This window comes from Lissotriton vulgaris, chromosome 2_1 (genome assembly GCF_964263255.1).
Source record: "Lissotriton vulgaris chromosome 2_1, aLisVul1.2, whole genome shotgun sequence".
Classification (NCBI taxonomy): domain Eukaryota; kingdom Metazoa; phylum Chordata; class Amphibia; order Caudata; family Salamandridae; genus Lissotriton; species Lissotriton vulgaris.
This window is the reverse complement of record NC_141687.1, coordinates 1012730104-1013018461: the sequence shown is the minus strand read 5'-3', so window position 1 is coordinate 1013018461 and position 288358 is coordinate 1012730104.

The following is a 288358-nucleotide window of genomic DNA, read 5'->3' as shown; positions in this document are numbered from 1 at the left end:
TTTACATAGGCTTACTGTCAGCAATATGTTGGAGGACACAGCCAGGCATGCATGGTGACCTACCATATTCAATCGCCATGAATAAGGATCAAGGTGGCCACAAATGATGACACTGTCTATGTCATGTGGCTTTTTGCCCTTGGATATGATTGGCACTTATCCAAACAATTGAATGGTCCCATCTATACATCCCCTTTCAGGTGTGTGCAGTCAATAGCTGCACCCGTTCACATATTTATTACAGCCTTATGCCTCCCATGTGAGACACTGTGCTAATTTGCTGTAGGATGAGTAGTCTTAGATGTGGTTGCTCTGACCCCATGGCAGTGGTAGTCTATGACATCTTTGTGGAAAGCTGCAACAAAGCACCTTTGGTAAGGTGTGCCATTGTGCTACCACAGTGTTTGGGCACTCTGGATAGTCTGATCCATGAACTGGATGATTACCACACATATGTTCACTTAACTACTTATATGCAAACAGTACAAGCAGGTCAACTCTAACCATCACACACAAAACTACATTAACTGTCAACATTTATATGAAGTGCACCTCTCAAAACATGTAAAAATATATGATGCAGACCTCTGACATTAAAATAACAAAGACTCAACACCATTCAGCATAAAATATTTCTGCTCCTGCGTAAGTGAAAAATGACACTTCCTCCCAGACACACAATATACTATTTTTTTCCATTGTTAAGCCTTTAGTGAAATAGACAAATTGAATAGTAGCTTAAAAAAACAATGCATAGGCTGAAAACATGCGGCATCCGCCCAGGAAGTTAAGAACATAATTAAGGGAAGTGATGTAATCGATCCTGCATGTTGCAAACTAGGAACTTTCACAATAAGTCACAGTTTACTGTCTGTGCTTGGGAGTTGTGGCGTTGCATTTGTGCTGGAGAGTGGTGTTGGAGTTTTTTGGAGTTTGTGCATTGTGTCTGCTGTCCCTCTTGTGTCCATTAAGCTCTTTTTTTATGTGTTTTTGTGGTATATTGTTGTTTATTGTCCTGTATGTATGTTGTTGCGTGTTTGTCTCTTGGGGTATATTTGCAATAAGGATATTGGGTGTTTTTCTTTTTGGTATTGTTAGGATAGTTTATTGTGATTGGGATAATGCCTGGGGATAGCTTTTGTCACCACATGAATACTCAGGAGTTGAGGGCATTCCTGTGGCTGGCCTGCCATTATCTGCCAAACAAGATTGTACGTGGGGGGCGGTGTGATCCAGGGCTACCCGGTAAAGATTAGGAATAAAGATGGGAGAGCATACGCCAACAGATGCAGTGCATCCATGGAGTGGATGGCGACACCCAGAAATTAAAACATCTCTGCGCAGATGTAGTTGGCAGGGAGTCTGATCTTTTACAGTACGTGGGCATCGAAATTGGTGGGTCAACATGTGAGTACACACCATGTGTCTGATCTCTTATGTTCTCATGTACCCATTGATGATTTGCGGAACCATTAAGGTTGGCTCACAAGATTGTTTTGCTCTAATTAGTCATGCTTCCATGGAAAAGGGGCAAATTCCATGACTACAGTACTGGCACAATATGTGCACCAGTGCCATCTGTGACACTATGTGGCCCCCACTAGTTTCACTGTAACCGTTGGTGACCGGGAAGCATGGAGTTGATGTACATTGCCATAGCCCATCCAGACAACTGATGTGATTACAGGGCAGGTAGTGCAGATGTGCTCCACAGCTGCTTATTTATCTGCATACATGTGTGATGTATAGTTCTCATGGTGCATCACAGAACATTCATCATACTTAAAGAAGCTTATTTGCAAGGGCCTTGTACTGCTGGCATTTCAATTCTATCAGCATCTAAATTAAGCCTTGTAAAGAGCCCCATAGTGATGGGCCAGTGATACACCATGCCATACCTCCCCTGAGTTGTCTGTCATCAATGAGGCCCGCCATGGCTTACACTCCTTAGCTTATCGCTGAATGTGGCTGTACACATTACAATGGTCGTAAACACCATTCCCTATGTGTAATGGGTATAGTTGATTGATGCCCATCATGGCTACGCTGTTCTTTGCACTGGCTTGCCTGACTACATACCTCTGATTGCATAGCAAATCCTACAGGCTGCGTTTGCATGCCCTCATGCAGGGGTTACTAAGGTCAGAGCCACTGGAGCTGCCCCAACATATGTACCGCACATAGTGCATGAATCCAGGATGAGAGGCCAGTTGTATGTCAGATGGGAGCCCACTCACATGGTACAGTAGCCAAGGATATGCTTGCCTAAATTAGACACAACTCTGCAGATACCATACGTTCCAATGAATCAATATGTAAGAATCTGCTTAGGGATGCATGTAACATTAGTGTACAATATCATGCACACAGCAGCACTGGCAGGTACAGTACTCATGTTACTAAGGAGACCAGCATGCATGAGTCGAAATGTATATAGTGTACTCATTTACTGGTGTGTGCTTTGAAGAGGGCCTCTGGATACCATTATCTTACTGAGTATGGAATGTGAATTTGTAGGTGCACAGCTACCATTGTGTAGTTAGGTAGTGATGTGTGTCGCACATGGTTCAGCATAAGGGCCAACATGTTCATGTGTAAGGCATTCATATATGTTTGACTCAGCCAGACTTCACAATGTGGCTCATTTAGGCATGTCAACTGTGTCATCTGAACACTTAAAACCTTAAGAGCTAGATCTACACTAGCCTTGCATATGTACTGTGCTGTTATTGCTTTTGAAATTATGTGATATACTTGGTATGTCTTGTAGCTGGATTCCCCTCATACATGGAACCTGAGATGGCCACCTTCAAGAACCCCGACTTCACTGGTGAGTGCCTTCATCTGTGCTTCTTGCGTACTGCAAGGAGTGATTGTAACATCAGATGATGTGGGAATTTTAGGATTCAATGTTCATCCTCATCCCAATTAAACGTTTGGAAGATTAGCCATAGGCCAGGAAATGTTGTGGTGACGTGTTGCATCTCTCTCAACCTCTGACTACTGTCTAGGAGAACACTTTGCCTATCTGGAATGAATCCCAGTGTCGGACAATGCTATTGTAGTTGGGAGTAGATGGACAATCGAAATTGATGTGGATGTGACACCTACAGAATGGATGTCACTTAAAATTGCCATGATATTGGGAGCATGTATTAACCAGTGGCATTGTTCACCACGGAGTTGCTACAAGTCAAATTTGCTATGGGATGCTTTTCCTGCATCCATTGTTAAATGTCATACTTACTAAGTTATCTGTATAGGTAGCAATGTGTCCTGATATGGCTCCTTGCCTTATCAATTATTAAACTTCGTGAGACAAAGCATATGCTGTCATGACATAGCACTTCCGATGTGTTAGATGCCTATGGCATAAAGGCCATTGCAGGATGTCCAAGGTACACTAATACGCAGGGAAGGTGAACATGTGTACCAGTCCATGGGTACTAAAAATCGTTGTTTCCAAGCATACTGAATACTGAAATAGTCATAATTAGATCTGCCAATGGTGTTGGTTTTGCAGTCTAACAATTGGCCTTCCTTTGCAATTAGGGCTGAGGACATCTGATATGCGAGATAATAGGTATGTGTATAGTCACTCTAAGCTGCAAGATAAATTCAGGCTGTAGAGGCAACTACCTTAGATGCAATATTAATTATGGGATGTCATTATGTTAATACCTGTTCCTACTCAGACTTTGAGTGACTCATAACCTCATTGTTTCAACAGACAACATGACCCCTGATGAGCTGTGACATTTCAGCAAACGTAAAGTGTGCATTCACCACAACAAAAGGGTCGCCAAAGCATACAGGCCCATGAAGAGGTGTTAAAAGGCAGAAAATGCCCTGGGGCAGTTGTCTGTCTTTCTGTTGGGACCACCAACCACCACAAGAGGAAGCTCAGCACGCCTTGGACAATCTACTTTACAAACAGCCATCCCCTTTACACCAAAGGTTAGAACAGAGATCAGAGCCCAACAGTGAACCTATATGTTCATTACTAAATTCAATTGGCTGGCAACACAGCTAAGAAAAATCCTAAAAAACAGATTGACAATATTGACACAGGATAACATATTACAGTCCACAATTGGAGATATGCCTAATAGCACCATTCAACGTAATCTATCCCTAAATGACATGCTTCTACATAGCAAGCTAACATAAGTCAGTTCTAGAGGAACAGGGGTGGGAGCACACCGCCTGACCTCCCAGCAAGGTTCGCCCCTGGCATTATGGTAAATGCAGTCTCATGTTGCTTGCTTTGCTAAAATATTTACAAGTGTATCGCCAAAGTTGGCGTAGATGGTGCTGATCTTTAGACACTTGTTTCTGGTTCTATAACCATCATCAGTAGAGATCACAGGCTTCAAATTTGGGGGTTGCTAAGTAGGCTGCCAAACATCACATCAGGTCAAGTACCTCTCACTGGCGCGCAGCACAAGTCAATTCTAATTGGCTACACCAAAGCAAAAAGTTCAAATGATGGGGGCACTGCAAAGCATGCAAACACAGCATACACATTTGGGAGGTCACACTGGACAGGGTACGAAGAAATTGGTGCATCACAAAACTCATTATATGTAAGACTGAATTTGTAGTATATCTTATCATATGCCCATTTTCCAAATGGTACATGGGCTCCACTACTTTCCCAGTACAAAAAAGGAATATTAGAGCATTGGCGAGCAATCACCAACACAGACACGAGCTACAATACAGGGAGACACTTACGAGATTACCATGATGGAGACTGGATGAAGGGCAAGAACTTTGATATTGACTTTGTACCTGGGAACCCTAGAGGGAGAAACAGGACAGCTGTGTTATGCAGATTAGAATTGAGATTCATCATGCAAGCTGGTTTCCTGATACCACATGGTATGGACAATGATGAGGAACTGCATACACAACTGTAGAGAGCAGATAACAATTCCTGTGATATGTACATTTTCCTTTATAGCAATTCTGTGGTCATTTGGTGTAAATGATTGGTCTTCCTTTCCTCATTGGTACTTTTTTGAATCAATGGCAGACTATGGGACTGATTCCGATTCGTCAAAAACCCTTACAAATAGCCGTACGGAGCATATTTCCTGTAAGAATCGTACCCCGGAAACTTCTCCGTACATACGATGAAGTACGATTTGGATCCAACGCAGATGTCCGTACGATTCGTACCAAAAACCATACAACTAAAATATACGTACGATTTGTATCCAGAAGAGGCATTACGCGATGTCCGTACCTAAAGAAGCAGCAGTTTCCGGTCCAGCAAGTGAAATTCGTCTCTGAGACACTACGTATGACCCTTTTTTTACGAGAACTCAAAACGTCCGTAAAAGCAGAGTCCATCCCGAACCCCATCCCTAGTACGCGACATACACGCCATGAACCCCATTGTTCGTGTCATCCCAGTCCTGTACGCCTACGACCTGGTGCACAGAAACCGACGACGGCGCATACGGTTAGCACAACGTACCGCAACAAAGGAAGTGTACTTGTACGGTGTGTCTTACATGCACGCGTATACCACCATTGCAATAGTGATATGATGCACACACACGCCAGGAATGTTGGGGTACAGTACGTTTCTTGCGCTCGCGTATGGCACTATGACAATAGTGATACGATGCGCACACGCGCCATGAATGTTGGGATACAGTGCGTTTCACTCGCTCGCTTATGGCACCATTACAATAGTGATACGATGCGCTCACACGCCATGAATGTTGGGGTAAGGTGCGTTTCACGCGCTCGCGTATGGCACCATTACAATAGTGATACGATGCACACACACGCCATGAATGTTGGTGTAGAGTGCGTTTCACTCGCTCGCATATGGCACCATGACAATTGTGATACGCGGCACACACACACCATCAACCCCATGTGGCCAACAGTATGGGGGTGGGTGCACAGGACTCCCAGCAGTGCCCAACAGTATGGGGGTGGGTGGATATGACTCCCAGCAGTGCCCAACAGTATGGGGAAGGGTGCACAGGATTCCCAGCAGTGCCCAACAGTGTGAGGCTGGGTGGATATGACTCGCAGCAGTGCCCAGACATATGAGGGGTGGGTGGATATGACTCCCAGCAGTGCCCAGACATAAAAGGGGTGGGTGAACATGACTCCCAGCAGTGCCCAGACATATGAGTGGTGGATGCACATGACTCCCAGCAGTGCCTAGACAAATGAGGGGTGGGTGCACATGACTCCCAGCAGTGCCCAGCCATATGAGTGGTGGGTGCCCATGACTCTCAGCAGTGCCCAGACATATGAGGGGTGGGTGGATATGACTCCAGCAGTGCCCAGATATATGAGTGGTGGGTGCACAGGACTCCCGTCAGTGCCCAACAGTATGGGGGTGGGTGCACATGACTCCCAGCAGTGCCCAACAGTATGGGGGTGGGTGCACAGGACTCCCAGCAGTGCCCAACAGTATGGGGGTGGGTGCACAGGACTTCCAGCAGTGCCCATACATATGAGTGGTGGGTGCACATGACTCCCAGAAGTGCCCAGACATATGAGGAGTGGGTGCATAGGACTCCCAGCAGTGCCCAACAGTATGGGGGTGGGTGCACAGGACTCCCAGCAGTGCCCAGACATATTAGTGGTGGGTGCACATGACTCCCAGCAGTGCCCAGACATATAAGGGGTGGATGGATATGACTCCCAGCAGTGCCCAGACATATGAGTGGTGGGTGTACATGACTCCCAGCAGTGCCCAGACATATGAAGGGTGGGTGCACATGACTCCCAGCAGTGCCCAGACATATGAGTGGCGGGTGCACATGACTCTCAACAGTGCCCAGACATATGAGGGGTGGGTGGATATGACTCCCAGCAGTGCCCTGACATATGAGTGGTGGGCGCACATGACTCCTCGCAGTGCCCAGACATATGAGGGGTGGGTGCACATGACTCCCAGCAGTGCCCAGATATATGAGTGGTGGGTGCCAATGACTCCCATCAGTGCCCAGGCATACGAGTGGTGGGTGCACTTGACTCCCAGCAGTGCCCAGACATATGAGGGGTGGGTGCACATGACTCCCAGCAGTGCCCAGATATATGAGTGGTGGGTGCCAATGACTCCCATCAGTGCCCAGGCATACGAGTGGTGGGTGCACTTGATTCCCAGCAGTGCCCAGACATATGAGGGGTGGGTGCACATGACTCCCAGCAGTGCCCAGCCACATGAGTGGTGGATGCACATGACTCCCTGCAGTGTCCAGACATATGAGGGGTGGGTGGATATGACTCCCAGCAGTGCCCTGACATATGAGTGGTGGGCGCACATGACTCCTCGCAGTGCCCAGACATATGAGGGGTGGGTGCACATGACTCCCAGCAGTGCCCAGATATATGAGTGGTGGGTGCCAATGACTCCCAGCAGTGCCCAGACATATCAGTGGTGGGTGCACATGACTCCCAGCAGTGCCAAGACATATGAGGGGTGGGTGCACATGACTCCCAGCAAGTGCCCAGACATATGAGTGGTGGATGCACATGACTCCCAGCAGTGCCTAGACAAATGAGGGGTGGGTGCACATGACTCCCAGCAGTGCCCAGCCATATGAGTGGTGGGTGCATATTACTCTCAGCAGTGCCCAGACATATGAGGGGTGGGTGGATATGACTCCAGCAGTGCCCAGATATGAGTGGTGGGTGCACAGGACTCCCTGCAGTGCCCAACAGTATGGGGGTGGGTGCACATGACTCCCAGCAGTGCCCAACAGTATGGGGGTGGGTGCACAGGACTCCCAGCAGTGCCCAACAGTATGGGGGTGGGTGCACAGGACTTCCAGCAGTGCCCAGACATATGAGTGGTGGGTGCACATGACTCCCAGAAGTGCCCAGACATATGAGGAGTGGGTGCATAGGACTCCCAGCAGTGCCCAACAGTATGGGGGTGGGTGCACAGGACTCCCAGCAGTGCCCAGACATATTAGTGGTGGGTGCACATGACTCCCAGCAGTGCCCAGACACATAAGGGGTGGATGGATATGACTCCCAGCAGTGCCCAGACATATGAGTGGTGGCTGTACATGACTCCCAGCAGTGCCCAGACATATGAAGGGTGGGTGCACATGACTCCCAGCAGTGCCCAGACATATGAGTGGTGGGTGCACATGACTCTCAACAGTGCCCAGACATATGAGGGGTGGGTGGATATGACTCCCAGCAGTGCCCATACATATGAGTGGTGGGTGCACAGGACTCCCTGCAGTGCCCAACAGTACGGGAGTGGGTGCACATGACTCCCAGCAGTGCCCAACAGTATGGGCATGAGGGGTCGGTGGATATGACTCCCAGCAGTGCCCAGACATATCAGTGGTGGGTGCACATGACTCCCAGCAGTGCCAAGACATATGAGGGGTGGGTGCACATGACTCCCAGCAAGTGCCCAGACATATGAGTGGTGGGTGCACCTGACTCCCAGCAGTGCCCAGACATATGAGGGGTGGGTGGATATGACTCCCAGCAGTGCCCAGACATATGAGTGGTGGGTGCACAGGACTCCCTGCAGTGCCCAACAGCATGGGCGTGGGTGTACATGACTCCCAGCAGTGCCCAACAGTATGGGGGTGGGTGCACAGGACTCCCAGCAGTGCCCAGACATATGAGTGGGTGGTGCACATGACTCCCAGCAGTGCCCAGACGCATTTTGGTTGGGTGGATATGACTCCCAGAAGTGCCCAGACATATGAGAGGTAGGTGCACATGACTCCCAGCAGCACCCAGACATACGAGGGGTGGATGGATATGACTCCTAGCAGTGCCCAACAGTATGGGGGTGGGTGCACATGACTCTCAGCAGTGCCCAGACATATGAGGGGTGGGTGCACATTTCGTCCAGCAGTACCCAGACATATGAGTGGTGGGTGCAAATGACTCCCAGCAGTGCCCAGACATATGAGGGGTGGGTGCACCTGACTCTCAGCAGTGCCCAGACATATGAGTGGTGGGCGCACAAGACTCCTAGCAGTGCCCAGACATATGAGGGGTGGGTGCATATGACTCCCAGCAGTGCCCAGACATATGAGGGGTGGGTGGATATGACATATTTTCTGTACGAATCGTACCCCTGAAACGTCTCCGTACATACGATGAAGTACGATTTGGATCCAACGCAGATCTCCATACAATTCGTACCAAAAACCATTTGACTAAAATATACGTACGATTTGTATCCGGAAGAGGCATTACGCAACGTCCGTACGTAAAGAAGCAGCAGTTTCCGGCCCAGCAAGTGAAATTCGTCTCTGCGACACTCCGCATGACCCTTTTTTTTACGAGAACTCCAAACGTCCGTAAAAGCAGAGTCCGTCCCGAACCCCATCCCTGGTACTCGACATACACGCCATGAACCCCATTGTCCGTGTCATCCCAGTCCTGTACGCCGAAGACCGGGTGCACAGAAACCGACGACGGCGTATACGGCAAGCACAACGTACCGCAACAAAGGAAGTGTACTTGTACTGTGTGTCTAACATGCACGGGTATACCACCATTGCAATAGTGATAAGATGTACACACACACCAGGAATGTTGGGGTACAGCACGTTTCATGCGCTCGTGTATGGCACTATGACAATAGTGATACGATGCGCACACGGGCCATAAATGTTGGGATACGGTGCGGTTCACGCGCTCGCGTATGGCACCATTACAATAGTGATACGATGTGCACACATGCCATGAATGTTGGTGTACAGTGCGTTTTACTCGCTCGCGTATGGCACCATGACAATTGTGATACGAGGCACACACACACCATTCACCCCATGTGGCCAACAGTATGGGGGTGGGTGCACAGGACTCCCAGCAGTGCCCAACAGTATGGAGTGGGTGGATATGACTCCCAGCAGTGCCCAACAGTATGGGGGAGGGTGCACAGGATTCCCAGCAGTGCCCAACAGTATGAGGGTGGGTGGATATGACTCCCAGCAGTGCCCAGACGCATGAGGGGTGGGTGGATATGACTCTCAGCAGTGCCGAAACATATAAGGGGTGGGTGCACATGACTCCCAGCAGTGCCCAGACATATGAGTGGTGGGTGCACATTACTCCCAGCAGTGCCCAGACAAATGAGGAGTGGGTGCACATGACTCCCAGCAGTGCCCCGACATATGAGTGGTGGGCGCACATGACTCTTAGCAGTGCCCAGACATATGAGGGGTGGGTGCACATGACTCCCAGCAGTGCCCAGATATATGAGTGGTGAGTGCCAGTGACTCCCATCAGTGTCCAGACATATGAGTGGTGGGTGCACATGACTCCCAGCAGTGCCCAGACATAAGAGGGGTGGGTGCACATGACTCCCAGCAGTGCCCAGACATATGAGTGGTGGGTGCACATGACTCCGAGCAGTGCCCAGACATATGAGGGGTGGGTGCACATGACTCCCAGCAGTGCCCAGACATATCAGTGGTGGGTGCACATGACTCCCAGCAGTGCCAAGACATATGAGGGGTGGGTGCACATGACTCCCAGCAAGTGCCCAGACATATGAGTGGTGGATGTACATGACTCCCAGCAGTGCCTAGACAAATGAGGGGTGGGTGCACATGACTCCCAGCAGTGCCCAGCCATATGAGTGGTGGGTGCATATGACTCTCAGCAGTGCCCAGACATATGAGGGGTGGGTGGATATGACTCCAGCAGTGCCCAGATATGAGTGGTGGGTGCACAGGACTCCCTGCAGTGCCCAACAGTATGGGGGTGGGTGCACATGACTCCCAGCAGTGCCCAACAGTATGGGGGTGGGTGCACAGGACTCCCAGCAGTGCCCAACAGTATGGGGGTGGGTGCACAGGACTTCCAGCAGTGCCCAGACATATGAGTGGTGGGTGCACATGACTCCCAGAAGTGCCCAGACATATGAGGAGTGGGTGCATAGGACTCCCAGCAGTGCCCAACAGTATGGGGGTGGGTGCACAGGACTCCCAGCAGTGCCCAGACATATTAGTGGTGGGTGCACATGACTCCCAGCAGTGCCCAGACACATAAGGGGTGGATGGATATGACTCCCAGCAGTGCCCAGACATATGAGTGGTGGCTGTACATGACTCCCAGCAGTGCCCAGACATATGAAGGGTGGGTGCACATGACTCCCAGCAGTGCCCAGACATATGAGTGGCGGGTGCACATGACTCTCAACAGTGCCAAGACATATGAGGGGTGGGTGCACATGACTCCCAGCAAGTGCCCAGACATATGAGTGGTGGGTGCACCTGACTCCCAGCAGTGCCCAAACATATGAGGGGTGGGTGGATATGACTCCCAGCAGTGCCCAGACATATGAGTGGTGGGTGCACAGGACTCCCTGCAGTGCCCAACAGCATGGGCGTGGGTGTACATGACTCCCAGCAGTGCCCAACAGTATGGGGGTGGGTGCACAGGACTCCCAGCAGTGCCCAGACATATGAGTGGGTGGTGCACATGACTCCCAGCAGTGCCCAGACGCATTTTGGTTGGGTGGATATGACTCCCAGAAGTGCCCAGACATATGAGAGGTAGGTGCACATGACTCCCAGCAGCACCCAGACATACGAGGGGTGGATGGATATGACTCCTAGCAGTGCCCAACAGTATGGGGGTGGGTGCACATGACTCTCAGCAGTGCCCAGACATATGAGGGGTGGGTGCACATTTCGTCCAGCAGTACCCAGACATATGAGTGGTGGGTGCAAATGACTCCCAGCAGTGCCCAGACATATGAGGGGTGGGTGCACCTGACTCTCAGCAGTGCCCAGACATATGAGTGGTGGGCGCACAAGACTCCTAGCAGTGCCCAGACATATGAGGGGTGGGTGCATATGACTCCCAGCAGTGCCCAGACATATGAGGGGTGGGTGGATATGACATATTTTCTGTACGAATCGTACCCCTGAAACGTCTCCGTACATACGATGAAGTACGATTTGGATCCAACGCAGATCTCCATACAATTCGTACCAAAAACTATTTGACTAAAATATACGTACGATTTGTATCCGGAAGAGGCATTACGCAACGTCCGTACGTAAAGAAGCAGCAGTTTCCGGCCCAGCAAGTGAAATTCGTCTCTGCGACACTCCGCATGACCCTTTTTTTTACGAGAACTCCAAACGTCCGTAAAAGCAGAGTCCGTCCCGAACCCCATCCCTGGTACTCGACATACACGCCATGAACCCCATTGTCCGTGTCATCCCAGTCCTGTACGCCGAAGACCGGGTGCACAGAAACCGACGACGGCGTATACGGCAAGCACAACGTACCGCAACAAAGGAAGTGTACTTGTACTGTGTGTCTTACATGCACGGGTATACCACCATTGCAATAGTGATAAGATGTACACACACACCAGGAATGTTGGGGTACAGCACGTTTCATGCGCTCGTGTATGGCACTATGACAATAGTGATACGATGCGCACACGGGCCATAAATGTTGGGATACGGTGCGGTTCACGCGCTCGCGTATGGCACCATTACAATAGTGATACGATGTGCACACATGCCATGAATGTTGGTGTACAGTGCGTTTTACTCGCTCGCGTATGGCACCATGACAATTGTGATACGAGGCACACACACACCATTCACCCCATGTGGCCAACAGTATGGGGGTGGGTGCACAGGACTCCCAGCAGTGCCCAACAGTATGGAGTGGGTGGATATGACTCCCAGCAGTGCCCAACAGTATGGGGGAGGGTGCACAGGATTCCCAGCAGTGCCCAACAGTATGAGGGTGGGTGGATATGACTCCCAGCAGTGCCCAGACATATGAGGGGTGGGTGGATATGACTCTCAGCAGTGCCGAAACATATAAGGGGTGGGTGCACATGACTCCCAGCAGTGCCCAGACATATGAGTGGTGGGTGCACATTACTCCCAGCAGTGCCCAGACAAATGAGGAGTGGGTGCACATGACTCCCAGCAGTGCCCCGACATATGAGTGGTGGGCGCACATGACTCCTAGCAGTGCCCAGACATATGAGGGGTGGGTGCACATGACTCCCAGCAGTGCCCAGATATATGAGTGGTGAGTGCCAGTGACTCCCATCAGTGTCCAGACATATGAGTGGTGGGTGCACATGACTCCCAGCAGTGCCCAGACATAAGAGGGGTGGGTGCACATGACTCCCAGCAGTGCCCAGACATATGAGTGGTGGGTGCACATGACTCCGAGCAGTGCCCAGACATATGAGGGGTGGGTGCACATGACTCCCAGCAGTGCCCAACAGTATGGGGGGGGGGTGCATGACTCCCAGCAGTTCCCAACAGTATGGGGGTGGGTGCACAGGACTCCCAGCAGTGCCCAATAGTATGGGGGCCTTATCATTATCAGCATACCACAACTACATGGGGGTATGTGCACATCCCTAACTTGTGACTATAATGATAGTGCCAGAGCAACACATCACTTACAGCGGTGTCCAACTCCCTGGAGGATGGATTGCTGTCACACACTGTGACACACCACATGTGGGTGTGAAGTCAAATTCCACATGTATACCCACCCATGGAAGCTGCAGGCGAAATACACACCCTACCATCATGACAGAATAGTGTATAGTCATGTACCAGCCCATCAAAGAAAGAGAAAGGGAACACACACTGTCACGTACATCCCAGGGCTGATATGAATGTCCAGGTGGTGGTCAGACCATCAAGATGTAGTCTCTCATGGAAGGAATAGGGTTGAAACCCCTTAGATGCAATGCACAAAATTGTGAGTCATGTGCCCAAATACCCTGCATAACAGTTCCCAACATAGGGGCAGGCTGTGATAAAATACATGCATAGTGGTAAAAAGGGTGAATGTGCCCATGAAGGCATCTGTACATACTCAAAACACAAGCACATTGAGTTTTAAGCATGGCACAGACGAATGAGCATGAGACATCTGTGAGCAGGCATGGCCATTGTTGAAGGGAACCGTCACCAAAAAAGGAAATGTGCACACATGTCAGCACAACAATTGTGAAACTGTCTGTAGTGAAGATCACAGGTGTCACAGAGGAAGGAACACTCCTTGGGACAATGCCTCTAGCCAAATCTAACCCACACAATTAATGATTAATTGCAGAGACATTTTGATGGCACCCAGATACCATGGTCTACCTCATGACCATCAACCAAAAACATCTTTCAGAACCCCAAAACATTACCATGACACCAACTCCAGAGCCCTCATCACCAACATCAAGTACCTGAAACGCAATGGTGTTGAATGTAAATTAAAAGACTTTATTCAGCTTGAACAAAAAATAATTGCAAAAATGAGTCTCTGCTCCAATAAGGCCAATGGCCAGTCCAGACAATAGTGCTACTAGGGGGACGTTGGTCAGGCCGTCTACCCCAACGTGCCTGCACATGGATCTGTTAATGGGATGTGGACCTTGGGGGGGCATCATGGGGGCAGGACCAGGAACGGCAGGGTCAGAGGTGGTACGGGTAGGTGGGGTGGGTGCAGGGGTGGACACATCCTCCTCAGTGCAGTGTGCAGCACGGAAGGTGGACTCATACTCAGCGCTGCACACTGCAGCCAGTTCGGCCAGCCCAACCCCTACACCCGAGGACACAATTAGAGTAGAGGTAGAGGGCTGTGAGGGTTGCGCACTGTGACTAAGACTGTGTGTATGTGGTCTATGCCCAGTCCCCTTGGGTGTGCCTGCAGCCCCCAGAGTTCGCATGCCAGGAGGTGTGCGCTTCAACTTTTGTGGGGGTATGCTGTCTGAGCCTGTTGTGGTGCGTGATGGTGTCTTCCTGCGTGAGCGTTGGACCGGTTTGGGAGTGGGGAGTGTGGATGGGTCCGCAGGAGGGAAACTGCTGCCATCATTGAGGAGTCCATGGACTGCACTAACCAAAGTTGGTCAGACATCGTAGCTGACATGCCCTCCGTGAACGACAACAACTGTGTTGCGATTTGATTGTGGCCATGGAGGACATTCAGCATTGATATCTGACCAACCTGAATCTGGTGGAGTAAGTCCACAGACTCCGCACTGAGGGCAGCAGGGGAGGCAGGGTCAGGGGCTGCGGTGCCGGGGCCGAAGGAGACAGGGGGGCTGCACGAACAGAAGGGACCGGAGCAACTGGAAGGGTGGAAATGCTTCTGAAGGAAGCAGGGACAGACACAGTGATGCTGCAAGGTGCTGCGGCATATTCCCCCTCCTCCTGGGAATCAGAAGCGGATCTGTCTGTGTGGTAGGATGTGTCGCCTTCCAAGAGGTCCACAGTCTGACTCCCCTCACCCTCCGTGCCACTGGCTCCCTCCGACTCCTCAGCGCTGGTGGCACTGTGGCTGGGTCCCTCCTCCAGGTCCGTGCAGCTGTCTCCTCCTGTCTCTGATGATGATGCTGTGGGCAAGGAGAAGAAACAGAAATGCATCAGTCACCTGTACACATCTGACACATGAGCACAAAATCAGTAGGTCACACTGGAAATCATGACATGCATCATGAGTAACAGCCAGGTAACTCTGAACATATTTGAGCCTTGTACTGCCCAGTTGGTATAGACACAATGCTACTTGGACACAATGATCCAAAGAACACACCAGGCCACAACTTGAATGAGAATTACACAGAGAAGCTAGTGTTTGTTTACAGGAGAGCAGATCAATACAATGAAGTGATGCCACCTCAAGTTCACAAAGAAATAAACAGTAGTGGTGCCCCTCAGGGCAAACTAGCCCACCTCACTCCCCAAGGTGACACCGCACTGCGATCCCTGTACGTACATTTGGCAAATAATATATGTAACTAAATGTTAGCATCTTGGGACTCACCATACTTGACACAATCGACATGTATTGAATGTGTTAATTCGCCATCTTGTGAAGAGAAGACGTATGTGCCTGCATGAAAGATGTCTCGCAGTGAAATGCACACAAACAACATTTACACATTCATTGAAACAGCGGGCACCGTTTAAGATAAAACACTGTTAGAAACAAATGGCGTTAGAGATTTGACATATAAATGGTCCAATGGAGGTCTTGATGTCTTGACACTCATTAGATTGTACAATTGACTACAAAGGAGTTTCAAGACCTCAAGACCCCTGTGGGGACATGTATTGAGATCAAGGCACACCATTAATCACTAACACTGGCCTCTTTGAAAAGGTGCCAACTTCTTTCAAAAAAGTGAAAATGTCGTTTTGTGAACTACCTTGTGAGACAACTATCATGCAGGCACATAAGTGTCTCAATTCGTCAGATTAACACATTCTAAACATGAACAACTTTTAGCAAGTGTTGTGAGTGCCAAGGTACAATCATTTATGTGACACAACTTGAAATATGTCAGTCCTCACATTGGCATCCATTCCCTGATGGCACAGTTGCTTGCACATTAAACCTACTGGCTGTCATTTGGAGTGGCACACATGTCCCCACTCTGGACAATGCTTAAGCTATTGGGCCAGCAATTGTGATGAACAAAATCATTGCAGCATTGTGGACACACCGTTATCCCCAGGTAAAATGTCAACACAGAAGTGTGCACACTAAGACAAAACAGCGTTGCATCTGAACTACATACAAGTGGCAAAAATGTATGAGCCTGAATGATGTCTGGAACAAAATGACATAGGCTGCCAAGCCCCAACTGAAATCACCGGCCACCATCACAGCGGCAGTGCATGGTGAATCATTGTTCAGCCAATTCTCACCCACAGGTCAGATCTGGCAAGGCTAAATCAGGCAGGCCCATGTAGACCCCTCCTGCACAAAACCCCCATCCCTCAGTCAATGTGATTGATACATCTCAAGAAGTGAGACCTCTGAATCAGGGTAACAAAAACTGTGCAGCAACAATTCCAAAAGTATCCCAACCTCACCTCGTGGGGTTAGCAATACATATTTGTGACAAACAACCATCAACAGATTGTTGTGAATAGGCACACAGGCACTGCCCAGTGTGAGTATGCACAAGCCAAATCGTGTATCCCTGTCCAGTGGACACATGTAGCAGACACAGGAAAAATACAAACTATGCCAGGGAGCAATGCCACAGAGGCAGACCCATGCGGAAGCCACCTAGAATGGACACAGTGTTGGATGACACATATGATTAGGAGACCAGGGTGTCTCAGGGGACTGTAGTGGGCACACTGATCCATCGGTGTGGAATGAGCTGACTGTAACATCAGCAACCGTCATGGCACTGTGCATATATCCCACTGAAGTACATCATGTCTGAGAACACACCATGGGTCATGCATGCTGCAAGGGTGTGCAGTGGAAACCTCACACTCCTATATTGAGACTCATCATCAGTGCAAACAAATATGAAGCCCAAACACAGTGCACAGGTCATGGCAAAGGCAAGGTCCAAACACATGTCACAGACCACCCTCCCACATGATGCGGAAATCAATGTGCAGTCTTATTTTCTTGCACCCTAGATGAACATGTGCAAATGTGATTACACACAGACCAGTGGACACATGTTAAGGAGGGGAAGGGATGAAAATGAGCACCAGGTGACTATGGGGAACCGAAAACACACTGGACATGTAACCTGGCTGACCAGACACCACAAATGTGGGGGTGTAGCCAGGCTTCAGAGCACCTCAAAAAGCAGGTGACACACAAAACAACAAACAGCCATGTACCTACCCCCTCCTTGCTACTGTTTCTCCTGCAACTGCCTATCGAGGTCTGGAAACATGACTGCCAGGACCCGGAGCATGTGAGGGGTGAGGTGCCGGCTGCCGCCATGCCGGCATGGAGGTTCCAGCTTCAGCTGGACCAGGGCGATACGCCGGGTCCAGCACCGGATGTCTTGCCACATCTTCTGCACATTGCGTAGCTGCCCGCGATGGCCCCCCACAGACCTGACAGCCCTGACAATGTCCATCCAGATTTCCCCCTTCCCGTAGGCAGTTACCTGTCAGGAAGGCAAAGTGAAACAACATCACTACACCTGCTCCATGTCCCAGAGACACACACTTGCACACCATTGATAATGTGAACAGGGCATAGGATGCTGACAGGACTTGCATCATTGACCCTGTGAATTTGGCCTGTGGGCAAGCCACAATTCACTAAATGGCATTGAAAGGCAACAAATGGCAATACGGGTGCAACACACTCACTGATCATGGCACACACTGGGCAAAACATGCAGCTGCAGGGTGTGGGGCTCTTTATGCCAAGCAGTCACATATCCCACTCCACAGTAGAACCCTCAGTAGACCAGACAGACACACCCTGGCACAGATCACTCGCCTGTCCCAGACAACAGCGGATACAACCCTCACTTTATACATATGCCACTTGACAATGGGGTGTCACAGGTGTCATGCTAGCTTTGCAAGTCAGGCACACAGCACTGCTTACTGGCCACATCAGATGGCTAGAGCTGCTGCATATGCCATGCAGCAGTGGTGCAACACATCACATACACACTCACCCAGATGACAAGGCACATTTACATACTGTAATGTCCGTGAGGTTAAACACATCATTTGGACAATCTCACCACAGGTCCCTTCAAGTCATAAGCATCTGTGAGTACAGCCACCTGTCACTCTGGGGGGAACACTGTTCCACTTCAGGACATTTGGGAATAAAGCCGGCTGAATTTGTCATTCACTATGCAGTGAATGTCACAGTAAGCACAATGCAAGTGAGGAGTGAACACCCATGAACTACATCATGCTCTTCATGAGAGACACCACCATGTACACCCCCTGGGACTCAATCAAAACCACATTGCATGTCTGTCCCACCAATACACAATGCCTGTTGTGACACTCACACAACAGGTGCACAGTCAAAGGTAGTGGAGTCAGAACTCACCTGCTCCCCTGGTCTCCCATAGAGCTTGCGGTACTGTGGTAGGAGACTATCCAGCAGGGCCTGTTTTTCCTTCTAAGTGAGAGTTGGGGCCCTCTCCATAGTATGAGCAATGAAATGCCAGAGGATGCAGAGACAGCAGCAGTGTGGTCCACTCCAATGTTGTGCAGGCAAGGGCCCTCTCAGGGGTTCTTGCTGCCTTAAATTAGTGCTGATGGGCGGCTTTCGGTTCGAGGAGTACAGAGTGATAGGTCAGATTTGTTTGCATCGTACGTTTCCTCCAATCCCTTTAAACATTTAGGTCTGACACGCATTTGCATCGTTCAAAATTTGAGCTTCAGCTCCACAATCATTTTGCAACATTGTATTTTCTTGCCCAACTGACTTTTGCAGGGCACCTGTAGCACACACTCAAATCTCAGTATCCATGACAACCAGGATGCATTCAGGGCCTACTACGCGTCCCCTATGTGTCCCTTAAGTTGCAAAGCGGACAAAGGTGGAGCGTTGGTCATTATGGACTCACAATTCTATCAGGATAATGTACTGGAACATGTGTCTAACTCAGAACTGTAAATAAAACTACCCCAAAATCCAACTGAAGCTTTTCTAAATGTTCTTAAAAACATCTTGGAACCGGCATGCACAATGGGAATCATCACTGAAAAGGACAAAAAATATTTGATTCAATCTAACCCGAGAAGCCTGAGCCTTCATATGCTCCCGAAGATTCACAAGAATTTAAACAGATCACCTTTTCGACCTATAGTGTTCACCAGAGGCTCAATACATGAACCAACAGGGAAATACATAGCCATGTATCTACAACCGTTGGTAAAAGAAATGACTATGTACTTGCGTGACACTACAGACTTCCTGAATAATCTTGACCAAACTAAACTCGATCCAAATGCAAATATCATCTTATGTACAATCAATGTTTGTGCATTATACACATCCATTCCTCACAACAGAGGTCTAGAAGCAGTTGAATCATTTCTCTTACGTCATCCCATTAAAGAGGACTAGAAGATCTTACCTTTAGAGTTGCTACAATACTCTTTGTACCACAGTTATTTCTTATGGGATGGAGACTTTTACTTACAACTCGTTGGTACGTCAATGGGAAATTGTGCAGCCCCCAGCTATGCAAATCTCTTTATGCACAGACTGGAACTTGACCATATTTTGAACAACCAAAGATGGACAGATAAAATAAAAACATTTTGGAGATACATTAATGACATCTTTCTAATTTGGGAAGGTACAACAGAAGAAATCACAGAGTTCATTTCATTCATCAATAACATTGACGATCATATCCAATTCACAATCTCAGCAAGTACTCACAGTATACCATTTCTTGATGTTTTGGTGAATTTCGAAAATAACATACTCCATACAGAACTATATACCAAAACCACTGACAGGAACAATTCACTACATTTTGACAGTTGCCATCCTCTTTCATTGAAGAAACATCTACCATATTCGCAACTGCTTAGGGTTAAAAAAATTTGTTCTCAACCTGAAACATACACCAGCAATGCACAGAGATTACTGACCAAATTCAAGGACAGAAACTATCCGAACCAGATTTTGGACTCAGCAAAAGAACGAGCCGACAACTTCGACCGTACAGACTTGTTATCTACTCACAACAGACCCAGACAAAAATCCTCTGACAGGCCAGCTTTAGTATCCACATTTTCCACTAAAAGCCCCCAAATTAAAAGAATCATCATGAAGAATTGGCAAATGATACAAAATGAGCCTGACTTTAATGGGATCTTTAACCACATTCCACTCTTTGCGTTCCAAAGATCAAAAAACATTAAAGACTTATTGGAAACCATACCCAGACCCATTGGAACAAGATACACTGGAACTATACCATGTCATAACTGCAGTCACTGCCACAATGTCATTTTAGGCAACACATTGAATCATCCATCTTCAGGCAAACCCATGAAACTGTTCATTAATGCCACGTGTGACTCGAAAAACTTGGTATATCTTCTGAAATGTCCCTGCGGATTACCCTACGTAGGAAAAACGGAAAGGAAAATAAAGGTCCGCCTCACTGAAATAAGAGTACAATCAGAAACAAAAATATGAAGTCACCTTTTGCTGCTCATTTTGTTACCAACAACCACAACATTAGTCAAATCAGATTTATGATATTGGAGGTTCTCCCACTTAGTCAGGGCATTGACAACAGAAAGAGACTACTACAGCGTGAACTCGTTTGGATAAAAAGACTGGATTCCTGTCACCCCAAAGATCTTAACGAAAGGATTGAATATAGTTGCTTTCTTTAACATGGTGCTTGAAAATGTGATCAATTTATGTCAATGAACTGATTAGTTGTTACATAATGAATGTTGATTTTTTAAAATATTTTTTTCCTCAATATGCTCCATGAACGCCAACTACTCGATGTATGTACACGTTGTCAATATAGAGTATTTTATTCTCGTGGCAACATTTCCTACCCTATTGCCACCTTTTATTTTGCACCGCACTTTCTGACGTCTAATACACTTTGTTTTCACCGTTCCAATATGGCCGTCTATTTTTTGTTAAATTCCGATCTCAGATGGCCGACACTACGAGCCGACTCAGTGCACAGCCCTCTTTTTAGTTTCATTACGAAAGGCACGTATATGGCATAATTCAGCAGCATTTTCGAGCAGAACGCGATTGCCGATAACAGCATCATTTGCGGGAGACAACATCGCCTTTCCTATTCATACGCGGTAAGACTTAATCACCATTGAACTAATCACCATGCTGGTATTCATTATTCGCGTTACCAGGGACCTTGTTACACTCTGCGAGTTACCAGTCACCAGGGGCTCACGTAGTTACGAACCATGACTTAACCGCATTTCTTCACTCTTCATGTCTTATAACCACTCCATTTAATAGCGCGCTTTATGCTTTTGAGACCGTTATGTACACTCGCGCCACCAGAGACTTTGGTACACCTTGTGGGTTTCCATTTCATGACCTAATTTCACCTTTCTATCACTTTCGTTATTTACCTTTTACGTTGGGAAACCACGCTATTAAACAACGTGTTTCATGTCTCGGCTTCACATTGAACACAAGTTTATTAACAGTCTTGAGCGCATGGGTCCCTCAAGGATCATTTCAGTTTTTTCTTTAGTTAGTCGTACGAACTGCTTTTTATTCATTATTTCGGATACAGCATGCTTACTAAACTAGTAGTGCCAACAGTGGTCGTGTTACCACACCTGTGCAGAAAACTGAAAGGTTATTCTTTCTTCCACAGATTGTACATTTGACCCCTGATGAAGGGCATGGGTCCCAAAATGTATAGGGGAGTACATATCGCAATTTGAGATGATATCAAATGAAAAAGCAACGCTTTTGTTGGAAATTGAACAATCGTGTGACAAAACTGAAGGTCACTAAGTGATAAAACACTACATTTTGAATAAAAACAAGTCCTTTTGGAATTATCATGAACTTGTGTTGATTATATCATTTGAATGAACACATTACACTGTTACTACCAAGACAGACTGCCTCTCGTAAGGAGTGCCTATAGGGCACAGTGCCATTTGATTGACACTGCATCTAGTGATTTCACAATTTTCCATCCCCAAGGGTCAGAGGGGGCCATACCCGGAGGCACCCAATAGAAGCCATTTGAAGTATACCTATTTAAATAATTGAACAAACAAACGGTGTGCTGCACACCCTCAACTAATTCTAATTTTCACATACATACCAGGCAACCACCAGGTACCACCTACCACCACACCCACACCCCTGGACACTGCGGAACCACAGATCACCTTCCAATGAACTGTGGTAGGAATCCAGCAGATCAGAGGAGGGCGGGAATGGAGTCCCTGGCAGCCACACTAGAGGTTGTCCGTGGGTGCCTCAGTCCCAATAGGGGCAACTCTGTTGCCATCAAAGGCCCCTACTCTCCACTCTGTGGCCTCCAGCAGTCTCTACCTGACATTGTTGGTGTCATGAGGCAGAGGCATCAACAACTGCCCTGCCAAAGTGGCATTAGCCATGCAGCCAAAGAGCTGGGGGCTATTCAAAATATCTTGGAGGGCATGGAGTGGAAGCAGGACCCTCACATGGCTGCCTACCACCTCAACGTTGCTGCTGTGTTGCAAAACCAGCAGATCCCTTTTGCTGCAGTGATGTCTTATGTTTTGGCACAGATGAATGCTGCTGCCAGCACGGCCTCCACATCTTCTGCCTCTGATGTGTCAGTGCCTCCCTCACCTGCCCCAACTACAAAACCTACCTCAAGGGACACCACACACATCAGAGGGGGAAGATGTTGATGGTACATCTTTCCAGAGCAAATATTTGTAATAGCATTCATCTGTGTCAACTATCCAGTTTCTACTTAACCATGTACTCACTAACATGCCTGGGAACATCTGCTATCACTATCATCATCATGGCCTTGCCCTGTTCCCCTTGAAAAATTGTGGACTGCCAATGTGGCCTATCCTCCCCAATGACACTGTAGTTAACCTCCTGACTGATCAATTTCTAATCCTCAACATGTCCCATGACATGATCCCCACAAGGACTCTGTCTAGACATTCACTGGCTCTAAACATTCTTTGGGGTTGTCATCCTGTGCACTGTCCTTGTGTGACCAAATACAATTTGCACATGTAAATAAATGTACCATTAATTACTAGCTGTGTGTTGTCTTTTACTATGAGTCACCATTGGCTAATCTGTGTGGCCCCTACATCAAATACTGTGAAAAGGGACATAATTGTGTCTGCAGGGTCTGGGACAATGCTAGGCAGTGAGAGTTTAAATAATGGACAACTGGTGTCATGTAGTCAGTGTGAAGGGTAAAAACATTCAACCCACAAAGGTCATTCCCATCCATGGTTACTAGTGAAATATACCTCATTCGGTTGTTAAGTACACAAAGCAAATGTAAGACGTTATGAGGCAGTGATCAGTGTATCAGTCCAAATATCAACTATATGTGATGAAGTTATAGGGCACAACATCCCTCCAAGATACGCTGTATTTGAAACGCACATTGATATAGTACTTGACTATATAATTAGCATTCTGTCACCATTCATTGAGAAAAGCCACATCCCCTGATCAACATTATTTCCATGCAGATCATGCATATTAATGGGCAGTATGACACATCCATGTCCACAGATCAGGAAACCACTCACATGTGTTGTACAACACTAAAAGCTAGGATTAGTGTAAGTATTCAGCTTTAGCTGGGCAGAATAGATCACTGATCCACAGTACACATTACTTACATCTTCCTGTATCAAAGTATCACATTTATTTCAAATATAAAGCAACTAAATCTATGCCTAGGCTATATGGTTTTAGGTTTCAACCTATAATAACTGACAAAAGCCCACCGAAAGGTAAATAGCCATCACCGGTGTAAATATATAAACACTGAAAAAACACCTTTGCAACCACACACTAAGTGCCATTTAAAGAAAGGAAAAGACGAGTAAAGAGACATTTGTATTTCTTCCTGAAGGGCCAATACAATGTAACTTTTTTATACATTGTAGCACGAAGAAAGACAGGCTAACATTATTCTGCTTGAGTTTTGTGGTTTAGGGATGTCACTGAAACAGTGTCTCTTCCTCCTTCTGCTTTTTTGAATTTTGTGGTCCTTGGTCTAAAGATGCAGTGTTTAGAAGCATGTTTTATGTCTTAATTAGTTATTTGATAAACTGCAGAGAATCAGGAAATATCAAATTCATATTTGATATTTTGGCTACATTTGATTTCCCTGATGGGTAAAATGGCTGGTTTCATAAGAATCTTTCCTAGTATGTACCATCACGTTTACCCACAGACATGGGTATGGGTAAAATCCTTTGATACATCAGCCCCCTTTTTTAGTGAGTCAGTATTCATTGTAAGTGAATTGCCAAACACACCAAGCTTTAAACATTCAATGCAAGATGTGGTGACAGGTATATGTGAAAAGAATGTTGTCACCAAGCATCTGAGATAGTGGTGAAAACATGACACCAGATGTTTGGTAAACATGGAACACAGTGTCACTTGGAATGTTTCTGAAAAAGGTTCCTACCAAGTTCAATAAAGATTGGAATTATATTGTTAGTATTTGCAGTAATTCAGCTATGTATGTGAAAAAGCTATATGATGGTCTGTTAAAAATGCTACCTGAGCTGAATTGCTTCCCTGTAAGAGATCCTTGTCACGTGCTAGATGGTATGCTGAAAACATCTGTACAATCTTCAGAGTTAATAGAGAATGCTATCAATTTTGTAGTCCATTCTGGTGCAGTAAAAATGTATTTGGACTTCATATACTCAATGCACATGCTATTTATACCGAATAACTATCAGTGCAAAAAGCAAGCAATAATTAAAATTACATTAAAATTCCATAAACACCAGAAAAACATTGTTTATATTGTTTTTAATGGCACAAAAATGTGTAACCAAGGATAACCACTGTTTTTTAAGGTATTGAAAAAACCGGGAAAAAAACACCAGAATTTACCAAAAATAGAGTCTGAAAATAGGAAAGCCTATCTATGCCTATCTAACCTATGCTAAAGACCAACCTAACCTATACTACACTACCCTATCCTATCTACACTTTACACTACCTTAACTTAGCTTACCTTAACCTACACACAAGATATTTTAAACATCAAACCCCCCCTTTTAAGACCCATCTTTCGACATGACAAATTTAACTATACTTATACATAAACTAACTATACATTTGACCTACACAAATATGTATTTTTTTTGTCATTTTTAATATTCAGAATTGTGGGGGGTTGTTATTTTTACACAAAACACATATCAACCCCTCTGAACAACTCAAAGTAATCCCATAGAACAACTAGAAAACCTACCCTAATGAAACTCCTACGTAAAGTATCTTAACACTATGCTAAACCTATAGTAACCTAAGCTATCCTTTCAACTACATCTACAACAAGGATGCCTCTCAAACAGGTTGAAACAGGTGGAAGGGACACAGAGTGTCCTGACGTTTGCCATGCTGCTTGCTTTATGTACTGTTGCAGGGACAGGGACTGGTCCACCTTGTTTTCACCACTGCCATCCATAGTTTAATGTCTGAGATTCCTTCCCCATGCCAGCCTCAAAATGTGCTTGCCCACCTGTGGGGTGATGTGTGGGTACCACTGTGTGTGATGGTCCACTCCGGGATGTGCTAGGCGTCAGGGCCTATGATGGTCCTGCTGTAAATGGCTGGGCACACTTCCTGTGCTGGTTGTTGGTGGTCCCCTAGGGAACACAGACCACTGTCCCTGGCCCTTTTCTGTTGGTACCAATGCTTTATGGCCCTATATGACTTTGCGACCCATTTGATCTTCTGTCAGCACACCTTTCACTTCTTGACATTTCACTGTTCCTCTGGGGCCATGTTGTCTGAGGAAACTGTTTATGTTAAACGCCCCAACAGCCAACATACACCTTGCTGATTTTATTTACTACACACATCAAACTTACATCTAGCATATCTGATGTAGATGGGCCTATTTGCAAATGTAACAGATTGGATAGACTGTGCTATACCAACACTATAGGCAGAAGTGATAATGACCATCTCCCTACAGGGTATGTTTGCAAACATACTTGTTTCTGTACCCATGTATTGGTACACAATTTGATTTTGACTGTCAAATAGTATATCTTGGGCATCCTGCAATGGCCGTCATGCCACAGGCATTTTACACTTTCAGATGTTTTTTGTCTTGACAGCACATTACTTGTGCCACAATGTTTTGGAAGTGAAGGGACCAGTAGTCATTTCCTAGACACATTTTTCCCTATACAGATAACCTCATGAGCATGACATATTACAATGGATGCAGGAAATGCACACCACATCATACAGTGGCATATAAACAATTCCATATTTGACAAAATGCCACTCTACGGTGGAGCATGCCAAAACCAAATACATGTACACATTTAATTGGCATGTGAATATGACATGCATACTGTAGCAATCAAACCCTATTCATGATAAATTGTTTTTCCATTACCACATACATTGGCACTGTCAGACTCTTGGAACCAGGTACACCTCCCACACAAATTCCATCTTATCATTTCAAGATAGGCAACTTTTATTCATCAATACTATTCAGATGCTAATCCACATAAAACACGTTGGCACATCTATCTATTACCTATTCCATCTCTACAAGAAGTCAAATTGTGGATAGGATGCAAAATGAATTAGGCATCTCCCTACACATCTGACATGACAATCACTCCTTGCAACACACTTACTACACGTACGTATTTACTTACATGTTGGTCCACCAACTGCAATGCCCACATACCTGCAGCAGGTCGGACTCCCTGCCCACAACATCTGCCCAGTGAAGTTTTAGTTGTGGCATTTCTCGATCCACACCATGTACCCGCAGCATCTGTTGCCTGATTTTCTCCCATATGATCTTGCAGGCATTCACAGGGTACCCCTGTATGACTCGTCCACCAGCTTACAGAGTAATTGGCAGGTAGTACACCACCAGTCAGAGAAAAGTGCTCAACTCATGGGAGTTCATGGCCCTAGAGCGCTTCTGGGTCGTCATTATCCCACCAACCTCTTTATAAATGAATCCTAACTAAACCCCAGTAAACATCCCAAAACCTCAAATACAAAACTACCCCAAAAGGCAAACACCAAAGTCTTAACAGTACACTTGGCAATATAATAAACAATAAACACATACAAATGGACAACATACACACAACAGGGACAGCAGACACAATGCAACAACTCCACAAACTCCAAAATACTCTCTTCTGCTCCAAACACACCACCACCCAAGCACAGACTGATAACCTGTGAGTGATTGTGAAAGTAAAAGTAACTTTACAGTTCCTAGTTTCCAGCATGCAATATCAATTACATCATTTCCGTTGCTCCATTACTTCATTTCCTGTGTGGGATTTTTTAAGACTATGCATGGTATTTTTTGACACTAGTGCACACTACCTTTATTTCACTATAGGGCTTGCTAAGGCTAACACAGTAGATATTGGGCGTCTGCAAGACAGCATAATTTTTTTGGTATGTGATGGGTAAAAAATTCCCGCTGATCCATCTAGTGTGTATTTTTTAAATGTAAGTGAAAACAATAACTACTTTTTTCCTATGATGTGCTTTTCATCTTTCAATTGACAGTGAATGTTGTGTTCTTTCTTGTGTGTGTTGTTGTTGTACAGTTGCCACTGTTAGCTCATGTGTGCAATGAGTGTAATTAATGCTACACATGTGTAGGATGATCTGTGTCATGGTTCCAAATATGAACATGCTCAAATACAATAGTACGCTTTGGCACACTTTCCCTTCGGTGGTATGTGTGTCTGCTATTTTATGCCTACCAATTACATTGTATGTGCTTCCACTGATGATTCAAGAGTAAACCTATGTAATGGGGTCACTGTAATACATGTACGACTACTCTGGTCAAGTGCAAATAGCGCCATTGTAGCACAGTGGAGGTCTTAGGCTGTAGTCCTGAGGTGTAATTGCCCAACTATTGCATGCACACACATGCAAGAGGGGTATGGATGGGGCTATGTGAGTGTTTGCATCAATTAAACAGGGGTTTATGGAGCACAGCTGCTCACCTTTCAGGATCTCAAGACACTGAGGGGAGCTGCTGACCTATCTGGGTGTGGAAGTTCATTCAAAGAGCCATTGCATGAATACCATATGCATCCACATGCCATATATCACACAACGGTGACAGTGTGAACATTTGCGGCCAACAAGACCATTATTTATGGTGATTGTGGTATGGTTTATCACCATACAAGCATTGGTATGTTTTCTAACATTTTGAAGACAGTACATCTACTTACATGACTCCATATCTACAATATGCAACAAGACAATATAGTTTGTGCATTGCAGTAGGAGTACAGAGGCAACACAGTGGCACAGGCAACATTTATAGTTAGCGTTTGTCGATGTTAATGGAGCTAAATATCTGATTGTGGCATGTCAATATGTTTTCATTAATAATATATGTTGACTGTAGTTGTGGAAGTGTGTTTCCATGCACATTCTTTGTGGAAGACTGCAGTGTACTCCATTTAAAAGTGGCCTCTACTGGTAAGCACAAGTATGCAACCTAACACATGGCTTGGCTAGCACCCGGAGTGGTTAAACATAGTTGGTGCCCACCATCTATATGAGGACTCCAAGATCATAGAGGCTATCACTGGTGAGTGGTGACCCATCTGCATCTGGTAGTTGGCATGCACAATATTTTGCTTGTATCATATGATGGTGTAGTTTGTTTCATAGATTCTACTTAATAACTAGTCTGTGTGACAGACATCAGTGGAACACATATTGTATGCCAGAAGTGTAGTGTGAATATAGGGTACAAATGCTTACAAGGTGTTAGTGTTCAGAATGTTTATTCATATACAGAGGCACATATGTCACTATACAGTATTTATTTTTTAAGATGATTCATGTTAAATATTAATCGGTGAAGAAATGGTTGATGCTGGTATCCCTCTGCCTTGTTGCTGCAACTGATGTTGCAGGTTTCATTTGCTCCTCATCTCCTTCCTTTCCATCATCCAGCATTTCCTGTTTCACATTGTCCTCTGACAATGGCACATTGGTCCTGACTCATACGTTGTGCACGATACAGCATGTCAATATGATCTCACAGACCATGGGTGGAGAGTATATAATCTACCCCCAGAAGCATCAAGGCAGAAGAACTGTGACTTGAGGACACCAAAAGTCCTCTCAACAATAGACCTGGTGCAGCCTAGAGCTTGGATGTAGGTCATCTGCCCTTGGTTTTGCGGAAACTTCACCCGTGTAATTACCCATGGCATCAGTGCATACCATTGGTTAGCTGGAAAAGAAAGTGTTACATTAGTCAGCACTCATGATGAGGGTGAGTACATTTGTCTCCATTGTGGCCTGTGTCCAGCTTTCTACATTTACCTCTACAACACAGACACATGTAATGTCCTCTGTGATGCCTCCAATTATTTGCATTCAGCTGAATGTTAATGCCTTGTAGGTGTTGATTATTCACCAATGACAATAGTTTCTTTGACATTGTTTATGCAATTATCTGTGAACATATATTGTGTTGATGTATGGGTATCATGCCAAATCCTAAACCATTATCTTCCTGATTTATTGACAAATAATAGTAGCTCTGGCATGCCACTTTTATACTTTTTATTGCATCTATATGTTTCTATGTGTCAGGCATGGGAATGAAAGTGGATGCTCGTGAATATGTGATATGTTAGTCTTTACATGGTAGTGCACAGAGCCCACTGTGGGGAGAGACAGCAGAAGTTAATGGATGAGTTGTGATAGTGAACAATTCAATGAGAAAATACTCAAAAATGGTGTCAAACAAATTCATAAAAAAATGCTTTCATATTAAAAATGACGGAACAACCATATTACTCAGTCATACTTATTCATGAAACCTTCAATCTTTTTAGACTGTCCGTAGAATTCAATTTTGCATGAACATAACCATGAAGTCACAGATCTATCAAATATTCTCATTTATATCTCATATGAGGAATGCTTCCTTCTATATATTCCTATGTTAATGGGCACAAAGTTTTCATGTAAGATAACTGATATTCTTATACGCATAATAGCAATGGAAATACCACAATTGTTTTGTCAATGGTCAAAATTATTGAGAACTAAGTTTTCATTGTCATCATGGCTTGTTTAACTATGTGTGTTTTGGCTAAACAGCCTTCATCAGGAAGCCATGGTTTTTGGAAACTTTTAAAAATATGTGTAATGAAAAAGATCTGGGTAGAGGGCATGGCTTATCCGCCCGCAAGATGGCCACAGCATTTTAAAGCTTAGCGGCTCAACGGAGACCGAGGCTCCTCTTCGGCAGAAGTTAGCTTCATTTTCAACCATGAATCGGTCTATTTGATACCAGAACATCGGGGGCACAGGTACTGTTTGTTTGGAACTTCTCCATGCCGTGGTTGTCTATTCCGCTCCCACATCGCGTTCTCCTCAGGACCTGGAGATACGACCGCCATTTTGTCTTCAGCAGCATTCACTCACTTATTCCACATAATGCGCTGCTTCCTTAAACAGTACTGTTTAAGGTAAACAAATTTATTTTAAGGCATTACCTTGGCACTGGCGAGTCCCTGCATTGCACTGTGCATATATATATTTTTTTCATCTCATGGGCTTTTCATTGGGTTTTTCTCTGTAGTTTCACCTCTATGAAATCTTGAAGCCTATTGCCCATACGATAATTTTTTACGTAATGCAAATGAGGTCCTGTGGTCTTCAGCTGTGATTTTCTTGGAGATCTCTCCTGGTACACCCATACAGTCGGCGTTTTACTCCTCAAAGGTCATTAGCTTACAGGCTAACTTGCCTTTTGGTTTATTGCACTCTTTATATGGAGCCCGCCCCTGCGCTTGGTCAAAGGAGCATAACTACAAATATGTCTTCTGTCCGCAAAGACTCCACTAATGCCTCAAAGCGATAGAAGAAAGAGCCTAACTCCCCTACAAACTACCCATTGCCTCCAGCCTTAGAGAATCTTATGGAAGAAATAAAGCTCATAAAACCTTTTGTTAGTGATACTAATGTGACTCTTCAATGAATGGAGGAGAAATGGTCCAACGTGGAATCCAGTGTGTCGATGGTGGAGCAGCGGATCAGTAATATTCAAAATGTCACATCCAAGATCGACGCCATGTCCAAAGAAATTGTTCTCCGTAAACAACAGACAGAGGACTTGGAAAACAGAAACAAGAGAAACAACCTAATGATGTATGGCATCCCTGAAGGAGCAGAGGGCTTGGACATGTTGTCTTTTCTCAAGGTGCATATCCCTAAAATTGTCGGCCTCAAGGAGGACACCACCCTTAATTTACAGCGTGCTCACTGCTTGGGTCCTATATCTGGGGGACCATCGCCCTCATCTTTGACCAGTCACCCTAGAGGGATAAATGTCCTTTTTCTGGAATATACTGAACTTTTAATGATTCTGTCAGTGGCTAAGCAACGAAAACAGATGTTGTGGTCAGGCCAGAAAGCATTCTTCTCTCAGGATGTGGCTCATGCCACCGCTACCCGACATAAAGAGTGTCATTCTTTGCATCCTGCTCTTCATTCTATGAACGCCAGATACAATGTTCTGCATCCTTGTTTTTTCAAGGTCCCATACAAAGAAAGGACTTTCTGATTTGGCTGCCCAGATGATTTAAAGCAATTAATTGGTCGCCATAGAGGAGAGGAGATGGACTTTGGGAAAACTTGAAAATGTTCATCTTTTTCCTTTTCGTTACTGCTCTCATTTTCTAAACTATGTTATTGTTGTTAATCTCCTGTTCAATTTGACATTTATTGTATATCTGTCTTTGTCAGGTTGATTCATCACTATGTCTGTACACAATATCCTCCTTGATGTATCCATTCCCTTGCGCCTCCTTCCTAACCCTAGTGTTTATAGTTCCTCATCTCCTGTTGGTAAGTGTTACTCCGGATATTGGTTTTGCCTGTCATTTTTCTTTATCTCCTCTTTTATCTGGTTAAGCTTCTGGTTGTTCCGATTTCTATTCCTTTTTTCTATTTTAACTGCTGTTTCTAATCTTATCTATAGATTTGTCCCATTTTTGGTCTACGTCGCAATTTGGGGTTTTGTCAGTTTGTTGGTCTTCTTCCTGTTTATGCTTTCTCGCCTCTACATGCTATTTCTCGTATGCTTATTATGTATGTAGGGCTTTAAGTGGGATGAAAAAACTGGGGGGTCTCTCAAAGGGGCGTGGCTAATGTAAGTAAGGGCGTGGCTTAAAGCACATAAGCTAAAAATCTGTGTTTAGCATAGTGTGCCGCCCAACTGGTATTTTTCTGTTTCTCTCATTGCATCCAGATGTATGATACAACAAGGGACATCATACCTACCACAAGTTAGGACTATTGCCTTTGTCAATGGTTGTTACTTTCATAAGATAAATAAGCCACAACTATGGCTTGTATATAATATTGAAAAACTTTGATTTAAAGCCCTGGTGACACCACAACAATGTTGCTGCTCCTGAGTTTCAAATAGAGAAGGGCAGTCTAGAGAAAAATGACTCTTTAAAGATTTTCCTTTCCCTACAACGCTCACCTGGCATGCTATCATGCCGTAACTTTTCCACTACTGAGAAATCAGCAGTGTGAGCACGTGCCTGTTGTAACTGCAGTCCAGAAAAAAATGGACTGCCTGTGTCAGAACACAAAACAGAGCCCTATAGAGACCCGCTTTGAAACCTCCTTTAAAAAACTGCTGGTGCTCAGCAATGGTGAGACCCGACCCACTTAAAGACCTGTGTGTACGTTTTCACTTTTACCTGAAGAATCTCGGTTTTCTGTTGTTAGACCTGACATCTTTTGGCGTGATTACCCCTCTCTTTTTGCCTCTGCCTCCTGTATTTTTTGATGCTGTGCTGGATTCGTTTTTGCTGGTTTAGATGCTTTGGACACTCTGCCACTGCTGTTCGGTGCCAGAGTGTAAGTGCTCCCTATGTAAATTGTTATTCTGATTGGATATACATGTTTGGCATATTTGTATCACCATGAAGTCCCTCGTAAAGTGCACTGGGTGTGCCAGGGCTGGTGATGACAAATGCTACTAGTGGGCCTGCAGCGCTGATTGTGCCACCCACAGGAGTAGCTCTAAAATGGTGTCTCGGGCCTGCCACTGCAGCGCCTACGGGCAGTTTAGAACTGCCATGTCCTCCTGGTCCGCGTCCCCGCTGACCAGGCCTAACCCTTCCCTTTTCGTGCACATCAGTCACCCCTATGGAAGGCCCAAGGTACCCCCCTGGGCAGGGTGCCGTGTATGTGAAAGGTAGAGCATGTACTAGTGCAGGTACCATGCTCTGGTAGTGAATTACCGCCATTTTCGTTTTTCACTATTGTAAGGCTATCTTGCTCCATAGGTTAACATGGGGGATGCTGGCTACAGTGGTTACAGCATTTCTTCCCATAGGAACAAGATAGGGCATAAGTATCTAGTATCCCTGAACTCAGAATTTAATAATACATCTTTTAGGAAAGGTGGTTTTTAAATCCTGTGTTTGAGAACAGCACTTTTAGAAAGTTGCTATTCTCTTGTCTGACCCTTCTGTGTGCCTGGGCCTGTTTGTGTATTGACTGTCTGGTTTGTGAGTGACAGGGGCTGGGGAATTCCCCCAGAGGCTGGATGAGTCAGCACTAGGCTGAATGAAGCAATTGCGACCTGAGTGGTGGGAGGAGTTAGCACCTGGGCTGAATAGGGCTGTGCCTGCCTGCCACAATGCTGGCTCCACCTCCTGCTGGGCGGCTGAGGACCCTGACCCTCACTCTGAAAGGAAAGATGCAGCCAGCACATCAAGATGCTCAGGATCCACCCAGAACTGGTTCAGACCGGGCTCAGGGCCCACATGCACAGAGAGAACAAAGACTTTAGGGGTATAAGTACAGGACCCCTGACAACAGAAAATTAGATCATCCTGGAAATCAAGAAGGAACCTCTGCCAAGGAGAAAGCTGACTCTGAAGAAGGAAGACTGTCCTGCTGTTGCTCTGCTGGACTGACCTGCTGTTGCTTTGCTGCCAAGGAGAGGGGAAGGACTTTGCTGTGAGCTGTGTCCCCTGTCTTGTAAGGAATCTCCAAGGGCCTGAGAAGAGCTGGCTCCCTGTTTCCGAAGTCCCAGGAACAAAAGGACTTCACCCCCAGTCTCCCTGAACTCTGCTGAGAGAGTTCTGTCCTTCCTAGAGTGCTTGATCCAGTTGTGGGGCCTCTGGAAGTTGAACCTGAGCTGGGAAGCTTGAGACTAAGCTGAGAAACTTGTGAAGCTGAAAAGTGTCGCATCGCTCGCTTGCGGAGCGCATCCCCGACAGTGCGAGAAGTTTCCCGCCGCTACGAAGGTCGAGATCGGCGCAGCGCCTGACATCGCTGCCGGAGCCGTCGCACCCTTCGTTTGCGGGACGCACCAGACCGGTGCGGGAGAATCGAACATCGCTGCGAGTGTCGTCGCAGAGCCTGTCGTCGCTGGGTGAGATCGCCGCACCGCTTGCTTGCGGACCGCATCACGTCGCTGCGAGCATCGTCGCAGAACCATCTCATCGAGGAGCTGCGAGAGAGAGGATCACCGCTGGACCGCGCATCGTCGCCCCGGAGATCGTCGCAGCCCCTACGAGATCATCGCATCGTGCCTTTGCGAGAACAGACTTCCCACGGAACCTACGCACCGGAATCTACGCAAGCTGCCTTCCTCCCCATACAGATCGGATTCGTCGCCACACGCCCGCTGCTGCAGCGGGGCTGTCGCATCGCCTCCCCAGGGTCTCAGGAGTAACGCATCGCTTGTTTCCACCGCACCAGCTTCCTGCTTGTGGAACTTTGTTGCATCTAAAAGGTACTGTGAGTAAACGTGACGCAACTGTGAACTTTTCACGCACCTGTGGATTATTTTCACGCAACTTAAAGAACTTTGATTACAACCTGAAGAACTCATTTGAAACCGTAACCTTGAACTGTGTATGTTGGATTTTTGCCGTTTTGGTCTTGTGTAGTTTAGAATAAATATCTTTATTTTCCTAAACTGTTGTGGAATCAGTTTGTGGTGTTTTCACTGTGTTACTGTGAGTGTTGGTACAAATACTTAACGCATTGCCTCTGGTTAGCCTAGACTGCTCAGGCCAAGCTACCTTGAGGGCGAGCAGGGGTTATCTGAGAGGGTTATCTCCTTGTCCTGACTAGAAGCAAGGGTCCCTATTTGGACAGTGGTACCTACCTCTGCCAACTAGAGACCCCCAGTTCTAACATTGGTGGTCAGGCGGTGGGATTCGAACTTGTATTTGTACTTGACCCACAGTAATTGGTGTACATCACTAGTGAAGTGCAGACCATTACGCCACCGCATACTACTGGTTTTTGAGTTTTTGAATTCTGTTGTTGAGTAACTCTTCGAAAAGCATCATGTCTCAGAATGGGAAGGCACCCAGTGAGAGGGCAGAAGCAGAATTAGAGTTTTGCATTGAAGATTTGTGTTCATACAGAGTTGAGCAACTGAAGAAATTCTGCCTTGAGTTTGAGTGCCCCATAAAAAGCACCTACAGAAAGGAGGAGCTACAGAGAATCTTGAGAGCCCATTGGGAGGCACGAGAGGAAGATGATGTGGATGTAGAAAATGCTTTTCAAAGCACAGATCTGCCAGTGGGCAGAGTAGGCTCAGGAGCTGGCAGCAACCACTCCGGTAGGGGCCTCACCCCAGAAGAGTTACAGGAAAATCAAAGAATAAGAGAATATGACTTGGAAGTCATGAAAATGAAGCTGAGGCAATTGGAGTTGGAGAAAGAAAGGGCAGCGGAAGACAAGAGAGAGGCCCGCGCCTTAGAGAAAAAGAAATTGCTTTTGGATCATGAATTGAGAATAAAAGAGCTGGATCTGAAAAACAAGGAGGTGGATGCCAGTTCTAATGGTGGCAGCGCGCAGCCAGTGCATGGGGGTAAAGTATATATTCCCAAAGACCTGGTACAGAATTACCATAGGAGTGAGGATATTTATGCCTGGTTCACTTCGTATGAAATTGCATTGAAGATGAATGATGTGCCTGACAAGTATTGGGGGGCGGGCCTGTGGAAACATTTCGAGGCGTCTGGGAGGAGTGCTCTAGAGCCTTTAGAGTTGACAGGTGCCATGACCTACCCCAATATGAAGGAGGCCTTATGTCTCAGGTATGGCCTTACTCCAGAGCAGTACAGACTGCAGTTTAGAAACTCCAAGAAGAAAGAGTCGGAGACTTGGATGGAGTGTGTGAATGGGTACTCGCGTGCACTGGAAGGTTGGATGAAGGGCAGTAAAGTAACTGATTTGAAGGGGTTGTTGCATTTAATCAGTTGGGAGCACTTGAGTAGTCTTTGTGTTCCAGAGCTGCGCCAGCATCTTTTAGACAGCAAGCTGACAGACCCCATTGAGCTTGCTAAGGAGGCGGACCGCTGGTCCAGTACCAGGGTCCACAAAGGAATTGGGGGTACCTCAGCCAAAGGTGGGCAGGGTCCCCAGCAAAAGAGTGGGGGGGACAAGGGTAACCAAAAGGAGTTCTCGCAAGGGCCCCAAAGTAGTTCCCAGGAAAAGGATTCCCAACCCCCCAAGCCTAAACAGCCATGGCCCTCTAAGGGTAGGCGGGACAAGAGAAATAACCAGGGTCCCCCTACCTGCTATCACTGCAACGAGGTGGGCCATATTGCTCCGAAATGTCCCAAGAAGAAGCCCGCACCCACTGGTGCCCCCGCCCCAGCGTTAGCTAGTGTAGCTTTGGGTGGGGATTTGGTTTCTAGTGATTGGTGAGAGCTAGCAGTTATGACCCTTGTCTCGCTAGGAGACCGAGAGATGGTCCCGGAAACCTTACTGCCCTCTAACACTAAGAAATATGGGCAGAAGGTGACCATCAATGTGAGGGAGGTTGAGGCTCTGCGAGACACCGGAGCCAGTGTGACATCCGTGAGGTGTCAGTGGGTGTCTGACGAGCAAATCATCCCTGGCGTACTCCGCCCTGTAGTGGCCGCTGACAGCTCAGTGCGCCTCTGCAAGTTAGCGAAGGTTTCCTTTGAATGGGGAGGAGTCTCTGGTCTTTTGGAGGTAGTTGTCAGTGATGCCTTGCCTGTGGACTGTCTGTTAGGCAACGACCTGGAGAGTTCTCCATGGAAAGACATAGAACACCGAACTCACTTGGAGATGTTGGGTCTGCCTGCGTGGATCTGCGTGACCACGCGTGCTATGGCAGCCAGTAAGGGTGAATCAGCAGAACTGGAGCCTGAAACAGTGGCCCAGAGACCTGCCAGGAGAGGAAGAGGCAGAGGGCGCGGGAAACCAGCCCCAGCCGTTCCCACGGTCCAGGAGGAAGCAGAACCTGAGGGGGATGCCCTGGAACCTACAGGGGAACAGGTAGCCGAACTGGGAGACCTACCTGAGCTGACCCATTGGCAGCAAGAAGGTGGTCCCTCCAGGGAGGAGTTCTGCCAGGCGCAGAAGGAATGCCCTTCCCTCATTGGTCTGCGGCAACAGGCTGTAGATCAGGCAGCAGGTGGAGCAGTCAAAGATCACTATGTCTACTGGGAAGGTGACCTACTCTATAGCGAGCCTAAGTTTGCTGAGCCCGGTGCAGCCCGTGTGCTGGTGGTACCCGAGCGCTTCAGAAACTTCCTAATGGGTCTGGCTCATGACGTGCCTCTCGCAGGACATCTGGGGCAAGACAAGACCCTACACCGGCTTGTCACCCACTTCCACTGGCCCCAGATGAGGAAGCACGTCGGTTCCTTTTGCAGATCTTGCCAAACCTGTCAAGCTAGTGGCAAGACTGGAATGAAGTTGAAGGCCCCCCTTCAACCCTTCCCAGTGGTGAGCACCCCTTTCGAGCGGGTGGGCATAGATATCGTAGGGCCCCTGGACCCCAAGACAGCCTTAGGCAACAGGTTCATCCTGGTCTTGGTGGACCATGCCACCCGGTACCCGGAAGCAGTCCCTCTCAGGACAATCACAGCACCCGTGGTGGGCCGTGCATTGATGGGGATCTTTTCCCGTGTGGGGTTCCCCAGAGAGGTGGTCTCCGACCGGGGTACCAACTTCATCTCTAGGTACATGAAGTCTCTGTGGGAGGAGTGTGGGGTAACTTATAAGTTCACCACTCCTTACCATCCTCAAGGAAATGGGCTGGTTGAAAGGTTCAACCGGACCCTGAAAGGTATGATTATGGGCCTAGCGGAGCCCATGAGACGGAAGTGGGACGTCTTGTTACCATGCCTATTGTTTGCCTACAGGGAGGTGCCTCAGAAGTCCTTAGGGTTCAGTCCCTTTGAACTCCTGTATGGCCACCCTGTCAGAGGACCTCTCTCACTGGTAAAGGAGGGTTGGGAAAAGTCCCGTGGGAAAACCCCCCAGGATGTGTTCAGCTATGTGCTGGCCATCCGCAACCAGACACAACGCTTCAGGAAACTCGCTCAGGCGAACCTGGAAGCAAGCCAGGAAGAAATGAAAAGATGGTACGACCAGAATACCACTCTGGTCGAGTTTCAACCTGGGCAGAAAGTGTGGGTGATGGCGCCAGTGGAGCCTTGCGCGCTCCAGGACAAGTGGTCTGGGCCATACGAGGTGGTGGAAAGGAAGAGTGAGGTAACCTACCTGGTTAACCTGAAGACTCCCAGGCAGCCCCTGAGAGTTTTGCACGTGAACCGCCTCAAACCACACTTTGAGAGGTCTGAAGTAACCATGCTCATGGCTACAGATGCAGGGATGGAAGAGGATAGCGATCCTCTCCCTGACCTCCTGTCAGTTAAGGAGCACGATGGGTCAGTGGATGGTGTGGTCCTCTCGCCCACCCTGACCCCAGAACAGCAGAATGACTGTCGCCAAGTGTTGGGTCAGTTCTCCTCTCTGTTCTCCCTGACCCCAGGAGTCACCACCTGGTGCGTCCATGATGTGGACACTGGAGACAGTCTGCCAGTAAAACAAAAGTTTTACAGGGTAGCCGACAAGGTCAGGGCCAGCATCAAGGAAGAAGTTTCCAAGATGTTGGCGCTAGGGGTGATTGAGCCCTCCAGCAGCCCCTGGGCTAGCCCAGTGGTCTTGGTCCCCAAGAAAGCTGCTACCCCCGGTGGCCCGCCAGAACTTCGGTTTTGCGTGGACTACCGTGGGCTCAATGCGGTCACGAAGACTGACGCACACCCTATCCCCAGAGCTGATGAGCTCGTGGATCGGTTGGGAGCTGCCAAGTACCTCAGTACGTTCGATTTGACGTCGGGGTACTGGCAGATTGCCTTAACTGACGGGGCCAAAGAGAGGTCAGCATTTTCAACGCCAGAGGGGCACTTCCAGTTCCGTGTCATGCCCTTTGGGTTGAAGAATGCCCCTGCCACGTTCCAGAGACTGGTTAACCAGGTACTGTCCGGGCTGGAGGAATTCAGCGCCGCATACCTGGATGACATTGCTGTGTTCAGCTCCACGTGGGAAGAACACTTGCAACACCTCTGCGAAGTGTTGAAGGCTCTGCAAAAGGCAGGCCTCACTATCAAGGCCAGTAAGTGCCAGATAGGGCAGGGATCTGTGGTGTATTTGGGACACCAGGTGGGGAGCGGCCAGGTGGCGCCCCTACAGGCTAAGATTGATACCATTCTGGCTTGGGAGCCCCCCAAGACCCAGACAGAGGTGAGAGCCTTTTTAGGACTCACCGGGTATTACAGACGGTTTGTCAAGGGATATGGCACCATTGTCGCCCCCTTGACAGAACTCACTTCCAAGAAGTTGCCCAAAAGAGTTGACTGGACTGACGCCTGCCAAACTGCTTTTGAGGCCCTGAAGACTGCGATGTGCACAGCACCGGTGCTCAAGGCACCTGACTTTTCCAGTGAGTTCATAGTTCAGACGGACGCTTCAGAGCATGGTGTGGGAGCAGTACTCTCACAAGCCACTGAGGAGAATGGAGACCAGCCAGTAGCTTTCATTAGTCGGAGGCTACTCCCCAGGGAACAGAAGTGGAGTGCGATTGAAAGGGAGGCTTTTGCTGTGGTCTGGGCTCTGAAAAAGTTGAGGCCCTACCTGTTTGGGACTCACTTTCGTGTACAGACCGACCACAGGCCCCTCAGATGGTTAATGCACATGAGGGGTGAAAATCCAAAACTGTTGAGGTGGTCCATCTCCCTACAGGGAATGGACTTTACGGTGGAACACCGCCCTGGTACAGAACACGCCAACGCTGATGGTCTGTCCAGGTTTTTCCGCCTTAGTGAAGAGAACTCCCAAGAGGGTGGGTAGTTCTCCCCACTTTCAGCTGGAGGGGACACGTGTTAGACCTGACATCTTTTGGCGTGATTACCCCTCTCTTTTTGCCTCTGCCTCCTGTATTTTTTGATGCTGTGCTGGATTCGTTTTTGCTGGTTTAGATGCTTTGGACACTCTGCCACTGCTGTTCGGTGCCAGAGTGTAAGTGCTCCCTATGTAAATTGTTATTCTGATTGGATATACATGTTTGGCATATTTGTATCACCATGAAGTCCCTCGTAAAGTGCACTGGGTGTGCCAGGGCTGGTGATGACAAATGCTACTAGTGGGCCTGCAGCGCTGATTGTGCCACCCACAGGAGTAGCTCTAAAATGGTGTCTCGGGCCTGCCACTGCAGCGCCTACGGGCAGTTTAGAACTGCCATGTCCTCCTGGTCCGCGTCCCCGCTGACCAGGCCTAACCCTTCCCTTTTCGTGCACATCAGTCACCCCTATGGAAGGCCCAAGGTACCCCCCTGGGCAGGGTGCCGTGTATGTGAAAGGTAGAGCATGTACTAGTGCAGGTACCATGCTCTGGTAGTGAATTACCGCCATTTTCGTTTTTCACTATTGTAAGGCTATCTTGCTCCATAGGTTAACATGGGGGATGCTGGCTACAGTGGTTACAGCATTTCTTCCCATAGGAACAAGATAGGGCATAAGTATCTAGTATCCCTGAACTCAGAATTTAATAATACATCTTTTAGGAAAGGTGGTTTTTAAATCCTGTGTTTGAGAACAGCACTTTTAGAAAGTTGCTATTCTCTTGTCTGACCCTTCTGTGTGCCTGGGCCTGTTTGTGTATTGACTGTCTGGTTTGTGAGTGACAGGGGCTGGGGAATTCCCCCAGAGGCTGGATGAGTCAGCACTAGGCTGAATGAAGCAATTGCGACCTGAGTGGTGGGAGGAGTTAGCACCTGGGCTGAATAGGGCTGTGCCTGCCTGCCACAATGCTGGCTCCACCTCCTGCTGGGCGGCTGAGGACCCTGCCCCTCACTCTGAAAGGAAAGATGCAGCCAGCACATCAAGATGCTCAGGATCCACCCAGAACTGGTTCAGACCGGGCTCAGGGCCCACATGCACAGAGAGAACAAAGACTTTAGGGGTATAAGTACAGGACCCCTGACAACAGAAAATTAGATCATCCTGGAAATCAAGAAGGAACCTCTGCCAAGGAGAAAGCTGACTCTGAAGAAGGAAGACTGTCCTGCTGTTGCTCTGCTGGACTGACCTGCTGTTGCTTTGCTGCCAAGGAGAGGGGAAGGACTTTGCTGTGAGCTGTGTCCCCTGTCTTGTAAGGAATCTCCAAGGGCCTGAGAAGAGCTGGCTCCCTGTTTCCGAAGTCCCAGGAACAAAAGGACTTCACCCCTAGTCTCCCTGAACTCTGCTGAGAGAGTTCTGTCCTTCCTAGAGTGCTTGATCCAGTTGTGGGGCCTCTGGAAGTTGAACCTGAGCTGGGAAGCTTGAGACTAAGCTGAGAAACTTGTGAAGCTGAAAAGTGTCGCATCGCTCGCTTGCGGAGCGCATCCCCGACAGTGCGAGAAGTTTCCCGCCGCTACGAAGGTCGAGATCGGCGCAGCGCCTGACATCGCTGCCGGAGCCGTCGCACCCTTCGTTTGCGGGACGCACCAGACCGGTGCGGGAGAATCGAACATCGCTGCGAGTGTCGTCGCAGAGCCTGTCGTCGCTGGGTGAGATCGCCGCACCGCTTGCTTGCGGACCGCATCACGTCGCTGCGAGCATCGTCGCAGAACCATCTCATCGAGGAGCTGCGAGAGAGAGGATCACCGCTGGACCGCGCATCGTCGCCCCGGAGATCGTCGCAGCCCCTACGAGATCATCGCATCGTGCCTTTGCGAGAACAGACTTCCCACGGAACCTACGCACCGGAATCTACGCAAGCTGCCTTCCTCCCCATACAGATCGGATTCGTCGCCACACGCCCGCTGCTGCAGCGGGGCTGTCGCATCGCCTCCCCAGGGTCTCAGGAGTAACGCATCGCTTGTTTCCACCGCACCAGCTTCCTGCTTGTGGAACTTTGTTGCATCTAAAAGGTACTGTGAGTAAACGTGACGCAACTGTGAACTTTTCACGCACCTGTGGATTATTTTCACGCAACTTAAAGAACTTTGATTACAACCTGAAGAACTCATTTGAAACCGTAACCTTGAACTGTGTATGTTGGATTTTTGCCGTTTTGGTCTTGTGTAGTTTAGAATAAATATCTTTATTTTCCTAAACTGTTGTGGAATCAGTTTGTGGTGTTTTCACTGTGTTACTGTGAGTGTTGGTACAAATACTTAACGCATTGCCTCTGGTTAGCCTAGACTGCTCAGGCCAAGCTACCTTGAGGGCGAGCAGGGGTTATCTGAGAGGGTTATCTCCTTGTCCTGACTAGAAGCAAGGGTCCCTATTTGGACAGTGGTACCTACCTCTGCCAACTAGAGACCCCCAGTTCTAACATCTGTCAACTCCTTTTCCTTCCTAAAGTTCCTTTTTCTTTTCTGTTCTGTTGTCTTTTTCTACCTCTCTTTTCCTCCCCCTTTTCTGATCCTCCTTTCCTTGATATGTTTTTCTTGTTATCCTCTCCAGGGTAAATATGTACTAGAGCCTGAAGTCTACACACTGCCCTCAATTTCACTGTGGCTAGAATCCAAAATTCCTATAAGTGATTCCTCAGTGAGAGAGAAAAAAAAGTGTCTGTACCATCGGATATAGTATCGCCAGCTGATAACCCATCTAGACCTGTGATACAGACCGACCCACCAGAAGCACCTTGTCGTAAAGATAGTAAGAGGTGTGGTTCGAGATTCGCTCCATGTGAATCCTTGAGCCGTCTCTTTCGGAGTGCCGATATCCTTATGATGCACTTCCCTCTCCTCCAAAACTTCCTGAAGCCCTGTAGAGGTTTCCACCATAGCATACCCTGCAGGTTCACTTAAAATTTGGTCAGGTATCTCAAGGCCTGATTCATACAGTAGTTCAGAGGTGCATTGGCTCCATGTTCCATCCCTAGTTTTGAAGAAGCCCGTAATAGCCAGTTGGAGTGGTGCGGAGGTAGAAGTTGAGTTGTCCACATCAGGGGTTGCCCCCTTCTTCCACTCTCTTCCATTCTTCCATTTATCGGTTTCCTCCCCCGTTTTGCACATGATCAGCTAAATTCCTCCACTTCCCTGCCCCTTTACTGTCCACCTGATTCTTCATATTACGCGGCTCATTGGGCTTACCTGTATGACCCACGGAGGCTGGTGGAGACTCCTGTTTATTTCCATTGTGTTGCACTGAATTTCTCCCCGCCGCTTCCTTGTCTTGTCTCATTGTTTTAGGAGGCATTCCTCCTATCCCCGCAACAAAGTTTTCTTTTCTGTTCTCGAGTCTTTTTTCCCCTCTCTTTTCCTCCCCCTTTTCTGCTCCTCCTTTCCTTGATATGTTCTTCATTTTTATCCTCTCCAGGGTGGATATCCCTTACTTCTTTCTATTTACCAAATTTCTCTAAGATGGTTCAGTTTTGATCTTATAGTGTATTCTCATTGTTATCCATTTCAGATTGCTCATGGTAATTCCTAATGTTTTTTCTCCCACCAAATGATTGCTAATGTACTTATTGTGTATTGGAACATGAAGGAATTATGTAACTCGATTAAGAAACAAAGAGTGCTTACCCATTTATCTTGATTAAAATGTAAGATAGCAATGATACAGGAAACTCACCTTACTGTCAGTGTTAAAATTCTCTTAAAAAACATTGGGTGGGTAATGTTTTTTGTTCCCCCGCCAAAGAGAGAAAGAATGGTGAGGTGATACTATGATACTATTTCGTAAATCTTCATCATTAACGATTGAAAAGGAAGAGAAGGATGCTGAAGGTAGATGGCTTCTCCTTCACCTTGTTATTAATGGCTCCCCCATCCCTTCTTAATGTTTATGGTCCCACTGTCTTGATTTTCAGTTTTGGCTTTCCTTGTCACATGTTCTATACTCCTGCTCTAACCCAAACCTTCTGGTTGGTGATGACTTTAATCAGATCATGGACTCTTTCACACACAGAAAATTTCTATCTAGGTATACTCCTAACAAAATGCTAAAAACCTTTTTAAACACTATTCGGTCTAAGGGTCTGGTGGACACCTGGAGGATATGTAATCCTGATAGTCTGGAATTCACTTTTATTTCCCCTACACATAATTCTAGTTCCAGAATTGATTGCATTTTTGTGACCCCTCAATTACTTACCAATTTTATTCAAGGGGAAATTGGCTCTATTGTTGTGTCTGCCCATGCCCCAGTTAATATTGATTTGGGTCTCCCTTAGTAACCCTCTAGACGTAGGTGGTGCTTTAATAATTTTGTGGAGTATTTTAAAACTTTCTTACTGGAATTCTTTCATACCAAAAACATTTCAGACTTACCTTTTAACATTGCTTAGGATGCATATAAGGTGACGGCAAGAGGCTTTATCATTGATTATGTTGCACTTAAAAAGAAAACATCACTTAAGTAGTCTTCATTCCACTTACTTCCATTAAGCAACTTGAACATGCGTATTATGCTACCAACAATGATGACATCCTCAAAAAACGAATTCACACAAAATTAAATTTCAACAAGGAATCGACTAAGGAGGCTTCCGGATTTTATAGTGGGCGCAATAGAGCAGGTAAATTGCTGGTAAATAATTTGAGAGCTAAATCACAGAAATCTAGAATAACTAATATCATAGATGACAAGGGCATTAACCGTCCTAGAAGACCAAGAAATATTACACTGCTTCATGGATTTTTATCAAACTTTGTATACCCCCAAATTTTTCCCTTTGGACTCTGCTCTAGATTCACATTTTGACTCTCTTCTTTCTCACTCTGCCCCTTCTCCTGACTGTTAATTCCTTGATAAAGATATATCTATCTCTGAGATTAAGGCTCCTGTAGCCCTATTATCTAAAGACAAAGCTCCCGGCCCTGATGGCTTTACAGCTACATTGTATTTTTGTTTTTCACAAATTCTACTTCCACTTTCTTCCCAAGGAAGCTTGCGGCTTTTTTTTTGAGGCAATGAGTTATTTGATTCCCCAAAAAGATAAAGACCCCTTTTCCTGTGCTAATTATCGTTCTATATCATTGATAAACCTGGACTGCAAGGTTTTTGCTAAAGTGTTAGTTCTCTGTCTTAACCAAGAGATTCTGGATCTAATAGTCATTGAAGAGTCCAAGTTTGTTAAGGATAGAACACTAGCAGACAATTCTAGAACATTTTTAAACACAATACATCTTACCTCTAAGAACTCTACTCTACTTGCTGCCTTCAAAAAGCATTTGATTGCCTTCATTGGCTTTTCATGATGCGAGCCCCTACGTGACATGGATTCAGCCATGTCTTTTTGTATTATGTAAATCTTCTCTATTCCTCTCCTACTACATCTTTTTTTGTTAATGGATCTCAATCATCTTACTTCACCCTTCAAAGGGGCACTCGTCAGGGTTGTCCTCTTTCTCCTTTACTGTTTATTCTTTCTCTTGAACCCTTTCTCCATGCCATATGTCATTATCCCCTATTTTGGGGGTTTCATCATTAAAACATCTGAAATCAAGTTCACAGCCTAAGCTGATGACATTTTGCTTTATGTTTCTGATCCCCAAGTCTCTCTACTGGCCTTTAACGATCTGTTATCCTCATATTCTACCATATCGGGTTATAAGTTAATCTTTACAAAGTCATAGGTTCTTCCTTTGAATAAATATTGTTTAAAAGAAATGTTTACCTATCAGGGTTTTGAGTGGCAATCTAGTCCCATCACCTGCCTGGGTGTTAAATACTCTTACTCAATTGTTAAAACAGTCCAACTAAACTTAGGCAATGTCCTCTCTAAAGTTCTTAATATGTCAGGGAAATGGTCACCTCTACACCTATGATGGTGGGGTAGACTAGACACTATTAAGATAATAATGCTTCCTGTTATCATCTTTTATCTGTCCATGCTCCCCATCAAGATTGCATTAAAATTCTTCAAATCTCTTAACAGTGTTAAGGTAGTTTTTTATGGAATAAACGTGAAGCTCGTATTTCACTGTCTTCACTATCCGCACCTAAGGATAAGGGTAGTGTAAATACCGCTCTTCTTTTTTAATTCACCAAATATTACGCCATCTTTCCTTACCTGAGGATACGCCTTCAGTGGTGTGGTGTATTTTACAGGATTCTCTGATTCAACCCTTTCCCTTTTCATCACTCGCTAATTTCCCACGCCCTCCTCGTTCCTTTAAATCTCCCATTATCCCACTATCTATATCAGTTATTTATCCGCTCCTCCCCAAATCTCTCTCACCTTTGCAAATTTTTCTTAATTCTTCCATTTGGCATACCAGTTCCATTAAACTCTCTAATTATACCATTTTCTGGAAGGATTGGGTCGACAAGGGGATAATCCAAGTGAGGCATTTGTTTCATGAAATACTCCCTCTAACCTCAGTTTACTTCAGTCTAAATACAGATTCTCCACCACCTCCCTCTTTAAATGAAATTGATCATTACTCATCAAGTCTCCACTCTTTCTACTCTTCCTCTCTTCTATCAGACCCCTTTGTTGAGCCGTTGTCCTCTTCTTCCTCTCTTTGGGCTTCTCACAAGAGAAAAAACACCCGCTTCACTGTAATCAGGTGTCGAAGCACACCCGGTTGGCACTCGGCCTTCGGGGTGGGACCCCGATGACGAAGCATGTCACCAACTAGGTTGGTGAGTGAGAGGTCTTCTAAAAGGACATGCTATGTCCTATAAAAAGGTTGGGCACATTGTGCTTTATTGAGCTTTAAGCTTTGGTTACAGAGCCTTTCTCTGTTATACCTACAGGGGGTACTCCTCCATTTGTTGTGTAAACTACTTAGAAGGGGACCAGGACTTCCCGCCTTACACCCTTGTAGAACACCCTTACTCTCTCCTTTGTTTTGAACAAGTTTTTAGATTTGCGACAAAAGTTGATGACAGACGCACAAGGGATATGCTCTACATTTATCAAGCCAGATGTGTCACCTTTGCAATGTACGGTGCTGGGGTATGGGGACACACCTGTTCCCACAATTTGCAATTGGAGGAGAACTCCTTTTTAAAAAAACTTTTATGTTTACCCTCCTCTGCCCCGACCGAGTTGATCCATCGAGAATTGGATATTCATTTTTTAGATGATCTACTATCTATGAGGCCATTGTTGTTATGGCGGTCGATATGGCTTCAGGAAGAAGAGGCTTTTAGTAGATCTATTATTGAGGATTGTTTATCCCTGGATAAATCCTGCAATATCCCATGGTTAAAATATGTTGCCGACTGCTATTCGGAAATATTTAATAATAATGTTCTGATTGATCAAAGTGCTGCATCCAAGATATCCAAAGTAGAGTTGAAAACTACATTCCTGGCCCATAAAGCTAGGAAACAGGCCTCAGCATATGGATCTATGTCCACAGTCATGTTGTACTGTAAATACAACATGAATGAAGGTTTCCCAGGTTACCTTGCCATGGTGACTAGGCCATCCCATAAGCATATGTTAACCAGGTTGAGGTTCGGCGTGGCACATCACTTAGTGGCCTTGCCAAACCTCAAGAAATATCCAACTGGGCCTTGTCTATGTGATGGCATTACCAAACAAAGCACTTTGCACTTTTTATTGATTTGTAAATTGTACATGAATTTTAGATTAGCCTATCTGAAACCCATGTTTATCAAATATGGTGTACGTACTGTTAATCAGGCGATGAATTTACTATTTAATATGGAGTCCGCTGATATTTGCTTTTTTACTGCTACTTTTTTAAATTGTTCTATCAAGGCACGTAAAAGTATGTTATTTTAGGAATGCTGTCTGTATTTTATGATACCTTTTTATATATGTTCTGTACTCTGTAATATTGACATTATACACGTTTTGTGCTTTTATGGTCATTTTTATTGTGACGAATAAAGCTTCATGAATTGAATTGAAATTGTATTAGGTCCCGATTACATCACACTTCGTGTAATACTAGCACTACTCAGACTCTATATTACTTTTATAATCGGTTGTTTAACTCCAGGATCTTTCTCGAAATACATGCATGGTTCACTATTTGCTTATTGGATCTGCTAAATCACTCCTGGGACATACCTACTTTCCTTTTTTCTATGTCCAAACCCTAAATCTTTCTGGATTGAATGTGTATTACTGTTTCTTCTTTAAGTTCTATTAGTTTCCTATTTGAATCAACTCTATATTTTTAGGAAGTATTTCTCCTGTTTGGTTTGGTGCCCGTAAAATGGGATTGTTTGTGGTTTTGTTATTGGCAATTGCCTTTCAAGTTATTACTTTTAATTTGAAAGATGCTACTAAAGTTACTTTTAACGGTTGGTGGGACCTTCTCTGTCATCATCATAGTTTGGATAGAGCTTTTGTCTCCTCATCACAACAACTTCTAAAAATAAGGCCGTTTGGTCTTCCCTCACGAGTTGTTTATATTCTCATTCAATACAGTTCCAGGACAGTACTTCTGTTTTTCAAACATCATGAGCTCATCAGTTTTTATCTCCTTTTATTTGTATATATTAAGTTATTTTATTGTTATTAGTGCATTGTCTGCACCTTCTTTCTGGTAATATTGTAATTCAATACGGATTAATATGGTTATAGTGCAGAACTTTCTTTCTCATGCTTTTCTTTCTTTTTTCCCTCTCTCTTTCTCTTTTGTTTTTATTTATAAAACAAAAAATAAAAAACGCTGTTTAATGAAGGTACCTTTTTTGAATACCGCTATTCTCTATCTGTTATCTAATAATACTACTGTACAAGGCATAATGGTTTTCTTATGTTTTCCATATCAAGCATTATGGTTTGTTGTTTATTTATAGCTTAGGTTGTACGTTGTACGTTGGTTATTTTTATTCTTAAATAAATGCTTCGTGAACTTTAAAAAAAAGAAAAATATCTGGGTCAGGGTACATGAGCCCTCCAACATAATTAATCTATTATTTTAGTAATTGCCACCAAACGATAGTGTCATCTGATTGTCCCATCATAGTGAATAGATGATAAATAATGTGATCAAATATAACTTCTACTCTAACTGGTTCACCTTATTTCCCAAATGCATAGTAGAGCTGCTTCATAGTAATGTATAGATGACCCTAAGTGAAATACAGTGAGGGTTAAAAACAAGAAATCAAAGACGTTATCACAATATTTTCCAATCAAGGGTAGAATAGAAAATATGCTTCTCAGCATGAAGAATAAGGAATCAAACTCTGGAGGTGAAGGGTTGTCTAACTCATATAGCAGCCATGATTTACATTTCATAGAGTAACAAGAGAGTGGGTTAACAAATGACACAGCCGTCTGTGTTTTGGCTTATGAGCTGCAGCTGCAGCTTAGGCCTTTAAAAATCCAATTTACCTGGCCATTCATAGTGTTTCCAGGTCAGGGATAGTCTTAAATAGGGCATTTGTGTCACACAAAGCCAAATTTCTAGTGGGAACAGACAAAGAGTCCATTAAACAATTTGGCACTCAGAATGTATGGTAACATATAGCGAGGAACACAAATTAAAGTTTTCCCTTCATGTGAATACCATAAAGTGCCTGTTGTGGTGTGGACTTATTCTAAGGTGTGAACGGCAGGGTCTATGGGTGGTGGAGCTCACTGGATTATGCTCCTAAATACTTAAGGATTCAAAGGACAAAAACATATGATGCACCTGGGGTCCTATGAATATAACAAGGGAAAAAAGTTATTTTGGGTCATTTCCTAATGGTTGGAGGCACATGAGACTCTTACCTCCATATCATGGCGGGACTCGAACAGTTGAACAAGAAGACTGCGTACACTACAATGCAACACATCTTGGGGGCATAGCTTTGACATTAATAAGTATCAATTCATTGTGTGTCTGTGTTGGCAGAAGCAGTGCAGCTTTTCTCTATGACAGTCACAATATGTACCTGGAAACGCAGTTGTTAGCTCTCATGGGGGGATATAGTTTGCGCAAGAGGGGGCACCTTGCTGCACAGCCTAAAACCTTGGATGACAGTTGTAGTCATTTATGCAACACACTTTTTTTACATGTTGTGAACATTGGAAGTGATGTGTGTCTGGGATTTGTGATGTGATGCTGCATTGTTGAGGGTAACCATTGTAGTGTTTATGTAAGGCCACGTTTTTTCAGTCTCACATAAGTGTGATATATCTTCTCTCCTCTTGCCCGTGGGATTGACCTGTGGTACACAGACTTCACACAGGGATGGTCGTGATTTAGTAATGTCTATTTGTGCATAATCATATTCATTTAATGTTTTGTGAATGTCTTTGCAATAATTGGATGGGCATATACGACCTCATGTTGTTTTTCTGCCACTGTACATCGATGTGTGTGGAAAAGGCTGAGCTAACTTGCATCCAAAGCGAAGTTTTGGCATGTGCATTTCTTTAACATGCGGTACATCAATGGTGTTCTATGTTCAAATCATGACATAATGGTGTGTAATGGCAAAACCACCATCCACCTTTCCACCATGGTGCACATGTGTCAGCTTGTTGTCCACACATGACATTATGTTTTGAGTAACAGATTCCAAAACCATCATCATAGTATCTGTACTATCCCCTCTTATAATGTGTGCTACAGATTGTGGTACAAAATCATATTGAAAATGGAATGAGCCCTGTGCTTATGTATCCTCTTTTCTGGTCCCTTAGGGTGGCACTCCACTTACACACTGTCACATGGCCCTGTAAGTTGGATGCGAGTAAGATTGTTGTGGTCTATATAGGTATTGGTAGGGAAGGGGACCACATTGTCCATGGAATACATATTTGATATTAGAAGGATGAATGACTTACTTTGCAGTGACATGCCTTACTTCGTACCTATTAGTCCTCGCAGTTTTATGCAGACATATTTCCCAATGCCAAATTGACATTATATGGGCATGTGCTTCAACATAGCATCATGATAGATGATAGTCGCTCACCCCGTTATACTTGTTCATGTCTGGCAAACTGGCTTAGTAAGCGTCAACATGTATTTATTTTTTTGCAAAGTTTTATATAGTGCTGGCTAGACCCAGAGGTATCAGAGCGCTTTACATGAGGATCGGCGAGTTACAGGGTACATAGTTATATCAGTTGGATCAGCGAGTTACCGGTTACATTGTTACAACAGTTTGAATTAAAGAAACAGAGGGAGGAGGAGAGGGAGTGAAGGAGACACGAATGGGGAGACGAGAAAGACAATGCTAGATGACCCACTGGGTAGATGACGGCCAAGGGGACAGACAGCTCCACCGGGCATTGGGCAAGGTTGCTCAGGCTTCGCGGTAGGTATCTGCATCAGTTGAATCAGTGAGTTACAGGATACATAGAGACATCAGTTGGAATTCGGACAATCACAACGGAGGGGGAGGGAAGGGGACTGAATGGGGAGATGAGAAAAATAATGTCAGATGTCAGGCTGGGTAGGTTAGGGCCAAGGGGCCAGGCTCCTCTATAGCTGCATAGGACAGCTCCACCGGGCATAGGCCAAGGTTGCTTAGGCTCCACGGTAGATATCTACATCAGTTAAATCAGAGAGTTACAGGATACATAATTACATCAGTTAGAATCCAGAGAATCACAGAGGAGGGAGGAGGGGTAGGAGATCGAATGGGGAGATGAGTGAAACAATGTCAGATGTCAGGCTAGGTAGGTGACAGCCAAGGGGCCAGACTCCTCTATAGCTGCATAGGACAGCTCCACCGGGCATTGGCCATGGCTGCTCAGGCTCCGCAGTAGGAATCTACATCAGTTGAATCAGTGAGTTACAGGATACACAGATACATCAGTTAGAATCCAGACAATCACAAAGGAGGGATGAGGGGGAGGGAAAGGGACTGAAGGGGGAGACGAGGAAAGCAATGTCAGATGTTCAGCTGGGTAGGTGATGGTTGAGGGGGAGAACCAGGACCAAACTCCTCTATAGCTGCATAGGACAGCTATACCGAGCATCAGCCAAGGTTGCTCAGGCTCCGCTGTAGGTATCTACATCAGTTATAACAGGGAGTTACAGGATACATAGTTAGCATCGAGAGAATCAGAGAGGAGGGGGAGGGAAGGAGACCAAACGGGGAGACACAGAAAGCAATGTCAAATGTCCTGCTGGGTAGGTGACGGCCAAGGGCCCAGACTCCTCTATAGCTGCATAGGACAGCTCCACTGGACATCCGCCAAGGTTGTTCGGGCTCCGCAGTAGTTATCTACATCCAATAAACCCGCACATAAGTACAAAACAGTATCCATTTCTTCCCATGGGGCGTCATCCAAGATCAAACTCATTAGAGGACGCAAGGAGAGATCGAAGGAGGTGGAAAAGGAAATGGCTAAATGGAGGAGGGTGATGTGGAATCATCTTGCTCAGGGGGGTTAGGTGCAACCACAAGGCACCAGGCACACAGGAGGCATATGAGATCCTGCTTATACATTGCATCAAATGATGCTAGAAAGACCATATCAGGTAAGGTATAACCTCAACATGCGCTGTCACCAGTGGAACTTTATTGCATGTGTTGTGAGCTCTGGGGCCATACCCCACCGTCCCTCTGTTCCTCTCATTGGTGTGTAGCATTTGCTATTTTATCCTTAGGGAGAGGATTGAAATGCCCTTGTTTTTTCTTCTGGGCTCCAGTCTTGCAGTTGCTCCATCCCTCTTTATTATCTACCTCGCACATCGTCTCTGGAACTCATGGAGTTATTGAAGCCTGTCATTATCTCAACAGCCGCCATTTAGAAGTCAGTTAGGTTGCTTGGGGGTTTTCTTATTCATTCAGATGCCGCTGGGGATCCCTGGTCCTGTTGTCCCCTATGCCCTCAGTGCCAATGCTCGCTCCGGTGTCTCAGCTCACCGGTTGGCTCTGGTGGCCCCAAAGCTCCTCTCCCTTGTTGTGCTCCGCTCTACGAGGCTCCGCCCATGGGGCACTCTGGTCATTTTTGTAAGCAGATTTCTCCTCGCTAACTCATCGAAAAATTGGCCCCTTGTCGGTGGATTGCTGCCGTTGCCGTGCTGTGGACACAGCATGTATGACTTGTTAACTATGTGTTGTAAATTTGCCATTTTATATGGGAAAAGTATATTGGGCCACAGCAACAATGTATGTAGAGTGTGTAATTCAACACAAGAACAATTTTTCAATGTTTTCCTACAGTGCCTTGTGGTCTGTTTGAGATATACTTACCAACATGATGGCCATTCCCATATGTCCCATTCTGAAAACGCCCATTGGATTGCCGGAAGAAGTAGGAGTCATGCGTACTGCCAGGGTACTTCGCAAGTACATTAATGAAGAGGCACAGATGGTCCATGATTGACTATACACTCATTGAATAGATGTGCTTCCTGTTGCAGCATATGTGTGATGTTTTCACAAGAGGCATAAGTTGTACCGAGCATTCGATTACCACCAACACATGCTGGAATCCAGCAATGACATAAAAGCCTTGCTTTTTGTCCTGTTATTGCTGCGCTGTGTTGGGGAAGTAGAGGTACTATAGCGAGAGTCTTTTCATGGCATCCAGTACGGTGGGGAGGAACCTGAAGAAGGATGCCTGGGATGCTCCTGCCACTCTGGCTGAGGTGGGTTGAAAAGTTCCTGATGCCAGCATGTGCAGGACATCGAGTAGCTTGGCCTATCGGGGGGATGTTGGTACAGCACTGAAATGTGAGGTGCTGCTTTGGTGCAATCTGGTGCTGGAGATGGACAATGGCCCCCCTCTTGGACCTTTAATAAGCTTTGACCTCCTCTTCCCTGAGGTCAATGAGGGTAATCCTGTGGCGGTATGTCTGCTGCTCCCTTCTCCTGGGTTGGACTCTGTGCAGGTGGTCTCCTTCATGCTCCTTGCTGCGATAGCAGTAGATCCATGGCATAGTTGAACTTGCCAAGGTTATTTGGGTGTCTTCTACCTTTATACACGTGTGTTAGTGTAATTTTTAAGATCAGCTATTTCCTAGAAGCAAAAAACTGCAGGTAATAGGACCTGGTGGCAGTTTTTTTTTTTGCAGCTTTTTTGAGAATCCATGTGCATATGGCGGAGTGTATTTTGTGGGTGTGTTATTGAGGGAGCGCCTACCTTGCATATTTTTTCGGTAAGTCCCGCTAGCCAAACTGATCTTGTTGAAAATAGGCACCATGTGTCAAAAGTGAAACTAGAGGGGTCTAGCATCACTTTCTAAATAAGATGATAAAATAACAGCTGCAGCATAAAAAAATATATGCTACAGAGGAGTTAAATCCTGGTAAATATGCCCCATTGTCTCATGCAGGTTAAGTGATATTTGACTTCTACAACCAACCTGCATTTCAACAGAAACTTTTTGTTAAACCAATTTGATTGAGTTTCATCATTATGGCATGTGCATACATATTGCAACAGGATAATTATATCACTTACATGGGGGGTGTGCACTTACAAAACTTATACTTACGTCCCGGCAGAATCTTAATAACAGGAATCACTGTTACAGGCTTTTTCAACTGAACACTGTAAACAGTAGGTAACAACAAGTCGTGCAGTGGTATCATCAAATTTTTTGTTACTTTGAATTGTTAACTTCCTTCCACCTATTACAGAAATTTGTGTCACCTTCTACAATATTGCTACATACTATGCAAATGAGACAAACAATTCAGTATTATGGTATACATAATGGGAAACAGCATGTGTGTAGTCATATGAGGGAGGAACGAAATCGCGGCAGGGAAGGAACTGGAAGGATTCTGGGTCAGTGGGGGGAATGATAGGAGGGAATAGTGTGAGGAAGGGGGAGAGGGAACGAGGGGGAATGGATGGAGAAGAAGACGTAGGAGGGGCAAGAGAAAGGTTGTAACCCCCCAGTACCCAGAGGCCAACAGTATATGCGGATCTAAACCTGGGCTCAGGTATTTAGTTCCTCTTTGTAAGTTTGTAGGTCCTGTATCAACACCTCCAAGGCTGCTACAATGGGGATCCTGCTCAATCCGTGGGGCTCCTCTCATCTCAATGACATCGCCTCCACCATTCCCCACTTAAGCCTTGCCGCATACCAGTAGTTAACATCGAGTAATGTCTGGATCATAAGTAGTGCCAAGTCAATAAAACAATTCATGGCTTTTATAGTTTTCATGCACTTTAATAGCCATAATAATGAGCCCACTATCATGCAGACATTTGTGAGGCCCATCACCTCTGCTAAAGTAATGTGTTTAAGTCTTCCTCCCTTAATGTTGCAGCCGCCGGATATCTCAAGAACATGTGTGCGATCACTGCCTTTCCTTGATGGAACCAGCATTTTGGTGTGAGGTAGGCTCTCTTCAAGATTTTATGGTGGACATGTTGTTAGTAAGTGTTCTGCGACAGTTTCCTGGGGTATATAAGCGCTCTTTCCCATTCTTTCTTCATGAGCACTCTTCTTAAGTTAACCCCCCAGCTTTTGCGAGTTGGAGAGTTGCAGACAATGGGTTATGCATAGTGCTCTTGCATTGTGAGTGGCAACTTCCCCCAAATGCTGTTTGGGGATGTAGAGATGTGATGGCTTTAGTGAGACTGCTGTCTATGAAACAATGAATATTGCGATAAAACTGTATTCCAGGTATCAACATGTGTTGGCTGTTGGTCTGCCACTAACTTCAGTTGAGGACAATTTGGATGCAAGGGGAACAAACAGAACATGGCCCAATTCAACCCCAGACCTGAGGCAGCTCAGAATTCTTGTTAGATATCATGAATGTCTGCTATTTCCTTACAGATGTCACGGATATAAATTGATACATCATCTGCATTCAGTGAAGCATCTGTCTCTCCATAAAACAGAATGTACCAGTCCTGTCTCCTCTTTCAGCACTTCTGCATGTGTGACTCCATCGCCAAGGCACAGAACAGTGGGGATAGCGGACAGCCTTGCCGTGTTTCCATGTTCGCTGGAAATGGTGAGGAAATGCATTGGCCAATCCTCACTCTGGTGGTGGGCTCAGAGTATAATAGATGAATGAGTCTATGTAGCCTGCCCGTGATGCAGAGCTTGGTTAGGCCCAATAAACGATATTTCCAGTCAACGTGATCAAAAGATTTCTCCAAGTCCATTACTATGCACGTGGCACAGCGCCACTAGACCGGAGAAAGCTCCATCACTCTTTGTATGTCTCAGATATTGGAGTGGTGGTACTCACTGGCACAAAGCCATTCTGGTCAGGGTTTATCAACCTTGGCAAGGGCTTGTATAGTCAATGACTTTCCTCAAAATCATATATTACAATCCCGTAATATAAAGTGGGTGATATGAGGATAGCTGCAAAGGATTCCTCGCTTCGGCAGGACACCAGTAAAGATTCTCTCAGTGAGGATGGGAGCCAGCCTTCCATTAGAGCGATTTGATACAGCTCAAGTAGCTTGGGAGCTAACAGATGCTCATATGCCTTATGGAATTCAATTGGGAAGTGTTGGAAATGGCTGTTTTTTCGGGGTTATCCCCAAACTTTATGCTTCTTCCTCCTTTATTTTCCTGACCTGTGGTTGTTGACAATAGGACGCTGGACACTTTACCACTGCTGTTCAGTGCTAAAGTGCATATGCTCTCTTAGTAAATTGTTATTGTAATTGGTTATCCATTATTGGCAAATTTGTATTACCAAGAAGTCCCTGGTAAAGTGCACTGAGTATGCGAGGGCTGGTGATTCAAATACTACTAGTGGGCCTGCAGCACTGTTTGTGCCACCCACATGAGTAGCCCTAAAATGGTGTCTCAGGCATGCCACAGCAGTGCCTGTGTGCAGTCTGTGGATTGCCATGTCAACCTGGCCAGGGTCCCCACTGACCAGGCCTAACCCTTCCCTTTCTGTACACATTGGACACCCCTATGGAAGGCCCAAGGTACCCCTTTGGGCAGGGTGTAGTATATGTGAAAGGTTGAGCATGCACTAGTGCAGGTGACATGCTCTGGTAGTGAATTACAGCCATTTTCGTTTTTCACTATTGTAAGGCTATCTTGCCGATAGGCTATCATGGGGAATGCTGTGTACTGTGGTTACCTGCATATCTTCCCATAGGAGCAAGATAGGACATAAACGTCTGGCATCCCTGAACTCAGAATTTAATAATATATATTTTAGGAAAGGTGCTTTTTAAATCCTGTGTTTGAGAACAGTACATTTTAGAAAGTAACTGTTCTCTTGTCTGCCCCTTCTGTGTGCCTTGGCCTGTTTTTGAATTGACTGTCTGGTTTGTGGCAGGGGCTGGGTGGCTCCCAGAGGCTGAGTGGGTAAACCCTGGGCTGAATAGCTCCATCTGCATCTAGAGTGGTAGGAGGAGGTAGCACCTGGGCCTGAATAGGGCTGTGCCTGCCTTCCACAATGCTGGCTCCACCTCCTGCTGGGCGGCTGACGACCCTGCCCCTCTCTCTGAAAGGAAAGGAGAAGCCAGGAAAACAAAGTGTTAAGAAACACCCATAACTGATTCAGACCGGTGCTCAGAGCACTCCTGCACAAGGGGAAAAAACTTTTAGGGGTATAAGTATAGAACCCAGAAAATGAGATCATCCTGGAATCAAGAAGGAACCTCTGCCAAGGAGAAAGCTGGAAGACTGAAGAGGAAGGACTGTCCTGCTGTGTGCTTGTGGACTAACCTGCAGTTGCTTAGTTGCCAAGGAGAGGGGAAGGACTTTGCTCTGTGCTGTGTCTCCTTGCTCGAATAGATCTCCAAGGGCCTGAGGAGAGCTGGCCTCCTGTTAAGTCACAGGAACAAAAGGACTTCACCCCCAGCTTCCATCTGAACTCTGTTGAGTGAGTTCTGCCCTTCCTAGAGTGCTTGATCCAATTGTGGGGCCTCTGGAAGTTGTGCCTGCTGTTTGGGGAGCTGGACAAGGAGGAAAGAAGACAATCTGCAATTTTCATGCATCGCTTGCTTGCCGGGTGCATCCCCAACAGTGCGAGGAAATTCCTTCCGCCGCAAAGATCGAGATCGTCGCAGCGCCTGTTGCTGCTGCAAGAACCAATGCATCGTTCGCTTGCGGAACGCATCGCCTCGGTACGGGAAGTTTCCTGTCGCTGTGAGTATCGTTGCAGAGCCTGTCATCACTGGGTGAGATTGCTGCACCGCTTGCTTCGGACTGCATCACGATGCTGCGATCATCGCGGCAGAGAGATCGCATCAAGGGGCCGCGAGAGGAGATGGACTCTGCGCCGCACATTGCCGCTGCACCTGAGATTATCACCATCCCGAAGATCGTCTCATTGTGCCTGTGCGAGACGCTTTCTATTGAACCTGTGCACCGGAATCCATACAAGGTATCGCATCCCTCCTCATACAGATCAGATTCATTGCAACACGTCCGCTGCATCCATAGGGGCTGTCGCATCGCCTCCCCAGGGTCTCAGGAGTTACGCATAGGTTGTTTTTCAAAGCTGCAGCGTCCATTTGGAACTTTTGTTGCATCTAAAGGTACTTTTGGCTAAATGTGACGCAACTGTGGATTATTTTGACGCAAACCCTAGAACTCTTTGAAAATCATATTCTTGAACTGTGTATATTGGAGTTTTTGTCGTTTTGGTCTTGTGTAGTTTATATTAAATGCTTTCTTTTTCTATACTGGTGTAGAGTCCATTTGTGGTGTTTTCACTGTGTCACTGTGATTGTTGGTAAAAAAACTTTACACATTGCCTTTGATAAGCCGGTCTGCTCGTGCCAAGCTACCAAGGGGGTGAGCAGGGGTTATCTAAAGAGTGTATCCCCTTACCCTGACTAGAAGCAAAGGTCCCTATTTAGACATTGGTACCTACCTCTGCCAACTAGAGACCCCCAGATCTAACGGGAACCCATCTAATCCTAGAGTATTTCATTTAGTGTAATGGGTGCATACATCTCCTCCTTGTTTATGGATTCTATGAAAGTTAGTGTAATCATGGCAAGAAAATGTTGTATAGCCTTTAGGAGATCCACAAATTAAGGGTCATAGAGAGATCAATAGTGGGTAGTGAAAGCTTGGTATATGTCCCCTTGGTTTGTGGGTACTTGAGTAAGGGTGGTCTATATTATAGTGATGTGCATTGGTGACTGAGTGCTGCTCAGTAGCCATGCCAAAAACCAGCCTGACTTGTTCCCCTCTGCATGCATCTTTGCTAGAAATGGCCTGAATTCTAGACAGTGTTACTGCTCTACTAGCTGTGCCTGCCGCCTTAGCATCTCAGTCAGTTCTCCCTGTCTTGCACAGTCAGCTTGGGCCACTGTCTCTAAAGCTGCTAGTGTTGCTTCGATGCGGAATAAGTCTTTCTGCAGATCTGCCCTGACCCCTACCCCCGCACAGATGCAATGCATCCTGAGCAGTACCTTTACCGCCTCCCTATCTATTAGTTTATAGAAGGCGGTGCTCCAAATTTCTGTTAGACAATGCAGTAACACCTTGCTGGTTGAATCAAGGAAGACCTGATCTTTGAGCTTCATTTGGCAGGTGGAGATTGGTGGTCTTGGTGAACCCCACTCTAATTGCAGCTGCAGGGGGTTGTGGTCAGACAAGCTTTTTTCCAGATAATCTGCAGCCACAGCCAGTAGTCTCATGGCCGTGTCACAGAGTATTGGGTCCAGACTCATGTGCAAATCATGCTGGTACGAGTAATAGGAGTACTCTCTGGTATCTGGGTGGAGTGATCACCAGCAATCCAGTAGGGACCAGTGTGTGAGCCGTTGGGACAGGTGAGCAGCAGCAGTCACTACTGGGGAGGTTGATGAAGGCAGGTGAGAGCGATCCATGTGAGTGTCTAGTATGCAATTAAAGTCCCATCCAATTATCAATGGAATGTACACCAAGTGTGTTATCACATCTTATAATCGGGACAGGAAGGATGGCTGTGCTGTATTTGGAGCGTACATGGTTCCCAGCAGGACAGGTCTACCATTGAATTGCACTTCAACCAAGGAGTAATAGCCCTCTTGGTCTATTTCTTCCGTCAAACAATGGATCCCTGGCAAAGCCTGAGTACGTATTGAAGTAATATTGACCCCGCCAGTGCTCTTGCAATCAGGAATCGTTCCCTTTGCAATGTGTGTCTCCTGCAACAGATCAATCTGAGTGCCCCTCCTTCTAATATATTGTTGCACTACATGTTGTTTGCGCACTGTAACCATGCTGTGGTCATTACAAATAAATAATAATAAATATTTCATATTTGTAAAGCGCAAATATATCACCCCCTTAAGGGTTTCAAAACTCGGGCCATCAGGAAGATTAAGTGAGCTAATACCCAGAGTCACATGATGCTGAGGTGCTGCCGGTGCTAGGGATCAAACTGTGAGACCCACACTCTGGACGGTGGCCACTGCGCACTACCTCTCCCTCTCCGCCAATGTTCCACATAAATATAATACCTCCTACCATTACATCATTACTATCATGGGGTAGGCACATCAGGGAGCAGTGGGTTTTACAGCTCCTCCCATATGCGAAAACTTTGGGAGTACATATTTTGGAAATAAGATAATAACCTACTACATGACTTTGTGAACTGTAGAACTAGAATCCTCAACTCCCATCCCAGGATGGCCCCGGAACTTGTTGGTGGCCAAACATAAGATAAATGTTCCCATAGATGGGGTACTCATAACTGCATGCAAGTGAGCACTGTGATCACCCAGGAGCAGGGCAAGGAGGTAGACTAATAAAGATCTTCGTGTCGTTATCAAGGGAGAGAGAGAGGACTAGATAGCTAGTCCGTATCCCCAAGCTTTATATGTGCAATCAATAAGGACTACCCTGTTTGTGAAGTTTTACCTTTGACTCAAAATTGTATGACAAAGTGCAACCCATTAGGTGTGTTCATGAAGCCCTCGCCCACCAGCCTGGTTGGTGGCATGCTTCATCATCAGGCCCATCCAGTGGCCCACTCGGACCCCTTCCCCTTCATATATATATAAATATATATATATATTTTTTTTTAAAGGGGTCAGGCCCTGGAGGATGGGGTCCTCAAGTCCCAAATAAAGGAAAAATAAAGGGGTCCACACAGCCCACCTTTTAAAAATGCATTTTTTTAATCCATCAATCAATCAATCAATCAAGGCATTTGCAAAGCACACTACATACTTGTGAGGGTCCCAAGGCGCTGGGGGGGGGGGGAGGGGGGGGCTGCTACTGATCGAAGAGCCAGGTCTTGAGGAGTCTTCTGAAGGCCAGTAGGTTCTAGGTCTGCCATAGGTTGGTGGGGAGAGTGTTCCAGGTCTTGGTGGCGAGGTGGGAGAAGGATCTGCCGCCGGTGGTCGTTCTTCGGATGCGGGGGACTTTGGCGAGGGCGAGGCTGGCGGAGCAGAGCTGGCGGGTGGGGGTGTAGAAGCTGAGCCGTCTGTTGAGGTAAGCTGGGCCGGTGCTGTGGAGAGCTTTGTGTGCGTGGATGAGGAGCTTTAAGGTTACCCTCTTGTTGACGGGGAGCCAGTGAAGGTCTCTCAGGTGGAGTGTGATGTGGCAGCAGCGGGAGTTGTAAAGGATCAGACATGCTGAGGCATTCTAGATGTGTTGCTGTCATCTAAGGAGTTTGGCCGATGTGCCTGCGCAGAGGGCATTTCCATAGTTCAGCCTGCTGGTGATTAGGGTCTGGGTGACTGCTTGAAGCAGGATGAGGAGACGGCATTGACCTGCTTAGTCAAGGAGAGGGTGGAGTCGGGGTGTCGTCAAGGATGACGCCTCGGTTGCGTGCCTGGTCGGTGAGTGTTGGGACCGTTCCTAGCGTTGCCGGCCACCAGGAGTCATCCCAGGCTGAGGGGTTGGAGCGGAGGATGAGGACTTCCATCTTGTCCGAGTTCAGCTTCAGTCGGCTGTTCCTCATCCATTCGGCGACGGTCTTCATTCTGTCGTGGAGGTGGTTTTGGCGGTGTGAGGTTCTTTGGTGAGGGAGAGGATCAGGTGGGTGTTGTCGGCATAGGAGATGATGTTGAGGCCGTGCTGTCGAGCGACGTGGGTGAGGGGTGCCATGTAGATGTTAAACAGTGTCGGGCTGAGGGAAGAGCCCTGGGGGGACACTGCAGATGATCTCGGTGGCGTTGGAGCTGAAGGGGGAGGTGGACGCTCTAGGTTCTGCCGGATAGGATAAGGAAGTGCCTTCTCTTGGATTCCGGTGTCATGTAGGCATGTTCACAGTGTGCGGTGTCGAAGGCGGCTGACAATCCAGGAGGATGAGGGCCGCTGTTTCTCCATTGTCGAGCAGCGTTCCGATGTCGCCGGTGGTGGCAATGTGGGTGGTTTCGGTGCTGTAAAAGACGGATTGTGCCACCCCCTCCCAGCAACACTCTGCAAACACGCCCTGTGGCGCGTTTTAAATTGGGGAATTAATTTCCCTTTAGTACTGGGGGTCCCTGGGGGCCAACTAGCCCACCAGGTACCTCGAGTAAGCACCACAGGGCTGCGTTGCGGAGAGGTGGTCCAGGCCACGCCTCTTTTTACACTTCTCTGCAACGCAGCTCTGTGACGCTTACTGGAGGTACCTGGTGGGCTAGTTGGACCCCAGGGACCCTCAGGACTCAAGGGGACTCAATCCCCCAACTTAAAACGAGCCACAGGGTGCATTTGCACAGTGGTGAAGGAAGGGGGCGGGCTTGAGGTGACATTTGTGCAAAAACGCCCTGTGGTGCATTTTAAGTTAGGTAATAAATTCCCTTTGAAACCTGAGGGCCAACTAGCCCACCAGGTGCCTCCAGTAAGCGCCACCGGCCTGGGTTGCAGAGAGGTCATCCAGGCCATGCCCCTTTTTATACCTCTCTGCAATGCAGGTCTGTGGCGTTTACTGGAGGTACCTAGTGGGCTAGTTGGACCCCAGGGACCCTCAGGATTCAAGGGGACTTAATCCCCCCACTTAAAACGCACCACGGGGAGCATTTGCTCAGAGGTGAAGGGAGGGGGCAGGACCTGAGGTGACATGTGTACAAACACGCCCTGTGGTGCGTTTTAAGTTGGGGAATTAATTCCGCTTCAATCTTGAGGCTCCCTAGGGGGCAACTAGCCCACCTGGTACCTCCACTAAGTGTCATTGCGCTGCATTGCAGAGAGGTGATCCAGGCCACGCCTCTTTTTACACCTCTCTGCAATGCAGCTCTGTGGCACCTACTGGAGGTAGCTGGTGGGCTAGGTGGACCCCAGGGACCCTCAGGATTCACGAGGACTTCATCTCCCAACTGAAAACGTGCCACAGGGCACGTTTGCACAGTGGTAAAGGGAGTGGGTGGGCCTGAGGTGACATGTGTGCAAACACGCCCTATGGCATGTTTTAAGTTGAGGAATGAATTCCCCTTCAATCCTGAGGGCCCCTGGGGGCCACTAGCCCACCAGGTACCTCCAGTAAGCCCCACAGGCCTGCATTGCAGAGAGGTGGTCCAGGCCACACCCCTTTTTATACCTCTGTGCAACACAGCTCTGTGATGCTTACTGGAGGTACCTGGTAGGCTAGTTGAACCCCAGGTAGCCTCAGGATTCAAGGGGACTTAATCCCCCAACTTAAAATGCGCCAGGCGGTGTTTTTGCAGAGTGGTGGAGAAAGGGGGCATGGCCTTTGTCTACCTCTCACCAATCCCACTGTGTGGGGCTTACTGGAGGTAAAAGGTAGGCTAGTTGGTCCCTGAAGGACCCCCAGTAGTGAAGGGGACTTCAATTGCCATCCAAGAGCGTGCCAGGGAGCGTGTTTGTAGAGTGGTGGGCAAAGTGGATGTGGCCTTGTACGAGTACTTACCAATGCTGCTGTTGGGGACTGACTGGAGGTAATAGTTTGGGAAGTTGGCTCCCAAGGATGTCCTCAGGGACCAACTACCCCTCTTGTTATCTCCAGTAAGCCCCACACAGTGGTATTGCTAAGACGTCTTCGGGGGCTATGGCCCCCTTTCCCTACCACTCTGCAAACGTACCTTTTGGCATACTACGGGATGGGGGATGAAGTCTAATTTAGTCCTGAGGTAGTTTGGGGGCCAAGACTCCCTCCTGGTACCTCCTGTAAGTCCTACGCAGCGGAATTCCTGAACGTTGGTTGGACGCCCAGCACCCTTTCTTCACCACTCTGAAAACGTGACTACTAGTTTAAGTAGCATATGTTTCCACCTCTGACTTAGAGGTAGTTTTAATCCCCCTGCCCTATTATGTACTAAGGCCTAACAGAGGAGGTCATGCTAATCACAGGGGTACCCCAACGCATAGTGTTCTGTAGCTTATGTAGGTGTTTTCTCTGTATTGCAAGTGTCTTTTAGAATAGCACTGGCTCTAGGCCTGGTTAGTCAGAGTCATTACTACCAGTACCCGTCAGAAAATGTTGTAGGCAGAGGATGATTTGGCAACAAGGCCTCTTTCTGCTCCTCTGTTGGTTCTGTCTGCACATGTTTTGCTTCTTCCTGCACTTTTCTTCGCCTTTGTGTACTTCTGTTGCTTCTTTCTGCATTTCTTTTGCTTCTTTCTGTGGATTTTTTATTCTTCCTCCACATGTCTTACCTCTGTAGGCATAGTTAGAAACTAGCATTTAAAAAACCTTAGAAATTCACTTAAAACACCATTGGTTTCAGGCACGTTATATTTAGAAATTAGCATTTAAAAAACCTTTAAAATTCACAGAAAAAAAAATAGGTTTCAGGCACGTGATAGAAATTAGCATTTAAAAAAAACTTTGAAATTCACTGAAAAAATCATAGGTTTCACTGCAATGCACTGCTGATGACGTCACATGACATCATCAGTGATGTCATTTAAGATGTCATCAGTGATGTCATCAGTGATATCACTGACCATGTCATGAATGATGTAATATGTGACGTCATCAGCAGTGCATTGCGGGGGCACGAGTTATAATTAGTTTAAATAACTATAACAGGGGAATTTCTATGGTTTTGTACAAGTGAAATGTCCAACTAACTATAGCTGGTCTGAGACTGGTGAGCTGTGACGATTTTGTACACAGTGTGCTGGCTCAGTATCCCTCCTCATCTCTTCATTTCTCTCCCTCACACTCTTTCTATCTCCCTCCTACACTGTTTGTCTCTTTCTCTCTCTCTCTCTCTCTCTTCCTCTCTCTCTGTTTCTCTCTCTCACTCTTCCTCTGTTTCTCTGTTCCTCTTTCTCACACTGTTTCCCTCTTTCTCTCTCTCTCCCACTATTTCTCTCTCTCTCTCTTCGTCTTTCTCACTCTTTCTCTCTGTTTTCCTCTCACTTTCTTTCTTTTCTCTCTCTCTTCCTCCCACTATTTCTGTCTTTCTCTCTCTCTTCCTCTCTCCTTTCATGGACGCATGACACACAATCTTATCTTGCTTTTTATCTAACAGGCTTTAAATCACAAATCAAAGTTCACCCTCCAACACCACCAGAGCTGAAAGCGCGAAAAATCTGCGATGATGCGTGGCCATCCTGACAACTAACACCCAATCGGAATTGTGAGTTCAGCTAGACCGCGTGTACGCAACAGCTGAAGAGGTTCCTTCGGCACGTGGGGGACCCTCTTACTCACACGCCGGTGGTGGAAGGTGAGCTGAGAGACTTCTTTTTGCAGCAGCAGGCAGTCACCTCTGGGCGGTGGGACTGGATAGTGTGCAGCAGTCTGTGCACACAAGAGCGCACAGACACCTCCAAGCAGTGGTAGGGGATGGGGTGCACCACCCTTATTGCGCATTAACGAAAAATAGAAATACAGGTTTGCAGTTGTATGTACTCTGTAATTACTAATTCTATACTCTCTTTCAGATCACTAAACTTGAGGGCTGCATTATCGCCCGGCACGTGGTTGGAGACACACCAGTGTCACAAAGGTGAGCTTCAAAGATTTTCTCCAGTCTCAACACTCCCTCTCCTTCTCTTCTTTTCTCTCTCTCACACTTTCTCTTTTTCTCTAACTAATCCTTTCTTTCTCTCTTCCTCTCTCTTCCTCTTTATTTCTCTCTCCTCCTCTCTCTCACACTGTTTCTCTCTTTATCTCTCTCTCTTCCTGTCTCTCACACTGTTTTTCTTGTTGTCTTCCACTCTGTCTCATTCCATTTCTATTTGGCTGGCTTCATCTCTCTTCCTGTCTCACTCTCTCTTTCTCTCTCTCTCTCTTCATCTCTCTTCCTGTCTCACTTTCTCTTTCTCTCTCTTCCTCTCTCTCACTCTTTCTTTCTCTCTTCCTCTCTCTCATTCTTTCTCTCTTCCTCTCTCACTCTTTGTCTCTCTCTCTTCCTCCCTCTCACTCTTTCTCTCTCCCTCTCTCTTCCTCCCTCTCACTCTTTCTCTCTCTTCCTCTCTCACATTGATTCTCTCTTTCTCTTTTCATCATATTTCACTCTTTCTCTCTCTTTTCTTGTCTTTTCCTCTCTCACACTGTTTCTCTCTTCCTTGTAGCTCACTCTTTCTCTCTTCCTCTCTCTCACTCTTTCTCTCTCTGTCTTCCTCTCTCTCTCACTGTTTCCCTTTCTCTATTCCTTGTACCTTACTCTTTCTCTCTCTCACTCTTTCTCTCTTTATCGTTCAGATCACTAAACGTGAGTTCTGCACTATCTCCCGGCACATGTTTGGAGACACACCAGTGGCACAAAGGTGAGCTGCAAAGATTCTTTCAGTCTCAACACTCCCTCTCCATCTGTTCCTTTCTCTCTCCCACACTTTCTCTTTTTCTCTGTCTCATTCTTTCTGTCTCTCCTCTTCTTTCTCCCTCTTTATCTATCTCTCTTCCTCTCTCTCACACTGTTTCTCTCTTTATCGCTCTCTCTTCCTGTCTCTCACACTGATTCTCTTGTTGTCTTCCTCTCTGTCTCATTCTTTCTCTATTTGGCTGACTTACTCTCTCTCACTCTTTCTCTAACTTCCTCTCTCTCACTCTTTCTCTCTCTCTTCCTTTCTCACACACTGATTCTCTCTTTCTCTCTTCCTCGTATCTTATTCTTTCTCTCTTTATCTCTCTTTCTCTATCTTCCTCTCTCTCACACTGTTTCTTCCTTGTAGTTCACTCTTTCTCACTTTTTCTCTTTCACTCTTTCTCGCTCTGTGTTCCTCTCTGCTTTACCTGCTGATGTGGGGAGAAGCAGTGTGAAAGGGGTATCTCTCACAGAAAGAACTCTGGTATGTTTTCAGAAATGCCTCAGGCAGATGCCAGCTGATGGACTGAATCACAAAATTGCTTTTCAATGCTTATGTAGTGTGACTTATGAACAGTTCACACCCAGGCTCACAGAAGGACAACTGCGGCCCATCCGCTTGACTCACAATCACACAACTACGAGCCGTCCGCTCCGAAAGGAACAGCAGGGTAGTAGCTCGCAGAGACACAGGCACAGCAGCGTACTAGCTAGCACAGGTAGAGAGCTGCGAGCATACAGACTGGCTTCTAACCCCATAGCTGCGAAGTGGTGATGTTGGGTACAAGAAGCGTTTCACATGCTTCTCCCCCTTATTGTTACTAAATCCTAAACCTTAACTGCGTCCAAATGATCATTACACAGAGCTCCGCTATAATAAATTGCCCACGGAACCTTTCTTTTAGATTTTCACTCGATGCGTGGCACAAGATGGCTGCTAACACTTCCTGGTTTGACGTGTCAGCAGCCAATCAGATGCAAGCTCGTGCTCTGCAGTTAGGCACCGACCGGATATATATATTTTTCCTTCACTATCTCAAAACACTATTGAATGGATTTGCACCATTTCTACAAAAGCGCGCTTTCTGGACTAAGACCTTTCCCCCTGCCAAATTTGGCGTAATTCCACTCAGCAGTTTCACCTGTAGCCTTGTCTAAACTTTTGTATGGAAAATGCATTGAGAAAACACATTTTGGGACCCCCCTTTTTTCTCAACCTCCCCCTTGTCCAATCACCCATAAACTTCCGAATTTAGGAGCTGAAAATAGTGAAACTTTTTGGAAAATTTTGTAAACATTTGTCAAACAATGCCAAAGTTATAAGCACATGGAGAACTCCAGGAGAGGGCCTGTGCAACACCCCTCCCAACATGAGTAAAACCCTGAGTCTGCAGGGACTACAGCGGGCACCTGCAGCCGCCACAAAAAAAAAATTCCCCTGAGACCTACCCACCCCGGGATCTCATGAAAATGAAATGCAGGAACCCGCGAAAAGTTATAAGCACATGGAGGGCTCTAGGAGAGGAGCCGTGCAAAACCCCTCCCAACATGAGCTAAGCCCGGGGACTGCGGGGACCCCAGCAGGCCCCCGCAGCTCCAGCGAGCCCCCGCTATTTTCTTCATAAAAATTCCTCAAGCCTTAGCCCACCCCGGGGTCTTATTAAAATAAAACGCAGGAACCCGCGACCCCAGCGCAAATTGCGCCAATTTCTTTTCTTTTTTGTAATGTTTTGTTTGGCCCTAGGGGTCCTTCTGGGACCCTCTGAACATGCCTAGTGGGTCAGGGTGTTTCTACCTCGCCCCCTTCTCTTGTTTACTACCTTTGTTTCTCTGTTTTCTGGTGACTCGCTTCTACCAACAAACAAGATGGCTGCCAACACTCTCTGGTTTAGAGTGTTCGCAGCCAATCACAGTGAAGCTTGTGCACGGCAATTAGGCTCCCCCCAGATATCGAAACTTTTACTTTTTCAAATTTCTCAGCACCTACTGAACGGATTTACACCATTTATAAAAAAAGGTCACTTTCTAACCCACGCACTACCTGTGTGCCAAATTTGAGGTAATTTTGTTCAGTAGTTTCAGCTGTAGCCTTGAACAAAATTTCCTATGGGAAATTGATTTTTTGACTCTTATTTTTTTTAATTTCTCAAAAACTACTGAACGGATTTACACCATTTAAAAATAAGGTCACTTTCTGAACCAAGCTCTACCTTTCTGCCAAATGTGGGGTAATTCCGTTCAGCAGTTTGGGCTGTAGTTCGTTGCAAAATTTCCTATAGTAATTAACATGGGGAAAATGCGTTTTGGGACCCCCCTTTTTTCTCAGCCCCCGCTTCACGAATCAGCCTCAAACTTTCAGGATGGGAGCTGACCTGGATAGACTTTTTGTTGGGAGAATTTCACAAAGATTGGTGAAACAACGCCAAAGGTATTAGCAAATCAAAAAATGTTTTTCCTATGGAAAGTAGATTTTAACTATAACTACCCACTGGCGACCACCAGTGGGTAATATATGTTCCACAACAACCACTTTTTATCAGACAATCCAGCTGCATTCCTCTCCGGTACTCCAATAAACGCTGTGGCACAAAGTCCAGGTGGTGAGATAGATATATATCACCTGAGAGGTTTGAATTAAAATCTCCCTTACTGCAGCCTTCGTGGTCCGTGTCTTCATTGCTGGCAGGAGTGTGCTGATTGAAGATTTGCTTATATATATATATATATATATATATATATATATATATATATATATATATATATATATATATATATATATATATATATATATATATATATATATATATATACATATATATATATATATATATATATATATATATATATATATATATATATATATATATATATATATATATATATATATATATTGTACCTACTGGCGGTCGCCAGTAGGTAGTTATTGTTAGGATTTTATTCAATGCAAAATCTCAAAATTCTATTGTGAATAACTTTAGCGCCTGTTGACGAATCTGCCTGATAATTTCCTCAAATTTGCCTCGCGGCACTCCGGTCCTTCCCTGAAAGTTTGGGGGGGATTTGTCAAGCGGGGGCCGAGATAAAAGGGGGGTCCCAAAACTAAGCATGAGCGAATTTTGCGGATCTCGCGTTCGCGAATTTTGCGGATTTGCGGATTCGCAATCCGCAAAAACCGCGAATTCCCGCGAATTTGCGGATTTTTTTTTTTTTGTGTTCGCCCGTGTTTCTGCCAGTTCGCGAGGGGTTTTTACAATTTCGCAATTTGCGAACTTACCTGTCGGGTCGCAAGTTTTGCGAACTTGTTGTTTCTACGTGTCCAACCTGTTTGGGACACTCTTCTTCATCACTGCCACTCTCTGTCACCACTGCCACTCTCTGACTACTCATGCCACCCTCTGGCCCACCCATGCCACCCTCTGTTTCATCACCACACCCTCTGGTTGTCCAGTGTACATTATTTTCGGCAAAGCAAAGCACACCTTCCCTGCCTCAAGTGACCTGAATTAATTTGGGGCTGATTAATGTGTCACAGAATATTTTTTTAGCTGGCACCTGCTTCCTTAGTGCGCCCTGATTAGTGATCTTTTGCACTTGCTAAGTGCTTTCATTGTTGCAAAATTAGTTACAACACCTGCCCTGCCCCAACTGACAATAATGAATTAGGGGCTGATTAATGGATTTTAACTTCCAGCCTGGCTCCTGCTTGTCTCCCTTAGCTGTAATTCATGACCTTTGTGGCATATGTGTAACTATTCTGAGGTTCAGAGCAGGGTCACATAATAAGTTTCAACTGGCAACTGAACTCTGGAGGGGCCCCTCAGGAAGCACTACAGGAAATGGCTACTAATGATGTGCCTGAACTTTTGAACCTGGTAAGTAGTTACTTTCAGTTTTGCTTAGATCGTATTTCTGCAATTTCGCACTTATTCGCGGGGCGCGAACTCACGCGAACAGTGCGAGCAGTGCGAGCAAAATCCGCTGCTCGCGGATTTGCGGATTTTGCAGGAAATTCGCAAATCTCGCGGATTGCGGATTTCCCGAAAATCCGCAAAATCCGCGAGCGGAACGGATTTTCCGCCCATGCCTACCCAAAATGTGTTTTCCCCATGGTAATTTCCATAGGGCGGTCAAACTCACTTTTAGCCCGAACGGCTGAATGGATTTCCACCAAACTTGGCAACATTGTAGTGACTGGTAGCCCGATGTACCTTTGCTATGTCTCAAGATATGTGCTCCAGTGGTTTTTGAGTAATTTAGGTTCAAAAAAATATATATATCTATGGCCGCGCACCGGTACGCGCACTGGGGAGCGCACCGGCCGTGCTACGCGACTTGCGCGCGGAAACCTGATTGGCTCTCGGGTGTCTGTAAACATTCTAAACAGTCCGGAGCGGTCACCATCTTGTGTCTCGGTAGGATCGAGACACAAGAGGTGGCAAAAACATTGAAAAGACTGAAAGCCTAGACGGTTCTCAATTTGGCTTTAGACCAAAACATGGCACTGAGTCCGCCTTGTTGTCCGTGACTGATGACCTCCTCATGTACCAAGATAAGGGATATTCCGTCATCTTGGTGCTATTAGATCTGTCGGCAGCGTTTGACACGATATCTCATAAGATCTTTATCGAACGCTTGACCACGATCGGTATTGAGAGCACATCTTTAGCCTGGTTAAAAAGTTTCATGTCCAACCGCTCCCAAGCTGTCAGCATGGGCCCATTTAGGTCGGCTGAGATTAAGATCACCAAGGGGGTGCCACAGGGCTCTTGCTTGAGCCCTACTCTTTTTAATATCTATGTGACACCACTGGCCGGAATTCTGAGAGAATTTGGGTTCATCCCCGTCTCCTACGCGGATGATACTCAGCTCTTGTTTCCTTTTAAGGATCTCACCGACGAAGTGAGGATGGCTTTTTCCGAGGGCATGAAAGCTGTGGCTACATGGATGGCACAAAACTATCTCCAATGTAATGTCACCAAGACCGAAATCTTGCTTTTTGGGGAGGCAAAAACCCTGTGGACATCAGATTGGTGGCCATGTGAACTTGGCCTAATGCCTGAGCCAAAACTGGTTGTAAAAAACCTAGGGGTGCGCCTTGATTGTGCACTCTCTTTTAAACAGCATGGAAACTGGGTGGTTGGCCAATGTTTTCATGTCATTGGACTTCTACGTAAAGTTTTCCCAATTTTACCTGACTCTACTAGAAAAACCTTGGTGCAGGCATTGATAATGGGCCGACTGGATTATTGCAACGGACTGTTGTTATCAGCTAATGAAGGTGTGATTGCAAAACTTCAGGTGGTACAAAATACTGCAGCAAGGCTAGTATTGAATGCTCCACCTAGAACTCCATCTAAACCCCTTCTGAACAAATTACATTGGCTCTCAGTCCGTAATAGGATCTACTTTAAGATATGCTGCTTGATCTGCAAGAGCCTATATGGAGGAGGCCCTCCCTATTGGAAAAATAAATTCATCCCATACAATCCGATCAGGGCCTTGAGGTCCAGCAATCAACTTTTACTGAGAGTGCCAACGGCAAAGAAGGTTAGACAAGGTGGTCATGCTTTGTCGGTTGTCGGACCCATTTGGTGGAAAAGGCTTCCCCTAGATCTCAGGCAATGCCCAGAACACTTAAAATTCAGGAAAAGGCTGAAAACATTTCTGTTTTAGATATAGGCTGTGTTTCTTGAATGTCCAATGAATTAAACACCAAATTGTTGCACTGCTTCCTTCTCTTCTCTTTTTCCTTCTGTGCGCAGAGATACTCTATTAGAGTCGATTCTAGCGCGTTATAAATCCATAAATAAATAAATAAATAAACAAAGGGGGAATTGACCACAAGGGGGCAGAGTAGACCCACCCTGACCCCCTAGGTTTGGTGTGGGGGCTATAATAGTGCCCCGCGGGGCAAAACAAATATTTTTATTTTTTTTCGATTTTTGCGGGAGGAGCGCCCGGTACGCGCACCGGGAAGCGCACCAGGGAGCGTACCATGGGGAAAAAAGAATGACAGACTTTTAAAAAAATGTAGGTTTATTAATAAAATTGTTCTTTTTGTTGTTTTTTTTAAAATGTAAGTACCAACATGTAGGTACCAATGCAGAGTCTAAAATTTAATGTACACCGTCTCCTTTGTAGATATCTTGCATGTTGTTATGTGGTATATGGCATTCATAGCATAGTCTGTCAGGAAAGCAGAAACAACATGGAGGCAGGAGATGATAAAGAGATGTTAAATACACATTGGAGATAATATAGTGGGAGAAAGGAAGTAACTATGAGCAAAATTATTATGTAACATAAAAAAGTTGCACAGTATACTATAAGTCTCACTTTATATTATATCTATTTTGGTACTATTTCATAATTTACATATAAAAAAGAATAATGTCTCGAACAATTTTTAATTTTTAAATAAAAAATATTGCTCTGATTTTTCAAAATCTAAAAGAATTTCCAACATTATTTCGTCAGGTATGTCCTCATTTGGATTCCATGATTCAATTTCTTCCACACAATTAAGTAAGTCTTGGTCCAGAGACTGATCCAAAAAGTCTAATTCATCAATCTCTTCCTTAGGATTGTTCTCCAGATCAATTTCATATGAAATATTAATTTTATTTTGTTCTCCTTCCATTTTCTTGCTGTAAATTGCATAAAAAATAAATATATCAGTAGAGATAGGGCACTGTTGGGTTTAAGTTCAGACAGGTACCTGTGAGTTTTTAACAGTGAAGTTATCTTTGGGCAGTGTATGGTATGAGGTAAGCAGTAGAAATATAAAAAAGTGTATGTGAAGAAGCCTAATATAATTCATAATTATACTAGAGAAACCTTATTCAATCTATAACTATAACAGAGAAGCCTATCTCAATCTGTAATTATAACAGAGGGACAGTAAATAACTGTCAGGAAACGTTTTTACAAATGAACTTAAAGTGTCCCTTCACAAATTTATAACTTACCTTATAGAACGGTGATGAAGATAAATGAGAAATTCTTTTAAAGATGTATCTCAGGTAGTTGTAGTCAAAATGGCCGGGTTTTCCTCTCATTTTCCATTTTATATTCATGTACATAACCAATCAAATGTCAGGAAAAAAAAAGTAGGAAATGAAAGTAACATTTTAATTGGTTGTAAATTCCAACACTTTCATATGTGTTTTTGTCATGTAATTTACCTCAGGATATTTAGACAGGGCTACAGCCCAAATGGCTGAATGGAATACTATCAAATATGGGATAATGGTAGGGAGTGGTATATAGTAGGGTCTATGCTATATTTGGTAAAAGTCTGTCCAGTGGTTTTTATGTAATTTCGTTTCCCACATTTTTTTGGTGAGCGCTCACAGGTGCGTGCTCCGGTACGCGTACCGGTGAGCGCCACGGGAGTCCGCCATTTTGTGTTTCAGTCGAATTGAGACACAAGATGGAGGACAAACAACTTTGGGAATGGGTAAAAAGAGGCACAGTAGACACCCCTTGACCCTCTAGGTTTGATGTGGGGGCTATAAAAGGGCAGAATAAATGTTTTTCTTATCTGCGCACTCCCTAATGTAATACTAATATACTGTTCATATAATATTTGTACACTGTTTGTGTGCTGCTTGGTTGTAAGGCAGCCAGCCCAAAGTAACAATCAACCTCTGGTGGAAAATTCCACTAGTTTACCAAGCGCACTCCTATATGTTTAAAGTATAACCAATGTGAACAATTGATAACCTATAATATTTCAATGTTATCACTCGAAGAGAAAATTCAAAGAAAAAAATTCTTTTTCAAAACGTAGCTTTATATAATCTTTTGCTTGTAAATCTTGTTCATTTCAACATATTCATTTTGAAATCAATACACAATCTGAAAATTAACAAGTAAATGTCATCACATTATAAATTTGTTGTAATAACTCTGATGTTGAAAAACTTTTTGATGAAGGTGAAGACATAGTTGAGAAATAGGCCCAATGCATTTCGGGGGGTTCCCTTCTTCAGGGGCACTGTAAGAATGAGACAACGTATCAATAATCCGTGTTAACATTTCATTTGTTTACAAAGAACTTCAACTAACATCTCATTAAATAATTTGCGAAGGCAGTTCATGAAAAACACTGAAGCTAGATATATGTGTTCTGGCATCTAATTTGAACAGTTGATTACATGACTGATATAAACATCGGACAATTGATCCAGGTCAAAAAATAGAAAGAGAAAAGAGGTAAAAACTAAACTGGAGAAAACTTCTCTACCGCTATCAATGTGTCTTGCGTTACAGTGTTAATTTACAAAATTCAGGGCGCAACAAGGGATAAACTCGATGTTAATGGTAAGTGTGCCACCATACTGCGTATGTTGTAGGGGCAAAAATAGTAACGAAGGTACTCACATCTCAACTCCTCAATGTCATTTATCAGAATTTAAGTGCTCCAACATGTAAAGTTGATAAATCTCAATCTCTCAGCTGAGAACGAAAACGACAAGATATATATGTATCACAACCTAGACATCAATTTGTTCAGAAGCCTGATGGGGAATCTATTCCTCTAAATGTTCACTTACTTGATAAGTAGCTGTGACTGAAAGAAATAAGTCTAAGTGGAAAGACAATAATCACTCATGCGTGAGCACCGAAGCCATCTGTGCTCGAGCACGTACCGGCACCTGCGGGGAATGCTTCTTGATATTTCACTATCTAAGATGCAAAAAAGCACGGGTATATTAGAAAATTCCTGTCTTGCCAGCAAAATTGATATTCTCAAAAAATTCATGACTCAGTAAAGGACTGGAAAATTACTACACCACACGTATCAACAACATCGTTCTTGAATACTGTTTGAACTTAACCAATACAATAACACATCTTAATTGCATGCATTAACACTAGCCACTGCCCAAAATAAACTGAGCCACCTTCTTATGCTACTAAGAAAATCTGATCTCCACTTATCTCGGTGACCAATGGAACTGCTCTTCCCTCTTTGCACACTAAATCTGTCAAACTTAAACACTGGCACTGTATCGAGTGCTGTAACCCCCTTTATGTATATAAGCTCACCAAAGTTGCGTTATCCTCTCCATTAAGAATCTGGGCTTCTTAGTTACTATCTGCAAAGAAAGCAAGTCTACTAGTAAAATTCTAAGATTACACGCGCTCTATGCCTATACTAGCTCAACCAGACATAGACTCACCTCTAACTGTTCAAAATGACGCCGTTGTGCTTCCAAACTCTACCACAAACTAAACTTCTGACAGCATGTTGCGGTGTTATATACCCACATTTGTTTGGTCGACAGTGAAACAGGACTGCTAGAGTTGTATACTCGTGACCTCCCACCTTGGAGACATGGACAGAGTAATAGGACTAGAAAACATCATCCATCCCACCTAAGAGCCATGGACAGAGTAATAGGACTGGAAAACATCATCCATCTTGGAATGGTAAAACGTCGGCTAACTTGTGCCCATTGTGGTTAAATATACATTGCAACTAAACTATGAGCTATGATACGTTGGTTCGCGGAAACAGTATGAGGAACAGAAATTTCTCATATCAAAGTGGTGAGCGTTTAATTCTCATTACGTTAACCCTAAACTGCAGCTCAGATCGTTTTTTGTTAGTTCCATAAGCTGAGAAGCAAGATCCAACAAGAATTAATTTCTCCCGATTAAATTATGGTGAGAAATGAGCATAAAAAGAGAAAATAAGAGAAAATTCGCTAATTACAAGAATTGTAATTGCAAAGAAAGGCTTGGTAACTATTGTTTGACCTGTGTAAGAGTCCGTTACAAAAAACTAAGTAAACAACATGCTAGGTATTGTACACACAGAACGAATGGCATTGCAAATATCAGAAGCAAGTGAATGGGCGCTGTTACAACTACCTGACTTGGAAGTTAACAAAATTTTCATTTTGGAACTACTGATATTCTGCCTCCAGCATAGTTACCTGACATGGCAAGACAAATTCTTCCTCCAAGTGAGTGGAACCTCAATGGGTTTTTCTGGCGCACCGGCTTACGCCAATACCTTTATGGCGCAGTTCGAGGATACACATATCTTTAAGCAGGAGATCTGGGCTAAGAATCTGGCTTTTTATATCAGATTCATAGATGATATATTTCTTGTATGGAAAAGTTCCCAAGATTCATTAGAAGAACTGATTAATGAACTCAACCACAAGCATGAAAGAATCAAATTTACCTATGAGATCAGTCAACAACAGATTCACTACTTGGATGTTTTGATAACTCACAGAGCCAACAAATTAGAAACATCAGTGTATACAAAACCCACTGACAGAAACAATTTATTGTTATACTCAAGTTTCCACCCACCGTCATTGAAAAACAACCTTCCGTACTCACAATTACTAAGAGTGAAGCGAATCATGTCTAATCCAGCAGATCTACAAGAAGCTCTAGAACTACAAACAGAGAAATTCAAACAAAGAGGCTACCCTGTGGAAGTTTTGAAGACTGCTTTGAATAAGACTGAAGCTAAACATCGTGAGGAGTTGCTCACCACTAAGTTGAAACAGAAAAGTAATAGACATGTGTTCGTGTCTAAATATTCATCCAAATCCCAAGCAATTCAACATATCATTAAATCAAGATGGGAATTGCTGAAACAAGAGCCGGATTTCAAGGGGTTGTATGATGAAGAGCCCTTATTTGCGTACACAAGGAGCAAGAATCTAAAAGAAATTTTGACCACCACAGTTTCTGCAGATCAACCATTATTTAACGGAATGCGAAAGTGTTACAATTGTGTTCATTGTAACAATGTCATAACAGGGAATGTCATTCACCACCCACAATCTGGGAAAAGCATTTAATTAAGATATAATGGAGACTGTAACAGTATGAACGTCATTTATACTATCAGATGCCCATGTGGTCTTCTTTATGTAGGCAAAACTTCAAGAAAAATCAAGGTACGCATTTCTGAGCACAAAAGCACATTCAGAACGAAATCTACTAAATCTTTCTTTGCCACACATTGGTTAGAACACCAACACACCAATGCACAGCTCAGGTTTACAATTTTAGAAATAGTCACAGTGAAACCAGACAAAATCCACCCAATACAACTAGCTCAAAGGGAAGCTTGGTGGACAAAACATTTACAGACCATGGTGCCGAGTGGTCTTAATGACAGGATTGAACTACAGTGTTTTTTATAACTGCAATATACTTGAATTATGCCAATGACTTACATGATATTTGCAATGCCATTCGTTCTGTGTGTACAATACCTAGCATGTTGTTTACTTAGTTTTTTGTAACGGACTCTTACACAGGTCAAACAATAGTTACCAAGCCTTTCTTTGCAATTACAATTCTTGTAATTAGCGAATTTTCTCTTATTTTCTCTTTTTATGTTCATTTCTCACCATAATTTAATCGGGAGAAATTAATTCTTGTTGGATCTTGCTTCTCAGCTTATGGAACTAACAAAAAATGATCTGAGCTGCAGTTTAGGGTTAACGTAATGAGAATTAAACGCTCACCACTTTGATATGAGAAATTTCTGTTCCTCATACTGTTTCCGCGAACCAACGTATCAAAGCACATAGTTTAGTTGCAATGTATATTTAACCACTATGGGCACAAGTTAGCCGACGTTTTACCATTCCAAGATGGATGATGTTTTCCAGTCCTATTACTCTGTCCATGGCTCTTAGGTGGGATGGATGATGTTTTCTAGTCCTATTACTCTGTCCATGGCTCCAAGGTGGGAGGTCACGAGTATACAACTCTAGCAGTCCTGTTTCACTGTCGACCAAACAAATGTGGGTATATAACACCGCAACATGCTGTCAGAAGTTTAGTTTGTGGTAGAGTTTGGAAGCACAACGGCGTCATTTTGAACAGTTAGAGGTGAGTCTATGTCTGGTTGAGCTAGTATAGACATAGAGCGCGTGTAATCTTAGAATTTTACTAGTAGACTTGCTTTCTTTGCAGATAGTAACTAAGAAGCCCAGATTCCTAATGGAGAGGATAACGCAACTTTGGTGAGCTTATATACATAAAGGGGGTTACAGCACTCGATACAGTGCCAGTGTTTAAGTTTGACAGATTTAGTGTGCCAAGAGGGAAGAGCAGTTCCATTGGTCACCGAGATAAGTGGAGATCAGATTTTCTTAGTAGCATAAGAAGGTGGCTCAGTTTATTTTGGGCAGTGGCTAGTGTTAATGCATGCAATTAAGATGTGTTATTGTATTGGTTAAGTTCAAACAGTATTCAAGAACGATGTTGTTGATACGTGTGGTGTAGTAATTTTCCAGTCCTTTACTGAGTCATGAATTTTTTGAGAATATCAATTTTGCTGGCAAGACAGGAATTTTCTAATATACCCGTGCTTTTTTGCATCTTAGATAGTGAAATATCAAGAAGCATTCCCCGCAGGTGCCGGTACGTGCTCGAGCACAGATGGCTTCGGTGCTCACGCATGAGTGATTATTGTCTTTCCACTTAGACTTATTTCTTTCAGTCACAGCTACTTATCAAGTAAGTGAACATTTAGAGGAATAGATTCCCCATCAGGCTTCTGAACAAATTGATGTCTAGGTTGTGATACATATATATCTTGTCGTTTTCGTTCTCAGCTGAGAGATTGAGATTTATCAACTTTACATGTTGGAGCACTTAAATTCTGATAAATGACATTGAGGAGTTGAGATGTGAGTACCTTCGTTACTATTTTTGCCCCTACAACATACGCAGTATGGTGGCACACTTACCATTAACATCGAGTTTATCCCTTGTTGCGCCCTGAATTTTGTAAATTAACACTGTAACGCAAGACACATTGATAGCGGTAGAGAAGTTTTCTCCAGTTTAGTTTTTACCTCTTTTCTCTTTCTATTTTTTGACCTGGATCAATTGTCCGATGTTTATATCATTCATGTAATCAACTGTTCAAATTAGATGCCAGAACACATATATCTAGCTTCAGTGTTTTTCATGAACTGCCTTCGCAAATTATTTAATGAGATGTTAGTTGAAGTTCTTTGTAAACAAATGAAATGTTAACACAGATTATTGATACGTTGTCTCATTCTTACAGTGCCCCTGAAGAAGGGAACCCCCCAAAATGCATTGGGCCTATTTCTCAACTATGTCTTCACCTTCATCAAAAAGTTTTTCAACATCAGAGTTATTACAACAAATTTATAATGTGATGACATTTACTTGTTAATTTTCAGATTGTGTATTGATTTCAAAATGAATATGTTGAAATGAACAAGATTTACAAGCAAAAGATTATATAAAGCTACGTTTTGAAAAAGAATTTTTTTCTTTGAATTTTCTCTTCGAGTGATAACATTGAAATATTATAGGTTATCAATTGTTCACATTGGTTATACTTTAAACATATAGGAGTGCGCTTGGTAAACTAGTGGAATTTTCCACCAGAGGTTGATTGGCTATAAAAGGGCCCCGCGGGTCAAAAAAATTTTTTTTTTTATTTGCGCAGGGGGAGCGCCCGGTACGCGCACCAGGGAGCATACCATGGGGAAAAAAAGAATGACAGAGTTTAAAAAAAAATTTGCCTTTTTTTTATAAATTGGAGGTAGTTCTAAAAAGAACTGGTTTTTTTCTTCTTTTTGTTGTTTTATATTTTGTTAATGTTTTTTTGAACATTTTGAACTTTATTTGGCTTTTATGAACTATTTTATATTTTTTTTGTTATTTTTATGGGGAGAAACAAAAAACAGGGAATTGAAAACGGCACAACTGGAGCAAAAAAAAATCATGAAAAAAATTATGGATTTTTGGTGCATTTGTGGTTATCACCAGCATGGTTGATGAGCGTTATGCTTTGCTCACCATAGGTGATGGTCTTACCACAAAAAATACAAGTGATCTTGTATTGCCCAAACTTTGGTTGAATGTTTGGGACCATCTCCCTTGTCTCTGGTCCCGATGGAGTGAGTTGCTTTCATTTGGAGGTGCTGTGTGAAGATTGGGAAGGGTTGCTGGCCAGTTCTCTCACCTCTGCCGCAACATAGTTGTTGGGATGCTTGCGCTCCATGTGCCGAATCATGGTGTTATTACCAAATGAATATTTCTTATTAGGGTTCCCCCTTGAAAGTTCAATGCCACAGATTTGGCAAGTCACCTTTGGCGCATTCACTTTCTTCTTGCCCTCTGGGATGGAAAAAAACTCCCATACAATGTGCTGCTCTGGCCTATATGGGGTGTTATCTTCTGGCAGCCAGCTCCTCCTCCCCTCCTCCTCCTCCTCCTCCTCCGCTTCTTCATCTCCACCACTGTGGTGTTGTGGTAGTCCTCTTGGTGGTGATGGTGGTGGTGCAGATGCTCCAGCTGCTGCTGCTACTGTAGCCATTTTAAAGTACAAAATATTAGTCTCAGATCTCCAAACAGGTCTTCCTCAGTCAAAGGACAAAGTCAGAATAAGGAAAAAAGGTGGGGACTTTCATCATTTGGAAAAAAAACTGTCCTGAACAAATGAAAAGTGTTATTTTCAGGTCACATGACCCGGGCTTTCATCATTTGGAAACCAAAAGTGTTCTGCACCAAAAAAAAGTGTTTTTTTCAGGTCACATGACCCGACGCGCTTACGCTACGCGCCCCGGGGCGTGTCGCGTAAGCACGTCGGATGCTTACGTTGCGCGATCGTATTCGCTCGAGTGCTTCTGGGTGCGCTTACGCGGTGTGTATCACGCGGACGCGGCTACGCGATACGTCATGATGATGTTTTTGTTCGCGGCAATAGCGCTAACGGGACGCTCACTGGTGCGCGCCCCAGGGCGCGCCGGAAAACTGAGCTTTCCGGTGCGCTCACCAGGGCGCGCACCAGGAGCGCTCGAGGGCAAAAAAAAAAAATAGTATTATATAAATATACAATATAGGATTCATTATAAAAAATATTACATTTCATAGGTTTGAGGCCCTATATATAGTTAGGAATTAGCATTTAAAAAACCTATGAAATTCACTGAAAAAACCTTAGGTTTCACACCAGTTATAGTTAGGAATTAGCATTTAAAAAACCTATGAAATTCACTGAAAAAAACATAGGTTTCACACCAGTTATAGTTAGGAATTAGAATTTAAAAAACCTATTAAATTTACTGAAAAAACCATAGGTTTCACACCAGTTATAGTTAGCTGGAAATTTTACTGACATAAAACCATTGAAATTCCAACGTTATAGTTAGTTGGACTCACTATAACAAGCGTGCCTGCAATGCACTGCTGATGACGACACATATTACATCACTCATGACATCGTCAGTGACATCACTCATGACATCACTTATGACACCATCCTTGTGACAGAGTGACAGACCTCCTTTTAATGTAATGTAACTCTTGAAACACATATTCAAAAATAGAAACTAACATTTAAAAAAAAATGGAGATTCAGTAATTCTACCATCTATATACACATTCACTCATTCAACAATAGTTCTATATAGTCACTAATACATATACTCACTCATCATATGTAGTGATACATCTATACATCCTGTTATACACCGACAGTCATCCAAAAGTTACTCACACACATACTCACACATGCAAATAAACTACTGAACATCCATTTATTTGCATATACAACTATACACACACTTCCTCCTTAATTCTAAGGAAACTTACACATACTTACTCTCTTAAACAATCACTTATAGAAACACATACTTATTTAAACAGGAACTTTTACAATCTCTTACTCTCACATACACTCACTTATATACATCAAAACTCACATACACTATATTAAAACAAATGTAGTTACTGATAAAGACACTAGTGAGACAGTCATTCACTCACTAACACACACATATACACACTCATCCACCCATACAGTCCTGCACATATACTGTCTTCAAAACACATACAAACAGTGAGTCAGTCACCAACCCATGCAGCTACTTATACACAAAGTGAAACACTGATACATATATTTCAATATTTAAAAGTTACTCGCTAATATATGTATTCAATAAAATACACTTAATAAGGCAGTTAACCAATCATTTAAAAAAAAAACATCCATTTACACACTTATTTAACCATTTATTCTTCCATCAACCTTTAAAAATACAAATATAAAACATATTAATTTTTCAGAAAGACACACATTCACTCCAGCTAACTATAACTGGTGTGAAAACTATGGTTTTTTCAGTGAATTTAATAGGTTTTTTAAATGCTAATTCCTAACTATAACTGTTGTGACACCTATGGTTTTATCAGTGAATATATTGTCAGGCTCTCTTCTAACCAATGTTCTAAATGATTGTGTCTATTTGTATATCTTTGATGGTCTAATTGATCGAAATGAAGATTGAAATTGGATTGGATATATATATATATATACAACGCTTCCTCCACAGGGGATATTCTGATCAGATCCTTGACAAAGCTCTCTGCAAAGCTCGCGCAATTGAGCGCAAAACACTTCTAATGCCCAAAATTCCTGTAAGCCCGAATGATGAAAATACTGTGCGGCTCATCACTAACTATAGTGTACAGGAACATAAAATCAGGAACATCATCACGTCTGAATGGCCTATAATCCTCACGGATGTCATTCTGGGACCTATACTTCCTAGAAGTCCAAACATCACATTCAGAAGATCCCCCAGTATGCGTGATGCATTAGATAGATCTATGCCCGAAGAACCGCCTAAAAAGACTCTAACCACCAAGACAGGATTCTTTCGGTGCACCTCGTGTAGAGCTTGCACGTTTGCTAAGAATAGTACCCACTACTATACAGCATTTTGTTCCACACCTGTACCTATTCGTGAACACCTCACTTGTAGATCTGAATTTGTGGTATACAAATTGAAGTGCACATGCAACCTGGAGTACATCGGAAGTACCAAACTTCCGGTACACCAGAGAATATTGCAACACATCCGTGCAATTGTTAATAGCGACAATAACTATCCAGTCGCGCGGCACTTTCGAGCTGTTCATGATAAAAAACTGAGAGATCTTGAATATACAGTTTTGTGCTCCGTACCTCAACCCGGACGGGGAGGTGACAGAATGAAACTTCTTCGGCAGAAAGAATCAAATTTAATTTTGTCCTTAGACACTAAGGCTCCAAACGGTTTAAATCTGACCGAAGATTTGAGCAATTTCTTATAAACTGTATGTGGTCAGTGTGAGTTAATTTCACTTTTTGAACTTTATATGTGAGTTATCTGATGTAGTGTAGACTTACACAGAGCGGTCGGCCGGCTGGTCAACCCTCATTTGTATATACTTTGTTTAGGTGTTCATTACTCTGATTATATTATAATATGTAATGTGTGAAATTATACACCTGACTGTATATTTGTTAGTGACGTTTCTATGCGTGCCCTGTCAGGGTAATTCTTGTCCTCAGCTGTGACTAGTTTACAGACTTTCTTTCCCTCTTATTTTTATGCTGTCACCATTTATTTTCTTAAGTTTTGTTGTGCTTTCTCCTACACGTTGTGTTTCATTATTTATTTTCATTTTTTATGTATTATACACCTTTCTATTCTTATTCATTTTTTCTATTGTGATTTCTTGGGCTCTGGTTTGATTTAGGAATTGGAATGATATTCATTTTTACATGTTGTGATTCCTAGTTACTCATTGGTTGTTGAGTATTGCATTATTACTTTCTGGCATTAGGTCAGCAGGATCAGTATGTTTTTGGCACTATGTCATCATTTTGCAAGTTGTAATTTATAATAACAGTGTAACCTTATTTTGGTTTAGGCACTTGCCGTCACTGTTATTTGTAAATACAGTATCTTTCTAATGTTTCACTCCATTGCATATAATATCCACTCGCAAAACAAACAGTTTTTCCTGTTTTGCGTAAATATTTGTCACTATGCAAGCCTAAGCATTCATTATGTTTTATATAACGTTATTTTGTTTCCATATCATTTGTTGCAACTTTAGTCCTTCCTTTGTTACTATGAACTGGAGAAGGCGTGTGTTATCAGTGGTGGTCATTGAAGCCCTTTGTTTATGTTTAGTATTTAAACATTGCTTTGTTTTCGGCGCATTGTGTGATCAAGCTCTCTCGTAGAGCGAAACGCGTCATTTCTATTAAATACGTTTTCCCTGTTACACATTGTGGTTCTACTTTTGTGAAGGCTCCACTGGATTGCTGGTTGCGAGGTTTTGCGAGGTCCCGACCGTTGGTTCCTGCACCTTTAGGAACCTGGACTGTTTACTTCATATATATATATATATATATATATATATATATCAAGTCTGTTTTCGGCAAAAGAAGTATGTCTCGTGCACTCCCAGCTCAGTAAATAATGACCAATAATCCAGACAGGTTTCTGTTATTTATTCTCTTCATAACAGCCCATAACCAGCATTCTGCTCGATGCGTTTCGCGGCCCTTGCCGCTTTCTCACAAGGCTGTATTTTACAAATGTTTGTGTTTCATGCATGTTTAAATAAAATGTGAAAAAAATATTTTGGACAAACAGGAAACCACCTGATCGTCGTGGCTTCCTCTTTCACACCACTAAGTATTGTGGTATGTGTAGTGCACAGATCGATCTTACTGCTATTTAGTCAGTCTAGTGCCCAGTTTGTATTCACATTCAGTATGTGATGTGCAGTTGTGTTACGCCATGAAATTCGTTAGAGTGTGTCCTCTGCCCATCTTTGTTATATCTCCTACTTGTCCCCTCCAGTGGGTCTTTATAGGAAGGCTTATTGCTACATCAATAGCTATATTTTCTATCATTGTTTGAGCTTTCTCAAATTTTGGATCGTATCTCCTGCTTGTTCCCTTCAGTGGGTAGTTGGTATTTCATACTTTTACCACAGAAATTAGGGATGTATGTGTATCTAGCATGGCTTGATACAGTGTATGTTAATTGTTAACGAGTATTAATGTATATATCTGGCTTTTATGTTTCTTAGCGGTGTGATTTAAGTGTGGTAATAATGTGTGTGTGACATGCAAAATGGGGAGGATTATTTAAAATTCATGATACATTTTGGATTAAAATAAATACATTAAAGTTCAAAAAGCATGTGGGATATTTCTGGAATCGAATGTGGGCTAGAGGTGGTAATGCAGTTCCTCATCCTAGTTCAGACCATGAGGGGCTAAAGTTCTGAAGTTTAGGATATGCTTAGATTCCTTCTGTGGTAAGGTCTTTTCGCAGTCACCATCACGTGGATGACATCATACTGTTTCAATTGCATAGTATTTCAATTCTTTCCAATTGCTGTTGTGTACATTTTCCATGTGTCTTGAGACAACATTGCTTCGATCACAGTTCACTGTTGCCCTTACATGCTCAAGAATTGTTTTTTTAAGTTCGCACTTCGTGCTGCCCACGTATTTCAATGTGCATGGACATTCTATTATATAGACAGCGAATTGGCTCTTGCAATTTATGAGTTGATGTATCCTCCATGTTAGTTTATTTGCCATCTGAATTTTTTTTTTTTTTGTGGCAATGGTGCAAACTTTGCATCCTGAACAAGTAAAAAAACCCTCTTGGTTTCAGCCATGAGTCTGGTTTTTTTGGTAAATGAAAATGACTATGAACCAATTTGTCCCGCAGGTTTTTAGCTCTTTTGTAGGTTACCTGTGGATTATCCCCTACAATTTTGGCTGCAATGCTGTCCATGTGTAGGATGTGCCACTTCTTTCTCAGAATGTGCATAACTTGTTTGTTACTTGTCGAAAAAGTTATTATTAGTCTTATTTTGGTTTCTTCCTCGGTTGTCGGGGTCTTTTCTCTTATTAGATCTGTTCTATTTTTGGATTCTGTTCTTTTTAGCGCGGTGTCGATTATGCCTTGGTTGTACATTCTTTTTTTTAATCTTTTTACAGCTTTCTGTCGATGTTTTATCCATTTGTTATTATTTGAGCATATCCGTTTGATTCGGAGGAATTTTCCGTAGGGGATATTTTTAATCAGACTTGCCTGATGGAAGCTCTGTGTGTGTAGCACCGAATTTGTTGATGTAACCTTGCGGTGTAGTGTTGTTTGTACCTCGTTGTTTTCAATATATATTTCAGTGTCAAGAAACACCACTTTGGTTTCGCTAATCTCATATGTGAATTTTAGATTATAATCTGAATTGTTCAAGATGAAAAAATATTCAATGAATTCCTCATTATTGCCATCCCAGACCAGTAACAGGTCGTTAATGTATCAAAGCCAGGTTACGGTCTTATTTTGAAATCTTTCATTTTCACTCTTCCATGCCCATTCTTGTTCCCAGAGGCCCATGGTTAGGCAGGCATATGATGGGCTAAAAGAAAAACCCATTGCCATACCTTTAACTTGTTTGTAGATCTGGTCTCCAAATATGAAAGCTCACTTGAGAGGAAAAAGTCAGTCAACCATAGATTTCACCATCACCAGCAGTAACCTCATCCCAATAATAGATTCATTTCAAGTTTGCCCACGCCCAGAACGCGACCACTTCCTGCACATCAAGAAAATCAATATCAAATTGGCACAGGTAAAAAAATGTAAATCCTTGCTACAATATCCAGAAAAGTATAATCTCAGGAGATTGAAGTGGCGAGGATCAGACACAAAGCTAATAATGGATACAATCTGGCATTACATGAACCAAACAGGGACCGAGAAAAAAGATGTTCTAAAAAACTGGGAATACTCGGGCCAAGCTCTTATCAAAACATTTCCAGTCATCCCCGGATGTCAAAAGAAAATAGAAACCAGGGGAGAGCCATGGTTTAATATTGAACTCCGAGATCCAAAAAGAAGGATCACAGAAGAGGTGCGACTTCAAGCAGTGGCAGCAAGAATTGGAAAAAAAAGAGACAATGGTAATCTCAAGGAAATGCGAAAAATATACAAGAAAAATTAGGAGATGCAAAAAAAGAGTACAAAGAAACCATCTGGAAGTAGTTACTGTGAGCAAGCAAATAGCAGGGAATTCTGGGAAATTATAAATAAATTGAACAAGGGACCAAGACTCTGGCAAGAAGCAAGAATTAGTAAAGAGACCTGGATACAATACGTACAAAACATGTACGACAAAGTGTGCCGAAGCGACAATGGTTTCAGAAACACCTAGTGGACAGATCTTTGAAGCAGAAAAAATCACCTCCCAGCCTCAGGAAGAACACAATCAAAAAGAGCAAGCGATAAGTAGCAACGAACAAAACAACTTAACCAACACCAAACAATTAAGAGGAATAATAACAAAAAACTTAAAAAGGTGGGGGAAGCAGGACTGGGGCGGGGAACTTCCCATAAAGAACACCAACTGGACTTAAGAGCTAAAACCCAATCTTCGCTTACAGACTACTGAATAAAAAACTGGGCTGCCCGGCCCACAACCACCTTTTAAAAGTGATGGCAGCTCAAACCCTATCCACCCTATCATATGGTCTAGAGAAGTGATGTGGAAAGGAGTCTGAATTATTAAACGAGCTCCACTCAAAGGTCTATAAGGCCATTTTTAATCTCCCTAAGTCTTCATCCCCTGCACAGGTACGGCTGGAATTTGCCCTCCAGAATCAGATATTAAAGGGGCATGAACTCCTTTACGAAGCTGTGCCACAAATTTAGATGATCCGAGCCTGGCACATTGAACAGTTTATGCTGGGTAGAGATCAAAGGCCAGATGGATCAAGAAACATCTAATACATGGGGAGCTTATTTAAGAAAATCCTTGACTGAACTCGATATCAAATCAGCATGGGACAGTAGGGTAGATCAGGCATACTTTAACAAATCCAGCAATGATTCAGCAAAGAAAAAATCTCTCTCGGAAGACAAAAAATCTTTGTCCAAACGACGTCATGCATGGACAGTGATTAATTCCTTCACTCATTTAAAGCCTCAAGCTTATCTATCAGCACATTTCAGCATTGAGATAAAAAATAGTTTTATTCATCATCGCTTAGGAATGCACGACTCAAAGGACTTACGGCCGTCGTGGAAAAGTAAAGACCAAACAGCACACTGTGGATTATGAGGGTACGCTAACAAAACAAAAACTAATTTGTTATGCGTATGCCCTGAAGTCAAGAATTTGAGGGAACTGCTTTTAAAATCCATTTTTAACTAGTCGAACATCCGTACATGCAGGCAAGCTGTGATAAGCCGGATGGAAGGTTCCTCAATCATTTTGTCCTGCCGGGGCATAAAATATTTTGCGGAATTAAGTAAATTTCTGTGGCAAGCAGACTCAGAGAAAAACGGAAGGATAGAATAGCTCCAGGAATGGGGCATGGCGCAAATTCTGTTGCACTTTATACACTCACACAAGCAAGAGTCCCAGGCACAATTATTTAAACTGGATAAAACTTATAGCAGGATCTTAAAGAATGACCAATATTTTTATTAACTTCCAAACGCATTGAACTTCCTGTTTTAAAGTTATCTAACACAGATAGACACAAGTATCATTGTGGAAGCTTACACTTTACAGGCCCAATTCATCTAGGCACTTCAGCACTTTAAATAAATGGCTTGAGTCACTGTAACACCTTCAGATTAACTATGCTGACCAAGCTCCACTAAGCAGCAAATGCCGATGGCTGCTGCTTAAGAATTCTTATCAGGCTATATTACACTCAGAAAGACATCCGTGTCTGTTCAGGAAGCGCTAATATGATACTCTAAAAACTCAGAAGAATTCTCGCCTGTGGTACAGCAGTCAGCTCTTTAGCCCAAGACCTATTTGTGTATTACATTTTATACTGTTGGTTTATTTATTAATCATATGTTGTCTGGTACTGCCTTTTGAACATTGATTGTTATAGTTCAGTGACAATTTTTGTTGAGCATTTCATGATATTTCATCCTTTTATAAATTGTAATGATTTTAAGTAATCAAACAATAAACTCTGAAATTGAACTTGACTAATGTTTTCCTAGGAAAAGTGTTTATTGTTTTGCAAATAACTTTGGTACCGCTTCACAAGTCATCACAAAATCTTTCCTCTTTGTTGTTCAGATGCTGTGTTGAAAATTGGGGTGATCCGTCAAGCAGGGGCTGAGTAAAAAGGGGAGATCCCAAAACATGTTTTCACCATGTTATGTCAATGAGGCTTTTTCATGTTTTGAACATGATTAACCTCTTGGCTGCTAGGCGTTTTCCCGCTGTGTGCTGGGAATTACCATTTTGCTGGTGTCATGACGAGCTCAGCTCGTCATCAGCACACAACACCCGTGGGTGATGACGAGCTGAGCTCGTCATCAGCATCGAAAGGGTTAAAGCCTGAACCGCTGATCTGAATTACACCAAATCTAGTAAAATGCTAGATGCTGCTCTGAAAGTGTTCTGTTTGGATTTGGTGTCAATCTTTGCAGTACTTTCAAAAATATTAGGGTAAAAAAAATATAGAAATGTGTGGACGAAAGTCCTTGCAGTGGACTCATGGACCCACTAAAATGTGATTGGCTGTGAACACTTCAACCAGGAACTGTTGACAGCTATCTTGTTGCTCGAAAAAAAGTCCCAAAAAATAAAAGAGAGCAGGGTAGGGATATCCTGACTTCCAAATATGGTGCAGGGAATACACAGGGACCCCACCCGGGATAAAAGCATTTTTTTAAATTTTGCTGCAATCGCAGGTGCGTCAGTGGATTCACAGCACAACTTTTAAATAAGGTTTTGTTGGCTCCTGTACATCTTTTTCAAAAGAAGCCCCAACGTGGGCCAAATCCCAGAGGCATGTTTATAAAAATATGCGAGGGTGCTTATGCACCCCCCAATATTACACAAAGCCCCAGAATTGTGGTGTTTCCCAGGGAACCCCAAATTTCCGGGGCTTTATGTATTATTAAATTGGGGGGCATGGATACCTCCACAGCCCCAGGGACCAAAAATTCTGGATAGTGCAACTTCAAGCAGTGGCAGCAAGATTTGGAAAACAAAGAGACAATGGTTATCTCAAGGAAATGCGAAAAAAATACAAGAACAAATTAGGGGATGCAAAAAAAGAGTACAAAGAAACCATCTGGAATAAGTTACTGTGGGCAAGCAAATTGCCAAATAGCAGGGAATTCTGGGGAATTATAAATAAATTGACCAAAGGACCAAGACTCTGGCAAGAAACAAGAATTAGTAAAGAGACTTGTATGCAATACGTACAACACATGTATGACAAGGTAGGGCACAAAAAGTGTGCCGAAACGACAATGGTTTCAGAAACACCTAGTGGACAGATCTTTGGAGCAGGAAAAATCACTTCCCAGCCTCAGGAAGAACACAATCAAAAAGAGCAAGAGATAAGTAGCAACAAACAAAACAACTTAACTAACACCAAACAATTAAGAGGAATAATAAAAAAACTTAAAACGGAGGGGGCAGCTGGACTAAATGGGCTCCCCAACGCACTATTTAAGCAAGCTCCAGACTTTTGGGCAGACCATCTTACACCCCTTTTTAACTACATGTGTAGACAAAATAAGGTCCCCAATTCCTGGAAAGCGAATATAATTCATCACATATTTAAACAAGGAAACCAATAGATGTGGAGGCCAAACTATTTGCATCATGTCTCCTAATTCATCTTCAAGACTGGATAGATGAAAAAAACATCATTCCAAGGTTTCAAACAGGCTTTCGGCCGGGAATGGAACAACCACAAATCTGGCAATTCTGGCACTCTTAACAGAAAAAGCAGCAAAAAGGAAAACTCAACTATATGCATGCTTTATCGACCTGAAATCAGCGTTCGATAGAGTAACCAGATACCAACTATGGGAAAAATAAAAAACCTGGGGGTTACCAAGTAATTTACTGGAAGCAATGATCACACTATATAGCGAAACCTGGGCAAGAGTAAAATTAGGCGAAGGCAGCAGACCTATTTGTGTATCACATTTTATACTGTTGTTTTTTTTATTAATCATATGTTGTCTGGCACTGCCTTGTGAACATGGATTGCTAGGGTTCAGTGACAATTTTTGTTGAGCATTTCATGATATTTCATCCATTTGTAAATTGTAATGATTTTAAGTAATCAAACAATAAACTCTGAAATTGAACTTGACCAATGTTTTCATAGGAAAAATGTGTATTGTTTTGCAAATAACTTTGGTACCACTGAACAAGTCATCACACATTTTTTCCTCTTTGTTGTTCAGAGGCTGTGCTGAAAATTGGGGTGATCCGTCAAGCAGGGGCTGAGTAAAAAGGGGAGATCCCAAAACACGTTTTCACCATGTTATGTCCATGAGGCTTTTTCATGTTTTGAACATGATTATAGCATGAACCGCTGATCGGAATTACACCAAATCTAGTAAAATGCTAGATGCTGCTCTGAACGTGTTCTGTTTGGATTTGGTGTCAATCTGTGCAGTAGTTTCAAAGATATTAGGGTAAAAAAAATATAGACATGTGTGGAAGAAAGTCCTTGCAGTGGACTCATGGACCCACTAAAATTTGATTTGCTGCAAACACTTCAACCAGGAACTGTTGACAGCTATCTTTTCCTTCGAAAAAAGTCCGAAAAAATAAAAGAGAGCAGGGTAGGGATACCCTGACTTCCAAATATGGTGCAGGGAATACACAGGAACCCCACCGGGGATAAAAGCATTTTTTTTAATTTCCTGCAATCGCAGGTGCATCCATGGATTCACAGCACAACTTTTAAATAAGGTTTTGTGGGCTCCTGTACATCTTTTTCAAAAGAGCCCCCACGTGGGCCAAATCCCAGAGGCATGTTTATAAAAATATGCGAGGGCGCTCATGCACCCCCGCAATATTACACAAAGCCCCGGAAATGTGTTGTTTCCCAGGGAACGCCAAATTTCCGGGGCTTTATGTATTATTAAAGTGGGGGGGGCGTGGATACCCCCACAGCCCCAGGGACCAAAAACTCTGGATAGTGCAACTTCAAGCAGTGGCAGCAAGAATTGGAGAAAAAAGAGACAATGATAATTTCAAGGAAATGCGAAAATATACAAGAACAAATTAGGGGATGCAAAAAAAAGTACAAAGAAACCATCTGGAATAAGTTACTGTGAGCAAGCAATTTGCCAAATTGCAGGGAATTCAGGGGAATTATAAATACATTGACCAAGGGACCAAGACTCTGGCAAGAAACAAGAATTAGGAAAGAGACCTGTATACAATACGTACAAAACATGTATGACAAGGTAGGGCACAAAAAGTGTGCCGAAGCGACAATGGTTTCAGAAACACCTAGTGGACAGATCTTTGGAGCAGAAAAAATCACTTCCCAGCCTCAGGAAGAACACAATCAAAAAGAGGAAGAGATAAGTAGCAGCAAACAAAACAACTTAACCAACACCAAACAATTAAGAGGAATAATAAAAAAACTTAAAATGGAGGGGGCAGCGGGACTAAATGGGCTCCCCAAGGCACTATTTAAGCAAGCTCCAGACTTTTGGGAAGACCATCTTACGCCTCTTTTTAACTACACCTATAGCCAGAATAAGGTCCCCAATTCCTGGAAAGGGAATATAATTCATCCCATATTTAAACAAGGAAACCACAATAGCCAGAAAATTATAGATTGATCTCCTTGATTGATGTGGAGGCCAAACTATATACATCATGTCTCCTAGTTCATCTTGAAGACTGGATAGATGAAAATAATATAATTCCAAAATGTTTAAACAGGCTTCCGGCCTGGAATGGGAACAACCACAAACCTGGCAATTCTGGCACTCTTAATAGAAAAAGCAGCAAAAAGGAAAACTCTATTATATGCATGCTTTATCGTCCTGAAATCAGTGTTCGATAGAGTAACCAGATACCAACTATGGAAAAAATTAAAAAACTAGTGGTTACCAAGTAATTTACTAGAAGCAATGATCACACTATATAGCGAAACCTGGGCAATAGTAAAATTAGGCGACGGGAGCAGAGTAACAGCCAGCATAAAAACAGAGCACAGCCTAAAACAAGGCTCTGTCCTGGCTCCAAGCCTATTCAATTTGTTTCTCGCGGACATAACGAAACAAATGCAATCGGCTAGTATCACGCACCAATTTGGCTACAGAATGAATACCCTTTTTACCGTACGCCGACAACATCGTGGTGTTGAGTCAAAGTCTGATTGGCCTGCAGCGAGCAATTAACAACCTAGCAATTTACCTTGACCAGGAAACCCTTGAGTGGAATATAAAGAAAACCAAGGTGGTACGCCTAGTGGACCCCAAAAAATCCAAGTTTAAATGGTATGTTAAAGAGCAAGCATCCTATAAATATCTTGGCATAAAACTGGGGCGGGGAACTTCCCAAAAGTAACAAAAACTGGACTTAAGAGCTAAAACCCAATTGTTAATCTTCGCCTACAGACTACTGAATAAAAAACTGGGCTGCCCAGCCCAAAACCACCTTATAAAAGTGATGGCAGCTCAAATCCTTCCCACCCTGTCATATGGTCTAGAGACGTGGTGTGGAAAGGAGTCTGAATTATTAAACGAGCTCCAGACAAAGGTCTATAAGGCCGTTTTTAATCTCCCTAAATCTGCATTCCCCGCAAAGGTACGGCTGGAATTCGGCCTCCAGAATCAGATATTCCGGGGAATAAACTCCTTTGCTAAGCTGTGCCACAAATTTAGATCATCCGAGCCTGGCACTTTGAACAGTTTATGCTGGGAAGAGATCAACGGCCAGATGGATCAAGAAACATCTAATACATGGGGAGCCTATTTAAGAAAATCCTTGACTGAACTCGATATCAAATCAGCATGGGACAGTAGGGTAGATCAGGTGTACTTTAACAAATCCAGCAGTGATTCAGCAAAGAAAAAATCTCTCTCGGAAGACAAAAAACTTTGTCCAAATGATGTCATGCATGGACAGTGATTAGTTCATACACTCATTTAAAGCCTCAAGCTTATCTATCAGCACATTTCAGCATTGAGATGAAAAAGAGCTTTATTCACCATAGCTTAGGAATGCACGACTCAAAGGACTTACAGCCATCGTGGAAAAGTAAAGACGAAGCAGCACACTGTTGATTATGCGGGTACGCTAACGAAACAATAACACATTTGTTATGCATATGCCCTGCAGTCAAGGATTTGAGGAAACTGCTTTTAAAGTCCATTTTTAATGAGTCGAACATCCGTACATGCAGGCAAGCTGTGATAAGCTGGATGGAAGGTTCCTCAATCATTTTGTCCCGCTGGGGCGTAAATTTTTTGCAGAATTAAGAAAACTTCTGCGGCAAGCAGACTCAGAGAATAACGGAAAGATAGAATAGCTCCAGGAACGGCGCATGGCCCACATTCTGTTGCACTTTATACATTCACACAAGCAAGAGTCCCAGGCACAATTATTTAAACTGGATAAAACTTACAGCAGGATCTTTAAGACTGAGCAATATTTTTATTAACTTCCAAACGCACTGAACTTCCTGTTTTAAAGTTATCAAATACAGATAGACACAAGTATCATTGTGGAAGCTTACACTTTACAGGCCCAATTCGTCTAGGCACTTCAGCACTTTAAATAAGTGGCTTGAGTCACTGTAACACCTTCAGATTAACTATGCTGACCAAGCTGCACTAAGCAGCGAATGCCAATGGCTGCTGCTTAAGAATTCCTATGAGGCTATATGGCACTCAGGAAAGACATCTGTATCTGTTCAGGAAGCTCTAATATGATACTCTAAAAACTCAGAAGAACTCTCGCCTGTGGTACAGCAGTCAGCTCTTTAGCCCAAGACCTATTCATGTATCACATTTTATACTGTTGTTTTTTTTAATAATCTTATGTTGTCTGGCACTGCCTTGTGAACATTGATTGTTATGGTTCAGTGACAATTTTCGTTCAGCTTTTCATGATATTTTATCCTTTTGTAAATTTTAATGATTTTAAGTAATCAAACAATAAACTCTGAACTTGAACTTGACCAATGTTTTCATAGGAAAAGTGTTTATTGTTTTGCAAATAACTTTGGTACCACTGAACAAGTCATCACAACATTTTTCCTCTTTGTTGTTCAGATGGGGTGTGGAAAATCTCAGGGTGATCCGTCAAGCAGGGGCTGAGTAAAAAGGGGAGATCCCAAAATACGTTTTTACCATGTTATGTCCATGAGGCTTTTTCATGTTTTGAACATAATTATAGGCTGAACCGCTGATCGGAATTACACCAAATCTAGTAATATGCTAGATGCTGCTCTGAAAGCGTTCTGTTTGGATTTGGTGTCAATCTGTGCAGTTGTTTCAAAGATATTAGGGTAAAAAAATATAGAAATGTGTGGACGAAAGTCCTTACAGTGGACTCATGGACCCACTAAAATTTGATTGGCTGCAAACACTTCAACCAGGAACTGTTGACAGCTATCTTCTCCCTCGAAAAAAGTCCCAAAAAATAAAAGAGAGCAGGGTAGGGATACCCTGACTTCCAAATATGGTGCAGGGAATACACAGGGACCCCACCGGGGATAAAAGCATTTTTTTTAATTTTGCTGCAATCGCAGGTGCGTCCGTGGATTCACAGCACAACTTTTAAATAAGGTTTTGTGGGCTCCTGTACATCTTTTAAAAGAAGCCCCCCCCCCCCGTGGGCCAAATCTCAGAGGCATGTTTATAAAAATATGCGAGGGTGCTCATGCACCCCCGAAATATTACACAAAGCCCCGGAAATGTGGTGTTTTCCAGGTAACACCAAATTTCCGGGGCTTTATGTATTATTAAAGTGGGGGGGCGTGGGTCCCCCCACAGCCCCAGGGACCACCAATTCCCCAGGGAAATAGAAAAAAAATGGGACCACCACCTACTGGGGCAAATGTAAATAAATTATGTCAGGTGCCACACACCCCGCTGCAGTCCCAGGGACCACCACCTTAGTGCGTCACCCCTCCAGGAGCCACTAACAGCCCTGGGGACAGCCAGTCCTACGGCCTGACTCTAGCAAGGTTCCGCAGTGCCCACCCCCGGGACGTTGCTAGTTTGCTTTTGCTTGGCTGGAGCAGCACTCCCGCCAAGCCGTAGCAAACTCTTCTCTGCTTCGAGCAAGCAAGAGCAAGTAACAGTTTCTTGCTTACTTGAAGCAGAGCAGAATTGCTTTTAGACACCGAGAGCTGCATGTTAGCAGCTCCCTCTGTTCAAAAGCAATGTCAGCTCCCGCAGGACACAGGGATCCCGCAGGGACCACGTGGGCCTTTAGGCATATATATACATTTATATTTATATATACATATCAAACCTAGTACCGTGTTATCACAGCAAGTCTGTGTGTTATGGTGTCACTTGTTTCAAATATATTCTATACTCATTAACCCAACCAATTATTGAGTCATATTTCTGAATAACTTAGTCAAATTCTTTCATGCCAGCTCTAAATGTGTCCACCTCTCACACTACATACCTCATGTCAAACTCTATTCTTCTAAATGTAATAATCTAGAAATGGTTCAGTTTTCGAACGCATTTAAGCATCTCTTGATTTCACTTTACCGTCATTGGCTGCTACTTTGGACCCATTAGATGGCAATAGATATATTTTAAACGGGTAAGTATACACCACAATTAAGTGTTTCATTTTCCGCACATTACAATGTATTTTCCTCATATTCTATCCCTCCAACATGCAGTAATAATTTATCATGTCTAAAAAGTCTGAGCAGAATTATTAAATCAATGTTATGATGGTTATCTCAAAATTATACCGGACATCAATGGAGCAATAAAAATGCTTCAATATTTTACAGCTGAATTTGTATCTGGTCATCATCATTATTACCGCATACTTGCTGAGCCTAATGACAGATGAGCCTGCATAAATACTCCCTGTGACATTCAGCAGATGACCACATAAAATAACATTTTGAAGGTGAAGCCTCAATCACTATCATAACCAGAATATAATATTTAAACAGGAAAACTTTCAGAACTTGGCAAGCTGTGTTTTATCTACGCAGAGGAGAGAGTCCACATGTCACGACCATGCCAATTTAAACTATTTTGGTTGCACAAACTGCTGCATCACCTCTAAACAAATGCCAAGATGTATTTGTACATATAATACAAATGTAATCTCGCGGGAACACTAAAGCCCTGATTTCGAATTGCACGGTACTGAGAGGGAAGGGGATTGCAATCTCCGCATATGGAAATAATATTATTGTGTGGTAACGCTGCATTTATGAGTAAAACTTCTTGGAATGGGGAATAACCTTGTGCAACCGGATATAACAGTTGTAAAATGGAATTCTCAATTCCATGGGGTTGGTTTGATGTATACATTTACTACTTGCTCTGCACAGGTGATAAATGGATGTGGATGCCTCTTTGTCAGGTGGGGATGGAGGGATGGATGTATAGGGGAAGGGAAGGGGAGGGAAGGGGAAGATAAGTTCTGGCAATAGGGATAATATTTTCGCCCCAGAAGCAAAAGGGGTTAATTGGCTTTGCTGCTGCATCATCTAAAGCCTTGAGCAGTTTTGATGGTGGAATAACCACCTAGTAAAATCAGGTCCATTGCTGCAAACCAGGAAAAGTGTGGGAACACTGAACGACTCAGAATCAGGCAGAGAGGAATTCCATATGGTAGTTCCTCTCTGCCTAACTTCTAATCAGGGGCTATGTGGTAAACACAGGTCCCTTGGAGAAAAAATAATTATATAGACGTCATGCTTCTTTATATATGTGTTATCAATTGATGCAGCTAAGAAAGCTACAGGTTTCAACATGTATTTTTATTCTGAAACATTATTGAAATGTGTGTTAAAAAAAACACTGTCTGTTTCAATTGCAAAGGAAAACACGCGAACAGGTCCGCACATGAATTGCAGATGTATGAATGGGCAAATATACTGGGGTTTAGTGACAACATTGTGGGGCTTATTTACAAGCCCCTTGCACCGCTGGTGCACCACTTTTAACATGGGAAAAAGTGACGCACCGGCGACGCAAGGGGCTTGTGAATAAGCCCCCGTGAATTTACGTATTTAGATCAAGAATGCTATAAGGCTTTACTATTGGTGGACAAACTTCCAAATTCGGGCAATGTAGTTACAAAGCATATTTGTGAGAAATTGGGTTGTTAGCTGAGCAGGGTGTGAGCCCTTTTCAAGCAACAACTACAATCCCTGTCAGGGTGAATAAAAGAAGTCAGTTAGTTCACTTGGGCTTAACTCTCAGGTATCTTGGCACAAAAGCAGTCAGGTTTAGATGCAATGTGTAAAATATTTATGCAGCACACAAACAGTAATAAAGTGAAAACACAATGCATGAAAAATACCATACCAATTTTAGAAAATAGAGTAAAATGTAATGAATTATTCAACTGCAAAACAACAAAAATCAAATTAGTACAACTGGTTATATGCAATGTTAAAGGTTTAGGTAAAAATAGTACTTAAAAGTAGAAAACACAAACTCTGGTTATCTGGTTGTGCTGGACCAGGGCAAAGTCACAATTTCAAACTGGCCATAATGGCTGACCTGCCAAGTACAGGGAACATGTTAGTTCCTCTCAAAATTGTACCTCATGTCCTTGATGTGGTGCATTGCTTTGCACAGCTACAGTTCCGAGGAGCGATGTGGGGACCTGTGTCGAGATGTGTTGCATTGCATCAGTTCCTCTAAGGAGCTGTGAGGACCATGATGTGAGGCCTGCTTCAATTTGCTTTGTACTGCATCGATTCCGGTGGGGAACAGAGCTGGGATGGCAGAGAACCTTTATTCCAACTTCCAAGTGCCTAGGATTGGGGAGACACCACTTGAGGCATTGTGACTCACAGTAGGCAAAGTCAAGGTGCAGGTTCAATATGATTGGTGCCTTTTCTGTACCTGAGGTTCTAATCAGGAGGCCAGCAACCTAGGCCTTAGAGTCACTCTGGTGGATTTGGGTTGAAGGTGGCCTTGTGATCTTCCACATGTAGAAGACCAGCAAAGCATTCCCTCTTACAGGAAGGGCAGCAGTGCAGATGGTCAGTCTTTCTTGAAGCAGAGCAGTCCTTCTTCTGAGTCTTCCACAGGTCCAGAAGTGATCTGAATAGTGGGTCTGAGGGTCTCCTTTTTATACCTGGTGTCTACTTTGAAGTGGAAGAAACTTCTGGAGGCTTCCCCCCACAGAAGTGTCTGGAATTTGCTGCCTCACTACAGGCGCAGAAGGCTAGTGTGAAGTCCTTTGTGTGCACAGCTCCCACAACATCCTACCTGAGATAGCCCATGGAGGCACAACAAATCCCTCTATTAAGTGTCCGTCTGGGAGGAATATACAAAGGGCAAGGCCAACTTCTACAAACCCCTAGTCATGTGACCCAGGAACAGGCTGCAGGCACCAAATGGTTGAACACAAAAATGCCAACTTTCTAAAAGTGCAAAATAATAAAATGTGCCTGATTCCCCACTTATTGTAAGCTTTTATACTTTTCGCTTTTAAGCCAAACACATCTCTTTATGTTTGTACCTGTATTTTATTTATACTTTTTTCTTGAATCTTATTTCTATTTTCTCATGAATATTTTTTTTTTAAATGAAAAGGAAAAAATAATGCATAATTTACATATATTACAAATGCATTTACGTTAAACCTATTATACATACTCCATCACAGTACATACAAATTTATACAAATACCAAAAAAAAACAAATGTGACTTCAAGAGTACAACTTATGCAGTGAATCAATAAATAACATAGATTTTTCAACCAAATATCTATGTAACTATAAGAGCATATAGTCAATCAACATATATTCTCATCAATGAGAATCTAGACACTGACTATCTATGATTGGAAATGCGTCGGCAAAAGAGCATGGAAGGATAAAGGATTTTGTCCTATATTTATGAATTATATGTTGATTGACTATATGCTCTTATAGTTACATAGATATTTGGTTGAAAATTCTATGGTATTGATTGATTCACTGCATAAGTTGCACTCTTTAAGTCACATTTGGGTTTTTTGGTATTTGTATATATTTGTATGTACTGTGATGGAGTATGTATAATAGGTTTAATGTAAATTAATGTAAATGTATTTTTAATATATGTAAATTATGCATTCTTTTTTCCTTTTCACTTTAAAAAAAAATTTTCACGAGAAAATAGAAATAATATTTAAGAAAAAAGTATGAATAAAGTACAGGTACAAACATAAAGAGATGTGTTTGGCTTACAAGCGAAAGGTATAAAAGCTTACAATAAGTAGTGAATCAGGCACATTTTGTTCTTTTGCATTAACGTGGCATTTTAAAAAGTGTGGCTTAAAACTGACTTTACCATTAAAGTACATGTCCAACTTTTTTGTTAACATGCACCTTGCCCTGCACTGTGGGCTGTTCATTGCCTACCTAAGCGGTGGCATGTGTGTATTAAAAATAAGGTTTTAGGGTTGACAAAAGGGTTATTTGTCCAAGTTAAATTTGCGGTTTAAAACTGCTGTCAGGCTGCAATGGCATGCCTGTGAGGAAGGGCTGCTTGAGTAGGTGCCAGAATAAGTGCTACAAGCCCACTAGCAGCAATTAATTTACAGACCCTGGGCATATGATATAGCTCTTTACTAGGGACTTAAAGGTAAATTAAATAGGCCATTGAGGTTTAAGACAATGACAACTGTTTTAGGGAGTGAGCACAAGCACTTTAGCACTGATTTGGATTGTAAAGTGTATAGAGTCTTAAGGTCGACAAAAACACATTCAGAAAAAAATATGTAGGGTGTTTAGAAGGTGTTTAGAATGACATTTAAAATCCCTCTGGACTCCATGTCTACCAAATCTAATGCTGAAAAATGCGTGAGTGCAAGACGAAGGAAGCAGTTGACCGCAGTACATTTTCAAGCTTCTTTCAGGGCCCTGAACTGGGCAACATAGCAGGCATTTACTCTGCCTAGGCCGAGTTTCTAGAGTCCTTTTCTGGTGCTCTTGATACAGTCGCCCCCTACATATCCCATACCAGTAAAGCTACCTGATCCAATGACCCCGGTACATGTTAGATCTGGGAACTAATAACTAAAACTGTAAGAGATTGTAATGTAAATGGAGGTACTCCAAAGACGCCCTCGACAAAACACTGCTACAAAATAACGTTAGGTGCATATCATGCCAAGATTAAAACAGCACAAAGTATATATACCATTACTAGAATTGACCAAGCAGGAAGCTCATCTAAAGAGCTATTAAAGGTTTTAAAGGCGCAAAATAATCCTCATGCTTTCACCTCAGCCACGGTGGCCTCCCAGACACTCTGTGACACTTTGAAACTAAAATAGACATCATCTACCTCAATTTTCATAATAATACTGCAGACCCGACATTTATTTGTCTGGCCAATTCTTTGTGTAAAAATACTCAGGCGTCACTGGTAAGGTTTGAACCTATGATACACACTCAACTGTCAGATCTTTTAGCCAAAACTGAATCTGGCTTCCTGGTTGACATGTGCCCCCCTCACAGTACAGCCATGATAGCCACCTCACTTGCACCACCAGTCACATCTTTATGCAATATATCTCTACCCTCAGCCACAGTACCTCGGGTTTGGAAAGCCGCCTATATCACACCGATTTTTTTTTAAATGCCCACCGATCCTTCGGATCCGGCAAACTATCATCCTACCTCTCTTCTTCTTTCAAAGGGCAAAATGCTGGAATCCTACATTGAATAACAACTGTCCTCTAACCTGGAGACTCATTCCCTGCTGGACACCTCCCAGTCAGGTTTTCATCCCTTCCACAGTACGAAACCACTCTCTTAGCGGGAGTATATTCCCTCAGCCTTTCTCTGGATTCTGGCACGCAAGCTATGCCTCGCTCTTCTTGATTTGTCGGTGTCTCGGTGCCACGCTGTGGTTGACCACAAAAACACGGTCTAGTCTACAAGTAGCTGTTTCATCACAGAATGGGAGGGTTCTCGCCCAAAGTTGAGAAGCTGTTTGAGAAGCAAGGGGCATATCACTGGCGTAGCTAGGGGGGGGCAAGGGGGGCGGTCCGCCCCAGGCGGCACTATTTTGGGGGCGGCAGCTGCGTTATACTAGTAGCCAGCCCAGGATTCACTTAGGCACATTGTCGAACAGCACAGTGCACTGCACACCTCACGTGTATCTAAGTGCACCCGCACCTGGTCCCAGGGACCAGACCGTCAATATTGTAGCGCGCACAAGTGCTACCATTGAAGGCCCTGGGCAATTTGGGCCAGCCCCCGCACTGTGCTTTTGAAATGCAGAAGTAATGCGCAGGCGCACGCTCGCGCGCCACCACTACGCACTCTTGCAGTGCCGGGTATTTTCTGCAGACAGTCAGACTCCAGCTACATTAAGAACACCAGTCTCACTTAGTTTGAGACCGACCACCACCGCTCCAAACCGCCTACATAAGGAGATCCTCCTAGGTAAGCTTTAGTTAGGATAGGACTGCACTTGTTCATTCTGTTTCTCTCAGGCGTTCCGATGCCCGACATTGAATCCAGTGCTCCCAAAAAGTCAAATATCCTCCTATGTTCGCCGCCCCGCCCGTCTCTCTGCTCTCGTCTCCGTCCTCGTGTGCTCTGTTATCTCACTCCCAGGGCCGCAATAAGCAAACATTCAGTTAATTACATTTTGTGGACCAGCAAGAAGGACACCAAACGTGTCTCAGTGGAAACCGGAAGCACTCCCACAGCCACAGACAAAAACCGATAGCTGGAAAAATAGAACAGGGAAAGAAAGAAGGAATGTTGGAAGAAAAGGGAGAGAAAAAGGGAGTAGGAGGATGGATGGATATGTGGATGAATGAGTGGGTGAAAGAAGTGAATGATGATGGATGGACACATGAAAGTATAGTAAAGTAAGGGGATGGGTGAGTGCATGAATGGATAGGTGGATGGGCAAGTGAAAGGATGGCAGAACAAATGGATGAATCGTTGAGTGAATGAATAGGTGGAGGGACAGCTGAAAGGAGGATAGAGTAAAGGGATGGATGAGTGGGCGAAAGATCTGTGAATGGAAGTCGTAGTGGATGGATGATGAATGGATGGCAGGGTGAATAGATGGGTGGCAAAGTGAATGAATGTATGGATGGATGGCAAAGTAAATGGATGGATGCGTGGCAGAGTGAATGGATTAAAGGCAAAGTGACTGAATCCATGATTGGATAGGAGAGTGGATGGATTGATGAATGAATGGCAGGATGGATGGCAGAGTGGATAAATGGATGAGCGGATGGTTGGCAGAATGTATGGATGGATGGCAGAGGGGATTGATGCATGGCAGAGTGGATGAATGGGTGGTTGAATAGCAGAATGGGTGGATTGATGGATGAATGAATGAATGGCAGATTGAATGGGTGGTTGAATGGATAGATAGAAGAGTTGATGAATGGATGGGTGACAGAGTGGATGGCTGGTGAATGAGTGGCAGAGTGGATGACAAGCGGGTGAATGAAAGAGTGGATTGATGTATGGATGGAAGAGAGGATAGGAGGATGGATGGATGGATGGCAGAGTAGGCTGATGGATGGCTGAGTGGATGAATGGAAGAGTTAATGAATTTGAAGAAAGGATGTCGATTGTCAATGAATGGTAGAGGTGATGGTAAGATAACAGAGTGGAGGATGGATGCAAAGAGAATGGATGGCAGAGTGAATAGATCAATGGGTGGCAGAGTGGATGGTTGGTTTTTAGACTATGGATGGGCAGAAGGATGGCATAATAGATGGATGGAAAATTGGATAGATGGCTAGATAGATAAATGGATAGAATGGGGAAATATTAAATGATGGATGAAAGAATGAATGGATGACAGAATCTAAAGGTGAAATAGTGGATGCCAGTAGGTGGATAGAAGGGTGAAAGAATGAATAGATAGATGCATGGATGGAAGAGATAATGAAGCTGTTCTATTGCTATAGCTTTGCCCATGTTTCTAAATACCGTTGTTGTTTGGTAGAGTGTGGGTGTAGAGTGTGACCTATGTGGGAGTTGTTTTTGTGGTGTGCTTGATGTCTAGCGGGTGGTCTTACTGCTGTGGTCTTGTAGCAGAAGTTCAGTATGGAGTGGTGTAAGAGGAGGAAGGGATACATTTACTTATGCATTTATCTGCCATTTTAGTGCTGGTGGGCCTTCATCAACTGAGACTTGACCTTCGAGGTTTGCTCTATCCTTACGCCGCAGTTTCACACCCTTTCTTATGCATTGGAGTAGAGAGTGGCGTCATAACTTAAACCCTGCCAATCCACCCGTGCTGCTCACCGAAATTTTTTCCCCAGATCCACCTTCCCTGCCGCTACCTACCATGGGCGGCAATCTGAGGGATAGCCCCGGGCGCCAGAAGCTCTAGCTACGCCCCTGGGGCATATTATCAAGGACGGCGTTACAATTATCGCTGGTTTAGCGGCAGAAAACTGCTGCTAAAGCGGCGATAATGGGCTTGATAATATGCCCTTTAGAATTCCAATAGAAGCCCATGTTCACACCAGAACATGGAATTCTATTGGAATTCTCCAGGGCATATTATCAAGCCCATTATCGCCGCTTTAGCTGCAGTTTCTGCCGCTAAACCGGCGATAATTTTTAACACCATTCTTGATAATATGCCCCCAATTTCCTTAACTAAGGCGTTCCATTGATCATGTCTAGAGAAGTGCCTTGGTCTAATAATAAAATAAATATTGTTGTCTGCATAGATAAATAACCGAAATACAGAATGATTTTTTCTGAGTGGCCAATTAAAAAAAATTAAACCCAAATCAAAAAACGAGAGGCACACAGACCATTATGGAAAGGAGCCAATGCAGGTAAACGTACTCCAAGCGTGCTTTTGTCTTTAGCATGTTTTTACTATTCTTATTCGTTCACATATCATTAGGAAATGGATATTTAAGCGTGGAACACATTTGATTGACATTTTCTATCCTTGAGGTTATTGTCATTCAACAAACTTGAATCAACCCGACAAAACGAATCGCTTCTGTATACATTTCTGATTCGAAACTCCGCTTATCTGAAATTGTAATTCGATGACACGACTGCAACGTTTTGTATATTTCTTTACTGATTTAAATACCATTTGACGTTAGATAGCAGTTGAAGCAACAAGCATATTGTAAATCAGTGGTGCAAGGTGTGCTTACGTAGCTGGACTATATTTGTTGCAAAATAATGACAAAACTATGCTTAGATATCATTTCCTAAAAAAAGGAGTTTTTTTACAAATGTTCCCACTTTATATGACAACACATACTTGAATAAAAGGCTCAATAGTCATTTTGATTTTTTATGCATTATTAAGATAAATACATTTGAATGTGGTACGTTAAATTTATATGTGTATTGGTGAAATTCCAACAAAACTTTTTACTAACGACAGGAATATGTCATATTGCCGGGAACTATATGAAAAATTTTGCGACTGCTATATTTGAGGTAATAATATCAAGCAATTCTGTAAAAATCCAGTAGATGTCAGTCTACGTCATATAATCCGCGATGCTTTGCTTTCTGCAGAATCCTTGCCTAATAAGTACTTGTTGGCAAAGCCATCTCGCTGTTCACTTTTTCCCCCTAAAACAAATCTAGCCTTTTCAAGTTGGGCTGTACCTTCAAGATGTAACAGACATCCTAGTGACCCGAAGAGATGCATTGGTACTAAGGGGAATATTTACAAGCCCCTAGCGCCACCAAAGCATCACTTTTTTTGATGCTCTATGAAAGGCCATATTTATTATGCTACTTTGCTTGGCTTAACACAGCCTTGCAAATATGGAAGTTTTCTGCGAGAAAGGGACATGCAATGGGTATTGCTGTTGGCGTTCCCAGCAACACCCATGGCTTTTTGGCACTGCTCCAGCTTTGTAAATCTGAGGCAGCGCTAAAAACTTGGGGGCAGATTTAGAAGAAAGTGCCGCAGCGCGGCCCCGTAAGCCCTTTGGCTGTGATAAGCTGTGGCACTTTCAGAGCACATGAATGCAACATATTTACAACGATACGTCGCATTCCTGTGCTCTCTCCTGTGTTGGCGCACAACCAGCTGCTATGCGCCGGCACCATTGCACCATGGCGCAAGAATGCCTGCGTCATGGGGCGACTGTTTTTGTGCAGGAAGGGGCACCGTCCTGCATGAAAACAATCCCTACAGGCATCTTCCTCTTTCAATGTGTGCTGTAGAATGCAGCACGCAGTGAAAGAGGAAAAAAATGAGGGGAAATTAAAATATTTATCCTTATTGTGCCTAGCTACGCCACCCCTAAGGTGGCGTAGTATTCTGACGCATTTCCAGGTTTACGATTCCTCGTAAACCTGGAGATGTGTCTGGTTCCATGGGTGCTGCGTGGGAACACCCACAGCAACACCCATGGAATGCCCTTTTCACGTAAAGTGCTGCATGTGTAGGGGCCGTATTTACAAGGACAAGAAAAGCCACGCAGGGTGGCTTTTCCTGTCCTTATAAATATGGGATAGAGAAATTAGCTGACAGTGCGTCACAAAAAGGGACGTACTGGCAGCACAAGGGTCTTGTAAAATCTGCCCCTAAAATCTTTCAAAAGGAAGCGTTAATGTTGTGCAACAAGGAGAAATACTTTTGTTTCTGCTCTTTCTATCTTTTGCAGCACACATAGACAGAGCAAAACGCCATTAATGATTGTATTTATACAGGTGTCCCTTCCTGCACAAATAAAGTCATCCCGGCAATGTAGGCACCCATGCACTCTAGTGCAAGGGAGTCTGCGATGGTGCTAGGCAGCTTTTTTTGCATGGGGTGAGCACCTGATTGTACCGTATTCTTGTTAATACAGCGCATAGCTGCATTTTGAAAATGCCACAGCTCGGCGCAGCAAAATGGCTTGCAGGCTTGCAGCACCATGCTGTGTCGTTTTTATGTAAATATACCCCTTAGCTTTTAAAGATTTTTCTCAGCTGGAAATAGCAAGGGATTTAGGGCTGGACTGGGGAACCAAAAGCAACCCTGGCAAAAAATGCTGAAACCAGTCATGTCCCTTGGTAATCAGTCTCTAACCATTAATTCATTCATCCATCCAGGGGCAATTGCGGGGGAGCGTTGCCCCACTGCTCAGAGGCAGCAGATGATAAATAAAATGATAATAACATAATGTTATGATCATTTTATTTATTGCTGTCTGAGTATTTGGCAGGCAGACACAGCAGGTTGGAGGAGTAGTGTGCACTTATAAGTGCACATGTCTGTTTGGCGTCCGTCTTTGGCCAACTAAACAGACATGCACACTTATTTTTTTCCAGCTCAGGTTACATGGCTGGGTTGGAGAAAAGCCACAGGCTCCAAGGCACTGTCTGATTGCAAACAAGGCCGCTGAGACCAATCCTGGTGCTGCTCTCATGCAATGAGAGAAGCATCTGGATTGGTTGGGAAGCCTTTGCCTTGAACCCCATCCGGGCTGGACAAGAGGAGCAAAGAGGCAGCGCAGTGCATCAGTGGGAGCAGAGCGGCAGGTAAGTCTTTTTTTATTTTTCATTTTATTACCCAACCCCGACCCTCCTTCCTCCTGTCTGCCCCACTACCCTAGATAGGCGGTGGCAGCCACTGCATCTCTTTCTCTTTCCCAGCCCATCGGGGCCTTCTACAAAACCCCTTCGCTGCGGGGGATATTCCCCCGCTGTGCTGGGGGGTAGGGGGGCGCACAGCGCTCACATGCTCATGACGAGCTGAGCTCGTCATGAGGCACGGTGCTCCTGTGCTCATTACGAGCTCAGCTCGGTACGGCCACACCCATTCCCGTCGAACGCTCAGCACAGCAGGGAAATGATCGCCGCATGCGAGCGTTCCACGGCCCATGACGAGCTGAGCTCGTCATGGGCACCGGAGGGCCATGGCTCATGACGAGCTCAGCTCGTCATGAGCATTCAAGGGGTTAAGCACGTGAGCTGGAAAAAAGTGACAGAGGCACCAGTAATGGCCTTCAGCCTCCAAGGTCTCCATCCTCCTGGGGAAATGCCCAATGCAACAAGACGCATGTTTTAAATTTGACCGCATTATTCGCTGAGTGAGAAATACGCATATGAAGTTGTAAACTAAAAACCAGGACATTGCATAGCCGCTCGGGTGGGGAGTGAACGTCTGTGATGGGTAATCCCTGCAGGATTCTGGGCAACGTAGTTCAATGAGGCGAACAGGGCATATTTACGTTTCGAGTGTGATTACTGAAATTTGCATAAAACAGCAGTACAAGTATCGTTATGGAAGTTTATGTTAAGTGGGATAGACAAACTCCGGTTCGGCTTTTAGGAAATGCACCATGACACGTGATAGAACACATGATAGAACACCTGGGGGAGGTAGGGGTGATATAAGGAAGAGAAGGCTGAAAATTGTGTAAAGCAGTTGATACTGTTAGCTAAAGATGTGGGGACACACCCCAGTTGATCCGTGAAAGGGCAGGGGAAAGCCTCGAAAAAGCTGTTTATGGAATATGTTTTCAAGCAGTTAATGGGCACCTGTCACGGTAAGCGGAGTACGGGTTGCAGGAGTTGTAATGATAATGAGTGGTAACCTGGGGGCCAGAACAAACTTAAAAAGGTTTTCCTGTGCTGTTGACATAAAGATAACATTAGAGATTTTAGTGACAAATTGGAAGCACGTAAGCAGCGTTGTATGTCCAGGGTTTATGCTAATGTAATGAGGGAGCAATGAGATGGGTTTAAGCAAAGCAAGTGTTATAAACAATATAAGCGGTTATATAATATAAGCGTTGGAGAACTGGAAAGTGTGTTAATGTTTTATTGTTAAATTACATTGAATTTAGAAAGGACGCTTTCAGCTTCGTTTAGAGTCTTGTATATTGTATCCTAAAATTTAATTTCACTGATGGTTGGTAATAATCTTTTTCTAGATAACCTCTGACGAAGTGAGGTCCCGAAATGCATTGGGTGTTTGTGAATAAATCGTGACATGTGGAAACATTTTTCTCCAGTGTTTATGTTAAAAACGTAAACTGAGAAGCGAATGAGTAAAATAAATTGAAGAAAATGAAGGATAAAATAGAAGAATAGAATGGAGAAAACTTGGAGAAAATAGTTCAATATGAATTTAATTTATTGGATTCATTTGTAAGATGGCTGTGCAGCTTGAATGCAGTCACAATTGGATCCTCCCTGTTTGGTCAATGGAACAAGTAGCCAGTCAGCCCCTGAACGGCATTAGTGAACATGCCACTATACATCACCCTTAAACAGGCATGCGGTATAGATACAATAAATGAAGAAGTAAATGTCAATTATTAAAAAAAAGAAAGACAATTGCTAATTAATGCAAATTTGGTCATGTTAAAATGCTACCTGCTCATATAAGCCACGCATCAGTCAAGGAAGATCGAACTGGAGTGGTCGTTGATATATCTCAATATTTCGTCTGTCATGAGACCAGCAGGATACTGGCATTTTGTTGTTTTAATAAGTGGTAAGTATGTGAAAAAGGTCCACACTTTTTATGACAGTTTTTTCAACAAGAAGAGAGAAACCCGAGCACATCGATAAAGGAGAGCATTGAATGAAATAAATGCATTTGGACAAACTTCACGTTTTGTCTAGAAACATCCAATACCTGCGGGCTAGAGGGTGTGCATTCCAAAGATGACACCAAATTGGGACGAGTGATAGTGCAGGTTTGATCAGGAATGTGCACTGATGCACCAGATTAAAATTACATTTGGCGGAAATATTTTTTCAATTATTTGTAATCACTATCTGTCTTTATAAGTGTCAGTTCAAACTTATTATGTTACAACTGTAAAGTTGCTCAATCAACCGCTCAATGTGTTCGTTTAGTTTATTTATAAAAATAATGATTTGTTATGAAGCTGGAAATCTGTAGCCGGATCCTGAGCAGTGAGCCCACCGAGCACCCTATCGACTGACTTCACAAGGATTCACAAGGATTCAGGCAGCATGGTGCTGAATGAGGCACCAGGTTATAAATTGAGAGAAATAATAGAAGAAAGGATGCCATGTATTTCAAAAAATGACACTGGGACCATTACGTCTAATGTATCCTAAGTCGAGCCACACAATTCCATCCGATATATCTCTGACTGCGTCGACACAAGGCCCCATTTAGGAAATCCTCCGGCAAGCAGCCCTCCGAGAAAGTCAAAACAAAGGGGGTGATGGGCGCCAGCTGTTTCTCCCCCGCCCTCCAAGAGTCCAGGCATACCTGCAGATGGATCAAAAGAAGATGAAGGAGAAGCAAGACCTCGGCAGACCACGCAGCCTTAAAAACCACCATCACTGCATACCACCACTTCATCAGAACCACCAAGAAAACTACCAAATAGGAATGCATCAACGTCAACGCACACAACAGCAAAGAACTCTTCAACTTAATCAAAAAATTCACCAAACCCTGCACAGAAACAACAGACATTCCTCCTAAGATCTCTTCGACAACCGTGCCACCTTTCTCTACTGCAAGATCTTAGATAGCTAGGACATGTTCGCAATCCAGGACCCACGCACTCTAACTGCAACCAGCATACCCCAATGTTCCTGATCCCAGCCAACACTACTCAACTGGACCACCCTCACCGCTGACCACACCCTAAGGATAATAAAAATCATCCACTCTGAGGTACCAACCCACCAGGTGCCGCCATTGTCCCGAACTCTGCAGTACCATCACATGCTCAATCAAATCTGCCACCTTCCCTGAAGACTGGAAACATGCAGAGATCAACCCCCTGCAGCAGAAACCCTCTGTCAACCCGACAGACCTCAAGAACTACAGACCTATCTCCCTGCTACCCTTTCCTGCCAAGGTCATCTAAAAGGCCATCAACGCCTAACTCACAGAATTCATTAATGCAAACCACACCCTGGACTTCTTCCAATCTGGCTTCAGGCGCAACCACTTCACCAAAACAGCACTCCCTGCTGCAACTGATGACATCTGCACTCTCCTCAACTAAGGCAAACCATCAGTCCTGATCCTCCTGGACCTCTCTGCCACCTTCAACACTGTCTCCCACCACACTCTCTGCTCTAGAGTGGATCCTCTCCTTCCTCACTGGCCGAATCCAGAGAATTAGGCTCTCACCATTCTCCTCAGGACCTACAGAGATCAGCTGCGGAGTCCCCCAGGGCAGCTCCTCTCTGAGCCCCACACTCTTCAATATCTACATGGCCCGGCTTGCAGCCGTCATCAGAAACCGCAGATTCAACATTATCTCCTATGCCGACAACACACAGCTGATTCTCTCCCTCACTGATGAACCTGCAACCACTAAGAGCACTTTCAACAACGGGATGAGGCAGTAGCTTCCTGGAAGAAGGAGAGCTGCCTTAAACTTAACTCCGACAAAACTGAAGTCCTAATCTTTGGTTCCACTCCCTCTGCTTGGGACGACTCCTTGATGCCAGCAGCACTCTGAACACCCACTGTCCACGCACGCAACCTTGGCATCATCTTCGACTCCTCGCTCTCTATGAACCACCAAATCAACTTCCTGTCATCCTACTGCTTCCACCTGCTCCGCCTGCTATGTAAGATCTTCAAATGGATCCCCACCGAGTCCAGGAGACCGTTCACCCAGGCGCTCATCAGCAGCAAGCTCGACCACGGCAGCACACTCTACGCCAGCATGACTTAAAAACTCAAAATAAATTGAAAAGCATTCCGAAAACCTCAGCCAGACGTATCCTGGGCATCCCCCGCCAAAGCTGCATCTCCAGTCACCAGAGAGACCTCCACTGGCTTACGGTGAACAAAAAAATCCACAACACCAGACCCAATACCTCAACCACTGCCTCTCCTTCTACACACTGAACAGACATCTACACTCCACCCATTTGGCCCTAGCCACTATCTCATGGATCCGCAAGACCTCGGCTAGAAGAAGATCCTTCTCCTACCTTGCTGCAAAGACCTGGAACTCCCTACCACTGCATCTCAGGCAGTTACGGCCACTGCTTTATTTAAGGATGGACCTCAAGACCTTGTTCTTTGACAGAACTGCAGACCTCCCTCCTGCCCCACACCTTCGAGACCCCTACAGGTGATTAGTCCCACTTTACAAGAAACCTGAAAGCTATTTTTCAGATTCCAACTCCTGAGCTGCCTGGTTCCACCCACGTGTCTAGAATTCTAAAAAGACGGTGTGGCCAAATGCTGTGGGAAGCTTTGAATGTGCAACATGCTGGGCAAGGTGGTGTTTGATTGGGAAGCCTAGGGTGATGTGATGCCAGTCAACAGGGCTCCGTGAGTGGTATACTGACCATATGGGTTGCAAGGGGTGATATGTTGAAATAATATAAACCAAGACAGGGCAGGGAGATGCCAAATGGGTTAAGCTCCCATGAGAAATAACAGTAGTATATGGACGGTTACGTTAATGTGCCTGAGAACACATATCGATTTGAATGAGCAAACACCATGCCCCTATAAACTTGCAAGCTTAGTGATAATACAATATATTTAGCAAATCGACCAATGTGTATGAAAGGTGTGACAGACATACTTCTGGTATTCAAAACAATGGACAGGATCTATAAAGCTAATTGAGTGTATTTGTGGCCGTTATGTTACCTTACCTATCGGCCCAGACATTGAACATTGAATAGATGGGCAGGTATTCTGCCAATAAATGGATTGCTATGCATAAGAAATACCTTTATTTTTCTATCACCACTAACTGACCAATTTTTATAAAATATTGAACATGGGTTACTAAGGTTTAAATCCAATTTTTACATTCATTCTATAGGCGACTGAGTGGAAACCTCTCCTTGCGCTTCTGCATGTGGTCTGCTGGTAGGAGTCCACCTGGTAGCCACATGGTAACAATAATACATACAAAGTATCTAGGAGTCAGGCTGAAAATAGAAGAGCTTAATTCATCGAAGACCCTTGACACGACAGAAAAAGTATTGTTAATTTGATCTTTAGATAACACCACATGATATAGTGCGAAGGAAATTCACGTGATCAATCAACTGGGAAAGACAGACCCAAGAGTAGGTGAAAATATTCCCATCAGTTGTCGATCTGTACCGCCACTTTTTACATCATGTGAGTTCTCCTTACCCAGGAGTTAGTGCAATCACAGTCATAAGGAAGTGAGAGCCAAAGAACCTCTGTATCTACCAGGTAGGTGGTGCAAATTAGAAAGTCAAGGTGAAGAGACAACTGAAAAAAGCAGTGCAAAAATGTGAGTAGTGATAAGATAAAATTGGATCAGGTGCAGAAGTGTAAGTTTTAACAAATTTCGTTGTGCGCACTGCATCACTAAATGCGATGCAGTGCGCCCAACGAAATTCATTTTATTTATTTATATGTTTACTTACCTGTTAAACTCCGTAATCCATACATTACTACCCCCCACTCTGCCCTTCCCCCTCCCTAGGTCACCACCCTACAGGAACTCCTACTGCCGGCCTTGGCTGGATATCACAGAGCTGCATTTTGAGGCACATGTTGACCAATGTGCTGATGACCAAGGCCCAGGTGAACAGTTCCTCCCAATACACAAATTGGGGTGGGGGAGGGGAACACCTTCCGGCTCCTACGCCCTCAGTGAACTGCTTGATCAGGTGATGGTGGCACTCTGATGCCATATATGGGTTACACGCCTAAATAACTATTTTAAAGCATCGAGGGAGGCTGATGGGGAGGCAAAAGGTTATTGTTTCTTATCTACGCAAAGGAATAGATTTTCAAGCCTTTCCTTATCTTTCAAACACAGAGGGCAAACATCACTATGAAAAGGTGAGGAGAGCTCTGAATGAGCACTTTACCCAACAAATGAATCATGGTTTTGAGCGATATAAGATGTGGCAAGAGTAGCAAACAAAAGGAACCCCATTGATGTTTTCCACACAGGGTTGAGACAGATATTGATTATGTGCATGGAATAACACCAAATCAAGCACATACAAGTGCAAACCATCTAGAGATGTCTGTTGACATGTATAGGCACTTCCTCAGTGAACCTGCCATGTCTCTGGTTGAGATAATTATCTTGTGAGTTGAACATGGGGTCAAACACCCTAGTGGAGCAGATAAAAATGGCCTTTTTAAAAGTGAAATTTATTTAGGGGCCACAATACGGTATGCAGACAAAATATTGATATTTAAATATCGATATACAATAATATCGAAGTTTAAATATCGAAGGGACATATTATAGAAGGTAAGTAATATCAATAGATTTAATATCGATATTAGTAATATCGAAGTTTTAAATATCGATGTTAGTAATATCGATGTTAATATTTTCGATGTTACTAATATCGATTTTTAAATTATGTTTGTGTATATTATTATGTATTTATTATGTTTTTAATTTATTGTTATGTAAATTAATTACATTTTGTATTTTAGTACTGTAGCGGGTTGTGGGTTTATAGGGGAATAGGGTGGGAAGTCATTTAATTATGTTAAATTAATTATTAACTAGTAGGAATTATAAATTAATTTTAATTAATTGGTAATTATTTTTAATTAATTGGTAATTAATTTTAATTCATTGATTAATTGATAATTATGTTCTGTAGTGTGTTGTGGGTTTATAGGGGAATGGGGTGGTAAGTAATTTAATTATGTTAAATTAATTATTAATTAGTAGGAATTATAAATTATTTAAATTAATTGATAATTATTTTTAATTAATTGGTATTTAATGTTAATCAATTGACTAATTGATAATTATGTTCTCTAGCAGGTTGTGGATTTATAGACGAATAGGGTGGGAAGTAATTTAAATGTAATTAAGTAAAAAAAAATTAGTTAATTGTTTTGCTAATTATATAATTGGTAATTCATTATTAATCGGTAATTAAATATTAATAAATGGTATTTTTTATTAATTTTTTAAGTTAAATATATTTTGCTAATCATGTTTTTAATAATTATGTATTGGTATTTGTAAATGGTTTATATTTATTTAATAGTTACGTTTTTTATTATTTAAAAAATTACCTTTATTTATAAGTATGTTATTTTTACCCCTACGCTATCCAACACTTTCCCTACTGTTGCACTCTCTGGAGTTGGAATAGTAATTGTTACCCCTACGCTATCCAACATTTTCACTACTGTTGCACTCTCTGGAGTTTGAATAGTAATTGTTACCCCTACGCTATCCAACACTTTCCCTATTGTTGCACTCTCTGGAGTGGGAATAGTAATTGTTACCCCTACGCTATCCAACACTTTTCCTACTGTTGCACTCTCTGGAGTTGGAATAGTAATTTTTAGCCCTACGCTATCCAACACTTTCCCTTCTGTTGCACTCTCTGGAGTTGGAATAGTAATTGTTACCCCTACGCTATCCAACACTTTCCCTACTGTTGCACTCTCTGGAGTGGGAATAGCAATTTTTACCCGTACGCTATCCAAAATGTTTTTTTTTTATTCGTTTTACATTTTTAGTAATTGTTATTTATATTATTATTTGATGTATATAAATGTATTTGTAATTTATTATATTTTAATTTATTTATAAGTTATTAAAATAATTTATTAGAGGTATTATGAATGAAGTATATACTATGTAATATATCTTTATTATTATTAGTTTTTATTACATTATTTATTAATTTTAAATATTATAATATATTTTTTACTATGTTTATTACATTTATAAGTATTATTTTGTTAATATTACATTTTTTTAATTAAAAAAAACAACATTTAAAAAAAAAACGATATTTTTGACATCAATATTTTTTTAACAATATTTTTGTACTTACCTTGTTAGAGATAGGATCTCGATATTAATGTAATCGATATTTTTGTTGCAATATTTTTGTAGGTAGATATTTTTGTAGTCGATATTTTGTCATAGATTCCCACAATACTACTGCATCATCGATACGTAGTCACTTGATGTTATCTGGAAGGGATAGACACTTCACTGGTGTTGATAAACTCCAAAGACAGAACAGCGATGACAGGACGCATTGCTGCTATTTTGGTTTGTCACCACACCCCATGAATGAACGTCCCTCTCGAGATAAGAGGTGCTTATGCTGTAGTTGAATCAACCACTATGTTAGAGTAAGTTGCAGCCAAAGATGCCAATGAAATTCCAGGCCGAAGCACGTCCCAATACGAGACCTGCACATAGTCACTGAGAAAAGTGACAGGGAACTACCCTACCACTTCCATTGGTAGTCTGAGGGAGGAAATGGTTATTAAGATGACTAAAAAATACATTTTCATTATCTCTTTGCCACCGACAGAGCAAAGTAGAACAGAAGCCAAGTGACTTGCAGAGTGAAGATCTAAGTGTTAACCATCACTGCATATATCGATATGGTGGCATCAATGAATGTCATGAGCCACATCCAGTATGTCCAGTTAAAACAGCACACAAACACTAGAATATTTTCCTTCATGGACACTGATCCACTAATAATTGTGGGTAAGTTCCACATAGATATCAGCCATGACATTAACACATGTCCTGTGAATTTCTTTGTGACCACCACAGGGACAGGTACTCCACTTATGACTGCTACAGAACTAGAGTTCTTCCATGTCACCCAGGGCATTCAACTCAAGAAGCAGGTTAGATATTGAAAGCCTTTGATCACCATCTTCAAGACTAAGATGTATGAAAGCACCCCCTCCCCCATTAAAAAGCATATAGACCTCGCAGTAAAGCCCATAGCCCTTTGACACAGGATGATACGTTGCCAACAGGGGTTCCTGGTTGAAGCGGAATTAGATAAGCTAGAGGAATTTGGGTGATTGAAAAGGTATCAGGCCCCAGCCCCTGACTGTCACCCATGGTTGTTACCAATAAGCTGAAATAGGCGGGTGCCATAGGACTGTGCATCAACATTATGCTCCCTAACAGAGCAGTAAAGGTACCTTGCCCTCCCTATAGATAACATGATCAGTGACCTCCATGGAGCCTGCTGAATTGCCAAGCTTGATCCTAATGCCAGATGGCAGCCTGAGGTCACATCCATACTAATGCTGATGCAGCAGTTCTCTCCCCCTGCCTCTGGATTGCCAGGAGCTATACCTGCTTGACAGCCAAAACAGCATCTAGGGAGTCCTCCAGCAAATCCATATACACAGGACGTTTGTAGGCACCAGCTGTTGCGACCACACAGTGTCCAGAATGTGTGGCCACTGATCCTGCGGTAATCATACATGCGGCACTGAGAGGTGGCTGCGGTCCATTATTGGCGCTGTGCTGTGTAGGTTTTAAAGGCTGGGTGGCTGAGGCGGGTATGGTACTCTTTCTGAAGCAGAACGCCGATAACCCGGATCATCAGGAACTCGAAACTCCAGTAAAAAAGTGGGGAACAGCAACTGGGGAGCACTGCAGGATTGGAGGAATAAGCGCCTTTCTGATTGTTGGCATTGAGTGACATCCCTTAATGGACCAGACCTCGCATCGAAGCTAAACTTTTGACGCCCACCCCTTGCTCAGTCACCCTGCTGGACTTGAAAACACACGCCTCACCTCCTGGGCTGATAGAGCTTCTGGGCCAACAACTGGGAAAAACTGGAGAGAACTATTATAAATCTGGACAAGCCGCTAAGTACCCGCAGGTGACAAGTCCCGTCAGACAGACCCCATTAGACTTGCTGCATGCATCCTGCCCTCCGGCGACAACCTACACATAAAGACACACCCAGGGCAGGACCTTACCCAGTCTTTTGGCGCGATGATGCGCTACTACCTGTTTTAATCGCAGTGGCGCAGCTATGTTCAGTGCCTAATCGAGTTTTATTCCTCAGCGGAGGTGGACATTTGATATTGTAGCGCCCCCTTAAACCATCAAGGCACACCACACTCATACAGAAAAAAGGGAGTGGAACAGTAGTTGGTGCTGGAACCCATCTCTTGCAGAAAATCCGGAGGGAATTGGGAGTGTGATAACTACCGCTGTTTGATACTGGGAATTCGGTGTCCCAGATCCACGACGGGCCCGTCTGCGCCTGCCAGAGCCCAGAGGAGGCTGGGCTCCCCCTCTTGGATCTGTTCTCTGTTTTCTGGTGGCTTTCCCCACCACCTTTACCTATCTACCCCCTCTACATTTAGGAGCACATGTAAAGTATAGTAGAAAGCTTCAAGAAAGGGCGGTTTCCTTTGGGACCTGAGTCTCACAGACTCCTTACGGGGGCACCAGTGTCACTTCTCTTAGCACGGTCCCTGGACAACCTTGGGTTGCTTGTGGGGGTAGTGGGGCTGAGGATTAAAGAGGTCGTCGGTACTCCCCCCATGGACATCAGGCACACTAGTGTGTATTTTACACAATTGGATCCACTACTTTCGTTTATTTTTGCCACTGCTCTATCATTAATACAAGTACCTTTTACATAGCTGGCCATCATGGGATAATGCAAGGCTTAATAGTAACACAACCTTTGACTTGAAAGTGGAGAGGAATATTATCATGGTCCGGAGGGTGGCCTGGATAGGAGGATCAAAAAAGAGTAGCGGCTGTGACTGCGTAATCCTCAACTTCAACCGGCCAAACCTGGCAGAGAGAATTCTTCATGCAGCCAGCGGTCGCAACAGCACAGCTCTTGTTACCTCCATTATGGCCCTACCTTTGGGGTACTTTATAGATCTCCACCCACCACCCCATATCATAACCCTGGGTACACCAGGAGACAATTCAACTCTTCGGCTCTTCAAGAGTGGCCTCATGCTTCTTAACCTGTTCTATTATTTAACATATCTGCACCACTGGGGCTTCTCAGCCATTGCGCTTGACTTGAAGGGCCAGTGTTTATGATTCCCAAGGCCCCTCCTTTACAACCAGATACTATATATCAGCCAGCTCAACACAATCCTGGTAGCCATACTAAGGACGTAAATTCTTGTAATCTCATCTCCTGGAATATAGTCAGTTTTGCTAGCAAATTTATAAATCCGGATTGGCATTATTTTATTCAAAAGTATGACATTATTTGCCTTCAGGATACCTGGACTATTGATAATTCCTTCTTTCTGAAAGGGTGCAAGCCGTTTAATGTATCCCCCTACCCTCTCGAGGGCTGGACATTCCAAGGTGGGCCTTACAGTTTTTGTCTCACTCAAGATAAGTGATGGCATTGTGGATATGAATAATGACAATCCATGCCTGCAGGCCTTGCTATTTTTCTGTAGGGCCGAGCAGATTACTGTCTTTAAACCTTTAGAATGTCAAATCATCCCTTCCAATGGTTTGTAACATTACACTATTGGGCACTTTTTTTTTACAAATTATAATGTTTAATCCAGCTCTACTTGTAACATAATTTTGCTAGGTGATTTTAATGTCCAGCGTAGAACCTCAGCTAGACGAGATCATCATCCGCACCTTCAAATCTGTCTCTCGTTATGTCAATGAGCTGCTAACGGTCCCCACCCCAGAAGAAAAAAAGTAAGGCACCTAGATTGTTTAACCCAGAATGCTGGCTTGCTGCTGGGAGGCTCAGGAAAGTGTTGCATGCTTTTCCTAGAGATAGCGTTTTACTTACAGCACAAAGAAAGGAAGATAAGATAGCCCCTAGCAAGCGCAAAGAGGCACTGAAGGAGGAAGCCTGGGGTAAGATTATGGAAGCCTCGATCATTAGGTGTAGTGCCAAGTTATGGAGCATTATCAACAGCCCTTTCCTGGGAGTAGAGACCACAAATGCCCTGGATGCACATATTACAGAAAATTAGTGGGTCAGCTATTTTGCGGGTATGTTTGAAGGATCTTCGGCCCAGTCTTCACTGCTAGTGGAGGGGATGGAAAATATTGCCCTGTCAGTTAAGGTGGTAGAAGTGAGGTGGGGAATTGCCGGTTTGATGCGCAATAAGGCCCCAGGACCTGATGGCATCCCTCCTGACCTGTTTCTGTATGATGTGAAGTTCTAGGTACCCCTGCTTACCTCTGTCAGTAACGCAGCAGCAAGGTCTAGTTCTCCGGCATCTTGGGTCACCTCTATTATTGTCCTGTTTTTTAAAAAGGGGAACAGGGATTGCACTCATTGCTATAGGCCTTTATCCCTGCTGGATTTGGTGGTTAAAGTAGTCGGACACATCCTGCTGGGCAGGTTGTTCTAGTAGACTCTAGACAAAAATATCCTGTCAGATGCCCAATATGGTTTTCGTCCTGGCCGCTCCATGATAGATCAATGCTTAAACCTTTTTTCAGTTATTCAATAAGTACACAGTAACCCATTCTGGTACCATCTTTCTGGCCTTTATGGATCTTTCTTTTGCCTTTGACTGTGTGAACAGAGTAACGCTGTGGCAGATCCTTCTTTCCCTGGGTGGGTACAGGGGAATAGTCTTCTTCTTACAAGATCTCCACCGGGACACTAAGGCTGTCATGCAATATTCGGCTGGCTTGAATGTATCACACTCATTACCTGTCAAGGGTGGAGTCCATCAGGGTTGCATTTTGGCCCCTTTTTTATTTAAACTTTATAGTCACAATTTGGAGAAAACCTTTTTTGCAACCAAGGCTGACTTTCCATTCTTTATTTTGCCTCCAGATTGGGGAAAAGACAGGTGGGTAGACTCTTAAAGTTTTACAGGGCCAAATGCATCTCGAAGGCCCTCTATGGTAGTGAAATTTGGGGGTACTCCTCTATAGATGATCTGCAAATTGCGGAAAACATTTTCCTGAGATGGTTTTTATCAGTCCCTCAGGGCGCTCGCTCTTTCACTGTTCCTGATGAGCTAGGCATGTCCTATGTTTTCGATCTGATAGCATTTCGCCCTGTGTGTCTCTGGCTAAAAATCTGGTTTAAGAAGGGGACCTCTTTAAATAAAGTGATCCTAAAAGATTGTCTGGCTCTCGACCATTCATCTAGGATATTGTGGTTCAGTTATGTTGAAAACAGCCTAATGAGCGTGGGAAGAGGAGATTTCTTTTCCAATCCCGATGCGACGAATAAGACTGATCTCTCTCTTATTAAGATGTACTTCTTTGAGCAGCAGTCCATGATAAGGGAAGAGAGTAGGTGTTACTGAATCCCAGTGTACGTCGCTTCATCATGTTAAAGACCACCCAGATGGTGGAACTGTACCTACTGGGGTTCACAAACTCATATGACCGAATTCTTCTGACTAGGTTCCGGTTTGACCTTTTTCACTTCCTCCATGCCCACCCCAGGGGTCAGAATAGGGGCACAAATCTTGTCAACCTGTGGCTGAGCTGTAAAATCATGCACAAAAATGGAGGCACGTGTTTTACAATCCTGATATTCCTCCAGCATTGTTTCCAACGAGGCAATACCGCCCCCCTAAGAGACCATGATGTGCTATTAAGCACCTACAAAAGTAAATATCTGGAATTTTCTCTGGTTGTGTGTTAAATGTGTGTTCACTGTTTTTTGTACAGTCACTTCCGTATGTCTGTTTATGAAGTTTCACGTTAATTCCACTTCATGTGCAGTTTGGCGAGCAGACACCGGACCTGAGAGTGTGCACACACCAATATGGTGTAAATATACCATATAGAATGTGTGCATCGATGTGCATGTAACTGAAATGTACATGTAGAAGGACGCATATGTCCCCGATCTCTGCTGAGATAGGGGCGAGGTGTTTTTTAATTGGTTTCTATTCATCTCTTTTACAGGTTCACCAGTGAGCAATACATTCGCCCAAAGCCAAGCGTATGTATGTTGAACTACACGTGTACCAAATAGGAACAACGTTAACCACTGTAAATATTTTTTCACTAACAGATTCCTAATCCTAATTCTAGGTTTTTTAGGAGTGGCACAATACAGGGCTGGTCCCTGTATGGTCCTGACGAAACGCTTGGGGTAGCGTGAAACATGTTGACCATATACTGATCCAGCTACATTATAGGTTGGTGCACAGTATAACCCCCTTTTTTAACATACCGGTCTAGGAGCAGAATAAAACATTGAGGCCCACTAGCACGGTATTTTTAAACTCACATACACCCATCCACTCCACTTCACTTTCCCTACACCACACATAGACCTTCACTACTACAGTGCTCCTACGTAGTTCGCAAGTCGTAGCACGCCCCTTTTCATAGAGAACTGGGAGGACCCCAATGATGAAGCATGTCACCGTGAGGAAACTCCGGTGAGTGAGGGGACTATAAGAAAGACATTTTTTCTTTCTTTTTGGGCTACACTTAGATATTTTCTGTAAAGTCAGCCACCACACGAGACAGGTCTCTGAACCCAGACATTGGGCTCTTTCTTTATATGAGCTGTAAAATCTCCACAGGACATGGTTCATTTTATGATGTTATGCCCATTTAATGATACCCCCAGAAAATCATTTATAATTCTCATTCTGAAAAAGTCAAATTTTTGGCAGATACGGCCTGCTTTTATCTTTTTACAAATGTTGACTGGTAATAATGATTTTTATGTGCTCAACTTTTTTAAATCCGCAATCAGGCTTAGGGCGAGCTGTGATTAACTGGCCTACTCCCCGATATTACACCTGGCATTATGCACTTTATTTTGCTTCACTTGCCTGTAGAACTAACAATTTGATCTTTTGCATGGGCCCATTGTATCACCTAGAATGATTTGTCCATCAGGTACCATCCGTGTGTTTGTAGAACCTTGTTAACTACAAATTATTTTATTTGAATATATTATGTTTAAACTGGGTATATCTTTGTGTGGATTGTATGTATCATATTTTTTTATGCTATGCTTTTATGGTATCATTACACAAAACCGAATAAAGTTTGAATTGATTGATTGATTGATAATGCCATATATGGCTATCAAGTTTTGGGTGAAAGATCAGGGTGCATCACAACATTCTTGAACTACGTGGACCTGCAGTGGTTTAGGCAGTGAGTTTAGGAATCACATTGGCAGATGAAGATTGAAAGCATGCCAAAAAAGAAATGCTATCAGGCCTTGAAGACATCACCAAAGTAATTCTGCATGCAAAGTATTCCAGAACAACGCAGATGCATTAAAGCACTGCGAGGGATTGACCCAGTCTCTTTAGTAAGGAATACATTAACGAGGTGGCGGAGACAGAGTTGGAACACTAGAAGTCATATCAATCAATCAATCAATCAATCAATCAATCAATCAGTGGTTTATAGAGCGCGCTACTCACCCGTGAGGGTCTAAAGGCGCTGGGGGGTGAGGGGGGGTTAAGCAGCTCCTGGTCAGTCGAAGAGCCAGGTCTTGAGGTCTTTCCTGAACGTGTGGAGGGTTGGAGGGCGTCTGATGCTGACCGGGAGCCTGTTCCAGGTTTTGGCTGCGATGTAGGAGAAAGCTCTCCCACCTGTTCTGCTTCTGTGGATGCGGGGGACATCTGCTAGGGCGTGGTCGGCTGAGCGGAGGCTTCTCTTGGGTGCGTGGAAACATACTCGGTCGTTGAGGTATTTGGGTCCGATATGGTTTAGGGATTTGTAGGTGTTTGTGAGGAGTTTGTAGGTGACCCTCTTCACGATGGGGAGCCATTGGAGGTCTCGCAGGTGTTGGGTCATGTGTTTGTGGCGCTGTATCCCTAGGACAAGCCTGGCTGCAGTGTTCTGGATACTTTGGAGCTTGCGTAGAGGAGTTTTGTTGATTCTGGCATAGAGGGCGTTGCCCTAGTCAAGTCTGCTGGTGATGAGTGCGTGGGTGACGGTCTTTCTGCAGTCGGGGGGATCCATTTGAAGGTCTTACGGAGGTTGCAGAGGCAGTTGAAGCTGGTGGAGGAGACAGCGTTGATCTGGCGGTTCATGGAGAGTGAGAAGTCGAGGATTATGCTGAGGTTCCGAGCGTGGTCTGTCGAGGTGGGTGGGCTCCCTAGGGTCACCAGTTTTTGTCCCAGGTGGAGGTGCAGGGTCCGAGGATGAGAACCTCGGTCTTCTCAGAGTTGAGCTTTAGGCAGCTGTCCTTCATCCAGGTTGCTACATTTCTCATTCCTTCCTGGAAGCTGAATCTGGTGCTTTCTGAGTCTTGGTGAGGGAAAGGATGAGTTGGGTGTTGTTAGCGTAGGATACGATGCTAAGCCCATGCTGTCTGATGAAGGCGGCAATGGGGGCCATGTATATATTAAAGAGCGTCTGGCTTAGTGAAGATCCTTGGATACTTCGCAGACGATGTTAGTGGGGTCGGAGAGGAAGGGGGAGTCTGACTCTCTGGGTTCTGCCAGAGAGGAAGGATTAAATCCAGTCGAGGGCGGACCCCTGTATTCCTGCATTGTGGAGTCTGGCAGCTAATGTGCGATGTGAGACGGTGTTGAATGCTGTGGAGAGATCTAAGAGGATGAGGGCTGCGGTGTGTCCCTGGTCGAGCAGCATGTGGATGTCATCGGTGGCAGCGAGGAGGGCTGTGTCAGTGCTGTGGTTTCTGCAGAAGCCAGATTGGGAGATGTCCAGGATGGAGTTTTCTTCAATGAAGGCGTCAGCTGGGTGTTTATGAGTCTTTCAGTGATTTTAGCTGCAAAAGGGAGGGGAGAAATAGGACGTTAGTCCTTGAGGTCGGTCGGGTCGGCCGTTGGTTTCTTGAGGAGGGGTTTCACCTCTGCATGTTTCCAGTCATCAGGGCAGGTGCCGGATGGGAGGGAGGAGTTGATAGTATGTCCTAGTTTGGGAGCGATGGCAGTGGCAGCCCTGTGGAAGATGTGAGGAGGACAGGGGTTCATTGGGGCTCCTGAGTGTGTCTTCTTCATGGTTGAGGAGATGAGCTCGATGGACACGGTGGCCCAGGAGGTGATGGTCGGCTTCTCGACGATGGTGGGTGGTGTGGTGCTGTCTTCTGCAGGCTCACTGAAATTGTCATAGAGGGCCTTGATTTTCAGGTAGAAGTAGGAGCTGAGTTTGTCGCAGAGTTCCTGGGAGGGTGCGATGTCGGTGGCTTTGCAGGAGGGCTTTGCGAACTGCTTAATGACATTGAACAGCTCCTTCGTGTTGGATGCGTTAGTCTCGACTTTGTCACTGATGAAGGTTCTTTTGGTGTAATAATATAAACAAAGAAGGTTGAAGGGGGCCTAAGGGAGTTTTAAAGGAATCTCTGACAGAATATCGACAGACAAAATATGGACGCTGGAATATCGAAGGCAATTATATCGACACCCTATCTACAACATGGCAAGTACAAAAATATTGAAACTAAAATATCGATGTTGAAAATATCATAATTAAAAATATTGTTTTTTGTTATTAAAAAAAGAAATATAAAGTAAATTATACTTTTATATAATTTTAACTTATGTAAAAATATTTTAGAATGTTTAAAATGAATAAATAATACATATTTAATGTTACACTTTTAATTAAAGTTAAACATACAATATGTAATATATATTTAATTAATTATAATATTTATAATTTTTTTAATTAATTTAAAAATATTAACAAATACTATAAATTACAATGACATCAACACTCATAAAATGATAAAATAAATAATAATAAATATTTATATTTAATACATAAAAACAATGAAATATACTTTCCATATTAAAAAAATTAATTAAACACAACATTATGTAACATAATAAAAATATTATAAAATACATAAATAAATATAAATTATATTGGATAGCGTAAGGCTAAAAATTACTATTCGAACTCCATAGGGTGCAACAGTAGGGAAAGTGTTGGATAGCGGATAGGTAAAAATTACTATTCCCACTCCAAAGGGTGCAACAGTAGGGAAAGCGTTGGATAGCGGGTGGGTAAAAATTACTATTCCCACTCCAGTGCATGCAACAGTGGGGAAACCGTTGGATAGCGTACGGGTAAAAATTACTATTCCCACTCCAGTGGGTGCAACAGTAGGCAAAATGTTGTATAGCAGGTAGGTAAAAATAACTATTCCCACTCCAATGAGTGCAACATTAGGGAAAGCATTGGATAGCGTAAGGGTAAAAATTATTATTCCAACTCCAAAGGGTGCAAACGTAGGGAAAGCATTGGATAGCGTAGGGAGAATAATTACTATTCACACTACAGAGAGTGCAACAGTAGAGAAAACATTGGATAGCGGGTGGGTAAAACTAACTATTCCCACTCCAGAGAGTGCAACAGTAGAGAAAGCATTGGATAGAGTAAGGGTAAAAATTTCTATTCCAACTCCAAATGGTGCAACAGTAGGGAAAGCGTTGGATAGTGTAGGGGGTAAAATTACTATTCCCACTCCAGAGAGTGCAACAGTAGGGAAAGCGTTGGATAGCGGGTGGGAAAAATTAATATTCCCACTCCAGTGAGTGCAACAGTAGGGAAAGCGTTGGATGGCGGCTGGATAAAAATTACTATTCCCACTCCAGTGAGTGCAACAGTAGAGAAAAAGTTGGATAGCGGGTGGGTAAAAATAACTATTCCCACTCCAGACAGTGCAACAGTGGAGAAAGTGTTGGATAGCGTAAGGGTAAACATTTCTATTCCAACTCCAAAGGGTGCAACAGTAGGGAAAGCGTTGAATAGTGTAGGGGGTAACATTACTATTCCCACTCCAGAGAGTGCAACAGTAGGGAAAGCGTTGGATAGCGGGTGGGAAAAATTAATATTCCCACTCCAGTGAGTGCAACAGTAGGGAAAGCGTTGGATAGCGGCTGGGTAAAAATTACTATTCCCACTCCAGTGAGTGCAACAGTAGGGAAAGCGTTGGATAGCGTACGGGTAAAAACTTACTATTCCCACTCCAGTGGGTGCAACAGTAGAGAAAACGTTGGATAGCCGGTAGGTAAAACTGACTATTCCCACTCCAATGACTGCAACAGTAGGGAATGTGTTGGATAGTGAAGGGGGTAAAATTACTATTCCCACTCCAAAGAGTACAACAGTAGGGAAAGCTTTGGATAGCGTAGGGGGAAAAATTACTATTCCAACTACAAATGGTGCAACAGTAGGGAAAGCATTTATTAACATAGATTTTTATTTTAACATACCTCTAAATAATGTTTATATTTGAAATAATGTATAATTAATTTTTTAAATACATCAACATCAATAAAAAACAAGTAATAATTAATAAAACCAATTACATTAGAATAATTAATTGACAATAAATTAACAACAAACACCAATACATAATAATTATTAAAATAATGAATTACCAATTAATAATTATTTAATACATTAATTATCCATAACTAAAAAAGTATAAATAATTAAATATTTAGAATAAAATTACTTTACACCCAATACCCCTATAAACCCACAACCCGCTCCGGTACTAAAACATAACATTTAATTAAAATTAACATTAATTACCAATTAAATAATTAATTTATCAATTAAAATAATTAATTGCCAATTAATAATTAATTACAAAATTAATTATACATAAAAAAATATGTTATTAATTACAATTAAATTACTTTCCACCCTATTCCCCTATAAACCCACAACCTGCTCCGGTACTAAAACATATAATTTACTTATAAATAAATGTATTAATATATAAAATTAATACACATATAATATAAATTATTTAAAATACTTAACTAAAACATATAATACATACATAATGAAAAAAAAAATACAATATCGATATTAGTGTCATCGAAATTAGTTACATCGATATATATGCTATCGATATTACTAACTTCGATATTACTCAAATCGATATAAAGAATTTCGATATTACTTACCTTAGGGTCGATATTCTGTCCAACGATATTCTTGACATCGATATTCTGCACCTTTGAAATTTAAAACACAATATTTTGGTAAGTCAAAATTTACAAATCAATATTTTGACTGTGTACCGTTTTAAAGATCATGCAAAGACACGTTCCCTTAACTGGAATACAAAACACAAAAGTATTGATGGGTCTAAAGGGGAGAGTCTATGTGTGAATCATTACACCTGTTCTGTCTGTACCATCCTACATTTAACTAAATACAAAGTGAAAGTTGCTAAAAGGTACCCTAATCTCGATGTGATTAGCAAGGGATACTAATCAGTCACCACACGGAACCGCCTTTCATCATTTGGGATACCTTGTAGACCAATTACTTGGAACACTATCGGTGGACATGGAAGGTTAGATTTTGTGACCTCCAAACCTGGTAGTAGCCAGAGTGGTCTCAGTATAGGTAGTACTATTACATAGATACATGTGTGACTGGATTGCAGAGCAAGTGAGAGAATAGTGAATAATTGTGAGGATAAAGATAAAATTGGGTGAGGGAGCGAATTTGAAATTTATTCTGTGTATTGCTCGCTCCACCAATGTTAAAAGAGCAGCAAAAGTAATTTTAACAAATAACTACCTCGATCAATAAAGTGTTCGACATGTTTCGGCAAAGTTGGACCATTGTGTCCATTGCCTTCATCAGGACCTAAATATATATAGTGCTACTGCAATTGGAAGGTGAAACAGAAAGGGAATTAAAATAGTGACTAAATATATAACATGATCCAACAAGGAAAAAGATCACCTGATTATATAGGTGTAGTCTCGACCCGTTGTGGTCGTCCTTGTGATGTCACTGGTAGGAAGATAAAAAATATATACAGACAGACAACAGGTAAATGAACACATAAACGTAGACAAATAGATATGTAACTGATAAACATATTCTACCTAAACATGAATGTTTAAACAAAAGTCGATTTAGTTTTTATTCATCATCACGAAGGCACCTAATTGTGAATCCTTCATGTAACTGAAAAACTCCCTCTTACCTCAGTCATAGGAGTTCGAGGCCTCACCTCGCCTGGCAACGGCTCAGGGAACGAGGGAAGCACCTTTAAAAGGGAAGCAGGAGCAAGAACAAGAGAAACGTGACCGCTTCCTATCAGAAGTGAAAAAGTCTGCACAACAGTGTAACAATCTCATGCCCAGTGTGTTTATGGGTGAGTATTTCTTGTCAGAATGTGTTGGATCTTTAAATGACAGAAATATGTAGCTGTTAAGCTCCTATGAGAGCTAATTCGGAGGATACATAGATTGAAAAAATGCCAGTAGTTGCAAGTGAAAAAGGCTCCATGAACTCTCACATTCGCATTTTGTAAACTTCTAAACATTCGATTCGACCGGAGAAAGAATGTCCCTCGTTCAGACTAAAGTGAATATTCTCTTGTAGCATACGATATTAACTGAAAAGATTGCCGCACACTGTGACCCACGTGATAGTATTGCCAGTGTGCGAGTGGTTACCCAAGGGTATTACGAGGCACCACTCGCCTTACAATCCAAGTTAAAAAATAGCCCGAGAGTATAAATATCTTTAGCTGCAGACCACTCGGAGAAACGCCGGCCCGACTCACCTCTCCGTCGGTACTTCTCTGCCGGCTTCTGAGCCGGTGGGGAGGTACCAGTACGGGGAGCAAGCCACATATAAAAGCGGTATTCCTATTGGGCATGGCAGGTCAGGTGACTAACTAGAAGGCCTTTTGTTTGACGTCAGACGCCCAAATTTTCAGTTTGATGGATGGCTTAATGTGATTGGTCGGAGGAAATTTACGGAAGTCCCAGGAGTCTAATGGAACATATTGACAATAATTTTGAACGATAAAAATTAGTCCCTAACGTAATGTTAAAAATGGGCATATATATTGCACTAGATTTCAATAGATTAACAAAGGATAAACGTTTTTTTTAAAGTAACGAGCAGTGATGAAAGGTAAGATCACTCTAAATGAGCTCAGCATCTAGTTGCCAATGCTTACGCATCGTGTATCTCTAAAGAGTATCTGTCAGCTATTCCGATTTACCTTTAAACAGATGTGTGAAGATATATTGTCGTAAAAAACAGTTCTTTTGGTGTCCCTTATAAGCTGGTGGTGGTCCTTCACGGTGATCCTGTGGTTGTTTCGTGCTTCCGTGGTCTTCTGGTTTCGCCAGGTTTTCTCAGAACGTCTGCAGGTGCATCTGGCTTCTTGGAGTTCGGTGGTGAACCAGGCAGTTTTTGGCGGGCTTTGTTTGGAGGTGTGTCAGAGAGATGCCAGTTTGTCGGCGCGTAACTATCTTAAGGACGTGGGGAAACCCAATCAACCCTTGTAGGCTTGGGCAATGGTTAGTTTATGTAGAGGGTGTCTACAAGGGATTTTATTTTTGAGTTTATTCAAAACAATTTAAATGTGTTTAAATCGTAGGCTCATTGAATAATTGAGCCTAATGTATCCACAGGATTACTTAGACATTAGTTGAACAGTTTCTTTAGAAAGAATATATTCAATCTAGTAAAAAGTAGAGCAAAAAGAGAAGAAGCACACAGCCAAGAGAAGTTATGTTTAAATAAATTGTATTCGAGTAAATCACAAAGAACAAATCGTGGGGACAAACAATAGAACAAAACTTTGAATCAAAGTCATGAAAAGCAGTGTATCTATATTCACTCATCAGTTCATAACATTTCATCAGCTCCTAAAAGAATTTGGATGAAGAAGACCAAAATCAAAAGATGTATAAAGGTGTCCTTCAATGCGTGAAAGCTGAGGAGTTGATGACTTTGGTCTGGATCTGGAAATGGAGGTGTTCCGTGTTGGAGTGTGGGTCGCTCATGCTGGATGTGGAGAGTCGGAGGGGGTCTTGTGTGCGATGGCGAGACCTCCTCCCGGGCGGTGTAGGCAGTCCTTGCTCTGGATCTTGTAATTGTCAGGGATAGCTGTGGCGATGTCGGGCCGGAGGTGGTGTTCAGTGAAGAATGCGATGTCGGGCGAGAGGGTGTCAATCAGGTTCCAGATCTCTTCGGCGTTCCGGTGTAGGGAGCTCACATTGAGAAGGATGCAGTTCAGGGTTTCAATGGGTCGTCCAGTAGGTGGTCCTTTGGTGGCTGACGGCGTTTTGTCGACAATGAAAGACCTACGGCAGTGTCCGCACGCAAACTGCCCGTGGGTCGTGTTGGGTGAGGATCTTACGCAGTCAGCGTAGCCTCTGGGGTTGAGGGCATGGAGGCTGGCTGAGTTATAGCGGTGGGGGCCTGGAGAACTAGGGTTCCTGGCGCTGGTGGTGGTCGGGTCATGGATGAGCACAGACAGGCTTGCCTTAGGTGCACCTTCCGCACGCCAGCGGCACACCCGCTGTGCACCTGCTGCGTGCATCCGCTGCGCAACCGCTTAGCGGTCGCCATTAGTAGGGGAGGGAGCGGGAGCAGAGGAGTGGGAGGCGGGAGCGGTGCTGACCGAGGGGGCGGGGCCACAGGGGCAACAGCGGCGGGAAGTCATAGAACAGCACACCACATTTTAGAGGTTCATTGACACAATATGTGATGGTTCTCTGAAATGTGGTGATTTGGCCCCAGTCAGCCCATCCAGGGCGGCAGGACACCTGGGACTGTTAATTTAAAAATGATTAGGGTGGGGCCAGCCCTTCATTACATTAATTCACTTCCTCCACATCTAGTTTTCGAAAACAATTTCTGCCCGATGGTATAGTAGGAGGAACTTACCCTCAATCTCCACATTTCTTGGGCAGCAGAAGCCACCTTGACCACCAGAGCTATGAAAGATGAAAGAAGTGCCCCCTCAGGCATAAACAAATGCTCCTCAACAAATCAAAGGCATGTAATGTCTTCCTGTCCTCTTGGGGTTCTGTTTGGGGTGATGTATCTCAATCTTCCCTTCCCAGGAGGGAGAAACCCTACTACTCAGCAGGGATGCTTTTATCATTTAAAAAAATACAATGTGCGGCAGCCTATTCTGGCATTTGGCCATATCCCTGCCCCTGAATGAATAATTGTTTCACATGGCACAATAGTTACTTTAGGAAGACGTGCCCCAGAGCCAGTGAGATTAAAAAATCTAGAAAAACTAGAATGCAAAGCTGCTATTTAAAGCATGGGCACAGACCAACTGAAAGGAACTGACAAGCAAAGGCCTTAAGTTGTTTCCTGAAAATCGTGAAGTTGGATTGTGTCCGAAGAGATAAAGACAAGACATTCCAAGTATTAGCAGTAACCCTGGGCGAAGAACTACGCTCCGTTCGCGGAGTTTGCGGAGTTTTGGCAACTCCGCGTTCCGCGGAGTACGCGTAGCTGTCGATTACTCCGCTATCCGGTGCGGAGCGTAGTTGTCGCGCGCTGAATAACATTATCGCGTGCGCGCCAATGGCTTACCTTGGTTCTGCGTTCGCTTTTTCCCGGTCGCTTCTGCCACCATGTTTGTAAACCCTTCCGTGCGACTGTGCGAACGCGATAACGTCATTGGAATCGCGATAAAGCCATAAGGACGCGCAAGTATGTTTGTTGGTAAGATCGAGTTGCCGAACACGCAGAACCTGCAATCTTGCACAGAATAACTCGCGAGCATGTTAAAAGTTAAACCATAATAATAAATTACCATTTTGGTTAGCAAACAAGTGAAAAAACCCTCAAAGTTGTACCTTTGGATGTATTTTTTTGGGGGAAGGAGTCCTCTTTCTGTTTCTACTCTATTTTTGAATATTAAGGAGGAAGGGCTCTGGAGTTTACAACTTCCTGTTCCTGTCCACCAGGCTCCTCCCAGTGCTTTGTCCATGAGGTGGTCACTTTCATTTGGATTTTGAGCTGGCAGGATCACTTTCTGTGTGTGTTGGCTGCATTACTGCTTTTTTTTGGATTTTACTGAGGACTTTTGGATTTTGAATTCTCTTTTTCAAGTAAGTTCAGTAATGTATGAGTGAGTATGATGTTGTAGACTTGTGTTTGTTTGATTTTTAATTTTTTAACTACAGTATTCATTCCTTGATTTAAATTATTGATGGGTGCCTATACTTTTATGAGGTCCCAACTTGTATTTCTTTTTAAATTTCATCCAGACTACATAGAGAGGTACCCATGGGTAAAATCATAATTCTGTGTTTAAATTTTTATTCAAGTTTGTAAACAAACATCATGGCTGGCATTGGATTATGGTCATCATTATGCAATAGCAATGTCTGCTGTGGAATTTCTGTTTGTGTAATTTAATAGTTTTTTATTTTTTTAAGCCAATAGCTGACCCTAGTACTCCATGTAGTTAGTGGGCATGTTTGAGTTCATTGTAATAACTTTCTGTGGTTGGCCTGGCCATGTGTTGTTGGCGGCCATTTTATGTTTCCCAGCCACTTTGCTCTTGCCATAGGCCTCCAAACTTGTGGCCTACTCTGCCAGTAGGCCAGAGGTACTAGTCATAGGGTCATGAAAGTTAATCAACTGTTTTTCTGGTGTACCTCTAATTAGAAAATCATGGATGGACTGGTTTGATTTAGAAAATCCTATGTTTATGTGTGGGGTATGTCAGGTTTTGGGTGTCTGTCAATTTCTGCCATTAGGTAACCCTAGGAATACAGCTCGGGTAGTTTTGGTAACGTCGCACCGTGTGAGAACGTGACCTTACCTTTTTGGTCTTGTTCGCGCGCTCAATGTACTGGCTCGGGAACGCGATAACGACTTTTCACTCGATTCGCGTTGCCGAACACGCCGATTTTGCAATCTCGCGAACAATATGTCCCGAGTTGCATAAAAGTTCCTCGAAAATGTTTAATGTGTCCCCTGTGCTACAAAAAGTCCTCATTTATGTGTTATTTGGTTGTAGTTTTGTCTTCCTGGACAGGCCATGTGGTGGCGGCCATTTTGTAGGTACTTCCTTTGTGCATTTATCATTGGCCTCCCTGCTTTTGGTCTGATCTGATAGTAGGCCAGAGTCCCAGAGGTGGTAGTTACTAGTTAGTGGGGCTGCTTTATTTAGCTGTTTCTATTTGGTCTATTTAATTACCATCGTTACCGCATGTGTGTATGCCATTGCATTTCCAAGTTTGTTGTCTGGGCAGGGGGGTAGGTAACTTTTTTGTGTGTGTAATAATTTTATGGCTTGTATGTGTTTTTGCAGTGAAGTTTTCCAAACTCTTAGCCATAGGGTATTTTGATTTTCCTTGCATTAACCTGTCATGACTCATGTGTTGCAGGCATTCTCCGTTTTCTGTCCATATTGGTATATGATAGGCCTGCTTGACTTTATTATTGGTTCTTTCTGGACTTCATGTGGCTGGGAGCTGTGGTGCTGGTAGTATTAGTCTTCTTTTTTGTGTTTTATACATTGGCCTGTGTGTCTTTCAATTGTTCATGTGTTGGCTTACTGCTTGTTTGACTGACGTGTTCTGTCTTCTTTGCTTGTAGGTGCACAGAAAAAGACTGAGGAGGTGCTGGTTGTTTTCATCCATCGCCCGTTCAACTGCCAGACGGACGTCCTTCAATTGTACGCCACGTGTGGTGTGTGACTCATCTGACCACGCATCTCTGCAATTTGTGCTACTGAGTGCTGCTGTGTGCTGACATCAGAAGAAGATGGGCCCTAAAAGAGCAGGTACCAGGTCCTCCACCACCAAGAAAGTTGCTGAGAAGAAGGTACAGAAGAAGGAAGTGTCACTTAAGGCTGGTATGGACCCCCAAACCTTTTTTGGGCCCCCAAAACGTACGCCTGCAGCAGCGGTGTCCGTGGTGCAAGCTGGGGCCAGCACATCCGCATTAGCGGGGGCAAGCCACCAACCCAGGGCCAAGCACATGAGGGTCGAAGAGGTAGCCAGCCTAGTGTTACAAAGCAGTGATACTGAGCCTGAACTTAACTTATCGCTGTCTCAAAGTAGCACACAATCCACGCAAGATGAAAGTGCTCAACAACCGCCGCCAGCAGTAGATGTTCAACAACCACAACCACTTCCCGCAATAGTTGTTGAAAAACCACAACCACCGCCCGCAATAGTTGTTCAACAACAACAACCAAATCCCACAATAGTAGTTGTTGAAGAACCACAGCACGCTATAGTACTTCCTCAAGAACAACAACCACCGTCTCCGCACGCAATAGTAGAAGTTGTTCCTCCCGATGTCGGGGCAGTTCAGGAAGTATTTATTTATAAAATGTATTTATAAAATTTCTAAAGCGCACAAATACCTTCCGGTGTCTCGGCGCTAGAGTTCGTTAAGATTGCTGGTATGTACTGCTCAAAGAGACGCTCAAGCATGAAATAAGTAGAGTTCCAACGTGTTGGGACCTCCTGGATCAGTGCTTTGACTGGCAAATTATGCCCCCGCTGAATGACGCGTAGCAGCTTCCGCGCTTTGAAAGAATGGTTAAAATGCGTGCATATTCTTCTGCAGATGGTCAGTATGTTGCTGACTTGGGGTTCATTTTTCAGAAAGTCTTGCACGACTAAGTTAATGCAGTGTGCCAAACAGGGTACCCTGAAATACTGTCCATCTTTCATTGCCCTCACTACATTACTGCCATTGTCGGTGGCAACAAAACCAATCTTAAGGCCTCTTGGTTTCAGCCATTCAAAGACCTTGCTGTAGAGCCTCATTCCGAGCAAGAAGAAGAGGAAGCCACTTCTGGAGGTGATCTAATGTCTTTAAATTTACGAAAGGAAAGGAGGGTTAGTGGCAGTGCATCGAGTTCTTCGCATAGCATCCCTTCAGATGACCTTGATAAGGAATGGCATCCACGACGAAGAACTGAGCATTCAAAGGAGAGACATCCTAAGACCAGGCTGGGAAAAAGGAAGGATCCGTCAAGGCTTGAACTTCTGGAGTTCGATGTAGGTGAGCAGGATACTGATGGTGATAAAGACGGGTCTGACACTGACAATGTCATCATCACAAGCGTTATTCCTGGTGCAGAGGATGTAGAGACCAGCATTTTCACCCTATCCAGAAGGGCTGCGATTAGTGATGAGCAGGTAGCACGTGTAACTCCTACACACTCAGCACCCAAAGTAACACCAGCTCCCATTTTTGCATCAGCGAAGGCCCGGCAGCGTGCGACATCCAGCGCAAGCGCCACCTCAACAGAAGGAGGTAGTGGCAGTACTAGTACTGAACTGTCACATAGGGAAATTCAACAAAAAGGCTCCAGTTCATCCGGCATTGGAAGTGGGTCCTCCTCTTCCTATGACAGGAGACAAAAGTTTAGCTCCCCAGTCTGGGATTTTTTTACGGTTCACCCACATCAGGAGAACATTGCTATATGCACCATTTGTCATACCAATGTTAGTCGTGGTAAGATTGGTACAAACTATGGTACTGGAGGCCCAACGACCCATATGAAAAAAACACACGCAATTCAATGGGAGAACCACCTTGCAAGCTTAAAAGATGTAAGCACTGGTGTTGGTGGGGAGGATACAGTACTACAAGGTCCACTCATGGAAGAAGAGGGAGACGATGACCTTCTATCTGGGAGTGGTACACAAATGAGCCCTGTCGCCAGCACTGGAGTGGTGCAGTCCAAATCCTCAGCATCAGCAACTTCTCAGTGGCACCAGAGTCAGCCGGAGACACCAAGGACAAGGAGTGAAAAGTCTGCGTTGAAAGGTGGTCCGTCTAGCAGAACAGAAAGAATTACCAAGCAGCTTACCATTACTGGCATGTTTAGGCAGGAGGGAAAGTACGAGCGGAACCACCCAACAGCACGTTTGTACAATGCGAAACTTGCATAAATGTTGGCACTCGACCTTCTCCCATTTTCATTTGTTGAGGCAGTGGGATTTCGGCAATTAGTGGCAACACTCGCCCCAAAATGGGACGTTCCCAGTCGCTACAATTTTGCAAGAGTTGCTATTCCAGCACTACACCACGACATGCTGGGATTGATTGGGAAAGCCTTACAACAGAGTGTTGTCCATTGTATCCACCTGACAACCGACATGTGGAGCAGTCGCGAAGCCACAGCAGATTACATGTGCATCACCGCACACTGGATCTCTTTTGCAGGTGTGAAAGACAAGTTAACTTCAGGCCTTCTTGACGTTGCTGGGATTTTCAATGACACTCGCAAACATGCAACTGTAGCAATGTTTGGTATGGAGAAAAATCATACTGCTGACAACATTTTGTCTGACTTTAACACCAAGGTCTTTGAATGGCTGAAACCAAGAGGCCTTAAGATTGGTTTTGTTGCCACCGACAATGGCAGTAATGTAGTGAGGGCAATGAAAGATGGACAGTATTTCAGGGTACCCTGTTTGGCACACTGCATTAACTTAGTCGTGCAAGACTTTCTGAAAAATGAACCCCAAGTCAGCAACATACTGACCATCTGCAGAAGAATATGCACGCATTTTAACCATTCTTTCAAAGCGCGGAAGCTGCTACGCGTCATTCAGCGGGAGCATAATTTGCCAGTCAAAGCACTGATCCAGGAGGTCCCAACACGTTGGAACTCTACTTATTTCATGCTTGAGCGTCTCTTTGAGCAGTACATACCACTGAATGCTTATGTAAAGTCAAGAAGATTAGTGGATCCTACTGTTAATCTTAAAACCCTGACCGTTGAGATGTGGCAGTGGGAAATCATTAAATGCTTGACAGAGATGCTACAACCTTTTGAGGTTTTCACACATGCAGTTAGCAGGGAGGACTGTACTATGGGCCAAGCCATCCCATTGTTGTACATGCTCGAGCAACAGCTGAAGGAGGTCTGTGAAACATACGAAGGTGACGAAGAAAAATTTGATGCATGTACCTTGGCCAAGGCCTTAGCCAACCGCTTATTTGGAAATGCAAGGCTTAAAATGATTGTGTCAGATCCAAATTACATAACTGCAACAATCTTGGATCCACGGTACAAATTGTTTGTCAGCAGTAGCACAGTCATTCCTTTTTCAGATGGGGATGTTGCCAATTACAAAAGTTCCATAGCTGTGGAAGCTAATGATTTAGAAACTGAACGGCTGTTACTTAAAGGCCTGCCAGTGCCAGCCCAGGACAGTCAAAGTACTCCAGGCCATCCTCCTGAGGCAAGTTCATCAGAGCATGAGAGCAGTGCGTCCGCTTCCGAGCAGGCACCAACAGTACTAAAAGCAGCACCTACACGATCTGATTCAGCAGACACAACCAAAAGCTTAACTGCTTTTTTTCTACAGAAGGGGATGGGTAAGTCCGTTGCTGTTGCAAAGGGGAAAGAGGAGCAGCAAAGCCGAGCACCAATGAACACTGAGCGGATGGTTCAGGGCTATCTGGATGACACAACAGAGGTGTTCATGGAGCAAAGCCCATTGGTCTATTGGTATGAAAGAAGGAGACAGTGGCCAGTGCTGAGCAGGCTGGCAATAAAGTATTTGGCTTGTCCTGTAGCCAGTGTCGCCTCTGAGCGGGTTTTCAGTGCTGCTGGTGCCATTGTGACATCGAAAAGGACCAGTCTCTCCCCCAAAAGCGTCGAGAGGCTGACAATGATAAAAATGAATCAACACTTCATACCACCAGACTACACTGTACGTGAATCAGAGCAGGATGAAGAAAGCGAGCCCGAAGAATTCATCACTGCTGGGTTACATGACCTACTGCTGTCCGGACCCACAGAGTTTGAGGACGAGCACCTCTTCCCTGACCAATAGGCTTTTAAATTGTTACTTTTTCCCTTCTTTTATTTGTGTTATTTATTTTCTTATTAAAAATGACTTTCGGGTGCAAAACTGCTAATCTTAAAATAAAAAGCTCAACCAAATCCATCCCCACCACTCATTCTTTTAATGTACCTACTGGAGTTGCACACCTGTGCATTTATTTTTGCTGTATCTTTTTTATTTACCTCCTGGAGTTGCACGCCTGTGCATTTATGTTCCATGTTGACTGCACTCCTCAGAGTCTTGCACTCAAGTCAATACAATTCCATCTTGGCAGCCATACATTTGATGTTGTAGATGGAGTATAGTACAATAACAATAATGTAGCCGCTAACAGTCCCTCCATAACAAGTGAACCGTACATGACTACAGCCATCCTCTATTTCATTTGAAATCTGCAACTCATAATAACTGCCTTGCTGAGTCTTACTCTTAAGGCTACCACCTCTGTCTGCAGCCATTCAGAGACGACTCTTCTGTGTCAAAAGAAACTTGAGCAGGCATCCACAACTGAAGTCAACTTGTTGTGACTCGCATTACAAAGGCTCGGCAGCATCTGTGATCAATCATCTGACAGTGAAAGAGAAGAGCAAAACAGGTATATTAAAAAATGAATGATGCCATGCATTGCATTGGATGTATTTTTTTGCTGACTCTGAGCAAATGTGCATGGAGTTGAAGTATACTAGTAACTTCAGTTCAGACTCACGTGATAGCCAATTTTTCCATGTTATTTACTAATAATAGAAATTATTTACGCACTTGTGTTCCTACTACTACAGATGCAGTCAGGACTTAATTTATCGTAGTCACTCACTACAGACTGAGTTGCTGATGATAATGATGGTGACCACCATATCTTTGCTGTCAGGCAGTTGGATCTGAGCTGATTGATGCACGATGTTTCTTGGAGTGGAATACAAGGTAATAAATAAATACAAATAAGAGGCACAGCACAGTAGACCCAGGCTACTACATGTTTGTGCACTGTGCTGTGGTAGAGTACAATAGTGGTATGATTGATGACTGAGAATGACGCATTGATTTTGCTCATTAATTTTGTAAATGCTAGGTTGCTTTTTCAATTTCATTCACCTTTCTGTGGCTCTGTGAAATTTTTAGGGAAATGCAGTTTGTATAACGGGCAAACCTGTGTCGTCGTGGGCCTGTTGTTGTGTGCTGGCTCCTGTCTTTTTTTGTACTTCTAGATTAAAAATGATATGCAACTAGTAGACTTATACAAATTGTATCCAAGCCGCCTCAGTCTGAAAGTCCTCTCATACGACTACTCCTCTTGTATTATTTTTTTTATCTTCACTGTATTACAATTTGTTTAGGTCATTCACATTCTTTTGTATTTGCCTTTTCTTTTTCAGGCTGGACGTCTTTCACCCACTGCTTTATAGTATGAGCATCAACTCTCACCCTTACCACAAATCCTCATCATCAAGCAATTGGATTGCGGGAAACCAAGAATGATATTCAGCGTGTCCTTTTCTTACGTTCATTGCTTACAATCATTGGCTAGCGGATGAACATCATAAATCATCGTCTTCATTGTTTTGCTTTTGTTGTCTCCAATCTCCATGCGCACTGTTTTTCTTTCTCAAACCTTTCCCAAAACCCCCATACCCATCCATTAAACAAACCCTAACCCTCTTCCCCCGGGCTGCGTGGTTACATTGAGGTGTGATGTTTCTTACATTAAATATACACCAACAATTTGATCACGCACTTGCTGGGGCAGATGTGGTGAAAGCAACAATAGTGAAATGTCAACAAGGCATGGCCAGGATCTTCTGCGGCTTCCCAACTCAAGCTCTGTGTATAACGCCAAATAATTTACCATTAACATCAAACAACGAATGCATCTAATGAATTGGCGTAATTTTTTGGGTTTAAAGTTTAAAGCATTATGATTTAGAAAAGTTTGACGTTGCCGTGAGTACTACAAGTACAGTTGAACTTCTTATCTTCTCTTGCACTTAGTTTCCAGTCCCCAAAACCATTGTTTTGTTTCAGTTTAGCAGTTGCAATATTGGGTCACCCATGCAATGTACTGTACTTACTTATACTACCCCCACATTGTCTGTCACGCAAATGACTGCCTCTTTCTTTTTGTCTCTAAATGCTACTGGCAGGGTCTGTCTACTACTACTATCACAGAAGTTCTGATTCTGAACCACAGATTCTTCACCATTGTCTTGGAAATCAAATGCAGCCCTTGCAGTGCCACACTTCATCATAAATCATCATCATCTCATCAGCACTCACAGGTAAGATAAGTTTGCAGTGAGGTATAACGCAAGACAGACTGGTCGTTCTTCTAATACTACAAATATAACTCGGTGAGGGTTTACCGCATCTATCTGTTTGCATGTTAAAGATGTGGGCAATATATTTTATTATTAAAAAGGACTGTCCGCCGACCTGCATGGCCAAATTAAACCTTGCGAGGTTGCACAACGTACATTATTTGGTGAAACACTCCCCCCTCCAACCCCCCAAGAAACGCAAATGAACTTCAAATGTTTTCTTTTGAACATAACTTTGTGTCTCGTTTATTTTTAACATAATCTAATATATAACTAAAGATGATACAAAAATAAAATATATATATAAATCCTACACCACAGCTGTCCCTACCCGCCTCCCCTAACCCCAACCAAATTCCCACGCTCAATGTAATGTAAAAAAAAAGTAAAAACCCAACACCCAATTCCCACCCACCAACAAAAGGATTGAAAAAGGGGCAAACAGGGTCCATCTCATACCCGGCGGGCTTTTAAGTGTTGATCCACCAGGATCTTTACACGCTCCTCTATTTGTCTTTTTGTCTGACTACTTTGAGCCTCCAGCCTGGCTACCCGGAGGAGAATTTTTCTCTGGAACTGGCGGCACCTACATTGGCAGCCATGTTGTTGTGGGGGGGTGGACGATGCGGGGAAAATCTGGCGGCGGGCGGCTGCCTGACCACGCCGACGTACTCCTGCAGGCTTGGGGGCCGGGGCATTGGAAGAGGCAGCAGCTGCTGCCGCCGCCTCCTCCTCCTCCTCCTCGGCCTGAGCCACCAGCCGGCGGTAGGCCTCAACGATGGCCTGCAGTTTCCGCTGACGGGCCCGGACTGCCAGCTCCTTCCTCGTTGGTTTAGAAGGAGTAACTATAAAGAAAGAGACAGAATTGTTGTAATCAAAAATCCCAGCAAATCAAGAACACAAAATGTATCCAACACATAGTGGGCGGCACAGTACAGTAGCAATAGCAAGCAAGCTGAGTACCTAAAATGTTGTTTTATCTATCTTGAACATTCTACGCCTTATATACTTCATTTGTCTGACTTTTTGGCACGGCATTATGCCTGCCCTAGTAACATAGCATGGGTGTACTTCAACGATCACATACGAACACCTGTCTTTTTCATATCTCGTTTTTTTATATCATATACTCTGTGCTTCCGGGAAAAGTGACAGTCTCAAACTAACATTAATTAACAGTGGCCAGCTAGTACTAGTAAATGTCTACTCTAGAGACTATCATTCTTTATATTGCGCAACAAACGTTAGGTGGTTTGTGTTTCGCCAGCAACGACCCGGAATGCATCCAGTCGTCCCCTCCTTCCCTTGCCTTTGGGTTTAACCAAAACACCGCTGCCGACACTAGTATCCACTATCCACTAACCACCGATATTGGATGTGTCTCCCACCCACGCAGGCAGCTGTGTTTTCCCCTTTCTATGCTTCCACAACAACCCACGCATCCAACTGCTCTCAAACACCTGCATTGCTGATTCCAAAGTATCCTTCTATATTATATGATTGGTGCTTTTTCCTTGCTCCTTTCATCATACTTAAAATCAATCTCCTGTTAATCCATCACGGTCATGTAATGTTGTGGATAAGACTTTTTTAGTCTGCCACCAACCTTTCACAGCTGAGTTGTAGTCACATAGAAGAGGCCTGTATAACTTATTTTATCAATTCTCGCCGGTGGTAATGCTTTTGCTAAGCTTGGTAATGACAAAGGTGGCGTCATATATTGTCCAGTAGAACTTCAAGTTCATTATAAATATCAGAGTACAGTGAGGAAGTTTTCCCCACCCACCAAGTAATGCGGATCACTATTGAATGTAACTTACCATCGCCCACCGTTGTTGGCTCCTCCCCCGGTGCTGCCGGTGCTGCTGTAGGTGCCTCTGGTCCTCCATTCCCCTCCGGGATCGCCTCTGCTGACGCCGTCGCAGCGCCGCTGCCCCGTCGGCACTGGTGGATGGTACCGGTTCTGCACAAATAAAAATAAGTAATTAAGTACACCTTTTTAGATGGATGCACACCCCCCATTGTACTTGTTCACCAAGAATGGAGTTCTGCGAAACAGTTAAGTACAACGTAATCAGTAGTAGTCCACATTGCCTAGTACAGCAGAGTAAGTAACACACTACACATATTAGCATTTATTTGGTATGGTATGGTACACAAGCTCATCTCATCTATACTGCTACTCTAGTCCTTGGAAAGTTAGACTGAACCATGTAACCTAACCAGTTTGTACATCAATGACATGTCTACAGTTTTGCGCATGCTACCTCACAGCTTGTTGTGCAGTACGAGAAGACGCCTTTGAGGCCACATGATAGTTCAAAGCATACACCTGAAGAGTTTGGAAAATAGAAAGGCCCGTATTTACTTTTTGAATGTGGATTGTGGAATCGAGTTTGCTTACAGCCTCAGGTTACACCTTTTTTTTAGCATGACAGCTAAAAACGTTGAATAAATGTATGTAATGTTTTCATACTGTCTAACGTGCACCACTTTTGTCATTATCTTTCGGCAGATGAGAAGATTTCCTTCTACGAAGCAAAGATTTCCAGAGCTTACCAAAAAGAGGCATATGCAACCAGTATACGTTCAATGGTGAGGGGTCTCCGACATTTCCCACATTTCCCTATCGTGCACTGGTAGCTGTACAAATGTAGATTACTTTTTATTCAGCCTTTTTTAACTCTGGATTTTTTCTGGTGGCCCTGGCCTTGACGTATTTCACGGAACAACTTAAAAACATTGATGTTACTTACTTAGTTACTTCTAACAAAATTAAGGTTTTGAAGTACCACATTGACTCGAAAGTATATTTTCAGTGTCTGTTGTCTTGTAGACTTACACGAGAGAGTGAGCAAAAGGGGGTTACTTAGGTTATGGATTGTGTAATAAAAGCATTTGGCATCTTCATATTGGGGTTCTGGAAAGGGGTAATTGAATAATTGACCAATGACTGAGCCCATATAGGTTGTCGTTCATTGAATTGTGGATTCCTCTGAGTTCTGTGACTGAGGTGTAAGATTGTAAGTAAGTAAGGTCCAACCTGCCTATCACCAACAACATCCAATTTTGTGGTGCATACATAGTTATGTATGTGACTGCATAGAAGAATACCCGCAAGAGTAGTAGTGGTATTCATTACTAACGCTTACAAAATAGTAGACCAACATCTGGATGCATACTTGGTTGGTGTCAATTGGCAAAGAAGAGACATTACAGAGGAAAAAGCATAAGACAGGAGTGGACCCTGTGCCTTCCGCTATTCTATCACAGATTTTTTGAAAAGATTAATACCTTAACTAAAGAGTGGGCAACAGGGCAAGCTTACCTACAGACAGTCTAGTAGTAGCACAGAGAGTCATAGGAGAGGCTCTTTCAAGGAACAGAAAGGCAGGGACAGATAGTAATACCCAAAATTTTGAAAACATAAAACCAAACAAGCATTTGTCAAAATTTAGTTAGGTGAAATGTCATTAATCGGTTGGTAAAAAAGCTCCGTTAGAAAGTTAGGGAAATATCATTGTTCCAAAAGAAAACACTGTTGGACTTACTGGGGACAGCAGCAGGATCCTCAGTAGAGGAGCTCTGTGCCTGTGGTTCTTCGCGTTCACCCGCCGACTCGGTCCCAGTCTTCTGCTTGCCCCTGGGTTCTGTGGTTCATGCAAGAAATAATAATAAAGAAAGAGGAAAACATTGAGTGCTGTGAAACATAGACAGCATTTCAAAAACCACTGCTACTACATTAAAAGAAACAAACATTGGTCTACCAAATGACTACTGCCTTGCATGATTCACTGACTAGTGTATATACTTGGAGAAAACAAATCAAATGTTCCATAAACATTCTGATTGCAGATTACTAAGTAACACAGAGGCAGTAAGACCTGAACAACACCACCGATTCAAGAATGGGGTAATCAATCAATTATCTGTAAGTAGCCATTTCTTTTTCATTTTTTGCCAGCAAAATGCATAGATCACAAGGAGGAGACATGCTTAACTTTGTGCATACTTACTAACACGAAATTGTACGTTCATGGCATCATATTTTTTTTTGCTACTGACTGAATGCTACTGCTGCCCTACCCACTCAATATACAAACTACATCAGTTCTATGGAGGGCTGAGGCAGGGGCGGCTCTAGGCTCATGGTGGTCCTGGACTCCTGGTCAGGGAGCGTAGGTGGGGGGCCCGGAAGAGGAGGTTGGGGCGGAGCACGGAGGCCAGTGAAGAGGGGGGAGTCAGGGTGTTTGGAAGTGGAACAGAACCGGAGGCACCAAATCCCTGCCAGGGGCCGCCACGCAAATATGTATCCATCCTCTGAGGATTATTACATTAAGGATATATATTGGTGGGGTGGCCCCTGGCGTTTGGTGGCCCTGTGCAGTTGCACAGCTTGAACATGCCTAAATCCGCCCCTGGCTGAGGTAAGAAGAACAAAGTAACTTTTGCATTCATTGCCAGAGGAGGATTCATGCAGAAGAGAAGGCCGTGAAAAAAAAATGATACAATATGCATTGCAAACACGTACAATTATCCATCAACGGCTATTTCACTGACGGACAAAGGAAGGGGACAAGACTTTATTAATAGCATTAACTAACTTCAGTTCTCTACAATAAAGAAAATCTCACACCAATAAACAGCAAAAGCTAGCGCCAAATTGAACACGCAAGAGTCAGTGAAGATGAAAAAGCGCAGCACAGACCAGTGTCATATAATTACAGTAGATATAATAACGGAATACATCGGAAATGTAACTAGGAGCAACAGTCATCGCGTTACTTATTCAGCCAAGATTTACAAAGATACAATAACAATACTTATACTACTATAGAGATATATATTATACAAACACTTTTTTTTTGGGTAGCCACTCACCAAGACCCACGACCTCGACGCCAAGCAGGTCCAACAGGTCCTGCTCCCGGTCCAAAATGTCTGCCCAACGGTGGGTCAGCTGATGGTGGGTATGCCGGATACCGGAGCAGCGGAAGACTGCCCGGCGCACCTTCACCCACCGCCGGAGACGCTCCTCAATATGGTGGTAGCCGGAGCCGGGCCTGCCACCTGCTGCCAACATCAAGGGGAGGTAGCGCTGGATAAAAAACACCAGGGCAGCCACCTCCTCCTCCCCAAAAAGTTGGCGGGGCCTCACCCATAGAGGGCGCATTCTGCCGCAAGGCAGTCGGGTTTTTTGGGGCACTGGCGCCTTGCCCTTTGAGCCGCCGCTGCTGCTGGCGCCCTCGACCATGGTTCTGGGTGGAGGGGAGAAGAAAAGTTCAAGACAAAAAGGTAGGGGAAAAAAGAAGCAAGGTAAAAGAAGGAAGTAAAATAAAGCAATAGAAAAGTTGTAAAAGTAGAAATAAAATGAAAAATATAAACCTAGGCACAGAGAGAAATAGGTAATAACTAAAGAAAGTTTGAAAAAGTGGGTAAAAAGACAAGGATTAAAGAGATTTCAACAAGATGCAAAAGTAGGCCCAAAACCATAGCCAGAGTGTGTGATCCAAGATGGCTGCGCCCATCGCGACCGCATGGGTAGGTTCGCACGATATTTAGCGCGATCACGCACTTTTGTAGTGCGAACGAGAAGATGAGTTCCCGAACATGTCTTGCACAACGCGACCACGTTAATTGTGACCCGGAACAAGAAATAAGGGAACGCAAGCAGGCGGGACAAACTTCTGGGGTAATTTAGCGCGCTAGCCATCCCAAGCATGCAGGCAACGCCCGAACACGCGCACCGCGCTCCAGAAGACGAAAAACGGCGCGCGAACGGGCCCAGCAAGCAACTCCGCATGGCTGCGGAGCTACGCGTAGTTCGCGGAGTGCAACTACGTCTTCGCGGAGCTCCGCGGAGTCCAACTCCGCGAACTACGCCCAGGGTTAATTAGCAGTGGTGACCACTAATGAGCAACCTTCACCCTAAAGCAGAAAGCCCATAGGGTGAAAGGGATAGACCTTTTTAAAAAAAATCGGGTGTGGGCTGTCCATTTTGTAATTGTACGAAGAACCTTACAGGCGTAAGGTGGGTAAACCTGAGCACTCCTGTGTGATGCAAAAGCAAGTAGATACGTGGGTATTTTGATGTTCAAAGTTTTAAACATTTTTTTCATGTTAAAGAAATGTTCACGTGGCTGAACTAAATTTGGATACGATATACAACATGATTCCAAAGGTAGAAGAAATCTTTTTCATTGCATCATGATAGTAGTAAAGAGATGGCGTGTATCAATGTCCCCAATGCATTTCGAGCTCCATGGCTCTTCATCAGGGGGTTAATATGTATCGAGAAGAGTATGAGCGGTTAAGTGTTAAGAGGTCCACAATGCGGTGTACGAAGGAACGCCCTCCCGGGATGCGGAAGGCGTGATGCAATGAAAAAGATTTCTTATACCTTCTACAAAATACCCTTGTATCTACTTGCTTTTGCAGCACATAGGAGTGCTCAGCTTTAACCACCTTACGCCTGTAAAGTTTTTCGTGCTTTCATATTTCTTCCCCTCCTGGACCGTAGGGGTTCACCCTGAGCACCCTAAAAGACTATACTTTCACCGTCTACCGATTAAGCTCACTGATTTACCATTGGAGTGCAGCGGACTTCTTCTATACATTTTGTAATTGTGCCAAACACCTATCTCTAATATCTTTGAATTCCCCCAAAGGTGCAGACACTGTGGGAACACTGTTCAGTTGGAATTTGTCAATCCCAAATATTTTGGAACTTTCCCTCACAGAAAATAGATACAATTCTTTGATTTTACCCACGTTGACATTTACAGGGAATTCTAGGCAAGAAAGATTATTGGAATACATGTAAGCTGGGCCAACCTGGATTCACCAAGGTATCTAGTTTACAGAAATGTCTGGGTTGGTAGGTTTATATGTGTGCTAGCCAATGTCGCGTTCAAATACCACACTTCCTACATCACCAGAATAAATGAATTTGTTGCATCCTGAAACCTTTCATGACACATGCCAGAGGCCCAGCCGCATAGGTGGGATACACGTTTTATCAAGAGAAGTGTGGGAACTCTGGGTGGTAAGAATTTTGTGCAATCAAACAGATTCCAAAACCTTCCCTCATAGATAGTTTCAGGAGAATCTGTGATTTTAGTCAAGTTTGACAGTTACAGGGCATTCTGAATAAACAACAAAACGAAATTCATGTAACTTCCACCACACTGAACTTCCTTAGGTGTTTAGTTTTCTGTAATGTCTAGGCTTTATGATTACCCAGGCTGCCAACTGAGCCTGTGTCCAAATACCACAATACTCAGATTGTTAGAGTGAGTGAATTTGAAAGGAAAAATCATGATGTTTCCACATTGCGTTTTGGGGTCTTTCTTGTAAAGGGTGATACGTCCAACCATACAAGTGACATGATTTTTTATTAGAAGAAGTGTGGGAATGGATGGTGGCAGGACTTTTTGGATCCCAAGATTCCAGAGTTTTCCTGTGAGACAAATCCCACAACTGTCCACATTGTGACACTGCCAGAATGAGTGAATTTCAAAGGAAAAATCTTGATATTTCCACATTAAATTTTGGGGAATTTCCTGTCACAGGCAGAATGTCCAGCATCAAATGTGGAGTATGATTTCTATCAGGAGACATATAGGAACAGTGGGTGACAAAAATGTTTAGCATTCACACAAATTATGAAACATTTCCTCAAAGAAACTTTAAGAAAATCTGTGATTTCTGCCAAAGTTTTACCTGTACAGGGCAATCTTGGTAAGTAAACATGGTGGGACTCATGCAACTTCCCCCAGGTGTCTAGTTTTGAGAAATGTCTAAGGTTTGTGGATTTCCTAGGCTGATGACCGAGCCTGTGCCCAATTACTGCTGCAGCACATATAGTCAGGTTGACGAACTTGAGAGGAAAATCAGATGTTTTGATATTATTTTGTGGTGTCTCCCCTGTAACAGGCGATAGATCCACCCACACAAGTGGGGTACACATTTTCTAAGGAGAAGTTTGGAAACAGTAGGTTTTAGGACTTTTGGGATCCCCAGAGATTCTGGAGCATTCCTTGTCAGGAATATGAGACAAGTCTATCATTTAACCCAAGGTTTAATGTTTGTTGGGAATTCTATGTTACAAATGGGATGTGTCCACATAAGTTCAATCACTCTGGGCATCCCCAGGAGTCTAATTTTCAGAAGCACATCATCATAGCGTTTAGTCTGAAAAATAAAATATTTCCCCTTAAATGCATATGTGCTCTGTCTTTATTGATGTTTTGTATGGAATAACAAGTTGAAAGTTTAAAGCACCCGCATCAGTATTCACACCGATACAGTCAAAACAACACGTAGCACTATATTATTTAATCTAAAATGCATTGTTCAGTTGTTGAATTACATCATTCTCTTTTATTGCCTTTTTAAGTTGTCATATATAGATTTTTATCCTTAAGAATTAATTTAGAATTTATGTCATTAAGAAAATTAATCACTTGTACAAAATGTAAATTGTAGTGAAACTACAAAATCTCTTTCTCTTTGTAGAAAGTGAAACATTGAAAACTTTGAAGCATATTCGCCCACAGATATCTCCTTCTCCTCTCTGAGTTGAACTCTTGTATTAATCTTAAGGGTCAGACTCTAAGAAACGGTTAGATATAGGGGATTTTTGAACTTGTTGTTGGAAACAAACACAATTCTTGAACTTGATTTAACCTTCATGTTTTTACCCAGTAAAGAATGCTAGATAATTGCATGTTTTTAATATGTAAACTCTGTTAAAAGTTCACTGTACATACTCAGGATTGAACTGCCAACAAGCGGAACGCGAAATTCCCGAAAGCATGCAAATTATGCTGCTGCAATCTAAATTTTGCCCAGGCCTAATATAAATCTATACATATTATCTAGTGGCTGTCATTACCGGGTAGTTATAGATAGGTCTCCGTTTCCATAGGAATTATTTGTTTTGCTAATAGCTGTGCCACTGTTTTATGAATCTTCATTAAACATTCCAAAAAGATTCCTTTTTTTGACGAGTGTCTTCATGGAAAGTTTTGGGGTGATCTGTCAGGTGGGGGCAAGAAAATGGGGGGTCCTAAAGCACAAAATCCTGATCGATGTTCCATACACTTTTTTAAGAAGCACAACCACAAAAACTACAGCACAGAATTACATACATTTTGGAAGGAGGCTAGATCTTGGTCCGGAAGTGTGTTTTTTGTGATTTCTAGGGATGGGTGGTAAACTCCTCTCTGCCGGCAGGGCTCGCAGAGTTTTGCCCACTCTGCACTCCAACTGAAGCTGGGGTTTCCAGAAAAACTCTGCAAACCACCACATAAAAAATTGAGCACTAGAATGAGTCTCGTGCGATTTTTCAATACAGGCAGTTGTTGCAGGTCACTACCATTTGCTCCTCCTGGTGCACTGCTGCTTGGAGAAGGAGTCCACTTTAGTCCTGAGGCCCTCAGGATGCAAGGGGACCTCATCCCTCAACCAGCAGTGTGCTGGGAGGCATGTTTGCAGAGTGATGGAGAAAGGGGCATTGTCTCCAACCACCTCTCAGTATTTCCACTGTGTGAAGCTAAATGGAGGTAACAGGAGGTTTTATTGACCCGTAAGGACCCTCAAAAGCCAAGGGGACTTCATCCCCCTACCAGCAGCATGGAAGGAGGGGCATTTGCAGAGTGGTGGAGAAAGGGGGTGGGACCTCCGGCGAGTTGCTGGTATTTTTTTAACTAATATTTTTTCTGTTTTTTAGGAAGGGGGGCTGCGTGGCCCTCCCCCTGGAACATTTTGGGCCCCGGAACCCCAGCCCATGGGGCCTGGATCTTTTTCTATAAAATGGAGGGGGCCCAGGGACCCTATCCCCCAGGGCCCATCCTTTCTTTTTTTAAATTGTTCTTTTATTTAAAGGGAGGGGGCTGAGTGGCCCCCCTCCTGGGCCATTTTTGGCCCCAGGGACCCCATCACCCCAGGGGGTGAAAAAAAGAGAAGGGACATTTTTGGCCCCGAAGATCCCCTCCTCCAAGGCCTGACTTTTTTTTTTAAAGGGAGGCCCTTCCTTGACCGATTTCGGCTTTGTGTGCTCCATTCCCTGTGTAGAGTAGGTGCCCTGGTCCGAACTAGGGCACCCGCATTTAAAATGTTGGGGACTGCTGGGAAAGCCTGAATGCCCCTGCTGTCACTGCCAGCTCCCCGCCCTCTGCAGGAGTCATTGCTTTTTACCCACAGGGAACTGCTGACATGCACCTCCCTGTGTGTAAAAAGAGATTTGTGCTACGCTTTGAGCAAGCGAGAGCAAAATGCTCTTGCTTGATCAAAGCAGAGTACACTGCTTGTTATTAAATGGTGGGGGCAGTGCCCAAGGCCATCTAAGGCTCCAGGAAGGGGACAGCGCAGTCCTCCTTCTTTGTTAAAATTTGCCCCGGGAGGTGGTGGTCTCCAAGGCCAGGGGTCAGCAATGGACCACCTTAACCCCTTGTATGCTGATGACGAACCCCAGCCGTCATGCACTACGGTGCTCGTGTGCTGATGACGGCTGGGGTTCGTCATGGCCCGCCCCTGTTCTTTTGTTTACCGCACAGCGGCGGAAACGGGCCAGCAGCGAAGGGGTTAATTTTTATATTTTATCTCTGGGGAATCGGCAGTCCCCGGGGCTGCAGGGGAGCCTGTAGGGACTTCCCCACTTTTGTTTCAATAAAGTGGGTGCCACGGGGTGTTAACGTTCCCTGGCTCAGCACTGGAGGACCTAGGGCCTCCCCTACATTCATTTTTTCTAAATGGTGTCCCTGGGGGATGTTGTGGTCCACAGGTCGGGGGTGGTCTGCGAGGCTCCCCCACATAATTTTAATTAGCCCCAGGGAGGTGGCGGTCCCTGGGGCAGGGAGGCCCACCAGGCCCCCCACATTAGCGCCAGGGATTTGAGATGTCATCAGTGTTGTAATATGTGAGGTCATAAGTAGTGCATTGTAGGGGAGCATGTTATAGTTAGCTCACTAACTATAACAGCTGAATTTCTCTGATTTTGTATGAGTAAAATGGCAGCCTAACTATAACATCCCTGTAACCTTTGTTTTTTTAGGGAATTTCAAAGTTTTTGAAATGCTAATTTCCAACTATAATGTGCCTGTAACCTTTGTTTTTTTCAGTGAATTTGTATGTTTTTTTAAGTAGTACTTGCATTTACAGAGTGTTGGAGATAGGGGGCGGGCCTCTGACTACTTTGTAGGAATCATGATGTGTAGGACTTACAGGAGGTACCAGGAGGGATTCTTGGCCCCCAGGTCCCTGAGGAGTAAAGTGGAGTTCATCCCTCAACCACTATAGCTCCATGTGCCGCATTTGCAGACTGGTGGAAAAAGGGGTCATGGCTTCCGGAGACCTCTTAGAAATCCCGCTGTGTGGGACTTACTGGAGTTAACATGGATGGTAGTTTTCCCCAATGATTTCCTTGGGTACCAACTACCCCTCCTGTTACCTCCAGTAAGTCCAACACAGCAGGGTTGCTGAGATCTGGTAGGGGGCCACTCCCTCTTTCTCCACCACTCTGCAAACACACCTCCTGATGCACTACAAGTACGAGAACGAAGTCCTTATGGCTACTGAGGGTCCTTGAGGCCAACTATCCTTCCTGGTACCTCCAGCAAGTTCTACACAGTGGGTTTGCAGAGAGGTTTTTGGTGGCCACTCCGCCTTTCTCCGCCACTCTGAAAACACACCTCTGGCACACTACTAGTTGGGGGATGAAGTCCCCTTGGCTCTTGAGCATCCTTGAGGGCCAAATATCCCTCCTGTTACCTCCAATAAGACCCACACTGCTAGATTGCTGAGAGGTCATAAGAGGCCACACCCCCTTTCTCCACCATTCTGCCTCCTTGCACACTGTTGATTAGGGGAAGAAGTACACTTCAGTCTTGAGACCCTCATGAGGCAAAGTGACCTCATCCCCCCAACCAGCAGTGCACCAGGAAGTGAATTTGCAGAGTGGTGGAAAAAGTGAAGAGCACCTCGGCGAGTTGCCGGCTTTTTAAAAATATTTATATATATTTTACGAGGCCCCCCTTTCCTGGACTGTTTTTGGAGCTGGGTCCCCATTTTCCAGGGCCTGTCACTTTTTTTATATAAAAAGAAAGGGAGCAGGGCGGTCCCCCCCTCCTGGGCCGGTTTCTGCTCCAGGGACCCCATCCTCCGGGGCCCAGCCTTTCTTTTTTAGTTATTTTTTATTTAAAGAGAGGAGAGCCGAGCTTCCCCCCTCTAGGACCATTTTTAGCCCCGGGGACCCCATGCCCCCGGTGTGACCCCCCCGCCTAGTCCAATTTTGACACTGGTGACCCCATCCATCGGGGCCTGCCACTTTAAAAAAATTCTTTTTTTTTAAAGAGGGGGGGTTGCCGTGTGGCCCCCTCCCGGGCCGATTTTGTCCCCGGATACCCCATCTCTTGCGGCACGGCCTGTAGTGTGGGTGCCCTGAGTATTTCTCCTTGTTGCACCACTCTAATGCCTCCTTTTGAAAGGCGTTTTTGGTGCTACCTCAGATTTGCAGATCCTTGCAAATGTAGGGCAGTGTAAAAAAACAATAGGTATTGTGTAGCAATGTCCACAACAACACTCTTTGCATGTCCCTTGCCTCAGAACACTGCAGTGAGGAGGGCCATATCTGCCAGGCGGCATTAAGCCACGCAAAGTAGCTTAGCGCCAGTATGTAAATATAGAGCCGGGCATTGCGCCACCGGAGCTCTGTAAGAAGTGACGCTACAGTGGCACAATGCCTTTGTAAATATGCCCCAATGTTTCCTAGGTAATGAAGTGACCGGATATTAACCCGTTGGCTGCTTCAAACGTTCTGCGCCAGTGCTGAACGTTCGAAGAAATGGGTGGGGCCGCGACGGCCAACGGATGTGCGCAGCACTACCGAGGTAGTGCTCGCGACGACCGTTGGCCGACGGCAGCAGCCAACGGGTTAAGCATAGCTTGGAGCCAACACAGCCTGAAGATCTTTATGGTTATTAAATTAATGTTATGGTATCAGCACAGGGAACAATACTAAAACCTATGACCCCAGGAAAACACCCACATGCATAGTTAGAACATAAGTCGTCCTTAAAACTCTATACAAGTTGCAAATTACGACCAGTAAATAGTGCATCTGGCCCTAAGTCTCCTAAACGTGATTTTACCATACTGAACATCTGGGTTTCGGTTGTAAACAAATGCATGTGAAAAAATAGCAATGCAGAAATCATACTTGCACATCCATATTGTCCGCCTAGACAGAATGCCACGTTTAATCATCTTTTACGTGGAGACGCACACACAACAAACATACACCTCCTTTATTATTGTACATACGTCTGGTCTTGCACACAACACACAAGACCACTGATCTTTTCCTCAGCATTTAGTAATTTCATATGTATAGCACTGATGTTTGTGTGTTCCTTCTCAAGAATAAGTTTTTTGGCAAATGAGAATTACAGATTTCAGATAGATATGTATTTTGCTTCTTTAAAATATGTGTGTTGAATGTTATTTGAAAGTGACCCGAACCACAGGTCATTTTCTTTAAAAACAAAAAACAACGACAATAAAACTAAAATGCCCCCAGAGTGAGTGGTATCCCTCACAGTTCATTCTAAAAAGGAATAGTAAAATGGAACTGCTGAGCATGGCATGTTGAAAGTTTGACTTGTTCGGCCCCATATCACCTGAAAAGCAGGAAAATCTGGATTCAAGCGGCATATTTGCACAGGCTTAGCCTACGTATAAACTTGTAGTTGAATGCATTCAGGGAAGACTGTTCGACGGTTTCAAACAGAAATTTCTCAGATAATTGTTTATGGCATTATTCTTCTAATGTACCAAAGAGAAATGTTTGAGATAAATACGTTTAGGGCATGTGTAAGTATACAAGCCATGGCATAATTTTCAGAACATTTTCTCAAGGCAGGAAACACATCCATAATATATCTTCGGTTCAGGATATAAAGTGCATTGGTACATCTGTGAATTGTATGCTATAATTTTAGCATCACTTTTTTGCGTGTACTCCACCTTTATGTTGGTTAAAATGTCAAAGAATATGAAAGCTTGGTCAAGGATTGTATTTTTCACTTACTTTTTTCTCCATTCTCAGTATTTGTGGCAGAAGTGTGACTCAATGCTTAGAGCGGCAGACCTTGATGCAGAACGCTGGCCAGGGACCAGGGTTCGATTCCCACCTCGGTGGGTTTCGGGCATAAATTCCTCTGACCGATATTCTCACCTCAGTGCCGTTTCTAAGCATGGGTCCCACGCTGCAACTCTGGGCAATAGCTTGCTTAGTCTCCACAAAGGCCCCTGATGCACAAGGGATGCCTGGTTTCACCATGGGATGCCCAGGAGTGGACACCCCACAAGGAATAAGCCAGGAGGGGTTCCCTTGTGGTAGGAGTACAAGCGCCGGGATGCCTCCGGGTCACTGTTCGCGCTATACAAATACGCCACATTTACATTGATTTAAGTAAAGTTAGTGCTTCTTTCTTTTATGAGGAAGGGCAGCCTGAGGTTCTGCTCCCTGAGTCTTCAGACCTATTCATTAGACGTGCAGCGTTGCACAACTGATGTATGGTGCAAAAAAAAGTTTGTTGAGATGACATGCCGTTATGCAAGCAGCTTCATTACTCCAGCGATACATTTCAAAAGTGTTCTTTTCCATAGACATTATACATCATCTAAACAATCACAATTTGTAAAATCTATCATCAGGGTTAAGATCTTTGTGCTGTACATCAGCCACAGTAATGGTTTCAAACTGATGCCCAGAATAGCTCTTCAAGTTTACACAAAATTAAAGAGCTCGGGTGCTTAGGGGCAAGACACTGCAGAAATAAACGTCCAGAGGATTGTCTTAGATTAAGCCAATGCTCAGGCAGTAAATGAAAAATATGATCATGTCAACGACTATCGTATTAGAGTGAGTAAATATTGAAACCTGTGAGATTTTTTCACATTTGTTGCCAATAGATTGGGTAATCTCCGGAGCTTCGATCATAGCTTCCGAAAAGTACTTCAGATACCGCATGTGTCTCATCTTGGAATGTTTTAAAATAATTCATAGATATTTTATATATCATTCATGTGTAATATTATTTAAATGAAGCAGTGATCGCTTCCTTAGAGGAAACCTGCAGAAAGCAATGGTCAGGCCATCGGCTTTACAAGGGTACTATGAAGGTATGAGTGCCTATTTACAAGCCCCTAGTGCCGCCAGAGCATCACTTTTTTTGACGCTCCAGTGGCGCTCTATGTAAGCCCATATTTACAAGTCCGCGCTAAACCACTTTGCTTGACTTAACGTAGCCTTGCTTAACATAACATTGCAAATATGGCCTTCTGCAACGTGTTTTTTTGCAGCAAATCGGCGTGCAGAGTGTTGCTGTGGGGGTTCCTAGCAACACCCATGGCTTTTTGGCAGTGCTCCAGATTTACAAGGATCTGTAAATCTGAGGCAGCACGAAAAATTATAACCTTTCAAAAGGAGGCGTTAATGTGGTGCAACAAGGAGAAATACTTTTATTTCTCCTCATTTTATTCTCTTTCAGAGTGTAATGCAGCACACACAGAGGGGGCAAAACACCATTGATGAATGTTTTTGTGGAGGAAGGTGTCCCTTCCTGCACAAGCACTATCATGCCTGCAACGCAGACACCCTTGCATGACTGCACCATGGTGTAAGAGTGCCTGCATTGGCGCTAGGCAGCTTTGTTAGCCTCTGCGCAGAGTTCCACACAGGCATACGCCGCATTCTTGTCAATACGGCACATCCCTGAGTTTTGAAAATGACGCTGCTCAGCACAGCAAAATTGCTTGCGGTACTGCACTGCGCCATTTTCCTATGAATATGCCCCATGGTTTGCTGATATTAGAGCGGGGTGAAATTTTGTTTACACCAGAGAAATCTTGTATAACTTCCAGCATTTCATACGCTTGTAGCACAAGAACAACGTGAACGAGCAGAACACAAGCGGTTGGGTTTTTACATCACATTTGATTTTGCGCTATGTTCTTTTTATCGCAAAATGCATCGTCACATCCAAAATAGTCACGAGGATGGATTTCGTTTAAAAAAAATAGCACAAACTACTAGACAGGCATTTTGTGTATTTTTAGTGTATTCTTTTTTGTATTTCTCATAATTTCTTGGACAAGTTATGCACATTTCACTGTAGTGTCCTTGACTGTCGAACCAAGCGTAACATCACAACATGTTTAGATGAAATGCTGAACTTGACATGTGCACGCAGAAGATAAGTTCATGCGGCATGTTTGAGCTGTGGACAAATTAGACAGTATTAGCAACTTGTAAGAGTAAAATTGATGTATTATGACAAAATGAAAGACTTCCAAATAGGAATCTTGATTAATGGACATTTCAGTTCCCTTCTAAGATCGAATCTTATATAATCCTTTTAAACTCGCAGAAACAATTCTTCAGCTGAAACTAGTTTATGAACAGTTTGGTAAACTTCAGATCGACCAAGCACTCCAACTCCAATGCATGGCTAAATACCTGTAAAACTGCATTATAAATAACATGTATGATGGCAACATTTACAATATAAACAGTGGCACTGTCAACACTCATTTGAAATGACATATCGAATTGCAGATAAGAAAGCCTGCACTACCACTGAAAGCCAGCAAGCGCCCTCAGACATTTCATAGAAACCGAAGGCTGCAGAGGTACTTTAAGTCAGCAGATTTCTTCACTGAGATTACTTGAAGCAAACAATATTATATTAAGAGACATGTGGTAATACCACATGTAGTAAGATTACAGGACCTATTCCTCAATGTCAAAACTTTTTTATTTTTTTTATTGAAGGTTCATTGCAATATACATCTTAAGCAATTGAGTAAACACAAATAGAGCATTAAAACCAGATATGTACATAAGATGACATAAATAGATAAATTATTCCAAATAGATAAAAGTTCAATTCATAATAAGTCGCTGGAATACAATTAGGGCAATTAAATACAGATACAATGTTAAAATTTAGTCAAGCTCTGTTCATAAAATGGTTCTGTCTTCCCTCCAATTCAGAATAGGCGCCCATATACGTCTTCCCATCTCATGTTTTTTAGCTCCTTTAAATTCATACAGACAGGACTCAATATTATGAATGCCAAGAAGTCTCGATAGCCACATCCGAAAGGAGGGAGCGTTTTCATCTTTCCAATTTGCAGTGATCAGTATTCGCATAACCGCTACTGACAGAAAGACAAGGGCTTCCTCATCTTTTTCAAGACCCAGTTTTGAATCCGTGCCTATTAATACCAAAGTCGGGGATAGATTGATCTTATGACCTAGCAGCCCCTCCCAAAATTTGGTTTTCCCCTCCTTAAGAGGGCCCAATCTAACACATATGACAAACATATGAATTATGGCCGCTTGATGTGAGCCACATCTAGGGCAGCAGTCGTCCTGTCTAACACCCCACTCAAATAATTTTGTTGGGGTATGATACAGCTTAAATATTGTCTTAAAGTGCTGAGCCCGTAGATTTGAGGTCCGAAAGAGCTTTTTATTCAGTTCTATAGAGAGATCAAGATCGACATCGGGGAAGTTCAATTTCCTGGCCCAAACGCTCTCCATTTTCTCGATGTCAACTTGAATCTTTTTTTTTCCTTTTTTTGTATGTTCTTATATAGCGCTCGAATCACCCTGGGGCATCTCGGCGCTTGCCTTGGGAACCCGTCCTGGCATTTCCCTGTGAGATAACCCGTACTGGGCATCCCCAAGGTGAAAGCCAGGCATCCCGTTGTGGAGATTAAGCAAGCTAATGCCCAGAGTTGCAGAGTGTGAACCCATGATTCGAGTGGGCACCGAAGCGAGAATTATCGAGTCCGTGGACATTTGGGCTCAAGACTAACCTGGGCGCCCGAATCGGCTACGCTCACGGAGTAGGCGTAGTGTTGCCTCCTCCGCATTTTGCGTAGACAGCGTAGCCGGCCACACTACGCCCACTCCGTGAGCGTAGCCGAGTCGGCCGCCACCCGCCTCCCTCCCGCCCTGCCCTACATACATAATTTAGGCAAAAGAGATTTAAAACAGCAAGTGTAAGGCACTTACCGTGTCCGGGGCTCGTCCGGGGCTCCTTCTTGCAATAGAGTCCCATCTTAGATACCAATGCGCATGCGCGGCCACCCGCGCATGCGCATTTCTCGGGAGAAATGCGCATGCGCGAGCGGCCGCGCATGCGCATTGGTACCCATGACGGACGCGATTCCAAGAGGGAGCCCTGGACGAGCCCGGGACACAGTAAGTGCTTTAAACTTGCTGTTTTAATGCTCTTTTGCTTAAATAATGTATGTAGGGGAGAGCGGGAGGGAGGTGCGTAGTGGGGCTACGCGGAGTGCCGGGGTGGGCGTAGTTTCTCTCCCACTCAGTGTAGCTCCGTGAAGCCCCACTACGCCCACTACGCTCAGGCCTACTCAAGACCCTGCCGCGTCGGGAATTGAACCCTGGTCCCGGGTCTGACCTCTGCTTCAGGGTCTGCTTCCTCTAACCAGTGAGCCACACTTCTCCACTATCTTATCAGTAAATTATAAATTGTTTTAATATTTCTGCAGCCTCTGTCCAATGCCTCCAGTAACAGTAATATCTATTTTGGGCTTTAATTTAGGTCTTAGGCCTCGTAAAGTGCGGGCTATTTGTTCATATAGAAGCCAATGAGTACGTGGAATGTTATATAACTTTTGCAGGTCCTCAAACCCTCTGATCTTATCTCCCTCCATTACATCTTCGATACTCTTAACCCCCATTCGCTTCCATTCCTGGGAACTCCTATCTGACCTCAATTGTGGAAAAAGACATGAATTTGCCAGGAGGAGATATGAGTTTACTTTAGGAGCTTTAAAATGTTTCAGGATGGTTTTCCACACAGACCAGGCCCCTAATAAGGTCTTAAAGCATGCCTTTTTATAAAACCTGCGCTCAACTTCGCGGAGCAAAAGTCCTGTGGCGTTTTTTCCTAACAACATTTCATAAAATTGGGGTGGGCCTTGAGTCCCAAGATTGAGGTTCCCCTCTACAGAGTTGGTATTAATTTGGAGTAATATAGGCATTTGAATTAAAAGGCAAGACCAATGGTATAGTCTGAGATTTGGAAGTGTCATACCACCCCGTTTCCTTGGCAATGACATGAGATTAGTAGAGCGCCTGATCTTGCCATAATGCCATATGAATTTTATAAAGACTGATTCCAATTTGTTCAATATTTTATCATCTATCAGAAAGTACAGGTACAGGACTTTTGGATAAATTGCCATCTTTATAGCGTTTACCCTTCCGACCAGAGAGAGATGCAATACATCAATTCTTCTCAGTTCTGTCTCTATGTTTTTAATTAATGGGAGATCATTTTCTTCTACTATTTTTTCCACCGATGCATTAATTTTTACCCCCAGATAGACCGCAGAATCCACAAAACGGGAATCAGACTTTACAATATTTTTTGAGCAGATTATTTGAGTCTTGGATTCGTTTAGGAGGTACCTAGAGCTCAGTCCAAAGGTCTTTGCCATTTCTACCAAAATGGGTAAAGTCTGTTGGGGGTCGGTTGTAATTACGCCTAGGTCATCGGCATATGCTAATAATTTATTTGTATATCCGTTTAAAATCACCGGGGGAATATTTGGGTTCTCCAGTATTTTCTGTATGAGGGGATCGATATATAAAGAGAACAAAATAGGGGAGCAGGGACAGCCCTGACGTGTCCCTCTCTTTATAGAGAATATATTTGACTTTTCCCCCATAGCCACAACTCTCGCAATCGGGTCCATATACATTGCTCTAAGTGCCCTGATGGCTTTCTCCCCAAATCCTCTACCTGCCAATATCCCCAGAGAAAGCCCCAATCAACACGATCAAAAGCTTTCTCTACATCCAGCAGGATCATGGCAATCCCCCCCCCCCGTGGCAGTCTGGGCGTCAAACAGACCTATAGCTCTACAAGTATGGTCGGTTGTCCCCCGGCCAGGGACATACCCGTGCTGCCACGGGGAGACGAGGTCGCCAATGATCCTGCCCAGCCGCTTAGCCCAGATCTTTGAGTAGAGCTTAGTGACGGCATTAATCAGGGATATCGGCCGATATGAGCCCGGCTTCTCCGCCGGCTTGCCTTTCTTATGAAAAATTACAATGTTCGTTTCCCTCCATGAATCGGGCACAACACCGGAGTACAGGATACCATTAAATAGATCAACTAACATTGGTACAATCTCACGCTCTAAGGCCTTGTACATTTCCAGGGGTATCCCGCCTGGGCCAGCAGCTTTGCCTGGAGCTAATTCCCGCAGGGCAGACAACACTTCAGCATAAGATATATCTATATCGAGTTCCGTTCTTGTTAACTCATTCAAACAAGGGCCGTTATCTGGGTAATTTTGCCCTTGCTTGTTCCCATTATTTCCCACATCATATAGTTCTTTATAAAAATTATGAAATACTTTTAAAACATCCTTAGTTTCTGTGTATGTATTACCATTTTCGTCAATACGTGCAATGTGGTTTTTTGCCTTTTCTTGTCTTAACCGAAGTGCAAGGACTCTACCCGCTTGCTCTCCTGTTTCATACCTCTTTACTCTAGTTGTTTGAAAGTCCCTTACTGCCCTTTGTGTTACTTTCCTCTGTATATTCGCTTTAATGGTCAGCAAGACATTATGGTTTTCATCACCATCTCCTCCAGTTGCGATAACTGCGATATGTCGTGCTTCCGCAATGGAGAGTCTACCCATAAGTTTCTCTACCTCCATCCTATCCTCCCTTCTGAGTCTTGAAGAGCAGCTAATCGTCTCGCCTCTCAGCGCAGCTTTAAAAGCCTCCCAGACCCCATTCCGTGATGCACTGTACCTGTTTGCTGCAAAGTATTCTTCCGCCCACTTATTCATATGATCGACAAACCTATCATCTGCTAACAATCGTCTTTCAAAAGACCAAGAGGTTTTAGTTCTCTACCCTCTTCCCAAATCATAGATAAGCAACAGGGGCTTGTGGTCAGAAAGCACTCTTGGGAGTTTGATGATCTCAACCTTCTCTATTTCTGTGTTAGATATCAGGATATAGTCTAATTTTGAATATTTCTGAGCCGGATTTGAGAAATATGTATATCCTGGGTTCTGGGGTTCTTTTGTTTGCCATACATCTAACAGCCCCTGTTATCTAATGAGAGCCTTGACAGATCTAAAAACTCTGGGTTTTCGTCCTTCATATGATGCACTATTACCCCAGTCTATGGAAATTTTGAGGTCTCCTGTAACCACCAGAGGAGTAGGCCAGCCGGCCAACTCTGTTTCCAAATAGTCAAAGATTTCAGGATCATCATCATTTGACCCATAGATTACACAGATTGAGAAACCTAACTCCATTTCAACAATTGCCCATCTACCATTGCAGTCCGTTCTCACTTTTTTGGCCTTGCCCAAGGTGGTTTTTGCTAGTATGGCAACTCCTCTAACCATTGACGATTGGGTTGAGCAAGCGACTAATTCAAAACCCCTTAAAAATAGTAGATTCCTCTTAGCCCACGGAAGGTGGGTTTCCTGGAGGCATAAAATATCTATTCTATTATATTTCACCAAGTATTCTAGTCGCTGTCTTTTCTTCCAGTCATTTAGACCAGCCACATTCAGTGTACAAATTCTTATGTTTGTCATCTATTTGGACACAATTACCTGCAATGAAAAACATACTGGATATTTCTTTTAACCTTATTTGCTCTCTTTGATCTCTTTCCATATTGCCATATTTACTTCTTTTCTTGATTTTCACCCCACGCCCCCTCCCCTCCACCCTCACCCTCTTCCCTCCTAGCAAACTCCCCCCCCCCATCATCCCCCCTCCTCAATGTCAAAACTTTAGGAATTGTTTACACAACAATATTATATATGTGAAAACTGAGTGCTTACACCTACTCTGTGAGTCATACTCCATTGTATAAGGACCTACAGGAATTTGGTTGTAATCCGATAATAATGTTGCAATCTGGAAGTTTCCATATTTTGGGCGCAATAATACTCACCTCACAACTATATTAGTGCTTGTGGTAAATCCCTGAGTGATAGGGCTACAGTTCTGTTGAAAACTGTGCTGCAAGGTGGTAAAAGATTAAAAGCTAACCAGAGGGCATATTATCAAGACAGGCGAAAGAATTATCGCAGTTTTAGCGGCAGAAAACTGCAGCTGAAACAGCGATAATGGGCTTGATAACATGCTCTGTTGAATTCCAATTGAAGCCCAGGTTAAATGTGAAGGACATCTAACATGGGCTTCTATTGGAATTCCATAGAGCATATTATAAAGCCTAATATCACCGTTTTAGCGGCAGTTTTCTGCTGCTAAAACAGTGATAATTTTGTCGCCTGTCTTGATAATATGCCCCCAGGTTCCTTAAAAACATTAGATCGAAATAAAATGCTGCAATTTCACTAAAAGCCACCTCACTGTGATTACATGGAAATACAATCCCACAGTTTCGAAGACAGCACATACATTTTCTCATAGAAAAAGAACGGAGACAAAATACTGCAGCTTTACTGACAGGGAACAAACTTCTTCAGATATTCTATTGAGACAGAACATCTGCAGTTCTACTAACAGTTAACAGATGCCCTCACTAAGATTACTTATCTACAAAAGGACATACTACCACAAACCCAAACAGGTGTGATACTTTTCTCCATTTTGGATCATGCATGGGCCAACTTTACCATCAGTAGTCTTTACAGGGCACAACATGACTTTTCTGTTTCAGAGACGTTTATATTCCATATATACCCCTAACACGCATTTAACTGAAGACTTCATTAAGGAATTTCTTTTTCTGACCTCATTGTTACCATGTGATTGCATAGTCTTTATGAAACGGCCCACTTCACAATTTACTTTATTGAATATTTTTGGCTTCATAAAGATATACTTTTGTATAAACATGATCCTTTGGTGTAATTATTTCACAGTTTTACCTTTTTATATTTTTTACAGTGAATAATTGTTCGAATATTGTTATATAAATAATGCATAGAACAACACATCATGAACAGCATTCAATAGTGTAAAATAACATACTTCCAATTTGCATACATACTTATATGTATACTTATACTTTTTAAAATACAAGAATGATGACAATATATGCTGTTAATACGAATAATACATATTAGAAGAACATAATAAAAGATGCAGTTCCCATCTAAACTAACAATACAGAAATACCAATCAATGTGTACTGAAATGTCTTGTGGACCTGTCATCTAGGTGTGTGTGCCCCATCCCATTACAAATAATAGAGTGGTAAACTGAGTAAACCTTACCCGAGGTAGAACTCCTTGAAGATAGTTACTCTAAAATTTAGGTGGTGATTTATATATATAGGTGGATGACCCACCGTTTTCCAATAGGGACATAGTGGCGGCAGTTCCCATCAACAAATTGTACTCTTTGCTACAGTGCTGCGTCTGCAGGACACAGACTTGTAGCAAAGAGTAATTTGTTTTCTTTACAAAAAGAAAAACTTGAAATGGGAAATATAAACTGAGGTTCTTCCGTTTCTGACTTCGCCCCGTATTTAGCCACCATTTTGTGTCTCGTCACCATTTTGTGTTGCCCTCACTCAGGCAGCATGGCGAACAAAGTGTTTTTGCTTTTCTCAGCTGCTACGTGTCTCTTCTGTTACAGAGTAACTCCCTGCCCTTGTTTACGAAACCGATGTTGGGGTCTGGCCGAGTTTGCTAATCCATGTCTGGGTTGATTGATCCTTGTCTCGACTAACTATTCGGCTTCTCCTATTCTTTCCTTAGATTATCTTATCAGACTGGCCTTCGCTATTCTCTCCTTGTATTCTCTTGTTACACAACTATCCTTTGAGGCACACAAATACGTCCTGCCACCTGCAAATTGGATTGTCGGTACTAGCACTGATTAATTTGTTGGGAGGGGTAACACACGGGATTTGAGAGAGGGACGCATTTGGCAAACCTGATAGCTTGTTTTCCAACTTTTCCTATTGGCCTGCTTTGTATCTATAGGGAGTAAACTTTGTAAATATGTGTGCTATAAAAGATTGTGCTCCACGGACTGAAGTAGCAGTCTCCTCAGAACCTACCTTGTACGTACTTCTGTGATAACTGTGCTTGGCTGCAGCTAATAAACCTGGCTTCCTACGCCCAACAGAGTGTCTCGTGTCTCTGTTCGACAAGGTAGGTGAACTCGGGGATTTAAGGTGTGCCCTGCACCGCCAGGCCCATAAGGCCCGGTTCTCCAACTGGCGCCCGTCGTGGGGCGGCTTCAGTGGTAGCGGTTCAGCCAGAGGGTCGTGAGAAGCCTCGCAAGAAAATTTCGGAGGATTCGCGAGCCACGTCAAGCGTCCCCTGTATGTCGAAGTGGACCGAAGGTCTTTTTCTGCACGGCTACTCCTTTCCGACGGCTGCCGATGACTGCTGCCTTGACTGCCGCCCTGCCTTGGACCCTTTGGTTTTGACTTGTATCCCAAGACGTTAGACGGACCTCTGTTGGCGTGAAAAGACCATTTAATTAAGTATTCGTGGGTAGCGCCCACTTGTTTTTTTTTTGTTTGTATTTTGTTATTCGACCATTGCAATAGCCGAAGCCAAGGGGTGAGTACGTTTGTGCTGTGTTTCTTGTTTTAACCCCTTGAAGTTGGTAAACGGACCAGTGAATTTAAGATGCCTGGTTTTAGCAAATTTAGGAAGTTCTGTTGTTTTGGTTGTAATAGGGATTCCCGGCTCGAGGACTCATGTCCGATTCCTCCGGTTGGAACTCCCACTTATGAGCTCTATTCTAAACATGGCGTTGGCCCCATTGCCTTTAATGAGGCATGGATCCGATACACAAAGAAAGATGGTGTCTTACAGTGGCCACAAAATGGTAGCTTTGAGCCTGATATATTAGACAATTTGGAAGGAATTTTGTTCAAAAGAAAAGCCCGGCCGGCAATGTTTGACTCTTTCCGCCTTTGGCGTAAAGAAGCCAAACAGAGAAATTAAGCAGACTGTTGATGTGTGTATTATGAATTTGGCCGATATTGATATGCTGATGGGGAATGTAGTTTCGTAGGGAGGACCACGACCAAGCTTTAGGTGGTAATTAGGCCGCTATAACTGCCGCAGATACAGCGCAAGTGGGTGGTGCTAAGCCGGATGATTTGATTGCACAATTGCCTTGTTGTCATTTAATGAAGACGATGATGCCTGCCTTAAATGTTAACTGGGATAAGTTAGCTACATGTAAACAGAAGAAAGATGAGAGTGTCTCCGATTTCTTTACTCGTTTTGAGGAGACGTTTTTTGATCATAGTGTTCAAGATATGAGTACTGAAGGTGGACAGCGATTATTTGTGGATAAATTTGTATTTAATTTACTTCCAGAATTATCGCATAAGCTTAAAGATTCAGAGAGTTTGTGGGCTGTTTCTTCGTCTGCACAGATATTAGCTACTGCTCAGTATTACGAGAATAGGGATAAAGAAGAGAAAGATAAGATTGAGAAGAAGACTTAGGATTTAAAAATGAAGGTTCTTCTTCAACAGGCTTATCCCCCTCGTTCTGGCCAGCGTCAGTTTCAACAGCCTCCCCAGCTTCAGAGGTTGTTACAGAAACCTGACCCTTTTGTTTCGCGACCTTTGCTTGGTCCTAATCAATGTGCCCATTGTAAAGAGGAAGGTCATTTTAAGAATAGCTGTCCGGTTTTATTGCAGCGTAATGGTGGATTCCCAGGGCCGCGAGGCCGTGGTGGTTTTCAAGCAGCACCTAGAGGTAGAGGGCGAGGTGTGTTCTCTCAAGGACAGCATTCCTTTCCCCCTCAGAATTCTGTGAATTATTTTGATCAGCAGAATACTCAGTCTGCGCAATATTACAATGACGATTATTGTGTTGAGGGTGAGGTTCAGGATTTTCATTCTAGATAGGACAGCCATGGACAAAGTAAGGGAGTCGTATCAGTTCCAGTGGATCAGAATGGGCCTTATGTTGAAGTTGTTGCATTGGGTGTTGCAGAGCCATTTCATTTGGATATTGGTGCAATGAGAAGTTCTATTATTCACTCCAAACTCCCTGGGGCACCTTTGTCTGGCTTAACTAACGTTTCTGTAGGATTTTCTGGCGCCCCAGTTACTACCCCGGTTTCTTCTCCTTTGCCTCTTTCGATTGGTCCTTACAATCTGGAAGCTCCGCTTATTTTAACGACTGGTTGCGGAGAGAACCTGTTGGGTTTGGACTTGTTGAAACGTCTTCATGCAACGTTGTATTGTTCCCCCTCTGGTGTGCATCTTACCTTAAGTGAGAAACTGGTTTCTCCTATGTATTTATCGAAAGACCAACTCTCACCCGAATTGTATTCTCTTCCTGCTACACTTTGGGCTACAGGTCCGAATGATGTGGGTCTGCTCCAGATTCCGCCTTAAGTGGTTACTATTAAGCCTAATGTTAAACTACCACGCATTCCTCAGTATAAGATTTCCAATGATGGTGAGCGAGCTTTGCTGGCTATTATCTATGATTTGGTTCAGAAGGGTGTGGTCGAAGAGACGAGAGGTAATGTTTGCAACAGTCCTGTTCTACCTGTCCTTAAACATACTGATCTTTCTCAGCCTCCTGTACACCGCTTTGTGATCGATCTTCGGGAGGTCAACAAGATTGTTGTCCCCCAGTTTCCTGTTGTCCCAGATATCACTGCCTTGCTTACTATGATACCCGCTTCAGCGGCATGGTTCTCAGTTATTGATCTAAAAAATGCTTTCTTCAGTAGTCCTATTGCTGAGGAAAGTAGGGATATTTTTGGCTTCTCTCTCGGAGGCCGAAGTTTCCGATTCAAACATGCACCTCAAGGCTATTGTGAGAACCCCTCCATTTATAGTCAGGCTTTGAAATCTCAGCTCGATGCTTTCATTTAGCCCCTAGGTGCCACTCTTATTCAGTATGTGGATGATTTGTTAGTTGCTGCTGAGTCAGAGGATGTTTGAAAGGATGTGACTGTTTCACTGTTGCGTCATTTGTCTGACCTGCATCATAAGGTGTCACCCTCTAAGTTGCAATATTGCCGCCGAGAGGTTACCTATTTAGGTCATCTCTTGTCGAAGGAGGGAAGACGATTGACCCCAGAACGAATTCAAGAAATTTTGCAAATGTCTGTACCATCCACACAAAGGGAGGTGCGTGCCTTTCTGGGCATTACCTCTTATTGTAGACAGTGGATTCCGAATTTTTCTTTGTTGGCTAAACCTCTGCTGGCACTTACTCTGAAAGATACACCCCAACCTCTTCCTTGGACTGATGAATGTCAGAAGAGTTTCTCTGATTTACGTACTGCCTTGTGTTCTGCCCCTGTGTTAGGTACTCCAGATTACAGTAAGCCTTTCACACTTTTCGTTCAAGAAAGGGAAGGTTGCGCATTGTCAGTTTTAACACAACTATCTGGAGACAAACAACGGCCATGTGCCTATTTTTCGGCTACGTTGAATCCAGTAGCCAAGGCATTGCCTAGTTGTCTTAGAGCTACAGCAGCAATTTCCATTCGTCAATCTGCTAGATTGGTACTACATAACACTCTTGTTGTTATGGTACCACATGCAGTGGATACTCTTTTGAACAGAACAAAAACACAACACCTCACGAGTGCTCGCTTGTCTGGATATGAGCTGACGCTTTTAGCTAGCCATATACACATCAAGCGGTGTAATACTTTGAATCCAGCAACATTGTTGCCCATTCCAGACGGGAAAGACACTCAAGAACAGCATGATTGTTTTCTCCGAACTACTGCCTGTAGTTACTATGGCGCGTGGTCCAGCCCACATTAGTGCAAAAGGCATATGCAAACTTCTGGCTCCAGTATGGCAGAATGAAGGAATTCCTAAATGTGCGGAGAATGTGGTGAAACATTGCATTGTTTGTTTAATGCATAATCCAGGAAAGGGAACCCCAACTCCAGCAGGTCATTTTGCTCCCCCAACTTACCCTTTTGAGGTATTAAAAATTGATTACATTCATATGGATCGTTGTAATAACCTCAAGTATGTTCTGGTGGTGGTGTGTGCCTTGTCCAGATGGATAGAGGCCTACCCCCTAAAGGACAATACTGCTTTGTCTACTGCCAAAATCCTTTTGAAGGAATTTTTCCTGAGGTTTGGTTTGCCGCGCATTGTCTGGAGTGACAATGGGAGTGAATTTGTAGGCCAAAAAATGCAGAAAGTGTGTGCAGGTCTTTGTATTAGGCAGAAATTCCATGCGGCAAACCACCCTCAGTCAGCAGGTTTGGTAGAGTGCTATAATGGCACTCTCAAGCTTAAATTGGCAAAGATTCAGGTCAGCACGGGTCTTGCTAGGTCTGACGCTTTGCCTTTGGCACTTTTATCCACGAGAACTACTGTACTTTCTCGTTTAGGACTTAGCCAATATGAGGTCATTTTTGGGCGCCCAGCCAATGTCTGGGGAGTCCCTCGACCTAAAAAGTATTCTGACATCCCATACCCAATGTTGATTGACTACTTGTATAACCTCACCACTAAATTACGTGTTCTTCATCAACAGGTTCAAAACGCTTTGCCGGAGGCCTCAGCAGATCCAGGACACTCCATCCAACACGGTGACTGGGTCTGCCTGAAGAATTTCCAGCGGAAAAAGAACCTGGAACCTCGTTGGGGCCCACCTCGGCAAGTTTTGTTGGCAACACGTACAGCAGTAAAGGTCGTTGGGAAGAAGAACTGGGTCCATGGCGTGGACTGTAAGAGGGTACCTTTGCCTTTACCTTTTGATCAGTTGGTTCGCAAGGGGATAAGTGACAGTGAAGGCGAAAGGTCCCCTCGATTTGTACTTTTCATTAGTGCACGCCTGGATCGAACCAACTCTGAGAAAGAAGACAACGACGTGTTGCAAGAAGCTGTACCATCACATCTGTGATTGAACACAGTAAATCTAGAGACTTTGTTTCAAGAACAAACGATCCCTAATAAGACTCGGTACAACTTAAGATCCAGATCAACGAAAGACAATTGAATTTTCTTTTTCCATTTCCTGATTACACTGTTTGAGAGACATTTTCTTTTCCCACTATCCATCAAGTTGCAGGGTCACGGTAGGAGTCTTAAGCTGTGACCTGAGTAGTGACAGTAGGTCTGCACGACTTGCAGTGTCATAGGACGGCTAATAATCACAACTAAGTGATCTAGGAAGATTGCCATGAGCAACGCTTTAGAGAATGGATATTAAAGTGGAAAGCAATGATAAGAATGCAAAAATGAAAAGTGAATATAAAGAACTGTTGGATAGTCCATGTGGCATAACCTTATGTATTTTAATATGTTCATGTATTTTATTGGCTTCTGTAAGTTGGGTTGTTTACACTATGCAGCAAGCAGCTGTTCCAACTTCTGTTTCCTTATGTTTTCCTACTACTGCCTCCCCACATCAGGTTCATACACTCCCGGAACATGAGCAAATTAGGAGAACAGAATACTTCAATAATTCATTTATTCAGTTATTGCATCAGCATCGACTGGTAATGAACACCACTGACTGTTAGGTTTGTGGGCTCATGCCCCATAACACAGAAAGAGGGATGCCATATTTAGTCCTTCCGTTTTCCTACAAAGGCTCCGCTTGGGCCTATTTGGTCATGTTTTCTAATGTATACCAGAACCAACTTCGATATCCTCATGGTAGTCCATATGGTGATGGAGCAGATTTTAGTCACAGTTCTTTGATAAAGGGAATAGTGGACATGGCTTGAATAGCTCAGATTAGTAAGATTCCCGTCAATGAGAAATGAGCATATGATGGCTGGAACGTGACTCGTTATGTTACTAGCCTTACAGATAAGGCTAGACGAAGGAGATCCCCACCAATTTGGACTGTACCTCATCAAGGTAATTTCTGTCTACAGATCAATGGCCAAAATGTTAAAAATCCACAGGAGAAGAGTGTCTGTTCCTATGCGTATATCTATTCACCTCAGATTTCTTCACCTTTAGTGCCAACACAAGGCACATATTTTATCTGGCACGATAAAGCCTATACGTGGCTTCCTACTTACTTTTCAGGAACTTAGTATGTGGCTTTTCTTCTTCCTCCAACATATACTGCTCCTTCAGCTCATCATAGAAAGAGACATGGCAGAGGGGATATTGATTTAGAAGGACACAGCAGGACAAGAAGGAGGTGACTTTATCAAAGGGTTGCTTCCTTTCTGGAGCCCAAAGGCCAACAGCAGAGACATCAGACAGCTAGTTTGTGTTGTTGAGGCTACCATAAATGTAACTTCTGGAGCCTTGAGTAATCTGACAGCTGAACTTCAGGCGGATCGCCTTATGACTTTGCAGACATTGTCCTTGCAGATCGTGGAGGAGTCTGTAAATTGATTGGGTCTAGTTGCTGCATTTACATTCCTGATAATACCCCTATGGTATACCAGGCCATTTCTAAGTTGCATATAATTTCCGAGTCTATACATCAGGACACAGGAGATTGGACTGTGATGGGATAGTTTTGGGGACTGCTGTCCACTTGGGGATGGAAGATACTAACCTTCCTATGAATGGTTTTGGCCATCATTTTTTCTTGTTGTCTCTGTTTACAGTGTGGACCTGCCATCTGCGGTCTTTGTGCCACCATGTGTGTCCCAAGGTCTGTGTCACAGAAAACAGAGAACTTTAAAATGAAGTTGAAGCAACAGCTTGATGACCTCATAGCCATTGACATCGACTCAGATTAACTTGAGTCCTTTGTGTTTTGCCTGAGTAATGGCAAAAGGAGGGCCTGAGGTTCTTCGATTTCTGACTTTGTCCCGTATTTAGGCACCATTTTGTGTCTCGTCGCCATTTTGTGTTGCCCTCACTCAGGCAGCACGGCGAACGAAGTGTTTATGCTTTTCTCAGCTGCTATGTGTCTCTTCTGTTAAAGAGTAACTCCCTGCCCTTGTTTACGAAACCGATGTCAGGGTCTGGCCGAGTTCGCTAATCCATGTCTGGGTTGATTGATCCCTGTCTCGACTGACTATTCGGCTTCTCCTATTCTTTCCTTAAATTATCTTATCCGACTGGCCTTCGCTATTCTCTCCTTGTATTCTCTTGTTACACCACTCTCCTTTGAGGCACACAAATACGTCCTGCCACATGCAAATTGGATTGTCTGTTCTAGCACTGATTAATTTGTTGGGAGGGGTAACACACGGGGTTTGAGATAGGGGCGTATTTGGGACACCTGATAGCTTGTTTTCCAACTTTTCCTATTGGCCTGCTTTGTATGTATAGGGAGTAAACTTTGTAAATATGTGTGCTATAAAAGATTGTGCGCCACGGACTGAAGTAGCAGTCTCCTCGTAACCTACCTTGTATGTACTTCTGGGATAACTGTGCTTGGCTGCAGCTAATAAACCTGGCTTTCTACGCCCAACAGAGTGTCTCGTGGCTCTGTACGACAAGGCAGGTGAACTCGGGGATTTAAGGCGTGCCCTGCGCCGCCAGGCCCATAAGGCCCGGTTCTCCAAAACATAGAGATAAAAAGGCACCAGACTTGAAACAGGTAACTTGAAACATGAATAGTAATTGTTAATGTGATGGCCTGGAGAGATTTTTCAGGTGAACTAAATTTAAACTTGATATGAAAGTTTAGGTGATATTTCTTTATTTGATTGTCCTCTTGTTAACTCAGGGCCATCATCTCTAGGTTCTTCTTAGACCCCACCGTTTTACTCACCTTATCCAATACTGAATTTCTTTTCATTTTGTTTTTCAGCAGTTCAATCTCTTTTTGGATGAAATCTAAAAGTACTGTTGACTACAGCTAGTAGAAAGACCAATGTATGTCTACTTTTGTGGGAAACAAGAGGTTTCAAAGCGGTATCCTCATCATCATCATCATAGGATTTTGTTAGGCACACGTATCACTTGAGGGTCTCAAAGTGCTAGCCTAAACCAAAGAACAGGGAGGAAAAAGAACGAAGGGAGCCGACAGAGAGAGGAGAGATCGGAACAACCAGGTTTTTAGAGTTTTACCAAATTTTCTGTGGTTGGTTTCCATAGGTAGAAGCAAAAGGAGTGAGTTTCACTGGGTGAGGGCAAGATATGAAAAAGATCTCCCCCCATTCCTGGTGGTACAGATCTTAAAAGGGATAAGAAGATGTCTGTTGGCGGACCTAAAGGTTCTGGTGAGGTTCTACCAGATCCGTTTTTTTGCAAGATAGTTTGGTCCATTCCCATAAATGATTTTGTGGACCAGGCAGTTGATCTTGAAGATTATCCGTTTCCTGATTTGAAGACAGTGAAGAGCTCTCAAACTTGGTGTCGAGGGGGATCGGGAGGGTAGATTTAACACAAGTCTGGCAACTGTATTTTGTAGCACCTGTAGTTTGGTGAGGAGATCTATATTAATGGAGGCCATTAGGGCATTTCTGTAGTCTAGCCAGCTGATAATTAATCCTTGAACCAGCGTCATCCGAGATGCCAAAGGAACCCATTGGAAGATCTTACGGAGACTGTGCATTATTCCATAGCAAATGTCCGTCACATGATTAACATGGTCAGTCATGGAGAGATGGTTATCAATCATCCTCCCAAGATTACGAACCATCGACTTGGGAGATGGACAGGAGCCAAGATTGGGAGGTCACCAATTAATCGACCATAGGGTCTGAGCTTTGCTAAAGAGGATGATTTCCGTCTTGCTGGTGTTAAGTTGCAGATGATTAGTTTGCATCCAAATGTGTTTGTCAGTACTACACTTCATAAATCATGGTTTGGTGTCCGTTGGATCTGAGCCTAGCGTGATTAGTAGTTGTGTATCGCCGGCATACGACACAGTGGACGTATATGCCTGTGCACGGGAGGGAGGTGCATTGATTAGGAAAATAGCAGTCTAGTGGCTCAGGTCACAACTCTGATTTAACTGGTTGTGATCTGGACATGTCACGACATGGCCACAGTTAAATGTTTTCATTGTTTGGGTTGATTGCTAGTCAGCTGAGTAAATGTAGCTAATTGTCACCCTGGTTATCCGAGCTCCCTGATTGTAACAAGATTGGCTCTTAGTTCATGGTACAACACTACGCTAGCCTATGCTCTGCCATCTGCCAGTGACTCTACAATTTTCTCATTATCTTTTTGCATTGATGAGGTTTTCTCTTCTGCAAGGAGCCTCTGTGGCACTTCTGCTCAGCTATTCAGCCTGGCCTACTCCCAAGACAGAAAATGGTAGAAGAATGCAGATACACCTTCAATTAGTATAAAGTAAGTCTGGGCGGTGAACTCCGCTCCGCTCGTGGAGTTTGCGGAACTTTCTATACTCCGCATTATGCAGAGCTCACAGAGTTTTTTTCCTAGCTTGCATTCGTCAACATCTAGTTGGCGAAGGCGAGTGAGGAAAATCAAATTAAGGCAAGAGGTGAGCGCAAGCGTGGAAAAATCAACCTCCAGGTGAGATTTCTCAACGCAGGCGGTCAGATTTCTCATTGCAAGTGGCCGTGTATGCTCACGACCGCTCACGTTGAGAAACCGACAGTTCGTCTTGAGAAAGCTGCTGCTCGAGTACAAATCCATTCAAGCTGCAGAAAGGAAGCAGCGCCCCCTTGCGCTGTGCATGGTGCCGTTTGCGATGATTGAACAGTCTGGACATGCACCTGGCACTGGAAATCACCCCCGAACGGCATTTATCTAATGTAATCCACCGTTTGCGGAGCTCCATGTGGTGCAGCTGAGTTTTTTTTACACTTCGCTGAGTTCTATAAAGCGGAATCCCGCAAACTCCGCTGACACTTAGTATAAGCATTGTCTCTTTTTTATTATAAATACTTTTTGAACTGAGTGGGTCCGCCATAGCTTGCATATTTCCAGCTTAGGTGACGAATAGCAAACTTTGAAGTCTGGGAACTGCCAAGGAAAAAAGCTGTTTGAATTTTTATATGGAACTGGTACGTTCCTTCCACAACAGATGTTATGTTACATGCTGTGCATGGACTTGATAAATGTTATATGTGTGTATCTCTCACCCTAACCCTAATTCCCTCTACCCATCTATTCATGAAACCCCTAACCGTCTTCCCCAGGTTGTGAAATCTGTTGAGCTCTTCATTTCCGCCATCAACAGATCGCACACTTTTGTGGGGTGGAGGTGGTTAAAGCTATGCCAATTGTTACTAGAGTAAGAGTTTATTACCAATTGCAAATTTTCCCACACCACTCTTCCTTCATCCTACCTATGCAAGAAAGGAAATCATAGTTGCGCAAGGATAGGTAAAGTGCCCTTAGTTTTATTACCACAATCTATGCCCCATCGATTCTACTGAAGTAACCTTCGCCTCCTGGTTCATGAAATGTGAGGGCTTCTTTATGCTTGCTTTAGTAAATAAATCTACACTATGTTTCTAGTTATTGTTTTCTCATGATGGTTTCTGTCTTGGATTTTCCACTAACTTTGTTATTTCATGTAGTCTAGTTACCTGAGATGCTTAAAGAGAATCCTTTGGCTGGTTTACCAGCATTATTCAGAATAGGAACCTCGTTTTTAGGTCGAGCTGGAGTTGCATCCGAAGGATGCTCCAGTTCGACAACTTTAGTCGTCCGTCTCGGGGGAATTAGGGACAGGAGGGTGCCACGCGCTTCTGCTGCTGGATTGCCTGCGTGAACGCGCACGTCGGCTCCGTCCACATTCCCAGCAAGTCAGCCTAACGCGCGTGCATGCACACAGACACACACGCGCGCGCACACGCACTTACACTTACACACACACACACGCAGGCACACACATACAGGCAACCCCCTCTCCCCTTCCCTCTCTTACCCAACTGGGCTTCGGGCTTCTCGGGAGCCTCGCAGAGCACTTGAGCTCCTTTGTCATTCCAGCAATAAGCGGGGCTCTCCCCTTAGGCTTGGGGGTCCTGCAGTCTCCCCGCTGGTCTTCGCCCGGTTCCTTCTCGTGGGTCCCGGGACTTCAGGTATCGTATCGTGCTGTATCGTGCTGTTTTCTATCTCTCCCCTGAGGTGGAAGCCGGGGGTTCTTCAGTTACTTTGCTACCTTATTCTTTTCACCACTCTTATTACAATATTTTAAAATCGCCGCTTGTTCACAAGTAGAATACTTACTTGTTAGGACTTTTACACGACTTGTTATCCTGAAAAAACCTCCTTTACCGATCTCTGCGCAGCCGAGTAGGAGCTGGCGCAGAGAGATAGAAATAGGGCTTACCGCCACTGAGAGCCGCCATACTGAGAGGGGTAAGGGATTTGCACTCTAGCTGCAGGACGGCTCCCACCCTCCTTAACACCCTATAAAATCCCTATGTCACCACGTCCGCGCAGCGGGCGGGTGCAGCCGGCGCGCCGCTGGCGCGCCGAAGGCGCACCAAAGGCAAGCCCGTCTGCACCCGTCTGCGCCCTGCAGCGCCCAGGGACAAGGCCCCCTGCTCAATCTATGGAGGATTCGCCCACTTTGATAAGGTATGCCCCTGATCTGCTAAAAAAACTCATGCCCCAATCAGAGGCTTCCTGTCGCCATTCCATACATCCTAATTCATTCGTTAAAAAGTGCCCCCAATGTCAATATGTACTACGGCCCACACCGGAGCAGTCTGAGTCTATTGAACCCCCTTTTAAAATGTTTCTCCTAAACTGTCGCTCTCTGACCAAACACGCGGTGGAAATGTCAATCCTCCTTGAGGATATTGACCCTGACGCAGTATTCTTAACAGAAACCTGGTTAAGGGAGGAAGCTGACCCAGACATTACCGCCATACTACAGAAGGGATATGGATTACAGAGGGTCGACAGGGTAGAGGGTGAAGGAGGAGGATTAGGCATAATTTTTAAGGATTTTTACCAATGCAGAACCAGCCCTGCGACAATTCCTAACTGCGAAAGTATGAACTTCGCATTAGACCTATCCCCTACCTTAACCTTTTCTGGCCTACTTATCTATCGCCCCCCAGGCCAAATTGGAGATTTTATGAACTCTCTTCCCTCCAAGGTCGCTGAATCAGCCATCTCTTTGCCTCACTTTACGATTCCAGGTGACATAAATATTCACTTAGACGATCCCATGGATCCTCTAGCTGCCACCTTTTTAAACAATCTCGCAGCCCTACAAATTGTTCAGAAATGTTTTGAACCCATGCACAACAAATGTCACCTGCTATATGCAGTCTTAAGCAATGATCATAGACTTAAGACAGTGAGTCCCCCTCCCATGGACCGATCATTTTCTGGTCCCACTACTCTGGCACATTCCAAGCCCCCCCTCTGCGCCCCCTCGAGCTTCATTAAGAGGGAGGGACTGGGCAAAACTATCCACAGACCAGTGGGCCGATTCCCTCTCCACTACCCCTCGACAGACTGGGGTTGACGTAAACACACTTTGCACCCATTATGCCAATTGGCTACAGACCACCCTAGACATAATTGCACCTCAGAAACCCCTCAAAGTGAAAACCAAGTCTAAAGAATCACCTTGGTTTACCCCCAAGCTAAAAGAACTAAAACAAAACTGCAGGAAGCTTGAGAGAACTTGGAGACGCATTCTCAAGGCACAGGACAGAAGCAGCCATCGAGAGGCAATCAAAAAATATAAAGCTGAAATCACACTAACACAGGCTTTATTTTATGAGGAAAAAATTACAACGTCTGCCAATACCCTGAGGGAACAATTCCGGATAGCAAAATCCCTGATTAGTACCCCCCCCAACTCTGCAGGATCCCTGTGAAGCCCAGACTCGCTGTGATAGACAGGCAGAGTATTTCCATCAAAAAATTCAAGCCATTTCCTCATCATTTGACCCGGTCAGCCAACACCCAGTAGGAACAGATACCCTCCCTCCATCCACGGTCTGCCAGCTAGCTGAATTCCCACTGCTCGAAGAAGACTCGCTAAACACTCTTATGTTGAAAGTTACATCAGGCTCCCCTTCAGACCCCGCTCCTCCACGCCATCTTTTGAAAGTTGCAGATACCATTAGACCAGTGATTCTAAATATTGTAAACATGTCAATCACCACAGGGAGAGTACCAGAAACTTGGAAATGTGCAGAAGTTAGGGCTCTGTTAAAAAAAAACAACCTCGACCCAGAAAAAATGACCAACTACCGCCCCATTTCACTCCTCCCCTGGGTAAGTAAGCTGCTTGAGAAACATATCAACACCAGCCTTATGCTCTATCTGGAAGCCAACCATCTTCTCCATGATTCTCAAGCTGGCTTTCACCCAAAATTGGGGACAGAGGCGGCATTATTGACTGTCACAGAACTAGCCCGTAAGCACATGGATCAAGGCGGCACCACAGCAATCATGCTGCTGGACCTAAGTGCCGCCTTTGATACCGTAAACAGTAACATCCTTATCTCCCGACTAAAACAGCTCGGAATGACGGTAAGCGCCATCTCATGGTTACAGTCTTTTTTGGAAAATCGAACCTTCCAGGTGGTGGAGGGTGACATTCATTCTAAAACTTGGCCTCTCAACCAAGGTGTGCCTCAGGGCTCCTCCCTGAGCCCCACACTTTTTAACATTTACATGCAACCATTAGCGGAGGTCGTTCACCCTTTTGGCTTTGAAATCGTAACCTACGCTGATGACACCCAGCTTGTGGTGGCCCTAAATCAGCCAGGAAGCACCCCCTCCAACCTGAACAGCTGCCTAGTAGCAGTTACAAAATGGATGGCCTCTTCCCATTTAAAACTTAACGGGGACAAAACTGAACTGATGTTCCTGGGGAACACAGCCGGCTCCAGACCAACCCTACAATGGCCACCCTGTATGGGCCCCCCCAGAGACAAAAAAGCAAATCAAAAGCTTGGGAATGTGGCTGGATGATACCCTAAGTTTTAACCAGCAAGCTACAATACTCTCTGCCACCTGCTTCGGGCTGATGCAAATGTTAAGGAAAGTCCTACCACTCCTCCCTTTCCTGGCCTGCAGGATAATGGTCCAGGCCATCATCTGTCCCGACTTGATTATGGGAATGCTTTATATCTGGGTGCACCGACCAGCACACTTAAAAAGCTACAAGTCACTCAGAACGCAGCAGCACGTCTACTGCTCGGCCTGACCCGTAGGCATTCGGGCACTGCTGCCCTGAGGAATTTACACTGGCTGCCCATCCAAGCCAGAGAAAAAATTCAAGGCTATGTGCATAATGCATAAGGCCTTGTGGAAAACTCCCCCGCAATGATCTGCTCTCTAGCCACCCCTTACCATCCCCAAAGATCACTGCGTTCCAGCACAGCCTTTCTGGCAACAACACACAAGATCAAACGGGCCAGGTGGAGCGGACGCTCCTTTTCCCTGAATGCTGCCACGACCTGGAACTCTTTACCATCCACGCTTCGTAGCGAGCCTAATCATCTAAAATTCCGCAAAACTCTTAAAACCTTCCTCTTCTCTAAGTAAATCAGTAGACTCCCAGAGATATGCATTCATAGCGCTACGAGGCCTTCGGGTAGTAATGCGCTTTACAAAACACACTTTCATATAATTTCATTTAATTTCATTTCAGGTACGGTACGGCACTTCGCTGTCGCTCCGGGCTCGTGCTCCGACCTCAAAACGAAACTTAAAAATGTTGCACGTGCGCAGGCAACCCTCGCCCTCCCACTCCTCCCAGCCCGGATACTAACCATTCCGAACGGGTGCCACACATGAGGAATGTCTTCTGACAGTTGAAGTAGTAAAGTGTTTAAGGTAAACACAGTGTAGTGCCGCATTACTCGTGAAAAGGAAACGCTTTAGAGCGGGTCGGCACACCAGCCTCAGCCTCAGCACCAGCGTCTGTCTGCTGATCGGCACAGATGTATTGATCAGCTTTCGCAACTAGTAGCAGTTTATTGGTATTTCGAGCTACAGAGATGGTGTCACAGTGAATGTCACGTTACATCTGCGACTGTTCTCACAACTGCGGGCCCCGTCTGCCCCAAAATTAGAAAGATGAAGACAGACATTTCAGCCGTACAAAACACGCCAATAATAGCCGATTTACGTGGGCGATTGTATTGGTGTGTCACATCATGGCAGCAAATTATCTTTAATTATGACAATACATGTTACAATTTAATATTTAAAGGAATGTCTAATTTCAGAACACAGACTTTTCTGGCTCGAGGCTGACAATGACCTGGGTGTGAGGGCGTTAACATGTGCACAGCTACTAGTCACACTTTTATTCACCACCAGAGTAAACCACGGCTTCATCCATGTGTGAGAGATAACATGATTAAGCGCATGAGGGAAATGGATGTGAAGTGATTTGCCCAGGATCACACTCAAACTGACAGGTGGGAAATCGCAGACTGGAATTTGCATACTTTGCACAGAATTCCTAAGTGCATCGGGCAAGTGAAACGCCTTTAGCAGAAAAGTGCTGGCAACAACACCTGTCCAAGATCACACACAGCGACTAAAGACTAGCACGGTCCGCCTTGTGGCATATGCCCTAGGGCAAGGAACGACGTGCCACCCCCTCTCCCCCAGGCTTCAGGTCACCGGTGCCACTACACCCGCAGCACCAAGGGAAGCCCCGCCCCTGATATCTGTATACAAGTTTGCTGGTCTGCTCTGGCAAACACCGCACCCAGGTCGGGCACGCGAACTTCAAGGTCACGGGTGCCCGCATCTGTCTACTGATCGTCACATGGCAGCAAATTATCTTTAATTATGACAATACATGTTACAAATAAATATTTAAAGGAATGTCTAATTCCAGAACACAGACTTTTCTGGCTCGAGGCTGACAATGACCTGGGTGTGAGGGCGTTAACATGTGCACAGCTACTAGTCACACTTTTATTCACCACCAGAGTAAACCACAGCTTCATCACGGCCAGAAACCACAGTCAGCGCCAGCTGCAGACGGATAAAAAAAAGACACAGAAGCAAAAATGTGAGTCTGCCACATGTTTTTAATCCTGAAATGCGAACACCCATATCATCTTATTTTGCGTATATCCAATAATTTCTAAAACTTACATTGGATACCTTGCGCCTGTACAGTTTTAATTCATTCTCTTTTCCACCATATGCCTGCTCCCCCCTCCCCCGCCCCCCACGCCTCACACCAGACTCCCCTTGCCTCCCACTGGCAGCCTGCGGCCACTCATCACAGTAAAGCCTTTGATCTATCTCACACCCCTCTCCCACTCCCTCCTCCCACATGCTCGTACTGACCATGTAAAGGGGGGGAAACTGGAACAATGGCTGCCTCGCCAGGAATGGCCTTCTGTCGACCCCTTCTTACATCCTCCAGATATGGCTGAGGCAGCTTCTTCCTGCAGTTTGTTCTTACGTCCATGCACACCACAACTTCGCCTTGCTTTTTTGTATTTTTGCATTGTTAAGGTTCACATTTGTTCGCAATTCGTCATGTGCCTTTAATTTCTGTCTAACTCTCTCCTACCCCTTCACTGTCTTGGCCTATCCACTGTCCCTCTATTTCTGTCTCACTCTCTCCTGCCCCTTCACTGTCTTGGCCTCTCCACTCTCCCTCTATTTCTGTCTCACTCTCTCCTGCCCCTTCCTTGTCTTGGCCTCTCCACTCTTCCTCTATTTCCGTTTCACTCTCTCCTGCCCCTTCACTGTCTTGGCCTCTACACTCTTTGTCTCACTCTCTCCTACCCCTTCACTGTCTTGGCCTCTCCACTCTTCCTCTATTTCTGTCTCACTCTCTCCTCCCCCTTCACTGTCTTGGCCTCTCCACTCTTCCTCTATTTCTGTCTCACTCTCTCCTCCCCCTTCACTGTCTTGGCCTCTCCACTCTTTGTCTCACTCTCTCCTACCCCTTCACTGGCTTGGCCTCTCCACTCTTCCTCTATTTCTGTCTCACTCTCTCGTACCCCTTCACTGTCTTGGCCTCTCCACTCTTCCTCTATTTCTGTCTCACTCTCTCCTGCCCCTTCACTGCCTTGGCCTCTCCACTCTTCCTCTATTTCTGTCTCACTCTCTCCTGCCCCTTCCCTGTCTTGGCCTCTCCACTCTTCCTTTGTTTCCGTCTCACTCTCTCCTGCCCCTTCCTTGTCTTGGCCTCTCCACTCTTCCTCTATTTCTGTTTCACTCTCTCCTGCCCCTTCACTGTCTTGGCCTCTCCACTCTTTGTCTCACTCTCTCCTACCCCTTCACTGTCTTGGCCTCTCCACTCTTCCTCTATTTCTGTCTCACTCTCTCCTGCCCCTTCACTGTCTTGGCCTCTCCCCTCTTCCTCTATTTCTGTCTCACTCTCTCCTGCCCCTTCACTGTCTTGGCCTCTCCACTCTTTGTCTCACTCTCTCCTACCCCTTCACTGTCTTGGCCTGTCCACTCTTCCTCTATTTCTGTCTCACTCTCTCCTGCCCCTTCACTGTCTTGGTCTCTCCACTCTTCCTCTATTTCTGTCTCACTCTCTCATGCCCCTTCACTGTCTTGGCCTCTCCACTCTTCCTCTATTCCTGTTTCACTCTCTCCTGCCCCTTCACTGTCTTGGCCTCTCCACTCTTTGTCTCACTCTCTCCTACCCCTTCACTGTCTTGGCCTCTCCACTCTTCCTCTATTTCTGTCTCACTCTCTCCTGCCCCTTCACTGTCTTGGCCTCTCCACTCTTCCTCTATTCCTGTCTCACTCTCTCCTGCCCCTTTACTGTCTTGGCCTCTCTACTCTTCCTCTATTTATGTCTCACTCTCTCCTGCCCCTTCCCTGTCTTGGCCTCTCCACTCTTCCTCTGTTTCCGTCTCACTCTCTCCGGGCCCCTTCACTGTCTTGGCCTCTCCACTCTTCCTCTATCTCTGTCTCACTCTCTCCTGCCCCTTCACTGTCTTGCTTCTGTTTATTGTATTTGCACAAATCTAATATCTTGGTCTATTTCTTTTCAATAACCAAGCATTTTTGTTTATTAGGTGTTTATGTTTTTGATAGGTTTATTTATAGGCAGTATCTATCTATCTATCTATCTATCTATCTATCTATCTATCTATCTATCTATCTATCTATCTATCTATCTATCTATCTATCTATCTATCTATCTATTGCCCTCACTCTATCTATCCATCGCCCTCACTCTATCTATCTATCTTCCGCCCTCACTCTATCGCCCTCACTCTATCCATCTATCACCCTCACTCTATTTATCTATCGCCCTCTATCTATCTATCTATCTATCTATCTATCTATCTATCTATCTATCTATCTATCTATCTATCTATCTATCTATCTATCTATCTATCTATCTATCTATCTATCTATCTATCTATCTATCTATTTCCCTCACTCTATCTATCTATCGCCCTCACTCTATCTATCGCCCTCTATCTATCTATCTATCTATCTATCTATCTATCTATCTATCTATCTATCTATCTATCTATCTATCTATCTATCTATCTATCTATCTATCTATCTATCTATCTATCTATCTATCTATCTATCTATCTATCTATCTATCTATCTATCTATCGCCCTAACTATATCTATCGCCCTCACCCTATCTATCTATCTATCTATCGCCCTCACTCTACCTATCTATCGCCCTCACTCTATCTATTGCTCTCACTCTATCTATCTATCGCCCTCACTCTATCTATCGCCCTCACTCTATTTATCTATCGCCCTCACTCTATCTATCTATCTATCTATCTATCTATCTATCTATCTATCTATCTATCTATCTATCTATCTATCTATCTATCTATCTATCTATCTATCTATCTATCTATCTATCTATCTATCTATCTATCTATCTATCTATCTATCTATCTATCTATCTATCTGTCTGTCTGTCTATCTATCTATCTGTCTGTCTGTCTGTCTGTCTGTCTGTCTGTCTATCTATCTATCTATCTATCTATCTATCTATCTATCTATCTATCTATCTATCTATCTATCTATCTATCTATCTATCTATCTATCTCTCTATCTATCTCTCTCTCTATCTATCTATCTATCTATCTATCTATCTATCTATCTATCTATCTATCTATCTATCTCCCTCACTCTATCTATCTATTGCCCTCACTCTATTTATCGATCGCCTTCACTCTATCTATCTATCGCCCTCACTCTATCTATCTATCGCCCTCACTCTATCTATCGCCCTCACTCTATCTATCGCCCTCACTCTATCTATCTATCTATCGCCCTCACTCTATCTATCGCCCTCACTCTATCTATCTATCTATCGCCCTCACTCTATCTATCGCCCTCACTCTATCTATCTATCGCCCTCACTCTATCTCCCTCACTCTATCTATCTATCTATCTATCTATCTATCTATCTATCTATCTATCTATCTATCTATCTATCTATCTATCTATCTATCTATCTATCTATCTATCTATCTATCTATCTATCTATCGCCCTCCTTCTATCTATCGCCCTCACTCTATTTATCGATCGCCTTCACTCTATCTATCTATCGCCCTCACTCTATCTATCTATCGCCCTCACTCTATCTATCGCCCTCACTCTATCTATCGCCCTCACTCTATCTATCGCCCTCACTCTATCTATCTATCTATCGCCCTCACTCTATCTATCGCCCTCACTCTATCTATCTATCTATCGCCCTCACTCTATCTATCGCCCTCACTCTATCTATCTATCGCCCTCACTCTATCTCCCTCACTCTATCTATCTATCTATCTATCTATCTATCTATCTATCTATCTATCTATCTATCTATCTATCTATCTATCTATCGCCCTCCTTCTATCTATCGCCCTCACTCTATCTATCTATCTATCTGTGCCCTCACTCTTTCTATCTATCTAGCACCCTCCTATCTATCTATCGCCCTCTATCTATCTATCTATCTATCTATCTATCTATCTATCTATCTATCTATCTATCTATCTATCTATCTATCTATCTATCTATCTATCTATCTATCTATCTATCTATCTATCTATCTATCTATCTATCTATCTATTGCCCTCTCTCTATCTATTGCCCTCTCTCTATCTATCTATCGCCCTCACTCTATCTATCTATCTGTCACCCTCACTCTATCTATCTATCGCCCTCACTCTATCTATCTATCTCACCACCACAACATCACTCAGGGGCACCACAACATCACTCAGGGGCACCACAACATCACTCAGGGGCACCACACCATCACAATGCACTACTACAACATCACTGAACACCACAGCATTACTCGTCGCCACCACAATATCACTCAGAGCCACCACAGCATCAATCTGTGAAACTATTCAACAACAACTAGTTCAAATATGTTCTCTCACTGTTTAAAGCTTTATTACAAATGTCACAAAAAGATGTTAATATTTCACTTCTGTTCTTGGATTTTGGCCACAATGAAATACACTGAACATAATCTTCACAAAAGTTATTTACTAAAGTTTAAGCTATTGCCATTATAAATTACAATAACTTTTATTTAAGTATTAATTATTTAAAAAAAATAAAATACATTGTTATTTGTAATATCAATACAATTAAATCAGGTAAATACAAAACATGTTGCATTACAAATGCTAAAGCTGTCACATTTTGAAAAGTTAAAAGTATTGGCATTATAAATGATAAAGCTATTCATTTCGCTATCTTCAAAACAAACACATAAATAAAAGATTTGTCATTTACAAGACCAATAGCTCAAACTTTCCTAATGCGAGACCTATTGCATTGCAAATGCTTGTTCCTGTGATGACTTCCATGTAAGCTGCAGACCATCCACCACCAGCATTAAGAGGCCCCAGTCAAAAACCCTGTTTTACGGTAATGGGCCAAATGGGGAAGCTAGCAGACATTGCTGATTCTACTCAGGTAAGAAAAGATGTTCTAAGGACGGGAAAGAGTGACTGTTATTTTTTGCATCTGTGTTGGCAGACAGCATTATTGGGCAATACTTACAGAGACTAGGGCAAGGGCACTAACTATACAACTGTTACTGATGGGAGGATGGGTGCTGCTCAGTCTGATCAAGAAATTAAACAGGGGTAAAGATGTGGTATGGTTATAGTCAGTTTTCCTACACTGATTGCAGTCACGGTAGATCAGAGGGGGTAAGGTAAGTAAACTTCCTAATGTGGCAAAAAAGCTCAGGTAGGCAGAGTCAAAACAGAGGTTGAAGAGAATGGACACCCTGTTGGGCAATTACTTTATTTTAGGCTAGGCAATGGGTCCAGCCTTTGTTGTCATGTCACTATATTGGTGGTGCTTCCAGTTTAGTTAACAGTAATGCTACAGTAACCAGTAATGCCTAGTAGTAAATTAGATTTTTTTTAAAAAGACACATATTGGAGAAAAACCAACACTTTCTTATCAAAATGTTCTGATGGCCCACCCTCACCTCCCTCAATAGGTACGTTCCCCTTCACTACACTGTGGCGGTCGAGTGGTGTGATGATGAAGTGCTGCAGGGGGTTGTGGGTGAAGGACCACATTGCCAATGACTGGTAAGATATTTCTAAAGCCTTGAATGTGATGCTTCAACAGGACATAGTTTCACAGTATATTCGAGACTTTTATCACCAACAATGGAACTGTGTTGATATGGCTTGGGCTGCTACTCTATATTGTATGCTACTGTTTCATCTTACATTTGGTTTATATGCCTTGAGGTGGATGCACGTGTCAGCCACTGTTGATGGGGCATATACTTGATGGCCTACAGTTTTTTCTCCCGTTTCCTCTTTAAAACATTTTTTGGGGGGTGTTTTTGTTATTGTTAATTTGTTTTTGGATTGCTTACCAATCAGTCAGTTGCATTACTTATTTATCTGTTAAATTTGCACACTTGGAGTCGGGGGAGGTAGGACACTGGGACACAAAGGAGGGAGGTGGGGATAGGGAAATTGTGACTTCTCCATTGACCGTCTGTCTCATTAGCGGTTTTCCTTGCACACTGTAATGCCTGTGACAGGTTCCACTACACTGTAACAATTGAGTGACTCAGCGAGGGAGTTGGAGAAGATGGATGTGCAGACACAAATTGAGTTGTGGGGTGTTTATCTGTGGTGGGGAAAACAAGCAGTTACACAGTGTTTTTTTGTGTTAATTGGACCAACACATTGCAGGAAGGGATGGAAGGGGGTGGGAGTGGTGCAGGGTGAGGAATGAATGCATGAGGAGTTGATGTATGATAGCTAAAGGGGCATGAATGCTGACTTGGAATGTGTGGGGGCTCACTTCCTTTGTTAAGAGTTACCAGACACACACCTATGACAATTGAGGGTTTGCATCGCCTTCCGCCAGAAGGCAGAGGCCCAAAAGCTCGGTAATAAATAGTGAGGGCAATTTTACTCTGCTACGCCAGCAGTCCCCTTCCACTTAAGAAGTCAATTGGTAAATGTGGAGGGGGGCTATATACTATTGCTTGGTACCCTAGATGGCCATGAGTTGTGTTTGCTGAATGTTCATGCACTGAACATAGACAATGATAAATTTGTTGCTACGTTGGAGGAGACTCTTTTGCCTTATGCTGGTACTGCAGTTATTTGTTCTGGAGATTTCGACTGCGTATTAGATGGTCTCAGGAGGGAGGGCGAGGGGGGAGAGAGAAAAGTAGACCAAAATATTTGAGTGTGAAAAAGGCCGCTTTATTAGGAAACAGGTGCACATTACAATATATAAAAACCCTGGCAAAGCCTTCCAAAATGAAACCTCACTAAATAAATTATTATATATAACATACCATCATCAATAATCATTACTTCATCAATTAAATCATTACGTCATCACTTAACACATTACATCATCAACAACCCCAATCACATAATGAAAACCAGGCCCTCGATAACCAAAACCCTGCCTGACCCTTCACCCCTGTCAAGACCCCCCAAAACCTGAACGGTCAAGCAATTACCAACTTCCCCTTTACCTGTCAATCAATGAATCAGACCAATACTCACCAAAAACTTTACAATCAACAGCACCGAAACAACAAAACCCGGCCACCCAGAAAAGTAGGGGGGGAGGAAACTACACCACCCCCCTTTCTGCCCCCCCAACTAGGAAAATAGAGCAGGTACGAACAAAATTCACTGTTGCATCGCCAGTGATTGTGCCAAAACTTCAAGCAACTCCAACAGATAAAGGTCCATCCCAACTCTGGAAAGGTGAACACCATCGTCCCTTAAAAATTCCACCGTCTCAAAGCGTATCTCTCTATGTGAAATCCTGCTGAAACCAAGCAAATGACAACATCTGGAAACCTCAGATTTTACCTTTTTCCTGGCTCTGTCTACAGCTCTGGGATTTACCGCCCCTCTCCAAATCCTACGCGGAACTAGTTCAGTCCAGAAAAAGTGGCAACCAGCCCAAAACTCTTTAATAAGACTCAAATCTTTCTTGATAGCTCGCAACAATACAACACCCTTAGTGGTAATGAGATCGTTCTCCCCCAAATGAATCACCAGAATGTCAGGACATAGCCCGCCCACCATACTGTTGTTGAGACATGGAATTAACTCTCTCCAGAGCATATCACCTTTCCCCTTCCAAACCATGTTGAACTTGCGAGCATTAAAACCCAGAAACTCTCCGAAGTAACTCTGCGCCGCCTGGACTCGGGCCCATTTCACGAAGGAATGCCCAACTATCCAGACTGTCACCATTGGAGAACGGGGCCCAGCTACAGATCCTATAAAAGAAAACATAGTTAAAGCTTATGGAAAGGAAGATGACGCATGCGCCTCCTCCGCCTGATTTCTCATGTAACGCTGAAAGCAGTTCGAAGACCAACGCCCCAACCTCATGATATCCCTTTGCTTTCCATCCTCTATTAAAAGCTTCAGTTGCAGCACCAATCCTGAAAGAATGTGTACCATATAAATTCCCATCCAGACCCAAGTGGTGTAACGCCTTGCGCAAAACCATGCAAAATTGGTATGCTGTAACAGGGGTGTTATCAATATGCTGGAAAACAAGAGCATCCACACCACCCCCCGATAAAGAACGCCAGCGCCGGGCCAACAGCAAAGGGCAAGTGATCTTAGGAGAGCGCGCATCCAACCACACTCCTTTCCCCAACCTCCTCTGATCAGTTTTGGAACTAGCTAACCAAACATGCACCCCCTCCTCAGAACAAAACACATCACACCAAAAAATTCCACACTAACATTTTGAGCCCAATAACTCCGAAACCCTAAAAGCACCAAAAAACATAAATGCCATTAACATGGAGAATAAGGAAGACTCAAAGTCATCTGTACACACCGAAGGTAAAATAATTATCAACCGAGCCAGCATCTGCCAAGATAAAGGCGTCCTTAATCTACTAGAAGGACCTTGTTCTCTAGCCCAGCCCTCAAGCATTCTCCTACCAATCTCACCCGCCGAAGGGGAATAACCCCAAACCAACTTACCCATGAAAGCTATCCCTGCCAATTTACCAGAAATAGTTACTCTGGTCAAACCTTTGTCCATGAGATCTAAAATGAATTTCACCACATCCTCAGAACGACGCCAAACCTCCTCACGCCTGCAAGCGCCGGACTCCAGAAACTCTCTCCAAGCCAGAGAATAAGCAGAATGCGTAGACACAGATAAAGAACCTACCACCAGTTGTAAGACCCGACGTTGCCTACTTGCCACAGATAAATCGGCATCGGGGTTGGTGATCTGTCTGCCTCCCTTGCCAGTCCACGGAATCTCCCCCACTGTGAACGAGACAAAGCATCCGCAATGTCATTGTCCACACCAGGAATGTGCAAAGCACGAAAGTGAATGTCGTGTTTCAAACAGCCCAGCACGAAGACTCTCATGAGCTTCAAGACCTGTTCATCCCTGGCGGACTGTCGATTAACAATCTCCACCACAGCCATGTTGTCCACACGAAAAAGCACCTTCTTGTGTGCCAAGACCTCCCCCCACAGAGTCAAAGCCACCAGTAAAGGGAAAAGCTCCAAAAAGGTTATGCTGCGACCACCATTCAACCACTCATCCGGCCATCGTTCTGCACACCATCTCCCATTCCAATACAAACCAAAACCTTCACTGCCTGCTGCATCAGAAAACATTTGCACATCCCACTGGAAGTCAACATCCCGAACCAAAGGTACACCATTAAAAGAAGAGAGAAAAAATGTCCACATTCTCAAATCTTCCTTGACACCAGCAGACAAGCGAACACGATGGTGAGGCAAATGCTGACCTGCAAGGGCCCTGCCCAATCTGCGACAAAAAGTCATCCCTGCTCTCACCACCCTACACGCAAAGTTGAGGTGACCTAGCAACACCTGAATATCTCTCACCATCACTTTCCGTTTTGACAACATGGTTTCCAGCAACTCCATCATCTTCACTCTTTTATCCTCCGGCAAGCGAGCACGCATTGCCACAGAATCAATTTTGATTCCCAAAAAAGACAAAACAGTGGTAGGACCCATAGTTTTCTCGGGAGCTAAAGGAACTCCCAGATCCTCCATGAGCCCTTGGAAAGTGTCCAGAGCAGACTGGCACTCCGTGGAGCCTGGGGACCCGACAACGAAAAAGTCATCTAGGTAGTGCGTTACCAGTGAGTGACCAGACTGATGAGTAAAGTACCATTGTAAAAAAGGACTGAAACACTCAAAAAGAGCACATGAAATGGAGCAACCCATCGGCAAGGCTTTGTCCACGTACCATTTTCCTGAAAACTGTATGCCCAGTAGACTCCAGTCATCTGGATGGACAGGTAGCAGCCGGAAAGCAGACTTTATATCACACTTAGCCATCTCAGCAGCTGCGCCCGCGGTCACCACAAGTGACATGGCCACGTCAACTGAGGAATAAGAGACCGAGGTAGAATCTGGATCAATAAAATCATTTACAGACGACCCTTCTGGCCATGACAAGTGCTGAATGAGCCTGAATTGTCCCAGATCTTTTTTAGGGACCACTCCAATAGGTGATATTATCAAATTAAGGATCGGCCAATCGTGAAAAGGGCCAGCCATCCTTCCTTCATGTACTTCTTTTTTCAATTTGTCTTGCACCACTGCGCCATACTCAGACGCAGATTTCAAATTAGCAGACCATCTCCGTTGTCTAGAACCCGTGTAACCCAAATGAAATCCAAACTCAAAACCTTCCAACAATTTCTGTTTCACAGCTTCGTCATCATAATCCTGAAGTGCAAGGCGCAACTTTTCCAACTTAACCGGTGTATGAGCTCTTGGGCCCAACACCCTGAGTACCTCTAGATCCCCTACCCCCTGAAAACTGCTGGGATGTCCGCGAACCACCTGCACCTGACTGTTTCCCCTACTGACCTCCTGCTGGCTTGTTATCCCAGCATCTAGCCAATGGGTGCCGCCTTCCACAACCGGAGCATTCATGTCTGAACTTACAATACTCTCTACTACAGGACCCTTTATTAAATTCCCATCATGTGCCAATTGCAGACTGTGAGTTTGAGCTACTCCCCACCCCTCCCCGGGTGGCTTTGCCCTGAAAGGGCCGGTAAATTAAGGGGAGACCACTAGCTGTAAAAATCGTCTTACCCCCGTTGCAGATCCCATAGTTTGCTGCCATAAATCAGTGTCCAGCTCCCCCCACTTGGCCTCTGGATCCCAAGCCATCCTGGCCCTGAACACCTCATCATATTGAGACCAAGCAAACCCCCCCCCAGTAAGCTGCGCCTTACGTATAACATCCATGTATTTAAAAAGAGACACGCTGCGCTCTGGAAATTTTTCACAATACACACTCGCATAAATAAGGAATGCAGCCGTCTAATTCTCAATAGTTAACGGAACTCTAGGTTGTTTTGCCAGCTCACACTCTTCTTCTTTCGACCCTTCTTTGGACCGGACTTCCCGGTGTAGCAGCTTAAGAATTTCAACATACTCTCCCTTCCAAATACGTTCTTTTGTAGCCAACATCAATTGGGCACCCAAAGGCTTTGTGACCCCCATATAAGGCAACTTTTTAATTTTCAATTCCTTGCTAGCCAATGGCTCTTTTACCCCACTTAGAGCTTCAGTGCTAGTACCACTCTCCACTTTACCTGTGACCTCTAAAACATCATCAGTGCCCACAGCAGTGTCTTTAACGTAACGTCCCTTCAGCAACCGCCCTTCACCAATCCCAACAGTCCCTTCCCCTCCTGTGCCCACAGACACCATAGTAGGTTTGGCCTGTGCAGCTAGCTGCTCACCTGGTAACAAAGAGACCACTCTCGCAGGCTCTGCCCGTGGTGCCGATACCAATGTATCCTGTCTTCGAGGCGCCCTGACTGACGGGCCGTGTTCTCTTCTCTCCTTTACTTGTCTTTGCACCGCCTGAGCCTGAAAAACACTACTAGACACATGAGAGGGTTCCCCCCCCTCTAGCCCCCGTAACTCTCCTTCTTCGGGACTATCTTCATCATAATCCAGGACCACTGAATCAAGTTCAGCAGGAAACACCACACTACGGGTCTTACCTAACCCGGCATCAACAATATTACATTTTAGTTGTTGTGAAGAACCTCCAGGAGGGGGAGCAGACTGTACCCGCCTGTAACTCCCCTTGCGCTGACTCTGTGGCTCCATAGCCGCCGGTAAGGTGGGCCACCTAGACCTGCTATTCGTTGGGGCCAGCGGGGTCACGCCGGACCCTCGTGTGCTGACCGCGGCGGGTTCCCTCGGTGGAACAGAGAGGGCAGCGCTAGGCATTCTCCTCACTTCACCTTGGCGAAATTGGACTGGACCACGCCCTGCCAAGTCTGGACCGCCGCACCTATCCCTGTCCTGAAAAGAAAAAGTTTGGACTGGTGTGCTAGGATCCCTAAATACAACACCTGACGCAGACCCTGTCCCCTGCAAATTAGAACCAACAGTCATCTCTTGAAACCTATCCAAAGAACGTCCTCTAATACCACCTCTCAAAGGCACCTCCCTGACCGGAGAGTCGCCTATCACCTCTTCATCCTCACTCCAATCCAAATTATCAACCGCCACCGCTGAAGAAGAAGCCCGAGGAACCCTTGCACGCCAATCGTGACCTTCACCATCCTTCTGTAATCCACGCTGCGCCAAACTTGCAGCACCAAAATGTTCCCACCCAGGAGAACCAAGCATCAAAGATGGGCCTCCAGCACCCCCCGACCAATATGGAACAGCATCCCTAGGCCCCTGTACAGGCCCACCAGTTACTTGTCTGAAACCCCTGCCCTGCTGTGACGTTATGCCAGGAAAACCAACACCCTCTACACTCCTTATAACCGGCTGCCAAACCCCTGCAGAATTACCCACCACTGCCCCTCCAAGCCCCAAACTCCCTGCACCAGGTACATGACCCGCAACATTGATATCACAAGAAAAGGCTCCATGGCCCACCTGTTGCACACCCCTACCCTCCCTCTGAAAACGGTCATCCACCTCCATGAACCCAAAAGACCCCGCCCCCCCTGGCCAAGAAGCCTCCAGCCCCAAAGCAACACCAGAAACCGAACCCCCCTCCCCCATTTGAGCCCACTCTCCCTCTCCCCTGGAACCTCCCCCCACAGATAATGCAGCTCCCACAGAAGAACCAGGGGTAGAAAACAATAAACGGCTGCCCACATTACCCTCCACCTCCAATTGATCATCACCCACATCATGAGAAGAAAATACCTGACCAACTTGATGCTCCAAACCCCCAGAGCCTTCCACCCCTCTTGATACAAACCTGTCTGGAACTATCCTTCCCACAACATGTTTTCCTGGCACTAAATGTCTAGAAGGGGTTAATAAAACCTGAGTGCCTGCATCCAATATAAACTGTGATTCAGCACCAACCAGCTCTGAGGGATTCAAACAGGGCTCAACCTGTTCCTGGCATACACCTTGTAAATTATGAAATTGCACAGAGCCCCTGCGCGCTCCTCGCGCAACAACCACAAGCTCCGACTCCATCCGACGCTCAATTAATGGGTCCGAGGCAGAGCGCTTCTTGCTCCCTCTTCGACCCCCTCCCCCACCTGCCAGATACATTCAGAACCGAAGCTAACGCTTCAACGGGAGCCCCACTGTCTGCCTGCGCCGCTGCAGGGACAACCAGCGCGCCCCCGCCTCACCCGAATGCCTTGAAGGAGCAACAGACATCCCCGGAGCTCCCCCCACCCCAACCACCAGTCGCGCTTGCCCAGCAGGGGCCGGACGCGCCTCCCTCGCGCACAACAAAGGAGCGCCAGACACCGCCGGAGCTCCCCCCTCCCCAACTGCCACTCGCGCATGACCAGGAGGAGCCGGTTTCCTCGTACAGGACCGGCCCCTCTCACTTACCTGCCCAGAGCGTCTCTTCTTCGGAGAAGAGCACGCCATCACCGCAGCAGACACACCAGCGGAGGCCTGGCGCTGAGGCCGCGCCGGCCCCCCTCCCACCAACAAATCCATGCGACCTGCCTCAGACAAAAGCCTCATTGCTTCCAGCACTCGATAGTCCTCCATTACACCAAGAAAATATCGACAATGAACACTAAAAGGACTGCCCTAAAACTCTATAAATAATTGCCAGACAAAAACGCTAACTATCCACCTAGCCACCAGGTCACCAAACCTAAAATGGTGGCTAGGAGGCGGGAACACCGAAGTTTATAATTGGGCTGGCAAAACCCTACTAGGCCAGCCCAATTCCAGAAAATTCTACTTAAAGTTTAACCCCTCGCAGCCCTCCCAAAATGCCCGGGGGAGGAGACCTCCATTCGGTCAGCTCCCTCCCCCAAGCCCCCCTTCTGGATAGACATCTGCCGCAATTGGGTATGACGCATTGTATGGTGGCTGGATTGTAGGAGGTTATGCACTGACTACAGTTTCTGGATGTGTTCCAATTATATCACCCCACTACACAGGAATATTCCTCTTACTCTTCAACCCATGGTACTAGTAGTAGAATTGATAGATTCCTTGTCACTGGTGAGGGTGTTCTGGGCATCAGGAAGGTGTTCCTTTCTAATTATGCGCCCCTGCTCTTGGAATGTACCGTGTGGGGTGATGGCTTGCTCATCCATATTGGAGATTCAGGCCTGAATATTTGAGCGATCCTGAATATGCCATAGATATGCGAGAGGTGCTGGAGGGCTTTTTCGGAATCAATTGGGGTACGACCAATGCTCATGGGAGGCAATAAAGGTTGTTGTCAGAGGGGGGGGCTGTTTAAAGCTTTTGGCATTTGAAAAAAGCTGGATTGGGAAATGGGTGAGATGCAATTGTGGCTTGCTGAGTTACAGAGACAAGTGCAAGGATGAGAGGGGGATGATACAGCACTGACAGAGGCACACAGGATTGTGATGTAGATCTGGGAGAGGATGGAATGCCTTGTCTGTAAGGAGTATCGGCAACAACTACACAGGGAGGGGGATAGGTCGGGTGCTTGCTTGCTTGGTTGCTTAGGAGGGAGTGCCCTCCTCCTATAATCTTGACCCTCCGAGCCCCTGATGCTGTGATGAGTGTGGGTCAGTCAGCTATGGAAGGGTTGTTGTGCACTCACCTTACTGGAATATGCTCTGCCCCAACATGAGAGTTTGCCTCGGCGGTTACCAATTTCATAGCAAAGGTAGCATTGCAGCGTTTAATGGGGGATCAGACAGAGGGTTTAGGTGGGGAAATAGCACTGGACAATCTGTAGGAGGTGCTTCAAGAGAATACTCGGGCGAAATGTCCAGGACCCGACTGGCTCCAGGTTGAATACTCCCAGGCACACACCAACACATTCCTTCTGGCATTGCTGAAAACCCTTTTAGAGGGCCTGCGACAAGGCCAAGCCACTGTTGAGTATGCAGAAAGCAATTATTATTCTTACCTAAGTAGGTAAGGGCCCTGTGGATCCGCGGTTGTACAGGCCTTTGTGGATGCCGAACGTAGATGTGAAACTGCTTGCAAAGGTGTTGACGTTGCACCTGGGAAGGGTTATTGCACATCTGGTGGGGTATGTCCAGTGTAGTTTTGTCCCAGCGAGGGGTTCGTGTTTCTTGGGTGACTGGCTCATCTGATGCATGCAACACAGGAGTCTACCTTTGAGGCTTCATTGGTGTCATTGGACATGGAAAATGTCTTTGACCCGCTGGCATGGCCATACTTGTGGGCGGTCCTAAGGCGTATGGAGTTATGTTCCCAGTTTGGTTCGTGTGTACTGCTGCTCTATACGTTGCCCTTGACAAGAGAATGATTGGGGTCTGAGCTGTCCGAACCGTTCAGTATTGAGAGGGGCCCTCTGCCGGGTTGCCCTTTGTCACCGCTATTTTTTGTGCTCACTATGGAGCCACTTGGGATATTCCTTAGGGATCAGCTGTCCAGTTGGAGTATTCCAATTGGAGATGGTCATCATGAAGTCTCCATATATGCGGACGACTTGCTTGTATATGTGAAGGACCCGGCAGAATCCATCCCGTTTCTGATGTGACTGCTGGAGCAGTTTGGTGCAGTGTCCTGCCTGGAAGTTAACCACCACAAGATGATTCTTTACCCTCTGGCTATATTAGTGACTATATGAGGTGTTGCTTCTTTCGGATGTGGCAATGGCATGGGAAACACAAAGTTTTCAGTATTTAGGTATCCAGATTACCCACAACAGCAGAGTCCAGTATGCTCTGAACATGGGGAAAATCCTGTAGGGATTGGAGCGTTCTGACTGGGTTTGGACAATGCTGCCATTATCAGTCATGAGCAGGGTGGCACTGCGCAAAATGGTCCTACTCCCCTTCTGCTCACTGCCATCCAACATGTTTATAAGATTTTATAAATTACCGGTGCAATTGGTGTGGGTGGGGAAGAGGAGCCAGGTCAGGCTGGATATGCTAAAGTTTTATTTGAAAGAGGGCAGACTGGGGTTTCCTGATCTGCATTTGTATTATTTGGCTGTTCTCTTGCAGTATACAGTGATGTGGTGCAATGTGGAACTGAACTGGGAGAAAAACTTATTAACGCGTCCTGTGGTTGCTGATCCGCTCACCCAGTTGCTGATGTGTTGCAGGGATCTGCCACCGAACCCCGCTTCTGTGTAACGAATGTGGCTAGGACGTGGGACATGGCAGTTCGTAGAGATATTACAAGGGTGCCCGATGACCCGCTTCTGCCGCTATGGTTGTTACTCCCCTTCGTACGTATCCATGAGACCATGAATTTTGAGGGCTGGATCATGGGGGAGTGAGAGGGCGGGTGATCTGTGTTGAATGGTAACTTAATGGACTTAGCAGAAATTGGGACCCACTATCGGGTCGACAAAAAATGGTTCCTACAATATACAAGCATCTTGTGCACTGTGCAAGGGATTTGGCCTACTTTTCGTGTGGAGCATCAACTGTCTCATTCAGGAACCTGGGTCCTATTAAGGCATAATTTCCAGACTGAATGTGGCACTGAAGGCAGATAGGACGACAGACTTGGCCAAGAGGCGGGAGGCATGGGACAGGGAGGTGGAGGTTCTGCTGATGGACGGAGAATGGTGTAGGAGGCATGTGTAGGTGCACAAAGTAACGAGCAATGCCTGCTTTAAATTAGTGAATTTTTATTTTCTTTATCAAGCCTATCATACCCTGTTAGATCACTGGGCTGCTTTAGGGGTGTAAAGACACCAGCAGATTTTTGCCATGTGGCTTGTCATTGTGAACAGCTTCGGCCGTACTGGGATGAGGTGTGGGGAAGTGTGCAGAGTGATTAGAGTAGCAGTGAACTGTCAGTCCATCAATGTCTACTAGGTTTGCTGACCACCCCCCTTAGTGGGTGTAATATGAGGTACACATTTGCCCAGCTTGGCCTGCTATTGGCGTGTCACTACATAGCTAGACACTAGACTAGCCCCATGCACCAGTGTTTCTGAAGTTGAAGTTAGAACTGAGAGAGTGGACAGTGACAGAGGAATGCAGACTGAGGAAGGTACGAATGGATGAATACACGGAGATGACACTCGAGTTGTGGCCAGATATGTTGGATGATAACACTGGGCAATGGGATGTAGAAGAAGGGAGTATGGGAGCGGGGAGGAGAGTGATGCTGTTTCAACAGGTGACAGTGCAAGTAAAGGTGGATTGGATTAACCCACATTGCTTGTTGAGATAGAGGGTTTGGTTGGGGTAAAGACTGGTGGTGGCCCCACACTTGTTCAACTGTGAGAGTTGACTTCACGCACATGGTGATACCCCCTTTTTCTGTCCTGCACATACATCACTCAGCAGGATTTTATGGTAAGAGAAATGGGCAGACTAGGCTCTCTTCTCCGATAACAAAGATATTAGAGGCTCTCCTGTACTGCATGATTCTTGCCTTTCCCCAACTTCCCGCCTTATGGAGATATGGTGTTCCTGTAACAAATGTGTAACAATGCTCCTATGTTGTTTTCTGCATTTTGTTCATGAAAAACTGAAAAAAACAAATAAAAAATATAAAATCTTTCACATATATCCATAAGACAGAAGAGATATTTCAATTAAACACAGATGCTTTCTCTTTACAATATATTTTGTGACATCATACGGTTACACGATTTACAACATTTTTGTATTAATAACATAAACACATTAATTTAACAGCACAAATTACAGGCCTACATATAATACAGAAAACATTCATAACTATAATTCGGCCTCTAAAGTATTTATAACTTGCGCTCTCGCCATGCCCTTCTTATGGCCTCCTTTATTAAATCACTCATGACGTGTTTCAGGACATCATTCATAACATCACTGGAATATCTGAACTGACATCATTGATGACTACAATGTGCATGTCGGCATGAGTTATAGTTACTTTAGAGCCAGAGTTATAGTTACTAGAGATAACTATAGCTGATGAATGTCAGTGATTTCGTTCATTTACCATGGTACATACTCCACCTGAACCAGTCAGTAAAGTCAGAAACTTGGGAGAAATATTTGATGACAAACTCCTTTTCCACCATCATGTGATTGCTGTAGTTTCATCATCATTTAACATCTTAATGAAAATAAAGAAACTTCTTCCATATCTTCCCACAACTACAGGAAAAACACTAATCTCAACACTGGTGTTTTCACGCACTGACTACTGCAATGCCCTCTTCCTCAACGCACAAGAAAAGGTAATCTCCAAACTTAAAATGATACAGAATGCCTCAGCTAGAGTTTTACTGGGCATTCCAAAATTTAGCTCTGTTTCCAGACATTTGGATCAACTGCATTGGCTTCCGGTCAGAAGTCGCACGAAATTCAAGTCCCTTTGTATTGTCTACAAGGCAATAAATAATACTGGACCTAAATTTCTTAGGAGTTCACTCAAGCCTCTATCTACCCCCAGAACGCTTCGTTCTAATACTGCTCATCTGCTTCATATACCCAGAACAAGGAAAGTCAACTGGGGAGACAGACGTTTTACCATCGCAGCTGCAAAATCATGGAACTCCCTTCCTTTGAGCATGAAATCCAGTCCCACGCTGATTATCTTTAGAAAGCAACTAAAGACATGGTTATTTTCTCAATGACTTGATTATTCATAAAATACACAAAATATTGCTTCAGAGATTTACATTATTGGTATCAGACTTAGCTCACAGCGCCGAGACACCTATGGGTAATTGCAGCGCTTTAAAAATCGCATAAATAAATAAATAAATGAATACATTTGAAATGACATTTTAACTTAACTATAATGTCCCTTTAACCTTTGTTTTTTTCAGTGAAAATATACTAGGTAGGTATAAGTAGGATAATTTTTCAATTTTAATTTTATTTTTTGGTCTGCTTATATCTTTGGCACTGTTTTGTAAATCATCACAAAATGTTTCCAAAACATTTTTTTTCACCTCAGGCCCTTCCTGGAAAGCTTTGGGGTTGATCCATCAATCAGTGGCCGAGAAAACGAGGGGGGTCCCAAAATGGATTTTCCACAGTCAGTTTTCCATAGGAATTTGAGACATAGCTACAGCCCATACCACTGAACAGATTCACACCAAATTTGTCTGAAAGGTAGATCTTGATCCAGAAAGAGTGTTTTATGTGATTTGTTTTGTATATCTATGCAGTAGTTTTTGAGCAATTGATGCTCAAATACTCTGTATATATCATGCCAGAAAGGGTCGGTGGACCTGGCAGATCTCTTAGACAGATCTTATTGCTAACCACCACATCAACAACAATGTTGTGCCAGACATCTTAGGACTGAGTGAATAAAAGATAGAAGGGAACAGGATAAGCCTGAGATCAAATGTTTTTTTTTTTAAATGGACCACAAATTTATGGATGATCCACAAATCTGCTGTGGTAAAATATAAAAATAAAACATGAGCTCAAGCCTGATGAATAAATAACCTCCCTGGGTGGGACCAGGGCCCAAGTAGGTGATGCATTTATTATTCACTATTACCTCGGCAAGTGGGGTTATGTGCCCCCTCTCCTCAAAGGCCCTGGGGGTTAGGATCCCAAGGGCCCTTTGTGGCTCGAGGAAGGCAGGCTAATATATTTTGGTCCCAGGGATGCAGACCCCAGGGCCCAAAGTGACTCAGAGATGGGGAACTGGCACCCCTTCCCTTTAAAGAGAAAGGCTTTGGAGGTGGGGTCTCAGGAAGACTAATTGGCCTGGGGTGGTGGCTGTGTTGATAGGTTGGATGCAGGGCCCTCTGGCACCCCTCTACCTAATCCCGGGGCTCATGATACCCATATCCTGCCCCATAAACTTTACTTTAGTAAAATTTTCAGGTCACAGGGACAGAGTTCTTGTGTCCTGAAATGGTGGCTGCAACATTCTTCTTAATTTTTGTGACTAACCAATCAGATCACAAGCTTCTATGTGACTCGTAGGAGCCACTCGCTCCTGCGTAAACGCAAAGGCTAATGGGAAAAAAAACATCAACCAGTCAGATGGCTCTATTTTTTTATTTGCATAACTGCATGATCTAGCTTCCTGCAAAAACTTGGTGTCATTCCGTTAGGCAAGTGTTGGATATGGCGTTCCATAAAGTATGGAAAATGAATGGGGAGATTTGGTTTTGGGACCCCCTCTTTCTTCTTAGCTGTTTCTCTCCAGAAAGGTGCTGAGGTGGATGAGCAGTTTATTTGGAAAGATTTGTGGAGATTCATCAAATGTTTCAAAGTTATCAGCAAACCAAAATATATGTTTTCCCACTCATCATACTCTGAGGTTATAAGGACCTGACCCTATCTGCATGGTCACCCCCACAAAACATATTTACGTTCACCCCTCTTGCTTTGCTGGATTTTATTTTTTTTGCTTCAGGACTCTGTGCACTTCTCCACTTCTAACCAATGTTAAAATGCTGTGTTTTCTCCCTAAACAATGATTAAATTAGCCTACACATGATTGGCATATTTACTTTACTTGTGTTAGAAATGGGGGTCCCTAATTGGCAGAGGTAGGTACCTTTGTCCAAATAGGGACCCTTGCTTCTAGTCAGGGACCAAGGTAAGCAGGATAGACTCCTAAAATAACCTCTGCTCACCCCCTTGGTAGTTTGGCATGAGCAGATAGGCTTATTTCAGCTGCAGTGTGTTAAGCATTTCTGAACACTTACAGTAATACAGTAAAAAACACTACAAATGGACACCACACCAGTTTAGAAAAATAAGTAATAAGTTTATCTAAACCAAAACAAGACCAAACGACAAAAATCCACAATACAGTAATAAAAATAAGACCTTCAAATGGTAGAAATATTTCAGTTTCAAAGCAAATTGCAGATGCAACACGTTTCACACAAAGTACCTTGTATGTGTCGTGCACACAAACAAAAAGGGTCGCAGGGAAGGTGATGCGTTGGTTCCTTACACTCAGGGAAGGTGAAGAATCTGTTCCTTGCTCCAGGGGAGGTGATGCGTTAGTTCTGTACTGCTGTGCAGGGAAGGTGATGTGTCGGTTCATTACTGGAGAGGAGGTGATGTGTCAGATTGTTACTGCTTGGGGAGGTGATGCGTCGATTTCTAACTACGTCCCCTAACGATGCAACAGACTTGGCGCCTCGATGCGATGCGACGATCTGGAATGATGTGTGGGTTCTTAAAGCCGCACTGCAGGCCTTGCATCAGAATCGGTGCAGTGATCTCGGACTTCGGAGATCGTGCACTCGATGTGGCGTGCACGATTTCTCAAGCCGCGGGCAGGCACTGCAATTATTTTTTCGGCCAGGCATCGGAAAAAGATGCAGATGCTTCGTGCCTCTTGAAGTTGCAATACTTTTTCCTGCTCCCAGTGGCAAACGGCCACCAAAGGTCCAAAACAACAACAGGCACCTCTCAGCAGGTCAGAACTCCCAGCAAGGAAGTTCAGGGGAGCTGGTGGTGAAGTCTTTGTGTCCCTGAGACTTCAGAACAGGAGGAAAGCTCAGTTTCAAGCCCTTGGAGATCTTCCTCAAGCAGGGGGCACAACAAACAACAAAGTTCTTTCTCCTTTCCTTGGCAGCAAGTAGCTACTGTAGGCCAACCCCAGACAGCAAACAGCACAGGGGCAGTGTTCTTCCTCTACTCCTTGGCAAACGTTGCTCTTGATTCTCCGAAGTGATTTAAAAGTCTGGGAACTGGACCCCTCTTTTTATACAGTTAGTGCCAGATGTACAACCATTTTTTGCAGTCCCAAAGGGGATTTCATCCCCTTTTGACTGCAAAATAGGTCAACCAAATGTATTACCCTATTTTGCGAGTCGCTAATCAATAAGCGACTCGCAAAATAGGGTTAGCGACTCCCTATTAGGAAGGGGCGAGCCAAGGGCATCCCTTCCTAATAGCGAGTCCCAAACCTATGTATGAATGTCTTGCGACCGCAATTGCGGTTGCTAAACACTTGCAGTTTACCACCCTTTTCAGATGTGTGGTAAACCACTAGCAAATAGGAATGGGTTCCCAGGGGACAACTTCCCCTTTGGGAATGGATGCACAAATATTTTTGAAGAGCAGGCAGTGGTCCCACGGACCACTGCCTGCCCTTAAAAAATGAAACTGAAATGTTTCATTTTTATTTCTTAAATGCATTCCGTTTTCCTTTAAGGAAAATGGGCTGTCCTTAAAAAAAACACTGACATGGTGGCCACCATTCCTGGGAGTGCCGGCCATTCCCAATGGGGTCGCAAATTGAGACAGTCTCATTAATATTCATGAGGCATGCAATTTGCGACCCCATTGGGAATCGCAAACAGTACATTGGATTTTGTGATTCGCAAATTGTGACTCACAATTTTTTGAAATTTGCGAGTCGCAAAACCCAATGGTTGTACATCTGGCCCTAAAACTCTTTGTTCTCTCCAGCCCAGAGCTCTGAGCCCAGTCCTAACCAGTTCTGAAGAGCACTTTGCAAGTGCACAACAACCTTCATTGTCAGTATGAGACCTGGCTCCAGATACCCCACAGGGGGCTGAGCTATCATTGTGGAATGCAGGCACAGCCCTATTCAGGTGCAGTTACTACTCCTCCCACCACTCCAAATGCAGACCAGGCCTATTCAGCCTAGCACTGACAACCAGACTCTCTGGAGCCCCTGCACATCCGCAGCCCCTGTCACTCGAAAGCCAGACAGTCAATACACATCCTAGCAGAGGCACACTGGATGGCTAAGCAAGAAAATACGACTTTCGAAAAGTGGTATTTCCAAACACAATGTAAAAAGAACCCTCACAAAAAGATGTGTTTTAACATTCTGAGTTCAGGCATACTAAACTTTCTTTTCCTATATTGTTCCGAACTGTAGTTAGGCTTATAAGATGATATAAGCACACTCCCCATTCTATCCTAGGGGAACAGATATCCTTGCAATAGTGAAAAAATAAATTAGCAGGATTTCACTGTCAGGACATGCCACACACACCAGGGCATGTCCTACCTTTCACATACACTGCACCCTGCCCACAAGGGTAGCTTGGGCCTACCTTAGGAGTGACTAACATGTAAGAAAAGGGAAGGTTAGGGCCTGGCAAGTGGGTGCACTTGCCAAGTCAACATGGCAGTATTAGACTGCACACAGGCACTGCAATGGCAGGCCTGAGTTACATTTACAGGCTGCTTATGTGGTTGGCACAACCAGTGCTGCAGGCCCACTAGCAGCATTTGATTTACAGGCCCTTGGCACACACAGTGCACTGGACAAGGGACTGATAGTAAATAAAATCAGCAAATTATGGTACCACCAATCCGTAACAACAAATTGCAAAGGCACCACTTGCACTTTGGCACTGAATAGCTGTGCCAAAGTGCCCAAAGCATCTAGATCAGCAAAATGAAGTCCAACACACAGCAAAAACACAGGAGGCAAAAGAAAACATACAGGGAAACCCCCACCAATGATACCAAGTCTAAGAACTTGCAAATCCCTAGTGTATGGTATTACATGTACCCAAGGCCTGTAAATTAAATGTTACTAGTGTGCATGCAGTATTCACTGTGCCACCCACTTAAGTAGCCCTTAAAACTTTCCCAGGCATGCCACTGCAGCCTATAGTGAAGCTATTAACTGCCACTTTGACCTGATGAAACAGGTCAAAGTGGCAGATGTACAAGGGTTTAGGCCTGCCAACATTAGATAGGAGTAAACCCTCCTTTTTAATACATATAAGTCACCCCTAAAGTAGGCCGTACATGTTTATTGGGCATGGTGCCTTGTTATAGTTTTATACTACAGTAAGGCATATTTCTCCCAAAAGCTAACACTGGGTTATCCTAGTACATTTATTAAGTGCTAATTTTAGATTGGGAAGAGGTAGAGGTGCCATTTAGACACAAATGAATTGTAATTTAGAATCCTCTTTAATGATAAAGTCAGATCTAAGTCATAATTCTGAAAATGCCACGTCTTAAAGGTTGCCATTTTTGGTCCTAACCATGTGCCTTTTTGCAGTGTCATTAGTCACATGACTGTGAATGGCTCTGATGTTTGGGTTTGTGCATTCCTTCCATACATTGACACAAAGAGGACTCAGTATCTGAAGGATGGGTCATCCTTTCAGGATGGGCCATTCTGTTATAATAGTGGAGGCGGCGCTGTGCCTTGCCCCACTTACATTTCAAACTGCTTACCTTCAGGAGACTCAACTTGCCACTAGTCGTTTGCCACCTCAGACTTCTTGGAGGCTGGACAAGGGAAGGGAAAAACTTTCCAGAACTAGATGTGGGGGTTGTGTAAGGAATTCTCCCAATTCAAAGGCCTGCACCAGGGATAAATATTAGATATCCTGGGAGCCACTCTTCAGTCCACTCCTGGGCCTGTGTATATTATTCAAGAAGCACTGCCTTGACCCCCAGAGGAGTGCCCTGCTGTTGAGGCATGGCCTGCTCTCAGGGAAGGAAGATTGGACATACTCCCTTCATCCCAGGCTAACCTAAGCAACTCCACAAGTCTGGGTGGAGGGAGCACACTGCCTCTCATCCCAGAACAGTTCACCCCATTGCATCCTGGTAAATGCAGTATGCTTACTTTCAAAGTTGCTGTAGTCTTTCACCAAAGTTGGTGTAGGTAGTGCTGATATCTCAAGACACGTGTTTCTGGGTTTAGCTCATCATCAGTAGAGATCAAAAAGTAGTAAGGAGCAGAAAAAAGTTATCAGGGGTTGCTGAAATGGTGCCCAAGTCTTCACAGGTCACAGTACCTCTCCACAGGCACACAGGTGCATCCCAGGAGAGCTCGCATACCCACAAATGCACTTACATACCCATTCATATATCCATGCAAGCACTCACACGACCACTCACACACATATACAGCCACTCACACAGACACATGCACACTCATTCACCTTTACAAATACTTATACACTCATTGAATGTACAATAGAGCTACTCACATACCTACTCATTTACCCATACATTTATGCAAATAGCCTCTCACTCACCCATATACCCACTTACATACACAGTCACTCACCTAAGGAACAACTAACAATGGCATTCACTCACTGATATAGCCACTCACAATCATCGACCCATACAACCACTCACCCAACCACTTGCTCATCCGTACATTCACTCATACAGCCACACACACACTCAATCAACCAACCAATGCATTCTTTTTTCACATTTCTTTTTCAATGCATAAAAGTACATCAGGATACCAACACAAAAATACAATAAAAATAAAGAACATAAATGATTTAATCTCTAAAGCCAGTTAAGCTATTAATCCATTTAGAAACGTGGCTATAAAATATTTATAAACAACACGATCCTAAACCATATTAAAAAACTGTCAATCTCAGTTATACCAAAAATGTACATCCCGATTCCCAAACCATCTGCCAATCAATCTTCATTTTAATTCAGTTTTCAAATATACCTTCTATGTACAAAAACTGTATATTCCTTGTGACCCTCCTCACTGATCTAACTAGATGTATGTCACCTTAGTGCATCCCAAAGGAAAGATACCAGGGCAAATTATACATAAACTTCTTCCGGGGGGCGTGGCCTAGATGGCAACCAAATAGGATGTGAAACTTGGTCCCTCTGTCCTGCGGTCACCAGGCACCAGTCTAAGCATCACTAAAGGTGGCCACTGTGAGTATTGCTAAAGTTCAGCTGCATGCTGGGACGCCTCCTAATGGCAGCAACGGTGAACAGGATTAGTGAATAGAGTACTGATTCGAGGAAGAAGGAGGAAGTTGCCCAGATGGCGACAGGCTGCACCAAAAAGCGGGGCAGGCTGAAGGAGACGTTCTCAAAGCAAGCGGCTTTGCAATATGGGGACACTATGAATACAGCAAATAAAGCATCATCACCATCAGGGGAGGATATGGAAGCCCCGGTGACTCAACCCTATTAAGAATCCTTGCTCTCCTCCTTGAGGGAAGATCTACAAAGCTTAAAAAAGACCTCTCAGGCAAGATGCAAGCAATCAGAAAAGATGTGGAAGCAATTGGGGACCTTTGGACACTCCTGAGTCTCAGGGGTCAGCTCGAGCCAAGAGATCACACAACTACAGCAGGAACTGATTCATCTTAATGAGCAACACCTTGACCTACAGGCCCACACAGAGGATCTCAAAAATCACTCAAGATGGAATAACATACAGGTCAGAGGAGTACCTCGGGATGCAGAGAAAAGAAATGTAGAGAAATACGTCCTTGAACTTTTTGCCCAGATACTGGGGGGCATTTCAAAAAACAAGATCCAGAGTGGGCTGAGGTGTACCAGGGCAAACAAAGCCAGCAGATATTTTAACATGTCCATAGTTTCCCTCTCAGGGAAAGAATTCTGCGAGAAGCCAGAGCAACCCCTCACGTGACATTCCTGGGTAACCAGATACAGCTCTTTCAAGAGCTGTCCGTGTCCACACTTCATAAGCAGAGGAAATTCAAACCGGTAATCGCATTTTTGAACGAGCAGAAGACCCCTTATTCGTGAGGTCATCAATTTCGGCTAACTTTTCGTTGTCAGGATCTATTCCATCATCTACGATCCCTGACGGAGGCATGTACATTGTTACAGATAGACACTCCACAAGAAGGAAAAACTGGTGCAAAAAAGCAGAATGACTGAGTAGAGGGATACATGCGGTGGAGAAGAGTGTCTTCTGGAAGAGGAGTCTCCAGGCTAGACTCGGAGTGCATTGCATTGGAGAGAAGAGCCCTCCTGGAAAAGTTCTCAGGAGACTCAATCTTACAGGGTCCTGCCTGAGAGCACAAGGTTGCAGGGGAGGCCGGGTGGCTCGGGGGGGTGGGGGGGTACCAAGTTCTGAGGGTGATGGTTGTGTATACCAACAACACTTATTCAATTGACTGAGGTCGGGCCTGCTTGCTGTTCCTACACTTCAGGGACATTCATTGCTTTTTGTTCTTTTGGGGGGACTGTTTCCAGGTGCTATATTTGCTTTTAGTTGGTGATAACCCTATGTCTGAAGACATTGGGACCTTGGTTTGGGAGCGGGCGGGGGAGATGACTGGAGAGCCAGGTGAGGGAGAGGGCACACACTCACATACTGGCCTTTTTATGCCGGAAGGGTTGAAGGTGTTGACTCTTGAAGTGAAGAGACCTAATAATCTGGTGAAGAGAAGGGCCATTATTTCTTATTTAGAAAAGTCTCGGAAGATATCTGCCTTCTCCAAGAAATGCATTTACTCCCCAGGGATTGGCACAGATTGAGATCCAGGGCCTCCCCCAACATTTTTTGTCTTCTATGCCACAAAAAGCTCCAACTGAAGGGGGTGAAACATTTCTACAGGGGGCTATATGGATATTATGGCTACAAAAGACCAGGGGGAGATCCTCTGGGAAGATTTGAATTTAGTAATGCAAAACCAGCTGGATCGTTCAGTACAGAGACAGAGCGTAATGGGGACAATATCACTAGAAGGGGGCCAATGGTTACAGGCGTTGTGGCTATGTGACTTATGGAGGGTCAAACATCCAAGCACGAGAGACTGCACTTTTTTCTCTCATGCACCTAAATCTTAAGCTAGACTGGACTATTTGCTGGGGACCTGGGTGGTACTCGATGTCCTAGAGACGATAAAGATAGATTCATGGACTCTGTCTGATCATTTTGTGATTCTTATGGCGATATGTCTCTCTAAGGTAGTAGATAGATCAAGTCAGTGGAGATTGAGGGAGATTTTGCTTAGCAGGAAAGGCGTGGAGCAGAATAGAATGGCTATTGAAAATTACATGCAAATTGATGATACCCCCGGGGGGAAATCAGCTATGGTATGGGAAGCGTTGAAGGCAGACATATGGTGGGAGTTTATTAGAATTTCAACAGGAGATAATAAGATGCAACTTGAAAAGCCTGTACACCTTCAACAGCAAGTAAGAGAGCTGGAGCGGGTCCGCCATCGCACAGGGGCGCCTAATGTTTGGAGGCAGTTAGAAGTAGCTAGAAAACATCTTGCAGGACTTGACTTAGATCATGCAGAATTTGCCCTGCTACTCCTTAAGCACTCCTTCTACATTGGCGGCAACAAGTGTGGTAGGTTACTACCAAATGAACTTAAGGGCCTCCGTCAGTCCTATGCAATTACTGCACTGAGAGAGGATGACGGCACTTCATTAACTGGGGTTAAGCAGATGGCGGAGATGTTTAAGTCGTATTACACGGATCTCTAAGGCCCCCAGGAGTGCTCGGCCTCCAATTTTGAATACTATTTGGGGGCGCTAACACTGAGACCCTATTGAAACAGCAAATAGAGGCACTAGATTCACCCATAGGAATAGAGGAAGTTATATCCGCAATATCCTGATTCAAATCACACAAGCCCCTCTTTATGTAAAGAACTGGCTCTGATTCTAACCACAGTTTTTAACTAAATTGAGGGCCTAGGCACTCTGCCACCATCGATGGCGGAAGCATCCTTTACAGTTATAGCTATGGAGACGTTAGGTCACTTCAGCTTGGGAGAGAGATTTAGAGTGTGGGTGCTGAGTGGATATGATTCTCCAGTGGCCTTGGTCAGAGTAAATGGACACAGTTCACAACGCTTCCCGATTAGGCAGGGCAATCGCCAGGGATGCCCTTTGTCTCCCCTCCTGTGTCCCCTGTATATGGAGCCATTTGCCCAGAGGGGAGGGATAATCCAGAGTGAGGGGGTGAATTTCAGAGGGGAAGAGCATCTAATCACTCTTTATGTGGATGATGTACTGGTGGCACTAGGGGAACCGGCAAGGTCAATCGCGGGCTTCTTTGATGAAACTCAACAATTTGGAGAGGTCTCAGGGTTTCATATAAATATCTCTAACTCCCAAGCTTTAGACCTGGCAGTTCCTCCAAAAACCCTGGTGAGTATATCGGAGGCATTCCCTATTACATGGGCCTGCAAGCTATTTCCTATCTGAGTCTACAAATTGCCCCAACAATAGAGGAGGTATTGAGATTAAATTACCAAGATCTATTATGGATAGTGAGGGGGGGCCCGTCGCGCTGGAAATTGTACCTGTTGTCTTGGCTTAGGAGGATTGCAGCTATTAAAATGACAATATTACCCAAACTATTATATCTGTTTCAGACTCTCCCAATACAGCCTCCAAACTGATTGTTTGATCAATTGCAGAGAGAATTGCAACAGTTCATCTGGGTGGGTAAGAGACCCAGATTGAGTCGAGAGCATTGCTGGGAGCAAACGTCGAGGGGAAAGCTGGGTGTCCTGTGTTTGCTTCAATAATATAGAGCAGCCCAACTTAGGTGCCTTGTGGAGTGGTTGGGACCGGAGTCTGAAAAGCGGTGGCTTTTTATGGACAAGGCCCTGGCGGACACAGATCTCTGGAAGATTCCATTTCTGACACGACCGCACCATCCCACAAATCTCTACTTGCCTATTATTACATCCTCTACATTACAGGCTTGGGATACAGTGGTTACTTCTAAAGAACTGTCTTCCTTCCCTTCCCCCTTCACTCCAGTGGTAGGGAATGGAGAGATTCCCCCAGGATTAGATGTCAGGGGATTTAAGGATTGACAAGGTCTGGAGTGCTGTTCCATTGGTCATTTTTGTTTATGTAGAGGGCCTTATATCCCTAGATTATCTACAGAGAGATAGGACCACCCATGAGACTGAAAGATGCAGATACATGCAGATTAGGCATTTGCTTTCACATCCCTTGATAAGGAACGCAGCCAGACATCAACTAACCTCATTTGAGAAATGGCTGATTCGCATAGCTACAGACTGGGGCTTGATTACAGAACTATATGGACATCTTAAAGAAGAGGGGGAGAAACTCGCAAACACCCTTACAGCTTAGGTGTGAGAAAGAGGTGGGCAGCCAGCTCTCCCCGAAGGAATGGCTAAACATTTTCTATAGGACACGACATGCAGCATCAAATATGACTAGTATCGAGATGGCAACCAAAATGGCCTCATATTGGTACCGAGAGATAACATTGGATACAACTGGAACAAAGTGACAGGTGCTGGAGGGAATGGGGTACACTAGAAAAATTGTTGCATATATTGTGGGAGGGTCCCAAGTTATCGAAATTTTGGGATCAGGTGTTAGGCTCCCACTCGGCCCACACACTGCAGGAACGAGGTATGTCCCAATCCACTTCCCTGACTCACTAGCCACTCACTTAATGTAAACAATGAGTAAGCCAATGACCCAGAAAAGGGGGTGGAATATGTAGAGACACCAAGCCTTCCACCCCTGTTGAGCGAAGCACAAACAACTCCCTCCTCCTCGCATCCGCACCTGAACAAACAGGGGAAAGAAAACACCTCACAATAACAACTCAGTCCCCAATCCTACTACAGCATTAATGACCATATCCAGCTAATATCGACACATGGACTTTCCAGTGACAAGCGCAGGCTTTGCTTCGAGGGGGCTTCAGTCCACAGAAAAAACAACTCCAAGATAACGTCTCTTGGATACTTAACACGTGACTGATCCAAGGGGGTAAGACTCGGGACTCTTTACTTGTTTACGGGGAAAAAACATGTCTTAGTGATCGACATGAACAAAAAAACCCTACGTGTGCTACTAAAATACTGAACAACAGTGACTAGGTTTCGAACAATGTCCAAGGGTAAACAGAGTGTAATTGTCAGGCTTGGATTACACTCGCGGAATGACCGCAAACGTCATTTCCGGATAACAACGATGTGGAGCGGTGACAATATGGCGAGCGCAAAGCGTGTAACAGCGCTTACACCAATGCCTATTCACCGTACCCCGGGGACTGTAAGTACAAAGGCCAGCCGGGAGGAGAGAAACAGGAGCCCCTGAATGTCCAAAACACGGCGATTAATATGAAAAGGCACTCGTTCTAAAAACGAAACAAGAACGAACAGGGACACAGGGGGCAGGGGTACTGAGTCTAACTAACTCTCTACAAAATGGGAAAAACGAAGGAAAGGGGAGGGTTCGACACAAAAAATAGAATCTCAGGATCAAGCTTCAAAAAAGAAAAAGGGGTTACACCACATGTTCTCACAAGCCTGTGAGAACCAGCAAATGCGAATCAGGAAACACTGGAACCAGGATACCTGGAACCCACAGGTTAGCAATAACAAGCACCAACACTATGGTAGGACTAACCTTTATCTGAAACTGGCAGGTCATGTGACAGCAAAACATGGTCACCGAAAGAGGACTGGGGACTGATTCCTAACATGAGGTATTAAATTATATTGTCATGCACTTTGACACCCAATCGCCAAGGATTCCTGCCTTTATAGTACTTGGTCTCCCTAACACACTCAGATACCCATTACGCTCTAGAATAGGGAGACATATAGCATTAGCTCTGGGTGCAGTACATCAATCTATAACAGCACTTTGGGGTTTGGGTAAGACACCAACTAGAATAAATTGGGTACACAGGCTTTGGCATACTCTGTGGATGGAGAGACTTTCCTTATCCTTGGCACAGCAAGATGACGGGTATCAGGACTAATGGAAGCCCTTTCTTAGCTTACTATCAAATGAATGTACTGAAGTACCTGTCCTAAGTATTTGCGGCTACTACGACTTACAACGTAAATTTGCGCTTCCGATAGGGAGCAATCAGGCAGTAATCGAAATTCTGTTTGGTCTCGGCCTTCTTTCTTCTTCTTCTTTGATTTTGCTTTTTATTGTGGTGATTATTGATTTGATGCTTATGTACCCGGATCTGGGGATGGTGATGGGGAGGAGGAAGGGGAGGGGTGTTAAAACATAAACCATTAGTCTGATAAATTGCATATAGTTTGTATTTTGTAAGTGGAATGTCAGATCCTTAGTTTCAATAAAACAGATTTAAACCTAAACTTCTTCCAGTTGTTGTAGAAACAGAAGCGCTAGGTGACATTGTCTAAAATTGTATTTGCGCAGCAACAGGACAATAAACTTTTTCTCTTTGGAGATATATATATATATATATTCACTGAAAAAACCATAGGTTATACACTATATATAGTTAGGAATTAGCCTTTAAAAAACCAATGAAATTCACTAAAAAACCATAGGTTTTAGGCCTTATATAGTTAGGAATTAACATATAAAAAAACCATTGAAATTCCTCCTATATAGTTAGCTGGACATTTTATTGATATAAAACCAATGAAATTCGACATATAGTTAGTTGCACTAACTATATATTTCGCGCATCCGCAATCCAATGCTGATGATGTCACATATTACATCATTCATGACATGGTCAGTGACATCACTGATGACATCATCCAGTGTCTGTGTGTTTTTGTAAAGTTTAAATATGTTTTACATATTGAAGAATGAGAGGATGTATAAGAGTATGGATGAAGGATTTGATTGTATAAGTGAGTAAGTATGTGTTAGTATATCTGTGAAAATGTAAGCTGTTCTGTGTTTAACTGTATAGATGAAGAAATCAAAGTGTGATTGATTCTTTACAGGACTGAGTAGGTGTGTGAGTAACTCCATGGATGAGTGGCAGTGTGTGAGTGTCTGCATAGGTGTATGAGTGCATATGATAGTGTTGCAATGATGAGTGACAGTATGTACGAATGACCTTATGGGTGAATGAATGAATGTGCATGTAGACGTAGGAATCAGTGAGTGGGTATGTAGTAAATGGTATTTGTGTGTCAATAGTTTCAAAAATGATACTCTGTATTTTACACTAGGTGTATTAGAGTGTAAGGAGGTGCATTGTATTATCACATGAAGTATATCATCAGTGGTGTGATTATTGATGTTAAATGAGCTGTCATCAGTGATGTCATCAGTGATGTCACTGACCATGTCATGAATGATGTAATATGTGACATCATCAGCATTGGATTGCAGATGCGCGAAATATATAGTTAGTGCAACTAACTATATGTCGAATTTCATTGGTTTTATATCAATAAATGTCCAGCTAACTATATAGGAGGAATTTCAAAGGTTTTTTATATGTTAATTCCTAACTATATAAGGCCTAAAACCTATGGTTTTTTAGTGAATTTCATTGTTTTTTTAAAGGCTAATTCCTAACTATATATAGTGTATAACCTATGGTTTTTTCAGTGAATTGTATTGGTTTTTTAAAAGCTAATATATATATATATATATATATATATAAGGCCAGAAACCTATGGTTTTTTCAGTGAATTTGCAAGGTTTTGAAAATGCTAATTCTATTAGCGGATAACGTTTAAATATGTTAATATCCTTGTGGGACCACCTGAGCAGCCCTAGGGATCCGATTTTTGATGCATGAACGATGGTTGGATGCATGATGGATGAATGATTGTTGGGTGGATGCATGGATGGATGCATGCATGATAGATGGGTGAATGGATGCATGAATGATGGATGGATGCAGGATGGATGGATGGGTGGATGGATGGGGTGCATGAATGGTGGGTGGGAGGGTGGCTGGGTGTTGGATGGATGCATGATTGTTGGCTGGAAGATGGAAGGATGGCTGGTGGATGCATGATGGATGAATGATTGTTAGGTGGATGCATGATGGGTGAATGCATGATGGGTGGGTGGATGAATGAATGCTGGGTGGATGCATGATGGTTGGATGCAGGGTGGATGGATGGATGCATGGGTGGATGCATGTTGGGTGGATAGCTGGATGGATGGGTGGATGCATGCATGCATGAATGAATGAATAATGGATGGATGTAAGATGGCTGGATGGGTGGCTGGATGGATGGTGGATGGATGGGTGGCTGGATGGTGGACTGTGTGAGTGGTGGGTGAGCAGTATCAGACTGCCTGCACAATGTCAGGGTGACTGTGCGTAGTAAATGGTGGGTGAGTGTGCAGGGTGAGTCAAGACTCAGAGGAAATCCCTAAAATATTTCACAGAAACGCACCCAGTCCAGAGCAAAGCATATGTGATTGATAATAACTGTTCAAATGCAGCTCTACAGCAACAAGATAGATAGCTGGCGGGTTGCAGGAATCCATCCCAACCCCTGCACGCCCTCTCCCTGGCTGCACCGTAAGTAGTGGGCTGCTCAGACGTCACGAGGTGCACGGGCAGGAGCTTTTTGCAAGCAGGTCACGTGCGTGCGCATAGCTTGCACTTCAACCGGCTGCCGTGCTGCCAGACTGGCCCGTTGCGGTGACTTTATAATTTATTTGGGTACACTTACCGTGAGTGTCACAAAATAAATTATAAAGGCCGCCGCAACGGGCCAGTGCAGCACGGCCGCCGCCCTCAAAATTGTGCCGCCTGGGGCGGACCGCCCCCACCGCACCCCCCTAGCTACGCGAGTGATCGGAGCCCTCCCCAGCCTGCGTTACTCACCGGCTGCTCTGCGGGCGGGCTCCTCGCTTCCCCGGGCGGCGGCTGGACTGCGGCGGGGGCGGGCACCGACAATGTGCCCCGCGCCCCCTCCGCCACTGCTCCAGCCTCCCTCTTGGTCTCCGGGGCTCCCTCGGCACATGGGAGCCCCGCACCTGTCTGTCCCGCCTCCTCGTCGTCCTCGCCCTGGTGCCGGCGGCTTCCTTCTCTCCTCAGGGCTCCCTCAGCACACGGGAGCCCCAGCCGCAGACGACGCTTCTCTCGCCAGGTGGCAGGGCTCCCTCCCATCACGGGAGCCCTGCAGAGTCAGCCACCATCTCCCTTCTTCCCCCTCACGGCGGGGGCGGGCATTTCGGCCAGCCACGCTGGGATTGGCCGGCCGGCCCAAGCACTTCCGGGTTGCCACGAGCAGCGCGGCGGCTCGATTTCAGGCAGGCAGGCGGGAGGGTGTGCGCACGTGTGCGCGCCTATAGATATATAATTGAAATTAAATGCAAATTTCACAGCAAATACTGGACGGATTTACACCAATTAAACAAAAGCGTAATCTGCGAACCGGTCTCTTCAACTATGCCAAATTTCAAATAATTCCGTTCAGCCGTTTGAGCTGTAGCCGAGTCTAAAGGTCCTATGGAAATTTGCATGGGGAAAACACGTTTTGGGACACCCCTTTTATCTCGGCCCCCACTTGACGAACCGCCCTCCAATTTTCAGGGAAGGAGCGGAGCGTAATGGGCCATCTTCTTTGAGAAATTCACGTAAATTCATTAACTGGCACCAAAGTTATTCCCAATAGAATGTTGGTGATTTCCTATGGAACTAGGTCCTAACTATATATACCTACTGGCTAACGCCAGTAGGTAATATATATATATATATATATAGCAACAAAATTATATATATGCATATTGGACTGGGTTGATTGCCCATCACAAGGAAAAGGCAGCAATTCGGTTAAAGAATGTTGGCAGGAAAACTTAATATGAGTGAGTCATAATTTAGTTGAAATATTATAAAAATAAACCGATGCTGAGCATTTCTTATCATAGCCAGATAGGACTCTACACCATGATTTACAGAGTCTGAACCTGCTGAATTTCAATAGTTTTGAACAAGTGAAATCTGAGCCTATCTATTTTTTAATTCTGCTCCATAACTACAATGTGCCTGTATCCTTTGTTTTTTTTAGTAATATATCTATATATATCTATATCTATCTATCTATCTATCTATCTATCTATCTATCTATCTATCTATCTATCTATCTATCTATCTATCTATCTATATATATATATATATATATATATATATATATATATATAGATATATATTAAATTCAATAAAAAAACATAGGTTTCACACCAGTTATAGTTAACTGGAAATTTTACTGACATAAAACCATTGAAATTCCACGTTATAGTTAGTTTGGACTCACTATAACTTGCGCCCCTGCAATGCACTGCTGATGACATCACATATTACATCACTCATGACATGGTCAGTGACATCATTCATGACATCACTGATGACACCATCCAGTGAATGTGTGTCTTTCTGAAAAATAAATATGTTTTATATATGTATTTGTAAAGGTCGATGGACGAATAAATGTTTAAATAAGTGTGTAAATGGATGTTTATTTTTAATAAAATATTGATTGGTTAACTGGCTTATAAGGTGTATCTTAGTGAATACATATATTAGTGAATAATTTTTAAATATTTTAAATATATGTATCAGTGTTTCACTTTGTGTATAAGTGGCAGCATGGGTTGGTGACTGGCTCACTGTTTGTATGTGTTTTTAAGACAGCGTATGTGCAGGACTGTATGGGTGGATAAGTGTGAATATGTGTGTGTTAGTGAGTGAATGCCTGCCTTACTAGTGTTTTTATGAGTAACTACATATGTTTTAATCTGGTATGTGTGAGTATTGATGTATATGAGTGAGTATATCTGAGAGTGAGAGATTGAAAGAGTTCCTGTTTAAATAAGTATGTGTTTCTATAAGTGATTGTTTAAGAGAATAAGTATATGTAAGTTTCCTTAAAAGTAATGTACTAGTGTGTGTATAGCTGTATATGCAAATAAATGGAACGTTCAATAGTTTATTTGCATGTGTGAGTATGTGTATGAGTAACTTTTGGATGACTATCGGTGTGTAACAGGATGTATATGTGTATCACTACATATGATGGGTGAGTATATGTATGAGTGACTATATAGAGCTGTTGCTGAATGAGAGGATGTGTATATAGATGGTGAAATTACGGAATTTGTTGTTGTAACTGGTATGGGTATCTCAATTTTTTTGAAAATGTAAGTTTCTATTTTTGAATATGTGTTTCAAGGGTTACATTACACCCAAAGGAGGTCTGTCAGTCTGTCACAAGGATGGTGTCATCAGTGATGTCATCAGTGATGTCACTGACCATGTCATGAGTGATGTAATATGTGACATCATCAGCAGTGCATTGCAGGCGCACAAGTTATAGTGAGTCCAACTAACTATAACGTGGAATTTCAATGGTTTTATATGTCAGTAAAATTTCCAGTTAACTATAACTGGTGTGAAACCTATGGTTTTTTTTGTGAATTTAATAGGTTTTTTTAAATGCTAATTCCTAACTATAACTAGTGTGAAACCTATGGTTTTTTCAGTGAATTTCTTAGGTTTTTTAAAGGCTAATTCCTAACTTTATATAGGGCCTCATACCTATGTGTTTTTTATTGAATTTCTAAGGTTATTTATTAGCAAATGTCTATAGCTAAGAAAGGTATTTTTTTCTAAAAATGAATCCTATATTGTACATTAATATAATACTTTTTTTTAAAGTATATTCATTTTTAAAGTATATTCATTTTTTTTATGTTTCACCCTGGAGCGTTCCCGGGGCGCGTACCGGTGACCGCACCGGTGAGAGCACCAAAAAAAAAAAAAAAAAAAAAGAATGAAGGAGTGAGCATGAGCAAAGGGGACAGAGACAGTGGTGTAAAGAGAAAGAGAGCTAGAGGGAAGAACACAGAGGGACTGTGTAATAGATAGTAAAACAGAGAAAAGGTATAAGTGGAAGTAACTGAGAAAAGGAAAATGAATAAGGGAGCAAAAGAAGAGAAGAAAGAGGAAGAAGACTAAAGCAGAGGTTCTGAGAGAATGTGAATGGGTGATGAAAGTAAAAGGAAGGAAAGTAAAGGATGGGGAATGACGGGTAGTGACGGAACCAGAGAAAAGGAACAGCGGTGACGAATGGAAAGAAAAGAGCAGTGAGTGTAAGTAAAGAGGGGTGAAAGAGGGTGGATAAAAGTGAATAAGGGTAAGACATGGGGAGTGACAGAGAGAAAGAACAGAGAGAGTAAAGGAAGGAGTGACAGAAAGGCACTAAGTGAACCAGAAAAAAAAGGTAAGCGAGGGAGTGTGGGTGAGCAGGGGCACTAAAAGAAGTTGAATGTGGTAGGAAATTAAGGAAAAGAGAAGCAAACATGGAGGATAAGAATAAGTGAGGGAAGCAGAGTAAGGAAACAGGAGTGAGGTAGGGTGAGAGAAAAGTAGTGAGGTTAAAACAAAGGGTGATGACAAACTACATTTTTTAGTCACACTTACCATATAATTAATGTAAACTTAATTTCATGTTTAAACTACACTTTGTATCTGTGAAAGACAAAAGAAAAAAGTTATAATTAGTAAAATATATATTTTAAAATAGAAGAAACAGGTCAAGAGATAAAAAATCTAAAGAAATGTACTAAGAAATAAAGCAAGAGTGAAGGATACAGAAACTGAAATAAAGTAATGTACAAGGACAAAAAGAGGGAAAAAGAAATAGAGGGAGAGCAAATTACTGAAGGTAAGTAAGATACTAAAAGAATGTTAAAAGTGACGCACCGGCGGCACAAGGCAATCATAAATAAGGCCCAAATGTATATAACATTGATTTGCCCCTAAAATCGTTTTTGGAATAACATTTTAGAAACAAAGCGCAGGTCCTATGTGCAAGCATTCAATTTCACTACTGAAACCTCACTATTTCACAAAATACAAATCCTCTATCTTGCAAATGTTGATAGCAAGCATTATCAAAAAGCAAGACACAAACCAACAGCAAAGAAACTCAGGGCCTTATTTATGAATGCCTTGCGCCACCTGTGCGTCACTTTTTCCCATGTTAAAAGTGACGCACCGGCAGCACAAGGCAATCATAAATAAGGCCCAAATGTAAATACCATTGATTTGCCCCTAAAATCATTTTTTGAATAACATTTTAGAAACACAGAGCAGGTCCTATGTACAAGCATTCAATTTCACTACTGAAACCTCACTATTTCACAAAATACAAATCATCTATCTTGCAAATGTTGATAGCAAGCATTATCAAAAAGCAAGACACAAACCAACAGCAAAGAAACTCAGGGCCTTATTTATGAAGGCCTTGCGCCACCGGTGCGTCACTTTTTTCCCATGTTAAAAGTGACGCACTGGCGGCACAAGGCAATCGTAAATAAGGCCCAAATGTAAATACCATTGATTTGCCCCCAAAATCGGTTTTTGAATAACATTTTAGAAACACAGCGCAGGTCCAATGTACAAGCATTCAATTTCACTACTGAAACCTCACTGTTTCACAAAACACAATTCCTCTATCTTGCATATGTTAATATCAAGCATTTCCCAAAAACATGCCACAAACCAACAAGAAATAATCTCAATCTGCTTCCAAATCTGAGGTAATGCAAGTGACATCATTGTAAAAGGTTCAAATATATTTATTTAATGAGGCAAACACTATTAATTTCTTCTCAAAAATATATAAGCCATTCTTTTACCACAAAATCGTTTTTTAAATAGCTTTTTACAAACACAGAACAAGTCCTATGTACAAGCATTCAATTTCACTACTGAAACTTCACTATCTGCTTCCAAATCTTCTCCATAGAGCAAACAAGTCTCTATCTAAATTAAATGAATCATTACTTACCTTTACAAATGCTTTGGGAGATTGAGAACAGTGTCAGACACACACACCAATTTTTCTTTAGCAGAGCAAAAGGTATACACTCAATACACTGAAACCAAGACTGGCACAGAAAACCTCTAATTCTACACACATATTCCTCATTTCAACCAATCAAAACTCTTCCCTCACTATTTTCAAACCAACACCCTTCCCCCTCTCAGACCTTTCTACCTGTTACCATAGCAACTCCCTTCTAACTGAACTCTCAGGTTCAAAAGTTTATTCTACAATGTTGCAAATTAAGTCAGCAAGGATGTTTGACCTCTCAATACACCATCCTATCCGGCGCATTATTGCTTTAATTGACTTTTTCTTAACCATTCAAATTGATTCTTTCACAGAACACAACTATGCACCCTAACGCTTAGGTATCAACAATCTAAATCCACCAATCATTGCTTGTGATTCAAGAGCAAGGAAACTCCACAATTAATTTTTTGTAAACTCCTACTGTTCCAACTGCCATTTCATTCCAACACTTCATCTGACTGCACCAGAATCTTCTCTCACCATGTATTCTGTGTGGATTATTGGACATAGCTACATCCACTGGGCTCAAAGGTATGCAGCTAGCAGAAATTTTCACAACCTTGATTTATCAAATGTTGAAATCAAGTGGATTGGCCATAGAGGATTGAGATGTCACCAATTGATACCATTGGTGAAAACCTTTTTGCATCTGCCAAACCCTGACCTCTTAATAGTGCACTGTGGAGGAAATGACTTGGGCACTTTGACTGGGGTTGGTCTGGAAATGCTTTTAAAGGACACCTTTGATCAATTGATGACACTTTTTCCACAAACTGCCTTGGTTTATTCCAATATATGCCAAAGACAGGAATGGAACTGGTCCAACCAATTTTGTCCACGATTTGAGAAAGCACGGAAACTTGTGAATAAATCTGTTTCAGCTTACATGAGAGACTATGGAATGGGTTCAATATACAACAATAACTTGCGTTACAACATGCAAGACATCTACAGAGGAGATGGTGTGCACTTCTCAGATGAGGGGAATAGAATATTCCTCCTGAATTTAAGACTGTGCATTGGAACCTACTTGTAGGTACTTAAATCAGCCACAGAACCCAAAAGCTCTTTTCAGGGCTACCCTACCTCTGATCACTCATAATGATTTTCTTTTTCTAACTTTTTTCACTATTTTTCACCAAAGTACGCTCCCCGGTACGCTCCCCGGTACGCTCCCCGGTGCGCGTACCGGGCGCTCCCCCCGTGAAAAATTTAAAAATGTTTTTTTGGGGGGGACATAAATGGGCCTCATAAACCCCCCTCAGAAAACCTAGAGGGTCAGGAAGTGTTTACCGTGCCCCCTTCTACCCATTCCCAACGTTGTTTGTCCTCCATCTTGTGTCTCAATTCTACCGAAACACAAAATGGAGGACTCCCGTAACGCTGCCGGTGCGCGTACCGAGGCGTGCACCGGTAAGCGCTCCCTAAAAAAAATGTGGGAAAGTAATTTACAGAAAAACCACTGGAGACACTTACACCAAATATAGAATAGGCCCTACTACATAGCAGTCCCTACCATTTCCCAAATTTGGTGGTATTCCATTGAGCCATTTGGGCTGTAGCCCTGTCTAAATATCCTGAGGTAAATTACATGACAAAAACACATATGAAACTGTTTGAATTTTCAACCGATTAAAATGTTACTTACATTTTGTACTTTTTTTTGCTGACATTTGATTGGTTAAGTACATGAATATATATGAAAAATGAGAGGGAAAAACAGCCATTTTGACTAATACTACCTAAGGTACATTTGGAAAGAATTTTGACAGAAAACTTCAACTACCTTGAAAAAGGTAAGTTGTTAATTTGAAAGGAGAACTATGTTATGCACTTTAAGTTAATTGGGAAAACGTTTTCTGATAGTTATATACTGTCCCTCCGTAAGAGCTAGAGATTGAGATAGATTTCTCTGTCTTTTATCTCAGCCCCTGCTTGACGAATCCCCCCCACATTTTCAGGGAAGGAGCGGAGCGGGCCACCTTCTTTGAGAAATTCGCGAAGATTCGTCCACCGGCGCCAAAGTTATTCCCAATAGAATGTTGCGGATTTCCTATGGAAAGTAGATCCTAACTATAACTACCTACTGGCGACCGCCAGTAGGTAATATATATATATATATATATATATATATATATATATATATACCACAAATCCACAAGGTATCACGCACACTCGGAAGTCAGGATGCTGAAAATAGATTTAATCTTTCGACACGTAAAAGTTTCTTGATCACACGATTTTCACAGTACACCATGACGTGCATATATAATTAATAAACATAAAAAAGGCATACATTAGAATCTCCATCCAACATTGTAAATGGCAGATATCTTGGAATGGGTGCATCGCACTGGTGAAAAATCAATGAACAGTGTCATATTAAATCATTTCTTTCATGAACATAGTAAATGTACTATAAATAAATGTTAAAATAGGGCAAAGTTGCGACGAAAATGAAGCAAAGTTCAAACATAATTGCGACAAATCACAAAAAGTAACCGATGAAAAACCAATAGGAATTTCACAGTGAAAAGCGAGCTTGCTCCGCATATTTCTATCGCGCACCAATGATGCTGCTTAGTGTTTCTGAAAATACATACAATATTGACGGTCTAGTGCCCCAAAAGAGTACAATACTAGAAGTCTAGTGCTCCTGTTTTCCAAAATGTGGACAGGAACAAGGGGATGGTGGTTGGAACGTACAGCCAAGTGCCAGTAGTAAAATGCCTAAGTGAACCAAAGTAAAAAAAACAAACACAAAACTAGTCCCTATATTCCGGACATACATCTAAAAACATGAATTTAACCGAAGTGCTCTGTACTGTATTAAAGTCTTTTATCCATGTGAAAGTGCATTACCACTCCATCCAAAGAAAAGGTTAGGGAACCCGTGATGTGCTGAAAAAAAGTGAAGGGTCCCTTCCTTTCCTTCTGTGGAACAAACAGAAAGAGACTATGTTAAAATCAAGTTAAAACAATAATTTGTATCAGAACAGTTGAACAGAAGAGACGATTCGGAAACATAAAATCAATCAATCTGCGTGTAAGTGAGTAGCTAGTTCCTCATCTAAACGGTGCCCTCCTGGAAATTTGGTTTCTAGCTCCATGATCCATTTGGATTCTTTTTTCATGAGCACTAGTTCTCGATTTCCACCCCTTTTGCCCACATCGACCTGCTCTATGGCAAAGATTTTCAAGAGGGAATTGTTGGATTGATGTTTCTCCTGGAAATGACGTGCAATGGGGTAGTGCAAGTCAACATTATTTATAGCCCGTAGATGTTCCTGAATGCGTTTTTTTACCATACACGTTGTACTCCCCACTTTTACTACTGCCACTTGGCTGTGCGTTCCAACCACCATCCCCTTGTTCCTGTCCACATTTTGGAAAATAGGGGCACTAGACTTCTAGTATTGTACTCTTTTGGGTCACTAGACCGCCTATAATGTATGTATTTTCAGGAACACTTAGCAGCATCATCGGTGCGCCGTAGAAATATGCGGAGCAAGCTCGCTTTTCACTGTGAAATTCCTATTGGTTTTTCATCGGTTACTTTTTGTGATTTGTCGCAATTATGTTTGAACTTTACTTCATTTTCGTCGCAATTTCGCCCTATTTGAACATTTATTTATAGTACATTTACTATGTTAATGAAAGAAATGATTTAATATGACACTGTTCATTGATGCACCCATTCCAAGATAACTGCCATTCAAAATGTTGGATGGAGGTTCTAATGTGTGCCTTTTCTATGTTTATTAATTATATATGCATGTCATGTTGTACTGTGAAAATCGTGTGATCAAGACACTTTTACGTGTTGAAACGTGTAGCGGTTAAACAGATTAAATCTATTTTCAGCATCCTGACCTCCGAGTATGCGTGATACCTTGTGTATTTGTGGTTTGTTGATTAATTTTCCGGCATTGCGTACCGCCGGCCGACGCACCACCTGACCATGGGACTGATCCCGGAAGGACCCTACCTGGTTGTTTTATATATAGCCAGTAGGTAGTTATAGTTAGGATTTTTTTCAATGCAAAATCTCAAAATTCTATTTGGAATAACTTTGGCGCCGGTTGACGAATCTGCCTGAAAATTTCCTCAAATTTGCCTCGCGGAGCTCCGGTCCTTCCTTGAAAGTTTGGGGGGATACGTCAAGCAGGGGCCGAGACAAAAGGGGGGTCCCAAAACGTGTTTTCCCCGTGTTAATTTCCATAGGGCGGTCAACCTCACTTTTAGCATGAACCGCTGAATGAATTTCCACCAAACTTGGCAAAATTGTAGGGACTGGTAGCCCGATGTGCCTTTGCTATGTCTCAAGATATGTGCTCCAGTTGTTTTTGAGTAAAATAGGTTAAAAAAATTATATATATCTATGGCAGCGCCCCGGTACGCGCACTGGGGAGCGCACCGGGCGCGTCACGCGACTTGCGCACGGAAAGCTGATTGGCTCTCGGGTGTCTGTAAACATTCCAAACAGTCCGGAGCGGCCACCATCCTGTGTCTCGGTAAAATCGAGACACAAGATGTGGCAAAAACAAAGGGGGATATAACCATAAGGGGGCAGAGTACACCCCCCTGAACCCCTAGGTTTGATGTGGGGCCATAAAAGGGCCCGCGGGGCAAAAGAAAATGTTTTGGGTTTTTTTTGCACAGGGTGAGTGCCCAGTACGCGCACCGGGGAGCGCACCGGGGAGCGTACCATGGGGAAAAAAGAATGACAGACTTTGAAAAAAATTGAAGCCTTTTTTTATAAATTGGAGGTAGTTCTAAAAAGAGCTGTTTTTTTATTATTTTTGTTGTTTTATATTTTTTTTATTTTTTTTAACATTTTTTACTTTTTTTGGCTTTTATGAAAAGTTTTATATTTTTTTGTATTTTTTATAGGGAAAAACAAAAAACAGGGATTTCGAAACGGCTCAACTGGAGCAAAAAAAATACAGGAAAAAATTAAGGCTTCTTTGTGCATTTCTGGTTATCACCAGCAAGCATGATGAGTGTAAAGCTCTGCTCACCATAAGTGATTAATTTCCCACAATGTACACAAACAATTTTGTATCCCCCAAACTTTGGTTGGATATTTGAAATCAACTGACTTGCTTCTGGACCCGATGGAGTGGGTTCTTTGGTTGTTGAGGTTGTGCCAGATGATTGGGGTAGGTTTTTGCAGAGTTCTCTCATCTTTGCTGCTTAAAAGTTAATAGGGTGCAAACGCTGCATATGCCGAATCATTGTATGATTCCCAAAGCAATATTTTTTGTAGGGTTCCCCCTGGATAGCACAGCACCACAGATGAGACAGGTCACCTTTGCAGTGTTTACTTTTTTTAAACCAGTTGGAATTTTAAAAAACTCCCATATGAAGTGCTCCTTAGGTTTGTATGGTGGAGTGTTTTCTTGCAGGAACTGCCTTGTCCCTTCCTCCTCTTCCTCCTCCTCCTCTTCTTCTTGACCACCAATGAGATGTTCTGGTGGTCCTTGTGGTGGTGGTGGTGGTGGGGCAGATGATCCAGCTGCTGCTGCTACTGTAGCCATTTCTGAGTAGAAATAGGTAGTAATAGCTCTGGAAACAGGTCTTCCTTACTCAAAGTACAAAGTGAGAATGAGGAAAAAAGGTGGGGGCTTTCATCATTTGGAAAAAAAACTGTTCTGAACCAATGAAAAGTGTTATTTTCAGGTCACAAGACCAGGGGTTTCATTACTATGAAACCAAAACTGTTATGAACCAATGAAAAGTGTTATTTTCAGGTCACATGACCCGACGCGCTTACGCTACGCGCCCCGGGGCGCTTACGTAGCGCGTTTGAATGCACGTGGGTGCTTCTGGGTGCACTTACGCCATGCGTATCACGCGGACGCGGCTACGCGATACGTCACGATGATGTTTTCGTTTGCGGCAATAGCGCTAATGGGACGCTCACCGGTACGCGCCCTGGGGCGCTTCAAAAGACTACGCATTCCGGGGCGCTCAACGGGGCGCGCACAAGGAGCGCTCCAGGGCAAAAAAAAATATATATATATACATAAAAAAATTGTTTAACATAAATATATAATATAGGATTCATTTTCACAAATATTACATTTGATAGCTATAGACATTTGCTATTAAAAAAACTTTGAAATTCACTGAAAAAAACATAGGTTTGGGCCCTTATATATAGTTAGGAATTAGCATTTAAAAAACCTATGAAATTCACTGAGAAAACCATAGGTTTCACATCAGTTTTAGTTAGGAATTAGCATTTAAAAAACCTATGAAATTCAATGAAAAAATCATAGGTTTCACACTAGTTGTAGTTAGGCATTAGCATTTAAAAAACTTATGAAATTCACTGAAAAAAACAGAGGTTTCAGACCAGTTATAGTTAGGAATTAGCATTTAAAAAACCTATTAAATTCACTGAAAAAACCATAGGTTTCAAACCAGTTATACTTAGTTGGAAATTTTACTGACATAAATCCATTGAAATTCCCATGTTATAGTTAGTTGGACTCACTATAACTTGCGCACCTGCAATGCACTTCTGATGACGTCAAATATTACATCACTCATGACATGGTCAGTGACATCACTCATGACATCACTGATGACACCATCCTTGTGACAGAGTGACAGACCTCCTTTCAGTGTAATGTAACCCTTGAAACACATATTCAAAAATAGAAACTAAAATTTTCAAAAAAATGGAGATTCCCATACCAGTTATAAGAACCAATTCAGTAGTTCCACCATCTATATACACATTCACTCATTCACCAACAGTTCTATGTAGTCACTCATACATATACTCACTCATCATATGTAGTGATAAAACCTATACATCCTGTTACACACCGACAGTCATCCAACAGTTACTCACACACATACTCACACATGCAAATAAACTATTGAACATCCATTTATTTGCATATACAGCTATACACACACAACCACCTTACTTCTAAAGAAACTTACACATACTTACTCTCTTAAACAATCACTTATAGAAACACAAATTTATTTAAACAGGAACTCTTACAATCTCTCACTCTCACATATACTCACTTATATACATCAATACTCACATATACTAGATTTAAACATATGTAGTTACTGATAAAGACACTAGTGAGACAGTCATTCACTCACTAACACACACATATACACACTCATCCACCCATACAGTCCTGCACATATGCTGTCTTCAAAACACATACAAACAGTGAGTCAGTCATTGATGCATCTATGTGCTAAGTAACACCCCCACCAAACCATGCAGACACTCTTACTGATACTGAAAAAAACATCTAATAACCCATATACACACACACATGTAGCCACTCACCAACCCATGTAGCCACTTATACACAAAGTGAAACACTGATACATATATGTAAATGTTTAAACATTACTCGCTAATATATGTATTCACTAAGACACACTTAATAAGCCAGTTAACCAATCATTTTTTTTTTAAAAAAACATCCATTTAGACACTTACTTAAACATTTATTCTTCCATCAACCTTTTTCATATACATATATAAAACATATTTATTTTTCAGAAAGACACACATTCACTGGATGGTGTCATCAGTGATGTCATGAGTGATGTCACTGACCATGTCATGAGTGATGTAATATGTGAAGTCATCAGCAGTGCATTGCAGGCGCGCAAGTTATAGTGAGTCCAACTAACTATAACGTGGGAATTTCAATGGTTTTATGTCAGTAACATTTCCAACTAAGTATAACTGGTGTGAAACCTATGTTTTTTTTCAGTGAATATATATATATATATATATATATATATATATATATATATATATATATATATATATATATATATATATATATGTTTGCTCCAAAAGTTGCACCAGTATCCCAGCACTCACGAACAGGTGCCTTTAAGCGAGTGGTGCCCCCGCATATATGCCTGCTCCAAAGTTTCGTAGTTTGCACCACAAAAGACCAGCACTCACGGTGGCGAACTTTAAGATTTTATTAAGTTCACGGTGTCCAGACGCGTTTCGGCATTCGCCTTCGTCGATGGTAACATGGCGTCGCCGAAACGGCCGTTTTTTATGTTCACACATCATTCATGGACATAGTCATAGGACAACTGCGCTCATTCTCAGCCGCCATCTTAGAGTGGTACAACATATTGTAACTGTTTGCATACAAATAGAAAGCGCATCAGTGTTATTACATGTAACCACTTATTATAATAATGCCCATAAATGAGCTCACCATATCGCACTTATTATTTGTATCACATTCATAGTGCCCTTCGATGGGCTTAGTGCTTGCTCATCTCATTACAAACTATTGTTCGCGTTACAATAATGCTCTTAGATGAGCTATAGCACTACGATGTCCATAATGTCCACAATTGTAATCAACCACCTAAAATTAAATGACAGAAGGTCAAACCACAAAAGATAAACTGTATAATCATACATCAACCCCAGTTACAATATTTCTTTTCAGTTCCAAACTTCATTAATTGTCCCCTAAGTGTACTGCCAGTTCCTCATGCGAATTCAAACCACCGGGTGTCTTTGTGTTGAGGTCGATAATGTACCTGGACTCAAGCCTCCTAAGGGTCATCAATCTCTCCCCCCCTAGGGTTCTGAGGTACATGATCCAAACAGAAGTATGTTAAAAGGTTTCTATCCCCGTTATGGGATTCTTTAAAGTGGCGAGCCACTGGGTATGTCAGGTCTCCATTGTTTATGGCCCTAGCGTGTTCTAAAACCCTAATTTTTGCCTGATGAATCGTGCTTCCCACGTACTTCAATCCGCACGGGCACTGCAAGCAGTACACTGTGTACGGGGTGGAAAAGGTCAAAAATGTGGTTTTCGCTCTGGGCTGCCTCATTCCTGGTATTTGGAATGTGGAGACTTTCCTACTCCCAACACAAGCTTTGCATTTTTTACAGGGATGGAATCCCTTTAGATCTTTCTCAAAACCCTTCGATACTTTCTTTTGGGTATAGCTATTAGTGAGACTATCTCTTAGGGACCTGGCTTTACGAAAGGTTATTAGGGGTCTCTTCGGAATATCTATTCCGATAACTGGGTCCATTTGTAAAAGTTTCCAGTCTCTGCTTAACATAGTTCTAAGTTTAGTGGCATCCTTTGAGAAGGTAGTAATCATTCTAAAATTATTGATTTTATCCTCTTCTACTCTTCTTCTGGTACCCACTTCAAGAAGCTTCTCTCTGGCTATAGAGTCAACTCTGTGCTTAGCTCCCTCCAAAGTCTGTGCACTATATCCCCGCCTACGGAATCTGCCCATGCTCTCACCTGCATATTTTTCAAAGTCAATATTTATTGTATTGTTTCTTTTTATGCTGAGCAGTTCTCCATAGGGAATACTATTTATTAGTCTCGGCGGGTGTCCACTGCGGGCATGTAAGATGGAATTACCCGCAGTGGGCTTACGGTAGAGTTTGGTACAAAGTTTGTTTTCAACTACTGTGACCTCCAGATCTAAAAAGTTCACCGAGCATTCACTGATATTCACTGTGAATTCTAAGTTGTACTCATTCTGATTTAGAGCCTTTATATTTTCAAGAGCACTCTCCTTCGTCCCTCTCCATATGACGAAAAGATCGTCAATATATCTGTGCCAGGTCACAATCTTTTCTGTCCACAGACCTTTGTCCGCTGCCCAGGCCACCTATTCCTCCCACCAGCCCACAAATAAATTTGCATAGCTGGGGGCAAAGCAGGTTCCCATCGCAGTCCCTGACACTTGTTTGAAATATTGACTCTCAAATAAAAAGATGTTATTATGCAGACAGAAGCTTAAAAATTCTATCAGCATCCCATTGTGCTCTGAATATTTAGCTTCCTTATTTCTCAGAAAGTACCGTACCGCCTCTATACCATGCTGATGTAATATGCAGGTGTATAGGCTTGTGACATCCATAGCCATCATTAAATCTCCATCCCTCCAAACAACCTTCTCCAATTTGCCCCAAAAATCTTTTGTATCTTTAGTGTACGATCTTAATTGTACCACAAAATCCGACAGAAAATGATCAATGTATACTGAGACATGTTCCAGCAAACTCCCTTGAGACGAGGCAATTGGTCTCCCTGGGGGACAGAAAGCGTTCTTGTGCACATTGGGGAGGTGGTAGAAACAGGGCGTGACAGGAATAAGCTTCCTTAAATATAAATATTCTTCTGTCACAACATTCCTTTTCATACCTTTTTTTTAACATTCATGACCATTCCCCAATGCTTTTCACGTCTCACCGCTCTGCTGCTGCTGCAATGATCAATTGGTAGTCTTCCATGGTGAACATTGTCCCACATCCGTTTGACCTGAAACGATTACACAAATAAAACATTTGTGAGTTTTAAATTTCCGGAGAAGTATAATTCACCAATAGTTTTCTCTGTAGATCTTTTTCCATTAACAATCCCAGTTCCATCACCCGCCCAGGATATCACTACTGTTAGTTGTCATTGTTGCTTCTGTTTTAATAAAAAATGTTTTAAGGTGTTTACTGTTTTTGTTGCGATGTATATATTTATAAGTTATTAAAGTGTTATAATCCTACTAATTTTTTTATCGATTATTGCTGTTTGAGATATTCCCTGTCTACAAACAGAGAAGAATAGAAATATTCTGTCTCCCTTTGCAGATAGTGAAGGATAGGTAATGCAGACTTTTGTCCCCCGTTGTAATCCGTCATGCCTGATTGATTGATTGGCTGGACATTTATTGTTCAAGGAATAGTTCTTTCGAGGTACTCTCTGTTTGCAAATAACGTGGAATAGAAATATTCTGTCTAGTCTTTGCAAGTAGTGAAGGGTGGGTAATGCGGACCTTTGTCCCCCGTTGTAATCTGTCATGCCCATCTACTCCCCACTGATTGAGAAACTAGTTCCACCCGGACCATTTATTAGAGGTACATAATCTGACTCAACCGGAGAGAACCCCTAATAAAGAAGACATATGTAAAATACGAAGTAATCCCTGTATCCTGTTAAACAGAAACTTTAGCATGAAACACACTTGAAAAGGAAGGGAAAGAAATCAAACAAAATCAGTAGGCCTCTGATGAGTTTTTGACTTCGCTAGAAATAAGAAACACGAAAGTGGTGAAAGAAGCCAAGCTTGACGTTACGGCAGCCACAAGGTAGCTAGGCTTCGCCACCCCCCCACTGCTCCAAGCATGTCTGTCCCACTGCCCGCCACGCCCAATAACGGTAACATGAAATAAATACAAATCAGCAGATATCTATCCCCATTCCGGAAACTCCCGAAGTGCAACAGGTTCGCGGCTACGCCCATCCGGAAGACGAGGCCTTCGGCACGTGTAGGGCGAGTCCTGCTGGCAGCCGTCGGCCGGGGAGGTCATCCCGTAAGGTGGGCCAGGAGAGGAGCCGAGGCCGACGGGATTCTTCTTCTTTCTTCAATAATGGCTGCGACAACACGCGGGGGGGGTGTCTTGCACATGCCACCGACCCCCACCCCTCCCCTCGTATCTCCGGGCCAAGAAAGAAGCCGAGGCCGAGGGATTCTTCTTCTTTCTTAGATAATGGCTGCGACAACGGGGGGATGTCTTGCACATGCCACCGACCCCTCCCCCCCCTCGTATCTCCTGGTCTGGCCCCGGCTTGATATGAGCTCCCCGTTCGGGCCTGAAGCGGCGCCCTGCAGGCCACGGGGGGAGGATGTCTTGCCTCTGCCTCCGACCCCCCCCTCTTATCGCCTGGTCCGGACATCACGGATATCAACGCCAGGTGTCGGCGTGGGGTGCGCTGGGAGGGAGAGGCGGCGCGAACGAGCCTCTCCCACCCCCCCAGGTGGGGGCCCCTCAGCTGCACCCCCAACGCTCCACTCACCCAACAAAAGGGTTCCTCCACTCTTGCGATACAGCGACGCTCCACTCGCCCAACAAAAGGGTTCCTCCACTCTTGCGATGCAGCGACGCTCCACTCACCCAACAAAAGGGTTCCTCCACTCTTGCGATGCAGCGATGCTCCACTCACCCAACAAAAGGGTTCCTCCACTCTTGCGATGCAGCGACGCTGCACTCACCCGACAAAAGGTCTCGTCCACTATTGCGAGGCAATGATGCTCCGCTCACCCAGCGGGGGTCTCGTCCACTGTTGCGGTGCAACAGCGCTTCTGAGTTCAACTAGAAAATGAGTCCTGCATCCAGAAAGGTTCTCCTCAACTTTGAAGATTCAATAAGAGCCACGGGGGCCCCCGACCCCCGATGGGGAATGACTGCCATGATCACCCACGGAACGACCACGACATAGCCGCGGGACGTCAGCGCGCTCATGCCGGCGCCGGCCTCAGTCTTGAAATCACCAAAATCCTGCAAGACTACCAACTTGATCAGTTCCGGTGGGACACCAGTATGACCGGGTAGGAGAGATTTTTGCCTCCCACCCCTCTTTGACTGATGGTTCATGTCGCCAGTCCCCTCTACTACCCTTCAACGAAAACTTTTGGACTGCCGAAAGAGGTCGCGGTCCAACCATGAGTTGGTGGAGACATTTTGACTATACTTGGACCTTCCTGACCTCACCCAAAATGGCGCCGGTACAAATGAAACTATTGTGCCCCGATTGCTCAGCCTTGATATCATGAGATATGTAGGCAGTTTTTAGCACATGAATTGATATGGGATAAGACTGATTATATGTTCGGACAATGAATTGATCCGGGATGGGTATTGATTATACGTTCGAACAATAAATTGACATGGGACTTGTACTGATTACACATTCGGACAATGAATTGATATTAAGTTCTAATGCATCATTGATTACTGTATTTATTGAAGGTTAGAATTGTCGACACTTTTGGTACTTGCTCACAATGAATTATCGATATGATTTTGTTGCACTTGTCGCACTTTTTACTGATTATATGTTCGGACAATGAATTGATCCGGGATGGGTATTGATTATACGTTCGAACAATGAATTGACATGGGACAGGTACAGATTACACGTTCGGAAAATGAATTGATATTAAGTTCTAATGCATCATTGATTACTGTATTTATTGAAGTAATACTGATCTCTCCGCATGAAATTAATTTTCCACATGCTACACAAGTCAATCTCATCTGCCCAAAGTTCTTTTGCAGATTTGGGACCGTTTCCCTTGCCTCTGACTCACTTATTGCTAAGTCATTGGTGGATGTTTTTGCCGGTCGGGGGTTATCCCCCAAATCTCGAAGTTGTGCTTTAGAATAATTAAGAGGGTGCCACCTCTCCATGTGCCCATGCATGGTATGATTACCATAGCTATATTTTTTTTCGGTCCCTCTCGAGAGTTTTTTTTTTGCAGATGAGGCAGGTAACGAACCTGGCTTTAACTTTCTTTTCATGAGAAGGAAAAGAAAAAAATTGCCAGATAAAATTCACTTTCACATGGGACGTTCTTGGCATTTCTTTTAGTTTTTTAATGTACATGTTCATAAAACGATTACACAAATGAAACATTTGTGAGTTTTAAATTTCCGGAGAAGTATAATTTACAAATAGTTTTCTCTGTAGATGTTTTTCCATTAACAAACCCAGTTCCATCACCCGCCCAGGATATCACTACTGTTCCCCATGTCATAAAACCTTAGGATGTTCAATAACTGAAACAGCTAATATGGGTTTACTTACAGGGGGCATCTTTTGTTCTGTTTTGTAAAGTAAAACTACTGTGAACACAAGTATTATACATAGTAAGTGTTTAATATAGCATTTGTCAGTCATTGGTTAAGCAGTAGGACCTGTTCACTCTTGACACCCCAGGTGCTGTGTATGTTGCACTATAGTGCTGCATCGGGAATACGGACAACCCTATTGATGTTGATTTTTCATTATTGATTATTGTAAAGAAATGGCGACTCCCCCCTTTAGCAGATTAGCTAAATCTTTGCGTAATTTGGGGGGGCTTACTCTCCCCTGAGGCGAAAAGCCGGGGGTCCTACTTACTATCCCTTTGCTGAAGCGCGCTGATATTGCACAGACTTTGTAGCGCTGATATTGCTGATATTGCACAGACTTTTTTAAGACCTGTAAATATTTTAATTTGTTACAATTTTAAGCTGGTGTAATTAAAGTCCGCTCGAGTGCAGGAATAATTTTGCACCGAGGCGTGCTTCACTCACCCCCTCATCCCGGCGTGGCCGATTGCGGGCTGACGACGCGGGACAGGGGCGCCATCTTGGAGGGAGGAAGGGTTGGCGGTCCAGTGGCAGGACGCCTCCCGCCCTCCCGGAAACTTAAGGAGCTGCATTAGCAAGGCTCGCTGTACTCGCTTACTCTCCCCTGAGGCGAAAAGCCGGGGGTCCTACTTACTATCCCTTTGCTGAAGCGCGCTGATATTGCACAGACTTTGTAGCGCTGATATTGCTGATATTGCACAGACTTTTTTAAGAACTGTAAATATTTTAATTTGTTACAATTTTAAGCTGGTGTAATTAAAGTCCGCTTGAGTGCAGGAATAATTTAGCACCGAGGTGTGCTTCACTCACCCCCTCATCCCGGCGTGGCCGATTGCGGGCTGACGACGCGGGACAGGGGCGCCATCTTGGAGGGAGGAAGGGTTGGCGGTCCAGTGGCAGGACGCCTCCCACCCTCCTCGGCAGGATATAAAATAATGGGGTCATTCCGTCCGCGCAGCAGGCGGGCGCAGCGGGCGCGCCGGCAGCGCGCCGAAGGCGGGCCCATCTGCGCCCGTCCGCGCCAGACACGGGCCTGGGCCACCCCCCTGGTCATAACGCCCACGCAAGCCTCATCTCATACCCGCGTTCGGCTTTGACCGATCTACGCCCGCAAATCTCGGAAAATTGTACAAGGTACAGCCCTGACTCCCTGCTATCTAAAACTGAATTGCACTGTCAAATGTCTACTCCCCTATTAAATAAAAGAGCAGGTAGCGAAAACGTGAACCAAACAAACCAAATGTTCACGATAGCCCTGATTAATGTGCGCTCTCTACCCAAACACAGGCAAGAGGTAGCCGATGTACTCACCGATAGGAACATAGACATAATGTTCCTGACGGAGACTTGGCTAGATAAAGCCTCTGACCCAGACCTCGTAATAGCCATTCCACATGGATACAAATGCTACAGACTAGATAGAACTGGCAAACGAGGTGGTGGGGTTGCAATATTTGCCCGTGACCTTTTTAAAATTCGCACCACTGCCATACCCTCAAAGGCATGTGAGGCGCTTCAATTCGATATTTATCTCTCCCCCTCATACAATTTCAAAGGTATACTACTTTATAGAAGACCAGAAACCCGGGCAGACTTCCTGACAGAAATACTTACCATCCTAGAAACTTCAGGCACTGACAACTCGATAACTCTCCTAGGTGACTTTAATTTCCATTTGGAATGTGGCGAAGACAAGGACACCATATCATTGCAATCTGAAATGGAGGTCTTTGGTCTATCTCAGCTGGTGAAAGGACCCACTCATAATGCAGGCCATACCTTAGATGGTATTTTCACCAACTTGGAAAATATATCAGTGTCTGATGTCTTGCCTATGGCTTGGTCCGATCATTATTTGGTTTTGGCAACCATTCAAATGAACAAAACCACAACCCCCTCTATATCTCCCTCACGAGAATTGTTCAAGGTCTGGAAAGACATCAGTATCCCCTGCTTTAAGGAGGCGCTACTGAACTCCACTCCCAAATGGGCAACTGATCCAGACACCGTTATTGAACAATATCACACATGGGTAGGCCAGGCGGCTAACAAACTGGTACCTGAAAAAAGAATGTCTAGAAACAGAAGTTCCCCCTCAGCCCCTTGGTATACTGAAGAGCTTAAAAAACTGAAACAGCAATGCAGAAATAAAGAAAGAATCTGGAGGAAAAAGTATGATAACAAGGACAAGATAGTGTACAAGGAACTCTTAACTCAATATAAACTTCTAATTATAGAGACTAAAAAGAAGTTTTATACTGAGCAAATCGAAAGCGCAAAAAATTCGAATAAAAAGCTTTTCGAAATAACTAAACATCTCGCGGGATGTGCCCCAGATCTCAATCCTCCTTGCTCACAAGAGTTCTGCGATTCATTAGCAGCATTCTTCTTCACCAAAGTAAATGACATATTTTCTGCATTTAACCAAGGCGAAGATCAATGGATCAGGAAAACAAATACCCCTCCTCCAAGTAATACTCTTTCTTGCTTCGCAGATGTAACAGATGACAATATTCAGGACATTGTGACAACAATTAAATCCGGATCATCTCTGGATCCCTGCCCTTTAAACACTCTGCGTCATTAATAGACGCCGTAATTCCAGCTATCACTCAAATGACCAATCTCATGTTCCGCACAGGAATCTTCCCTAACCAGTTGAAAAAAACCTTACTCAAACCACTCTTGAAGAAACCAGGCTTGGATAAAGCAGAACTTAAAAATTATAGGCCTATAGCGAACTTACCCTTTATCGCCAAGATAATTGAAAAAGCCATGAACATTCAACTTGCGGGATTCATCGAGCAACACCATCTGCTCGATGAAACACAATTTGGTTTTCGTAAGTTTCATGGGACGGAAACAGCCCTCATAAAGGCAGCGGATGACATCCGATTAATCATAGACCAAGGTGGAACTGCATTATTGGTGCTCTTAGATTTATCAGCTGCCTTCGACACGGTTGACCACAAGATCTTAGTCAACCGTGTCGAAATGATGGGCGTGCAAGGCCTAGCAAAAGACTTAATAGCGTCTTTTCTAGCAGAGAGATCCCAGGCAGTCATACTTGGCCAATATGAATCTGCTGAACTATCACTGCCATGTGGGGTACCACAAGGTTCATCCCTTAGTCCGACACTATTTAATATCTATGTGTCGGACCTTGCTAATACCATCAAAGCGCACGGGATGAACCTTACCTCATATGCGGATGATACTCAGCTGATATTGGCTGTCAGAAATGATGGGGAATCAGTGGCGGAAAATTTCAAGACAGGTATGCTGGCCATTGGAAAATGGATGTCAGCAAACTGCTTGAAATTAAATTCCGACAAAACCGAGGTGGTCACCTTTGGCCACCTCAGCCCTAGTTGGTCCCCCACTTGGTGGCCATCATCTTTCGGAGCTGTACCTGAACCAGTTACGAAAGTGAGAAACTTGGGTGTCATCTTCGATGATAACCTAAATTTCATGGCCCACGCCAATCAGACGGCCTCCAAAGCCTTCTACAAGCTACGATTGGTAAGGAAGATTCTTCCTTTTCTTCCTACCAATGTGGGAAAGACATTGGTTAGCGCAATGGTCCTATCAGCGTTGGATTACTGTAATGGCTTGTTTGCAAATGCCCAAGTTAAGACAATTAAGAAACTGCACACAATCCAAAACGCAGCAGCCAGACTTCTCCTCAACATTCCTAAATTCAAACCTATATCCGAATCCTTGAGGAGTCTCCACTGGCTACCTGTTAGGAACCGAATTAAATTTAAGACGTTATGTATCGTCTACAAGGCACTACACCATCAAGCGCCTCAATTCCTGTGCGACCAACTTGTTCCGTACATTCCCACCCGAATATTACGATCTGCAGGACAGAATGACCTGGTAGTGCCACGGACCAGATTGGTCAATTGGGGAGACAGACGTTTTTTAGCTGCCGCACCAAGATTATGGAATACGCTTCCACAAACCATAAGATCAAGCCCAAATCTATTGTCCTTCAGGAAGAAATTGAAAACCTGGCTATTCAACCTCTGAAAAACTGCACAGATCATATAGGAGGGTAAAACAGTACAGCGCCGAGACGCCTGCGGGCAATTGTTCGCGCTTAATAAATGCCAAAAATAAATAAAATAAATAAATTATTGGAAGTAGATGGTTATAGTTCTGGTTAATTTCCATTCAGAATGTCCTACACAGCACCACTCTAGGTAAATATGCTGCCTTGGGACTATTCGCACAACAGACCGCTACTGACCATTGTTGCTTCTATTTTAATAAAAAATGTTTTAAGGTGTTTACTGTTTTTGTTGCGATGTATATATTTATAAGTTATTAAAGTGTTATTTTCCTTCTACTTTGTTGGAGTGCTATTTATTTTTAATGTGACACATAATTGTGAAGACTTTGATGTACAAAAAGGCATCCCTGAAATCTTCCGCTTCAGGCTCGGTCCCACACACCCTCACAGTGAGAATCCCCTCTCCAATCACAATACAGGATGGTTATCAGATTGCAGGAACGCGTGTAGTGTGACGGATCTCATCGGGTGGGGGCCTTGATCTACTGTAACTTCTTTGAAGAGCGGTGATTCTTTACAGTTGAGGCCATAAACTACATCTGCAAGGCTAGGTGATAGCCTGGGATGGGCCTGGACAATCGGACACAGAGGAAGAGGAGTGTCAGAGGGTGCAGTAGTGAATAGGGTGAAAGGCAGGTGTCGGGCGGGCACAGGGTGTGATTCTCAGAGAAGAACAGCGCAGATGGGAGGAGGTTTCTAGCCCATACATGAGAAAGAGAGTGGGAGTGACCAGTGCGTGGGGGAGATGCTTGCGAGGGTGCAGACAGTGGGTCTGGTCAAGGCATCTAAAATGGCTGCTGTGCTCGACAAAAGTGTGGCATTGCAAAAAAGGCAAGATGGCGCAGACAATGTTTATCAATAATGATTTATTTATAACAAATAAAATATTTACTCGCAGTGACAAAATGGCGGTCAACACTTCCTGATTTCCATCGAATCGAACGTTAACAGACGTCACGCAGCAAAAAAAATAAAACGCTCACGCACAGCCGCTGGAAGACATGTATCAACATATATGAGCCTCCTCAGCCACCCTCAGAAAACATAAGGGATCAGGATACGTCTCCCGTATCCCCTTATACCCTGTAATATAATTAAACCGAAACACAAAATGGCGAATTCCCGTTTCGCTACCAGTTTGCGGCCCGGTTCGCGAACCGGGAAGCGCTTCTACCGTGAAAAATCATTTTTTTTTTATTTTCCCCACGGACCCTTTAATAACCCCAACATCATTCCTAGGGGGTCAAGAGGGGTCTACCTTGCCCCCTTTCATTAAATTCCCCCTTCGTTTTTCACCTCTTCTTGTCTCTCGATCCTACCAAGAGACAAGATGGCGGCCGCACCGGACTGTTTAGAATGTTGACAGACACCGGAGAGCCAATCAGCATCGCTTCGCAAAGCTCCGTGACGCGAAAAGTACGCGATCTGGAGCGCTATCTGGGACGCTGTCACAGATATATAAATTTTTTAAAACGTTAATTTCTCAAAATCCACTGGAGCACATATATTGAGACCCAGCAAAGGCACATCGGGCTAACAGTCCCTACAATTTTGCCAAGTTTCGTGCAAATCCATTCAGCCGTTCGAGCTAAAAGTGAGGCCAAACGCCCTATGGAAATTAACATGGGAAAAACGCGTTTTGGGACCCCCCTTTTTTATCAGCCCCCCCTTGACGAAACCCCCCCAAATTTTATAGGGCTGCTCAGAAACAAAATGTGCCATTTTCCTGAAAATTTCAGCCGATTCCGTCCACAAACGCCAAAGTTATTAGACATAGAATTTTCAAAAGTTCCATAGAGAAATAATCCTAACTATATATACCTACTGGCTATCGCCAGTAGGTAATATATATATATTACCTGCTGGTGGTTGCCTGTTGGTAGTTATATCTAGGGCCATGTTTTCATTGAAAAGCATGTTTTGACTTGGCAAAATCTTTTTTACTGTTTGTTTAATCTTCACATCTTTCTTTTAAAGTGTTCTGGTTATTCTTGTAGGGCATGGAAAGTTTCAGGGTGATCCATCAAGTGAAAGCTGAGAAAAAGCAAGGGTCAATAAGAGTCTGTTTCCCGTCTGAATTCAAATTGGAGCTTTAAATATGACTAGAACAAAAAACGCTGGATGGAATTACACAGAAATTTCCAGAAAGGTAGATTTGTTTGTGCATGTAACACTGTTAGTTATGTGGTGCAAATTTGTTCAGTAGTTAGTGCGAAATTAAAGGCAATCCAAATTTGTATATCTACAATAGCGAAGCCTTCAAGAATAATACCAAGCTCATGTAGAAAGCTGCACAGCTCTGCATGGCTACCAACACCTCAACCAAAAATAAGGTAAAGAAAAAAAGGGGGCAGGGTAAGAATACCCTGACCCCACGGTAGAACAAAAAAGCATGTTTTAAAAACTATTCACAGTGATTTTCGGGAAATATTTGAAAATATCACAATGATCTAAAAACAAAAAGCAAACGCGGTCTCCTGCTCTTGATTTAATTCTAGCCCCTGGATGGGCCAGGTCCTGAGGGCAGGTGATTTTTAATTAAAAATGGAGAGGGTCACACAGGGTTTTCCTCCAAGGACTTACAAATGCCCCATGGAACCCCACCTCTTCCAGGGCTAATTTTAGTATTGGGCAGGGGACTGCGCAGACAACCTTCTTCCTGAGGCTAGAAATAAAAAATGACATGGGGGCTGTGTAGACCCCTAGAGGACAGGGGTACCACTACCTCCCAGGAGCTGCATATGAATATGATATAGGGTGTCTGTGTGGCCCCCTGGGCCCTGGGGGCAACCATCTCCCTGAGGTTAAAATAATCATTAGTGAAGGGGCTGTGTTCCCCATTCCTAGGCCATATATGGCCTGGGGTCTACCACCTCCCCGGGGCCATGGGGCCAGCCCATGCACAGAGAAGAAGGGAGCAACACAGCCTCCATCCTGGAGTCATTAATTGTCCTGGAGATTGCCAGGCCTGCTACTGTTGTGTACTGGGGTGCCCACCCCTGGGACATAGCTCTTTTCATTTGCTTAACTGAAGCTGACAGCTCCCGAGAGCAAAAACAAACACTCTGGTTTCAGTGAGCAGTAGCTGTCAAAGTGCTCCCATCTGCTGGAAATAGAGGTTTCACCTATTTCCCTGCTCAGATACATGTAGGGAGGGAAAGAGATGAAACAATTTTTCCTGCACACAGGAAGCTGCATTTCCAGCAGCTCCTTGTGTGCAATAGCAGTGCCGGTGTCCATAGGAGGTGGGTAGTTGGTTGGGACCACAGGAGCCTTGAGGCCCCCCTCTGGGGTCCCATAGCACACTGGTTGCCCTGGGTCAGCTCCAAGGCACCTAGGGAAATATGACTTGCCATTGAATAATGTCCGGGCCCCAGAGATGGAATTCCTGGTGCTGAAATTGGCCCAGGAAGGAGGACCTTGCAATCCCCCATCCCATTCAGTTAAGGCCGGGCCCCAAGGATGGCGTCTCCAGTGTCAAAATTGGACCAGGTAGGGGGCTGCATGGCCCACCTCCCCTTTACAATTAGGGTGTCTCCTCCTCATTTTAGATGAAGAAAAAAAGGGAAAGAAAGCAAAACAGAGCACAGAAAAACAAGCAGAACAAGCAAAACAGAGGGCAGAAAAACTGCTTATGACCTCACATATTACATCACTGATGACATGGTCAGTGACATCATTGATGGCATCTCAAATGATATTACTGATGACATAATCCACAGAGGCACTCACACACACACTCACACTCCTATACACCTGTCAAACACCCACTCACACACCCATTCACAGACCCACACATCCACTCACCCACCCATAGAACTACTAACATACTCACTTACCCACTCACTCACTCATATAGCCACTCACTCACTCACAAAACCACTCACTCACCCATACAGTTATTCGTACAACCAGTCACTCAGCCATGCAGAGTCACACATTCACCCACACAGCCACTCACACACCCACTCACTCACTCACTCACTCACTCACTCACCCACTCACTCACTCACTCACTCACTCACTCACTCACTCACCCATAGAACCTCTCAACACAGCAAATCACCCATCCACACAAGCCCTCATACACTCAGTCATAGACAAACACAACCTCTTACAAAACCATTTACACATCCACACAAGCACTCACACAACCACTCACTCACCCATACACCCATTCACACAGACACTTACTTGCAATATAGCAACTCACACTCCAACTCACTTAACCAAACACCCACTCAAACAGCACCTCACTCACCCACACAGCCATTTGCATAGCCAGTCACTCACTCCAACAGCCCTTCAAACACCCATTCATGCACCCATGCAGCCACTTACACATACAGTCACCCATACAGCCACTCACTCACCCATACAGCTACTAATACACCCACTCATTAATCAATGCAGTCACTCACACAGCCACTCACTCAACCATATAGCCACTCACACAACTACTTATGCACCCATACATCCACTCACACACCCATACAAGCATTCAGACAGCCTCTCACACATAGAAACACACAGTCAGCTAGCCACTCAAATAATATATGTTAGAAATAGTATCACTCATTAGTAGTACCCAAAGTATAGCATTTTAACTTTTGCAGTACCTTGGTATATATGTTTAAAACTCAAAAACATTTAGAAAACACTCACTGGATGATATAATCAGTGATGTCATCAGTGATGTCAATCGAGATGTAATCAGTGTGGTCACTGACCATGTAATGAGTGATGCAATATGTGAGGACATAAGCAGTCCACTGTGAGGCGTAAGTTATATTTAGCCCACCTGACTACAACTGCTGAATTTCACTGGTTTGGTATGAGTGAAATCTGAGTCTAACTATAACATCCTTGTAACCTTTGTTTTTTTTTCAGTTAATTTATAAGGCTTTTAAAATAATATTTTCTAACTATAAAGTCTCTGTAACCTTAGTTTTTTTAAGTGAATATATAATGAACTCCAGGATACATTGGAACGAACAGCTCACCTGGGAGGCCCACCCGACGGCAATTATATAAATGAGCATGCAGATAAGAGTGCTGTCAATTTGCTGCAAAGTCGTAATCTTACGTGTGTCAAGGACCATGCCGGTCCGAAACGCGTAAGGCATATTGAACTATTGAAGTGAATTGCTGGTTTTGTCTAAATATTAAGAATCCTTGAGGTTAGTCTGAGAGGGTGTGCATCTTTGTGACGGCCAAAATTGTGAAGCAATAATTACGGCAAGTCCTGCCGGGAAGACTGCACCACCATGAAAGTATGATATGGAGCCGCAAGGGTCTGAATCTATCATGCCTGACAGCGGTGCGGCAGACTAGAAAAAGAAAATGGAATTGAACTTGGCATTCACATCGAGAGGCCTACTGGAGGGTTATTAATGATTAAAATACAGAAAATTATGAAGCACACCCACCGGAGGGGAAAAATGAAATGACAAAACTACAAACTCCACCACCATTGGGAAGAGCAGCTCACCTGGGAGGCCCACCGGAGGGCAATTAAATAAATGAGCATGCAGCTAAGAGTGTTGTCAAAGTTGCTTCAAAGTCGTAATCTGGCCTGCCATTAAGGACTGTGCTAGTCATTATTGAACTCTTGTAGTGAAATGCCGGTATTTCCTAAATAAACAAGAATCCTTTAGGTTAATCTGCAAGGGAGTGCGTCTATGTGATGGGAAAAATTGTGAAGCAATATATATGTATATATACAAATATAGACAGACAGATTGATAGATAGATAGACAGATAGACAGACAGTGTGCACTTTTTGCTTCATAGAGTGCTTGCATATACTGTCTTTTTTTTAAAAGGTGTAGGCATGGAATACTCCAGTGTTAATCCATACACTTTGCTGAATGCATTGGGGCCAAGATTTATCAAAATTGCATGCACTGCAGGAAAGTAATGCAGCTTGCTGCACCACACTGCACCAACGTGAGAGGGCATGAATGCAACATATTAATTTACTAAGATATGTTGCATTCCTGCTCTCTCCCTGCGCTGGTGCACTGAGTGCTGCCTAGCAACAATGCATGCACCCTTGAACCATGATACAAGGGTGCCATGTTACACACAGGATTGTTTTTGTGCTGGAAGTGTGTAATTGAATAGAGGCTCATTGTGTGGACACTGGTCCACTCCATACATGGGCAGCATAAGCCAGACACCAAATATATAAATAATTGTCTCTATATTTTTTTCAATGCAGTTTGTGTGTATGCAAGTTCTGTTGTGCGCTACTTAGTCACAGACATATAGTTTGTCCTCAAACTCAGGGGGTTCTCCCAGACATTCATCAATTAATACACTTGAGTTTGTTCAATTGGCCTTATCCTCCTTCTGTGCTGTTTCAGGAACAGTGTCATGTTTTGGTATGACGTGTTTGTTCCTTTAATCATGGCTAAGCTCTCCATGTTGATATACTGGTCCTTCTGACAACTGTGCCAACTGCACTGAAGACATGCTCAGTAGACACACTGGCTACTGAACAAGCCAAGTACATTATGGCCAGCCAGCTGAGTTCTAGCCATTGTTTCATCTTTCCATACCAATAGATAAATGGGTATTGATCCAGGTAGACCTCTTTTAGATCATCCAGATAATATTGGACCATACTATGAATGTTTGCTGTCACTTGTTTGACCTCTATTGCCTTCGCCTCTGCACTTGACTGAAGCCCTGCCACTACAAACCAAGCCATTGCTTAGTTTGGGTCAGATTCTTCTGCTGCTGATGTTGCTGGTAATGGCGGAGCTGGCTGTGAGACAACAGCACTGCCCTCTCTAGAGGTTAAAGGCTGCTTGCCAGAACTTCTTCCAAGGCCTCTAACTTCCATCCACTAAATTGGCAATGCACATCTTGTAGAGTGAAACATCTCCTTGAAAAAGGAATATAAGTGCCCAGGGTTGTTTTTTACCATGGACCACGCATGGCAACACATATGCACTCTTTGGAAGACACAATCTCCTTTTGCCGCCTTGGATTAACAGCCAAGCAAATGATTAAGCTTTGACCCAACTCACATGCTTCTACATGCAGTAACTCTTCATTCACACCAGCAAAAGTTTGCACCACCTTTTTCAACTGGTCCTGTAGCATATGTAAGAATAGGATTGCTTGGCCCATTGTACTGTCCTCCTTTGTTAATATTCCATGTGAAAACCTCAAAGGGAAGTAGCAGTTGTGTCAGGAACTTGACTAACCCCCATTTGTCCACCTCCTTTGTCATGAATTTCCCAGTTGCATAACTCCTCTTTAAAGGAAATAGTCGGTGAATGGTCTGTACTTTTCAAACAGACATTGTAACATGTAGTAAGTCAAACTCCAATATGTTGCCAACTCCTGTATAAGGGCTTTAACCTGAACACTATTAGCATGCTGAATGAAGCTTAACTACATCCTGGCTTTAAAAGTAAGCATAAAGTGATTTAAGATTCTTCGGCAGGTGACCAGAATGTTGCAGACTATGTCTTCTTTTTTGAGAAAGTGATGCAATGCGGCCCAAACAGGACCTGGATATATCAACTATCGGCCATGGCTTTGACTATATTCCTGCAATTGCCCATGGCAACAAATCCACCTCTGAGACCTCTGGGTCAACACCACGGAAACACCTTGCTGTTAAAATCTTCCAAGAGATTTGCAGCGATACATGATTTCTACATGGCAAACATAGCTGCTGTAACATCTCCCCCAAATCCCCTTAAAACTTCAATCAGTGCTGTAACCTGCAGATATATTTTGCCTAACTCTTACAAAAGAAATACAGTGTGCCGTGTCCCTTGACCCTGTCTTCAGGCAGGTCGCTCCCCATGCCGCGCAGCTCCACCTGACTGCGCCCGTGCCCCTGTGCCCCCTCTCCCGCTGCTGACTCCGTGTCTGTGGGTGTTCGAGGCCCGCCACCACCCGTAGGCTACCACCTGCGCCTCATCCCTGGTGGCCAGTGAGCCTTAGGTATGTTGCTGCTGCTCGCATTCTGTTCCCCCATTACTGTATTGTGACCGCTGTATTTGTGCCCCAGTTTTCTTTCTGTGCCCTCCTACTTTGTGACCGTACTGCCTCTATTTTTATTGCTGTTGCTGCCTTGCCTTAGCTTAGGCTTGTCTGTTTCCTTCTTGTTGTTGTGCTCGTTCCCTCTTCATGTCGCTGCGTCCCTGCGGCCCCAACCCCCCGCCACCATTGGCTCTCCTCCTCCCAGCTGCTCCTCCCTCCCACCTCCCCTACTTATGGCAGACGCTGCACGGCCGCACCACTGGCTCGCCAAAGTTGCACCAAAGGCAAGCCTGTCTGCACCCGTCCGCACCTTGACCGCGCCCAGCACCAGACCCCTGGACCCCGAATCCGAACCCGAGAGAGGAGGTGCAGCTCTAACATTTTATCCAGCTTCCCGTTGTACAAATGTGCCATTGGTTAGTTGTATTTATAGAGCCGCTACTGCCCTAACATGCTCCTAATAGCAGCTTGGAATTTTGTGCTTTTGGCACCACTGACACAGGTGACTATTGGAGAAAACCTGGAGACGGTACACTCAATATGCTTCTGATCAGAAACACTCTATGCAGTAGTGTCTTCATCTGAGTCTTGTGTCATTTGAAGGTTGCTGATGCGGGTGATACTGATAATCGCCAGTATGCTTATTTATAGCATACTGGCTTAATTAATCCAGTTAATTGATCACCAGTATGCTTATTTATTAAGCACAGAAGTTAATTTATTCATCTGCTTATGTATGAGCTCAATAGTCCTCGCTCTCTGCAGGTATACCTGAAGAATACTTAAACAAATCACAGGCCATGCAGCAATACAAATGTGTTATAAGAAAACTGACAAAATTATAGCTAAAACACAAAACAAGGGAAATACAATTTCACAAAAACTGCTTCCGTACTCACATATGTAAATACATAACAATAAATAAAATAAAAAATGCCGATCAGACGCTAGTCTTCAGTCTTCCAGCTATTTAGGGAAAGCATGGCTGTCTCCTTAGTTGAATCGACAGTCCACATCAGGAGATAGTCCTTAGAAAATTCCACACAGGGAGGGCAAGCTTGCCCTCTGTTCCTTTTGCATGTGCCCCAAAAGTTACTTTCCAAAATGTAAATTTTCAGAAGACTTCTCCAGCATGAAGAGTTGATGTGTTTCAGCCCTTTATAATATGGGCTTCTTCAGGCCGGTGGAAGACCAGAAATACTGGAAATAAGTACCTCTAACACTTGGCAGCCCAAGAATTAGGACAGTCAGGAGCATCTTTGTCTTCATAGGAGAACAAGCCCAACATTTATTCTGGGCAGAGTGGGATGCCAGAAAGGCGTTGTGCACAGCCGTCACAACTGATTAAAAAAAGCAGTGTGTTGGCAGACACGCTGAAAATGCAAAAGTGGTCATCAATCACCGTCAATGGAAGTGGTCTGCTCAGGATTGTCCACAAGGCTAAGCATCAGTGATGCAGATGATGCTGGCATATGACAGGGCAGCAGGCTGCTTTGTGTAATGCCGTCACCCTCTTCTTCCTCATGCCCACCTTCGTTATCTATCACTGTGAACTTAGCTGCTTCTTCTCTCTCTTCACCACCACCACCAGCTATCATTTTAAGGTGGTGCTCCTTCCACTGGATTGTGAGATGTATTTTCAGATGAGACGTTTGGCCTCCAGTACTTTAGTATGATCTTGGTTTACCTCGGCGAACATTTGGTTGGACATTGCAATGTGTCCTCTTACTTGCTAATTCTTTTGTGTGACATTGCTAATGCCTGACAAATGGAGGTAGGAGGGTATGCCTCTCTGTAGTAGTGGATGCAGGTCTAGGCAGGGGTCTTACATATTTCGAAGACGACGATGTTGGTGGAAACACATCTGTTAGAAATTGGGTTGTTGATTAGCTGGAGTGTGAACCCTGGTCAAGCAACAGCCACAATACATTGCAGGGTGAACCACAAAAGTCACTAAATTAACCTGTGCTTAACCCTGGGTAGCTTGGCACAAACATTAGTCAGGTTTGAATTAGAGAAACTGTGTGAAAATATTTAGGCAGCACACATACAGTAATAAAGAAAAAATAGGCTAAACCAAGTTAGAAACATAGGGGAAATGTAATAAATTATATCACAACAAAATGACAATGCTCCAATGAGTAGAACCAGAGGTATGAATTACATTTATTTTTTAGTAAAAATGAGCACCTAAAAGATCAAAGTGCCAACCACGGACATCTAGTCACGCAAGACCAGGTCTAGGGTGAAAAATATGGGCAACAGCTATGGAGCACAGGTCGAATACAGTCAGTCTGTGCCAAGAGTCCCATTCACATTGGAGGGGCCTTCAAGGAGCAGGGACTACGTCACAATAGTCAGTTTGTGTAGTGTGTTGAGCAGGCCAGGTGTCACGGGCAGGCATTGCTAGAGCTTCAAATTAGCAGTCCCCTCGAGCAGTTGATGCTGCAATGTGAAGAGTCAGGCTTCCTGAGCTTCTTGCTAATCACTCTGCCAGCTTCGAGGTCTCTGTGTGAATGGTCCCATTCATGGTAATGAAGAGCCCAACTTTTGATTTCAGGTCCCTGAGGCACACGAAGGGTCCAGGACTTTAGGGACACAATGTGGGGGTCATGAACTCACTTCAGCTGGATCCAGGTGCTGGTTTCAGGAAGTTGGGGAGCCTTTCAGGTCCCTGGAGCTCAGATCAGGAGGTCAGCAGACTAATACTTGGAGTCATTCTGGTACCAATGAGTTCTAGATGAAGTTTGCAGGTGCAGTTCTCCTCTCCCAGGTAAGTGGACAAAATGGCAGCAGGGCAGCCATTCGATCCTTTGTGCGAAGGAAGAACACTGGCAATTCAATTGCAAGTTGGACTGTGCTCTGCCACCCACCCTGCCAGCAGATGGTCCATTCAGGCATACCTAATATCGCTACTGTGTGAGTGTCTAGGAGGAATTCACGTAGAATAACTGTCAGTTACACCTAGTCATGTGACCCAGCCCAGGCTTTATGCACCAAAGGACTAACTGCAGAAAAATGTCAACTTTCTGAAAGTGGCATTTTTATAATTGTGATTAAAAAAACTTGACACCAAACATAGCTGGTTGTTACATCCATTAAGGTTTCAGAAATACAAATATACAGAAAGTGAACATTTAATCAATTTAGAACTATTATTCATACCCTCCTGTGGCAATGACGAAGGCTGAGTGCAATGGTTCGCTTTGTAAGCGAGTCAACGCCGTTTTGACCTCCTCCTAAGAAATATGAGTTCTCATCAGGATCTGAGATAAAGGGACACCTGGGATAAAATAGATATTCTGTCAGATTTGTTTGATGTTCACCCAAGGGCAAGTGACTCAGTGAAATGGGGGAAGGGAGTATTACTTACATAGGGCACCCTGTAAGTTGGAGGGGATCTGACAGCCTGGAGCTTGTATATGCAATTGCACATCTGTTGTGGGGGATGGATAAACCGAAAGTCCTTCTGGGTATGAGCTTTGCATGTGAGATGAATATTATATAATTCAGCACATCAGTGATGTTAGGACACTGAATGTCCAAAGGGCATGAGCCGCTATGCGGAGAACAGAGTCTGTTTGCTCCTTCTGGAATTCAGTCACCTCTGTATATATAGTTTCTGCTTTTTCACTTGGGGAACCGCACACTGTTATTGGTTTTTTAAACATAAAATAAGATGCATTTGACCTACTGTGATTTCTGAGTGCTTTTCTCTAAGCTTGTACATCTTTTCCTGAATATTGCCATTGTGCTATACAAATACGATTATTACAAGTACTATTGTTATTTACTTATTATCTCCACAGAAACCATTGCTCCTTGATATACACTATATAACCTGGTTCCATGTGAGTAGGGTGTTCCTTGTCTCCATTGAATGCAGGACCACTGGTAGCATTTACCTTACAGGCGCTGGGTATATGATACACCACTCTACAAAGGATGTATAAGTAAAATAAATATGCCAATGGGGTATAAATCAATTTAACCAGTGAGCGCAGGCACATTATCACTAATTAGCAGTGGTAAAGTGTGCAGAGTCCTAAAGCCAACACAAATGAATTCAGCAAAAATTAGAGGTTAAAAGGCAAACATTTTGGAATGATGCTGCAGGGCCAGGTCCACAAGATTTCTCTGAGCAGCAGGAATAAGAAGGGGGAGGAACCTCTCGATATCCTCTAATAAACACCCCTATACTGACAATAGCTGGTTTGCCATTACTGCCTCTTTCTAAAATCCAGGAAACTGTACTTTCCCTTGTCTCTTGTGGCCAGTCCCAGACTCAGCCAAGGTCCAATCCATGTCCAGCTCATCAGAACGGGGACTTGGAGAAGATTGTGGAGTACCCTTGCTTTTTCTTCCTTGACCTTTTTAAGCCAGTGGTTGAAGGGCAACATCTTGCTCAGCAGGAAGCTTAACCTCCTTTTCTGCTTTTACGTCAGGAAGAACTGTTGTTGGCGGCGACTCCAGCTGTCCACTTTTCTGGGATGATTGGGTACTTAGCGGCTGAGACAAATATAATTCAGACTCACTGCTCATCTACATGAAGCAGTGGCTGCATCGCTGAGAGACATGGGTTTGGGCTTAGGTTGGGTGGTACTGTTGATGCAGGAGTGCTGCTTCCATCTTTTTGCTACCCAGATGAGGGTGCATTTTTTAACGAAAAAGTTGGAGGGCGCCACACCAGTTGAAGCAATAATTCTTTTCCTACTCACTACCCACTTTCTTGGCAGGAACACCTTTCTTTGGGGCCATTTTCAATTTCTTAGCTCTGGCACTTGCCACTTAGCAACACAAGTGGAAACAGAGTTGGACTAAGGTGGGGTCACCGCAGTGTTTGTGTCTGGCAGTACTGTGTATGATGTACACTGTGTACCTAAAAGCAAACAAACAACAACAACACATCTGCAAAATATGTTATTTGAATCTACAGACAATATAATTTAATGAGGTCATCACAAATAATTAATAACATACACTTTGAAATGGTCACTTTCTGTGCCGCTAAGGCCTATGAGATACTTGTGGCAGGCAGGGGGTGCAGAGGAAAATGTAATAATTCTTTACAAAATTATTGGTGGCATGTGGTGTGCTCATAGCCGATGTGACTCATGCAGTAGACTGAAAGTATAAGGGAAAATTGAATAATTCTTTAAAAAGAAGTTCTGTTGCTGTTTGTCTATGTCAATAACCTAATAAACTGGGGGTCTCGCAAAAAGGTGCCACTAAATGCCAAAGAATGTGAGGAAGAGGAGTGAAGAAACAGGAGTATTGTGAAAACATAGTGAGCCTTGAGCAGAGCTTGGGCTCCCATCAATTGTCTGAGCGATCAATATTATCATCTGGTCATTCACACAGTTGAATGATATGTCTTTTAATCACAGAGACTATCTTCAAGGCAAAACTCTTTCAATTGACTCAACGAGGGAGCGCCAGGAAGTGAAAGAACAGATCATATGTTTCTTAAGTCAATGATCACATGTAAAACTCGTGCAGTGCATAAAAAGGTGAGTTGTTAGGAGAGAAACAGAATGTATTATAGATATCGCCTCACACTCTAAATAAAAACAAAAACAGTGCAAAAGGGAGTGTTAACAAATAACTGCTATTTCTCAAGGTCGACATGTTTCAGCCATGTGGGTAAAAGTGCCCAAGGCTTTCTTCAGGACCTCTGTTCGTCAAGATTTGCTACTGCATACCAACAAAAGATCACAAAAGTGTCCAGAAATTAATGTAATAAATATCACCACAATAAAGGTTGGAATGGATATAACCGTTCCTTTACAGATCCTCTGCTTCAAGGGATGCAGATGAACATACTACAGGGGTTACCCAATTAACCCGTAGGCCTCTGGGTATACAATACTAGGAATAAAGAAGGCAAAGCCTACGGAGTAGTTAGACACCTAACTAATTATCAAAAAAATGGATACCATAAATTGTCCATTTTTGGGTTTGATCATTTCCAACAAAACTAAATTAAAGAAAATTCTGAACAATAGAGTTTCTCCTGTAAGAGAGCCACCACAAATAAGGTTCACATATATGGTTTAACCAATTCTTTTAATGTAAACCATATTTCTCCACAAAGGTAATTATCTCACAGTTCACATATATATATACAGTTTTTACATACCTATACAAACAAACAAATATAATACATTTACATTAAACACAATTTACTTAAAACCCCACTAGAGTTTCTTTTGCCCTACTTATTTCAACAAAGGAAGTTTGTCCACAATTAATCAAAAACGTTCCTTATATTCAGATCACCACAACAAACCAAAAAAGGAATGTATGAGGTTAAACCTATTTTGACCTCCTTTTCTCCAGCATTCCTTATCAAATTTTTATCCTGATCAAAACATATTTAAGTTTGTATTGGTGTCTTCAAAAAAGCTGTGTCGACGCGTTTCAGCCTCTTGTTAAATCAGGCCTCATCAGGACTACAAGGGCAAACAACAGTGTCATACCTAAAACAAACAAATAACTAAATTTTTATACATATAATGTACTCGGGGATAACATACTAAGTTTATCATGCACATAATACAGTTGACATCATTAAATAACTAATCCTGAGGTCCTTGGCATCAACATTCTTAATATTGTGTACAAAAAACCTTCCAAGATGTGCTCAAAACAGGAAAATTAAACCAAATTGGAAACAGGTACCTCTAAACTAGAATCCTAAGAAAACACCCGTGGCTTATATATACATATATATACACGTGCATCCCTATATACCACCACTACATTCCAAACGGAATAACCAGAAACTTACAAACAACTTGTGTTCATACATGGTGGTCAGGAATTCTCTACCATGTAGCTTTAATCAGTGCAGCTAAAAGAAAAGAAAAGAAACAGACAAAAGGACCGACATCTACCAAATCCTAAAGAAACAGGTACTTCTTATATAATGAGGCTCTCGCAAGCAATAAAGCTTACCTTTTAAATGCGAGTCTCCCAGATCTAGGGAACGGTAGCCATATCCATATATTAGGTAAATCCTACAACAGAAAAACATATACACGACTCTAAAAATCCATCTATTGTCCATTCCTCTGTACAGGTAACTCTCAAGGTATCGGAAATAACGTACACAATATCCTCCTACCTGCATTAGAATTACTATGGTCCTTGACGCAGAGGCTCCCTTCGCTACATCACACTATACAGAGAACGATTCAGCAATCACATTCTGTTTTAAACGCCGCCCGCGTTTATCCAAAGCTTGAAAGTGAAGACGGACTATAGAGCATAACACATTCAGCTCTCGCGATGAGTACATCGGGATCGAGTGAGAAGTAAGAAGAAAGACTACCCTGGCGTCTTCTTCCACATAGATGTAATTTCACCAAGTTAAAGCCTCAATCTGAGTTACACCGATAAAAAATATACTAATAAATTAAAAATATGAAAGGAAAAATGAAATAAATAAAAAAGTTAGTAAATACAAGAATATCACCTTATAGCCCAGTGTGATGCCAGCTCCTCTTACTATCTGAACATGGATTAAAAAATCGAACTGAGTATTAGATCAAATCATTGACTGACCCACCCGGAAGACCCATTGTTGCAGCCTGTGGTTCCTTACTTGAGCCTCTAGCGAAATATATTGATGTATTTTTACTCCCACTGGTCAAGAACATTCTTACTTCTCACTCGATCCCGACTCGACTCAGCGTTTAAAACATCACAGTGTGATGTAGCGAAGGGAGCCTCTGCGTCAAGGACCATAGTAATTCTAATGCAGGTAGGAGGATATCGTGTACGTTATTTCCGATACCTTGAGAGTTACCTGTACAGAGGAATGGACAATAGATGGATTTTTAGAGTCGTGTATATGTTTTTCTGTTGTAGGATTGACCTAATATATGGATATGGCTACCGTTCCCTAGATCTGGGAGACTCGCATTTAAAAGGTAAGCTTTATTGCTTGCGAGAGCCTCATTACATAAGAAGTACCTGTTTCTTTAGGATTTGGTAGATGTCGGTCCTTTTGTCTGTTTCTTTTCTTTTCTTTTAGCTGCACTGATTAAAGCTACATGGTAGAGAATTCCTGACCACCATGTATGAACACAAGTTGTTTGTAAGTTTCTGGTTATTCCGTTTGGAATGTAGTGGTGGTATATAGGGATGCACGTGTATATATATGTATATATAAGCCACGGGTGTTTTCTTAGGATTCTAGTTTAGAGGTACCTGTTTCCAATTTGGTTTAATTTTCCTGTTTTGAGCACATCTTGGAAGGTTTTTTGTACACAATATTTAGAATGTTGATGCCAAGGACCTCAGGATTAGTTATTTAATGATGTCAACTGTATTATGTGCACGATAAACTTAGTATGTTATCCCCGAGTACATTATATGTATAAAAATTTAGTTATTTGTTTGTTTTAGGTATGACACTGTTGTTTGCCCTTGTAGTCCTGATGAGGCCTGATTTAACAAGAGGCTGAAACGCGTCGACACAGCTTTTTTGAAGACACCAATACAAACTTAAATATGTTTTGATCAGGATAAAAATTTGATAAGGAATGCTGGAGAAAAGGAGGTCAAAATAGGTTTAACCTCATACATTCCTTTTTTGGTTTGTTGTGGTGATCTGAATATAAGGAAAGTTTTTGATTAATTGTGGACAAACTTCCTTTGTTGAAATAAGTAGGGCAAAAGAAACTCTAGTGGGGTTTTAAGTAAATTGTGTTTAATGTAAATGTATTATATTTGTTTGTTTGTATAGGTATGTAAAAACTGTATATATATATGTGAACTGTGAGATAATTACCTTTGTGGAGAAATATGGTTTACATTAAAAGAATTGGTTAAACCATATATGTGAACCTTATTTGTGGTGGCTCTCTTACAGGAGAAACTCTATTGTTCAGAATTTTCTTTAATTTAGTTTTGTTGGAAATGATCAAACCCAAAAATGGACAATTTATGGTATCCATTTTTTTGATAATTAGTTAGGTGTCTAACTACTCCGTAGGCTTTGCCTTCTTTATTCCTAGTCAAGGGATGCAGATGGCACCTAAGTAAAAACAGATAAAATTCACCAATATTCCTAGTTAATTCGCTTGGACAGAGACCAACAGGCCTCTATTTACTTTGAGGAACTTGTCTCCCCAGCCCATTGTCTAGTAGTCTCCATCATCATATATGCTATATATAATAATTAAGGCTCCTGGTTTTCCGTTTAAATGGATTTCTACATATAAATACAGACGGAAACTTTTATTCCTTTGTCTGTATTTATATATTAGAAATGGAAAAATACTTACTCTACCGGCTTTATGGTGTGCGCAGAGGGGTTTGGAAAAGAAATCTGAAACTGCTGCTGCGATGTCCTGCAAATTATACTCCCCTCTAAATCACTCTGCCCTTCTGAGTCTGGGCTGAGCATTCTGTTGCCAAGTGAGACTATTCTGTTAATGAGCGAGCCTCTCTACCTCCCAGACAGTAGCAGGCCAAGAGCGCTTATTGGCCTTTATCAATACTTCAGAAACGCATTGAGCATGCCACAGGGTTAATTTCTCCCCCCCCCAAAACATCCTGTTAACACGATGATGCTCGTCATCTGTTGTTCTGTTGTCTCACTATCAGCTCATAGGAACTGCCTGCCCGGTGGCATAGTTTAAAGTGTAGAGAAATGGGCAATTAGCAGCACAGTGATGTTTTCATTGTGTCGAAGTAGTGGTAAAACTGCAGGAGGTGGTGATGGAGGAGTCAGTGCAGCTCAATTTCTTTGTCAATCTACAAGAAAAATGAAAGGCCCATCAAGAGAGCTCGTTTAAGGAGGGCCTGGCACCACAGCAAGGTTAAGACTACATTTACCCTCACATCCCAAAATGAGTTCGAAGGCAGTGTATTTGGGGTCGGTGTGAAGTTGGGGGGGGGCTTAACTTTCTTTAGTGCCTGTGGCACATTTGCTACGCCATTCTCCACCACTAAGCAGCTTCAGTAAAGAAAGAGATATCGGGCAGTGTCCGCCACTTGAACTCAGAGCGCTGTGGATTGAACCCCAAGGACGGCAGCGACGCATCTTAAATAAAAGTGCAGGTGAACATCTGGGCGTCTGAGATACAACAGCGCCTGGTTCACAGCTACAACCCAGAGCCAGTGAACCACCCGACTTGCCTTGTCATCACTGCTTTGGGAGAAACATGAAGAAATCAGGAAACAAAGATCTCTGCTTATGTTTCTTGATTTTCACTCAGCTTTATTTCCTTAGCCCCACAGCAGGAATTAGGTTACTTCTATGGGGCAAAGATTAACCCTTTGATTGCAGAAGGATTGTGATGTCCCTTCCACTACCGATAGCACTGGGGTGAATTAACTACCATGGATGTGAACATACAGGCTCAAGTTTCGGGTTTGGCTCACCATCCCATGATTCTGGCCAAATCCCTTAATTTCCCAGTGTCTGTAAAAATGAAAATGACTTGTGTAATCAAACTGTTGCTCATATAAAGCACTTCAGTACCTTTGGTGCAAAGTCACACTATAAAAAAACAGCAAAAAGTGTGTATTGTATATAAAAATAAATGTGAAAAAATACTAGCTTTAGTGTCTTCTTTTGCTTGCCATAAAAATAAATGTGGATAAATTCAGATAAAATGCTGAAAAAATAAATATGGATAAATACAGATGGAAATGTATAAAAAATAAATACCATAAAACCTGGAGCCCTAATAATAATGCTCACCCGTCTTGACCGGGGACTGGACCTCACCTTACCTGGAACCTTACTCAGGAATATGAGGACCCGCTCTGAGAAAGGAAAAAGGAGGAAAAAAGGATGATAGAGAGGCAGACCCCAGAATTTATTTTTGATGGGGAGCTATAGCACCTGGTACAGCTGTTCCCCAACCTTGGCCCATTCCAACAACCATCTGTACTTGTCCTTCCCCCATTTTGTTCATGTTCTCCCCTGGGAACAGATGGCATTGGCAAACGCTGTTTCATCCTGCTTTATGCTGTCCCTCTCATAATTAGTGCACTATATGTTCCATCTTTTTTCAGACTGCTTTTTGCCCGCATTCTCCACCACTTTTCACGGGTATGGGTAATGTCTGGTATGTATCAGTAGGTTTACTCAAAAGAACAGACTAGAAATTATAGTCTTTGAAGTATTGTAATTTTATTCAGATACGTACATGAAATGAAATGTTACAATAGCACTTCTTCGTTTCAGGGCCATGACATAAGGATCACCATGGATGAAAGATATCTCTTGGATGGAAAAGTAAAAATGTAAGTGTTTCTATTTTATGTCTTAATATATGGTAATTGGTACATGAGGAAGAATAACATCTCATATTTAATGCTCCTGTCCCACCACAGGGGTTTTCTTATTCTCTGATGTGGTTTACCTAACCTAGTTATGCCTCACTAGCTTAATTCAAACTAGACGATGTCCTGATATTAAATGACCTAAGCAGGAAAAAGAAATTCAAATGGAAACTATACATATATAATCACCGGTATGATCCTGGTTGTTCAGTAAAATCAAATACCTTCCAAATGCAAGCCCCATAAGGTTTTTACACAGACAACCCCTCTATATCCCCAACCCTTGCACCCCTGCCCTCTTCCGTTTCCCAAATGCTGCCTCTTCCCAGTATATGCCCATCTACCTGGGCTAGATACGTTCCTTCAGGAACGTGGCAGGCTGCTCACAATAGGAATGGCATCCTGGCATCCAACCATCTTTGCCTCCGACTCTCTTCTCGGCGGGGGTTCACTGGAGTCGTCTTGCGTCCCTACGGAGCGCCCGTCACTTGTCTCCGATACCAGGTTTATTTCCTCTCATCGTGGGACTGTTTTGTCATCGCTGTAGTATCAACCTTCCACAGTGGTCTCTGTCATCACATTTGCTAGTCCGGAAGAAAATGTTTCTGTCACCGCCTCCCATGGGTCACAACTTACATCTAACTTGAGTGTTTCAGGAATATTAAAGGGACAGACGTCTTAGGTAGCCAGAGAAGAAAGGAGAAACACATCTTGTGATGTGTGGGCAGAGGGGAATGGCTAGGGTATCAAGTCACCCACACCCTCGCCCTTGTCACATATAGGGAACATTAAAAAAGTTTATTTGAAAAACAAAATATTACAAATGATTTTTGTCTTAGATGTTATCAAATATTTGTATGCATGTATTTTACATTTAGAACAATAGAAAAAAACGACCACACTTTTAACATAATTTTGAATTGTCTTTAGTTAATTTTCATATAAAAAATTAAATTATTACTTTGCTGAAGTTTAAATTAATAAATGCCCAACTAAAGTACAAATATCCTTTATTAAACAGTAATAATTCTTACAAATGATGTATAGAATTAATTAAAGTGATTTATAAAATGAATTACATGTGGTTTCATTATATTTTAATACTTATTAAAGCAATTTACAAATTTTAAATGTAATATTTTATAATTAAATAATACATATGTTTTATTATACTGTTTTAACGTTAGATTATATTTATTTAAATTTGTAACTATTTTAAGCAATCTAATTGAACATTATTTCCCACAGAGTTTACTTTAAAGACCCCTTTTTACATCATGTTCTATGGGAGGGCATTGCAGTACCAGTGGTTGGCCATGTTTGGTTCTGGACGTAATTCGGCTCTGAATTAACTTACTACTGTTTGGGGTGTCTTTTTGGCTATATTAACTTCGGAAGTGCAGTTGGTGAATAGCAATGGGCTTACTCCTTTTTTGGGGGGGTGCATATTCTCTCTCCACCACTCCCTAATCATCTTTAAACCCCTCTCTAATGTGTTCTCGATTAGTCAGGCAGATTCCCCATTTTCCATCCACTCCCCTATGTCCCAACACATTCACTACTAAAATGAATCCTAACTGCTAGGGGGACTCCATAGTCAGAGCAGAGATCTGTGCACAGAAAACGATAGATGAGGCGTAACCTGCACACATACGTTTTTGAGTAGCATTTTGAAGTGCATTTGTAGTGTTGTAGTACTACAAAAGAGACTTGAAAATATAGTTTGTCAATAGGCCCATAGAATTTAAACAACACTTTATAATTGTTTTAAGATGTTGGATCTGTCTATCATTCACTAGCACTTTTCATACATGTACGCAGTGGCAGCTCCTCCGTTAAGGTGGAGGATCCTCACCCCACTGCTTTAGGCAGTGCAAGGAGGAAAAATAAAATGAAACAACACAATGTTTTTTTCATTTCATTTATCCACACTGGCGCACATTTTGGGACAGGTGGGGCTTGGCTCTTTTGCAACCAGCAGGGGGAGCAAGAAATATGTGCACTTAAGGGCTCATGACTGTTTGGCTGGCCCTTTTGAGTCAGCCAAACAGTCATGTGCACTTAGAATATTCCCCACCAGGCTGGAATGCACAGCCTGGTAAGGAGCATGCACAGGCTTCCATTGCCTGTCTGAGTGCCAAACCACAGTGTTCAGACCAATCATAATACTGCAGTAGCGTAGTGATTGGCTTAGGGGAGCCTGTGTGCTTCCTGTTCTGGGTCGGAACAGACAAGAGACGATGATGAAGGAGAGTCGGCGGCCTTGCAAGGTAAGTGAAATTTGTTTTTTCACCCCGCCACCCTCGTTCAGTACCAGCCGCTACTGCTCGTATGTAGGGGACATGTGGAGACAAATTGTACATCTTCATAGAGAGCATATGTTGGTTGGGCCTAATCCAAGTTCTTCATCCACAGCAGAATGAAAAACATTTACATCCAGATCAAAAAGAGAAGGGAGGCAGATTATAAAGATAGATTTCATCACAGTTCAATTTAAAATGTTACAATCTATGAGGGGCTGAATCATGAACAGGGCTTTACTGTATGAGCTTTGTAAACCACGGCTTTTGGGGACGTGCTTCTTTGTAACAATAATGCCCCCCCAAATAAAATGCTTTCACAAAACTAAGTAAAAGAATGGCCCTTCCTCTTTGTAAATAATGTACAATTCCATCAACCGAGGATTTGGAGTACATGCAAATACTAGATATATCTGTGAAATACAACACACCAGGCAGCAGCGCATTTGGTACAATTTTTTAATAAAATGATGGACCAAGTCTCTCCCTCAGAAAGGGAATGAGCGAGGCTTTGACAAAAATGCTTGGAAAAGCAAGCTCACAAACAAATATTTTTGTTTTGATTTAAAATGGCAGGCAGATTAGTAGATGTTAGGTGGAACGAAATTTGATGAAAACTAAGTAGTCATTAGAACAGTCTCATTAGTGTTCAGCTAATGCATCGTTGTTTGATGTTATTTGGTATTTGAGGTAGTAGGAATGATGGGATAAGTGTGATTTTATATTTTACATGTTTATGTTGCAGGATAGGGTGTTCAGGATATGCCGGTCAGAAATGTACTTTGAAAGTTATGAGAATGAAGAACAGTTGAAAAAAGTATTGTTAATCAGTTTTACCAATTGTAGACAAGAGCTGGTATGCTTAGGAATGAGGGTTGCTTCCTAATGAATCAATCCCATTAGATCACCTATGATGACTTTTATGGTGTCTAGCATTGATGAATGATGCGGGCATTAAAATGTGGTCCACCCACCACACGTGAAGGCACCATTAGTACTTAGTCATCATATGATGCATGCCATATTTGCTATTTAGACACTTTGTGCCAGATGTATAAAGCTTTTTTGCAATGGCAAACAGTCCAATTCCCAGAATCTAGCCATTTGCAATGCCAAAAAAGCATTTTGATAGGTATGAAACTCAAACTGCGATTCGTTAACACGTTACCGATTTGCAATTTGGAATTGCGACCACATATCGATTCACTGTGTGGAAGGGGCATCCCTTCCAAACTGAATCAGTATTATGTATTAATGTTTTCCAACTCAATTCTAGTTGCACAACATTAATAATCTTCTGACTGCAAACATGTAGTTGTAAGCCATTTGCAAATGGGAAGGATGGGAAGAGGTTCCCTGGGAGACCTCGCCCCCTTTGTGAATGCAAAAAAAAAGTTTAAGAGGAGTCAGTGGTCTACTGGCTTACTGCATCTTCTTTTAACAATTTAGAAATTTTTATTTTTAAACATAGTTCTGTTTCCTTTAAAAAAATGATAGCTGTATTAAAAAGCAATAACAGACGCTGTGGTCTGCTGAACCAAGCAGGCCACTGTTCTTGTGATGGCGCCATTCTTAGTGGGTCACACACTGCTACCTACCTCTCCATGAGGCATATCGATTTAAACCCCAATAGGAATTTCAAACTTAAAATTAAAACTTTCGTGCATTAGGATCTGTGATTTCCAAATTGAGATTCAGCAAAAAAACAAGCTACTAATCTTAATACATATGTTCCTTTGTCTAGCAATAGCAAAACAGTGCAACTAGCACAGCACCCTCACAGAGTGGCAAGAGAGTGGTCTACACACGTTTCCTTCTGTAACATTTCTGTTTAAATATTTTTATTAGGTAGTAACGTATTACAAACATATCGCAGCTTACAAAATTAGACCTTTTGAGTACTTACATGTAATAAATTAAAAACACGGCGCTTAATGATGTTCTTTTCATGGCGGGGGTTGATGCTTTTACTCCAGGGTTGAGGGTCGTACATACGAGAATTAAAGACTTGACATTAACACTGATAAGGAACTGTGAAACAAAAAACGGCTTGCGACACATAACTTTCAAGTACGTTTTACTTTTTCAACCATTTTTATGTCGGTATGTTGCGTTTCGTCACGGAAACGTTTTCTATCTACTTCATTCAACATTTTAAAATATACTAGAACTTACTAGCCATACCTTTTACTTTGAAAGCAGAAAAGAAAGCAAAATGAGGGTTTTATGTGAACCTCGTTTACGACAGTTTTGATATTGCCCCCATACAGAGCGACCGCGGGCTTCATTGAAATTCCTAACCTACTACATGCACTGCAGGATGTGTGTGTTAGGGGGTGCTCAGGGTTGCGGCTATCTGGGTTGTTAAATTTAACAATTTCCATTTGCATGGTGCATAAAATAAATCCTACATAATATCTAGCAATTGCTAACAGACAAAGATCACTGGTGTTGCCTATTCTTTTCATAATTCTTTCCATTTTGCAAAGAATTTTCACTCGTAGGGTAACCTTCGGCAAACCCAGAAGGAGACAAGGTACCATGCAATTTCTAATGTGAACGTCTTGGACTTCTAGTTGAAAGGCGTCCTGCAGTAACTGTTTCATTTATAGGACTACATTTCTGCTGACTGAGTAAAGAAGAGAATTTCGCCGGTCTCCTGCTGGTTTCTGTCTACAAATGCAGACGTTCAGTAAGAAGTCCTTGAAAATAATATTTTACCTTGCCATATACAATTTGTAAATCTTGAAGCAGATGCTTTAGAGGAATTTGTACAATTTGCGCAATATATCGTTTTCTCATGTAAAAAATAAATTCCAGTTAGATATCTCTGACACTAGCAATTCATACTTCTAAATAAAATTAGTGTTTTAATATTCGCTGAATTAAATGTGACTTAAGTAATATATATACTCACACACACACCCACACCCCCTCACAAAGAAACAACACACAGTGTAAAATAGCACTGAAAAAACAAAGATTAACGGAATGTTACAGTTAGGTGCAAATGTCAGTTAAAACAAACTGCTTAGCCTAACAAAAACACTTATATTCAATGATGTCATAGAATATGCCATGAGTGATTTAATATATAAAGTGCGTAGCAGTGCGTGGGGAGGGTGGGTGTAAGTCATAGTTATTTGAAATTACTACAAACTGTGAATTCCAGTAGTTTTGTTAATTTATAATGGTATTCTTTAAGCCATTTTCATCTAAATTAAGGGCCCTTTAAGTGTTGTTTTTATCTAGGGAATTTTGGAGGTTTTAATTGTAAAATAACATTATTTCTAACTAAAACATCACTTTAATCTCAAATTTTTTAACATAATGTAATATTTTGAATGCTATGAGTGGCATGGGTTTGGGTGAATGGTCTTGCCTGCAGCAAACCTCTAGCTGGTGCCCAATCCCCCATTGCATATGGTCTTCGGTGTTTAGAAAGGGGTTAAAAAGTTAGATATATCTGGACTGTTGGTCTAGAGATGTAATATGTGAGGTCATAAGCAGTGCATTGCAGATAGCACTAATCATAGTTATATAGGTGAACTATTCCTGGTAAATATCAGTGTTTTGTTTGTTTTTAAATGTTTGTTTTTATCATATTTCAAAATTTAACATTAGTGTCACTTTAAGCTTGTTTTTTTAATGAGTTTCTACGTTTTTTTTTACTGTAAACTAAGATTATATCACGATATCTAACTATAATGTCACTAGCATGTTCTTTTTTTGTGACTGTGTGAGAAAACAGGGCTTTTTGCAGCTTTCCCCCGACTTTTTGCTCCCATTTTATTTTACTGATACTGGTGTTTTCCAACTGTGATTGTGCCCTAGGCACTGCTAACCAGGCTCACGGCCAGTGCTCTGTGATAAAGGTATATAGTAATTAGGTGTAATTACAATTGGCAGTGACAACCTACCTGTAAGTCCCTAGTATATGGTAGGGCATTCAGGTTTATAGGCCATGTGGATTTCATGCACTTAAGTGTTTACTGCAGTGTTGTCTGCAGTCCTTTTAAAAGCCAGCCCTGGCTTGCAGGCTGCTTTAATAATAAAACTATGTCCAACATCGACTTTGGATTTAAAGCTACTTCCAAAGTCTTAAATAACCTTATTTTTACATATACATCACCCCTAAGGTCTTCCCTAGGTGCCTCAAGAGATGTGTGCGATGTTAAAATAAGCAGGGCCATTATAAGAAATGTTTTCTATGCTCTGGTAAAGGAAAGACTACCAATTTTGTTGTTCTCATTGTAGTACATTAGCTCCCGAGGATAATATGGGAAGACTTTATTAAACATTAATGAAGTCTATCTTTTGACAGGAGTGAGCTAAAATAATAATTCAAAGTTTCAAATTAATAGTTGTAATGAATCCAACAACTTGCAAAGGTTGTATTTATTGTAATTATTTGCTATGATCTATTGACCAGCATTGTGTACCTAGGCTTGGAACCTGGTCTAGGTCATCGATGTCTAGGTCATCGTTTGCTGGGGAACTGTAATGTATTAAGTGGTCATTGATGACAGCACAATGTACAACTTTGGACTGTGGGGAATGTTTTGAATTGGAAATAAGTTATTCCCAGCTGCCTTTATGGGTTGATGGTCAGCTGTTTGAGCTCAATAAATACCTAAAAAAGACAGTACTGGTGTACGTGTGGTATTTACAACTTAACACTGGTGACAGGCACCTGCTGGGGACAGGTATGTGACCATCGACCTCCCCGAGAACCCCTTTTAAGGAATTCGTGCTGCTGCGAGGGATTATCCTCTGATCTTACATGGAACACAGTGTGCTGTTCAGATAGCAGTGAATACTGTTGTGTAGTAGTGCTAAAGCCTGCTTACATTAATTGCGAGTCCCATGGATGTGAAATTTAATTTACTTAAACAGTACCACTCAAGTGCACATTCAGTTGTGCAGTAAACTGTACTGTTACCTGGCAACTGATCGGTGCATGCGCTAAGCTATTATTACTGCGCACTGAGCTTTCGTCTTCTTCCATTGTGTGTTACTACTTTGTAACTGCATGTCACTGAAACCCAATCTGTGAAGGGTTTTCAGAATGGAATCTGGGCGGCGCATTACCGTCTGCTTGGCCTTGTTAGCACAAAGCCCTGGGGCGGCCAGACTCTCTGCTGCATTCTTCCTGGTTCTGCACCAGGGAGACCAGAGTCTCTGCTGTGTTCTTCCTGGTATTTGCTCCTTCGTGAGCAGGCATGGTGACGCGCTCACCTCTCAGCCATCCTTCGATTTTTAAGGGGACAGCGGCATCTTATGCTATTGCCGGCAAGCAGGTTCACAAGCTTGGTAATGCACAGCCCCTTGATTATTGTAAGTTTGTTCACAGAAACGTAAAAAGTAAAGTTTTGCTGCATCATCTTTGAGTGTGATTTAATTGATCTGAAAGTGTGGTGACATGCACACCGCATGTGATATGCACACTTATTGCTTTTTTAAAGGAACTCTTCCTGCATATCTCTGGGTGCACAGTGATACTCACACCATAATTCAATGATCACAATTATTTTTCTCATGATGTATTTCACTTACTGTTAGCATATAGGATGTGTGATCCTCACAATTGAGGCTTAAACTTGGTTGTTAATGTTAAGTCTGCATTTAATATTGAATCACAGCTATTTGGAGTGCCGTTGTTGAGCTTTGTCGTTTTTTGGGGGTGGTTTCGTTGTTATTTTTGTGTTTCTTTTTCATTTATATCACACACCATGACATTGTCTAGCATGTCTCAACCTCCTCAATTCTTATCCTATAAAGGAGACCCAAATTTAACATGGAAAATGGGGGAAAAGGTGTTCTGATTTCCATTACTTGCAATTGGTGGGGAGAATATTTCCACCTTTTAGGAAGCAAGACATTTTATTACATAATTTGGGTATTGAAGGAAGACATGTTTACGAAAGTTAGGATGAGATTACCATCTGTGTGGTGAAGATGAACCTGACACTGTGTATGATATGGCTGCCATGATACTGGAAAAACATTTTGGTTCCAAAATAAATGTTTTGCTAGAGTGACACATATTGTTCACTAGGGTCCTAGGAAAGCAAGAGAAAATAGGTAACCATGTTGCATCATTTAAAACACTTGCAGGTACTTGCTGAATTGAGCAGCTTGTGGATTCTTCGGTCAGGGATCAGATAGTTAGGTGTACAAATGATGGTAAAGTCCAGCAAAGCCTCTTGCTAAAAATCCCGATATGAATACAAATATGGAGAACACTAGTATGTGGGTGGGTGAAGTGAAGATGGCCAGGGAAAAGATTCAGTGGTAGATGATGGCATTGTTGTTCAGGGGATTAAGAAGGAAGGGGACAAAGGGGGAGATGTGAAAAAACAGTCATGGTGCCAAAAATGTTTCAATTATGAGAGTACTTGTATCAACCATGGTGGTGGAATTAAATGCTTACGGTGTGGCAGTGAAGGACATTTGTCTAATAATCCTAGTTGTTTTGCAAGGTATGCCACATGCAAAAAATGTGGGAAGAAAGGACACTATGCACGTGTGTGTAGAAATTACAGGGCAAGTAGTACATTATGTGAAAGATGAAAATACATTTCTGTTGATTGTGAGGGAGGATGGAGTTGTAGATGGTGGCAAATTGGATATGCCTGACTGCGAGGTGATAGTTGGAGGGAAGGCAATGTCTGTGTTGGTAGTTACAGGATCACCTTACAATATGATGGGTGACACAAATTGACAAAGGGTTTTTGGTGAGGATAATATTGAATTGCTTCCATCTGACCTCAATCCGGTAGGCTATGGTGTTGTCAAGATTGATGTACTTGAATTTGCTGTAATGAAAATGCAATTTTCAGATAGAGAGACTGTTGGGGAAGTGTATGTTGTGAAAAAGGTGACCATTTACTTGAATGGAGGCACCAGAGAGACATGGGCATCACTTTATATCCCAATTCACCGGTGAAGGATTTACTGCTTTCAGCAACGTAAGCAATGTGAGGAAGGTACCTCACTAAATGATGGAACCTTTGGAACCGAAGTTGAAGAAGCTTTTGCAGATTGGCGTAATTGAAGATTTCATTGTAATGGACTTGTCCTCAGATTACCATCAGGTTTTGCTACATCCGGACTCTAGGCATCTCACATCATTCATAACTCTTCTTGATGCCAATAGAATTATCCAGATGCCCTTTGGCTTAGCGTATGAAGCTGCTTGCTACCATAAGGTTATGATGAAAGTTCTGGATGAGTTGCACAAAGTCCTATTTTTCCAGGATGTCATCCTGATTTATGGCAAGGATCAACAAGAACATGATAAGCACTTGTGGGAGGTTTTGGTTATTTTTCAGAGGACTGGATTAGAGATAAATAAGGAGAAATGCACATTCCGTGTAACCTCAGTGAACTATCTCGGCCATACAATTTCAGGAGAAGGAGGAAGTCCAAAGTTTGATTTGGCTGAGAGTATTGTAAAATCACCAACACCAGAGAACAGAGACCATGTAAAATCTTTCCTGGTGTTGGCAGAATTTTGTTAAAAAATCATTCCTAATTTTGACAGTTTGTCTTTACCTTTAAGGTCATTGTTGAAAAAGAATTGCAAGTTTCTGTGTTCAGAAGAGTGTGTGAGTGGGTTTGCCACTATCAAGGCCATCATAAGTAATTGTCTATTCTTGGGCATTTTGATGCCTGCAAGAAAAATGTATTGATGACAGATGTCAGTATGCATGTTTTAGAGGCGGTTCTATCCCAGATTGTGGATGATGAATAATAGGTGGTGACTTTTGCTTTTGGATCACTTAAAGGGGCAGAAGAACATCGCTCTGATTGAACGGGAAGACTTAGCTGTCTTCTGAGCAATTGGTCATATCAAATTCTACCTGTGGGGCATTCCGACTGAAATTAGGTCAGATCATTGGCCTTTATGGTAAATCTTTTCATGCAGGTAAGTAGAGAATGTATCCCATCACATAAAAAGATGGATCGAGGGTTTGACGGAGTGTAACTTTAGAGTGAATTTGTCCCTGGACCCAAAAATACTGTGGCGGATTGTTTGTCCTGGTTGCCCATTGACTATAGTGGGAGCAAAGAAGGTAACACACTTGTGTCTGTGAATCTGCAGTCATTGTAAAGGAATGGACTAAAGCTTGCCACAAGGATAAAGACTCCGAAATATTGAAGGAAGATATAGTTAAGGGGTGGCCGGATAACAAGGAGGTGCCTGATTCTTTGAATGGATTTTGAATGTGAAAGATGAAGTGTGCATTGTTGCTGAAAAACCTTTTAGGGGTATACAGAATTATACCACCTTGTGATTTAAGAGATAAACTTGTTAATTTGGCACATGTAGCACACCTTGGGAGAAATTTAACAAAAGTTAGGGTCTGTGAATGGTATTAGTGGCCTAGTATGGATTGTCAAATTGAGGGAGTGGTGAAAGACTGTTGGGAATAAGTGAAAATCCGTTCCGCTCGCGGAATTTGTGGATTTTTTGCAATTTCCCGGTCCGCGAAGAATGCAAATTTGCCCAAAAACCGCAATTCGCAAGCTGGCGGATTTCTTTTGCGCTGCTGACTTCCGGCAGGAGATTTGAACAGCTCGCTTTCCCGAACTTGCAAAAATTGCAATTCTGCACAAGAGATCTACTGCAGGCAGCAAACAACTTCTGAAAATGATGATTTGGATCAGAATAAATCCTCAGATTGACATTTGGCTGCACTTTTTTGTGCAAGGAGTCCATTTTTGGGGGGTTGGAGAAAGGAAGTACCCCAGAGTCTCCAACTTCCTGTTCCTGTCCAGCAGGCTCCTCCCAGTGCTTTGTCCATGTCCAGGTCACTTTTCATTTGGATCTGGAGCTGGAAGGATTACTTTTTATGGCTGCTGCTGGACATTTGTGTTTGAGGACTTTCTGTTTGGATCACTTTCGGATTACTTTTGGATTTGAGATTTTACAAGTAAGTTGGTAATGTTTGTTTGGGGCATTGCAGTTGCTGCAACTACAATTTTTAAACTTTTTCACAACTTTTTATAAAATATATTGCACAGTATCCACTAGGCCCAGGGTTAGTCATGGGTGCATGATACAACTGTTTCTGTGAGTTTTGTTGAACTTAAATATCATTTATGTCATGGAATTGAATAGCTCACTATTATATGTGAAATTTATTTTAAATTTTAGGATGTGTGTAAAGCCACACTAGCTAGTAGGCCCAGGGGTACTCAGTGGTGCATGGACCAAGGCTTTCTGTGGGGTCTCTTGAGTATTTTAAACATCATTTAGGGCATGGATGGCATTGGATTGTGGTGTTTTTTGTGGGGTTTTCAATTTTTTGGGGTGGTGTTGGGGCCTGGCCATGTGGGTGGGGGCAATTTTAAGGCCTGGTCCAGGCAGGGCCTGGCCATGTGTGTGTGTGTCAAGGGGCCATTTTGAAGCCAGGCAGTGTGCTTTGTGCCATAGGCCTGCACCCAGTCTGCCCAGCTTTCATCCATTATGCCCAGTGGTACTCAGTGGTGCATAGACCAAGGCTTTCTGCTGCGTCTCTTGAATTTAAACATCATTTAGGGCATGGATGACATTGAATTGTGGTGTTTTTTGATTTTTTGGGGTGGTGTTGGGGCCCTGCCATGTTGGTTGAGGCCATTTTGAGGCCTGGCCCAGGCAGGGCCTGGCCATGTGGGTGGGGGTCAAAGGGCCATTTTGAAGCCAGGCTGTGTGCTTTGTGCCATAGGCCTGCACCCAGTCTGCCCAGCTTTCATCTATTATGCCCAGGCGTACTCACTGGTGCATGAAACAACTTTCTCTGTGTGGTCTCTCTTCTGTCAATGTAAACATCCATTTTTGATTAGAAATAATTGCAATTTTTCTTTTTGGTCTTTCCGTTTTTGGGTGTGTTGTAATAATAATAAATGAAATGCCTAGTTACAAATATTAATTGAAGCACGACATATGCAACATATATTTAACTGATGTTCCTCTGGCTTCCTTTGCTTTTAGGTGCAGAAAGAGAACCACAAATCAATCATCATCATCCTTCATCATCAGTGCAAGGAAGAAGTCCTGCTGTGGTGTGTGCAGCACAACGTCACGTGATGTCACGTGTGGCCACAGACAACTCTGCAACTCGTGCAACTGCGACCTGCTGTTCAGACATCTGACGAAGATGGGCCCAAAGAAAGGTGGCCGTAGCTCCTCTACCAAGAAAGTTGCCAGAGCCACTGCCAGTAAGAAGGAGCAGAAGAAGCAAGTGGCACCACTTACCAAGGAGACTGGTGTGCCCACAGACCCTTTTTTTCTGGGAAAGAAAACTAAGCCTGCAGCAGCGGTGTCCGCCGGGGACTAAGCTGGGAGCAGCACCTCAGCTTCATTGGTCTCAGTGCCACCATGCCAAGTTAGGCCCAAGGCCATGAGTGCCGCAGAGGCAGCCACTTTAATTGCTCAATCACCATCGACCAGTGATGTTGGCGTTGACTCATCGCAAGAAAGTAGCATCGAATCAACGCAGGGTGTAACTCATCTGACGAGTGTTCAACCACAGCCGCAACGACAATGACAGGTGCAACAAGGAGAGGCGCAAGGAGAGGTGCAAGGAGAGGCGCAAGTAGTGGTGCAAGTAAGTATGGGCAAAATTTGCGAATTCGCAGTTCACAAAATCCGTGAATTTGTGCGAATTTGCGGATTTTAACATTTTTGTGTGTTCGCAAGGTATTTGTCAGCGAGCCGACCGCGAAGTTACCCATGCGGTTGTACATGGGCGCAGCCATCTTATTTTCACTGTTCGCGTTGCATATTTCCCTTTCCTGGCGCTAGTTGCATGCTCGCGTTGGGCATTTCCTACGTGTGGGGCGCAATTTCGTGATCGCGCCCGTATTTGCGTGCTCGCGGGGAAAACATTGCGCGAACTTACCCACGTGGTCGCAATGGGCATGGCCATCTTGTTTTTCATTCATTTCTATGGTTCTGGGCATGCTTTTTCAATACTTACTTAATCTTTGCAATCTGTTTTTTCTTTGAACTTTGTTTAATTTTTTTTTACTCATTATCTATCTCTTTATTTTTCTACATCTATATTTTGTATTTTTTTCTACTTTTAGTTACTTAAAACTACATTTTTTAACTCTTTTATTTTATTTACCTTTTCCCTATTCTTTCTTTCCTATTTTGTTTTCCTTTCCTGTCCAGGACCATGGCAAAGGGAGCTGAGAAGAACATTAAGGGGAAGGGTCCCGCACCCCGTACCCGGCTCCCTTGTGGGCGCTTAAGGGGGGAGGCAGTAGTAGCCCGGGAGATCTTCAGCACGGTGGAAGTGGCGGCACTGATTTTCTTCATCCAGCGCCACCTCCCCAAGACCGTTGCGGCAGTTGGAAGGCCCGGTGCCGGGTACAGGCTACGGGAGCGTCGCCAGCTATGTGGGAAGGTGTGCCGGGCCATGTATCGGGAGTCTGGGGTCCGGAGCACCAACAACCAGGCGACGCACCAGTGGTCCGACATCCTGGACCGGGAGCAAGACCTGCTCGACCTGCTTGGAGTCGAGTTCCCGGGCCTTGGTGAGTAATAGTAGCTAGTATTTAATCACTACTTTGTTTTCTCCTGCTCTGTGTTATGATATTGCAATTTGTTTTTTCGGAAGTCAAGTCAAGTCAAGTCATAACCTTTGTATAGCGCACTACATACCCAGAGGGTTTCAAGGCGCTTAGGAAGGGGAGGAGGATTATTTGTCAAATATCCACGTTTTAAGCTGCTTTCTGAACGCCAGGTGGTTCTGGGTGAGGCGAAGGTAAGCGGGGAGTGAGTTCCATGTTTTAGCAGCCAGGTATGAAAAGGATCTGCCTCCCATGGTGGTCTTGTTGATGCGAGGTACAGTGGCGAAGGCTTGGCTGGAAGAGCGTAGTTGGCGGGAGGGGGTGTAGAAGGACAGTCGAGAGTTGAGGCAATCTGGTCCAATGTCGTAGAGTGATTTGTGTGCGTGTGTAAGCAATCGGAAAGTGATCCTCTTATTGACAGGTAGCCAGTGGAGGTCTTTAAGGTGACCAGAGATGTGTTCGTTGCGTGGGATGTCTAATATGAGCCTGGCTGAGGCGTTTTGGATTCGTTGGAGTTTCTTCTGGAGTTTAGCGGTGGTACCTGCGTAGAGGGTGTTTCCGTAGTCCAGTCGGCTCGTGACCAGAGCGTGGGTGACTGTTTTCCTTGTTTCGGAGGGGATCCAGCGAAATGTTTTTCTGAGCATGCGAAGAATGTTAAAGCAGGAAGAGGATACGGCGCTGACTTGTCTGTTCATTGAGAGAGAAGAATCCAGGATGACGCCAAGGTTCCGTGCGTGGTCTGTCGGGGTGGGTGCTTTTCCGAGGGCTTCCGGCCACCAGGAGTCGTCCCATGCAGAGGGGGATGTACCTAAGATGAGGACTTCTGTTTTGTCTGAGTTCAGTTTCAGACGGCTTTGTTTCATCCATTCGGCGACTTCTTTCATTCCTTCGTGTAGGTTAGTTTTGGCGGTGTTGGGGTCCTTGGTGAGAGAAAGGATCAGTTGAGTGTCGTCCGCGTAAGAGATGATGTTGAGGTTGTGTTGGCGGGCGATGGCCGCGAGGGGGCTCATGTATACGTTGAAGAGGGTGGGACTGAGTGAGGATCCTTGAGGTACGCCGCAGATGAAGAGCAAGAATGCTGCCAATTACATTGCAGGTAAATTATGTTTCAAAAGCTTCTGTGATTGCAGGTGTTCACCTGCTCACTGGCGGTGCTACTATGCTTACTCCCGCCCATTCACACCTCTTCTTTCTCATATCCCCCTTCTCCCTTTAGGCCCAGCCTTGGCGCACTTAGGTTCTCCTGAGATCTTATGCCCCTCCACCCCGGACTTATGACGGTGTGGCCACAGACATAAGTGATCTACTTGGCCAGACCATTAGCGTTTTTCTCACTTCTTCTCCTTGAGTCTAGACACACGGTATTGCCTGCGGCGCCTTCCTCTTCTGTCCCTTTTTAACTCATTTCTCCATCCCCTACTCCTTGCTCTTTCACCTTGGTCCACTCCTGAATGCTCAATTTTATACACATACATGTGAATATCCCTTTATCCCCAGCACTGCGATATAAATCAATGTAACCTGGACCTGATGATGGCCTAACATTCCTACAGGCCTAAATGCCGTCGACTTCACAGCGAAAGTCCCGGCGCTACCCTCAAGGATACCTACACAAATTACTTGTATGCTAAACTTTCATTGATTGTTTGAGTATCCTTAATTTGTACAATTTTAAGTTCACTTGTTTGCCGTTGCTCCCTCCACAGTCGCTGTACATACTACCTCACGTTGTCACTTGCGCCATCACAATCTTTCACGAGCACGTGTGCACAGTATCCAACAGGTTACATGCTAATTAATTTAACACAGCAGAACTTTTTTGTTTGATCATATGGAAGTGAATATGTCAAATATGTGAATATACCATTTTCGTTTGCAAAACATTTGGTTTCTCTCCATTTTTTTTTCTTTCCCCCTTCTGGATTTATCTTTAGGTGTACTTTTCTTCGACATTGGTGCAGTGGAGGCAGTAACTGTGTTGAGCATTCTCTCAGGTAGCATTTTGTCTGTTATCTTCGGTGAGCTGGCATTTCACATCTTGCCAGTGTGTGACTTATTCATCGTGTGCAGTTTTATCTATGAGTGATAGAGGTTGCTGTGTTTTAACTGAACTACCTGCGGGATCCATCTAATTATTTTCTTTGCCTGGAATTCAATGTTTGTGTGATACTTTCATCGACCACTATTTTGTCCAGACCGGCAGTTTGTGAACTGATGAAGAAGCACCCCTCTTATGATGTTGGTGGAACCTTATCACCGGGAATCGTTGTGGTCAAGCTAAATCCTTTCTAAAACTGTTATCCTTAGATTTTTTTTTTACCTTCAAGCTACAGTTTTAACTACTTGTTTTTGTTATGTACTGCTGCATTTCTAGTGTAGTTTTGTGTGAGAGTTGGCTCACCGGTGTTCTTCAGTGTTACGTAGGACTAATGTCTTATGCTATGTACTTAACATGTTGTTGTGTTTTGTTTACCGGTGTGCTGCTTGTATGGTGGGGATTTGTGTTGGGATGGGTCTAGGGCATTTAACAAGCCTAGTGAATTAATGCATTTGGGGGGGGGTATATTGTTAGCCGAGGTTTATTTTCCGGCGTGAGCTTCTTGTTTTAAAACATTACAGGGTATTCATGAAGTAGTTATAATATCTTGATGTTCTTTTCTATCAGCGTTTCGTGTTGCCACAGGTTATGCTACCTGTAAGAGGTTCTACAGGTAAGGGTGGAGGCCAATATTCCTGCTGTTTGTTCCCTGTGGAATGATCTTACACAGCTTCTACGGTCTTAGAAAGATTTCCTACCACGTTTTCTAGTCTCTACTCTTTCTATCTCTTGTTAGCCTGGCCAGCCAGCTTGATTTGGTATTGGGATTTAGTTTGTGTTTGGTGGCGAGGTAGTGTGTGTGTTATCTTGGTTTGACTTAATGGAGCGTATGCTTTTTTTGCATGGTAGAAAGGGAGAAGTGGTTTTGTAGAATTGCTAATTTGTGTGAAGTGTTTACTTCTCCCTAATATTTATTTTTTGTTATCTTTTATACATATATTTTATCATCTGTACATGTATCACATTGCTTTTGTTCTGATGCCCCTGTGTTGCATGTATTTATCATGTTGTCATCTTTTGCATGCACCATTTATATTGTGATTCTTATGGATTTGATTCTCATTTGTATAAAGAAAGAGAGATGTGTTATACCTGTGTTACTGTGGAGTGGAATGTTGGTGTGACAGGTGACCGTGGAATGTTGGATGAGTGAGGATGTCAGTTAGTGTATGGGCTGAGCAGCAGGAAAGCTGCTCCTGGTGGGGCTCCCTACATAACATCATACCTGTAATAAATTTACTTAAGAAACTACTTGAATTGGACTTTCTTCTGGTCACAACAGTGTTACCAGTTTATTCCAATCAAGATGGCTTCAGGTGTGCCAATAATGTTGTCATAAGTAAGACTGTAAGCGCTCTAGTTGTTCTTTAGAACACTCTGGAAAGCTGCAGTAGAACGCAAAGGAATCCAAAGACAGGCTCCTCCTGTTGAAGTATAACAGGAAGATATTTGAGATCTCAATTAAAACATGTTCTAATTTTCTTTCTACAGCACTATCCATAATTTCTATGACAAAATGAACCCCCTAATGTTTTTTTAATTAAATGTTTTAAGTGTTACCAGTTTATTCCATTCAAAATGGCTTCATGTGTACCATAATTTTGTCATAACTAAGACTGCTAGTGCTCTAGTTGTTCTTTAGAGCACTCTGGGATGCTGCAGTAGAACACAAAGGAATCAACTGACAGACTGCTCCTATTGGGGTAGAACAGAAAGATATTTGAGATCTTACTTAAAACATGTTCACATTTTTCTTTCTACAGCACTATCATAAATTCTATGACAAAAATGAACACCCTCATTTTGTTCCTTTTTAAACTAAATGTTTTAAGTCTTATCAGTTTATTCTAATCAAGATAGCTTCATGTGTGCCATACTTTTATCATAAGTAAGACTGTTAGGGCCATATGTAGGTAATTTTTGTTTTGCGATTCTCAAATTGCAATTTTTAGGGAATCGCAATTAGAGAATCACAAAATGAAATGTAGGTAGGATTAGCAATTTTTTTTGTGAATCCCAATTATTCCTTATTTGCGAATCGCAAATTGAGATTCGCAAATAAGGAATACCTACTCATTCATTCCTATGGGCTAGAAGGCCCATAGGAATCAATATGGAAACATGATTTAGTATTAAGGGATGTTGACGAAATATTAGTGCTTTTATGATGATTGTTGTGAATAAATATGTTAAATATGAAAAGAGATTTAGATGGTGTTTTTTAATTATGTACAGTGTGTATTCTGATTGTGAAGATTATTTATTGTTATTTAAAGGTAAATGTGTGGCTCCTGAAGAAGGCGTATACGCCGAAATGCGCGTCAATTGATTATTTGCCACCAATTCTATAGATTCAATTTCTGTAATTTGTTCTTGTGTTTAGAAAGAATTGATTTTTTTAATTATTGTGTATTTGTGTATTATTATATGTTATGTGGTGTACATAACAGAAAGTGTTTTTATGATGATATTATTAAAATGAATGTACTTTTCTAATTTGTTCGTCCTCTGATGTTTTCCCTTTCTTTACTTGTTTCCTGAAATAATCCTCTCCATCTCAGTTACAGTATGGATTCATCGTTGATCCGATGATGTCTGTTTTAATCGAAGGTCCGCTGCAGTTAAACATTTTACCAGGTTGCAGCTTAATTGAATATCTTCGCCAGAGAAACTTGCAAGTACTGCTTGTCGGCGCAACCGTATTTGATTTTTGTTAAAAGTTGGTCTAAGTAGTGACCGGCGTTCCCGCATCAGCTCTGGGCAGATGGTTATAATATGGACTATGTCCTCCTCTTCTTCCCCGCAGAGACTGCACGTTGCTTTGGCGGGCGGAGCCAAGGTGGCAGATTGTATGCTGTTGGCAATTAAGCTAACCTGAATTACAGAAACTTCTCTTTGGTGGCTTTAGAGAAGTTAGCGAGTAGGTAAGCTTGGGGAGATGCTTTACTATAAGATTAAATAGTGAGCCAGCCATGTAAACGCCCCGTCAAGGTTGCTTTGTCCTGTATAATGGACTCTTTTTTGACAATGTTGTTCACAACTTTTTTGAAGCTTGCCATGGTCGCTGATGTTGCCCAGAGTTGCCTTACCCCCAACTGGTCCAGTGCAGTGTCCAGAAAGTGTGTGGCTGGGCAGGTTTCTACAGTTTCTACTTCTCTCCATAAGTTGAAATGTAGTGTTTCTGGTTGCCCTTTTTTAATCTTGAACCAGGTTTTAACAAAAGCTCCTTTTCTATCTAGCTCCTGTCTTTGTATCCCAAATTCAAGCCGGATTTGTGCAGGGGATGTGTATCCAGGGAAACCATATATTATTCTCAGCGGTCTAGCGATGATGCTATTCAATGTTTCCGCGTCCCTCCCTCTCATGGCTTCACTTCCATATGTGATTGATTGGATAAGTTTGGCCTGTATACCTTAGTCAGAGGGAGAAAGCTTGGCCTGGCGGTTAAGTTTTTCAAATTCCTTAGTGCAATCGCTGTTGTTAATCCCCTCTTTTTTATTGCCTCACATTGCGCTTTGTAGTTGCCTCTGCTATCAATCATGACCCCCAAGTATTTATATTCTTGTATGACTTCAAGCTTAACTTTTGCCAGGTGCCAGTTGTACTTTGTTTTTGTTTTCCGTTGATTTACACACATGACTTTTGTTTTATCTTGGTTAATACTTAGTCTATTGATGTCTGAGTATTGAAATGTAGTGTCTAGCAGGCGTTTTAGTCCTATGGGTGCCCTGCTGATAAGTACTAAGTCGTCTGCATATAGATTGTTAGATAGCTGTCGACCTCCTAGCTTCGGGGCATGCGCATTAATTCCATTAAGTTGGATTGAAAGCTCAGCCATAAATAGATTAAAAAGTGTCTGGGCATGTAGGCACCCTTGTTTTATTGATCTTTTTGGATAAGAAGTCTCCAGCCCCCAGCTTTACTTTTACCCAGGTGTTGCTATGCAGAAGGATTAGTTGTCTCAAGAGTAATGGCGGGATACCTAACGTTTTTAGTTTTGGCCACAGAATATTTCTGTCTATATGATCAAATGCTGAACTGTAATCGATGAAGCAGATGTATAGAGGCTGTTTGTTTACAAGTGCGGTATCAATCATTAGTGAGAGGGCAGAGATGTTAGTAGCAGTGCCCATATCTCTACCAAATCCAGTTTGATTATATGGTATTACTTTAATTTCTGTGGCCCATGTTGTTGTTGTTAATTCCTGTAAGAGTGCCCAGGCATAGTATTTAGCCTCATTGTCCAAAAGAGCTACTAGCCTGTAGCTCTTTGGGTCACTCCTGTTTCCTTTTTTATAAATGGGTGAGATTATTGAGCCCCTCCACGACAATGGTATTATTGATGTGTGTAGGATTTTATCGAAAACCGGTTTTAGGGCTATGGCCCAAAATTCAGGATCTTGTTTAAATAGATTAGGTGGGATCCCATTTGGGCCAGGAGCTCCCTCTCGCCTGCCCTTCAAAATTCTCTTGTAAACTTGGTTTTGTGTGATCATGAGGTTCTAAACATGTTCTTCCATGAGGTTTCGCTGATGCAGGTGGGTTTCCGTGCTGGGCGCAGTGTTGTTTAAGCCAATTTGAGGAGTCTGTTTTTTGTTAATGGGTCAGCAGCCGGCACCAGGTGCTACACGAAATCTGAGGCTGCGGTTACTTTACATGAAGGAAGACGTGTCGGGCCATGGATAAATATATCGCGAGCTGGCTGCTGACAGGAGATGGGGAATATCTCCGTATTATAATGGGCCAATGAGCATACGCTAGCAATATATGGCCCTATGGAGATAACGGACATGAAAATGTGCGTCTAACTAATAGAACTTCTCAAATTGATATATACTGTGAATCATCAAACCTTTGCCTGTGGCCCTGTCCTCATTTCCAGTCGTCTTTTTACGATTTATATACTCAACAATCGACACTGACGCCTGAGTCATTGCTCCTACTTTGGCATCTTGGGATATACATAGCCCTTCCAAAGTCTGAAATTCTGGGTGCAGTCTCGACATATTGTTTTGACTCTTCATTACCACTTGATCTGCTGGTTATATCTGGAAGACAACCTCGTCTTGCCCTGAAGAAGTCCCAAGAGGGATGAAACGCGTCGGCTGTACAATCTTTTCCTCCACGCTTTGGACTAAAAAGAAATCAAAATCATTCAATTTCACTCTTGTGATCATTATAATAAGATTTTGATATATTGCTTGAGTTTTTTCGTTGTGCACCTGTGCTTTTGTGTTCTTTGTCTATGGTTCTCTCTGAACTAGCACTGTGATGGTGGGTGCTCTTCAGTGTGCACATGTATGGTAATAAATGAAACCAAATCTAAAGTTATGGTTATTACAAAAAACTCAAGACGGAAATATAAATCAAAATGGTTTCTGGGGAAGGAGAACTTGGAACAAGTCGAAACCTATAGATACTTGGGAGTCATTTTCAACGACAACAGCAACTTTACCCCCCAAAAACTTGATATCATTAGGAAAGCAAATGCCCTAACAGCTGCATTTGGGATCATCAAAAAGTCAACGAGTAACCTAACCTACCAACCTCTCCTTAAGGTGATATCGGCTAAATATTACCATCTTTAACTTATGGCAGCGAGGCCCTAAATGGGAAAGATGCAATGATCATTAATAAAGCTATTTCACAAACTTTTAAATCCCTTTTCCGCCTTCCAAAAAATGCTTCACAAGCCCAGATCAGGCTGGAATTCGGTCTGAATAACCAGCTGATCGCACGAAAGGGTAATGCTATTAAAGTATGGAACAGAGTAAAAAATGATAAGGACAACTTAATTTCACAGCTTTTATGGAAAGAAATTGAGGGAAACAATAAATCACCTGCCTGGAAATACTTGGACATGGCTTTGGAGGAATTTGAGGTTAAAGGAATTTGGTCCTCTCCTATAACACAGGAATCGTTCAAAAAAGCTGTGAACAAAACAACTGATTACCTATCAATGATTAGTGACAAAGCTACCTTTGTCAAAAGGAAACATGCGTGGTCCATAATAAATGGCTATACGAAAAAGAGGCCACAACAAAACTTGGACACGGCAAAGAAAACAGCTTTTCATCAAAGCACGATTTGGAACATGGTCCACGCACCACCATGGAAAAAACTCGATAATAACAAACTGTGCAGGTTGTGCAAATCTGGGTGGGAAAATGTAATATATTTTTTAGGTTTCTGTCCTGAACTGAGAAATGAAAGACTATCAATATTAAAAAGGTCTTTTAACGAGAGAGGGATAAGGACATGTAGACAAGCTTTGATTCGATGCCTTTGCTCAGACGATCGATCCATTAACTCTGCCTTGACAACATTTTTAACAATAGTATGGAAAAAATTGGAATAATATGCTATTTTGAATCTACAATGATAATATATTTTCCCTAGTTCTGAACAAATGAATTACTTTTTAAGTAGTTTTTAAAGAATGTCCACAACTTTAAGATTTACTGTTACTCAAAAATGTAATTTTAATGATTTATTATTATTTTAACGGAGTAATTGTCTTTTGTAAAAATTTTAATCAATCAATAAACTTATATAACATAACATAACATCAGTGTGCACACAAGTCCCTAATTTAATATAAAGGGATTGATATAATTAATTAGTTATTTAGGTTAGGTGCAGATTTCAAGAAGGTTCCACTGTCGTCCGTGCTTCCAAGAGGATCACAAGTATTATATGTTCTTTTTTTTGTCCTACCTTGAGGAGTGATTTGAGTTACTTGTATTTCGTTTGGTGGCGCTTGGATGTATAGTAAGGGTTCTGCTGCATAAATACTGCTTATGGAGCTGTATTTAGCTAAACCTTCCTTTTTTTGTCCGAATTTAGCGTTTCTACTTGCCGGTAGGTGAAGCAAATTGAAGCCCTGCAATGCCGTTGGTGCTTCACTCCACATTTCTTGGAGTGAGATTATGTCACATTTTTGCAGGTAAGATTGCAGTTCTGGGTCCGAGGTCTTATCTCCCAGCCCATTGATATTCCAGGAGCAGATTTTCAGTGTATTGTTTTTTTTTGAGTGGGAGTGCATGCCTCTCAGAATTTCCCGGTCTTCCAGTTTTTATGTTTATTGTCCTGGTAATCATGCTCCACTCTGGTGTTGGTCTGCTTCTGTCCGCGTATGCCCTAAGTGCAGTGTGTTCTTTATTCCCCCTGTGCTCGGTGCTGTTGCTACACGCCGCTCGCAGCACTGAAAATAATTGTGGGCTTGATTGTCCAGAGCCGGGGTTTTCTTCTTGGTACTTGGGTTTGGCCAACAAGGGGTCAGGATACCTTGGTTTTTTGAGTGGCTGGAGTTTGATGCCCCAGTCATTAAACCTATTTTTTTCCTTTCGTATTCGGTCAACTAGGTCTGGTGTAGCCCAGACTGTTTTCGTTGACTCTGTGCATGGGCGGTTAGGCGATTCATAAAACTCACTGACTCCAGGTCAGTGGTTTTTATGTTCTTTAAAGAGTTGATGGACCTTAGTAAGCGCAAAATGTTACCTCTATTTAATATGTCAACCCATCCCTTTGATATATACTCTGGGTAAACCGAATTGTAGTTGTTGTACTGGACTGTCCTGTTTGTGAGTCCTGAGTGTTCTGTGTCTCTATTGAGACCTCTGTTACCGGTGATGGCCTCTGCACTGGTATAGTCAGGCCGAGAAGCTGGGTGTTGTTTGCTGAAGCTTTTTCCATGCTCTGCACTATTGTTTTAGTTGTCTCCCCCTCCCTGCAAGTGCTTCTTTGTGAGACTGTTTCTCTCTTACTGGCTCCAGTGGTCCAACTGTTAGTAATGTTGTAGTTACCAATGGTTCCCCTTTCATGCTCCTGCTGTTGGGTCCCAGTTTGTGTGCCAGACCATCAATAATTGAGGCATTGACAATTGTGTGCACAGTGATTTCCAGTGCCTTTTCCTGGATTGAAATCTTTTCCTCATCCCGACCAGGGGCCGCGTTTGCATCTTTCCTACAAGGATTGATTAATTGATCGTCCGTGGGTTCGGCCCGGGGAGTGTATATTCCATCCTTGCTGTGTGGCAGTGCCTGGATGGGTTTTTGGTTTCGCCCCTTCCTCCTTTGTTTTCTCCGCTGTTTGGATGATAACTGCGCACCTTCTATCAGTTCTTGATTTTCTGGGGATTTACTGAATTGAGTGATCTTACTCGTCAGGGTGGCTGTTGTTCCTTCGGCTAGAGCACCGTTGTTTGGCCCTGAAATGGGTAAGTCCCCCTCCTCTGCAGCCTGCCTCCCGTCTGTTATCTGGGCCGCACTTGCTGTTAGCTTAGCCTGCACCTTAGGGCCCTGGGCTTTACTTGGCTTTGTTGTTTGGTGACTACTACTGCTGGTGTGGGCCACACCAGGCACTATTTGGGCTGGCACTGCTTTCCTAATGTCGGCAAGGAGATTGTCCAGTGCTAATGATAATGTTGCTAGCTTATCCACAATTGTTACACAGGTGCAGCTAGCCTGGCCGAATTTTGTCTCTGACTGAGCCCTCTTGATCAGGTTGTTAAGGTCTGCCAACTTGTCGTCTATGCCAGCGACAAAGATGGAGAGTGTGTTGAGGACTGACAGCCGGAGGTCCATCTTGTCTGAATGGTACTGCAGTGCATTCACAGACATTTGCATTGTTCGCAGTAAAGTACACCAGACATCGTCTTTGCTTTGTCTCTTAGCTTTTTCACTGTTGGATATTGGGGAGCTGTTATTTCTTATTTCTGACTCGCTTTCAGAGGCTATGGGCTAGGACGCAACCAATTCCTCCCATTTTTCAGGAGTAAGATATGATAACTCAGGTACAGTTCCGTGAGACGTTACTGATCCAATTGGTGCTTGATTCGTGTTACAGAGTGATTGGGCGAGTTGAGCTTAGACAGAGAAAGAGACTGGGCCCTGTTGGATATTAGATTCTCCATGGACATCATGTGTTGATGTTATTTCCCCGACATTGGTATTTTGTTGTATATTGTAGACTTTACTGTCTCCTTTGCTCATGTTAGCCGTGCTCATATTTACTTTGCACACCTCCTTGTGCTTATGTGACCCCAGACTTTCCGGTGAGTCTAGCTCTAGTTCAGATCTGCCCAGGGTGAGGCGGTTTTCGTTACGGTTATCCTCCATGTTAACCTTTAATAGCTTGTCCCTTTGCTGTAGGGAACTATGAGAAGCAATGCTAAGCTCCTGGTTTCCATCAATTTCCATGTTTCCTTCCTGTACCTGTGGGGAGATTTTGTCTGGGGATCCATCCTTGACGTTCTTGTCAGAGGTGCTGTTATGGTTATAGGGGATGCACTTATTGGTCGTTTCCCCCTTTTTTCCCTCCGGACCTTCTTCTCCACCCTCTGTAGTTGATACTCTGTGGCTGGCTGCCTGTTCGGGCGTGTTTTGCTTGCACTCATTGTCTATTGCAATGTTTGTAGGGCAAGGCGTCGCCAGATGGATCAGGACATCGTGTACCAGGTGATTGCCTTTCTCAGGTCCCTGGAGTTTTGCCTTCTTAGTTATGGCTGATGCGACCTCTTCCACTTTAGGGCTCATGTTTCCGCTGCCGTAGCTTTTGCCGCAGACTGCTGAATTTCTGAAATCTAGCCCCTGCTGTTACCATTGCTGTTGCTCTACCAACTGGTGTTCCATTTGATGTGCATGTAGAGGTTGGAGTGGCTCTGGGAGATTAGTTACTTTGCTGCTGTTTATACACAATACCTGGCCGGCATCTTTAAAGAATGAAAACTTTGTATAGATTTTGGGTTGGTAGCATGACTTAGTCAGTATTGGGTCTCTGCATGTACTGTTTGCTATCCCGCTTGTTGAGGTATCGGAATTAGAGTGGTAAGGAGCGGAAAAATTAGGTTGAAGTCTTCGCCTTTTATCCTTGCATCAGCCTCGGTGCCTCCCTTATTTAGTGATTTATTTAGTGACTGCTTGGCTGCTCTCTTCATCCTTTTAGCAGGATTTGCGTGTGCCGGCTGCGTTGGGGGGGGCAGAGAAAGAATCCTAAGAAAATTAGAAACACGCTATATTCTAGAACTGGATTCTAAAAGCCCCAATGGTCTCAACGTAACTGAAGACTTATACACATGTCTCTAAAGACCAATAACACAAACAAGTCTTATGATACTAATCTCCATTGTTTTTCTTGACTTCTCAGTGGTTGTTTTTTATGTATAATGATCTACAAATGAATTTCTTTAAAATAAACTAACAGCATTCTGGAGCTTCAAACTATAACGAAGCAGCAATTCATAGCCTCACGTCACACAGAAGTCTCCACAAGATATTGGTTTTAATCTTGTTTTTAAAATTCACATTTTTTTAGTTATTTAATAACTATTGACAAAGTTGTTTCTCAAAAGGGTATGGTGTTTTCCACTTGAATTGCACAATTTTGCACATAATGCTATTATGCCAAGTGTAACATATGTTAATATGAGTACAATATATGTGTCGATACAACTCCCTATCCCCAAAATTGGATATTATGACATTTTAAGATCTTCTTTTATACAGTCATTTTATTTATTTCTGTAATTTATATGACATGCATTGAGGTTGCACACGGCATCACAATCGTCTGTGATAAGGTCCACAAACTATTGGGTGATTGATTCACGATGCATTAATGTCCGTTGATAATTTTAGCGCTATACTTTGCACCTAAAGAGATGGATGATCTGGTATTTACACCATGACGTTAACTAAAAGTTTACCACCTCATTAAAATGATTTTATGGGATTTTAAAATCGTTTTTACACGTATTCCACCTATGCACTTATTTATTTATGTACTTATGATAATATGCATGAACTTTCCACAATGTACTGTTGGAAGAGAAACTCAATAGGAAAACACTGTTTTCTATGTATTTTCTATGTATTTTATATATATATATATATTTTTGTGTATTTTATGTATTTATGTTCAGCAAATTAAGCAGGTATTTATACCATTATTTGATATGCTTACTGGCTCAGTGTTAAGGTACATTACGCTACAACAAGCTAACTATGCAAGCAACACAATGATTTATGTGCACTGTCACTTTAACACGTTGATAAAATCACTAAAAAAACTGCTATTTAAATAATCAGCTGACTTCCTAGCATGTCGTGAGATCAAGGCTCTACGGAGTTCAAACGCGTTAGGGCGAGTGTACCGTAAGGCATTAAACTGATTGAATGCACCAAGCTGTGGTCCGTGCTCCTTTCTTCAGAAATTTGAAGTGCCAAGCAGCAGTGGAGTGTTTTGGATATATATATATATATATATATATATATATATATATATATATATATATATATATATATATATATTGATAAATAAATATATAAATAAACAAATATATATATAAATATATATAGAATCTCTTTAATAAATTCAGTAGTTAAAGTGGTGGGGGGTGTAATTCTTAACAGGTTATCTACTTGGGCTAAAGATAATAACATCCTTTCACCCATACAATACGGGTTCAGACCAGGCCATTCGACCATTATGCAGTGCCTGAACCTATACCTTATCCTAAGCAAGTATACACTGGCGAGACAAGGCACTGTCTACATGGCATTTATGGACCTGTCGTCCGCTTTTGACTGTGTAGACAGAAGCCTATTATGGGCTACTTTGCTGAGAATGGGTGTAGAGAGGAACCTTGTCAACTTCCTCGTTGATCTGCATACAGATACAAGAGCGAACGTCCGTTACTCCCAAGACCTTAATGTAACGGACGAATTCAAAATAAACCGGGGTGTCCGACAAGGCTGTATCTTGGCCCCATTTTTATTCAACCTGTATATTAACGAACTGGAGGAATTTCTTTTAAACGTAGAAGCAGATTACCCCTTAGTTGAGCGCAAAGGGGTACCTGTATTACTCTACGCCGACGATGCTGTTCTTATTTCTAGAACAGCAATCGGTCTCCATAAACTATTAAACTTCTTCCACAAATTCATGGAGTCACGTGGTTTAAGCATAAATAACTCCAAGTCCTACGTTATGAAAGCAGGTAAGGGTGTTCTGAAAACTGACTATTTCAGTATAAATGGGGAGAAAATTCCATCAACCAACTCCTTCTCTTACCTCGGGGTCCTGCTAGATCACAAGTTATCATGAGGCCCAGCAGTCTCCAAGAAGAAGGGAGAAACAACAAGGGTCAATGCGGCCATCCTTGGCTTTGCAAAAAAAATCGGCAATTGCCCGTTGGCCGCATTGCTTAAACTGTACCAGGCAAAAAGCGTTGCTGTTGCCTGCTATGGGAGTGAGCTCTGGGGCTATCGTAAGATTAAAGACCTAGAGGTTACAGAAAATAACTTCCTAAAAAAGATTCTGAGACTGCCCAGGGGCATTGGGAACTACTCGGTACATGAGGAGCTGGGGATCCCCTACTTAGGTGACAGAATAGCAGTAAGCCCAGTCATATGTTGGTTGAACTGCTGGCTGAACAACGATATTCCATTAACACATGCCCTACTGAAAGAAGCTTTACAGCTAGATGGGAGGTTTAAGGTACCGTGGGTGAAGTACATAAAGGACAGCCTAACGGCAATTGATCGACAGGATCTGTTCTATGCCCCAAACTCAATTACAAAATCTGATGTGAGCTTGGTTAAGAATGCTATATTACTGTTAAGATGTACCGACAGAGAAGAGGCTGAGATACAGAAGGTCAGTGTTAGGAAACACCTATTATTAAAAACATGCTTGCAAATGGAACCTTACCTGACATGGCCTATGTCTAGCTATGAACGGTTTCTGTTAACAAGGTTCCGCTTTGATCTCTATCATCTTCTATTGGCAGTCCCAAGTGGTGCTCAACGGGGCGAAGTGTTGCCAGCTTGTGGCTGCGACGGAAAGTCTCCTCAAGATCTGGCACACTTCCTTTTTATCTGCCCCTATTACTCTACCCCACGGAAATTATACCTTAAACCGTGCCTTAAAAAATTGAGTTTCACACAAATTAAACCCGCACTTTATTACTTACAACTACTGAATAGCGATTGCACTTTATTTGTATGTAACTTTTTTAAAAAAGCCATTTGCTTCAGGAAAAGCATGGATGGCTAACCACGCTGCAAAAATTTTAGGTGCTTTTTAAGATTACAGTTATTTATATTTTTAATCATATATTGCCCATGCTCATATTGTTTGATATATTGTACTGTATACTGTGTCATTATTTGCCATTTGAAATGAATTGTTCGTAATGTTTTTAATTGTGTGCTTATAAATTGTACTTTTATGATTGTAAAACCTACAATCGAATAAAGATTTTGAACTATATAGATTCAGGTAGATCATCACTTATCAAAAAGCATCTGCTAGTTCCCAGAAATGACGAGGAGTCGACCCAAAAAGTGCTGGTGCAAGCGGTGTTTATTTAAATAGAGCCAGCACTGCGGCCATGACGCGTTTCGCCTTCGAGAAGGCTTGATCACATGACTATCTTATCATATATGTATGATAAAGAATCCTTGTTATTCGAAACACGTCTGACCTGACATCAGCTGTGAGCAAATAAAGACCTGCTGAATCACGTCATCTTGGTGTCCGTTTCTCGTCCTTTGGAGCGCTACCGGCTGGAGTGCACCTAAGAGGTGTGGGAAAACCCAGTGGATATAGATATATATATATATATATATATATATATATATATATATATATATATATATATATATATATATATATATATATAAATTCACTGAAAAAACCATAGGTTATAGACCATATATAGGGGGTCATTAGGATCGCGGACAGACTTGAGTCCGTCCGCGACCCCAGAGAATGAGGGAACGTCCGCAGGGGCTGCGGCGTTCCCTCAGTGCAGATTAGGATGTGACCGCCAGGGTGGCGGTCACATCCTCAATCTTTAACATTGCGGCGGGTGCAGCTTCAAGCTGCACCCGCCGCAATGTTAAAAATGCATGCACAGCATTTGCGTGCACAAAGCAGCAGGCACCGCGCGGTGCCTGCTGCAATGTGCACGCAAATGCAGGGGGGTACCAAGGGTACCCCCCATGTGCACCCCCCACCACCCCTTCACCCAACGGGCCCCCGAAGTGAAGGTCCGTATGCTTTTTCACGGCGGTAAAGCCGCAGTGGAAAAGCATTTTATTGCAGACATCCTAATATGCCTGGTGGTGTCTGATAGACACCGCCAGACATGTTAGTGCTTTTCCGCCGCGGTCGCATTCCGACCGCGGCGGAAAAGCTGCGGACAGAATATCAGACCCACCTGCCATCCTTATTTGGAGGTGGGTCTGTGGAGGCTCCGCTGCGGATTTCCCGCATCCTCCGGGCCGGCGGTGGCTTCCGCCGGCCCGGAGGATGCGGGAAATCCGCAATCATAATGAGCCCCACAGTTAGGAATTCGCATTTACAAAACCTTATTTTACTCACACAAAACCATTGAAATTCCATATATAGTTAGTTGCACTAACTATATATCGCGCACCGCCAATCCACTGCTGATGATGTCACATATTACATCATTCATGACATGGTCAGTGACATCACTGATGACATCACTGATGACATCTCAAATGACATCACTGGTGACATCTCAAATGACATCACTGATGACATCACTGATGACATCTCATTTGACATTACTGATCACATCACTGATGATATCATTCATGTGATAATACGATGAACCTCTTCAGACTCTAATATAACCTTAGATACAATCAGTGTAAACAGACACTCACAGACTGTCACTCATCCATGGAGTTACTCACACA